General features: G+C 41.9%; 1 protein-coding gene across 5 annotated transcripts; it reads left to right on the top strand.

The window, feature by feature from the left end:
* The first annotated feature begins 117865 nt into the window (after nt 1-117865).
* On the top strand, nt 117866-252606 carry LOC140211727 (E3 ubiquitin-protein ligase RNF38). Of its 5 annotated transcripts, XM_072281829.1 has the most exons (12): nt 117866-119286; nt 145917-145987; nt 188038-188231; nt 190884-191097; nt 205915-206079; nt 210671-210841; nt 226960-227121; nt 231511-231614; nt 243954-244038; nt 246879-247000; nt 247704-247803; nt 248413-252606. In XM_072281829.1, exons 1-12 carry the CDS (start codon nt 118857-118859, stop codon nt 248473-248475), a joined length of 1881 nt encoding a protein of 626 aa, XP_072137930.1. In that variant the 5' UTR covers nt 117866-118856; the 3' UTR covers nt 248476-252606. The 5 variants fall into 5 exon arrangements, 4 of the variants coding, with proteins under 4 accessions (XP_072137930.1, XP_072137932.1, XP_072137931.1 ...); XM_072281830.1 differs by lacking the exon at nt 226960-227121 and having other exon boundaries at nt 117874-119286; XM_072281832.1 differs by lacking the exons at nt 117866-119286; nt 145917-145987 and adding an exon at nt 154679-154786.
* Nucleotides 252607-288358: the final 35752 nt, after the last annotated feature.

Below are 288358 nucleotides of genomic sequence, written 5' to 3'. Positions count from 1 at the left end.
CCTTTGTTCCTCAGTGTTGGTGCTATCAACGCAAAGGCCACAAGAAGTTAGGTCAGAATGAGAGTGGGATGGGGAGCTATTTGTTTTTAAAGCTATCTAATCAAAAGATTTTTGCCACAGTTTTACCATGTGGGATGACTTTTTTTATTTTTTGACCTCTGTCCCACTTTATTTACAATAGCATATCTGCCACTCATGTGTCCAATTGGGTTTCCTCCAGGTGCTCTGCTTTCCTCCTACAGTCTGAAGGTGTACTGTTTGGTAAGTTTGGTCATTGTAAGTTGTCCCGTGATTAGGTCAGGATTAGATGGGGGCGGTGGGTGTTGCTGGGCAGCAGGGCTCAAAGGGCTGTAAGGGCCTATTCTGCACTGCATCTCTGTAAAATAAAATAAAATTAAAATTTCCTTTCTAGCCTATGCTTTACTGTAATTTCCAGCAATATTCCATAACTTTCTGCGGGCAGAGCTCAGTGATGGCATCTCGTCACCATTCATTTACAAGTCATTAATGGAAATGAGGAAGAGCTGCGAGTCCAAGGCTGGATTTTAGACCCTAACTCCCACCTACACCTCAGCTCATGCAACCGCAACTTTAAGACTATGTGCTGTGACCCTCACATCAAATTTAACAAATTTACCTTTGTTTTTTCCATTTCCACTGTATAAAAATTATAAACTGTTTTAAACAAGTTATAAAAGGCAGGCGATAACTTCACTGACTGTCACCTTCCATTATCATTAAGCATGATAAAGATTTGCACATAAGCACATTATGTAAATCATAGATCTTCTTAAAAGCAATTTAATTTGCATTCCTGTGCCATTAAGGAGCAGGAATAGACTGAGTACATCAGCACCAGTTTTCTGCACTCACTCTATAGTATGTCTTGACTCCTGCAGTATCCAAAAGTCTATTATACTCCGTCTTGAACATACGTGGTGACTGTCTGAAATCAACCCTTATTGGTAGGGATTTTCAATGAGTCACCATCCTGCAGGTGGAAATTCCTTTTCATCTCATTATTGGGTGGCTGATGTCTTTATTTTAGAACTAAGACTGTTGATTCTAGTCATCCCTTCACCTGTCCCATGAAGCCTTTTAAGAATTTGAGATGTTTCTAAAAGGTCAGCTCACTTTCTTCAAAATTCAATAGTGCATAGGCCCAGTCTATTTAAACCCCTCTCAAACAAAAAACAACCATCCCAGAATCAATCTGGAGAAATATATCAATAAACCCAAGAGGTTTTACAGATGCTGGAAATTTTGCGCAACACACACAATGTGCTGGAGGATTTTAGCATCTATGGACCTTTGGGGCAAGCCCCCTGGTCAGGACTGGACAGGAAGGGGAAGTGAGAATAGGAAGACGGGGAGGCGAGGAGCACAAACTGGCAGGTGATAGGTGAAACTACGTAAGGGGGAAGATGGGGGAATGGGGGAGAGGTTTGAAGTAAGAAGCTGGGAGGTGAAAGGTGGAAGGGGTAAAGGGCCAAAGAAGAAGGAATCTGATAGGAGAGGGCTGTAGACCATGGAAGAAAAGAAAGGAGAAGGGGGAACCAGAGGGAGGTAATGGACAGGTGAAGAGAAGAGGGGTGAGAGAGGAACCAGGATGGGAGAAGGAAAAAGAGCAGTGGGAGTGGGGGAAGAAATCACCTGAAGTTAAAGAAATTGATATTCATGTCACCAGGTTGAAAGCTACCGAGATGGAATATGAGGTGTCGCTCCTCCAACCTGAGTGTGGCCTGACTGGGGCAATAGAGGAGACCATGGCCTGACGTGTTGGAGAACAGGAAGCTGAATTCAAATGGGTAGCCAATAGGAAATCCTGACTTTTGTGGCAAGTGGAGAAAAGGTGTTCAACGAAGCAGTCCCTCAGTCTACGATCTATGTAACATAATAAAATATCCCAATAGAGGCTTTCGCTGTCTCTCTTTTCTTTGTCTTTTGTCTTTTTGTCTTCTATTTTCCCTTATTAATTTCTTGATCTTGCTTTGCTGAAAACTTAGAATTTTCCCTGTTCACATGCTCATTGCCCTATTCAGTAATATTACTCTTCGATCTACTATTAACTTTAACCTCAGTAACTATGACTGAACCACTGTTCATATCATCTTTTTGTGTACTTTAAGTAGATATGCAGTATATTTATTGTAAATTATGTGTTAAATATTTAAATATTACCCATTCTTTGTTACTGTCATGCTTTTCAATGTAATTTTCTGTTCTATCATAGCCAACCTACATGTAGTTTCTCTAGTTTAGATTTAAGAGTTCGGTTGCAGACTTAATCATACTTCCCTAAAGGTACCTTAGCTATGAGGTTTAAACCTTTTCTCATCTCAAAGCACTAGAAATTATATATCCCTTTCCCAGCATGCCCTTCCACCTCTTTATATTGGCTGTCCTCCCCCTACACTCTCAGTCCTGATGCAGGGTCACAGGCTGTACCTGTTAAATCAGGTGCAAGGATTGAGGGCCCTCCAAGCTTCTTTCTGAATCCCCATATCTGTCTAACATATAACGTGCACCCAACTGGCCAGTCCTGCATTACTTAAGGATTGTGGCTGCTCATGGGTGCAAAGCATCCCAGGAGTTTATCCTTCCTTGATGCATTGCAATGTCTAAATCACAGGCTACAGCCATTGAATTCTGAGCCAAGTTTTCTCACGCAACATACACTCACCTCAAATGTGGCAGCCATAGATCATAGTGATTTCCAGCAGCTGTAACATACTGCAGCTGAAAATGTCAGATGCTCTGCTCTGCCTGTTTTAGTTCAATTGTGTAAGCCTTGAATTTAGTTTTCTTTGAATATAAAATAATAACAAATAGATATCCTGTGTTGATTATGTTAAATATTGTATAAATACAGAAAAAACATTAAAACTCAATGTATAATATATGAGTCAGTTTTAATAGAGTGGAGAAGATTAAGAGTTGACCTTCAAAGAAGGAGTGTTTAGCACTTGGAAGGGATCAGGAGAAGCTTTATTCATGCTTCTCCTGATGTTGTGAATTGTACAGTAAGATTTAAAGGTTGAAGCAGAGCCTGGAAACACATCAAGAAAAGGCTGATGAGAAGTAGGATACAAACATTTAAAAAACACATTGTATAGATGGGATAAAGACTACATTTTGGCTGAAGGATAACAACTGACACAGAGCAGTAGGGCTGAATATTCCATATCTATTTTATAATAATATAAACATATGATTAAATAATAGATTTTTACATCTTTATTTCATTCCAATCTTATCATTTGCTTCCTGTCACATTTGCTTCTTTAAAAGTTTTCACATCATAGTTTGTTGGCCTCCTCTAATAGATATAAAGTAATATGTCAAGCAACACTAGGGACATCTGCTAGTGTTGTTTTAGTCAATCAGGGAAGATGAAACAGAGCCACCTTTGAAGGTGCACTGATAGTTCACGCGAGCAAGATTTAAACAGTCAGGCTTAGTATTGTTCATTCATCCCATAACCTGATGAGAACAGGAGACAAAACCCCTTCAATTCACCTGCTTTGCATCAAAACTAAATTCTAACTGTGATCAATAGCAAAAAAAAGACCCTGGCAAACATGAGAATCAGCTGATTGAAACCAGTCTGATATGAGGGAAATATATTACCTAGTTATTATTTCAAATTCCATTTTTTTATTCCTCTGTCTCTTGTATGTTCTCAAATCTCCATTTTAGCATAATCCAAGGAAAACCATGGTTCCAACTGTATGACTTCAAAGAACCCTGTCAGACTGTACATCCAAGACACAATGAACCTCACTAACATTTCACACTCTTTTTCATGCTTGAGAATGATGAAACATTGTTAAGTGTGAGATGGGAGAGGAGGAGAAACTGGCTATTGAACTGATTATTGATAATGGCGTTGGGATCAATGCTCTTGTTCGTCCTGATACAGTATGGTGATGGACTCTGTAAAAACGACTTCAGAATCTATTCAGAAAAGAACCGAGTGTCAGAGGTAGAGTTAGTACATCTGTCCATCTGAGCAGGCAGTGATCCTAGTCTGGAGAACCCACTCATCCAGGTGGGTTCTTATTGTAACCATCATTTATGTATTGAGATACAGCATGGAATAGACCCCTCTGGCCCTGCATTCCCCCGATTTAATCCTAACCTAATCACAGGACAATCTACATTGACTAATTAACCTACCAACTGGTACATCTTTGAACTGTGGGAGGAAACCACGAGGTCATGTGGAGAACTTATAAACTCCTGACCGGCAGCAGCGGGAAGTGCACCCATGGCTGACAAGGGAAATTAGGGATGGTATCAATTCCAAAGAAGAAACATACAAATTAGCCAGAAAAAGCAGTTCACCTGAGGACTGGGAGAAATTCAGAGTTCAGCAGAGGAGGACAAAGGGCTTAATTAGGAAAGGGAAAAAAGATTATGAGAGAAAGCTGGCAGGGAACATAAAACCTGACTGTAAAAGCTTTTACAGATATGTGAAAAGAAAAAGATTGGTTAAGACAAATGTAGGTCCCTTACAGTCAGAAACAGGTGAATCGATCATGGGAAACAAGGACATGGCAGACCAATTGAATAACTGCTTTGGTTCTGTCGTCATCAAGAAGGACATAAATAACATTCCAGAAATAGTAGGGGACCGAGGGTCTAGTGAGATGGAGGAACTGAGGGAAATAAATGTTAGTAGGGAAGTGGTGTTAGGTAAATTGAAGGGATTAAATCAGATAAGTCCCCAGGGCCAGATGGTCTGCATCCCAGAGTGTTTAAGGAAGTAGCCCAAGAAATAGTGGATGCATTAGTGATAATTTTTCAAAACTCGTTAGATTCTGGATTAGTTCCTGAGGATTGGAGGGTGGCTAATGTAACCCCGCTTTTTAAAAAAGGAGGAAGAGAGAAACCGGGGAATTATAGACCAGTAAGCCTGACATCGGTGGTGGGGAAACTGCTGGAGTCAGTTATCAAAGATGTGATAACAGCACATTTGGAAAGCGGTGAAATGATCGGACAAAGTCAGCATGGATTTGTGGAAGGAAAATCATGTCTGACGAATCTCATAGAGTTTTTTGAGGATGTAACTAGTAGAGTGGATAGGGGAGAACCAGTGGATATGGTATATTTGGATTTTCAAAAGGCTTTTGACAAGGTCCCACACAGGAGATTAGTGTGCAAACTTAAAGCACACGGTATTGCGGGTAAGGTATTGATGTGGATGGAGAATTGGTTAGCAGACAGGAAGCAAAGAGTGGGAATAAACGGGACCTTTTCAGAATGGCAGGCAGTGACTAGTGGGGTACCGCAAGGCTCAGTGCTGGGACCCCAGTTGTTTACAATATATATTAATGACTTAGACGAGGGAATTAAATGCAGCATCTCCAAGTTTGCGGATGACACGAAGCTGGGCGGCTGTGTTAGCTGTGAGGAGGATGCTAAGAGGATGCAGGGTGACTTGGATAGGTTAGGTGAGTGGGCAAATTCATGGCAGATGCAATTCAATGCGGATAAATGTGAGGTTATCCACTTTGGTGGCAAGAACAGGAAAACAGATTATTATCTGAATGGTGGCCGATTAGGAAAAGGGGAGGTGCAACGAGACCTGGGTGTCATTGTACACCAGTCATTGAAAGCGGGCATGCAGGTACAGCAGGCGGTGAAAAAGGTGAATGGTATGCTGGCATTCATAGCAAGGGGATTCGAGTACAGGAGCAGGGAGGTACTACTGCAGTTGTACAAGGCCTTGGTGAGACCACACCTGGAGTATTGTGTGCAGTTTTGGTCCCCTAATCTGAGGAAAGACATTCTTGCCATGGAGGGAGTACAAAGAAGGTTCACCAGATTGATTCCTGGGATGGCAGGACTTTCATATGATGAAAGTCTGGATCGGCTAGGCTTATACTCTCTGGAATTTAGAAGATTGAAGGGGGGATCTTATTGAAACGTATAAAATTCTAAAGGGATTGGACAGGCTAGATGCAGGAAGATTGTTCCCGATGTTGGGGAAGTCCAGAACGAGGGGTCACAGTTTGAGGATAAAGGGGAAGCCTTTTAGGACCAAGATGAGGAAAAACTTCTTCACACAGAGAGTGGTGAATCTGTGGAATTCTCTGCCACAGGAAACAATTGAGGCCAGTTCATTGGCTATATTTAAGAGGGAGTTAGATTTGGCCCTTGTGGCTAATGGGATCAGGGGGTATGGAGAGAAGGCAGGTACAGGGTTCTGAGTTGGATGATCAGCCATGATCGTACTGAATGGCGGTGTAGGCTCGAAGGGCCAAATGGCCTACGCCTGCACCTATTTTCTATGTTTCTATGAACCTAGGTCACCTGCACTGTAAAGTGTTGTGCTAACCACTACAGTGCTGTGTCACCCAAACTACTGAGTCCAAATGATTTAAGCTATTAAGAGAGGTAAGATCAGAATTTACTATTACTGGCTGTACAAGTCAACATAGACAGCATTACTGTAAAAAGCCTCAGGGGTTTTAGGATTAAGAATATCCTGCATCTGTCCTGTGTCAAGTTTATCTTTGAAGATTTTTTTACCACAATGATTCCAGTACAGAATAAATGGCAAGGTAGGCATTCCTTGAATTAGAAAGAAGATAAAATGGTATGTGGGGTAAAGCAAAAGCCAAATAAAGGAGAGATAAATATTCAGTTATTTAACATACAGAATGGCTCTGCAAACCATATAAAAAGTGTCCTTGTATGAATCAAAATAGTGACTGAGAACTCTAGTAGTCTGAGTCAATGTGGCATCTCGTCTGGTTTGGGTAATGATAGTTCCAAGGTTAAAAACTGACAATGCTGGGAACTTACAGCAGGTTTGACAGAAACTGTGGAAAGAGAAAAAGAATTGACATTTTAGGTCAGAAAAGCTGTGTCAGAATTGGGAAAGGGAGATCAAAGGTTTTAAAGAGAGGGTAGGGAAAGGATGAATAGTCATAGTCATAGTCATACTTTATTGATCCCAGGAGAAATTGGTTTTCGTTACAGTTGCCCATAAATAATAAATAGTAATAGAACCATTACTTAAATAGTTAAATAGTAATATGTAAATTATGCCAGTAAATTATGAAATAAATCCAGGACCAGCCTATTGGCTCAGGGTGCCTGACCCTCCAAGGGAGGAGTTGTAAAGTTTGATGGCCACAGGCAGGAATGACTTCCTATGACACTCTGTGTTGCATCTTGGTGGAATGAGTCTCTGGCTGAATGTACTCCTGTGTCCACCCAGTACATTATATAGTGGATGGGAGACATTGACCAAGATGGCATGCAACTTAGACAGCATCCTCTTTTCAGACACCACCGTCAGAGAGTCCAGTTCCATCCCCACAACATCACTGGCCTTACAAATGAGTTTGTTGATTCTGTTGGTGTCTGCCACCCTCAGCCTGCTGCCCCAGCACACAACAGCAAACATGATAGCACTGGCCACCTCAGACTTGTAGAACCTCCTCAGCATCGTCCGGCAGATGTTAAAGGACCTCAGTCTCCTCAGGAAATAGAGACGGCTCTGACCCTTCTTGTAGACAGCCTCAGTGTTCTTTGACCAGTCTAGTTTATTGTCGATTCGGATCCCCAGGTATTTGTAATCCTCCACCATGTCCACACTGACCCCCTGGATGGAAACAGGGGTCACCGGTACCTTAGCTCTCCTCAGGTCTACCACCAGCTCCTTAGTCTTTTTCACATTAAGCTGCAGATAATTCTGCTCACACCATGTAACAAAGTTTCCTACCGTAGCTCTTTACTCAGCCTCATCTCCCTTGCTGTAGCCGTAGAGATAAGGTAAACTACTCTGACAGGGAATAATGTGATAGGTGACAATTCTAAGAGGGAATATATATGATAGAGGACAACTCTGATAAGGATATTGTAGAATCTTTCAGGTAGTTAATGTGTTAGTGTGGGAAGTTAAAGAGAACATGAACATAGGACCATACGTTAGAAGTCTGAAATGAGGGCATTTAGGGAGAAGATAAAGAATGGTATGGATAAATTGGGAAATGCAATGCTGTGGCACGTGCCCAGCAGTTCAGATTGCACCAATGGAGAGAGAAAAACTGAGCCAATATCACAGATGGATGATCTATAGCTGAATTTGCCAGTTTTGAAGCAAATGCTTTTCCTCAAGTTCATTTTGGGCATTAATGTAACAGTAAATGAGGACACAGACAGATATGTCAGAGTTGAAATAGGGTGGAGAATTAAAGTGACAAGCAACCGAAAGCTTTGAGCCATCCCTGCAGACTGAAAACAGGTCTGCAAAGTGTTTTATCAGTTTAAGAGGTGACTGCGTTGTGCGCTGCAAATGCAGTACATTAGGTTGGAAGAGGTTCAAGTGAATGTCTGCATCACCTGAAAGAACTGTTTAGGTCTCTGGGAAGAGGTTAAGGTCCAGGGTTTGCTTCTCCTGTAACTGCACTGGAAAATTCTGTGAGAAGAGTGGTTATCAGAGACAGAAGTGGATCCCAGAAAAAAATCCCTTTAAAAAGAGGAGGATAGGGATTGATACATATCTAGTGCTAGAATCTCCTTTAAGGTGGCTCCCTACAAAAAGGATAATCCATGGATTTGTGCTTTTTGTTACCAAGCACCTGGTTGTTTTAGCTGGGGGTGGTAATGGAGGACAACCTCCCACCACCTATTAAATGTTCCCGATGCTGTGCACCCCAAATAGGCCCTGACCACCAAGTCCAGCTCCTGGTCTTCATGTGTGGCTTCACTACTGACCGTTTCTACTGTCAGGAGAAGGGGGCAAGGGCAGGTTACTGCTGCCTTAAAACCAGTGGCTTCGGGCAAATGGGGATAGTCAGCCATGATTGGCAGCTCATTCACTGCCGCTGCTACTGTGTGATCCAGAATCTCCGGAAGGGAAGGCCCTGAGTCCTCGGCTTTGCCTGTTGCTTGGCGGCCAGGGCAGGGTTGAAACGCTCGGCAGAGGATGGTGCTCGGTGCTCGGTGTCGGATGGCTAGTTGGAGGCTCGAAGTTTTCGGACGGACTCAGAATCGGCTGCTGTCAGGTGCTTCAAATGGTGCTGCATCGGCAAGTTTGTGGCACTTGGAGGTTCATGGCAGGGAGAGTTTCTCCCTTCTACCATCTGCGTGAGATGATGGGGCTATCAGGACTTGAGACTTTTTTTTACCGTGCCCATGTTCTGCTCTTTATCAAATTACGGTATTGCTTTGCACTGTTGTAACTATATGTTATAATTATGTAGTTTTGTCAGTTTTAGTCTTGGTTTGTCCTGTGTTTCTGTGATATCATACTGGAGGAACATTGTATCATTTATTAATGCATGCATTTCTAAATGACAATAAATGAGGACTGAGTGTCCTCAGCATCTAATCTAATCAAGGAGAAGGAAAACGCTGATCTCAAACGTCTGCTGCCATGCAGCTAAACCCACTCATGGGGAAGGCTTCAGTAATAAGCCCTGAGGGAAAATTTTGGAGCTGGACTCCCTGAGGCATCCCTACATTAAGTTCAACGCTGACTGGGAACTCCTGCAACACCGTTGGTACCAAGTTGTATTGGTCTATGCCTTTCCTTTGGGTTCATCAGATGCATGGAGAGGGGGGGGCTTGCTACACGGACAACAGCTTGTCCTCCATAGTGTACTGCCCAGGCTTGTGTATCTAGACAGCTAGGACACAACATCCGTGGTTGACTCTGACCGACGGAGGCCTCACCTCACCTGGAGACCCATCCATGGAACAGATGAAATGGCTATTAATGTGCATGTTGCATATGTGGATTCATCTTTGAATCTGGAAGAGTTTGCTGCAGTTGTTACCAACTTCATTAAAACCTGTGTGGATGAGTGTTTGTCTGCAAAGACTTACTGTATATTCCCAAGCAAAAGCCATCGATGAACCAGGAGGTATGTCGTCTGCTGAAGGCTAGGTCTGCGGCATTCAAGCCTGGCAACCCAGGCCTGTATCAGGAAACCAGGCATGATTTGCGAGCACTATTTCAAGGGCTGAGAGACAATTTCTAACGAGGTTGGAGACATCATTGGATGCACTGCAACTCTGGCAGGGTCTGCAAGACACTACTTCCTACAAAGTGAAACCCAATAGCATGAATGGCAGCGATGCTTCACTACCAGATGAACTCAACACCTTCTATGCATGCTTTGAAAGGGAGAACACAACTACAGCTGTGAAGATCCCTGCTGCTGTGATCTCTGTCTCAGAGGCCGATGTTAGACTGTCTTTAAAGAGAGTGAACCCTCGCAAGGCGGAAGGTCTAGATGGAGTACCTGGTAAGGCTCTGAAAACCTGTGCCAACCAACTAGAGGAAGTATTCAAGGACATTTCCAACCTCCCACTGCTACGGGCGGAAGTTCCCACTTGCTTCAAAAAGGCAACAATTATACCAGTGCCTAAGAAGAATAATGTGGGCTGCCTTAATGACTATCGCCCGGTAGCACTCACATTGACAGTGATGAAATGCTTTGAGAGATTGGTCATGACCAGACTGAACTCCTGCCTCAGCAAGGACTTGGACCCATTGCAATTTGCTTATCGCCAGAAGAGGTCAATAGCAGATACAATCTCAATGGCTCTCCACATGGCTTTAGACTACGTGGACAACACAAACACCTACATCAGGATGGTGTTCATCGACTATAGCTCAGCATTTAATACCAACATTCCTACAATCCTGATTGAGAAGTTGCAGAACCTGGGCCTCTGTACCTCCCTCTGCAATTGGATCTTTAACTTCCTAACTGGAAGACCACAATCTGTGAGGATTGGTGATAAAATATCCTCCTCGCTGACAATCAACACTGATGCACCTCAGGGCTGTGTGCTTAGCCCACTGCTCTACTCTCTCTATACATATGACTGTGTGGCTAGGCATAGATCAAATACTATCTATAAATTTGTTGATGATACAACCATTGGTAGAATCTCAGGTGGTGATGAGAGGGATTACAAAAGTGAGATATGCCAACTAGTGGAATGGTGCCTCAGCAACAACCTGGCACTCAAAGTCAGTAAGATGAAAGAGCTGATTGTGGACTTCAGGTAGGGTAAGATGAAGGAGCACATACCAATCCTCATAGAGGGATCAGAAGTGGGGAGAGAGAGAGAGAGAGAGAGAGCTTCAAGTTCCTGGGTGTCAAGTTCTCTGAGGATCTAACCTGGTCCCAACATATCAATACAGTTATAAAGAAGGCAAGACAGTGGCTATACCTTATTAGGAGTTTGAAGTGATTTGGCATGTCAACAAATACACTCAAAAACTTCTATAGTTGTATCATGGAGAGCATTCTGATAGGCTGCATCACTGTCTGGTATGGAGGGGCTACTGAACAGGACCAAAAGAAGCTGCAGAAGGTTGTAAATCTAGTCAGCTCCATTTTGGGCACTAGCCTACAAAGTACCCAGGACATCTTTAGGGAGTGGTGTCTCAGAAAGGCAGTGTCCATTATTAAGGACCTTCAGCACCCAGAGCATGCCCTTTTCTCACTGTTACCATCAGGTAGGAGATACAGAAGCCTGAAGACACACACTCAGCGATTCAGGAACAGCTTCTTCCCCTCTGCCATCCGATTCCTGAATGGACTTTGAAGCTTTGGACACTACCTCACTTTTTTAATATACAGTATTTCTGTTCTTGCACATCTTTAAATAATCTATTCAATATACGCATTTGATTTACTGTTTATTTATTATTATGTTTTATTTTATTTATTATTATTTTTTCTCTGTCTGCTAGATTATGTATTGCATTGAACGGCTACTGCTAAGTTAACAAATTTCAGGTCACATGCTGGTGATAATAAACCTGCTTTTGATTCTGAAATATGTTTAAAAAATGTTGTTGCTGTTTTATGCAAATATTCGAACAAGCTTGTAAGATTTTTTCTGCAGGACAAAAATAAATCATTCCTGTGGAAGACATCAGTACTCAATTAACCAAAGATAAAGTACTGTAGTTGCTGCATATCAGAAATAAAATGAATAATGCTGGAAACGCTCAATATGTCAGGCAGCATCAGCAAAAAGAGAGTCATAATCAGGTGGAATGGCAGCAACGTATGCCTTTCTTGGGAACTTGGCCACAATGGATGCTTTCAAGACTGTTAAGATTCATTTAGGGCAGACAATATTTCAATATATTCATTCACCAGTCTTTTGAAATGATATAGAGCCATAATCTGAAAGCATTTAATATATTGTATGATTGTTGGAAGAAGATTTAGTAGTTTCTTACAAAGTAGTTGTCTGTCCATTTTCAGTCATCTACTTGCTTGAAAAGATAAGGAATAAATTGGTGGTGCTTTGATAGGTCCCTGTGGTTTTTAGGTAGTTTGGAAGCAAAGGTCCTCCTGCTAATTTCTGTTTGATAAGAAAGTAGAATATCCTGTCCACAATCTCAATAACTGTGAGTAAATATTGTAGGGGCTTCTTCCTCATATTTCATTGAGTGCAAACTGATCTCTGCCCACAACCTTTAGTCCAAAGTCAATGTTTCTCAAATATTTTCTGTAGATATAACCTTCAATGTAATAAAAGACCCCTCTCCTGTGATATTGCACTAGTATAGGTCAATGCTGCTTCTCTGTGAGATCACAAACAGTGAGAAGAACTCTTCCGAGTCCTGCAGCACCAAATCATTCCTTGTTGTGATGCATGCAACCATATTAGTCCTTGTGTGAAATACACAATGCATTGTGATGGATGGCTTTATACTGAGCTAACATCATCTTGAAGTCTCTCAGAGCTACATCAAATTCAAGCATTATAATTCAAGGAGCTTTATCATTCGCGCACGGGCAACTGGAATATTGTTCTTCAGCTACAGTGTCTGCTCACCTTTCACCACTTCATCACACCCTCCTTCCCCAGATTCCTTACAACCCTGGGCAATGTAGGCAATGGCAGTGGACCCTAGGGACCAGGCATCATTAGAAACAGCCTGGTGCTTCAGAATTTGATGTCTGGGGGGTGTATATGGGATGCTGTGGGATGCAGACTGTTTTAAAGGCAGAAAGTGCTTTCAATAAAAATATTTCTCAACATCCTTTAATTGCCAAGTAAGAACAAGTCAGCGCACTGGGCATTTCCATGTAGCCCTGCAGGAATTGCAGCAGACAATCAGAAAAGGAGAGTTGCATTGCTTCACGTTCTGGGCAAAATTCCTGTAGGATATCACCAGGGATATTTGGGATGAGATTCTGTTTCAGCAGTCCGTCTACCAGGCAGGCTGTTTCCAAGTACACAAAACATTTGCTAACATGTAGATGGGTTAAACTTAAAGCTGACTACTGAAAAAAGAATTATTCATTGCTGAAGCATATTTCATTGCCTCAGTGTTTCCCAAAGTTGGTACAGTAACTGAATGGACAATGTACACAGACAGGGTGCCTATTGTAACAGCAGTGTTTGTGCATTTTGAAGCTGGATGAAATACAACATAAGCCCTTGAGTTTACGGTGTGCAGTAGGCACCTACCACCCTTCGAGCTGCAACGTCCCAGCAACCCCCAACGACCCTGATTTAACCCTAACTTAATCACGGGACAATTTACAAGAATTTTCAGGAGTACTTGTAACCAGGCAAATTAACCTGCCTGGTACACCTTTGGACTGTAGGAGGAAACCAGAGCACATAGAGAAAATCCATACGTTCCACAGGGAGAGAGTTCAGAGACTCCTTACAGACAACGCTGGAAATGAACTCTGAACTCTGGTGCCCTGAGCTGTAATAGCATCACACTAACCACTACGTGGAGACCTTTTGCCGCACTGGTGGCACGTAACACAAGGAAACAGTGTTGGTGGCTGAACCTTGAAGTCTTCCACGCAAAACAGACATCTAGAAGCAGCTGTGGACCTTCAGGAATTTCAGGCCTGCTCTTCCATCCAATACAATATCTTCCTGAATAACACATTCCCCCTCTTTCCCCTTTCTCCCTAATGTTATTTTTGTTGAGAAACCTATCTATCTTCTTAAACATATTCAGTGACTTAGCTTCACAACTTTCCAGAGACTTGTGGACTTGTGGAATAACACTGGCCACCAATAACTCTGAACAACAAAGTTTTTACTTCCTGAGTACTTTTGGGTGTATCTTATGGACTTCAGGCTGCTGATCGTCAATATCACCATGAAATTTCCCTATCACACACCATTTTTTGGAATCACCTTTATATGTTGTTTCAATTCATAATTCAAGTCAATTAAAATGTTGCCCACAATGTAAGCCGAAAAGTTTTCTATCTTGTCCAGGCCCGCCTGGGCATGCTTAGGCAGGGCGGATGCTGCATGGCAGAACAGGTTTTAGAAAGGCTGTAAAAGCATCTCGCACACACACACCGTTCTGTGCATTGTGTTTACAAGTATATCGGTTTGCAGTCACATTGATGCACATGTTCTACACACATAGCATATTGTGTGTACTCATTATAATAAAGTAATTGTATTTTCAGGAGTATTTCTGATGCCAATATTGCAACGGCCACGATACTTTCTATTATATTTGTGGCGAGTGTACACCTAAATCTCAAGGACGTAGTATGACGCACCTTATTAAGAAAGCCTATGAGCTCCATTTTGGGTGGAAATTTGGCGACAAAGACAAAGCCTGGGCTCTTCACATTTGTTGCGCAACATGCACTGTCGATCTTAGAGCTTGGCTCAGAGGTACTTGGAAGTCAATGCCGTTCGCTGTCCTGATGATATGACAAGAGCAGAAAGATCATGGACAGACTGCTACTTCTGTCTGACCAGTGTATATTTTTTCCCTGCTAAAAACAAGAAATCCATTAAATACCCCAATCCCCCTTCAGCCATGAGACTGGTTCTGCATGACGATAGTCTTCCAGTACTGAACTCACCAGAGACATGGAGTCTAGAGGAGGCAGGCAAAGATGCCATGATGCAGGAGTCATGAATGAAAACCAACACCAATACTGATACAGATTTTGAACCCATTATGTTGACTGAGCCGCATCCAATAACTGAATTTGAGCTAAGTGACCTGGTCTTAGAAACATAGAAACATCGAAACAAAGAAAACCTACAGCACAATACAGGCTCTTCGGCCCACAAAATTGTGCTGAACATGTCCCTACTTGAGAAATTACTAGGGTGACCCATAGCCCTCTATTTTTCTAAGCTCCATGTACCTATCCAAAAGTCTCTTAAAAGAACCTATTGTATCCGCCTCCACCATCGTTGCTGGCAGCCCATTCCATGCACTCACCACTCTCTGCATAAAAAACTTACCCCTGACATCTCCTCTGTACTTACTCCCCAGCACCTTAAACCTGTGTCCTCTTGTGGCAACCATTTCAGCCCTGGGAAAAAGCCTCTGACTGTCCACACGATCAATGCCTCCCATCATCTTATACACCTCTATCAGGTCACCTGTCATCCTCCGTCGCTCCAAGGAGAAAAGGCCAAGTTCTTCATAGGGCATGCTCCCCAATCCAGGCAACATCCTTGTAAATCTTCTCTGCACCCTTTCTATGGTTTCCAATTCCTTCCTGTAGTGAGGCGACCAGAACTGAGCACAGTACTCCAAGTGGGGTCTGACCAGGGTCCTATATAGCTGCAACATTACCTCTCAGCTCTTAAATTCAATTCCACGATTGATGAAGGCCAATACACCGTATGCCTTCTTAACCATAGAGTCAACCTGTGCAGCTGCTTTGAGCGTCCTATGGACTCGGAACCCAAGATCCCTCTGATCCTCCACACTGCCAAGAGTCTTACCATTAATACTATATTCTGCCATCATATTTGACCTACCACAATGAACTACTTCACACTTATCTGGGTTGAACTCCATCCGCCACTTCTCAGCTCAGTTTTGCATCCTATCAATGTCCCGCTGTAACCTCTGACAGTCCTCCACACTGTCCACAACACCCCCAACCTTTGTGTCATCAGAAAACTTACTAACCCATCCCTCCACTTCCTCATCCAGGTCATTTATAAAAATCACGAAGAGTAAGTGTCCCAGAACAGATCCCTGAGATACTCCACTGATGACCGACCTCCATGCAAAATATGACCAGTCTACAACCACTCTTTGCCTTCTGTGGGCAAGCCAGTTCTGGATCCACAAAGCAATGTCCCCTTGGATCCCAAGCCTCCTTACTTTCTCAATAAGCCTGGCATGGGGTACCTTATCGAATGCCTTGCTGAAATCTATATACATTACATCTACTGCTCTTCCTTCATCAATGTGTTTAGTCACATCCTCAAAAAATTCAATCAGGCTCGTAAGGCACGACCTGCCCTTGACAAAGCCATGCTGACTATTCCTAATCATATTATACCTCTCCAAGTGTTCATAAATATTCATAAATCCTGCCTCTCAGGATCTTCTCCATCAATTTACCAACCACTGAAGTAAGACTCACTGGTCTATAATTGTGCTATCTCTACTCCCTTTCTTGAATAAGGGAACAACATCTGCAACCCTCCAATCCTCCAGAACCTCTCCTGTCCCCATTGGTGATGCAAAGATCATTGCCAGAGGCTCAGCAATCTCCTCCTTCACTTCACACAGTAGCCTGGGGTACATCTCCTCTGGTCCCTGCAACTTGATGTTTTCCAAAAGCTCCAACACATCCTCTTCCTTAATATCTACATGCTGAAGCTTTTTGGTCTACTGCAAGTCATCACTAAAATCACCAAGATCCTTTTCCACAGCGAATACCGAAGTAAAGTATTCATTATGTACCTTTGCTATTTCCTCCGGTTCCTAACACACTTTTCCACTGTCACACTTGATAGGTCATGTTCTTTCAGGTCTTATCCTCTTGCTCTTCACATGCTTGTAGAATGCTTTGGGGTTTTCCTTAATCCTGCCCACCATGGCCTTCTCATGGCCCCTTCTGGCTCTCCTAATTTCCTTCTTAAGCTCCTTCCTGTTAGCCTTATAATCTTCTAGATCTCTAACATTACCTAGCTCTCTGAACCTTTTGTAAGTTTTTCTGTTCTTCTTGACCAGATTTACTACAGCCTTTGTACACCACGGCTCTTGTACCCTACCATAACTTCCCTGTTTCATTAGATCGTACCTATGCAGAACTCCACACAAATACCCCCTGAACATTTGCCACATTTCTTCCATACCTTTCCCTGTGAACATCTGTTCCCAATTTAAGCTTCCAAATTCCTGTCTGGTAGCCTCATAATTCCCCATACTCCAATTAAACACTTTTCTAAGTTGTCTGTTTCTATCTCTCTCCAATGCTATTGTAAAGGAGATAGAATTATGTTCACTATCTCCAAAATGCTCTCCCACTGAGAGGTCTGACACCTGACCAGGTTAATTTCCCAATACCAGATCAAGTACAGTCTCACCTCTTGTAGGCTTATCTACAATTTGTGTCAAGAAACCTTCCTGAATACACTTAACAAAATCCACCCCATGTAAACCCCTTGCTTTAGGGAGATGCCAATCGATATTTGGGAAATTAAAATCTCCCATCATGACAACTCTGTTATTATTACACCTTTCCAGAATCTGTTTCCCTATCTGCTCCTCGTTAACCCTTTTACTATTGGGCGGCCTATAAAAAACACCCAGTAGAGTTATTGACCCCTTCCTATTCCTAATCTCCACCCACAGAGACTCCGTAGACAATCTCTCCATGATGTCCACCCTTTCTGCAGCCGTGACACTATCTCTGATTAACAGTGCCACGCCCCCACCTCTTTTGCCCCCCTCCCTGTCCTTTCTGAAACATCTAAAACCTGGCACTTGAAGTAACCATTCCTGTCCCTGAGCCATCCAAGTCTCTGTAATGGCCACCACATCATAGCTCCAAGTACTGATCCACGCTCTAAGCTCATTCTCTTTGTTCACAATACTCCTTGCGTTAAAATAGACACATCTCAAAGCATTGGTCTGAGCACGTCCCTTCTCTATCACCTGCCTATCCTCCCTCACACACTGTCTCCAAGCTTTCTCTATTTGTGAACCAACAGCCTCTGCTCCAGTCTCTTCAGTTTGGTTCCCACCCCCAACAATTCTAGTTTAAACTCTCCCCAGTAGCCTCAGCAAACCTCCCTGCCAGGATATTGGTCCCCCGGGATTCAAGTGCAACCCATCCTTTTTGTACAGGTCACACCTGCCCCAAAAGAGGTCCCAATGATCCAGAAATCTGAATCCCTGCCCCCTGCTCCAATCCCTCAGCCACACATTTATCCTCCACCTCATTCTATTTCTATACTCACTGTCGCGTGGCACAGGCAGTAATCCCAAGATTACTACCTTTGCAGTCCTGCTTCTCAACCTCCTTGGGTTTGTCAAAGTCAAAAGCAGAATTACTGGGTTCAAGACTGAAAGGATGGAATCTGCTGTCACCAGGCACAGCAATTTCCATGAAGGATTTTGATATTTGAGACAACTGTTTCCCAGAATAACTGATGCCATGATTAAGGAAGGCAATTTTGTTGGTCCACAAGTCAAACAGGTCATCAACAACAGGCAATTTTAAGAACTTCCAGTGGTACAGGAGAAAAATCACATGGAAGGCATTCAGGGATATTGTTGAAATTCTTTCATGGCAACTCCATAGCATCAAACTACTTGCAGCTGGTTGACAACATGCTTCAAGCACACAAAACCATGAAGTGCAACGTGTCTCAAAGATTCATTTTCTGCATTCCCATTTGGATTTCTTCCCTGTAAATCCTAACATTGTCAGTGACGAGCGTGATGAAATCTTGACTCTGTCAGTGACATTGCAATCATGGAGAAACAGTATCAGGGCAACTAGAATCCATCAATGCTGGCTGATTATTGTTGGACACATAAGCGAGAAACTTCAGTGAGTACAAACCAAACAAAACACTTTAAGCTTAGCATCAGCACCATTATGCAATTAAATATATTATATTCAATAAAAGTTAATTTCTTGTTTCTCCAAATTCCTATGGAATACAAATAATCTGAAATTATATTTGTGTTCAGCTTCAAGGGGTCTATCATAACCACAAAAAAATTCTGAAGAAGCAACACTTCCGAAAAAAATTGCTGTCAATTGTAATTTACTCACAGTGTTTTCCCAGCCTGTCAACTAGTTTTCAAACCATGCCAGTGTATTAATGCAATCAAGATCAAGTAACTTAGACAGAGACTCATATTGAAACTGGGACCTCTTGTTTGTATGGCTGAACAAGTTTAAGCAGTATGTAACTAATCTGTTAGCAGCTGATCTTAGAGTTATTTTTAACCTTCCTTCAGGGAGGTTAATTCAGTCCACGTACTTCATTTAGTACGTCATCAGTGTATTGCGACCAATTGAATCACAGTTCTGGTTTATTTCACTAGTGAGTTGAATTCTGATCAAAATTTTGAGACTAGGAAGTTAATAAATGAAAAATAACAAAGAAAGAAAATTAAAGAATAGTTAAATTTCTCGAAGCAGATCTGAATTCATTGAATAACAGGGCTAATGTGGCAAGTATTCATGTGAGACCAAGTGATAGGGGCAGAAGCTCATAGTGAAAATATTATTCATCTATGGGAAATGGGCATTGCAGACAAGCTTAACATTCATTGCCGGGCCCAAAGAGGTGAGGTCTTCTAAACGACGCCACTTTACATGCTGCAGCTGCTCCCATGCTGTTGTTCAGAGAGGAGATCCAGTGTACTGATTTGGAATTAATTAATAGACAGGGGAAGTTTTCCATGTCAGCATGGTATGACAACTGGAAACTTGCAGAAGATGGCAATCCTATACATCTGCTTCTTTTTCATTCCAGGCAGCAGAGATCACATGTTTGGGAGATGCTATTAAAGAAAGCTTGGTGTGTTGATGCAATGCATCTTGCTGTTGGTACACATTATAGTCATGACACAGAGTACTGAAAGGAATGAAAGCTGGCTGCTCTGTCCTCAGCAGTAACAAGCTTACCGAGGTTCACTTATCCAGGAAAATGGAGAATTTTCATCATTTTCCCGATTTCTACCATATCCATGGAAGACAAGGCTCTGGAAAATTAAGGAGTGAGAGATTCACTGAAGACTGTCTATCCCTTGGACCAACTGGTCCAAATTTGTTTTTGGTCCAAAGCAACTCTCAGGATTTGATAGTGAGATTTTAAAATTTCTATTATCAGGATGCAGGTCTTATGGGCAAGTTTGGCATTAATGTTTGACAAGGGGAACCTTTATTTTCAGTTGCTGCTGTTCTTCTGTTGAAAGTACATAAAAGTTATTAGTTATTACCTAATAACTCCTTATTAGGTAAGGAGTTCCAAGACTTAGACCCAAAAATAATGGAAGAACAACACTGTATTTCTAAGTTAGAATGGAACACGTACTGGAGGAGAGCGTACAGGAGGTGGTGGTTCCATGCACCTTCTGCCTCGGGTGTGAAAGTTATGGAATGGAAAGGCATTGACAGAATCACTTAGATGGGTGACTGCACAAAGACGAGAAAATCTACAGGCGGCATCTATGGAAAAAGAGTAAACAGTCAACATTTTGGGCTAAGACCTTTCATCAGGACTGGAAAAAAAAAGATGAGAAGTTAGATCAAGAAGGCAGGAGGAGGGACGGAAGAAGTACAAGGTGTTAGGTGAAACTGGGAGGTGGGGAGAGGTGAAGTAAACAGCTAGGAAGCTGATGGGTGAAAGAAATTAAGTGCTGGAGAAGGAATTCTGGTAGGAGACGGTAGAAAGGGAGAAGGGAGGAGCATTAGAGTGAGGCGATGACAGAGTGGCACTGACAAGCTCCTGCAGCCCGGAACTGGAACACCTGTCAGTGAAGTGTCGTCCCTACTATCTGCCACGGGAATTCACCTCGGTCATACTGACAGCGGTCTACATTCCCCCCCCCCCCCCCCCCCGGCGGATGAGAAGTGTGCTCTGAACATACTGTATGCCAACATCAGTGAACTTGAGACCAGGTATCCGGAGGCTTTGCTCATTACAGCCGGGGACTTTAACCAGGCCAACCTCAGAAAGGCGCTGCCAAAGTTATACCAACATGTCTTTTGCCCCACTAGAGGCTCGAATATACTTGACCACTGCTACACAGCAGTCAAGGATGCCTACCGTTCCATCCCATGGCCTCACTTCTGAAAATCAGACCATCAGGCCATACTCTTCCTCCCAGCTTACAAACAGAAACTGAAGCGGGAGGTCACGGTGTCAAAAGTAGTGTCGCGTTGGTTGGAGGAAACGGCTGAGGTCCTCCGTGACTGCTTTGAATCGGTGGACTGGTTAGTATTCAAGAACTCGGCAGCTAACCTCGACGAGTATGCCTCAGCTGTCACGGACTTTATTTGGAAATGCATGGAGGACTGTGTGTCTCGCAAGACGATCCGCGTATTCCCTAACCAGAAACCTTGGATGAATTATGAGGTCAAGTCCCTTTTAAAGGCTAGAGCTGCGGCTTTTAGGTCCGGGGATACTAGTCGCTACATGGAATCCAGGCGTGAACTCCGGAAAGCATTAAGGGCACCAAGAGGCAATGTCAAGCCTAGTTGGAAGCCCAGGCTAACCAGAGGGATGCCAATAGACTATGGCAGGGTCTAAATGAGATCACTGGGTGCAAAGAAAAGTCTGGGAATATCAATAACTGTGGCGCTTCTCTTCCTGACGAACTTAACGTATTCCACGCAAGATTCGAACAGAAGGGGAGCCTCCCACTGCCTCCGGATGAACCGGACCTGGTGGCATCGAGATTCATCGTCACCGAGGAGGACGTTAGAAGGGCCTTCCTGAAGATAAATCCAAGGAAGGCGACGGGCCCAGATGACATCCCAGGACGGGTTCTCCGGCCTGTGCAAGCAAGCTAGCTGGAGTGTTTGCTGATATCTTCAACTGCTCCTTGCTTCAGTCTAAGATCCCCTCGTGTTTTAAGAAGGCAACGATAATCCCAGTGCCGAAGAAGAGCAAGGTGGCATTCCTGAATGACTATCGACCTGTGGCTCTGACATCAATCGCCATGAAGTGCTTCAAGAGATTGGCACACATCAATCACAGCCTACCGGTCAACATCGACGCTTTGCAATTCGCCTACCGGAGCAACAGGTCAACGGCAGATGCCATCTCTCTGGCCCTGCATTCCTCCTTAGAACACCTGGAGAATAAAGACGCATACGTAAGGCTCCTTTTCATTGACTACAACTCTGCCTTTAATACCATCATTCCAAATAAACTGATTCCTAAGCTCCGGAACCTGGGCCTTAGCACTCAGATCTGCAGCTGGATCTTCAACTTCCTCACAGACAGGACCCAGGCTGTAAAAATAGGGGACAAGCTCTCCTCTACAATCACTCTGAGCACCAGTGCCCCACAAGGCTGTGTACTCAGCCCACTGCTGTACTCACTGTACACCCATGATTGTGTAGCCAAGTTTCCATCAAACTCAATATATAAGTTTGCTGATGACACAACAATTGTAGGCCGTATCTTGGGTAATGATGAGTTTGAGTACAGAGAGGAAATTCAGAACCTGGTGGCATGGTGCGAAGACAATAACCTATCCCTCAACGTCAGCAAGACGAAAAATTGGTTGTTGACTTCAGAAGGAGTTGCGGACTGCACGATCCAATTTACATCGATAGTGCGCAAGTGGAACAGGTCAAAAGCTTTAAGTTCCTTGGGGTCAATATCACAAATGACCTGACTTGGTCCAACCAAGCAGAGTCCACTGCCAAGAAGGCCCCAGCGCCTTTACTTCCTGAGAAAACTAAAGAAATTTGGCCTGTCCCCTAAAACCCTCACTAATTTTTATAGATGCACCGTAGAAAGCATTCTTCTAGGGTGCATCACAACCTGGCATGGAAGTTGTCCTGTCCAAGACCGGAAGAAGCTGCAGAAGATCGTGAACACAGTGTAGCACATCACACAAACCAATCTTCCGTCCTTGTACTCACTTTACACAGCACGCTGTCAGAGCAGTGCTGCCAGGATAATCAAGGACACCACCCACACAGCCAACACACTTCTCGTCCCTCTTCCTTCTTCCCTCCGGAAGAAGGCTCAGGAGCTTGAAGACTTGTATGGCCAGATTTAGGAACAGCTTCTTTCCAACTGTGATAAGACTGCTGAACGGATCCTGACCCGGATCTGGGCCGTACCCTCCAAATATCCGGACCTGCCTCTCGGTTTTTTCACACTACCTTACTTTCCATTTTTCTATTTTCTATTTATGATTTATAATTTAATTTTTTATATTTACTATTTTTAATATTTTTAATATTTAATATTTGTAATCCAGGGAGTGTGAAGCACAGAATCAAATATCGCTGTGATGATTGTACGTTCTAGTATTAATTGTTTGGCGACAATAAAGTATAAAGTGTAAAGTTTAAGGTAAGGAAATAAGGTGAGAGGGGAAACAAGAATGGGAATGATAGTGGGGGAGCAATTACTGTAAATTCAACAAATCAATGTTCATGCCATCAGGTTGGACACTACCCAAAGAGATTATAGGGTGTTGCTCCTTCAACCTGAGGGTGGCCTCATTGTGGCAGTCGAGGAGGCCATGGATTGACATATCGGAATGGGAATGGGAAGTGATTGTAGTTGAAGAGAAGGTGCTTGGGAAGCTGAAAGGTCTGAAGGTAAATAAGTCCAGAAGGGCCAGATGGACTACACCCCAGGGTTCTCAAAGAGTAGCTGAAGAGATTGTGGAGGCACTAGTAAAGATCTTTAAAGAATCACTTGATTCTGGAATGGCTCCAGAGGACTGGAAAAATGCAAATGTCACCTAATTTTTTAAGAGGGAGGGAGGGAGGCAAAAGATAGGAAATTATAGGCCAATTAGCCTGACTTCAGTGGGTGGCACTATGTTAGAGCCATTATTAAAGATGAGGTTTTGAGATACTTGGAGGCAGATGATAAAATAATGTGAAGTCAGCATGGGTTTCTTAAGGGAAAATCTTGTCTTTTGTTTAGTAAAAATGTGTGATTGTAAAAGGGCCGAAGGAACAGTGATATCGGAGGGTATAAAAATATAGAAGTAGAAACATAAGTGAAGCAGTCAGCCCTGGTGCTTTCTTCATCATTTAGTTGTTGTTGGTCTATTATCTTTTGTGCACCAACCCTACATCCCTTGATTCCTATATTATGCAAGCTTCCAGTTACCTCTCTCTTGAGTGCACTCCGTGAGGGACCCTCCACAGCACAGCAGGGTGCTGAATTCCAAAGGTTTACTAGACATAGTCACAAACAAGAGAAAATTTGCAGATGCTGGAAAGCCAAGCACCACAGACAAAATGCTGAAGAAACTCAGCAGGCCAGGCAGCATCTACGGAGAAGAGTACAGTCGACCCCTGAAGGGTCTCGGCCCAAAATGTCGACATAACACAGTCGTCTTACTTTTGTTTCATTGGATCATATGCCCAACCTAGGAATAGTCGTTTTTGCAAACCCACCTGACAAGTACATACAACCTTCACAATGTACCAGTACACAACATTTACCGTGCGGTCATATATAATTTCAGTAAGATTCTTAAGTTCATTCTTATACAACATTTCATATAAAAGTCAACAGTACCACTTGCTCACTGGACTTGCATGATAACTTTAAGTGGTTCATGTACAAGGACACCTAAAACCCTTTGAACACCAGCATTTTCATGCAGTTAAAGAATACTATGCACTTGTATTTTTTCACCCAATAGAGGACTCTACATTTTTCTACTTCATATTTCCTCTCATAAGCTCGCCTAATTATTTAGTGTATCTGAGTCTTTCCACCCCCTGCCACCAAACTTATATTGCTACTTATCTTTGAGTTATTGTGTGCATTAATTGCTGAAAGTATTTTAAGCAGATTGTGAAAGTATTTAAAAAAAGAGTTCTGGATCCTGGGCTACATAAATAAAAGCATTGAATATAGGTGTAAAGCTGTCATGAGGAACCTTTAAAAACCCTGGTTTGGAACATTGCGTTCAGTTCATGGAAAGATGTGAGGGCCTGTGAAGAGTCCAGAAGAGATTTACTGTGATGACTCCGTGGATCCATGATTCCTGTTATTGGAGAAGTTCATTTCATTCTCCTTGAAAAGAGAAGTTTGAGAGATACAATATCAGTATTTAAGATCATGACGAGTCTGTATTATTGGCTGAACAAGGTCATGACAGGCCAAGTGAGACTCTAAAGGTGCAGGAAGCATTTGTTGGGAAGGTCTCTTCACACTGTCATCCACGTGATGGTTGGTGCTTGCAGCTGAGCTCTGCGATGAAGCATTCTGCCAAGTGACGTTGTTCACCTGCTTGGGAAACCATTCCATAGGGTTCATGGTATCCTTCTCCTATGCGGCCTCCAGAACCTTCCATGCTGATAAACTTATGGTCAAAAGAGGTTTTCTGCAGAAGGGTTTTAATGAGGGATGGACAGTGTGGCAAGGTCGGATCGAATGGAACGTTGCATGGAACTAAGGCAACGTCCTTCGTTCGCAACATCAGGGACAGGTAGAAGCTCGGCATCCGGTGAGTGTGTGCTTGATATTTACACGCAGCTTGACGCAGCTGCTTACAAAGGTGGCCATTAGGGCAAGGGAAATGTTGGGTACACGCTTTCCTCGCTTCTCCGGAGACTTGTACTATGCGACTCGTCGGACGTGCTCCACTTTCGATGTCCAGATGAGAGTGGAGGTTGTTTGGGGGTGGGGTATGGGCCACACTTGTACCAAGTACAGCAAGAGCAAGAGCAATTGACATCCGATAGCTGTGTTCTTCCCCACCATCTCCACTGTCCCAGCTTTTGCTGGAGCTTGCCTTCAGCCAGTTCTTGCTACACGCCCTGACTTCTCTGAACTAGATCCCCGGCATATGCAGTTAATCATAATTTAAAGTGAGGGAAGCAGTGGATAGGGTGGGCCAGTCACCAAAGAACATAGATGCACTCTTCCTGCTCCTGGCTCTGGTCCTCATGCTATCTTGTTGATGGCCTTCTCCTGCTCCAAGCTGACCAAGCAAGGGTGTACCTACCATCCCACGTATAGGAGATGGTATCCCTGAGCAGTGCGAGGCTTTCAGAGGTTTTTCTGCTGGATACATCACAGGGTTGGTTTGAGGGAATCACCTGTGCTGAAACAGAGCTGATATGGCCAGAGATTACCTTCAGTGAGATGGCTTGCCAATTCCCTCTCTCTACTTCTGTCAACAAGGGTGATGACTTCCTTCTTTGGGGATTCTGACATGCTGCCAGCTAGAAGCATAGCACAGGTCCCACAGAGCTAATTCTTCCCTGAGTTTTATTGATCCCAAAGGAATGAATGGAGCCTATCAGTTTCTCCAGGATCGGTGGCTGGACCAACTCTCCTGCTGAGCACTCCATGACTGGAAGTTCCAGCTGATTCAATGAGTCCATTAGTGAAAATGCCTTCTCGTCTTTAAGGCTATGGATCACAGATCTCTCCCGTTAAAACACTCGGACAAAGCAGGAGCACATCTCATTCTATTCCATGGAGTGGATTCATATTCAGAAGATAGTCTTAGAGAATTCCAAGGCAAAGGGTGATGCTTGCCATCTCTTAAATTCTAAGAGTTCCTTTCTCGATGCCATAGCCCCTTAAAATCAGAAGGAGAAGATTCTGTGTTCGAATTATCAAAATTTCTGTTCCACACACAAAAGTCTGGAGGAACTCAGGTCAGGCAGCATCTATGGAGAAAGATAAATAGTCAATATTTCAAAGTGAGACACTTTATCAGAACTGGAAAGGAAGTTGGAAGAAGCCAGAATAAAAAGGTAGGAGAAAGGAGGGAGGACAAACTGGCAAATGTAGGTGAAACCAAGTGAGGCGGAAGGGTGATGGGTGGGGGAGGGGGATGAAGTAAGAAGCTGGAAGGTGATAGGTGGAAGAGGTTAAGGGCTGAAGAAGAAGGAGTCTGATAGGAGAGGAAAGTGGACGATGGGAGAAAGGGAAGGAGGAGGGAGATGAGCAGTGAGAAGAGAAGGGGTATGATGGGAATAAGAATGGTGAATGGAAAAAGAGAGAAGGAGGAGTTGGAGAAATTACCAGCAGTTAGAGAAAACAATGTTCATGCTGTCAGGTTAGAGAGAATCCAGACACCTTCTGAACACCTTTGAGGATGATGAACCTCTTGATGTTCTCTTTAATCGCTTCTCACTGGAGAGTCAAAGATGGGTTTCACAGTTCTCCAACCTGTGCGATCCCTCTTTACTTAATTAAAGTTCTCTGCAGACAGCAGCTTGACCCTCACAAGCTCTCCCACATCCCCTGTCCTGAGCACAGATTGCCCCATTTAGTCCCTAATAGAATCTGTTCTGTCCCCGGTCACTCCCTTCCCCTTACTATATTTATAAAATATTCCGGCATTTTCCTTGATGTTGTCTTGCTTTGTTTTTAGTACTCTAAGCTTACCATATGTTTCCTTTCTTTGCTTTACTCAACCTTTGACATCTTTGGTTCTTTGGACTTACTCTTCTTAATTTTACACTTACAAAAACATAATTTCACTTTTAAATGACTCCCACAGGGTGGTGGAGTGGGATCGACTGAATTGATCTCACATAATACTGCAGTGGACTTGATGGGGTGAATGACTCCTTTCGAGCTATAACCTTTCTCGGGGCCTCTGTAGGAGTTGTCTAGTAAACACCCACACCCACACACCCACACCCACCCACACACACACACACACACACACACACACATATACACAGTCTGCAAACTGCTGCTTTAGTGTCTGAATGAAACTCCAAAGGAAGAAAGTACCCTTTTTAACTAACATTTGAGAATAAGCAAAAGGAAAAGCTATGGGAGTGACTTGAAAACTCAGAACTAAATAAATATTTCTCAACTTAAGGGAGTCATGAGGTCTTGAACAACAGAGAAGGAAACAGCAGTTGAAAAATATGCGACTAGTGAGCACAGAGCTCTGTACTGGAGACACAGCTCACTGTGTGTTCCAGTTCAGTCCTCCAAGGGTCACTGATTGAAAGCTGAGCCAGAAGATTATTATCGCTCGACGCACATTGCTATGTCAATTGGCACAGGAACAGGGAGAGAGCGTAGAGCTTGAAAAGGGGGGCTGACTTTCCGTAGGCTGACGTTATTTCCAGTCCAAACAGAAAAAAGCCATGTGTTATAACTGTTGAATGTTTTTCAAAAATTGCCATTGTTAATGGTTTCAACATAATCTCTATTTGTAGGATCATAAAACCATGCAATAGAGAAAAAAGGTATTCAATACTGAGCCTGTGAAAGAATATTGCAATGCATCACTCTTACAACCCTTCCCTTAAAACTTGGATGTATTCCTCGAGCTTACCAATCATGCACTAGTGGAAACAATTTCTCTGTATTGAAGTCATATTCCAGGAAAGGAGCCTAACTTCACTAATATTCATGAGGCTGTATGGCTGGACACTAGAGACAGTTTGTAACCCAAAATCCTGAAATTGACCAAAGGTTTAATATTCCCGCATGCTAGGAGGGAATCAAGGGTCCTGTAAACGTAAGAGGGAAAGAAGGAGAATGTCATAGAGTCATACACTCGGGAAGAAGGCCCTTTGGCCCAACTTACTCATGCTGAAAAAGAAACCTATCCAAGCTCATCCCACTTGCCTGTGATTGGCCATTTTCTGTCCATGTGTCTGAACAACTGGCTTTTAAATATTATAATATACCTGCTTCTACAGCTTTCTTTGGCAGCTCATTCCATAAATCCACCACATCCTGTGTGAAAAGGTTGCCCAAAAGAAAGAGAGATATGTATTTAATATAAATTTTCTGACCCCTTTGATCCAGAAGTTCATAATATTCACGAACAATCATGATTAAGGGCCTCATAAGATTCAAAGCCTTTGGAAAGATTAATTGTCAGAAGAGGGTGAGTTTAAAAATGGTTACAAGAGTACTTCAGCTCAACAAACAAAGAGGCAACAGTATACAGTTAATCTGTTTCAGCAAAAAAAAGATGTAATTGGATAAATTTTGAAGTCTGCAATTTCCCACTTAAAATGTGATGCCTGTTGTGATTATGTAATTCTAAATGAAACACTGTTAAAGTGAAACCCCATTTTAAGTGTAACCTAAATATTGTGTTTGTTCATTTAATATGTAATTCAAAGTTTTGAATTTGTAACAACAAAATTGTACCAGGCAGCTGTCATAGATACCAGACAGGAGCAGGGGAAAGAACTGATCCTGTTTACTCAGCTAGGAGGTAGGAGATAGTGGAAAGATTTAGTGTTAGATCAAAGAAGAAGCTGCAATTTCAACTGTTAATGGCTATCAGAGTATTACCTTTAAATTAAGTCCATTCAGCCACATGAGTAGCGTAGTCGGAATCAGATTAGTCTAGTTAGTCTAGTTTGTCACCAGAAAGTGCCAGCAGGTGGATCATTAAGGCAGACACAGCATTTGAAGGAGGATGATTGAGCAGCTACTAGATGCTCGGAGGATCTTCAGCTTACTGAGCTCCTCTCAGTCGTTGTATCTGCAGTCTTTTGTGTTTCCTTTACTTACCTTCCTCCTACTCAATGTAACTGTATGAAATAGTGTAATACACAACACATTAACCATATATTCAGGTAGAAGTACTTTTACTGATCACTTAAAGGCGATATGATGATAATGTGGCGTGAGAATAATTGGCTCATTCCAATGTCAATCAGGTCTGGAGACTGCACTGCTAAAAATGACCAGGACTGACTAGAACAACAAAATTAACTCATCACCATCTTCCACCACTTCCATATTTTGTTAAAAGTGCCAACTTAGTTTTGGAGCAATTGCTGTAATTTCTTTTATTCTAAGTTTCCTCTACTCTTTAAATAGACTATTTTCTATGAACATGTCGACAGTGTGCAATGAGCACAGAGCCATAACCAGTACTGTCCACAACCAATTCATTTGCTGAACAGAGATTCAGTTTTCACAGAGTCATAGAATGGAAACAGGCTATTGGGCCAACAGCTACACTGACCAGTAGGTGCCTGTACTGTGGGGGACGTGCCTTATTCTGATTGGTGAAAGTTGCTTCCGTTGTGATTAGTTAGTTCAGAAACTGCAGCTGCTTTTCCCCATTGGTTAGCTGCCTGGTATCCAGTTTCAAATATCCTGGGTATATCTAGAACATGTGTGGGAGGTTCTTTTTCTCTTCCTTTGTTTAAGGCAAGTGGTGCACATGACATTGGGAAGGTATGCTCTGTGCACACTTTTAACTAAGTATGTCTGTTGAATATTCAGTTTTGTAGTTCATGTGACTTGGGGAACATGAACGTTTGGTCGAATTTTTACTGTTTGTGAAAAAATGATTAATATACTTATTTATGGTCAGTGTTTTCTGTCTCACTTGCCAGACCCATGAACCTGTTTCAATGTTACAGCCATCATCATCATCAGGTGCCATGCCTAGTTTGAGCCTTGTCTGCCATGGCCAACACACCCCTGTTTCGGGTCAAGTGGATCAATTCATTGGTATTCATTTCCAGTTCTCTGGCTGCTGTCTCCATCATCATTTGTCTTTGTCTTCCTCTTGCTTTCTTCCTTTCAATCTTTCCCATAATTACCGTGCATTCTAACTCCTCTTTCCTAATTGCATGTCCAATGAAGTTATGTTGCCTTTTCATCTCATCCATTATTTCTCTTTTTGTGTTTGCTCTGTTCATGCCATCCTCGTTAGATATTCGTTTCGTCCATGATATTCTTTGCATCTTCCTCTTACCCTCACGTACCCTTACGTATTAATCCTATTGCCCCTCACTTAGTCCATTACTCTGCCTGCCTAAGTGATTCAAGCGCTCATTGTAGATATTGCTTAAACCCTGTCAGTGACCCAGCTTCAACCATACTCTCAGGCAGTGCGTTCTGGGTACTCATCTCTCTATAGAGATAAACATCTCCATCCTAACTCCTCTAAGTATCTTTCTCCCCCCACCCTTGCCCTAAATCTATGCTTTATCTACCTCTGATATAAGGAAATGTATCCTGCAGTCTTTGCTCCTCATAATTTTATGTATCTCAGTCATGTCTCCCTTTAACTTCCTCCACTCTGCCCTGGGTAAACGGACAAGCTTCCTTCCTCAAAACAAAGTGTCCTGCTGAAAAACAAACTGATGGAGGAACCCAGCAAGTCGGACAGCATCTGTGAAAGGATAAACACAAGAGATTCTGCAGATGCTGGAAATCCAGAGTAACACACAAAATGCTTTATGTATGGAGATCTCGGGCACAGGCTCTCAGGTCAAAACATTAGCTATCCATTCCTCTCCATAAATGCTGCCTGACCTGCTGAGATCCTAAAGCACTTTATCTGTGTAGGGAAAGGGAATGCTTTCTTCCTAGTTGATGTTTTTATTCTTGTTTCATGGTGGGAAGCTGGAGTCAATGATGTTTAAAGGAAGAGGTCCAGAAACAAACAGAATACATGTTTGTACGGTTTATACCCACCAACGTGCCTTACCTGAGCTACATGACATTTAATAACTTTTTTTTTGTTCACTGGCTTTAGCAGGTAAAAGCCATGGCAACAGAGATATGGCCTAGATCCTGCAGGTTAAAATTTTCACTTAAAGTTCACAGCAGGTGATGACCCTGCAAATGTAAGTTATTTTAATATTCTGCACTACACTTCCACTCTTTGAGATTGTCACCTAGTTACATTGCCACGCTGTCCTCCACTGCCTGAAACTAAAATCTTTGAGCATTACAGAGAGAGAAGACTTTAGCGCTAGCAGTTCCCGGGGACGGTTGTGTAACTCAGTAAAACACAATGGCCACAGATTGGAAGATGCATGCTAAGCTATTGATTTGTTTAGGTTAATGAATATTTTATTCAAGAATTCAATAACAAACAAGATGCAAGTATATAGAAATTCATATTTAGTTCTAAACATGTTTTTTTAAAAACTTCTTTCCACTGACCTAAAAAGAACTGAGATTTGGAGGTGGGGTAAGACATTGTACACCATATTGAAAGCTACTGACTGGGTATGATTTTCTGAGCAAAGGCGTGCTACTGAACAGGTTTGCACAAGCAAAAAGTCATACTCCACATGTGTCATGGTATCAGGAAGAGAGCTGGGTAGGTACTAAAATGGGAATAACCCAAGCTGGCTGTCCAGGACCAAACTCCATAATTTAGTTCCTGCTCAGGAAACCATTCAAGCCGTTGATAATTAGAGGAAAATCCTGGACGTGGCATCTAGGTTTGTGTAATACTCTACTGGAATCCATTGCTTTGTAGATTAACACATCGGGTGTACTGAAGCAAAACAAAACCCACATTATACTGAATAAATTCAATGGGTTGACTAATATCTGTAGGGGAGAGGAATTGTCGATGCTTCACATTGAGACCTTACATCAGGACTGAGCTTGGAGAGGGAAGATAGCTAGTACAAAGAGGCGGAAGGGTGAGACAGGGACCACTGGGTGATATGGACCAAGGAAGTGTGAATAATGATGGACAAAATGAGGTGGTGGGAGCGGCAATGGGTGGGGTGGAGCTAGGAGACAGAGGGAGGTGGACGATGGGTGGAAGCAGACAAGGAAAGAATAAACGTGATTTCCCAAACAAGAGCAAATCTGCAGATGCTGGAAATCCGAGTAACACACACAAAATGCTGGAGGAACTCAGCAGGCCAGGCAGCATCTATGGAAAAAAGTACAGTTGATGTTTCGGGCCGAAACCCTTCAGCAGGACTGGAGATAAAAAGCTGAGGTGTAGATTTAAAAAGGGGGGGGGAGGGAAGAGAGAAACACCAGGCAATAAGTGAAACTTGGAGGAGGAGGGATGAAGCCAAGAGCTAGGAAGTTGATCGGTGAAAGAGACAGAAGGCCATGGATGAATGAAAAAGAGGAGGGGTGAGGGGCACCAGAGGGAGGCGATGGGCGGACAAGGAGGTAACATGAGAGAGGGAAAAGGGAATGGGAAATGGTGAAGGGGGGACGGCATTACTGGAAGTTAGAGAAATAGATGTTCATTCCATCAAGTTGGAGGCTACCCAAATGGAACACAAGGTGTTGTTCCTCCAACCTAAGTGTGGCCTTATCCCAAAAGTGGAGGAGGCCATGGATGGACATATCGGAATGGGAATGGGAAGTGGAATTAAAATGGGTGGCTACCGGGAGAACCGCTTGTTCTGGAGGACGGAGCATAGAGGCTCAGCGAAGCGAAATCCCAATCTATGTCGGGTCTCACTAATATACGGGAGGTCACATGGTTTCCCTTCTACTATGGATGATTAAAGCTTCTTTCACTTTTCCTTGATTTCACGGATTTCTGTTCTAATCCCCTCTCCGCCCAGTAGAACAAAGATGGATCCTCACCTTCACTCTACTAGCTGCTGAGTTCCTCCAGCTTTTTGTTTATTGCACCACATTCCAGCACCTGCAGCCTCCTGTGTCTCCAGATGCACTGAAGATCTGAAAATAAAATCCCAAGCTCTGCAAGTTTCAGCTTCTTCACTTTGTTTTACTTTTCCATTGTGGTTTAATTGTGAAGTGTACACAAATGGCTCCATGCGATCCAGTTTCCAGGCACAAGCTCCCGCTGTTTGCTGAGGTACCGGTTCCAGGATGTAAACCGATGAGTAAACTGTGTGTCTTTGTTTATGAATGTTAATGATTCAGTCCATGTAAAAAGATTGCAAAACACGCTGTCAATTACTCTGTCAGCAAGAAACAATCCTCTGATAAATAACCCTGTTGACAATGTCATTTCATTTTTCTCAGCTGCACCTTCCTTCACTCCGAGATGTCCTTGCCTTTATTTCACCACTTTGATCGATGGTCAGGTCATTCTTGATCATCCCTCCTAAGCACACCATTCTATTCTGTATTGAAAAAGAACTCCTGAGCCATACATTCAAAGCTGGGAAATCCAGAAGAGGATTATCCATGCACTTTGCAGGTTTTAACGGCTGGTTTGCTGCTGGGCAGAAAAGCTTACAGCGAAATGATACACAAAAGAGGCAGGTAGGGAGAGGCTGGTGCGGGAGTGTTTGAATGGAGCAGAATAAGTCGGCTAGGCTTTGAGGGGAAGCTGTTTTGTTGGTGGATCACAATAGGATGGAGGTAGTGGAAGAGGGTGGGTAGGGAGAACTGTGAGTGAAGTTGAGCTGGGGCAAAATTCTGGGGAAACGGCAGGTGTTTTGGGGAGTAAGAATGCAGTAGATCATCTGTCAGAGGTGCCACACGAGTCCAGAAGAGTCCTTACATTCCATGTTACCGGTTTTAGGTTGTATTGTTTCTTATTTCGAACACAGCAGTGGAATAACCTAATAGGCGCGGTAACCTATCCAGGTGAGTGATTGAATGGGCAATTTTTGGGCCACCTTTTCTAAGCCCTTCCCCAATTGGGGTGAGCAGTGCAGTCACACAGGGGTCTGCCAAAAACAGCTGCCACTCAGTCCCAGCTGCTATTGACCAAGTACCCTGTGCCGCTGCCATGCAGGGTTCTGACTAGGAGCTCCCAGTCCATTCATACCTGCTCCCGTTGCCAAACGCCCCATCGCCATCAGACTTCAACCATATGTAAGGTCCAGGTATTGTTCACCGTGGTCAGAGGTGGAAACCTGCACAAGGAAGATTTTATAGTGCCACAGGGAGTGCGCCATCCCCAGTAGCACTGTGTTCACCATAATGAAGTAAATACCAGTGGCAAGGGTGATCCCAGGGCAACCGGTCCCACGTCTTGGTTGCAGGAGGCTGCCGGGTCCTTTGCCTGTTAAGGCCCCACCTATTGCACTCCACCAGTGCATTGCTTTTCTGTCATGTGTGCTCCCTTAGCCTTGTCTCAACAGACTTACCACAAGGCAGTGGGGCTATCTGCCCATAGCTGGGACAGTGGTTGACGGGCGCCAGGGCGTGTCCACACAGTCTCTGGGGCCCACTGCTGCTCCGAGATCCCTGTAGTTTAGCCTGGGACCGTTAGATACCCAGTTTCCGTGTGTGGACCCGAGGAGGCACTGCAGGAGTCTTGGCAGTGGAGAGGCTCTGTACTGGCAGGAGGAGGCTTACACACTCGGCTCCCTTTTTCACCCTCTGTTAAGAAGGCTAACCAGTGGCAATAGCTGTAAGCAGAGAGTAGCATACAGCATGTAGCATGCACTCACTACAAGCACCACTACACTACTGCACTAGACGCTTCACACACACCCTGTGAGCAAATACTCCCACCCACACACACACAGATATACACACAAATTACACACGTACACAAAGTACACATACACACACCTACACACGTACACACTTATGTACAAATACATACACATACGCAAGACACTAAATTGAGTGAAAAAGCAAATTGTGCAGAAGATATGGAGAGCCTGCAGAGAGATATAGATAGGTTACATGCGTGGGCAAGGGTCTGGCAGATGGAGTACAATGTTGGTAAATGCGAGGTCATCCACTTTAGAAGGAAAAGTGGAAGATCAGATTATTATTTAAATGGTAAAAGATTGCAACATGCTGCTGTGCAGAGGGACTTGGGAGTGCTTGTGCATGAATCACAAAAGGTTGGTTTGCAGGTGCAACAGGTTATTAAGAAAGCAAATGGAATGTTGGCCTTCATTGCTAGAGGGATTGAATTTAAGAGCAGGGAGGTTATGCTGCAACTGTACAGGGTACTGGTGAGGCTGCACCTGGAGAACTGTGTGCTGTTCTGGTCTCCTTATTTGAGGAAGGATATATTGGCAGAGGAGGCAGAGGAGGTTCACCAAGTTGATTCCAGAGATGAGTGGGTTATTCAATGAGGAGAGATTGAGTTGCCTGGGACTGTACTCGCTGGAATTCAGAAGAATGAGAAGAGATCTTATAGAAACATAAAATTATGAAAGGGATAGATAAGATAAAGGCAGGAAAGTTGTTTCCATTGGTTGGTGAGATTAGAACTAGAGAACATAGTCTCAAGATTCAGGGGAGTAGATTTAGGACGGAGATGAGGAGGAACTGCTTTTCCCAGAGGGTGGTGAATCTGTGGAATTCTCTGCCCAATGAAGCAGTGGAGGCTACCTCAATAAATATACTTAAGAGAAGATTGGATAGGTTTTTGCATAGTAGAAGAATTAAGGGTTATGGGGAAAAGGCAGATAGGTGGAGATGAGTCCATGGTCAGATCAGCCATGATCTTATTAAATGGTGAAGCAAGCTTGATAGGCCAGATGGACTACTCCTGCTCCTAGTTCTTTGTTCTCATGTACGTACACACTCACACGTACAAACACACACACACACACACATTCACACACATCTGCATTTGATTGATAGGTGGCAGACTTTCTCAATAGTTCTCCCATTCTCAATTTCTGTAAACAACAAAAAGCAGTTTGTAAATATGAAGGAAGGAATAATGTAATCTTTTGCTTTATATTTTAGTGAGGTTTGTGGTTCCTCTTCTTTTACTTTTTGAGTGAAACAAAATGAAATATTGGTGACAGCAATAAAGATTTCACATCAATGCCCCCAGTGCACTCGAACGGCACTCTTGAATAAAACTACAAAAGCAAGAGAGGAAGACTTCCAAAATGGGGAATATGTAAGAGTTCATCAAGAATGCAAACTTCAGTTTCAACTCAGGAATTACAAGACTAAAGCTTCCAGTGCTATTGATAAAGACAGTTTAAAATTAATGATCAGATTGATTTTAATGCTTTCAATCACAATATTTAATGATTGTGGTCTCTCAGAATGAAATAAATCTTGCCAGAGTAATCAGTTGGCACTGAGCAGCTGCCGGCACCTACAAATATATCTGCTAAATGCAGAGGCTGAGACATGTCTAGCTGACAATGTCCGGGCAACATTCTCTTAAACAACTCTTCTGAATGCACGTCTTATCAGACAATTTCCGCTGATGTGAAGACACATCTAGGTTTATCAAGGACAGCATTCCCTCAACTGTCCATGTCCTCATCAGTATCCTTCACTGCATTTATCAGCGTTCAGATGGTTCCTTGAAGACAGCCTTGTGTATATTTGGAGTATAATTTACTCCTCCTGAAATGCTCGTCTGAAAGTGAGGCCCTAGTATTTTTTAAAAATTCTCTTGCCAATATTATCCCACTTATTTTCAGGCAATGCGTGACCAGAAACTCTAAATATGTATCTATGTAAAATATATCTTAGATATCTTTCAAGTTTGATCATTATTCAACAAATGCATAATTAAAAAGAGGGGGGCAGAGAGTCCACTCAAATTAAATATTGTGGAGGCTTGGAATGAATAGTGTGAGCAAAAGATTGTGGAAACTCAGATGGAGACATATACCCCAGTTCTCCGTTGTTTTACATATTAATTTATTTTCATCATTTAAAAATAATTATCTCTTTTAAATTTTGCTGCAACTTCTTCCTCATTTGCCCCTGGATGTAAAGCATTCTTTGACCTAACAATTATCTGTGTGAAAATGAATCTTCTAGTTGTGTTTTTATTTCTTGTAATGATAATCCTTTGCTGTCATTTCACCAAAATGTCAGGCAGTAGAAATAACCTTTTAATATTTAACCTCTCAAACCTTCTGGAATTTTGAAATCCTGTGTTAATCCCTTTTTATACACACTGTTCCCTTGACAAATAGTGCTTTTAACATACAATTCATCCCAAGGTGCCTTAGAGGAGCATTATCAAACAAAATTTGATTTCCAGTTACTTCAGGAAATATCAGTGTGAGTCATTAATACTCTGTATATCAATTAACATATTAAAGGAAGCAGAGGAGTTTAGGGAGGAAATTCTGTGGCTAAGGCAGCTAAATATCAGTAAGGATAGCTGCTGAACATTTCAATTTTCATAAATAGTCTTGTGTGATATCTTATGAAATGCCCTTTGAAAAACCTACATGCAAGATCAAAGCAAACTAAAATATTCAATATTTGAAACGATCTATGAAACACGAAAACTATGAGTCAAAAAGGGGGTGACATTTAAAATAAACTTCACATGCAGCTGAATTCTGGCTTAAATAGCAAACTTGTACAGAACAATGTCCAAAAGCCAGTTTCTGCCTTTGGCGTAATCTGATTTTTAAAAATAAATTAGTCTGTTTAGTTATATGTTTTTAATTATATCTTCATAACATTTGACCACAGAAATACCAAAAGAATAGTTAACCAAGCTCCTAACACAGTCATAGGGTTCTATAGCTTTAGTGATCTTATGATGTATTTCTGGATGATGTCATTGTTGTAGACCAAGGAAGCATGGAAATTAGACCACATGCAGCAAACTCCTGCTGCCATTGCTAAAATAAATAACCCAATAACACTTCCTTTAGTTTTGCTGGTTGAGTGATTACTTTTTAACTCAAGAGATTCCACAGATGCTAGAAATTCAGAGTAACATATACAAAATGCTGGAGGAGCTCAGCCTGGCCTGATGAAGCCTAACTTCCAGGTCAACTTTCTCTTGTACCTTATCACATTTTTCAGCCTGAAATGTTATTGTTTACTCCTTTCTATCAACACTGCCTGACCTACTGAGGCATATGTTACTCTGTATATCTCTACCAGGGGCCAATATAAGCAGGATAACTCTCTGCTCTTTAATATTGCCTATTGGTCCAAGTATCATTTCAGCACACTTTAACTTCTAGTTGGACTTTCCCTTGTATCTTATCACATTTTTCTACCTAGACGTTGCCACACAGACCATTGAACTAAGTGCATATTTTATTAACATTGGGGAGATTTAATACCAGTGCTACTACACAAGGTGGTTTAGTAACCCTGACAATAATTAAACCATGTACCAACTGGTCTTACTAATGCTGAATTCATATAAAAGTGTTATTATATATTGAGCAGCTGTTGCTAGGGAAAAAAGGAAGAGAAGGTCATATCCTTTGCTGCTTGTTTGTTGGACCTGCTTCCTGGCTCTTAATGAAAGATAAGTCAGACAAAGGTTTAGGCTGATGGAACAAAGTAACCGCAAAGCTTTGCCTGCAGAGTGAAGCTGACAGCTGCCCTAAACCTTCGTGAGACTGGCTCCTTTCCATCTCTAGTCAGAGATTCAACTGGTATCACCCTATTAGTTACATATTGGTGTATCCTTTTCACCTTGCTGGCTTGATAACTTGCTACTCTGACTGTAAGGGCCAGTGCAACAGTACGTTTGCCTTTAATTTTTTCTCCTGAGATAACGTTCCATCGTTTGGTAACTTACAACATTACAGGCTTCGTTTCACAGGGAATGAGAGCACTGCAGAGAAAGTGTGTCAATGCAGCTAGTGCACATGTGTGATAGTGCAAACATTGGCAGATCTCTCTTGGCTCTCCGTGTCTCAAAGGGAAATAAACTTGCTTCAGTCTGCCCTGAAGACTACTTTTTGAAGAAGGACGTACCCTGCAATAGATTCAGAAACTGGCTTTGGGAATGCCTGACAGAATGTTTTGTGATGAAGTTCCCTGCATGAGCCTGCGTATGTAAGGACTGGGCCTCTAACCCGCGGTATCGCCTAGTGGGCGTTGGGCATCAGGGCCAGAGAGATGATATCGGTAGGCTGGGAGGCCTGGACGATATAATGCATATTTTGCGTCATTGTGTTTTCACTAATAATCTATATGTGCTTGTATATGCGAGGACTGGGCCTCAGGGCCATGCTGTCATCTAGAGGGCATCGGGGCGGATGAACAGATGATATCGGTGGGCTGGTGGCTCTGGACTATATAATGCGTATCCTGTATCACTGTATTTCACTGATATTTTCTATGGGCTTGTTGATGCATGTGCGAAGACAGGGCATCAAACCATGGTGTTGTGGACAGGAGGTGGGGGGCAGTACATCAAGACTCTAATTCCATGAATGAGTTCCTGTGTGTGACCGTGGTAACGTGTTTTAGCATCTTGAGACCCTGTGATAACGCTTCCTCATTTGGCTACGTTCCTGAGTATTCATGCATGGTGGCACGACAATTAAACTTGATTTGAGCTACAGCATGGAGTAGGCCCTTCTGGGCCCTCAAGCCAAGAAGCCCAGCAACCTCCAATTTAACACTAGCCTAATCACAGGACAATTTACAATGACCAGTTCGCCTACCAACTGGTACCCCTTTGGAGGGAGGAAACCAGAGCACTCAGGCACCTCCACATGGTCACGGGGAGATTGTACAAACTCCTTACAGGTAGTGGCAGGAATTGAACCTGGATCGCTGGCACTGTAAAATCACCACACTACCATGCCACCCTTCCCTTTGTAGGATTTCTGAGGCCCTAACACAAGCCTAAGGAGTGTCGATAATGTTTGTTCATGATTGTTACCAACACATCACAGGACGAAGTATGAATTAGGCTGTTAAGGAGAGAGATTTACATCATTCATAAACTGCAGTGACCAACAAAACTTTCCCTTTAAGTAAAGGAAAGAAGATGACAGAACTCTACCTTTGTAACCAGATTCAGGATCAGAAACATATTTATTATCACTGTCTTAAAAGACTTGCAATTTGTTGTTCATTACACTGCAAAGACCTAAAATTACTACGCTACTAAATAAATAATTTTTGCAAAACTGAAGGCATAATGAAGCTGTGTTCATGAACTGTTCAGAAATCTGATGAAGAAGCCATCCTTGAATCGTTGAGTGTGAGCAGAACTTTGTAAGTCATCAGTGGCGTTGGTGAACAGGAGGCATTAAGGTTCATTCATGGATAGAGTGGTGAGTGAGGTGGAGAGGGGAGTCTCCATTCAAGAATGGAAGAAGCAAACATAATACAACATCAGCTTTCGGCTGTACAAGCCCTCGTCGCTGGAATTTTCCTTTCCAAAGCTCTTTGCCTGTCCTTTTCTCTCCCATTTTCTTTAATCAATCTCTCGTAACTCACAACTGTGAAGTCTATGGGTTTCTTTGTGCTGCTACGAGCATGGGCACTGAGATTGAGGTAGAGCAATAAAGAGCTCTTATTGAAGCCAGTAATTCTCAACTTAACAGCACTGTCCGGATACAACAATTCCCGCTGCTATTAAAGACACTGCTTCTCCTTAAAAGAACTTTATCATCAATTGCACTATTTAAACAATGGAAATACACGATCGTAAATTTGACTGATAATGGATTTACTTATTCTCTTCCTCTCTAAAGTATCCACTCCAAACACAAGTAATCCCAATAGATCATTTCTTCATATAAGCAATAGGTACTCATCTTTACATCCTGCTATACAATTATTGCCTCAACACTGTTGTCTTCGTAACATTAGATGCATAGTTTTCTGCGTCCTGGATCACCACCTTCTTGCACTCCCCTGTATGTGCTAAAATGCTCATATAAATAATAACACAAGCCTGCTTCCCCCCTTTTGTACCACTTGTATATGGAATTATCTGTCCAAATGGCATACAAAGATTTTTCACTATATCTTGATAATTTGTGACAACAATACACAAATTACCAATCATCTCCTATCAGTAACAACAGCGACAATTGTAGCAATTTCTATATTAGTTGCTTCTTAAAGCTCTCCACCTTTCTGCTTGTTTTACTTTGGCCCCTTGACTTTCAAGATTCAAGTACATTATCAAAAAATGTAAAAAGTTTGTATATACAGGTGTCCCCTGCTTTTCGAACATTCGCTTTACGAAACCTCACTGTTACGAAAGACCTACATTAGTACCCTGTTTTCGCTAACAGAAGGTGTTTTCACTGTTACGAAGAAAGGCAGAGCACGATAAAAGGCAGCGTGAGCCCTGAGCAGCCGCTCTCCCCCGGATTTGGAATGGCATTCTTGCCGGCGTTGCTTAAACACGTGCCTGTGAGCATCCGTTAGCAAGATGCGTTCTATGGTATCGGAAAAGCCTGAAAGAGCTCGTAAGGGTGTTACACTTAGCGTAAAACTAGACATAATTAAGCATTTTGATCGTGGTGAACGAAGTAAGGACTAAGTAGTTTGGCTTGTGGAAGCTGACGAAGATGATGTTGAAGAGGTTTTGGCATCTCATGACCAAAAACTGATAGATGAAGAGCTGATGCAATTGGAAGAGGAAAGGATAACAATCGAAACTGAATGAGTAATGATAAAGTACAACTTTAATTTTGAAAGGGTACGTAGGTTTAGGGGATATTTGCAGGATGGTTTGAGTGCTTACAAAGAACTGTATCATAGAAAAATGCACGAGGCTCAGGAGTCAAGCAAGCCTTCCACATCAGCCACAGCAGACGACAAACCTCAACCTTCGACATCGAGGCAGGCAGCCATAGGAGAAGATGAGCTGCCTGCTCTAATGGAAACAGATGACGAGATGACACCCCAGTGTCCCACCACCCCAACACGAGGGCCGCGGGCAGATACCGATTCGCAAAGAATGCAGCGGTAGCTGGGAGACACACAGCACATTTTTAAGAAAAAAGCAGAAATAAACATCCTAATTTATTAAGTGCCGTGGACGCGTAATTGTCGGCCCAGATCAGAGGCGATGCAACCGGCAATTGGCACTAATCTGGGCCGACAATTACGTGCCGGGCGGCACCTAATTAATTAGCATGATTATTTTGGCTTTTTTCTTAAAGATGTGCTGTGTGCCTCCCAGCTACCGCTGCATTCTTTGCGAATCGGTATCGGGTCGCTGCCCAGAGGGTGGGGGCCACTGCACCACCCCAACCTGCGACGACTCAGTCTAACACACCATCATCACTGTGCTCACTGTCTTCCCGATTCATGTAAGTGATACTACACTGCACATACATTAATTCTACTTTATATAGGCTGTGTATTTTTACATGTTATTTGGTATGATTTGGCAGCTTCATAGCTTAAAGGTTACTGGAGAGAGTGTTCTTGCCAACAGCGCTTGTGTGAGATTTTCTGCCGACGGCGCTTGCGTGAGATTTTCACTACGGAGATCTGGGCAGGCAATTGTTGTAGAGAAGTATATAGACTGTGTATTTATTATATCATTCCTGCTTTTACTATATGTTACTGTTATTTTATGTTTTATGTGTTATTTGGCATGATTTGGTAGGTTATTTTTGGGTCTGCGAACGCTTACAAAATTTTCCCATATAAATAAATGGTAAATGCTTCTTCGCTTTACGACATTCCGGCTTACGAACTGTTTCATAGGAACGTTCTACCTTCGGATGGCGGGGGAAATCTGTATTATACAACTTTGAAATCGGCTCTCATAGTCCTGCTGAAGGGTCTCAACCAGTAAAATCAATTATACTTTTTTCCATAGATGCTGCCTGACCTGCTGAGTTCCTCCAGCATTTTGTATGTGTTACCCTGGCTTTTCGGTCTATCTGGGCCAACATTTAAATTCAGCAAACCAGTGAAAGGCTCCGGCGTTTTGGAGAGAGCAGTGAACATCGTGGAGAGTGAGTGAAATTGGCTGTCGCCTCCGATCCGGTCCGGTGTTTCAATTGTCCGAACAGCGAATCATACCTCACACTAGGATCCAGGCACCACTGCAGCGAAAGGCTCCAGGCCTGGACCATGCCGCCCGCTGACTCACTCTGGGCCCAGATTTCCCCGCCCAGCCCAAAGACACCCTCAATCTCTTCAAGCTGGCTTGGTGCCCAGAGCCATCTAGCCTCACACCTGGATCAATTGAACATGTATCAAATCTCCTCTGTCTATGCCCCGACTTCTCCCCTCATCACCCAGAGTAATTCAACTCGCATCCAGGCTAGCTGTATGAGCATTGGAACTCCATCTGCAACATGCCATCTTGGCTCATCGCTCGACCCTTCACTGTTTTGATGATAATATAATACAACTTACCTCAGGAAAGGTATTTTTATTGGTGTTTTTAGTCAGAATTCTTAACTTTTTATCCACTTTGGTAGGAAGAACAGGAAGGCAGATTACTTTCTGAATGGTGTCAAGTTAGGAAAAGGGGAAGTACAACGAGATCTAGGTGTCCTTGTTCATCAGTCACTGAAAGTAAGCATGCAGGTACAGCAGACAGTGAAGAAAACTAATGGCATGCTGGCCTTCATAACAAGGGGAATTGAGTATAAGAGCAAAGAGGTCCTTCTGCAGTTGTACAGGGCCCTGGTGAGACCACACCTGGAATATTGTGTACAGTTTTGGTCTCCAAATTTGAGGAAGGACATTCTAGCTGTTGAGGGAGTGCAGCGTAGGTTCACGAGGTTAATTCCCAGGATGGAGGGACTGTCATATGTTGAAAGATTGGAGCGACTGGAATTTAGAAGGGTGAGAGGGGATCTGATTGAAACATATAAGATAATTAAGGGATTGGACACGCTAAAAGGAAAGACGTTCCCGATGTTGGGGGAGTCCAGAACCAGAGGCCACAGTTTAAGAATAAGGGGTAAACAATTTAGAACGGAGTTGAGGAAAAACTTTTTCACATGGAGGGTTGTGGATCTGTGGAATGCTCTGCCTCAGAAGGCGGTGGAGGCCAATTCTCTGGATTCTTTCAAAAAAGAGTTAGATAGAACTCTTAATGATAGTGGAGTCGAGGGATATGGGGAGAAGGTAGGAAAAAGGTACTGATTGTGGATGATCAGCCATGATCACAGTGAATGGTGGTGCTGGCTCGAAGGGCTGAATGGCCTACTCCTGCACCTATTGTCTATTGTCATCAGAGAACTGTTGCATGCGTTCAGTAGCACCATCTTAACCAGAAAGTATCTTATTCTTGGAAAGATAAGCATCTTATTCTAGATGTTAGATCTCTTCTGTTTCCTGCTCTTATCTTTGAAGTGGCAAAGTTATCTCCTCTAATCTGATTGTGCTCAAACTGTCTTGTCGCTCCCTGGCAATGCCACACAGAGGGCTGATATTAATAAGCTTAAGCCTGCTGTGACAGGCTTTGGAAGATATGTTTGTTCGTTATGTTGCCATGTTGTATGACCTAACCAATCATAAATTCTTTCTGTGACATCATTGCTCTTAACAATTGTTTTCTACAAAAGTGGTTTACCATTGCCTTCTTCTAGACATTGTCTTTATGAGATGGATGGCCCCAGCCGTTATCAGTATTCTTCAGAGACTGTCTGCCTGGCATCAGTGGTCACATAACCAGCATCTGTGATCTGCACCGGCTGCTCATATGACCATCCACCACCTGCTCCCATGGCTTGACGTGACCCTGATCAAGGGACTGAGCAGATGCTACACCTTGCCCAAGGGTGACCTGGAAGCTAACGGAGGGAAGGAGCACCTTACACCTCCTTTGGTAGGCAGAGGTGTGTCTCCAGCCTGCCACCCTGGAGGATGCAGTACGTATGGCTGTGGAATTACCTCCACTTGCACTGCAGTTTTCTTTCAAGTATCTAACTCACCTTGCATCGATATGAAATGTCGGTCAGGCTGCACGTGCGTGCAGTTCTATTTGGCTCATTACATGAAAGATGTGGAAGCTTTGGAAAGGGTGCAAAAGAAATTTGCCAGAATGCTGCCTGGATTAGAAGGCATGAGTTAGAAGAAGAGGTTGAATATATTTGGGTTGTTTACTCTAATGAATCGGAGGCCAAAGAGAGACTTGATAGAAGTTTACAAAGTTATGAGAGGCATAGACAGAGTAGTCAGTCGGAATATTTCTCCCAGGGTAGAAAATTCAAATACTGGAATACATGCACTGAATGTGAGAGAAGGAAAGTTTAAAGGGCAAATTCATTACACAGAGAGCGGTAGGTGCATGGAACAGGGTAGTGATGAAAACAGATACGAAATTGGTTTTTATATGGCCTGTTAGATCGACATATGAATAAGCAAGAAATGGAGGGATGTGGATCAGGTAGAGGTAGATTAATTCAGCATTGCGTTCAGCCAAAGAGCCTGTTGCTGTGCTGTATGTTCTATGCAGTCTGTTCTCGATTCAATCCATTCGGCAAATCCATGGATAGCAAGAAGTCTTGTAGACTCTGAGCCATTCCTCAGAATTCCCAAAGCCTCATATTCCCGATATGTGTTGTCTTTACCATGTTCGATTGATAGAACCTGGCTGCAGAACTTTGTGCCAAGTTTGTAACTTCTTGCCTTGTTTCTGCCACTGGTAGTAATGCAGTGTTTTCCTAAAGCTTCTGTGAACTGCTTCTCTCATTCTGTTCAAATGGATTATGAACACTTTCTGTCTGCCTTTGAGTTTTTTGAACAGTTGCGTTATTGTGAAGTACTAACCCACCGTTGAAGTGATGTCCTTGACTGGGATTGCTGGTAATAAGCTATGTTTCACAGAGGCACTGAATTCAGAGCATCTTTTTCCCAGAAAAAACATGCCCTGGTATAATTTTCTGACCAACTGGTTCTTGTTTCTCAACTTTCAGGCGTTGTTTCTTTCCATAGAAGCTGTACGTCAATGTTTTCAGCGCTTCGTTAATAATTCAAATTTTCAGAATCTTGAGTAATTTGTTAAATTATAAATCATTTTTACTGTTGTAAATGTAAAACTTAGTCTCCAGTTTGCACTTGAGCGGATCATTAGGAGCAATTAGTTTTATTTTTACCTCCAGTGTTATTAGTTACTCTGGATCTATTAGTGAGTTAATTCTTTTGGCAGTTGTCAGACTTTCACCTTGTTTAGCTTCACAGCTTAGGGATAGAATTTCGTTCACACAACTCCAGAAAACAGTGCCGAGCTATTGAAAATGAGATTAACCTGGAGAAGAGCTATTTTTGTGCACGTTTTAGGTACCTTGGTGCCTGTTGAAAAATCAGTCTCTTCATTTCTCTGCAGGACATTTGCTCTTCCAGGGATTCATTTTCCAGTGTAAAAGGATGTCAATAATGGTCCAATATGTAAAATCCATCTTCAGTCAGATTTTAACCTCACTGATCTAAAATCCAGCTGTTCTTATTTTCTTCCAGCACAGTCACAGTTTTACTACCCTTGCTTCCCCTGATTAAAGGGAAGTATTGAAACTATGCTGTCATCACTGACTACAACAGCAAATACAGCCTCATACGTTCGCCTAGCCTGCACTTGCTCGTGGGCAGCAAAGTCACAGTCACTCACGACTTGCCAGCATCACGGCAAGCTGCAGCTGCCACAGTTTTCCGTTTAATGCTGCATCAGGGAGGTCACTCAGAGTCTACACTCAAGGTAAGGAACCTTGTTCCTCCTAAGTGCAGGCAGAGCTGGCATAGGCAATTATCAAAATTACAAGCATCCCTAAACTACAAGGATTCATAGATTTCATTCATCCTTACAGAAACCTCCCCTGACAAACTGCTGCCAAAAAAAACCTGGCAGTAGTCCAGAAGAGTTTTTATTGCCCTTGTGGGCAATGCTCTTCACAAGCTTCTTACCCCACGCTCCTCCCGTCTTTGCACGACCCATTCATTGAGTAGGAACACTCCTGAGTAACTGGAAGAATGCTATTTATATCGAGGTATGTGCTTCAAAGAGCCTACTGCATAAGTTGTAGCAGGTCTGTCTTATGATGTGAACAGCAAGAAATTGCAGCCCAGCAATAAGAAATGTCACAATGTCAGCTTCAGTGTGGCATTCACACACAAATCCAACAGCACTGTTCTCTGTCGATGTAGAAGGGGAGGCAGTCAGTACATGTCAGCCCCTGTGGTCCCATTATTCCTTTCATTTCCAGGGTGCCACGGTAGTGTCGTGGTTAGTGTGACACTATTACAGCTCAGACCCTTGGAGTTCAGAGTTCTATTCCAATGTCCTCTGTAAGGAAGTTTGTACGTTCTTCCGGTGAGCACATGGGTTTCCTCTGGGTGCTCCAGTTTCCTTCCACAGTCCAAAGACATACCAGCAAGTAGGTTTATTGGTCATTGTACAAAAGTCCAGGTACAACCTATGGAATGTTTTCTTAAGTTAGAGATGGAATCGGATGTACGTCAGCTCTAGTAGGGTTTGCTGGCCATCATTTTTGACAAGGTGAAACCTAACATCATGAATGGCTGTAATGATTCACCCTGAGATGAGCTCAACACCTTTAGTGCACGCTTTGGAAGGGAGAATAAAACTACACCTGTGCGAATCCCTGCAGCATCTGGTGACCCTGTGACCTCTCTCTCGGAGGCTGACGTCAGCACATCGTTTAAGAGGGAGAACACTCGCGAGGCATCAGACCCTGATGGTGTACCTGGTTGGGCATTGAAAACCTGTGCCAACCAACTGGCGGGTGTGTTCATGGATACCTTCAAATCTCTCAGTGTTGCTGTTGGTGGTTTCCACCTGCTTCAGAAGGGCAACAGACATACCAGTGCCCAAGAAGAGCAGGGTGATCTGCCTCAATGACTATCACCCAGTTGTGATGAAGTGCTTTGAGAGGTTGGTCATGGCTAGAATCAACTCGGGCATAAGCAAGAACCTGGACCTGCTGCAATGTACCTGTCAGCACAATAGGTATACAGTGGATGCAATCTCACTGTCTCTCCACACGGCCTTGGATCACCTGGACATTGGCAAGACCTGTGTTGACCTGCTGCTTATTGACTACAGCTCAGCACTGAACACAATCGTACCCCCTGTTCTAATCAACAAGATCCAAATCCTGGCCCTCCGTACCCTCCTCTGCAACTGGTTCCTTGACTTCCTCACCGGGTAACCACAGTCTGTGCAGATCAGAAATAACATCTTCTACTCACTGACAATAAACACTAGCTCACCTCAAGGATCGTGCTTAGCCCAGTGCTCTACCCTCTCTTACACCGATGACTGTGAGGCTAAGCACAGCACAAACACCATATATAAATTTGCTATTGTTAGCAGATTAGTGATGAGGAGGCACACAGTAGTGAGACAGATCAGCTGGTTGAGTGGTGTCACAACAACAATCTTGGATTCAATGTCAGTAAAACCAAGCAATTGATGGTGGACTTCAGGAAGGGGAAGTCGAGGGAACATGCACCAGTTCTCGTTGAGAGATCAGAAGTGGAAAGGGTGAGCAGTTTCAAGTTCCTGGATGTCAACATCTCTGAGGATCTATCCTGGGGCCAACACGTTGATGCATTTACAAAGAAATCACGGCAGTGGCTATATTTCATTAGGAGATTTGGTATGTCGCTAAAGACTCTAACAAGTTTCTACAGATGTACCGTGGAGAGCATTCTAACTGGTTGCATCACTGTCTGGTGTGGAGAAGCCAATGCACAGGATTGGAAAATGCTGCAGAAAGTTGTAAACTCAGCCAGTTCCATCATGGGCACCAGCCTCCCCAGCAGTGAGGACATCTTCAAAATGTGATGTCTCAAAAAGGCAGCATCCATCATAAAGGACCCCTATCACCATATAATACCCTTCTCTCATTGCTACCATCTTTAAGGAGGTACAGGATCCCGAAGACACACACTCAATGTTTCAGGAACAGCTTCTTCCCCTCTGCCGTCAGATTTCTGAATGGACAATGAACCCATAAACACTACCTCAGTATTTTTTGTTCATTTTTGCGCTACTTACTTGATTTAATTTAATATATATTTCTTACTGTAATTTATAGTTTTTATTATAATGTATTGCTGTGACAAAACAACAGATTTCATGACATGTGCCGGTGATAGTAAACCTGATTCCAATTCAGGATCTAATTCTGATTCATTAGAATTTGTCCTGTGATTATGCGAGGGTTAAAAAGTCTAATTTAGGATCTAATTCCAATTCATTACAATTTGTCCTGTGATTATGCGAGGGTTAAAAAGTCTAATTCAGGATCTAATTCCGATTCATTACAATTTGTCCTGTGATTAGGCAAGGGTTAAAAAGTCTAATTCAGGATCTAATGCCAATTCATTACAATTTGTCCTGTGATTAGGCAAGGGTTAAAAAGTCTAATTCAGGATCTAATTCCGATTCATTACAATTTGTCCTGTGATTAGCCGAGGGTTAAAAAGTCTAATTCAGGATCTAATTCCAATTCATTACAATTTGTCCTGTGATTAGGCGAGGGTTAAAAAGGTGGGTTGCTGGTTGTGCGGCTTGTGGAGCCGGGAGGACCTGTTCTGTGCTGTTTCTATATATAAAAAAAATACAATTTCGCTGAAAATGTTCTCTTTTATAGGCCCAGCAACATCACCTTGATTCTTTGTCACTTAGCTACATTTGGAGTAATTTACTTAGCTTTCTGGCGTTCTTACTATCTCCTGGGCAATTCAGTGAGGTTGAGTGGCGTGCAGCCATTGTTTTCTAACGGCAGAGCGTGAACCCACAGTCAGCCCCATTACTCCTCACCGAGTAAAACAGCGAGCGACATTGAAATCGACAAGGACGAGAGCGGAAGGCAAACAAGTGTTCAGCACCGTCTGTCTCTGTTTGTCCGGTCACCCTGTCGCTGCTACCAGAGGAAATGCAAGAGCCTTGGGTTCATTCCCCTTGGCAGCACGGCTCAGGGGGCTCTTTTTCAGAGGAATATACAGTTTGATGCCCCGTGGATTCCCTTTTGGGGGACACTTTGGTTCATGTTCCACCTGTTTCTGGTTATTTTTCTCGTGATTCAATCTAGGCGCTTCAGCGCAAAACTGGTTCTGCAGCTGAGGCCTGCAGTCATCGACACAGCGCTAAGCCGAACTGACTCAGTGGCTGTCACTCCTGGATCATTTTCGAGGTCTCTGCGGTTTGACGTTTAATACTCTGTGTGTTATTTGCTCGCTTCTTGCTGTTTGCACGATTTGTTTTTTTTTTTTAGCATGTTTTGTCTTTAGTGTTTTAGTGGGTCCCATGGTGTTTGCTTATTTTGTGGCTGCCTGCAGAAAGACACTAGCCGTGAGTGTCAGGGAGCAGGAATGAGTACCATTGCTATCACAAAGTAAAAAGTGCGAGACAAACTGAAAAGTCTTAAGGTGAATAAATCACCAGATGGACTACATCCCAGAGTCCTGAGAGAGATTGCTGAAGAGATAACGCATGCTTTGGTCATGATCTTTCAAGAATCACTTGATTCTGGCATGGTCCCAGAGGACTGGAAAATTGCAAATGTCACTCCACTCTTTAAGAAGGGAGGAAGACAAAGAGGAGGAAATTATGGGCCAGATAGCCTTACCTTGGTGGCTGGGAAAGTGTTGGAGCCCATTATCAAGAACAAACGAGAAAATCTGCAGATGCTGGAAATCCGAGCAACACACACAAAATACTGGAGGAACTCAGCAGGTCAGGCAGCATCTAGGGAAGGAGTACAGTTGACGTTTCTGTCCGAAACCCTTCGACAGGGCTGGAGAAAAAAGGGTGAGGAGTAGATTTAAAAGGTGGGGAGAGGGGAGAAAGGTGATGGGTGAAACCTGGAGGGGGAGGGATGAAGTAAAGAGCTGGGAAGTAAACTGGTAAAAGAGACAGAAGGCCATGGAAGAAAGAAAAAGGGGAGGAGCACCAGAGAGAGGCGATGGGCAGGCAAGGAGATAAGGTGAGAGAAGGAGAGGAGAGGTGGGGTGGGGCATTACTAGAAGTTTGAGAAATCGATGTTCTTGCCATCAGGTTGGAGACTACTTGGACTATTCCTCTTCCCACCAACCTACTTGTAAAAACGCCATCACCTTCTCTCAATTCCTCTGCCTCAACCGTGTTATATTGTGGATGAAATCACCGGAGAGACGGAGTCACTGGTAGACACAAAGCAGCTTCTTTATTTCACACAACAAGGTACAGCAGGCATCTTACGGATTGAGACGCTGTCCGCAGAAAGGTCTGCTAGCTAAAATGTGGGCTCGATATTTATATGCTAAACACAAAGGCAATCGCTACTTAAAAAGTTACAGACAATGCTTCCTTTTGAAGTTACATACAAACATCACACCTTCAGATTTCATCCTTTCCTTCTGACGCCAACATGTCTGTGTTGGTATCCACAGCCTTAGTTCAATCCACAATACATTTATTTGGCATTTTACGTGCTAACATAGAAGACAATTAATATTTATGATGTATAGATAAGACTGTCTTTGAAACTACAGCATCAGGCACCAGAAGCATCTGGTATTTACACCTTTTAGGAAGCCCATTGTGGTGGACTCAATCCACAGTCCTTTGTCAAACAGTTAAAATAGAAGTCTGGTGGCCAAAGTCATTTAAGTGTTAACAAATCATCTACCCAAAAAGAAATCCACTCTAACAAACCACATCTGCTCTCAGGATGAGGCTTTTCATTCTAGAATGAAGAAGATATCCTCCTTTTTCAAAGAAAGGGGCTCTCCTTCTTCCACCATCAATGCTGCCCTCTTCCATTTCATGCGCATCTGCTCTTACCCTGTTCTTACCCCATACCAGGGATAGTGTTGCTCTTATCCTGACATTCCATCCCACCAGCCTTCGTGTCCAGCACATAATTCTCCGCAACTTCCGCCATCTCAAGTGGGATCCCACCACCAAGCACATCTTTCCTTCTCCCCCACTTTCTGCTTTCTGCAGGGACCATGTCTCCCTTGTCCATTCGTCCCTCCCCACTGTTCTCCATTCTGGCACTTACTCTTGCAAATGGAACAAGTGCTACATCTGCACCTACACCTCCTCCCTCACTACCATTCAAGGCCCCAAACAGCCCTTCCAGGTGAGGCAACACTTCACCTCTGAGTCTGTTGGCAAAAAAGTGGCAGATGGAATAGAGTGCAGGGAAATGTATGAAAATGCATTTTGGTAAAAGGAACAGTAGTGCGGACTATTATCTAAATGAGGAGAAAATTCAAACATCAGAGGTGCAAAGGGACTTAGGAGTCATCATGCAAAACTCCCAGAAAGTTAATTCACAGGAGTCTGTTGTACAGAAGGCAAATGCGATGTTGGCATTTATTTCAAGGGGAATAGAATATAAAAGCAAGGAGATAATGCTGAAGCTTTATAAGACACTAGTCGGGCCACACTTGGAGTATTGAATGCAGTTTTGGGCCCCTTATCTCAAAAAGGATTTATTGTCATTGGAAAGAATCCAGAGGAGGTTCATGAGGATTATTCCGGGAATGAAGGGGTTAACATGCGAGGAACATTTGGCAGCTTTGGGCCTGTACTCACTGGAGTTTAGAAGATTCTGTGGGGATCTCATTGAAACCTACCAAGTGTTGAAAGGACTAGAAAAGTAAATGTGAAGAGGATGTTCCCTCTGGTGGGGGTATCCAGAACTAGAGGGAACAACCTCAAAATAGAGGGGCGACCTTTTAGAACAAAAATAAGGAGGAATTTTTCTAGCCAAAGAGTGGTGAATACGTGGACTGCTCTGCCACAGACTGCAGCGGAGTCTCTGAAACCCAGAAGTGTTCTCTGACCTCCAGGCCACTTCTTCTGAGCCCATCAAACTTGGGGCTTATTGAGTGGATATCTCCTTCCCATTCCAGGGATCCCAGCGCTCCTTCTCATCGACTTTATTAATAATAGATAGGACCGTGTCCCAGACCTCTGTGAGAGAGTCCTGAAGCACAGAGAGTTTTCCAGGGATCATGCTGGGGCTCAGGGAGGATATTTTGGAGCTCAGATGTAGCATATCAGGGAAAGGGGAAGTATTGTGGAACTTGGAATGAATATTCTGAAGTTCAGAGGTAGCATGCTGGGACACTTCAGAAAGATGAATCAGAAAGCAGACTAATAACTAAATGGAGAAGACTGCAAATGAGTGGACTGTAGAGATATCTGGGTGTTCTTGTGTATCGTACATGATGCAGCAGGCAAAAGAAGACAAATGGCTTACAGGCCTTTATTGCTGGAAGTCTGGAGTTAAAAATAGAAAATATTTTATTTATTGTACAGCCCACGGATAACATGCAAGGTTCCTGTTCTCTGCCTTGATTTTGAACTGGTTAATTTTCAGAATTGGAATCACAAAAAGGTTTAAAATCATCAGCATATGTCGTGAAATTTGTTGTTTTGTGGCAGCAATACATTGCAATGCATAATAATAAAAGCTATAAATTACAATAAGAACTTGTTTAGATGTTTTAATATATGTAGTCAAAAAAGAGGGAGAAACAAATACTGAGTTAGCGTTCATGGGTTCATTGTTCAATCAGAAATCTGATGGCGAGGGGAAGAAGCAATTTCTGAGAAGTTGAGTGTGTGCCTTTAGGCTCCTGTACCTCTTCCTTGATGGTAGCAATGGGAAGAAGACATGTCCTGGGTGACTGGGGAGTTTTATGATGGATGCCGCCTTTTTGAGGCATCGCGTTTTGAAGGTGTCCTGGATGCTGGGGAGGCTGGTGCCCATGATGGAGCTGGTACATAAATTCTCCTGAAATACAGCCGCTGTTGTGCTTCCTTTGTAATTGCATCAATATGTTGGGCCCAGGGGACATCCTCAGAAATGTTGACACTTAGGAACTTAAAGCTGCTCATCCTTTCCGTTTGATCCCTCGATGAGAAGTGGTGTGTGATGCCTTGACTTATCATTCCCGGAGATCACAATCAATTCCTTGGTCTTATTGGCATTGAGTGCAAGGTTGTTGCTGCGAGAGCACTCAACCAGCTGATCTACTTCACCGCTCTACACCGCCTCATCACCATCTGACTTTCCGCCAATAATAGTTGTCGGCAAATTTACAGGTGACGTTGGAGTTGTGCCTAGCCACACAGCTGTAGGTGTGGGGAGCATAGAGCAGTGGGCTAAGCCCACATCCTTGAGGTGAGGGAGTATTGATTGTCAGCAAGGAGACAATGTTATTTCTGATCCACACAGACTGCGGTCTCCTGATGAGAAAGTCAAGGATCCAGTTGCAGAGAGAGATACAGAAGCCCAGGTTTTGGAACTTGTTGATTAGAACTGGGGATATGATTATGTTCAATGCAGAACTGTAATCAATAAACAGCAGCCTGACATAAATATTACTATTGCCAGGTGAACCAAGGCTGAGTGGAGGGCCAGTGAGATTGCATCTGCTGTAGATCTATTGTGGCGATGGGCAAATTGCAGAAGTTGATTCTAGCCACGGTCAACCTCTCAAAGCACTTCATCACAGTAGATGTTAGTGCCACTGGGCGATAGTTGCTAGGGCAGCTCACTCAGATCTTCTTGGGCACCGGTATGATTTTTACCCTTTTGAAGCAGGTGGGAACCTGTAACCACGACAGTGAGAGATTGAGGATGTCCTTGAACACTCCTGCCCATTGGTTGGCTCAGGTTTTCAAAGCCCTACCAGTTGCACCATTAGGTCCAGACACCTTGTTAGGGTTCGCTTCCTGACGTCAGCCTCTGAGACAGAGGTCACAGGATCACTGGATGCTGCAGGGATTCACACAGGTGTAGTTTTATTCTCCCTTTCAGTGCGTGCATAAATGTCATTGAGCTCATCACCCCCATTCATGGTATTACGAGGGGTGATTGATAAGTTCGTGGCCTAGGGTAGAAAGAGTCAATTTTAGAAAACCCAGCACATTTATTTTTTCCTACATTTACACACTTAGTCCAGTGGTCGTGGAGCATACGGATCCCGTCTTTGTAGAAGTCAGCGTCTTTGACCTCCAGAAGTGGTCCACAGCAAGGGGTGATTGATAAGTTCATGGCCTAAGGTAGAAAAAGATGAGTTATTAACTTCAAACTTTCTACATTTTCACTCAAAGGGTTGAACTGCATGTGCGTATAATGAGAGCTGTATAACTCAACTCCTTCTACCTTAGGCCACAAACTTATCAATCACCCCTGCTGTGGACCACCTGGAGGTCCAAGACACTCTCGTTACATGCACGTGCAGTTCAACTCTTTGAGTGATAATGCAGAAAGTTTGAAGTAAATAACTCACCTCCTTCTGCCTTAGGCCACAAACTTATTAATCACCCCTGCTGTGGACCACTTCTACAAAGAAGGGATCCGTATGCGCCACGACCGCTGGACTAAGTGTGTACATGTAGGAGGGGACTATGTTGAAATATAAATGTGTTAGGTTTTCTAAGATTGACTCCTTCTACCTTAGGCCACAAACTTATAAATCACCCCTCGTAGGTTTTGTTTTGTAGGAAGTAACCACCTGCAAACCCTGCCAAGGTTGTTGTGCATGACCATACACTTCCCAGCAAAGAAATGGCAGATGGAATACAGTGCCAGGGGTACGGTCATGCACTTTACTAGAAGAAATTACAGTGTTAACTATTTTCTAAATGGAGAGAAAATACAAAAGCTGACGTGCAAAGGGACTTGGGAGTTTTCCTGCAGGATTCCCTAAAGGTTAATTTGCAGGTTGTGTCAGTGATGAGGAAGCCAAATGTTAGCATTCATTTCAAGAGGACTAGAGTATAAAAGCAAGGATGTAATGATGAAACTTTGTAAAGCACTGGTAAGGCCTCAGTTTTGGGCCCCTTATCTTAGAAAGGATGTGCTGAAACTGGAGAGGGATCAAAGGAGGTTCACAAAAATGATTCCAGGATTGAATGAACACACATCAAAGTTGCTGGTGAACGCAGCAGGCCAGGCAGCATCTGTAGGAAGAGGTGCAGTCGACGTTTCAGGTTTCAGGCCGAGACCCTTCTTCAGGACTAACTCGGCCTGAAACGTCGACTGCACCTCTTCCTACAGATGCTGCCTGGCCTGCTGGGTTCACCAGCAACTTTGATGTGTGTTGCTTGAATTTCCAGCATCTGCAGGATTCCTGTTGTTTCCAGGATTGAATGGCTTGTCATATGAAGAGCATTTGATGTCTCTGGGCCTGTATTCATTAGAATTCAGTAGAATGAGGGGTGACTTCATTGAAACTTATCGAATGATGAAAGGATTTGATAGAGTGGATGTGGTAAGGATGTTTCCCATGGTGGGAGAGTCTAAGACCAGAGGTCACAGCCTCAGAATAGAGGGGCATCCTTTTAGAATGGAGATGAGGAGGAATTTCTTTATCCAGAGAGTGGTGAATCTGTGGAATTCTTCGCAACAGGCAGCTATGGAGGCCAAGACTTTATCTATATTTAAGGCAGAGGTTGATAAATTTTTGATTGGTCAGGGCATGAAGGGATACAGGGAGAAGGCAGGAGATTGGGGCTGAAAGGAAAATTCTGCTCCTCTATCTTATGATCTTATCCAATTCTTTGCAAATTGCAATAATGTAATTTCTGCAGGGACTGAAATGACTCCTGTAAATTCAACCAAAAATTATCAGAAAGACCACAATCTTGAGTTCACACATCAAAGTTACTGGTGAACGCAGCAGGCCAGGCAGCATCTCTAGGAAGAGGTACGGATAGGTAGCCTCCCTACGGTCGTCTGGGTAGCCTCCAACCTGATGGCATGAACATTGACTTCTCAAACTTCTGCTAATGCCCCACCTCCCCCTCGTACCCCATCCGTTATTTATTTATATACACACATTCTTTTTCTCTCTCTCCTTTTTCTCCCTCTGTCCCTCTCACTATACCCCTTGCCCATCCTCTGGGCTTCCCCCCTCCCCCTTTCTTTCTCCCTAGGCCTCCTGTCCCATGATCCTCTCATATCCCTTTTGCCAATCACCTGTCCTTGGCTCCATCCCTCCCCCTCCTGTCTTCTCCTATCATTTTGGCTCTCCCCCTCCCCCTCCCACTTTCAAATCTCTTACTAGCTCTTCTTTCAGTTGGTCCTGACGAAGGGTCTCGGCCCAGAACGTTGACTGTACCTCTTCCTACAGATGCTGCCTGGCCTGCTGCGTTCACCAGCAACGTTGACGTGTGTGGCTTGAATTTCCAGCATCTGCAGATTTCTTCGTGTTTACAATCTTGAGTTCCATTGCTTTCTCAGTTGTGCAGAGAATATTTAATGGCTGGATCCTTAAGCACTGGAATTCTCTTCATAAATTGCTCACACTAATCTTTCTTTCTTGTTGTTTAAGATGATTTTTAAATGCTTCCTTTATGACACTCACCTGTACTAATATCTGGCAAAAATTCAAATGTCAGATGATTAAACTGTTTTGAAGTGTATTGGCATAATTTACTTTTATGTAGTAGACAATATACAGTTTTTGTACATTTAAGGTAGCCACAGAGATGAATATTATAGTACATTATAGAAAGTAAATGCTTTGTGCTTCTTCTCGGCTACTGTGGGGTCCCACAAGGACTGAGCCTAAACCTCACTTAGCTCCCCAACGTGCCATTTATTTTCAATCTAAAGAACACCAATTGCTCCAAAATTACTGCCCTTTAAAGACTCCAGTGGGAGACCTGAGAGATCATTTGAGAAAAGGGAAAGTGACCTGACATAAGGTTAGCAGGAAAACAAATGAGACATTTCTTCAAAGTACGCATGGAAACAGTTTAACTCATCTCTCTGTGGAACCTGCTTACCCACCCAAAATGTTCATTCTATCGAGACACTTGCCTATTTTTAAACAGACAGGCTGTTTCTATTGTGTCATGTCTGTATATGAAATCATTAGTTTGAAACAAAGCCAAGATTCCACTCCTAACTCTCTGACTAACTAAGAGTTCACAGCACTATGGAATGTTGCCTGGACTGAGGAGGGGGAGGGGGAGGTAACTAGTGGTCTATAAATTGGGTTAATTGGTCCCCTTTGTTTTTATCTCGACGGATTGTACATAAACCAATTTAAAGCAGATTAAATCATGCAAGCATTCATTTCACAGCCCCTCCTTGCACATTCAGATCAGAATGTCTAACCATCTAATGACATCACCAGCCATGCACTATACAGATGCAAAAAGAAGCTTGCGAGCTCTTTGCAGTTACCTGATTTTCTGCATTAATTACTCATAAAATGTGGTCTGATCTTCACCTAAGGCACAGTAATAGACAAACACAATCTGCCTGAACTAACAACACACAAACAATTGTATTTCTCATCAATACTGAGTACAGTCTAGGTTCTAGGTTCAAAAAAGTATGTGAACCTCTGGGGTAATGCCTTCTACAAAAGCTATTTGAAGTCAGGTATTCCAATCAACGAGTGCTGAAGGAGGTGAAAAAGGACCCAAGGGTAACAGCAAAAGACCTGCTGAAATCTCTAGAGCTTGCTAAAGTCTCTGTTCATGTGTCCACTATAAGAAAAACACTGAACAAGAATGGTGTTCATGGAAGGACACCACAGAGGAAACTATTTTGCACTCCTGTAAGGGTGTTTCATCTTTTATGTTACTGCATAGGCTAATTAAAATGGCTTCTTTGTTATGTTATACTTGGGAATGCTTCTTTGTTATGTTATACTTGGGAATGCTCCTTTGTTATGTTAAACGCTGAGAAAGTTCTTGTTTTGGGTTAGAGTGTGATAAGAATATGTTACGAACCAATTGGGATAGTTGTTATGTTTTTGGTGTATTTGAAGATATTGTATGGGCGGGGTTTTGGGGGAGAAGACAGGAGAGAGAGACAGAGGATGGACCAGGTGCTGTGATGTCCGCTAACAGGGTCGGACCCCGAGCAGGGCATTCGGCAAGGCGAGGAGAGGAGATGGAGACAGACTCATGTGGAGCATCTGGTCGACCACCGTTGTTGGTCCCAGGCAGCCGGTCGAGATGGTCCGAGGGGTTGCAGGGTGAATAAGAAGGGTCTTGAGCTCCAACTATTTGTGCACGAAGAGATTGAACTTTGATAAGTGTGGCGCCTTTTATTTTCCTTTTATATTTTATTCTCTATTAATTATATAGTTCCAGTGATATCTATAAGCTGTAAATCATTTAATCGTATCTGGTGTATTGTCTGTTATTTGGGCGGGGTGGGGTATATCACACAGCATCCACACAAACTAATTACCCAGTTTGGCAGGGTCGAGGGCTGTTTCCCTAGACGACAGCGAGCTGAGCGACCCTGAGGCTGGCCAGGGGGCTACATTGTGTGGGCTTTTGTCTGTGATTGGATCTACTGGTATGCTGTGTGTGTGCCCTGTTTAAATGTGTGTCTCTGTGGGTTATTTGCTGGCTATTGCTGCATGCGTGGTGGGTGAGGTCTTTGTTCGAATTCAGGCTGGCATTGACGAGTTGGAGGTGGCACTCGGGGCTGTCCATGTGGTTGGGAGAGAGAGGAAAGAGTGGTCTGATTTGGAGGTAGAGTCTGCGAATAAATGTTCTAGCTCTGGCAGGCTCCGCCTGGTGTTTGGGATAGTGTCCACCCCAAGAGGGGCGGAGGCATGCGAGACGCGGGCGGAGCGGATCTCTCAGTTGTTAGATGAGTGGCAGTGCTTGGTTGAGGGAGAGTGACAGGGATTGGTTGAAAGTTTAAGTAGGTGGGCTGGTGATGGTGTTAGAGCTGTCAGGTTCACTTACACCGTAGTGACAGCTGTAAGTTATTTGAAAGAGGGGGGAAAATTTTCAGTGTGTCTTCTCTGGCTAGGAGGGCAGCTAAATTGCTTGCAGTGCCAGGGGGATCATTTCAGGGGATCAGCCCCTCCTTCAGTTGTTCAGCTGATCAGAGAGGTGTCGGGAAACTTAGTGGAGGCCCAGAGGGGGAACAGCTTGGGGTCTCTGGGGAAGCATATTCCCGGCAATGTACCAATGAACTTCCAAAAGGAAAAGACCCTATTCCTGAAGGCTTAGACGGGCCATACCCCAGGGTGTCGTTATGGATAGAGGGAAGCGATGTTAAAGCCATCCTCGACCCCGGAGCGCAGGTCAAGTTGTTGTACAGTTCGTTTTACAACCAGTGTCTGAAGCAGTTACCCTTGACAACTACAAGGGCACCAGAGATTTTGGGTACCAGTGCAAGTAATTATCCAGAAGACGATGATTGGTTAATGACCCTGGAGTTCATGGGGGCATTGTCTGGGCACCCAGCGTGTCGAGTTGCTTCTGAGGACGTGTGTAGCAGTCTTGAGCCGGTACCGAATTTAAGCGAGACCCAGCGGTGGTACGGCTTGGGGAAAGTAGCTGAGGGTGAGACCCTCTTAGTAGATGCTCCGAACTACCACGAGGGAGGAGAGTTGACCGCTGAAGACACCTCAGTGAGAGAGAGGTGGCAGCAACTGGACCCTGGCTGCATGGAAGATGAAGGCAGCGTGTGTGTGGATTATGCGACGGGGTTTAATGTGCTGGATCTGAGGAGTGGATGTTGCCAGATCCTGAGGAGTGCAGCTGTTGAGCCGAAGACAGCCGTTATTAGTTCCCTAGGATTCTTCTGATCCGAAAAGATGCCCAAGGGCATATCCGGAGCCCCTGCATCTTTCCCGTGGGGCATGAGGAAGACCATGGGGGAAGTGAAGGTGTGTGGAGTTTTGGCATATGTGGATGACTGCCTAGAGCTTGGATTCGCCTGGGGGGACTATGAAGTGAGGCGAGTGGCTGAGCCCGGGCGACAGAAGCAAAGTGTCACATTTGGAGGAGTTTTAGGCCAGAGGAGTTTGGTGCAATGTGAGAAAAATGACCCGACATACCAGTTGAACTTCCTGGTGTTGGAACAGATGGTGGTGGACCTGGGGATGGAAACCCAGGTCGTCAATCTGAATGAGACACAGGGGGGAGAGGGGATTTGCACCGCTGAACTGAGTGCTCAGAAATGCCGGCCAGAGACCGAGTGCCGCACTTGTGGGACGACCATTGCAGACTTGGAATTCACGCTCGTCAACGTGGAGAAGGAGTAACGGAATTCCGAGCTGACACTGCGGTCATGCACTGATGAATTAATCCAGCGAGAAGAAACAATGACCCACTTTCGAAGGGATCAGCAGAAACTCAAGACATCGATCCAGAAAAGATTGGAAGACTTATAAGTTGGGGAAGATCAAGGAAGTGTCCTGACTAAGGCCAACAGAAAACCAAGAGGCCAGGGAGGGGAGTTTGACTATACTTCCGAGGAGGTGAAGAAATAGAGGGCAAATCTTGGAAAAGGGAGGCGGACGCTTGAAAGGAACCTGAAGGTGACTATCGACAGTTTAAATGAAGTGGAAGACGTCATCAGGAAGAAAAAACTGGAGGCTGAACATCCTTTAACTGCTGCTTTTCAGGTCAGAGTGGAAGAAGCTGGTGGGGTAACTGCGTCCCAGATTGAGATGGCCAAGAACCATGAGTCAGAACTGCTAAGACTGTGGCGAGAGTTGAAGGAGTCCCCGAAGAAACTGACATCTCGACTGCAGGAGGCTGAAGGGGTAGCCCCGGCTAAATGTTTCAGTTTGGAGAAACTCAAACAGCAGCTACCGATCGAGGGAATGAGGAAGGATACGGATTCGAAGGATGATGTGCTGGACATGTGGTACCTGCTGCTTTTCGCTAACTTCCCCGTGATTGAGGAAGAGACCTTTGGCCCTTCTCTCACTGAGTCAGGTGTAGTGGGGAGGGCTAGCTGTGGGCAGTCTGAGTTACGGCAGGATCAGGAAGGAAAAGAAGTGGGGCCCCGGACATGGGACAGGGGGCTCCGAGTTGTAATCATGGCCTGAGTGAGAGAGGAGTTGGCAGGCAGGCCCGAGGTATCCCTAGTAGTGTCTGAGCCTTTAGGGTTTAAGTGAGGCAGGGTAAGGAGGTCTCGGAGGATCAGGAAGCTCCCAGATAGGTTGGCCTATGTAGCGCCCGTGGGACAGGCGTAACGTCCACTGTTTGGGGAACACTGTCACTGTGTGTATCTGTGTATGTGTGTGTTGTGTGTCTGCAGGACTGGTTGGCGAGTTATTTAGAAGTCATAAGGACATGTCTTTGTTTGGCGGGGGGAGAGTGTAAGGGGGTTTCGTCTTTTACGTTACTGCGTAGGGTAGGCTCATTAAAATGGCTTCTTTGTTATGTTATACTTGGGAATGCTTCTTTGTTATGTTAAATGCTGAGAAAGTTCTTGTGCTAGCAGCTTGTTTTGGTTTAGAGTGTGATAAGAATATGTTGCGAACCAATTGGGATAGTTGTTATGTTTTTGGTGTATTTGAAGATATTGTATGCACAGGGTTTTGGGGGAGAAGGTGGGAGAGAGAGACAGAGGATAGACCAGGTGCTGTGATGTCCGCTAACCGGGTCGGACCCTGAGCAGGATGTTTGGCGAGGAGAAGAGACAGAGACGGACTCGTATGAGCGTCTGGTCAACCACTGTGGCCAGTCGAGGTGGTTCAAGGGGTCGCAGGGTGAAGAAGAAGGTTTTTGAGCTCCAACTGTGCACGAAGAGATTGAACTTTGATAAGTGTGGCGCTTTTTATTTTCCTTTTATATTTTATTCTCTATTAATTGTATAGTTCCAGTAATATCTATAAACTGTAAATCATTTAATCGTATCTGGTGTATTGTCTGTTATTTGGCCGGGGTGGGGTACATCACACAGCATCCACACAAACTGATTACCCAGTTTGGTGGGGCCGAGGCTGTTTCCCTAGACGACAGCCAGCCGAGCGACCCTGAGGGTGGCCAGGGGGGCTACACTCCAAAAAAAAAATTACTGCATGTCTCAAGTTTTCAAAAGACCACCTAGAGGTTCCACAACACACCTGGAACAATGTTCTGTGGACAGATGAGACAGAAATTAAGCTTTTTGGCAGAAATGTACACCACTATGCTTAGAGGAGAAAGGGCACTGTACACCAAGGCCAAAACCTCATCCCAACTGTGAAGCATGGTGAAGGAGCATCATGGTTGGGGCTGCTTTGCTGCCTCAGGGCCTGGACAGCTTGCAATTATTGAGGGAACAATGAATTCAAAATTTTATCACAACATTTTACAGGAGAATTTCAGGATAACAGTCCATCACCTGATGCTTAATTAAAGTTGGATGATGCAATAAGGCAATGATCCAAAATACAAGTGTAAATCAACAACAGAATGGTTTCAAAAGAAGAAAATCTGTGTTTTGGAATGGCCAAGTCGGAGTCTGGACCTTAACCCAATTGAGATGCTGTGGCGTGACCTGAAGAGGGCTGTTCATGTAAGGCATCCCAGAAATATTGATGAACTGAAACAGTTTTGTATGGAGGAATGATCTAAAATTCCTCCTTGCTGTTGTGCAAGTCTGAGCTGCAGCTAGAGGAAACGTCTGGTGGAGGTTATTGCTGATAAAGGAGGTTCTACCAGTTATTAAATACAAGGGTTCACATACTTTTTCCAGTGTGGACTGTGAATGATTAACAATGTGTTCAATAAAGACATGAAAAGTACAATTGTTTGTGTGCTACTAGTTTATGCAGATTGTGTTTGTCTATTAATTGTGACTTAGATGAAGATCAGACCACATTTTATGAGTAATTAACGCAGAAAACCAGGTAATCATAAAGGGTTCATAAGCTCTTTCTTGCAACTGTATTTCCTCTCCTACGAACTTAAACTAAAGCTTTATAGTACAACCAATGACCACTGTTCACCATCCACAATACAGCTGGCAGTACATGCTGCTCCCTTTTTGATTTTTGCCTAAATGAATGGGATGCCCAGATGACACTGGAAAGCATGACCAGGCAGCTTCAGACCTCACTACAGGTTGCATCGAGTGATTGCCCAATTGTGTTTAAACTAACAGGGAGTGCCTTTTTTTCAAGCTGCTGAGATACTCATTGTACAACGACATTGCCAGCAGCAATCCATTTCTGGAGACATTGGTGAGGCAGTAGCTGGCAATGCAGAGAGGTTTGCAGAGTGATCTCACCACTGGAGCTGGAGTCATGCTCCCACAGAGCTTTCACGGAGCTATCTGGACCTCACTGATAAAAAAAGAATGAATGCTGGGGAACGTGTGAAATTCTGTGGGCAACCTTAAATGGTTCTCTCATGGACTGTTCTCTTATGCTGAGTGTTAAGGGATTGCCACATGATCTTTAATTGGCTGCTGGAGATTTCCCCTTGGTTTCACAATTTACTGCAGCATCAGAGAGTCACCTAGACACAGTATTCCCACAAGACTAAGTTCACCCACTTTGATTTTAATGACAACCAGGTGGCCTCTTCATCATTGCTGACGTTCTCTCAATGTCGGTAGCCGTTGGCTATACTCACAAGGGTCCGTTGGCTATACTCACAAGGATCCGTTGGCTATACTCACAAGGGTCCATTGGCTATACTCACAAGGGTCCGTTGGCTATACTCACAAGGGTCCGTTGGCTATACTCTCAAGGGTCCGTTGGCTATACTCTCAAGGGTCCGTTGGATATACTCACAAGGGTCCGTTGCCTATACTCCATTCAAATCCATCTAAGACTTTCCAGGCGGTTGTCGTCCATCAGAGGGTTGTCCTGGTGGTGAGTTTCTGAGAAGTACACAGAGTGACAGAGTCCAGCAGCACAGAAACAGGCTCTTCAGCTGAGCTCATCCATGCTGACCAACCAGTGCTAGCTGAGCTCGTCCCACTTCCTTGCATTTTGCCCTAATCCCTCTAAATCTTTTCTATCCATGAACTTGCCTTTTAAATGTTGTAATTATACTTCTGTCTACCATCTCCTGGGCACCTCGTTCCACACACCCCCTGTGTAAAAAAAAAAGTTGCCCCCAGATTCTCTTTAAATTTTTCCCCTGTCACCTTAGAACTATGCCTTCTAGTTCCACACTCAGCTGACAAGACTGTGACCAATATCCTTCCTGATTTTATATAGCATCCCTCAGCCTCCCATTCTCTGTGGAAAAGGCCTCAATCTATCTTGTCTCTCCTTATAAGTCAATCCTGATACATTTTTTGCACCCTTTTCTTCTCAATGGCATCTGTCCAGTGACCAGAGCAATGCACAATACTCCAACTATGTATGTCTATAAAGGATATGTTCAGCCTAAAGCAGATCAAACTGCCTAGAGAATTTGATCTAAGGAATAAGAGCTACCCTTTACCTCCCTGGCACCTAAAACACCTCAGCGTCCTATTGCAGCTCAGGGCGCCACTGCTGTAAGTACAGTATCTGAATCATAAGGAAAACTGTATTAAGCTTTGGAAAATGAGATCCCAGTGCTTGCTTCAGTCTATGGGTGCCCTGTAGTGTCCTCCCAGCAAGTGAAGGGGCTTCATCATTGTATCATTTCTTAATGCATGCATGCATTTCTAAATGACAATAAAGGAAGACTGTGTGTCCTCATAATCTAATTGTGTGTTGCACAGAGTAACAGTCCAACACCAGCAGCTAACGCCAGAGGAAAGCAGCAACACCAGCAGCCAGTGCCAGAGGAAAGCAGGAACACCAGCAGCTAGTGCCAGAGGAAAGCAGGAACACCAGCAGCCAGTGCCAGAGGAAAGCAGGCAGACCTGAAAGCCAGGGACACTGGACACTGGCTGAAGAACTACAAGAGTGAAAGGGTGCAAGAGCAAGGAGAGCTTTCGAGAGTGTTGTCCCAGCTGCGCATTGGCAGCGTCATCTCCCAGCAAAGTGAAGGCAGGAGGCATTTGTTGCACAGCCAGATGGACGTCTGTCATAATGAACTTTCTAAATCACAATCTGCGTTGCACACTGAGTGACCCCTCCACAGGCTCTAATCCTTAAGGAATCAGTCAAAAGAGCCCGGATGACATGTAATAATCTGCTCATCCTCTTTTACAGGACCATCTGTACTAATTACATGAATGAATGAAATCCGATCTATTTTCTGAAATGATATAATCTTTTTCAGTGGTGTGAAAGTACCATGCGAAGACATGAATATTGCTCCAATGGGTGGGGATTTCCAGTGCTGGAGGAAGCAGCTGAAGCTATGAGCTGCCAGCCTCTTCCTGTGGTGGCTCTGACCCCCTAGCACACAGGACCTCTCTTCCATCATTTCTCTCACTAATGAGAATACCATTGCTCTTTCAGTAAGTCTCGGGACTCTCGCTCTGCTGCGGCCTCTCTCTCCTTTGCAGTCTTAATGTGCACTGGTGAAGTTTAGCCATCATGGGGATTCACTTTAAAGGGCTGACATCTTCTCAGACATACACGCAGCAAATTGTGGGAAGCTGTGTTGAACTGGGCTCTGTCCTGCCCGAAACCGCGTGGTTTACACGCCATGCTGTGTAAATCACCATGATGTTGTTCCTGGTGTGCTTATAGCAAATTTCTCAATTCTATATTGAGGACTAGATTGGGTTTTGTACTGTAGGCGCACACCATGTAGCTAAGGTGTTAAGGACTGATTGTGAATTGGAAAACAAAATACTAAAACATGTATCAACACAATTCACAAGGCAGCTTTGAACTTCTGCTCAAACGAACAAGGCCAGAATGTTTACATGGTGAAATCACTGAACTTGGCCTATTTTAACACTTGTCAGGGGTAGGCAAGCACTCTCGACTGCTTGAAGATCATCAGGTTTTAAGTCCAGAACAGGTTGAGGCAAATACGCCTTGAATTCTGATGCCTATGCCTGAAACTTTATAAGAATTGCAATGTAACAGAAAAACAAGTGAGCAAAAACAGACAAGTACTTTCAGAACTGGATCTTCTTTATCCAACTTCACAAAAAGAAGAATCCCAGGCAACCCGAGATAAATATGAACCGCCCATTCCAAAATTGTTGAAAAATGCTTACAGTACGGGTTCAAGTGCTTTCCATCCTCCATCAACAGCCAAGTCTCTGACCAGCTGCTATGGAAAGTTTCCCCTGCTAAGCTTACACCACTAATACTTTCTCTGTGCTGAGGTAACAAACAAATGTTTCTTAATGAGGCTTTATGTCAGGGAAATTCCACAATCATGATGTTTTTTCTCTCTCCCTGCCTTCCTTCCTTATCTCCCCCTCCCCCCCTCTCTCCCCCTCCTTCTCCCTCTCCCTCTCTCTCTCTTGCTCTCTCCTCCCTCTCTCTCTCTCTCCATCTCTGTCTCCCCGTCACTCTTGCTCTCTCCCCCTCACTCTCTCTCTCCCCTCTCTCTCTCTACTACTCTCTCTCCACTCTCTTTCTTTCTCCCTCCCTTTCTCTCTCCCCTCACTCTCTGGCTCTTGCTCTCTCTTTCTCTCTCTCTCTCTCTCTCTCTCTTCTCACTCAATCAATCATCTTTCTCTTTCCTGCATGTGTATGTGACTATGTGGATTTTCTTTGCTGTTGTAATTACGCATTTTTCCTTTGAGTAAGGGGAAAGTTACCATTTCTGATTTTATGTTCCATTTTGGTCAGGGAAAACCATAGCACTCTGTCTTAGGGAAGATCCTTGTTTTCGTATCAAGTAGCTGCCAACTGACTAAATGCTGCCAACTGACAAATTAATAGTAATTTGGGTTGAATTGTTCTCCGATCTTGGCAATCCATTTGCAAACATTTCATCACCTTACGCGGAGACATTGTCAGTGCACTGTTCATTTCTGGTGTGTCCAAAGGATCTTGGCCTTTATATATTTATCAATCAGCTGACTGGTCGTCACTATCAAAACCCTATTGTGATGTAGGGAAGGAGGTCTCACTGCTGATTGGTTGTGTGGTGAACTCTGTGCGTTGTGATCTGGAATTTTGCCTGCATTGGCTTATCAATAGGATCGAGGTCTACATGTCTGCTTATAGAATGATTTGTGGAAACGTTTGCAAATGGATTGCCAAGATCGCAGAGCAACTGAACCCAACAATCAACCACCCAAGCCACACATTTTCCGAGTGATTTCTAATAGTAATTTCTTCCCGTTATCCTTCATTTAACACCATCTATCCCTGCTGTTGCAGTACAGTGCAGTTAACTGACTGTGGACAAGCTTACCCAGTGAATCTCTGAGGGATTGGCTGGGACTTAGAAGTTGTGGATGCCCTGGTGCAGCCGAAGGCAAATGATGGTAAACAGAATGAAATCACTGGGTGAGAGGACAGGGACTGAATAGTGTGGGTGGGAGGCTGTAGATGGTCAAAGACAACTGCTTTTCTCTTCCTATTGCTTAAATGAAGGAAGATTTACTTTCTCCAATGCATTACACTAGGTAACACTACTCAACCAAAGACCAAAATGATAGACAGCTATCTTTAGAATACAAAGTTTAAGTGCAAAGAGTTTGACCCTGAGTTTCATTTTCCTGCGGGCAAACTCAGCAAATCTATAGACTAGTAATTATAACAGGATCAATGAAAAATCGACCAGAGTGCAGGAGACAACAAACTGCGCAAGTGCAAATATAAATACAGTGAACAGCAATAAATAATGAGAACATGAGATAAAGAGTCCTTAAATTGGTTGTGGGGACATCTCAATGGATTGGTAAGTGAATGTAGTTGTTCCCCTTTGTTCAAGAGCCTGATGGTTGAGGGGTAGAAACTGTTCTTGAATACTGGTGGTGCCAGTACTGTGGCTCTTGTACCATTTACCTGATGGCAGCAGTGAGAAAAGAGCATGGCCTGGGTGGTGGGGATCTCTGATGATGGATGTTGCTTTCCTACGGCAGAGTTTCATGTAGATGTGCTCAATGGCAGGGAGGGCTTTACTCGTGATGTACAGTGCTGAATCCAACACACTCAACAAAAGTTGGGACAGAGGCATGTTTACCATTCTGTTACATCACCTTTCCTTTTAATAACACTTTTTAATCGTTTTGGAACTGAGGATACTAATTGTAGTAGATTTGCAATTGGAAATTTTGTCCATTCTTGCTTGATATAAGACTTCAGCTGCTCAACAGTCCGTGGTCTCCGTTGTCTGATTCCCCTCTTCATGATGTGCCATACATTTTCAATAGGAGATAGATCTGGACTGGCAGCAGGCCAGTCAAGCACACACACTGTGTCTACAAAGCCACGTTGTTGTAGCCCATGCAGAATGTGGTCTGGCATTGTCCTGCCGAAATAAGCATGGACGTCCTGGGAAGAGATGTCGCCTTGATGGCAACATATGTCTCTCTAAAATCCTAATATATGCCTCAGAGTCAATGGTACCTTCACATACATGCAACTCACCCAAGCCGTGGGCACTGATGCACCCCCATACCATCACAGATGCTGGCTTTTGCACCTTTCGCTGATAACAATCTGGATGGTCGTTTTCATCTTTGGCATGGAGGACTCGACGCCCGTTTTTTCTGAAAAATAGCTGAAATGTGGACTCATCTGACCACTGTACATGGTTCCACAGTCTTTCGGTCCATCTGAGATGAGCTCGGGCCCAGGGAACTCGCCGGCGTTTCTGCATAGAGTTGATGTATGGCTTCCTCCTTGCGTAATACAGTTTCAAGTTGCATTTCTGGATGCAGCGACGTACTGTGTTGAGTGACAATGGTTTTCCGAAGTACTCCCGAGCCCAGGTGGCTATAATTGTCACAGTAGCATGACGGCTTCTTAGGCAGTGCCGCCTGAGGGCTCGAAGATCACGCGCATTCAACAGTGGTTTCCGACCTTGCCCTTTACGCACTGAGATGCCTCTGAATTCTCTGAATCTTTTCACAATATTATGTACTGTAGATGTTGAAAGATCTAAATTCTCTGCAATCTTGCATTGAGAAATGTTCCTTTTGAACTGACTAACAATTCTCTCACTAATTTTGGCACAAAGGGGTGAGCCACGACCCATCCTTGCTTGCAAAGACTGAGCCTTTGATGGACGCTACTTTTATACCCAGTTATGATACCTCACCTGCTACCAATTAGCCTGCTTAATGTGGAGTCTTCCAAACCGGTGTTACTTGAATATTCTGTGCACTTTTCAATCTTATTTTAACTCTATCCCAACTTTTGTTGAGTGTGTTGCAGCCATCAGATTCTAAGTTTGTGTAAGTTGGTCAGTAAAACGATTGAAAATTTTTTCTTTTCTTTGTACTTTCTTTGTTAAATAAAGCTTCACGTGAATTAACATATCACAGATTTTTGTTTTTATTGCATTTTGGAAAATATCCCAACTTTTCTGGAAATGGGGTTTGTATATCACTGTTGGACTGCATCTGTCTACAGAGCACACCCAATATCACACAAGTGAAACTAATCTTTTAAGGTTTAATGGGATTAGTTGTTAGAAAACAGGAATTGATAGCATACGGAAGTTGTCAACAATTTTTTTAAATGAACAATGCATGTTTATTACCATAAATAAGTGATGCATCCTCAGTAATATATAGCCCCAGGAATTTATAACGCCCAGTTGATGGAGCTTGGGTTAATATCTCCTACGAAATAGGTGGCATCTCTAACAGTGTAGCACACTTGCAGTAATGTACTGGGATGTCAGCTTCAGTCATAAATTCAAGTATGTATTGCGGCTTAAACCCAAAACTTAAAAAGACGAACAACAAACTGACATTTCGGGATCGACTTTGATTTGTTTGTCAAGCCAGAGTATCATCAAGCAGGTCTTTGATGCAGAAGCAGGGATTCCAATGTGAATTCAGTTATTGTAAGGACCAATATTTGCTGAAGGACGCAAGCTACAGATAAAGGGTGAGGAGACAATAATCCCTGTGATGTGACGTCTCAAATCTCAAATGATCCAGATGCAGCAGGCACTTATCTGGTGACGCTCCCACAATTTTCAGAGAGGGGTAAGTGGAATTCAGGATGTTTGAAATCTTTTTAAGTCAGAGTTGCCAGGATTTTCTCTATCATGCTTTATGATCAAAAGGCATTATTGTTTTCTCGTGTTGTTGTGTTTCATTATGCTTTGACAGTTCTAATGTTGGATGTTTGTGTATGGTATTTTACACAGCCTGTTTCTGTTCTGTATTTCAGCCTGGTCTTGCTCGACACTAGTCGCTCCTATTGTAGATCTTTTGGCTGGTATCATGACAAGAAGCAAACACAAAATAGGAGTGATTTTCAATAGGCACTGGAATTGGAGAAGTGTGCTTCACAGTATGCTGCAGAATAGCAGGAGACTTCGCGCGTACTTTAACAGGCCAAAATAAAGGTGACCAAAACACAATAAAAACAGAAAAAGCTGGAAAGACTTGTCAGGTCAGGGAGCAGCTGCAGAAGAAAAATAGACAGAATGTTTCAGATTAAACACCCTTCAGAAGATAAAAGGCCTTTGACCCAAAATGTTATCTTTGTACAAAACGTTTTATCTTTGTTCTTCTTCCTACAGAGGCTGCTGGACCTGATGACTCATTCCAGCATTTTACATTTTTATTTCCAATTTCCACTGCCAGATTATTGATTGTTTTCATTGAAAATTAAATTAGCTCAGCAGTCTGGCAATTGTTTGTTAAAGATCCATATAAAGCTTTGCACTGGGGTTAGTCCGTGCAACTCTTTCACTCTGCCACTGTTTACAAACTGACTGGTTGCATTGTGGCCTGGTATAAGATGTACAGGAACACAAGGGGATACAGTGACTGCTGGACTTAGCCAGCTCCATCACAGACACAGCTGCTCCCACTGTCAAGAACATCTACACAAGGTGATATCTCAGTTCAACATTCAAAGTAAGTACATTATCACTGCACGTGCATATCACTGCATACAACCCAGAGATTCTTTTTCCTGCAGGCATATAAAAGCAAGAATTTCAGGGTTGTATTTGGTGATAGGAAGGTGACCCCCATCACCTCTTCTCCTTGCTGACATCACACAGGGGGTACAGGAGCCTGGAGATCAACACCTTAAGTTTCAACAACAGCTTCTTCCCGACTGCCATCAAGTTCTTGAACTGACCTGAAAACGCCGAATTCTGCCTTGTGCAATCCCTCCTTTAACTTGCACTAATGTTATTGTGTTTGCTTCGTTGTGTGACTTGGGTATTATTTCTGTTCATTTAAGTTTATGTATTTATCTTAGTCAGTTTTGTACTGTGCTGCTACAGCAAAAAAAATTAATTTTCATAGCATTTATACCCTGAAGATGTATACCTATGACAATACATTTGAATGTGAACTTTAACTGATCTTTCTAAGGCTCCCCCCAGCTGCTAGCAGTTATTGGATAAATTAGTCCCACACCTCTGATAATGCAGAGATCTGAAATGCAGTTACTGAGAGTGCGGTAGAAGTAACTCAACAATAACTTTGAAAAAGGAATTGAAAGTTGAATGTATGAATCAAAGTAGTAACAATTACAAAGCAGGAAGGTAAGGAGCATTGGTTTTATCAGGGAGTCAGCAAAGTGCAATGGAATACATTTCCTCTTCTCCTTCATGATTGTAGTATAACAGATATAAATATTGGTTTATGTACATATCTTCCCTCTCAAAGTCCAACCGTACATCACCGTTGTGGGAGGTGAAAGTGGGTAAGACCGGTTAACAAGGATCTGGTGAAGCTGTATAAGCCAATCTCCTGCACAGTGGATACAATGGATTGCAGAAGCATTGACCAACTCCAACTGCACTATCGACTTCAGAGCACGACGGAGGCGGGAGGTCATCAATGATCCATGCTGCACTGGCAGCTAAGGGCCTTAGTAAGTCACAATGCATCCCCGAATACTCATTTTCAAGATTTACTCAATCTGTAATGCAATGTGGGGTGGCACGGTAGAATAACGCTTAAAGTGACGCTATTGCGGTGCCACAGACCCACGTTCAACCTCATTGCTGTCTGTAAGAGTCTGGACATTCTCCCTGTGACTGCTTAGGGTTCCTCCAGGTGCTCTGCTTTTCTCCTGCAGTGCAAAGACCTACCGGTTAGTGGGTTAATTGGTCACATGGGCTTAATTGGGAAGTGGTGAATCAATAAATAAACAAACAAATACAAATAGATTTTAAATGGGTCACGGAGCAATCAAAATCATTTGTATTTACAAAGATGTTAGTTACTTAAACTTTCAGATGCCACGTCACTTACAAGGTGTCACAGCTTGTGTGAATATAGAGACTGATGTATTCAATTTCTTGGGTAAGGTGACATTTTACAAAATCTGGTGGTCTCTTGGCAACTCTCCAAAATCTCAACTGATCATATAATCTAATTTCAACTTGTTTTCCATTGTATCATTTCAGAGAATGGAGCATAGCAGCTGCTAAAATGACTTCTCCCAGTTTGTATTACAATTTGTTTAGCCAACAGAATCACTTGGAACAGTCATTCAGTCCTCTTATATAAATTTGCTTCCTCTGATGGAATATATCTATTATCAAGCATCCATTGTCAATGCCACAATTTTTCTCAGCACCTATATGTGCCAAAGGCAGCATACACTTAACTCAAAATAAAAAGAAGAAAGCATGAACGCAAAAGGTTCCTATACAACACACACAAAATGCTGGAGGAACTCAGCAGGGAGTGAATAAACCTCGATGTTTCGGGCCGAGAACCTTCATGAAGGGTCTCAGCCTGAAATGTTGACTGTCTATTCACTTCCGCAGATGCTGCCTGATCTGCTGAGTTCTTCCAGCGTTTTGTGTGTGTTGCCTTGGATTTCCAGCATCTGCAGATTTTCTCATGTTTGTAAGAATCCCATGGTGCCTGGAAAAGCACAATAAAGTAGAGCTGCACAGTAGACTTAGGCCCGCAATATTGTGCTGAACCAGCTAAGAAGCAAATCGAAAACACAAACACTAATCCCTGCTTCCTACACCACGTCCATGTCCCTCCATCTTCCTTGCATTCATGCACCAATCCAAACATCTCTAAAAAGCCTTTAATGTATTTACCTCTACCATCACACCAGGCAGCACATTCCAGGCATCCACCACTCCCCGAGTAAAAAAAACTTACCCCTCACGATCCCTTTGAACCTACCCCCTCTTATCTTCAATACATCTACACTTTCATCCTGGTCATTTATAGACATCGCAAACAGCAGAGGTCCCAGCACAGATCCCTCTGGAACTCCACTAATGACAGACCACCAGCTCGAATAAGTCCTTTCAACAACTACCCTCTGCCTTCCATGTGCAAGCCAGTTCTGAATCCTACTTGTGCAGGTATTATGCCTGGACCCCATCGTGATACTCTGTTGTGCTCAAATTCCAGGGCTATGCTTGTGAAAATGGCTTATTCCCCCTCTTGTTCCACTGTTGACAAGGTAACCAAATATCATGGATCTCAATAGAATGATAAATAGAAGAAGGTGTAGATCGTTTAGCCCTTCTCAGCTACTCATCATGAGGTGAGAGTGTAGCTAATCTGATCGGGTCAGTTCCCCATAATCCTTGACTATTTGTTATTGGCCTCCCCAGATTAGAAAATTACAGATTTCTGAGGAGTCTCCATGAGAAGAAAATCCTCCCTCCTTTCTGCCTCAAATGAGAAGCTATTATTGTTATACAACATAAAAACGTATTGTTATGAAGCAAAAAAGGAACATAGCTTCCATCATTCAGAAAGCTAAAAAGAATTTAAAGTAATAACCATTGGTGCGTGGTGGGGATAAGCCTCATTATTCTGAGTGCCAGAATAGGCAAAAATGAGGATGCACCAATAAACTAAACTGGTAGCTGATGTTAGAGAAACTAGCATTGACCGCTTTGAACAAAATGATTAAAGGTTTTACTGTGACAACTAAAATGAGAATGTCAAAAGTGAGTGGGGTCAGTCAGGACATTGTACACAGATTACAGAGTAATTGGACACTTGACAAGGATCAATAAAAAGAAGTTAGGTTTAAGTGGAGAGGCCATTGTTGCAGTGGGACAGTGTTTGACAATGTTAGAATACGAGTTTGGCACTTTGGCTCATAGAGGTTTCGGCGAGGAGAGATGGATACAGTAGGTAGATTTTAGGTAACTTTCTTTCTTTCTTATTGCACAGTTAGAGCAGTGGGAATACCTGGTGGGATAGTGGAATGTTCCGCTAGTGGGACTAGAGTGGGCAGGAGACCTCCAGTGTCTTACACCTGCAAAACGTGCATCCAGCTGCAGCTTCTTACAAACAGTGTTAGGGTACTGGAGATGGAGCTGGATGAAACTAAATAACTTTGGTGAGAGGGGAGAGGGGTTTAATGATCTAGCAGAGGAAAGACAGATCTCTGACACTGAGTCTGGCTTTCTGGCTCAGAAGGGAAGGGGGAGGAGGTGAGCTGTACTGATAGGGGATTCAATTATTGTGGGAACAAACAGGAAGTTCTGTGGATGAGAACAAGGTTCCCAGATGGTACATCACCAGAGTCAGGGACATCTTGGATCGAGTTCATAGCATTCTTAATTGGAGAGTGAGTGAGTGAGAGGTTGTGCTGGTACAAATGAAACAAGTAGGAAGGCTGAGGAGGTTCTGCAAAGTGAGTTCTGGAAGTTAGTCGCAAAGTGAAAGGACAGGACCTCCAGTCTTGTGATCTCAGGATCATACTACCTGCTAGAGAGGCCAGAAATAGGAGGATAGACAGTGACTGTTGTCTACATGGACTTTAGCAAGGCTTTTGACAAGGTCCCACATGGGAGGTGGGTTAAGAAAGACCAATCAGTTGCCATTCAGGATGAGGTAGTAAATTGGGTTAGACATTGGCTTCACTGGGGAAGCCAGAGAGGGTTAGTAGATGATTGCCTCTGTGACTGGAGGCCTGTGACTAGTGGGGTGCCGCAGGGATCAGTGCTGGGTGAGTTGTTGTTTGTCATCTATATCAGCAATCTGGATGATAATATGCTGAACTGGATCAGCAAATTTGCAGATGACACCAAAACTGGGGACAAAGTGAACAGTGAGAAGGCATGGTTCATGACCATGGCCAGAAGCAAGGCAGGGTGAGGGGGGGGGGGGTGGAATTCCAAGCCAGTCTGAACAGTCTGAAATGCAAAGGAATGAGGATCCTTCTACCCAGCATCTTGTTAGCAAATGCGCAATCACTGGAGAACAAAACTCAAAACCTGAGGGCAAGATTTCTATGTCGGAGGGAAATAAGTGATTGTTGTGTTCTATGTCTGAGCAAGACGCGGCTTCTCCCAACACACTAGATACAGTGGTTGGACGCAAAGGCTTCTCGCTCTACAGGATGGACCAAACTGCTGATACGGAAAAGACAAAAGCTGGAGGTATGTGTTTCATGATAAACTCTCAGTGGTGCTCCAATGTGGCCGTTTATCAAACTTGTGTTACCCTGACCTTGAACACCGAACGGTCAAATGCCGTCCGTTCTATTTACCAAGGGATTTCTCCTCTGTAATCCTGACTGCAGTTTACATACCACCAGCAACCGATTATAATCAAGAGCTTGAGATAATGCATGATGAAGTCTCTAAACAAGAAACAGTCCATCCCAACGCATTTCAGATCATAGCTGGGGACCTCAGCTAGGCTTGCTCGAAAAGGAACCCTACCTAATTACCATCAGCATATAACCTGTAGCAGTGCAATGGCTTTTGCACTTGTAAAAACTCCCCTGAACAGGTTACCTGTCATTGTCAGATACGATGAACAACCACAACCATAATCTGTAGCACCAGAGGTCCCAGCACACTAGACCACTGTTATACTAAGATAAGGAACGCCTAGTGTTGCATGCATAGACTGCATTTCAGTAAATCTAATCACCTGGCTGTACTTCTCCTATATCCACACAGGCAGAGAATAAAGAGCTAAACTCCAGTGATTAGGACAACAAAGAGGAGTGGCTGCAGGATTGCTTCAAGTTGGTGGACCGAGCTGTGTTCGACTCATCTATGGATCTGAATGAATACACCATGATTGTATACAGTTCCATAATTCATTTAAAGTTGTGTCACAGGTAGATAGGATAGATTTTGGCACATTGGCCTTCATAAATCAAAGTACTGAGTACAGGAGTTGGGATGTTATTTTGAAGTTGTGTTGGTGAGGCCTAATTTAAAGTTCCGGTCATCTACCTACAGGAAAGATATCAATAAGATTGAAAGATTGCAGCGAAAATTTATAAGGATGTTGTCGGAATTTGAGGACTTGAGTTAAAGGGAAAGGTTGAACTGGTTAGGAGTTTATTTGCTGCAGCGTTGGAGAATGAGGGGTGACTTGACAGAGGTATACAAAATCTTGAGGAGTATAGGTAGGGTAAATGCAAACCTCTGAGTTTGGATGAGACTGGAACTAAAGGTCATGAGTTAAGGGTGATAGGTGAAATGTTTAAGGGAACATGAGGGTGAATTTCTTCACTCAGAGGGTGGTGAGAGTGTAGAACTAGATGCCAGTAGAAAAGGACTAGATGTGCTAAAGGGTTCGTGCTGTAGTGTTCTAAGACTCTATAACAATTTGCACATTATTTGTTCAGTAGTGTAAGAAGGGAAAGTGGCAAGAGGAAAAGGACTGATTTATTTGAAATATGAAAATAGGGAAAACATTCAGCATTCCACGGAAAGAAAGAAGAAACAGTTGTTCAGACTTGGTCAAGCAAAAATACTTACTCCCCTGAGACAGTGATGCTCAAGGGGAAACTGGACATATGAATTTCTTGGACATGTGATGTGGACAAACAGAGGAATAAAGAAGTTGATTATGTAGAAGGAAATTATCTTGTTTGTGGGTTTCTTTAATGATGCTGCTTGACCTGTCACTTAGACTAAGACAGAGCTGCCAGTCATTTATTTTGGATAGTCATTCGGAGGATGACCAGCAATATCCAATACAACAACGTACACATAACATACCACGTAGCATACTATGTATGTAGCACAGTCATTTCTTAAGAGTAAACACACCTACTGGTTAATGCTTCCACTTTGTAAAGGAAATAACACTCATACCACCACATAACTATTTATACATCTGATTTTAAACAATAGCAAATTATTTAGTGGTATTTATAGATATAAATTTGATCAATTGTAAAGTTACCTGGTTTCCTAGACTTCTCATTTACCAAGCTGTCTCTCCACATCTCCACTTTAGGCATTAGCGATTCCAATAAATCTCTTTACGTTGGTCCCAGATAGATTTGATTTGACAACCTGTTCTATATTCCATGCATTAAAATGATCTTAATGAGTTGCTCTAGATTATTTCCTTCCTAATGTCATTTGTGTGTGGAGTGCATAATATATTAAACCTTAACAACAATGTCTAGAAACTCTAATTAATAATGACAACAGATACAATGATACAAGGTATTTGTCACACTGCTAAGTATCATCAATAATAACAGTCTCTACTTTGGCTGCTCTTTAGCAATGCCACCTGTTTGCTTCTGTTCTGACATTACTGGATTGGGTGTTGTACAATGAACTGGAGTTGATTAGCGAGCTTAAGGTAAAGGAACCCTTGGGGTAAGTGATCATAATATGATAGAATTCACCCTGAAATTTGAGGAAGAGAAGCTCAAGTTAAATGTATCAGTATTACAGTGGATTAAAGGGAATTACAGAGGCATGAGAGAGGAACTAGCCAAAATTGATTGGAAAAGAACACTGGCAGGGATGATGGCAGAGCAGCAATGGCTGGAATTTCTGGAAACAGCTTGGAAGGCACAGGATATATATTGTACATCCCAAAGATGAAGAAGTATTCTAAAGGCAAGATGACACAATCATGGCTAACAAGAGAAATCAAAGCCAACATTAAAGCCAAAGAGAAAGTGTATAATCGAGCAAAAATTAACGGGAAGTTATAGGATTGGGAAGCTTTTAAAGAACAACAGAAGGCAACTAAGAAGTCATTAAGAAGGAAAAGATGGAATACAAAGGTAAGCTGGCCAATAATATTAAAGAGGATACCAAAAGTTTCTTCAGATACATAAATTGTAAAAGAGGTGAGAATGGATATTGGACTGCTGGAAAATGATACTGAAGAAGTAGTAATGGCAGACGAGGAAATAATGGGCAAACCAAATTAATATTTTGCATCAGTCTTCACTGTGGAAGACACTATCAGTATGCTGGAAGATCAAGACTGTCAGGGGGCAGAAGTGTGTGAAGTTGCCATTACTAGGGAGAAGGTTCTTGGGAAACTGAAACTGAAAGGTAGGTAAGTCACCTGGAGCAGATGTTGTATACCCCAGTGTTCTGAAAGGGGTGGCTGAAGAGATTGTGGAGGCATTAACAATGATCTTTCAAGAATCAATTGATTCTGGCATGGCTCCAGAGGAAGAGAAAATTGCAAATGTCACTCAAGAAGGGAAAGAGGCAGAAAAAGGAAATTATAGGCCAGTTAGTCTGACTGGGAAGATATTCGAGTCAATTGTTAAGGATGTGATTTTGAGGTACTTGGAGGGGATGGAACGTCAACTCAGACCATGAGAGGCCTGTGTCAGGCACTTTCATGCCTTACAAGGTGCAGACTGGAAGTCTGTGTGGGGCGCCGCTCCTTGCACAGATATCAGAGCAATGTGTGATTAAGTGCCTTGCTCAAGGACACAAACATGCTGCCACAGCTGAGGCTCAAAGTAGTGACCTTCAAATCACTAGATGAACGCCTTAACCACTTGGCCACGTGCCCAACACAAGGAGGCACATGACAAAATAGGCTGTAGTCATCATGGTTTTCTCAAGAGCTGATAAATCTGTTGGGATTCTTTGAAGAAATAGCAAACAGGATAGACAAAGGAGAATTGGTGTACTTGGATTTGCAGAAGGCCTTTGACAAGGTGCCACACATGAGCCTGCTTAACAAGTTAGGAGCCCATGGTATATACAGAGAAGATACTAGCTGTGGCTGATTGGCAGGAGGCAACTTCTGGTTGACTGCTGGTGACTAGTGGTGTTCCACAAGAGTCTGTGTTGAGACCACGTTATATGTCAATGATTTGGAAGATGTAATTGATAGCTTTGTGGCCAGGTTTGTGGACGATATTAAGATAGTTGGAGGGGCAGGTAGTTTTGATAAAGTAGAAGGACTTAGACAGATTAGGAGAATGAGCAAAGAAGTGGCAGATGGAATATAGTTTCTGAAAGTGTATGCTCATGCACTTTGGTAGAAGAAATAAAAGGGTAGTCTATTTTCTAAGTGGGAGAAAATTCAAAAATCTGAGGTGCAAAGGGACTTGGAAGTTCTTGTGCAGGATTCCCTAGAGGGTAATTTGCAGGTTGAGTTGGTGGTGAGGAAGGTAAATGTGATGTTAGCATTCATTTCAAGAGGGCTACAATATAAAAGCAAAGATGTAATGTTGAAGCTTTATAAAGCACTGGTGAGGCCTCACTTGGAGTACTGTGAGCAGTCCTTGGCCCCTTATCTAAGAAAGGATATGTTGATATTGGAGAGGGTTCAAAGGAAGTTCACAAAAGTGATTCTAGTACTGAAAAACTTGTCATATGAAGAGCATTTGATGGCTCTGGCCCTGTACTCACAGGTATTCAGAAGAATGAGGGGTGACCTCATTGAAACCTGCTGAATGTTGAAAGGTCTTGATAGAGTGGATGTGGAGAGGATGTTTCCTATGGTGTGGAAGTTTAGGACCAGTTGACACAACCTCAGAATAGAGGGGTGTCCTTTTAAAATGGAGATGAGGAGGAATTTCTTTAGCCAGAGAGTAGTGAATCTGTGGGATTCGTTGCCGCAGGTGGCTGTGGAGGCCAGGTCAGTGGGTATATTTAAGACAGAACTTGATAGATTCTTGATTAGTCAAGGCATGAAGAGATATGGGAAGAAGACAGGAGATTGGAGCTGAGAGGAAAAATGGATCAGCCATAATGAAATGGCGAAGTAGATTTGATGAGCCAAATGGCCTAATTCTGCTCCTATATATCATTGTCTTAATATCTTGCATCCTGGCTTCCATTCTACTTTGATAATTCCTTCACCACGCTCCTCTATTTTACCCTTTGCAGTCTTTGCTGTGGATCCACTCACCCCTTTCCCCTTTGTACCTTGTGTTCATCTTCCACAATAACAGAAAATTCTGTAAGCGCTTAGCAGGTCAGGCAGCATCTGTGGAAAGAGAAGCAGAGTTATTGTTTCAGGTTGAACCTGAACCCTGCTGAATGTCTCCCGTATTTTCTGATTTGTTCTGGGTTTCCTGAATCTGCTTTCACTGTACTTGCAGTGTTAACCAAAGAGTCTGAGGCACAATGTATATTTTCAAAATTCATTCATCTCTTTATTTACAAATATTCTCACTAATAACTTACAAAAGTACTAAAACAGTTATTAAACCAAGGACATTACCCATACAATGTGGCTGTCTCGATACATGACGTTGAACTATTCTGGTCTGACCTCCTCATCCCAGACACAGGGCCTCCTCTTAACTATTGACAGTCGGTCTCTCTCATGCCCTAGACACAGACTGCGAACTCTTTAATGACACGTTGGTCTTCCTGCAGCTTATGTGCAAGGGTGAATTTTTCATCCCTCTTTGTGTTCTCCAAGTTGCTTCTTCACTTGATGAGCTTCACCTTTGCTTGATCAGCTTCAGACTGGATATCATTGATCAGTTCAGTTTCAGTACTGGCTTGTTTGTAACATATCAGCACCAGATCTCTTCATCTGTCTCTCTTCTGATTTGATAAACTGTTTTCTCGATTGTTTTATCTGTCAGCTAACTTAATCATGTACTGCTTTTTAACTTTGTGGGTTTTTTTCACATATGTCCAGACTGGGACGCCACCCCTCAATTTGTAAATCAATGCTCTGGAAACCCTGGTTACAGTAGTCCTGTTGTGCTAGGACTCTACCACAGCAATACTGGTTGTTTCAGGCTTAATCTTTGACCTAAATTGTGAATGAACTTGCTGTGCCTTCATTTTGTTTGTTGCTTCTTTTGTGAATTATGTGTTGTTAATCCAAATTTATCTGAGCAACACTGATTAGTTGTGTGCGGTAGGCAACTGGAATGACGGCAGTCACAGTTCAGGTTCTCAACAGTCATCTGTTGTTAGCAGCAGCCTTTATGAGCAACCTCTTTTGCATTTGGCTTCTTTCTGATCTCATGTCCACTGTACTGCATCCATTCCAGATGTTCTGTTGGCCTTGCCTACAACTTGCATGTCTTCAGCTTGAGTCCTTCATTTCTACATTGTGCCGTGCATGTTAAAGTTCATCCATATAACCATATAACAATTACAGCACGGAAACAGGCCATCTTGGCCCTTCTAGTCCGGGCCAAACTCTTACTCTCACCTAGTCCCACCAACCTGCACTCAGCCCAAAACCCCCTATTCCTTTCCTGTCCATAAACCTATCCAATTTAACTTTAAATGACAACATCGAACCTGTCTCAACCACTTCTGCTGGAAGTCTCAATGTCCTTTCTCAATGTCAGAACTTGCCACCTTAAATGACTAGGGACTTTTAGATCATGCTCTGTTTTTGAGCTGTTCAGCTTGAATATACCAAATCACTATAAAGATAACCAAAGATTACTTTCAATTCTAACCCTTTATTCCAGTGCTCTGGTCTCTCTCTACATCTGCTCCTTGACCTGTTTCATATCTCCAATATTCTGATTTGTTTCAGTTTTCCAGCAACAGCTGTATTCTACCTCACATTGTTCCAGCACTTTTTCACAATTGTTTATTCTCTTTTCAGTTGTCTTTATTCATCCATTCACGAGGCTGCTCTGTAGGGATTGTATAATCCAGACAAATTTGTTCCATTATATCACAGATATTTCCTTTGAACTCTCCACTGTCCCTCCTCTGCAGCTTAAAACTTGTCCAACTCTGATGGAAGTGGTTCATTAACTCCCTCTTCTCTCCACACAATGCTGCCTGGCCATGGCATGTTTCTGGCACTTACTGTTTTTTTTTTCAGATTTACAACAGCAGATTTTGATTTTTCAAGGCCTTTCCCCCCACGTGATGTATGCACATTAGACATGGGAGCAGAATTAGGCCATTCAGCCCATCAAATCTGCTCCACCATTCCATCATAGCTGATGTATTGTCCCTCTCAACCCCATTCTCCCGCCTTTTCCTATAACCTTTGTTGTCATTACAAATCAAGAACTGATCAACATCTGTTGTAATTATATCCAATGACTTGGATTCCACAGCCAACTGTAGCAATGAATTCCACAGATTCACCACCCTCTGGCTAAATAAATTCCTCCTCATCTCTATTCTAAAGGGATATCCTTCTATTCTGAGGCTGTGTCCTCTGGTCTCAGGCTCCCCAACTATAGGAATCATCCAATCTATCAAGGATTTTCTGTATTTGATAGGTTTCAAAAAGCTCCCCCCACCACCAAGCTTCTTATCTCCAATGAGTACAGGCCCAGAGCCATCAAACGCTCCTCGTACATAACTCATTCATTCATGTGATCATTCCTGTGAACCTCCTCTGCATCCTCTCCAATGCCACCACATCCTTTCTTAGATAAGGGACTCAAATTTGCTCACAATACTACAAGTATGGTCTAACTAATGCTGATACAGCCTTAGCATTACATCCTTGCTTTGATAACCTGTTTAAATTAATGCTAACATTGCATTTGTTTTGCTTGTCATCAACTCAACCCACAAGTTAACCTTTAAGAGATCCTACACGAGAACTCCAAACTCTCTTTGCACTTCTGATATCTGAATTTTTACTCCATTTAGAAGATAGTCTATGCTTTTATTCCTGCTACCAAAGCGCATGACCATCCATTTCCCTACATTGTATTCCATCAGTCACTTCTTTGCCAATTCTCCCAATCTATCCAAGTCCTTCCGGACTCACTGCTTCCTCAACACTTCCTGTCCCTCCACCTATCTTTACACCATGCTAACTTGGCCACAAAGCCAACTCCATCATCCAGATCACTGATATATAATATGGAAAGAATCAGTCCCAAAACCAACCTCTGCAGAACATCTCTAGTCACCAGCAGCCAACCAGAAAAGGCCCCTTTTATTCCCACTCTTTGCATCCAGCCAATATACTGTCCATGCTAGTATCTTTGCTGTAATAACATGAGCTCTTATCTTGTTTAGCAGCTTCATGTGCGGCACCTTGTCGAAGGCCTTCTGAAAATATAAATAAAACACATCCACTGACTTGCCTTTGTCTAACCTGCCTGTTACTTCCTCAAGGAATTTCAACAGATTTGTCAGGCAAGATTTCTCCTTAAGAAAACTATGGTGACTTTGGCCTATTTTATTTTGTGCCTCCAAGTACCCTGAAACCTTATCCTTTATAATGGACTCATATCTTCCCAACCATTGAAGTCAGGCTAATTGGCCTATAATTTCCTGTCATTTGCCTCCCTCTTTTCTTAAATAGTGGAGTGACATTTGCAATTTTCCAGTCTGCTAGAACCATTCCAGAATCTAGTGATTCTTGAAAGATCATTACTAATGCTTCCACAATCTCTTCAGCTACCTTTTTCAGAACCCTGAAGTGTAGTCTATCTAGACCAGATGACATATCTGCCTCAGACCTTTTAACTTCCTGAGCACCTTGTCCTTAGTAATAATGACTACACTCATATCTGATCTCTAACAATCTCAACTTTCTGGCACACTCTTGATGTCTTCTACAGTGAAGTCAGATGCAAAGTACTTATTGAGTTTGTCCATTTCTTTGTTGCCCATTACTACCTCTCCAATGTCATTTTCCAGCAGTCTGATATCCACTCTTTGTCATAAATGTGGAGCATGGGTGGACCCAAATGCAAGACACAGATGCTGGAATACTAGGAACTGGACTATGTTTATTAAGAATGCTGGGGAAGCCAGGAAGCGAGGACAAAGTGATAACATGAAGGTAGATGAAGAGTGACAAACTGGAAAACCTGGACTTGGACTTGGGACTTGAACTAGACAGGGAAATCAGGTCATGATTCAGGACTTGTGTCTTGGCTGGGACTTGACCCGGACTTGGCTTGGACTAGACTCGAACCTGGCTTGGACTTGACTCAGACTTTACTCTCGACTTGGACTTGGAACTTGGCTCTCGACTTAGACTTGGATCTTGACTCTTGGCTTGGACTTGGAGCTTGACTCTTGGCTTGGACTTGGAGCTTGACTCTTCACTTGGACTAGGGTCAGACTTGACTTAGACACAGGACACAGAACGCTGAGCCAGGGCTCCTCCTTGGACACAGGGCATAGAACCGGGACTCTTCTTAGACACAGGGCACAAAAACACTGAGTCGGGGCTCCTCCTTGGACACAGGACATGAAGAGACAGTTCCCAACTCAGAGTAGTGGACCTACTCAGCGGAGACGAGAACACGAAGAGACAATCCCCACCCCGGGTAGTGGCAAAATGGCTGGACCTACCCAGTGGAGACGAGGTTACTGACGAGGATGGTCTAGCAAGAAATCACTGGACTCCAGAGCTACTTATGTTGCCAGCCCAAAACGAGAATCAGGCGCCTCAATTAAGGCGCCCAACGGAACAAGGGAAAAACGGAATAACCGGAGTATGGAATCTGCGGACCGGACCGTGAACCGGAATGTGGACTTCACGGACCAGAACCGTGACAATCTTGTGATATACTGCGTCCGGTGCTCCTGGTGTGGCCTTTTATATATTGGCGAGACCCGACGCAGACGGGAGACCGCTTTGCTGAACATCTACGCTCTGTCCGCCAGGAAAAGCAAGATCTCCCAGTGGCCACACATTTTAATTCCGCATCCCATTCCCATTCTGACATGTCTATTCAAGGCCTCCTCTACTGTAAAGATGAAGCCACACTCAGGTTGGAGGAACAGCACCTTATATTCCGTCTGGGTAGCCTCCAACCTGATGGCATGAACATCGACTTCTCTAACTTCCGCTAGGCCCCATCTCCCCCTCGTACCCCATCTGTTACTTATTTTTATGCACACATTCTTTCTCTCACTCTCCTTTTTCTCCCTCTGTCCCTCTGAATATACCTCTTGCCCATCCTCTGGATCCCCCCCCCCATCTTTCTTCCCGGACCTCCTGTCCCATGATCCTCTCATATTCCCTTTTGCCTATCACCTGTCCAGCTCTTGGCTCTATCCCTCCCCCTCCTGTCTTCTCCTATCATTTTGGATCTCCCCCTCCCCCTCCAACTTTCAAATCCCTTACTCACTCTTCCTTCAGTGAGTCCTGACGAAGGGTCTCGGCCTGAAACGTCGACTGCACCTCTTCCTACAGATGCTGCCTTACCTGCTGCGTTCACCAGCAACTTTGATGTATGTTGCTTGAATTTCCAGCATCTGCAGAATTCCTGTTGTTTGCTTCTCTTTTACTTTTTATATATTTGAAAAAAAATTATAGCTATCTTTGTTTATATTATTGGCTAGCTTACCTTTATTTTTATCTTTGCTCTCCTTAAGGCTTTTTAGTTGTCTTCTGTTGGTTTTTAAAAGCTTCTGAATACTCTAACTTCCCACCAATTTTTGCTATATTACATGCACTCTCTTTTGCGTTAATGGTGACTTTGACTTCTGCTGTCAGCCATGGTTGCCTCGTCCTCTCTTTATGATGCTTATTCTGCACTTTACGAATTTCTTCCTGAAACTCCAGTCATTGCTCCTCCCTGCTAGTTCCCCTTCCAATCTGCTTTGGACAGATCCTCTCTCATGCCTCTATAATTCCCTTTACACCACTGTAATGCCAATACATCTGAACTTAGCTTCTCCCTCTCAAGCTGCAGGGTGAAGTATATCGTATAAGGATTATTCTCTCTCCTAAGGGTTCCTTTACCTTAAGCTCCCTAATCAAATCTTGTTTAATACACAACTTCCACTCCAGAATTGCCTTTTCCCTCATGGGCTCAACCACTAGCTGCTCTAAAAAGCCATCTTGCAGGCATTCTACAAATTCTCTCTCCTGGAATCCAACATGAAACTGACTTTCCTTATCTACAGCATATAGAAATCCCCCATCATCATTATACAGTAACATTGCCATTTTTACATGGCAATGCTAAAACTATCTCCTATTATAATTTGTGCCCATATCCTGGCTACTATGTAACTCCCATCAGGGCTTTTTACTTTTGCAATTTCTTCACTCTACCCACAAGGATTCTACATCTTCCGATTCTATGCAACTTCTTGCTAAGCATTTGATTTCATTTTTTTACCAAGAACCACCCCACCCCCTCTGGCATCTGTCCGTCCTTTTGATACAATATGTATCCTTGGATGTTAAGTTCCCAGCTGTGATCTTCTTTCAGCTATACTCAGTGATGGCCTTAACATCGTACCGGACAACATACACAGAATGTTGGAGGAACTCAGCAGTACAGTCAGCATCTAAGAAAATGTGTAAACAGTCTATACTTCGGGCTGAGACTGGCAAAGGGATGCCTGGAAAGTGAAAGATCTTCAAAGTGAGATATTTCTGTTAGAATAAAAGGATTTGGGGAACCTTGGTTTTCAAGGGGTATTGAGACCCTGGTTAAGAGGAAGAAGCAGTGATTAGAAGGTATAGCAGCAAGGAACAGATGAGATTCCTGGGGAGTGTAAGAAATTTAAGAGAACCACTTAAGAGGGAAATCAGGAGAGCTAAAGGAAGGCATGAGGCTGCTCAGGCAGACAAGGTGAAGGAGAATCCCAAAGGCTGTTTATTAAGAGTAAAAGGATAGCAAGGTACAAAGCTGAACCACTTGAAGATCAACATGGTCATCTATGTACAGACTCGGAAAAAAAATGGGGGATAAAGTATCTGCAACATACCATATGGTACACATTCTTGTTCAAGGGTGTACTTAAAAGTACAAACATAATAGAAAAGGAGAAGATAGTGTAAAGCTAGTTGGATAGGATCAAAGTCATCACAAGTATTTTAGGAATATCAGTTTGGAAGTACTAATCTCTCAGGTCATCAGGAGTTGACACCATCCAGTGTCTGACAGAATGACCCCACTAATTCAAAGGCAAGGATTTGATTAATATTTATTATATTACATTTCAAGTTCAGGTTCATTGTCATCTGACTGTACATGTGTTCAACCAAATGAAACGACATTCCTCCAGACCATGGTGCACCCACAAAAAATATATCGCACACAGCACATTAAAAACAAACACTTACCACAAATAGTTATGAAAATGTAATTCAAAGTGCATGTAGTGCACAGCACGGGCAAACAGTAAACAGAAAACAGCTCACTGCCCTAGTGTCGAGACCTCGATGGTGGCAGGGTATTCATTAGTCTCACAGCTTGAGGGAAGAAACTGTGAGGGGGATTTGGGGGTGGATGATCGTGTTGCTGTTCTTTCCTTGGCTTTGTGGCTATCTGGAGAAGAAGAATCTCAGAGTTGCATACTTTGGTAATAAATGAATCTTTAAATCCTTTGAATCTTATTGAGTGGTAGACTGGGCTCAGAGAAATGAGTGACCTACATCTGCTCTTAAGTTATGTGTCCATAAAATCATGTACATTTTATTTTATGCATTACAGCACAAAACATTACCTGCCTGTCGATAAAGAACAAAACTTACATAATACATTTCATAATCTCAGGATGTCTCAAAGTACTTAAAGCCAAGGTGCACCTCTGTTTTAAGTATATTCTTTGTCAATAAGCCAAATTCTACATTTCTAAAGCATTGAAAACATCAGAAACCAATCAAGTAGCTCAAGCTATTTCTTAAACATGAACAATGATCTTCATATCTGTCAAGAATCATTAACTGCAATGTGTTTTGACCTGAACAAGGGCCCTAGATTTAACTCAACTTTGAGTTAGGTTGTGGGTTTAACTTTCAGTGTCTGGAAATCCGGATGGGGTTATTTGCTTCCATTTCACACCACTGTCAAATGCCCTCATACTGAGTTTCTTACTGATAAATGCACCCCGTGCCCACTTTATTAGGTGCATCTGTTAATCTGCTTATTAATGCAAATATCTAATCAGCCAATCATGTGGCAAAAATTCAATGTATAAAAGCATGCAGACCTGGTCAAGAGGTTCAATTGTTATTAAGACCAAACATCAGAATGGGGAAGAAATGTGATCTAAGTGATTTTGACCAAGGAATTTGACCATTAATTGCTGGTGCCAGACAGGATGATTTGAGTGTCTCGGAAACTGCTGATCTCCTGGGATTTTCATGCACAATAGTCTCCAGAGTTTGCAGAGAATGGTGCAAAAGGAAACATCCAGTGAGCGGCAGTTCTGTGGGTGAAAACACCTTGTTAATGAGAGAGGTCAGAGGAGAATGGCCAGACTAGTTCAAGCTGACAAGATGGAAACAGTAGCCATGTGTTACAACAGTGGTGTGCAGAAGCGTATCTCTGATTATACAACTCGTCAAGGCTTGGAGTGGATGGGCTCCAGCAGCGGGAGACCATGAACATACACTCAGTAGCCACTTTATTATGTAATGGAGGTACTAATAAAGTGGCCACTGTGTGTAAATGGTATTAAAAAATGTGACGAAAGCCCTAGAGTGCAGCTGAAAGTACAGGAATGAGAAATCATTTTGTTGGAGGCAGTTAAGAGGATGTGATGCAATGATGTGAAATCATGGTGGAGGGGTGTCAGAGAGATAGCCTGTGATGGAAAACTACAATGGGAAGAAGTGGCTGGGAGGACCATTGCCAATCATCTCAGCTGCACAGATTCTTGTTAGTGACTGGCTAATATTGCTTTGGTGCTGTGGGTGTGATGGAAATTCTGGGCACATGGTGACCATCAAAGGAAATTAACTGAGGCTGGAAAATGCATGGTGTTGTATCTGCTATTTATTTTAGCTATCTAATAAATCAGATTGTAGTATGTTATTGTCCTGAGATTCTTGCAGCATGAAATGAGACCATAAAACCATAAGGTATAGGAGCAGAATTAGGCTATTTGGCCCATCGAGTCTACTCCATCATTTCATTATGGCTGATCCATTTTCCCTCTCATCCCCAGTCTTCTGCCTTCTCCTTGTATCTCTTCATGCCCGGACTAATCAAAAATCTATCAATCTCGGCCTTAAATATACTCACTGACTTGGCCTCCACTAGCCACCTGTGATAATAAATTTCACAGATTCATCACCCTCCGGCTAAAGAAATTCCTATCATATTCATGCGAGGACGTCCCTCAATTTTGAGGCTGTGTCCGCTGGTCTTAGACTCCCTCACCATGGGAAACATCCACTCCATATCCACCTCTATTGAGGCCTTTCAATATTGAATAGGTTTCAGTGAGGTCATCCCTCATTCTTCCGAATTTCAGTGAGTACAGACCCAGAGCCATCAAATGCTTCTCATATGATAAGCTTTGCAATCCGGGAATCATTTTTGTGAACCTCCTTTGAACGGTCTTCAATGTCAGCACATCCCTTCTTAGATAAGGGGCCCAAAACTGCTCACAATACTCCAGGTGAGGCTTCACCAGTGCTTTATAAATCCTCACTATTACATCCTTGCTTTTATATTCTAGTCCTCTTGAAATGAATATTAACATTACATTTGCTTTCCTCACCACCAACTCAACCTACAAATTAACCTTTAGGAAATCCTATACAAGGACTCCCAAGTCCCTTTGCACCTCAGATTTTTGAATTTCCTCTCCATTTAGAAAATAGACTACCCTTTAATTTCATCACCATCAGGCTCACTGGACCCTCTGCTAATAATTAAACTACACCATCTCCTCCTGGCCCATTTCCAAGAACACTAAGGCAGACACCCTGTCGTGATTGATCAACCGAGCAGAAACAGATTGGCCTCTGTGCATCATTCCATCCTCTGATTCTCACTCCGATTGTCTGGGACTTTGAGAACCAGATTCCCAGGCCCTACAGCATGAGCCTGCTTTGGCCGACACACCTGACAACCGCATGTGTGCAGTGGCAGCTGAGTACACTGAGGCCTACAGTGGGCCTACTCCTCACCCCTCTCCAGCTATCCAACCGCATGGCGGATTCTGGACTTCCTGTGCGACCGGTTCTGGTGGCCCACCATGATCACAGATGTATTTCAGTTCATCCCTGTCTGCCCTCAATGTGTCCAGTCCAATTCTTCCAATCAGCTGCCCCCTTCTGGTCCCTCAATGCCCATGATCTCAGATTGCCATGGTTTTGCCACATTCCAATGGGGCCATGGTGATTATGACAGTGGTGGACTGGTTCTCCAAAGGGGACCACTTCATCACTATCCCCGGGCTGGACTCCCATCAGCTGGTGAGATGGTGCACCTGGTTCTCAAACATGATGTTTGCCTCCACAGCTTCCCTCAGGCCATTGTGTCAGGCTGAGGCCCACACTTTGTCCCCCACTTCTGGCAAGCATTCTGCTCCCTTCACCGCACCTGTGAGTTTGTCCTCTGGCTATTATCCACAGACGGCGGTGAGTCAGAAAGAGCCAAACAGCAAGAGGGCAAGTTTCTGCCATGCTTCACCCCCTCTGAATGGAAGAAGTATCTCCTGTGGGTTGGACAGTCCGACAATGTCACCCTTTGAAGTGCTCATGGCTACCAACCTCCATTATTCCCCGCGGAGGAGCCAATGGTGGAGGTCTCGACTTGGTTCACCACCGCTGGCATGCTTAGAAAAGGGCTCGGATGATCATCCTAGCTGCCACTGCCAACCATGTCTACTGCTGTCAGGCCACCTGCCAGTGATGCCCAGCCAGACTACTATGGGCAGGGGGTGTCCACGCGAGAACTGCCCCCGTACAAGTTCCACAAGCTCTCGTCCCAGTTCATAGGTGCCTTCAAAATTACCTATCGTATCGATTCAGTCACTTACCATCTCCAGCTGCTTCCGTCCCTCAGGGTCCCATTGTCCATGGACCATTCAACCCAGCAGAGCCTGCGACTCTGGAACCTGGGATGGTGGAAGCTGTTCCAGCGAACACGGTACACCGGATGATGGATTCACGTCGCTGTGGACGGGGTGTGCAGTGCCTGGCCGACGGGGACAAGTCCAGCCCAGAGGAGAGGTCTTGGATGCTGTCCAGTTTCATCTTAGATCCATCGTTCATCGAGAGATTCAACCGGACTCATCCAGATCATGAGGCCCCATGTGCCACTTAGGCACTAAAGGTTCAGATGACAACGCATCCAGATCATCCTGGGCTGTCAGGGGCCAGGGTGGCGGGAGGGGCGGGGTAGTTCCTGTCAGGGGCCAGGGTGGCGGGAGGGAGTGGGTTCCTGTTAGGGGCCAGGGTGGCAGGAGGGGTGGGTGGGTTCCTGTCAGGGGCCAGGGTAGCAGGAGGGGTGGGTGGGTTCCTGTCAGGGACCAGAGTGGCAGGACGGGGGATGATTCCTGTCAGGGGCCAGGGTAGCGGGAGGCGGGGTGGTTCCTTTCAGGGGCCAGGGTGGTGGGAGGGTTGGATGGGCTCCTGTCAGGACCCAGGGTGGCAGAAGGGGGGGGGAATGATTCCTGTCAGGGGCCAGGGTGGCGGGAGGCGGGGTGGTTCCTGTCAGGGACCAGGGTGGCGGGAGGGGGGGGGTGTGGTTCCTGTCAGGGGTCAGGGTGGTGGGAGGGGTGCGTGGGCTCCTGTCAGGGGCCAGGGTGGCGGGAGGGGGTGGGTTCCTGTTAGGGGCCAGGGTGGCAGGAGGGGTGGGTGGGTTCCTGTCAGGGACCAGGGTGGCAGGTCGGGGGATGATTCCTGTCAGGGGCCAGGGTGGCGGGAAGGGGGATAGTTCCTGTCAGGGACCAGGGTGGTGGGGGGGGGGTGGGTTCCTGTCAGGGACTAGGGTGGAGGGGTGGGGGGGGTGTTAGGCCGACACAAGCATGCACCTCTCAGTCTCCACCCAGCTATTATAAGTCGCCTGCCACGTGTTTCTAACTCAGCATCTGCAGCTTATTTAAACCCAGCTCTCACCCGCAGTCCCTCTTCACTCATTGAACCAGCTGGACTCCACCAGTTGCTCCTGGTCTTCCATTACCTTTTTGCCTGGTGTGTTTAGTGTCTGTTCTCGCTTGTTCTGTGGCCCCTTGTGGCTTGTTATTTTGCAGCCTATTACTAAAGTTATCACTCACTGCTGAATCGTCTCCTCTGCGTGGTTAGTGAACCGAGAATGGGTCCAGATTTATTGAGATGTTCCTTGTGTGAGATGTGGGAACTTTGGGAGATCTCCAGTCCCCCTAATAACTATACCTGCAGAAAGCGCACCGAGCTGCAGCTCCTTGGAGACCATGTTGAGGAACTGGAGCTGCAGCTCGATGACCTTCGGCTCATATGAGAGAACGAGGAGGTGATAGATAGGAGCTACAGGGAAGTAGTCACCTCTAAGTTGCAGGAGGTAGGTGACTGTCAGGAGAGGGAAAAGGAATAGGCAGCCAGTGCAAGAGTACCCTTGTGGCCATTCCCTTCAATAATAAGTCTACTACTTTGGATATCATTGTGGGTGCAGGGGTGGGGGGGAGCCCTACCAGGGAGAAGCTATAGTGAGCAGGTTCCTGGCACTGACTCTGGTTCTATGGCTCAGAAAGGAAGTGCAGTAGTGATAGGGGAATCCATGGGGTAGCAGACAGGAGATTCTGTGGACGTGGAAAAGACCCGTGGATGGTGTTTTGTTTCTCAGGTGCCAGGGTCAGGGATGTCTCAGATCAGGTCCTTGGCATTCTGAAGGGGAAGGGTGAGCAAGCAGAAATCATGGTATATATTGGTGGGTAGTGGGTAGTGGCTCCATATGTCACTACTACAAGGTGTGACGACCCTGCCTTACACGAGTCCCGGGCTCAGCTGACTCCGGCTGACAGTACCCAGTATGGGGCTCTATCCATGGTTACGGATCCCACTGCCTTGTGGGTATCTTCGGGAGAAGAGAAGGCTAAGGAGTAAACCCTACACAAATCCAGAGTGGAGCCCCTAAGGCGGTTGGATGATGTATCACGTCACCTCCCGGCAGCTCCTCCAGCCAAGCTGGTGCCAAATATATTGCTTCACATTCCTTTGGACCACATCCACAAGGCCGAGAGGGGGATCTTGATGTCTGGGCAGCCCAAGATCTCCATATTTATCGCCCAGGTCTGCGCCCCGGAACGGGTGCATCCATTGTCTACTTAGACAGACGGAGCCATGATGATTGGTACCAACAACATAGGTAGGAATAGGGAGGAGATCCTTATCAGAGAATATAGGGATTTAGGTAAGAAGCTGAAGAGTAGGACCTCCAGGGTAGTAATCTCTGGATTGCTGCCTGTGCCACGTGCCAGTGAGAGTAAGAATAGGAAGATTTGGCAGATGAATGCATGGCTAAGGAATTGATGTGGGGGCAGGGTTTCATAGTTCTGGATCATTGGGATCTCTTCTGGGTAAGATATGACCTGTACAAAAAGGATAGTTTATATTTGAACCGAAGGGGGACCAACATTCTTGCAGTTAGGTTTGTTTAAGTTGTTGGGGGAGGGATGGTTTAAATTAAGTTGGCAGGGGGATGGAAACCAGAATGATAAGGCTGAGGATGGGGCATTCGGTACGCAAGTAGATGCAGTGTGTAGTGAGACTGGGAGGAAGGACAGGCAGATGATGGGGCAAAATTGCGGTCAGTGGGACAAGTTGAAGCGTAATATGGGAGAAATATCTAAAAGGGTCAATACAGGAGTGATATTGTTATATTTGAATGCATGCAGTATATGGAATAAGTTAGATGATGTTGTAGTCCAATAGAGATTGGCAGGTACAACGTTGTGGGCATCACTGAGACTGAAAGAGGATCATAACTGAGAGCTTAACATCCAAGGATACGCACTGTATCGAAAAGACAGGCAGGTAAGCAAAGAGGGTGGGGTGGCTCTGTTGGTAAAAAAAAAATGAAATCAAATCCTTGGGAAGAGATGACATAGGATTGAAAGAAGTAAAATCCTTGTGAGTAGAGTTAAGAAACTGCAAGGGTAAAAAGACCCTGGTGGGAGTTACATACAGGCCTCCAAACAGTAGCCAAGATGTAGGCTGCAATTTACAATGGGAGATAGAAAAGGTATGTAAATAAGACAGCCCAAGATTCTGAAAGTGGTAACTGAAGAGATTGATCTAGTTTCAAGAACCACTACAAAGGGTTCCGGCCCAAAACGTCGGCTCACCGTTTCCACCGCTGCTGCTCGACCTGCTGAGTTCCTCCAGCATGTTGTGTGTTGCTTTGATCCCAGCATCTGCAGATTATTTTGTGTTCAAGAATCACTGTTTTCTAGAATGATTCCAGAGTACTGGAAAATTGAATATGTCACTCCACTCTTTAAAAATGTGGGAGGGAGGCAGAAGAAAGAAATTTATTGGCCTGTTAGCCTGACTTCAGTGTTTGGGAAGATGTTAAGGATGAGGTTTCGAGCTACATGGAGGCACATAATAAAACAGGCCAAAGTCAACATGTTTTTCTTAAGGAGAAATCATGCCTGACAAACCTGCTGGAATTCTTTGAGGAAATAACAGGCAGGATAGATAGGGCGAGTCAGTGGATGTTGTTTACCTGGATTTTGAGAAGGCCTTTGACAAGGCACTGCACCTAAGGCTGCTTACAAGATAAGGGCCCATGGTGTTACAGAAAAGATACTAGCATGGACAGAGATTGGATGATTGGTACGAGGCTAAGAGTTAAAACAAGGCTGCCAGTGACAAGTCATGCTCCGCAGGGGTCAGAGTTGGGACCACTTCTTTTCGCATTACATGGGAATGATTGGATGACGGAACTGATGGCTGTGTGGCCAAGTTTAAGGACAATATGAAGATAGGTGGAGGGACAAGTAGTGTTGAGGAAACAGGGAGTCTTCAGAATGGGCAAAAAAGTGGCAGATGGAATATAGTGTAGGGTGGTGTATGGTCATGCACGTTGGTAGGAGAAAAAAAGGCATGGACTATCTTCTAAACGAGGAGAAATTTCAAAACTCAGAGCTGCAAAGGGCTTGGGGATCCTTGTGTAGGATTCCCTAAATGCTAACTTGCAGGTGAGTTGATGGTAAGGAAGCCAAATGCAAAGTTGGCATTAATTTCGAGAGGACTAGAATTGGTCAGATGGTACTTGAAGTATCGTGAGCAGTTTTGGGCCCCTTATCTAAGAAAAGATGAGCTAACATTGGGGAGGATCCAAAGGAGGATCACGAGAATATTTCTGGGTATAAAAGAGTGAATGTATGAGGAGCATTTGATGGCTTTGGGCCTGTACTCATGGAGCTCAGAAAAATTAAGGGGGAAGTTATGGAATATTGAAAGGCGTAAACAGGGGGGTAGTGGATAGTATGTTTCCTATAGTGGGTGAGTCTAGGACCAGAGGGCACAGACTCAGGTGTCCATTTAGAACAGAGGTGAGGAGGAGTTTCTTTTCCATAGGGTATTGAATCTATGGAATACATTGCCATGGGTGGCATTGGAGGCCAAGTCATTGAGTATATTTAAAGCAGAGGTTGTTAGGTTCTTGATTAGTCAAGGTTTATGGGGAGAAGGCAGGAGAATGGGGTTGAGAATAGAATGGTAGAGATGACCCAATGGGTCGAATGGCCTAATTCTGCTCCTAGGTCTTATGGTCTTATATATGAGTGCACGGTAATGTAGCAGTTAGGATGACAGATCAGAGCATAGGAGTTCAAAGTTCAACTCCAGTGTCCTCAATAAAAAGGTTGTATGTGTATGCATAGGTTTCCTCTGGGTGCTCCAGTTTCCTCCCACAGTCCAAAAAACTACTGGCTAGTAGGTTAATTGGTCATTATAAATTGTCCTGTGTTTCAATGGAAGAGATGTTGTTGCCAATCTGAACTGACTGGGGTCTGCAAGTGAAGAAATCGAAGATCCAGTTACACAAAGAGATATTAAGGTCTGGGACTTGAAGCTTAATGATTGGTTTTGTGGGGATGGTAGTATTGAATGCCTAGCTGCAATCAATAAAGAGCATCCTGATGTATGCATCTTTGCTGTCCAGCTGTTCCAGATTGAGTGAAGAGCCAATGACGTGGCATCTCCCGTGGATTTGTTGGGCTCTTAGGCAAATTGGAGTGGATCTGAGTTGCTTCCCAGACAGGAGTTGATATGTTTCAAAACCAACCTCTCAAATTACTTCATCACAGTGGATGTAAGAAGTGCTATTGGCCAGTAGTCATTAAGCAGATTACCACATTCTTCTCAGGCACTGGTATAATTGAGGCCTGCTTGAAGCAGGTGGGTATCTCAGACTGCCAAAGTGAGAGGTTAAAGATGTTGGTGAACACTCCAGCCAGTTGATCAGCACAGGTCGTTAGTACTCAACCAGGTACCCCATGTGGGCCGGATGCTTTCTGTGCATTCACCCTACTGAAGGATGCTTTCATGTCAGCCTCAGAGACTGAAATCATAGGATCATCAGAGGCTGTGGGAGTTCGTGAAGGTTCCCCCCCTATTTTGACAGTCAAAGCAAGCATAGAAGGCATTAAGCTCATCTGGAAGCAAAGCCTTGTTGTCACCTATGTGCCTGATTTCACTTTGTAAGAGGTAATAGCATTCAAGCTCTGCCACACTTATCACTGATTCAAGTTTAGTTTGGAATTGTCACTTTGCCTGTGAGGTGGCTTTCCTGAGATCATACCTCGACTTCTTGTACCTTACGCGTATCCCAGTCCTCAATACCTCTAACCTGGCCCTCAGCAGATTGTGGATATCTTGGTTCATCCAGAACTTCTGGTTGGGAAGTCTTTGAATGATTTTGTGGGGACACACTCATCTACGACTATGTTATAAAGTCAGTGACAACAACGTTGTATTCATTCAGATCCACCATTGAGTCCTTGAACACAGCCCAGTCCACTGACTCGAAACAATTCCATAGCTGCTCCTCTCCCTCCCACGATCTCCCCTTTGTTGTCCCTATCTCTGGAGCCTTGCTCTTTAGCCTCTGCTTTTACTTAGGTAGGACAGGGGCAGCCAGGTGATCAGATTTCCCGAAATGTGGTCTAGGCATAGATCAGTAGGCATTCTTTATCGAAGTATAGCAGTGGTATATTGCTGTGGGGCCTCTGGTGCTACAGTTTATATGCTGATGGTAATTGGGTAGAGATTTCTTCAAGCAAGCTTCACTGAAGTCCCCGACTATGATTTGAAACACTTCGAGGTGGACTGTTTCTTGTTTGCTGATGGCAGCATGCAGTGTCACAAGTGCCTGATTACAGTTGTCCAATGGTGGTATGTGAACCGTGATCAGGATCATGGAGGAGAACACTTATAGTAAATAGAATGGTCGGCACTTGATTGTTAGATGTTCCAGGTCAGGGGAACATGAGTACAACATAACCGCCACATCGGAGCACCACCTAGAGTTTACCATGAAACACACATCCTGTCCTTTTGACTTTTCTGAATCAGCAGTTCACTCCGTTCTGTGTATCAAGAAGCCTTCGGGTCTGATCGCCGAATCTGGCATTTTTGGAATAAGCCATGTCTCAGTAAAACACAGAATGCAGCAATTCTTCATTTCCCTCCGATACAGCAATCTTGCCCTGGGGTCCTCAATCTTGCTCTCCAAATCTTGCTAAAATAAATACTGACCGGCAATACAGGTATAACCTGGACTGAATGAGTTGCTCTGGGGACACATGCAACCTGGAGGAAATGAATGAAGTTAAATATGGCACTGGCAGTGAATGGCTTGCTGGGTTACTGAAGGAAACATTCAAATATGGATGTTAGCACATAATGGAATGAGGCATTTAGGGCAAGGAAATTGGAATCAATCAACGTATCTGAGAAGCAATGTTTCATCTGTGAGAAGAGGCCAATAGGCTAAGTTTGTTTTCTTTGGAGCAGAGGAGGCTGTCAGGAAACCTGACATAACTATATAACATTATGAGAACCAGATAGGTGGATAGTAAAACAACTTTCTCCATGGCAGGAGGGTCCTATTAATGGATGATACAGATTTAAGATGAAAATTGGGGAGCTGGGAGTGGGGGGTGTTAGCATTTAGAGTGGGTCTGAGGAAGAATTTTTCCACCTAGAGGGTGGCTGCCAACTGGGATGCACTGCCTGAGATGGTGATGGTGGCAGAAGGTGATAGTAGCATGGCAGCGTAATGCTGTTACAGCCCCAGTAAACACTGATTGGCGTTCGATTTCCACTGCTATCTGTAAGGAGTTGGTGGGCTTCCTCCAGGTGCTCTGGTTTCCTCCGGATTCCAAAAACAGGGTACCCATTGTGTACCCATCCATACTGATACAACAGGGAGTAGGCCCTCCAGCGCCACTCCACCAACCCCTGACAACTCCAATTCAACGCTAACCTAACCACAGAACAATTTACAGCAACCAACTCAATTTACAGTGAGTTATGGGTATGCTACGTTGGTCCTGGAGGTGTGGCAACATTTGCCCAGCACAATCCTTGCTGATTTGATTTGACGCAAACGAAGCATTTCACAGGACGTTTTGATGTTTCAAAGCATATGTGACACATAAAGCTAATATTTCAATCTTTCTCTCATCTTTATTCTTACAATAACTAAGAAATATTTGGATCAAGCACTTTAATCACTAAGGCAGTGTAGGCTATAGACCAAGTACTGATAAATGGAATTAATAATAAAATAGAATTAATATTATTAATAGAATTAATTCTATTTTAATAGAACTAGTAAATGGCTCAGCTTGAGGCATTGGACCCTCCCCATGGAATATGTGGGCTTTCCCCGAGTGCCCCAGTGTCCTTCCACAGTCCAACGGTGTACTGGGGAGGTTCACGGAAAGTGAGAGTGTGGTGTGGGTGAGGGCAAAATTAAGAAGAAATTGTTTGTGGGACAAAAAGCAGACTGAAAAAAAAGCTTTTAAAAATGGAAGCATGAACTGATAAGGGAGAATGTTGAAAACCCTCGAAGGCCTGGTAACATCTGAGAACAGAGAAACAAGGTTTAATGTTTTCAGTTAAAGATCTTTTATTAGAATTGGGCAAGAAGCTTGAAAACTTGACAGTATTAAGTTGCAGAAGAGGTGATAAGAGGAATGGATGGCTCAAGGAGTATATCTGTGATACAATGAGGCTGGGGTTGGCCAAAGTTGCTATGGAGATAAGTTGTGGCTGATGGCTTCATGGTGGCACTTACTGAGTGATATTACAGACAAAAAGAGTGCAAACTGCAGGGCTAGAGAATATACTTGGCAGATCAGGCAACGCTTGGGAGACAAAAAAACTGAGCCAATACTACAGATGAGTTACAGTGGATGTGGCCATTTTTGATCAGACAAAGAAGGTTTCAAAAACAGAGAACAGGGTCCAAAAGGTTGCAACATGCCTAGATGGAGTTGTTACTCAAACTTAAACTGAGCCTCACTGTAACAATGTAAGAGACCACAGTCAGAAGGCCAGAGTGGGGCAGTGAATTAAAGTGCCAGGCACTAGGATGCTCAGGGTTACTCCAGCAGACCGAACACAGGTGCTTCACGAAGTAGCCAGCCAATTCACATTTGGTTTCTGCAAAGTAGAGGAGACTACATTGTGAACAGTGAATGCAGAATCATAGACTAGAAGAGGTACGAGTGAAATGCTGCTTCACTTAGAAAGACGAATTGGATACCCGAATGATGGGAAGGGAACAGTTATAAGAATGTGTATCGCATCTCCTGTCGATGCAGAAAGCAGGGGAGTGGTTTGTAAGGACAGAAGAGCAGACGGGGGAGTTAACAAAGGATGGGTTCCTATGAATTGCTGAAAAGGGAGGGAAAGATGAGTCTGTTTATGGAATTTTATCGAAGCTGGTGGAAATTGTGACGGATGATCCAGTAAATGTGGAAGGTGAGGATCAAGGCTATTACCGCTCAAGGCATTCTGAAGCACCCCTCCAATGCCCATATTCAAGTTTGCTGTCATCACCACTGTCGTAGGCCAAATCAAATGTGATGACGATTTAGCATAAAAGGAAGCAGATTGAAATCCTGGCTGAATGATGCTACTACAAACTTTCATTCAGTGTCAGCATGACCAAGGATTTGATTATTTACTTCTTGAGGAGGAAACCAGATGTCCAAGAGCCAATCCCCTTCAGAGGATCAGAGATGGAGAGTGTCAGCAAATTTAAATTCCTTGGTGTTAACATTTCAGAGGATCTGTCCTGGGCCTAGTATGTAAGTGCGATTACAAGAAAACACAGCAGCACCTTTACTTCCTTAGAAGTTTGCAAAGATTTAGCATGACATCTAAAACTTTGACAAACTGTGTGCTTGAAAGTATACTGACTGGCTGCATGATGGCCTGGTATGGAAACACCAGTGACCTTGAATGGAAACTCCTACAGAATTTAGTGGACATGGCCCAGTCCATTGCAGGTAAAGCCCTCCCCACCATTGACCACAAATACACAGAAAGCTGTTGTAGGAAAGCAGGGATCCCCACCATCCTTTTCGCTGGTGCCATCTGGAGGAAGGTATAGGAGCCTCAAGATATGGGAAAATCTTTTCCCAAATCTTGGCAGCCTTCTTTCTTCAAGAGCCAACATTGACCTTGAAATAAATCGCAGAGTAGGAACTTTTGCCAGGATGAGAAAGAGGGTTTTTGAAGATCAGGATACCAAGACCAACACTAAGCTTCTAGTCCTCCCCTCCTTGCTATATGGAGCAGAGTCATGGACAACATACAGCAGGCACATAAACTTACTAGAAACTTACCATCAAGGAAAGATTCTGAGAGTTGGTGGAAGAACAGGCTTACTAATTCCAGCATCCTGGAGGAAGCTAACATTAACTCCATAGCCACAACCGTGACTCAACACCAATCGCGATGGGTTGGCTACATCATCTGTATGCCTGACTCCTGTCTCCTAAACAACTCCTGTTCGGCCAACACAAGGATGTAAAGCGCACTCCTGGAGGGCAGAAAAAGCGGATCAAAGACAATATCAAGACCCACCTGAGGAAGTGCCACATCAACCTGAATGGATGGGAGAAATTAGCACAGGGTAGGAAAAGCTGGAGAAGTACTGCCTTTGAGGGGACTGCACGGCTCAAAGTTCCTCACCTTGCCACTGAGACTAAGTGGCTTCAATGTAAAGAGAGATTGGAAATCAGCTACATCCACCACCACTTCAATTACCTACGCCTGCCAACACCACAATAGAACTTGTGGGTCACGGATCGGCCTCTTCGGTCATCTCAAGACCCACAAGTGACCAGATCAACCACCAGGAGAAGAATCATACTCGACTACGAGTGATCGCTGATGATGATGACAGAAGCCTCAGGACTCACACCACCAGATTTAGGAACAGATTATTACCCCTCAACCATCAGTCTCTTGAACCAGTGGAGATAACTTCGCTCAATTTCCCTTGCCTCATCACTGAAATGTTTCCACAAACTATGGACTCACTTTCAATGACTCTTTATCTCATTTTCTCCATATTTGTTGCTTATTTATTAATTATTATTTCTGTTATTATTTTGTATTCACAAAGTTTGTTGTCTCTTGCTGTTCATGCAGTCTTTCATTAAGTCTTTTATGGTTCTTCGATTTACTGAGTATGCCACAAGAAATCAAATGTCATGGTTGCATATGTGACATATATGTACTCAGATAATAAATTAACTTTGAACTTTGTTCTTTGTTCTTCCTCTTGTTCACTTCCTTACCTTCTTACATTATTTTGTAATGTAAATCCTTCATAGAGTCATAGAAAAGTACAGTGCAACTAGTCCATGCAAAAACCATTTAAACTGCCTACTCCCATCAACCTGCACTGGGACCATAGCCCTTCATACTCCAGCATCTCTGTACTTCACTTAAACATTGAAATTGAGCTCCCGTGCACCACCTGTGCCAGCAGCTCATTCCACACTCTTACAACCCTTTGAGTGAAGAAGTTTCCCCTCATGTCCCCCTTAAACATTTCACCTTTGACCTTTAACCCATGACCTCTGGTTATAGTCTCACCCAACCTCAGTGGGAAAAAACCTTTTAAAAACGTAAACATGAGAAAGCAGGATCTCCCAGTGGCCACACATTTTAATTCCATGTCCCATTCCCGTTCTGATATGTCTAACCATGGCCTCCTCTACTGTCAAGATGAAGCCACACTCAGGTTGGAGGAACAACACCTTATATTCCATCTGGGTAGCCTCCAACCTGACACCTCAAACTTCCGCTAATGCCCCACCTCCCCCTCGTACCCCATCCGTTATTTATTTATTTATATTCACACATTCTGTTTCTCTCTCTCCTTTTTCTCCCTCTGTCCCTCTCACTATACCCCTTGCCCTTCCTCTGGGCTTTCTCTCCCTCCCCCTTTTCTTTCTCCCAAGGCCTCCTGTCCCATGATCCTTTCATATCCCTTTTGCCAATCAACTGTCCAGCTCTTGGCTCCATCCCTGCCCCTCCTGTCTTCTCCTATCATTTCAGATCTTCCCCTCCCCCTCCCACTTTCAAATCTCTTACTAGCTCTTCTTTCAGTTAGTCCTGACGAAGGGTCTCGGCCCGAAACGTCAACTATACCTCTTCCTACAGATGCTGCCTGGCCTGCTGCGTTCACTAGCAACTTCTATGTGCGTTGCTGGAAAAAACCTTCTTGCATTTACGCTATCTGCTCTCAATCTCCTACCTTATAAGGAATAAAGTCCAAACCTATTCAATCCTTCTTTATAACTCATGTCCTCCGGACCTGGTAACATCTTTGTAGACTTTCTCTGTACTCTTTCAACCTTATCTACATCATTCCTGTAGGTAGGTGACCAAAACTGCACACAATACTGCAAATTAGGCCTCACCAATGTCTTACACAACTTTAACATAACATCCCATCTCCTGTACGCAATAATACCATAAGACCATAAGATAAAGAAACAGAATTAGGCCATTTGGCCCATCGAGTCAACTCCACCATTTCATCACAGCTGATCCAATTTTCCTCTCAGCCCCAATCTCCTGCCTGCTCCCCATATCCCTTCATGCCATGACCAATCGAGAATCTATTAAACTCTATCTTAAACATACATAAAGACTTGAACCCCACAGCTGGCAACAAATTTCACAGATTCACCACTCTCTGGCTAAAGGAATTCCTCCTCATTTCCATTCTAAAAGGACCCTTCTATTCTGAGGCTGTGTCCTCTGGTCCTAGACCCTCCCACCATAGGAAACATCCTCTCCACATCCACTCTATCAAGCTATTCACCATTCAATAGGTTTCAATAAGGTCACCCCTCATTTTTCTTTATTCTAGTGAATACAGGCCCAGAGCCATCACACATTCTTCATATTTCTAGCCATTCAGTCCTGGAACCATTTTCATGAATCTCCTTTGAGCCCTATTCAGTTCCAGCACATCCCTTCTAAGATAAGGGGCACAAACCTGCTCAAAATACTCCAAGTGAGGCCTCACCAGTGCGTTATAAAGTTTCAACATTACATCCTTGCTTTTACGTTCTAATCCTCTTAAAATAAATGCTAACATCACTTTTGCCTTCCTCACCGCAGACTCAACCTGCAAATTAACCTTTAGGGAATCCTGCACAAAGACTCCCAAACACGAGGAAATCTGCAGATGCTGGAAATTCAAGCAATACACACAAAAAATGCTGGTGAACGCAGCAGTCCAGGCAGCATCTATAGGTACCTCTTCCTATAGATGCTGCCTGGCCTGCTGCGTTCACCAGCATTTTTTGTGTGTGTTGCTCAAAGACTCCCAAGTCTCTTTGCACCTCAGGTTTTTGTATTTTCTCTGCATTTAATTTTCCAGTCTTCCAGAACCATTCAAGAATCTAGTGATTCTTGAAAGATCATTACTAATGCCTCCACGATCTCTTCAGCCACCTCTTTCGGAACTCTGGGGTGTATACCATCTGGTCCAGGTGATTTATCTACCTTCAGATCTCTCTGTTTCCCAAGAATCTTCTCTCTCGTTATGGTAGCTTCACACTTCATGCCCCCTGACAACTGAAACTTCTACCATACTGCTAGTGTCTGCACAGTAAGGACTGATGCAAAATACTTACTCAATTTGTCCATCATTTCATTGTCCCTCATTACCACCTATCCACTCACCTCCCTTTTACACCTAGATTTATGAAGGCCAATGTGCCAAAAGCTTTCTTTATGACCCTATCTACCTGTGATGCCACTTTCAATGAATTATGGACCTGTATTCCCAGATCGCTTTGTTCTACCACACTCCTCAGTGCCCTGCTGTTCATTGTGTTAGACCTACCCTGGTTGGTTCTATCAAAGTGCAACACCTTGTGCTTGTCTGCTTTAAATTCCATCTGCCATTTTTAGCCCATTTTTCCAGCTGATCCAGATCACTGTGCAAGCCGTGATATGATAGTCTTCCTTGCTGTCCACTACACTCCCAGTCTTGGTGTTATCCGCAAATTTGCTGATCCAGTTAACCACATTATCATCCAGATTGTTTGGTACAGATAATAAACAATAATGGACCCAGCTCCGATCTCTGTGGCACTCCACTAGTCACAGGCCTCCAGTCAGAGAGGTAACCATCTACTACCACTCTGTTGCTTCTTCCACAAAGCCAATGTCTAATCCAATTTAAAACCTCATCTTGAATGCCGAGTTACTGAACCTTCTTGACAAACCTCCCATGCGGGACCTTGTTAAATTCTTTGCTGAAGTCCATGTAGACACCATCCACTGCCTTGACTTCATTCACTTTTCTGGCAACTTCCTCGTAAAACACTGTAAGATTGGTTAGACATGACTTACCGCACACAAAGGCATGCTATCTATCCCTAATCAGTCCATGATTATCCAAATATTTATATATCCGGTCCCTTACAATACCTTCTAATAACTTTCCCACAACTGATGTCAAACTCACCAGCCTATAATTTCCTGGTTTATGTTTACAGCCTTTCTTAATCTGCATAACAAATACTGTGGTACCTCTCCTGTCACTAAGGATGATTTAAATTTCTCTGCTAGGATGCTAGCACTTGCTTCCCATAGAATCTGAGAGAACACTGATTGTCCACCCTGATTTGCCTAAGGACAGCAAACACCTCCTCCTTTATAATTTGTATAGGGTCCATGAGATTGATGCCACTTTGCCTCACTTCTATGGACGGTATCCGTCCCCTGAGTACACACAGGTGCAAAAAATTTATTCAAGATCTCCCCCATCACTTTTTGCTCCACACACCAGGATTCTCCTTCTCATCAACAAAACCTCCTTTCCGTTCCCCTAACTAATGAATCCCGCATCATCACAGCTTGCCCCTTCTCCCAATCTTCCTACCATACGATGTCATCTGTGACACTTCAGTCATTTGTCCTGTCTTTAGCGGCTGAAATTTATTTCAAACACATCAACTTCCATTACTAACTGGATTGATTATATTCTCACATTGCTTGGTGTAAGAGCTCTATTTCCTTTGCAAGTAATTTTACTCACCTTTATGCGAGTATGTGTTCATACTCTCCTGCCCTTTTGTTCTGTTGCATTAAATTGTACTTGATTTGTAATAGCATTTTGTTCTGCTGGAGGGTCTAAAAACTTTAATTTATTTATCTCTGCAGATGCCATGAAGCCATGTTTCCAATTCTCTGCGTTTCAAATTTCTGCGGCTCAGTATTTCGTGTTTTATTAACATATTTTTTCCTCTTTCAATAAAATTGTGGTGATCACCAAGTCCTACACTCAGCTGCATACCTCTGCCTATTGCTCCCTCTACAACCACTTCTCCCTGCCCTTATTGATTCAAGAATTGAATCTCAACCATTTCATCCTCACCAAGTCTTTCTTAAACTTTTCGTTCTCTTTTCAGTCAGGACTCCATTTTATCCATAGTTTTAAAGGGCTTCTTATCAAAATCACAAATTATATCCTCTGTGGCTGTGACCATGATGCTCTTTTCAAGGAGTATTTCACAGAATTAATAATGCCACCAAGTTTCATGGCCTCCTTCATCAACGAGTTCCTTGTTTGCCATTCCTTCAAGTCCAGGGTCAAGTATATAAAGGATAGCCATTAAGTTACTAATAACCAGATTTGCCTAGACAACATAAAATAACATACAATCCTGCACAATCGTTCCGAAGCTCTGCGGCAAGAAGGAGAATGAGAGGTGACTTGACAGGGTTCAGTAAGAGGCACAGCCAGAGATCTTTTGCCAGGCTAGTACCAGGGGTCATAACCTTATGGTGATTGGTGGACAGTATAGGGAGGGTGTCAGAGGTGTTTTTTTTAACACAGAGTGGTGGGCGCCAGGGGTAGTGGTAGAGGCAGATACATTAGGGGCATATAAGAAATTCTTAGATGAGCACATAGGTGATGAAAAAGAAAGGGTATATGGGAGGCAAGGGTGAGTTTGATCATAGCTTATGTTAAAATGTTGGCACATCATCATTGGCCTAAGGGATGTACTGTGCTGTAATTTTCTATGTTCTAATTGCCCACTGGGGTAGAATCACTGCTGAAAATATTAGTAAATTCCTCCTCTGTTCACCATTACAAATTGCCTTCTCAAGCTCCTCTCCTCCTTCCACTTCATGCTCAGTTTCATCAACAAGTGCAAAGGATTCATGAACCTTTCCCTGTTCTTCTACCCACCAAGCCAAACCTTGGCTAACGATTACATCTTTATCTGTGGTCTCTCTCCAACTTCACCTCTTTAACTCCCTGATTTCCTCTTGTGCATGACACCCACCTACTAATTTTTTAACCAAGCCCCATGTTAGCAGAAATTATTAATGATTTTCTCTACTTTTGTCCTTCACCCATTTAAATCTGTTATCACTTTCACCTTAAAAATGGATTATCAATACTTGTTCTTGCAAACTACTATCCTATTTCCAAACTTTCAGTCCTCTCCAATATCCTTGTATAGTCATCTCAAAATGAATCCCCATCTCCTTGGAAATTCTGTCTTAGAATCCTTCTGATCAAGTTTTAAGTTAATGGAAATATACAGCATGGAAACATGCCCTTTGGACCAGATGGTTAAAAATTAAATAATTTTTATCAAAATGCATCCATTTTATAATGTTGTGACCAGAACTGCATACAATACTCAAAAAGATTCGAAAGGTTCAAAGGCTCAAAAGTGCAGCCTAACCAACAATTTATATGCTATTCCAACTCTTATATGCAATGCCTTGGCCAACGAAGGCAAACATACCATACACCTCCTTCACCATCCTGTCTACTTGTGTTGCCACGTTCAGGGAAATATGTACTTGTACCCCTAGATGTCTCCATTCTACAAAACTCCCCATGGCCCAACTATTTCCTGTGTGTGTCCTGGCCTGGTTTAACTCCCTAAAATGCATCACTTTGCATTAGTCTGAGTTAAGTTCCATTAGCCATTCTCTTGCCCATTTTGCATAGAAATGAAATGATCTTTACCATGAAAGATATTCCATATGACCGTCTCTGCAGTAGACAATTCCTTTCCATCAATCTCTTGGCACGGTTCACCACACCAATATTCTCCTCCGTCATCCAGGTTGTTATGACTTTCTTCACCTGGCTTTGATCATACTTATTCAGTCATGGCCTCAGAAAACCACCTGCACTGGCTTTTTTTTCCACTCTGCCTTTGTTATGAATGGAATACCCTCAGTATCTATACATTGGCCTACCAACTTATCATCAACCTATTGGTGACATCGTAAAACAATAAATTAGACTCCACATGAAGATCATAACTTCCACCTATATCTCACTAGTGGAGAAGCAATCCACTGCCTATTTCTCATTAACTGGAATTCCTGCCTTTTAATCTCTCCACACTTTCATTCCCTTTTCTTTCTTTAAAAGCATTCTGAAACTGTATCCCTTAAACCAAAGCTTCACATCTACTGAACTGGGGTCCACTCACACAATTCAGATTCAGATTTATTTATCCCATGTACATTAAAGTATAGAGAGAAAGTGTGTTGTTTGCATTAACACCCAAAGATGTCCTGAATAAAATATTGTCCAATGGAACTGTTAACTCTGTCATAGAAACATAGAAAAGCTACAGCACAATACAGGCCCACAAAGCTGTGCTGAACATGTCCTTACCTGAGAAATTACCTAGGCTTTCCCATAGTCCTCTATGTATCTGAGCTCCATGTACCTGTACATGAGTCTCTTAAAAGACCCTATCAAATCCACCTCCACCACTGTCGCTGGCAGTCCATTCCATACACTCACCACTCTCTGCGTATAAAACTTACCCCTGGCATCTCCGCTGTACCTACTTCCAAGCACCCTAAAACTGTGCCCTCTCGTGCTAGCCATTTCAGGCCAAGGAAAAAGCCTCTGACTATCCACACGATCAATACCTCTCATCTTATACACCTTTATCAGGTCACCTCTCATCCTCCGTCGCTCTAAGGAAAAAAGGCCGAGTTCACTCAACCTATTCTCATAAGGCATGCTCCCCAATTCAGGCAACATCCTTGTAAATCTCCTCTGCATGCTTTCTATGGTTTACACATCCTTCCTGTGGTGAGGCAACCAGAACTGAGCATAGTACTACAAGTGGAGTCTGACCAGGGTCCTATATATCTGCAACATTACCTCTTGGCTCCTAAACTCAATCCCATGATTGATGAAGGCCACAGAGTCAACCTGCACAGCTGCTTTGAGTGTCCTATGGACTCAAACCCCAAGATCCCTCTGATCCTCCACACTGCCAAGAGTCTTACCATTAATGCTATATTCTGCTATCATATTTGACCAACCAAAATGAACCACCCCACACTTATCTAGGGTTGAACTCCATCTGCCACTTCTCAGCCCATTTTTGCATCCTATCAATGTCCCACTGTAACCTCTGACAGCCCTCCACGCTATCCACAACACCTCCAACCTTTGTGTTGTCAGTAAATTTACTAACCCATCCCCCCATTTCTTCATCCAGGTCATTTATAAAAATCAGGAAGAGTAGGGGACCCTGAGGCACACTACTGATGATTGACCTCCATGCAGAATATGACCCGTCTACAACCACACTTTGCCTTCTGTGGGCAAGCCAGTTCTGGATCCACAAAGCAATTTCCCCTTGGATCCCATGCCTCCTTACTTTCTCAATAAGCCTTGCATGGGCATCTTGTCAAATGCCTTGCTAAAATCCATATACACTACATCTACTGCTCTACCACCATCATTGTATTTAGTCACATTCTCAAAAAATTCAGTCAGGCTCATAAGGCACGACCGGCCTTTGACAAAGCTATGCTGACTATTCTTAATCATATTATGCCTCTCCAAATGTTCATAAATCCTGCCTCCCAGGATCTTCTCCATCAACTTACCAACCACTGAAGTAAGACTCACAGGTCTATAATTTCCTGGGCAATCTCTACTCCCTTTCTTGAATAAGGGAACAACATCTGCAACCCTCCAATCCTCCAGAACCTGTCCTGTCCCATTGATGATGCAAAGATCATTGCCAGAGCCTCAGCAATCTCCTCCCTCACCTCCCACAGTAGCCTGGGGTACATCTCATCCAGTCCCAGTGACTTATCCAATTTGATGCTTTCCAAAAGCTCCAGCACATCCTCTTTCTTAATAACTACATGCTCCAGTTTTTCAGTCCACTGCAAGTAAACCCTACAATTGGAAAGATCTTTTTCCGTGGTGAATACTGAAGCAAAGTATTCATTAAGTACCTCTGCTATCTCCTTTGGTTCCATTCATACTTTTCCACTGTCACACTTGATTGGTCCTATTCTCTCACTTCTTATCCTCTTGCTCTTAACATACTTGTACAATGCCTTGGGGTTTTCCTTAATCCTGTCCGCCAAGGCCTTCTCGCAGCCCCTTCTGGCTCTCCTAATTTCTTTCTTGAGCTCCTTCCTGCTAGTCTTATAATCTTCTAGCTCTCTATCATTACCTAGCTTTTTGAACCTTTCGTAAGCTCTTCTTTTCTTCTTGACTAGATTTATAACAGCCTTTGTACACCACAGTTCCTGTACCCTACTATTCTTTCCCTGTCTCATTGGAACATACCTATGCAGAACTCCACACAAACATCCCCTAAACATTTGCCACATTTCTTCCATACATTTCCCTGAGAACATCGTTTCCAATTTACGCTTCCAAGTTCCTGCCTGATAGCCTCATATTTCCCCTTACTCCAATTAAATGCTTTCCTAACTTGTTTGTTTCTATCCCTCTCCAATGCTGTGGTAAAGGAGACAGAGTTGTGATTACTATCTCCAAAATACTCCCCCACTGAAAGATCTGACACCTGACCAGGTTCATTTTCCAATACCAGATCAAGTACAGCCTCTCTTCTTGTAGGCTTATCTACATATTGTGTCAAGAAACCTTCTTGAGCACAACTAACGAACTCCACCCCATCTAAACACCTCGCTCTAGGGACATGCCAATCGATATTTGGGAAATTAAAAACTCCCATCACGACAACCCTGTTATTATTACACCTTTCCAGAATCTGTCTCCCTATCTGCTCCTCGATGACCCTGTTATTATTGGGTGGTCTATAAAAAACACCCAGTAGAGTTATTGACCCCTTCCTGTTTCTAACTTGCACCCACAGAGACTCCCTCCATGTCTTCCTGCTTTTCTACGGCCCTGACCCTTTCTCTGATCAACAGTGCCACCTCTTTTGCCTCTCTCCCTGTCCATTCTGAAATATCTAAAGCCTGGAACTCAAAGTAACCATTCCTGCCTTCTCTCTTCACAACAGCTACCTCACAAGCATTCAGCTTTATTTTATATATTAGCGTCTGCGTGAAGTGCATTTGTATTTTTGGAATGGTGCATATTTCCATAAACACCTTGTTCAAATATTTGATTCACAGTTTAGCTAGATATCTCAGTACATTCGTGTCAGAGTGGTACCCCTGAAATGAAATGTTAACTAGATGACATTCAGAGAACATGATGGTGGAAAGGTATAATGTAATAAAGGGCACCAAAAGAGTCTCAGGATATCCTTCACAAGCTCCCACATGTTGCAAACCTGATTGATGCGATTTACAATCATATAGCCAATCCCGATTTAAAAGCTGCAGAACTCTCAACTTTCTTACATCTATTCTGTGGGTGCATCAATTGACATTTTATGGACACTTCAACTGAATTGATTGTTTTAGTGTAAAGTAATATCTATTTCCATCAACTAATATGCTTTTATATTAGTTACCCACAGGACCAAACAAAAAATTTGATACCTTGTAACTCTTGACAGCTTGGAGTTGATAAGCTGTCTCTGAGACACTGTCCGAGAAAAGCTACCTTCAAGAAATTGCAGCATAAATTTACAAAGACACAGATTAACACAAGAAAACAAACTTCCCTTCCACTGCCAAACAATACCTCAGCTGGAATAGTGTTCAGTTCTGACCATCATTGACCATGGCCTTCTTTGTTTGTTCCTTAAGTGCTATGCCATTTGAAGTACACAATCAAGGTCTTTTCATGACAATCAACAAGAGAGAATCTGCAGATGCTGGAAATGCAAGCAACGCACACAAAACGCTGGAGGAAAAAAGTATGGTCGATGTTTTTTTCCATGGACGTTGCCTGGCCTGCTGAGTTCCTCCAGCATTTTGTGTGTGTTGCTTTCCATGTCCATGACTATTCTTGGCAATTTTTTGTACAGAAGTGGTTTGCCATTGCTACCTTCTGGGCAGTGTCTTTACAAGACAGGTGACCCCAGCCATTATCAATCCTTGGAGGTTGTGGGCCTGGTGTCAGTGGTTACATAACCAGGACTTGTGGCATACACCAGCTGCTCATATGACCATCCACCCATGGCTTCACATGACCCTGATCGGGGTGGGGGGGGGGCGCTAAGCAGGTGAGACACCTTGCCCAAGGGTGACCTGCGGGCTGGCAGAGGGAAGGAACACCTTACACCTTCTTTGGTAGAGACACATCTCCACCCTGCCACCTGGAACATAGTTTATGCTTGTCAAAAAGGCAATGACTCCTAGGGCTAAATTGCAAGCACAGATTACAAAAAAAATGGTGCTGTACTCACTGCAGTTCAGAAGGTTAAGGGTGATGGACTAAGGTTTCAAATATGTTAAGAATTAGGTTAGATGCAGAGAAGCTACATAACCAATACCATTGGTTATGGTATTAATAATTATGCTCCAGAGCCTAAATCTGAAACTAGGTCTTCCAAGAAACATTTATACACCTAAGAGTTGTTATCAGTTTGGAATTCTTCTATTTATGAAGTTTAACTTTAGAAGATGATATAGATTTGTTTAAATTGGTAAAGTGTTTTGTTATTGTCATATCTACCGAGGTACAGCGGACAACTTTGTTTTGCATGTCATTTATACAGAGCAATTTATTACAACAGTGCATTGAGTTAGTACAAGGGAAAATAATAACAGGACTGAGCATAAAGTGTTACAGTTACAGAGGAAGTGCAATGGAAGCAGACAGTAAGGTATAGGTCATGAACCAGTAGACTGTGAGAACAAGAGTTCACCTTATGTACCAGGGGACCACCATTATAACAGTGGGATAGAAGCTATCCTTAAACCTGATAGTCCTTCCAGGTAAGGCGACACTTCACCTGTGAGTCTGTTGAGGTCACATACTATGTTCGGTGCTCCTGATGTGACCTCTTGATTATCAGTGAGACCCAATGTAGATTGGGAGACCGCTTCACTGAGCTTCTACGCTCCATCCGCCAGAACAAGCGGGATCTCCCAGTGGCCACCCATTTTAATTCCACTTCCCATTCCCATTCCGACATATCCATCCATGGCCTCCTCCGCTGGCGGGATAAGGCCACACTTAGGTTGGAGGAACAAGACCTCATATTCTGTTTGGGTAGCCTCCAACCTGATGGTATGAACTTCAATTGCTCAAACTTCCAGTAATACCTCCACCCCACTCCCCTTCACCATTTCCCATCCCTTTGTCCCTCTCTCATGTTATCTCCTTGCCCGCACATTGCTTCCCTCTAGTGATCCTCCCCACTCCCTTTCTTCTTTCTTCCACGGCCTCCTTTCTCTTTCACCAATCAACTTCCTAGCTCTTTGTTTCATCCCTCCCCCTCCAAGTTTCACTTACAGCCTGGCATTTCTCTCTCCCCTCCCCCCACCTTTCAAGTCTACTCCTCAGCTTTTTTCTCCAGTCCTGCCAAAGGGCTTCAGCCCGAAACGTTGACTGCAGTTTTTTACTGCCTGGCCTGCCGAGTTCCTCCAGCATTTTGCGTGTCTTGCTTAAATCTGGTAGTATGTGCTTTCAAGCTTATGTAACTTCTGCCTGATTGGAGAGGTGGAAGAAGGAATGTTTGGTGTGGGTGGGGTCTTTGATTATGTTGACTACTTTACTGAGGCAGCGAAAAGTGCAGACAAAATTCATAGAGGGGAGATTGCTTTCTGCAATGTGTTGAGCTGTGTCCACAACATTCTGCAGTTTCTTGCAGTCGAAGGCAGAGCAGATGCCACACCAATCTGTGATGCATGCAGATAGATTGCTTTCCACAGTGCAGCTATGAAAAATTGTGAAGGTCAAAGTGGACATGCCAAATGTCTTTATCCTTCTGAAGAAGTAAAGGCAGTAGTGCACTTTCCTAGCCATTGCATTTTCATGATTGGTCCAGGGCAGGCTAGTAGTAAGGGTCATTCATAAAAATGTGACGCTCTCATCCCTTTTGACCTCAGCATCATTGATGTAAACAGGAACGCGTAGTCAATAGCTAGCTCTTTTGCGTTGCTGACATTGAAGGAATGTGGGATACGAGGCAAAGGAGTACATATGATCCACCACCCAAGATCCACCTGCAATGCAGAATGGACTTCAGAGGTTAAATAGCCCACTCCAGTTTCTATGTCCTCAAATAAAGGTCCATCTTCCTTCTCTCATAGTCAAGAGTTGAACTGATGAACCGAAACAAAAAAAAGTCTCTAATTTAGGGATTTATTCAATTTAAACCACATTGGTGCCTAATCCAATTAGGATTGAATTAGCAGCTTTTACTCTAAGTATAAATACGTATATGTGAAAAAACCCGATTGTGTTCATAGACCGCATTTACATGCCATGTTGGCTAGAAGAGTATTCTCTCAATAAAATGTATGATCTCATAAAATATAAATAGAAATGTACCTGAAATCTACAACGGGCTCATAAAATGGATATATATGAATAGACACCTACATGGAGAATAACTTTATAAAATGTGTTCATACTTTCCTGACCGTTGAATTAAAGAAAAGCAGAACAAGAAGTTTTGTTACAATCAGAACTTGATTTATTATCACTGACATGTGTTGTGAAATTTGTTTACAAGCTACTCTTCTCATTGTTTTTGCCTTACCACAGAAATTATAATATTAACAATATACATCCCAAATCTCGACCCCACTCCATGTAAAGTATAATCAATATAGAATCTTTTAAATTCAAATTCAGGGACTGAGATTTCCTAACTATTGAAATTTGTTCAAATGTAGTTAAATTCAAAATTATTGAAATGCAGCTTCTTAAAAATGTGTAATTCTTTTTAGTGTAACAATAGTCTGCAGATGACTGTAATTATAATTTGGGGAAATATTTTATATTCTTAGGTATTTTCCCTTTAAAATGAGAAACATATGAAGGCCACATGATTCATCCCACCTATCAGGTCCATGTCATGTTTTCTTCACAGTTGTAATAACCTGCCCTTATGAAATATAATGCATAGCAATGACACTTACCAGGTGTTTAATAAACACAACCAAATAATTGCTGACCTATGCTATTTATTAAATAAAGAGAAGTTTACAGATGTACAGTACTGTACAAAAGTCTTTGGCACCCTAGATTTTTATATGGCTTCAGATGGTATGTGTAGTAACTTCTACTTTGAAAAAGGCACACTGGACAACTTCATGCCCAAGAAACAACTTTACCTCGAACTTCAAAACTGTTATGTATATACAGAGGCTTTTTACAACCCGTATAGCATGGCAGGGACACTATATACAAAGCCCACTGGAAGTAAAAGAGAATGGAAGTAGAACCCCCCATTATCCTAATTCGTATTAACTTCCTTTTGATAATGCTCACATTACAACAGTATGGCCTCCACAGAGCCCTGATCTCAACACCACTGTCTGGGATTACCTGGAGAGAGAGAAACAAGCAAGAGAGACAGCCAAAGTCTGCAGAAGAACTGTGGCAAGTTCTCCAAGATGCTTGGAACAACCTACCAGCTGATATGCTTATAAAACTGCATGACAGTGTACCTAAGAGAACTTATGCTGTTTCAAAAGCAAAGGGTGGTCACACCAAATTTGATTTGATTTAGATCTGTTACTGTCTACTGCTCTTTATAGTAGTTTTTGATATTTAGAAAATTCTGATTTCATTATTTTTGAAAGCATTTTTACAGATTTTTTTTACATATACTTGACTTTTGCACAGTACTGCACTTACTATATAAACTGAAGTACTACTGTTAAATTTTTTCACAAACAACTTGCTAAACACTTACTTAAAATGTCAATGCAAACCTAAAAAGACCGAAAGGCTGTTGATGACAAACAAAATGTGAAAATCAGCACAATTGAATTATGCATTTCGTTGGTTTCTTTCCTTTTCAAAATGGTTCAAAGTTCTTTTAAGGTTCGGATTATGTACTCTGGAGAGAGGACTGTACAGAGAATAAAGGCTATGCTAAACAAGAATCGGTTACTTTTATTGGCGCTATTATAAGCGATGATGGTGAAGATTATTGTTTATCTGATGTATTTTTGAAATATGCCTGAGCATATTTCCTTGTGAAAAATGAACAAGCAGATCTCATCCTTATGATCCAAAGACAATGCAGCACCCCTCGACGGTGCAGTGATTTGCCACCCTACATTATATGCTCCACCCCGAACCTGAAAGGAGCGCACTGTAATCCTTCTATTTCGGCCCAGAATGAAACAGTAATATTCATATATTCAAAAGCAGTGATTTCCATACACCCAATGTGCTGATTACATGTAGCCAGAAACCCATATCCGCCCCTTTCCGTGCTTATTTTTGAAAATGGAGTTTATTAAAAATTGGAAAAGGTTATGGAAGTTATAAACACAGGGAAAAATTGGAAAGCAATTCGTGTATGAAATCTAGCACTATTATAATTTACAGTATAGAGCGGGGAAATGAATCAGCCATTTCTGGGCGGTCTCGAAATAATAGTATGCGCAATCAGTTCCAAGTCAGATTAATATTATTTCTTAGTGCATCGATTTTCTAGTTAAAATGTTGTATATTCCCCAGAAATCTGAAACACCGATTACATAAAACTGGATTTAATCCCTCTTTGATCTAACCAGAAGAGTTATCTGTTAATATGTTACGGCGGCCTCTTCTCTTTGGTACTGCTAAACAAAGGGCTTCAAACATTAGATAAAAAACCAGCACACGGGTCATCTGTTCTGGACGAACACAACCCCCTGCTTTTGCCAATGTTGGTAAATACCGGGCAGCGCCTTGTTCACTCCTCCTCCTTCAGTGGATCCAAGTCCAGCACAATCGACAGCAAATAGTCGATCGTGCTCTTTCGACAGTGACAAAAAAAACAGCAAAGAGAATTACACATGATTACAATTCTTGTAAGGACGAACAATAAGATTATCTGGAAAAGCAACTCAGCCGCAAATAATGTGGTTCTGAAGCCAGAACTGACGATGCCTCATTTCCTGCAGCTGGTCAAGTCCTAGTGATTTAGTCTGTAGCTGAAATCCTTTTGATCTTGCATTTATTCCGAGAATTGCATCTGTTCTGCGGGAGCTGCAGCAAGGTTCGAGCAGGTTGATAGGCGCTAAACTGGTTTGCTGCACGCACATATGAACCTGCTTACCTTCATTCCAACTGAGCCACCGCACTAAAAAAAACCATAAATGAAGACTTTTGTTAGAGTCGAATTGTAATTAGGATAACATTTAATTTCTAACCGAGCTTTGGACGGGTTAAACTCTGGATGGAAAGGATCCAGGAATTGGATTGGATTGGGGTTAGGGAAGTAGTCGAGTCAGGATATAGTTTGGGTTTGCCGGAATGTAATTTGGACTAGGGTCAGGGGTTGACGTGGACTGTATTGAAGTGGAGTCGGGACTGTTTGGACTTGAAATAGTTTCAGGCGTGAATTTGAGGTGGAAATGTAATTTAAATGAGGCGAAGGGTTGACTTGTGCTTGGAGTGGATTTGATCCTGATTCGGGGTGGCATGCAGTGGGGAGCTTGCTGTGTTGCTGGCGGAGAGCTGACTGCTGAAAGTCGGTGACTCGCAATCATTAATTCATTCCTCTCCTCCCTTTCCTCTGGCGAGGAACGCAACCCATGAGAGCGGGTTGAGTCAGCAGCACATGAGGCCGCTGTAAATAACCCGGCCCCCGGCACAAGGCACACAGACTGGGAGAGAAGTCCGGGGGCCACGGAAGGGAAGGAGGAGAAGACGCGGAAAAAAAAACACCCAACACCCTCCAGAATCAAAAATTAACTAACAGGAAGGGGAAAAATATCAGATTAGAGAAACTTGCGGCGTCTGGTTGCAGCCGCCGAGCCGACTGAAAGCGGAAAACGAAGTCAAACGACGGAGCAAAGCGGATGGTAACAGACTGGACCGTGGCCAAGCCCAAGCCTGAAGCCGGAGCCGGTCCAGGGCCGAACGCAAATCCGAGCCAAGCCCAAATCGAACTGGGGATCTGCTGCGGAAGTGCAGAACCGGCAGCGGGGCCTCGCTCGGCGCAGTGAGAGGGAGGGAGCGGGCTCTCGGCCTCCCTCCGGTTATTGTTCCCGTCGCCGCCGCCGCCGATTGACACAAAGTCCCACAAGTTTGGCAGCAGCGTTCCCACCGACCCCGAGCTGCCCGTCGTCCGCGGCCTTTCCCCGCCTCCTGGTTCCCCTCCCGGCCGTCGCTTCGCCGCCCCTCCTCCTCACCCCGGTCCGCTCCACCCCCCCCCCCCCGCACTTCGGTCCTTTCTCGGCTCCCTCTCCCCTCGGCCCTGCGCCTCCTCCCTCCGCTTTCCCCGAGGGCACCAGATGCCGATCGCCTCGCCTTCTCACTCGGCTCAGGAGCCCTGTCTCTACCCCCGACTCCGGGCCGGGCCGTCACCGCCCAAAGACAGCGGTGATCGCGGCCACGACCAAGGGGCATCGGTCGAGCAACCGCGGCCCCCGAGTAATCCAGCACCGAGCGGGGGCCCGGCATCCGAGGTGTTGGCGCGGCAAGAGCCGTGGGACCGGGGCACGGGCAGGTTCTCCACCACCGCCCCGCACCATTTGCTGGAAGCTCCTCGGACGCGGTCCAGATCCAGGTCGGGACTCGGTGGCAGCAGCACAAATCCGCCTTACTGCAGCCAGCCGAGGGCAGGCGGCCTCCAGCCGCAGGCTGGCTGCCAGAGCCACGGTGACAACCCAGCCATGGGGCATGGAGCCACGGGCATGGCGGCAGGAGCGACTAGACCGGCAGGTAAAGGACAAGGGGATCGGGCGGGGTGGTGGTAACTTTGTGGGAATATACTGCTCCAGTTTATATAAGGCAACAACTAGAAGTAGGACGTCTGCGAGTGGTAATGCTATCAGCTTGTGTGCCACTTTTTTGTACATGGCCCAGTATTAAAAATGGTACTGTCAAGAGCCAGTTGCTCCTTGGAGTCGTTCCTCTCGCAGAATTTGCTGCACCCTTGATTGCGACCCTTGAGGTAATGAGTGCAAGATTAAAAGTCACTGAGTCCTCCCCCCACCCTATTTTGGTTGGGCGGGGGAATGAGCTCAGTTCCCTTTCGAAGGACTGCATCAGTATTGGGTGACTTTCTGAAGGCTGAACTGGTGCATCCTCAGACGTGTGGTAGGATTGGTAAGAAGGAACTGTACAGTTTAAAAAAAACAAGCCGACCTTTTCGTTTAATCATTCGGTACGCAGCTGGAAATTCTAGAAAAGTGTCAGCGAGGATGATGTCGCACAACTGTGTAGTTTGAAAAGCTGTGGTTAAAGCGTTTGGCTTCCACCTACCTCTGGGTTTTGCATTTGAACTAAGTAAACTTGTGACGTTTTCTTTGCGCTTTGGGTGGGCTGCTGGGTGGAATTGCACACATGGTGGGTGCATCGTGTTACTTCTCCAAAAGCCATTTAAGCAGCCTGTGTCGCCCTTATGTCCTGTGCTGATACTGAACAGTGGCAGTGGAATCTCAGCCTCTTAGGAAGATTGAACCAGATGATCGATGGCTGCTTCTTGTCATGAAAAGAATGACCTGAAAACCTTTCTCCGTAAATCATTGCATCATTGAAAGCAATTCATTTTTTATTTAAATTTAAAATACTTATAAATTTATGACAAGAGAAACTAGGGAATTAGTTGACTGCATAAAATGAAAAATGCTTGGAATTTTCACTCGAGTGTTTTTAAAAAGTGAACAAGCTTTACATTTAATTCTGCAATATTTGTATTACCAGGCAAGGTTCATCACTTTTTATTTTTAAATATGTTTACTTGTTGCAAATATTTACAAGTGACAGTTTAATTTCCTTGTGGAGCTGTTTCTTTTGTGCTCTGTTACATTTCTGACTGAACAGGAACAGCTCTAAATTGAAATGCTGGGTTATTTACTCTTGAGACTCCAAACTGAAACGTCTTTACTTCAGCTCAAAGGCAACAAATTGCAGATCTATACTGTAGTACTTTTGGTGCCATTAAAGTGACTGTTTTGCTTATGTTGTCCATATGAAAATTGAATGTGGGTTGTTGCCTTCCTTATTTGAAGCAGGATTAGTTTAACTTGCACTGATGTGGCCCAGTGATGGCACATAGGTAATTCGATGTCAGATACAGAATATAGAAATAATTGCTTCAATGTGTAAAAAGGTTGGGATTGCTTTTCTCAAGATGAACAGATAAAAATGAAAACTGAGCTGTGCAGACTAGATTGGTCTTTGGTTTGAACTCCACATATCCCATGTTAGATGTCTTCAACCAATATTACAATTGACTTCATGACTTCTGGATTAAGAGTAGCTATAGTTTTGAGTCTTGGAATACCATCCAGCAAGAAGGAAAGGCATGTATAAATGCACTTTTAAAGTTAGGTCTGACGGTGAGCAAATGAGTCTTCTGCTGGAGTCAATGCACTGGATGTGGCGGGCACTTACAGACTATTATTTTTGTTAGTTCAGAATTCTCTCCTCATTCAATTTATATTTTAAATTCACAGTTTAATATATTACTAATTTTTAGATAAGAGCACAATTTATTAGCATATTAAGAATTCGTTTAAATTTTGTTTGTCATTTGGTGTTCGCTTGCTGTCTTGAAAGTGACATCTTTTGGATCTTGGTTTTGAGTTTTGGTAATGTTTACCAGAAATAGTTTCTTTTTGAAAAGAACAACATGAATTATTCATATTTCATTTGCATACCATATTCAACACAGAAGGAGGCCCTCTCCCCACATATTTCCATTTTCAGGGAGCTATGTACTTGTACAATGGGTCTCTGCTCTACATTGCTCTTCAGGGCCCTGCCATTTACTGTGCAAGTCCTGTCTTGGTGTTACTTGCCCAAATCCATTATTTCACACTTGTTCAATTTAAATTCCATCTGCCATTCCTTTGTTTGCATTCTCAGTTGATTTTGATCATGTGGTAATCTTTACTGTCCACTCCACCGCTAATATTGGTCTCACCTGCAAACTTACTAAAATTTTCATCTGATTGTTTATATCACAACAGTGAACTCTGCACAGATTCTTGTGTTGCACCGCTAGTCGCAGGCTTCCAATTTGTGGGGGGGAAATACTGCTATCACTCTTGAACTCCTACTACCAAGCCAATTTTGTATCCATTTGGATAGATCACTTTGTATTTGAACCTTTCTGACCAGCCTACCAAGCAGGACCTTGTCAAAAGCCTTGATGAAGTCCATACAGATGTTATCTACCACCCTGTCCTCTTCAGTTCTCTTGGTCATGTCTTCAAACAAAAAAACTCAAAAGGAAATTTGCGATATGATTTACCAAACACTAAGCCTACTGACTATCCCTAATCGATGGTTTGCATTTCCAAATGCAAACTGGTTCCATTTCTCAGAATCCTCTCTAGTAACTTATGGTAATTAGTTTACTATTCAAAATTCCAAGTAAATTTTATTATCGAAGTACATATATCACCATATATAACCCTGAGATTCATTTTCCTGCAGGCATAATTCAGCAAATCCATAGAATAGTAACTATAACAGAATTATGAAAGATCAACCAGAGTGCAGAAGACAACAAACTGCAAATTCTACTATAAATAACGAGAACATGAGATAGTCCTTGAAGTGAGATCATTGGTTGTGGGAACATTTCAATGATGTGGCGTGAGTATGTTCAAGAGCCTGATGATGGTTGAGGGGTAGTAACTGTTTTTGAACCTGGTGGTGTGAGTCCTAAGGCTCTTATACCTTTTACCTGATGGCAGCAGTGAGAAGAGAGCATGGCCAGGGTGGTGAGGATCTCTGATAGATGCTGCTTTCCTATGACAGTGCTTCATGTAGGTGTGCTCAATGGTTGTAAGGGCTTTACCCATGATGTACTGCGTCAAATCCACAACCTTTTGTAGGATTTTCTGTTCAAATGCATTGGTGTTTCCATGCCTGACTGTGATGCAGCCAGTCAATGTACCCTCCACCACACATCTATAGAAGTTGTCTAAGTGTTTGATGTCATGCTGAATCTCAACAGACTCCTAAAGAAGGAGAGGTGCTGCTGTGCTTTCTTTGCAATTGCACTTGCATGCTCGGATGTCACATTATTATTGTCACACGTACATTGAAAAATTAATTTATTATTGTCACACGTACAATGAAAAATTAATTTATTATTGTCACACATGATGAAAATCTTGGTTTTGTGTGCTATTCAAACAGCATATCAGTACACTGAGGCAGAACGAAGGAAAAAACAATAATTGAGTGCAGAACATGGTGTTATGGAGCGTGCAGTACAGGTAGACAATAAGGTGCAAAGCTATGACAAGGTACATTAAGGTCAAGGATCCATCTTGCATGAGAGGTTTGTTCAATACTCTTGTACAAGTAGGATAGAAGCTGACTTTGAGCCTGGTGGTACTTGCTTTCAGGTTTTTATCTTCTGCCTGATGGGAGAAGAGAGAGTGGGGTGGGAGAGGTCTTTGATTATGGTGGCTGCTTTTCAAAGGCAGTAAGAAATGCAGAAAGAGTTCACAGAAGGGAGTCTGGTTTTTGTGATGCGTGGAGCCATGTGCACAGCTCTCTGCAGTTCCTTGCTGTCTTGGGCAGAGTTGTCATATCAAGCTGTGATGTATCTGAGTAGGATGGTTTCTATGGTACATCAGTGTCTTTATAAGGTGTTGGTCAATGGGGGACTGCCCAATTTCCACCACTGATGTTAGGCTCATTGGCCTGTAGTTCCCCAGCTTGGTCTTGTTTTCCTCCTTAAATAAAAAACAGAATATTGGTCAGCTTCCTGTCTTCCGCTCCCTAACCCATTTCTACTGATGACGTAAGTATCTTTGCAAGGGCCCCAACAAGTTTTTCCCTGGCTTCCCACAATGAGCGAGGACACACTTGGTGAAGCTAGTTATTTATCCACCTTCATGTACTTTAAGACCATTAGCACCTCTTCCTCAGTATCCTAACATCATTATAATCTTCCCTGAATTCCCCAGCTTCCACAACCTTCTCTGCAAAAATACAGATGAGAAATATTCCTATGAGACCTTGCCATTGTGTGCTTCCACGCACTGATCCTTAGTGGCCCTATTCTGTCCTTTATTCTCTTAATATACTGTAGAATATCCTAAACTACTTATACCTTGTCTTCCAAAGCTACCTCATGTCTTTATTTTCCCTGCCCCGCCCAAATTTCTATCTTAAATGTAGCTGCTCGGGAGATTTGCTTGTTCTCAGTTGTCTGTACCTGTCCTTAACTTGGAAAATCATGCTGATGTTAGCTTGAAATGGATATCAGGAGGGGTGAAACCAACTTGATCAGAGGAAAATTAAGGAGATTTATACAGAATTGAAGACATTTGAAGAGAAACAGATCATGGGGGATTGCACTTGAGAGAAGACTGGTGGGAAATCTATACATGGGTCAGTGAAAAATGATAGGAGAATGCGAATGATGTGGTTGTGGTGCGAACATTCATGCTGTGCCATGAAGGCACTTGAATGTAAGGACAGAAATTTTTAAAGTGGAACCCAGAACAACATAGTTAATGAGGGTACAGGTTTCCCCCGCCATCCGAAGGTAGAGCGTTCCTATGAAACGGTTTGTAATTGGAAATGTCGTAAAGCAAAGAGGCAATTACCATTTATTTATATGGGAAAATTTTGTGAGCGTTTGCAGACCCAAAAATAACCTACCAAATCATGCCAAATAACACATAAAACCTAAAATAACAGTAACGTATAGTAAAAGCAGGAATGATATGATAAATACACAGCCTATGTAAAGTAGAAATACTTTTTCACAATCATTACTGAACTGTTCTCCGTAGCGAAAATCTCACGCAAGCGCCGTCGGCAGAAAATCTCACGCAAGCGCTGTTGGCAAGAACACTCTCTCCAGTAACCTTTAAGCTATGAAGCTGCCAAATCATACCAAATAACACGTAAAAATACACAGCCTATATAAAGTAGAAATAATGTATGTACTGTGTAGTATCACGGGAATCGGGAAGACAGCGCAGAGCACACTGATGATGGTGTGTTAGACTGAGTCGTCGCAGGTTGGGATGGTGCAGTGGCCCCCATCCTCGAGGCTGCCGAGGGATACATTGCCACGAAGCACGCGGGGGTCCAACGGTAGCCGGGAGGTACACAGCACATCTTTAAGAAAAAAACTGAAATAAACAAGCTAATTAATTATGTGTCGGCGGCACCTAATTAATTAGCATGTTTATTTCTGCTTTTTTCTTAAAGATGTGCTGTGTGCGTCCCGGCTACCGTTGCATTTTCCGCGAATTGGTGTCTGTCCTTGGCCGGGGGTTGGGGTGGTGGGACACTGGGGTGTCATCTGGTCGTCTGTTTCCATTAGAGCAGGCAGCTCATCTTCTCCTATGACTGCCCACCTCGATGTCGAAGGTTGAGGTTCATCATCTGCTGTGGCTTGCTTGACTGCTGAGCCTCGTGCATTTTTCTGTGATACAGTTCTTTGTAAGCACTCAAACCATCCTGCAAATATCCCCTAAACCTACGTACCCTTTCAAAATTAAAGTTGTACTTTATCATTACTCATTCGGTTTTGATTGTTATCTGTTTTTCTTCCAATTGCATCAGCTCTTCATCTGTCAGTTCTTGGTGATGGGATGCCAAAACCTCTTCAGCATCATGTTTGTCAGCTTTCACAAGCCAAGCTCACGTTGTCCTTGCTTCGTTCACCACGATCAAAACGCTTAATTATGTCTAATTTTACCGTAAGTGTAACACCCTTATGAGGTCTTTCAGGCTTTTCGGATACCATAGAACTCATCTTGCAAACGGCTGCTCACAGGCACGTGTTGAAGCAAAGCAGTTCCCAATCCGGGAGAGAGCGGCTGCCGCTGTATTTTTTTTCGTAACAGTGAAAACACCTTCTGAAAGCGAAAACAGGGTACTAATGTAGGTCTTTTGTAACGGTGAGGTTTTATGAAGCGAACGTTCGAAAAGCGGGGGGCACCTGTATTGGGTGAGTGGAATCTGATACAGGTTTAACAGCTTATTTCAGGATAAGCTACAGAGCTCACCAGCCAAGAGAGCCTTGGAATAGTGAAGCCTGGGTTTTTGACAAAGATGCAAGCGAAGATTTTGGTAGTAGAGGAGTGGCAATGAACAATGTTATAAAGTGTAAATTGATAGTCTTAGGATGAGAATTGAATTCTCGGTTAGGCAGGACATAGAGGTTATGAACAACATGAGTTCTGATTAGCACGAAGAGGTAGGGTATGCAATTTATGTCAAAACTACCACGTTTGTGCAGATATAGAGGTGCACGGTGGGGCAAAGGTGAGCCCTCCCATCTTCCCAATAGCCAACAGAGGTTTGCAGCACACTTAGCACTTTGTGGTCGAGCAATCCATTTGCCTGGATGTGCAGGGTCTGTGACTGATATCAGTGTTTGCATTTGCACTGACAACATAATTGCCAATGATCCTGCAGGATCTGCTGGTCCAGAAGTTTCACTTACAAGATGTGTTGGCAAATTGGATATAAAATTGTCTGGTGATGAGAGGCAGATGGTAGTGGTGGGGAGGTGCATTTGCTGACTGGAAGTCTAAAACAAATGGGTACTGCAGAGATGGGTGTGGGATGTTTGTTGTTTGTCATTTACATAAGCAATGTGGATGAGAATGTCGGTGGTCTGATTAGTAAAGCTTGCAGACAACACAACCATTGGAGTTGAATGTAGCAAATTAAAGGTTTTGAAGATACATTGGGACTAATGAACTGTCAAGTGTACTGGAGCAATGGCAGATGGAGTGTTGAATTCAACTGCAAGTAATCCACTTCAGGGAGTTAGATTCTTGAAGGACATAGAGAGTAAATAGCAGGGAGCTTGAGGGCATTGATGTACAGAGGGACTTTGGGGTGCAGGTTTGTAACTCGCTATGGACAAGGTGGATTGAAAGGGCCTGTTTCTGTGATGTGCAAGTGGCAATATGCAGATGATTAATATGGTGGTCAAGGCCTTCTGAGGCAAGTCCTTGCCAGAAGAGTTCTGCCTGAGATGAGGGGGAGAACACGATTAGGTGAGGTGGACAAAGGAAAGGTGTCATCGTGCATCATTTGCCACAATGGCCATGAAGGAAAGGGAGGAAATTCCCTCTGGTCAAAATGCTGAGACACAATGTGAAACTGGGCCGTTTCAGTGTTATCAGGGAAAGTAGGTTGGAAATAATCACACGTCATTAAAGAATTGATGCGAGAGTATTCCACTCTGAACCACGCTTCTGTCCAACCTGCTTGATATAATTTTTAGTGGAGCAAACAATTTATTTTTACTTGTCGGGGGAGGGGAGAATAGGTCCGATTGAGACTTCTGTAACTTATATCCTTCTCTGGATATATTTTAAGACCGTTTATAAGTTACTGGTTGCAGTGCATACAATGTGGCACATTGTAGGCAGAATTATAATGTACCTTCTCTGCCACTGTCAGGTCCTGCAGTGTTCCAAATTAAACAAAAAGCTGTGAAATTCAGTATCTAATATTGTCTCCTTGAGCCACTATCACATTTCTACTGTTACTGATGTGAACAGTCAAGAAGTTGATAAGGGACACAAAGACTGTGTGAAGAACCTGACACTATACCTAATCCTGAGATGTTTGGTGAAAGGAACATCAGATTTGGCCAGTTGAAATAAACCACACAGAAAAATTTATCGAAGTTTTTGCCTTGGGGCATTAAATAATCAGCAATTCAACAAGATGCTGCCTTAGCGATGTGACTTCAACAGTGTATAATTTCTTTTAGCTTTACTTTCAAGATACAAAAAAAATGTGAAACATTTTCAGTTACCTGTGTGCAGTACTTCAAGTTACCATCTAATTTGTAATGTTACAGGTCCTCCTGCTCATCCACTGTTGTTTTATCTTGGTTCCTTTAAGTTCACTGGTAGACATAGATTTAAACAAGTTGATTTTTGCCCTTGGATAAATGCATATCCAATCAGGCAAGGAATTAAAATAAGTCAGACTGCTGCCAAACACCAATCACGTGTCGATCCTAGCCAGAATGCAAGAGCACTTCACTGTAGACCCAGAGTAGCAAGTGATTTTTGTGCTGGGTTCTTTGGTCCTTGGAATCAATGGTAAGGAAAGCTGAACTGGAAATGGGAGATCTAGATTTGGTTGAAGGGAGTACTTGGGAAGGAAAAGGGAAAAAGTGCAGCGTAAAGGCTGTGGTGGCAATAACCAGACTTTTGGGAAGGTGCCGAGCAGAAAGTCGTAAGAGCACACTAGCAGATAGTGAGGAAATTTGATAAAGTTATAGATTCTTTATCTGAAAGTACAAAACATTAATACCAAGGTAGATGGGTTAATGACATAATCAGTGATTGATAGGGGGCCAAGTCTGGGGATGGAATATTTGATATTCTGGAAAATTAGTCAGGAAGGAAAATGAGGTGGCCAGGTGTTTTAATAAAAGTTGATGTAATTGCAGTGGTGAAAAATGATATCAGCTCAATATCTCAAGATGTGAATTGTTTTGGGTGGAGATAACAATTAGTAGGGTTTAAACAGTTATTGGTAGACTCCTGGTACGGACCTGGTGGATCAAAGGCCTATTTTGCTTTTGCATGTCCCTGCAGCTTTAACCATAACTACAACATACAACAGAGTATAAAAAATAATGGCAGAATGGTAGTGTAAAAATCATGAGCAATTTAAGTTCTGTTACGGATTGAAAAAGTTAAATTGCAAGTGTTACCCCTGATAACAGCCATAGAATGTAGTTGGGATGGTTTATTGAAACAGTATGTGAAGAAACCCAATCAGGGAGCAGTCGGTTTTACACCTGGTACTTTGTGATGAGACAGGATTAATTGAAGTAACAGATCCCCTCGGAAAGTGTGATCATGATGTGGCAGAATTTCAATTTTGGTTTGAGGATGAGAAACCTGGATCTGAAAATAATGTTCTAAATTTTGAAACAAAAGAAAGCTATGTGTACTTCAGCTGAATTTGCTGCTTGTACATAAATAGGTTTAGCAGGTTGAGATCATAGAGCCTGTAACGTGATTAGAGATGGCTTTAATAAATGGGCAAAAGAGTTATATAATGTGGGAAAATGTGAGGTTATCTACTTTAGAAGGAAGAATGAAAAAGAAAATTACTATCTGGAAAATAATGAGTCTACAAAATGTTGTGGTACAAAGGGATATGGGGATTACGAGACGTTAGTATGTAGGTACAACAAGTAATTAGGAAGATGAAAGAAATCATGTCCTTTGTTGCAAACTGGCATGGAGTGTAAAAGTGCTGCAAATTTCAGTTAACTTTACAAGAACTTGGTATGAACACATCCATCATACAATTTTATTCTTCATATTTAAGGAAAATATACTTGCATTTGAAACAATACAGTGAAAATTTATGAAGTTGATTACTGGGAGGAGGGGTTTGATGTAGAAAGAATGGTTGAGTTGGACTATGAAAGAATAAAAGATGGTCTTATTGAAATGTGTGAAATTCTAAAGGTGGGGTATGATGGTAAGAGCATGTTTCCACGAGGGTTCACTAGAACTGGGGATTATATTTTCAGAGGAAAGGATTGCCTTTTCAGATGAGAGGAGCAGTGTCTTATGAGGATCATGAATCTTTGGAATTCTGTCCGCCACACAGTTGGAAAGGCAGTCTAAGGTGGTGATTGATGGGGAATTTGAAGAGAATGGATTGTGAGAGAAAAAGGTTGAATCAGTAATGGTAGTGCACGTTAGAGGGGCTGACTATTCTTGTTTGTGTGTCAGACTGAACGTAGTGACACGTCTTTGCAGCCGTAAAGCAATTTGGCTTGTGCTTTTGATTGGCATGTTTTATTTCTCCGCATTTCTCCTTTCAACAATGCTATCAAAGTAGTATTGGCCAAACTGCGGAAAGGGTTGCTGCAAGAGAATGGAGAAGTAGTTGCTTTGAAGGCTGTAGGAGTGCTGGGTTCTATAACACACTAGTTTTTTTTCATTGTCTGATTTCACCTAGTTGACTGTCCTGGTTTCTGATTGAGTGGATTGTCTGAATATTATATATTTTCTTTAAGACAGAATAAGACCAATTGGCCCAATAATTCCATGCTGGTGTTCAGAAATGCCCATCAGTAACATTTTTCCCATTTATTTCCCTAATAACTTGTGCCTGTATTCTCATCAACTCCCTTGGTTCTCTTGCAACCCACCCACAGTAAGGGGCAACTTACAATTACCTACCAGTATGACTTAGGAATGTGGTAAGTAACTGGAGTACCCCTAAAGAAACCAAAGTTATCATAGGGAAAATATGAAGATTCTACATAGTTGTACTCAAGATCCAGATCAAAACTTTACTAGCAAAGGCACTGTGCTGCCTATGAATTTTAAAAACTACATGGAAAATGATTTTGAAAATAGCCACAATTATGTGCAGTTGATATAATTTCTATCCATTGAAATTAAAATGAATTGTACTTGTCTAATATGGTATTAGGAATATTCTATTTTATTTTTGATTAGAATGGGAAATATTTTGCAATTTGAGGTAGATGACTTGTTACGTGGGAGAACTGATCTTCAGTGCCTTAAAGTATCTGGAATTGCAGATGGCCCCTTTTTCTGTATTGCAATAGTTTAGATTATGAGGACACACAGTGCTCTTTTATTGTCATTTAGTAATACATGCATTAAGAAATTATACAATTATTAACTTATTCAATAGTAACATTCAAATGTAATTCATAAACTGTAATGCCTCATAAGACATTTTATATTGTAAATAGTGTTATGTAAAATCAAGTTATTTTTCGTCCAGTTCTTTGGGCATTCAATATGCAGTGTTCTGTCAAACCAGCTTTGTGCATTTACTACTTGACTTCTGAAACCTGGAGCATATCCAACAAAAATTCAGAGACCATGAAACCCCCCATGAAGACCAGCGTGATTTTATTTAACAAAGTCATATGCCTTCCAAAAATAAATATAATTTGGTGATACAGAATTTTAATTTTGTTTAGCACAATGCAGTATATCTCAAATAAAATGAGCTGTAGTATGTTCATTGTAGCATGAAGCTAGATTATGTCATACTCTGTACCAAGAATGTTTCTTGTCTAGATGATTTCAGTCCATGTTGCGGTAAGTATGCTACCTTTATCTTTGCTCCTGGGTGACGAACCAGTTGACTCGTGTCCAATAACCGCACCTTTTGTTGTATAAACTATTTTGGAAATATAATGGGAATAAAAATATGGTAGAAATGGTGACTAAAATCTTGATCAGTGAATTAGGCTTTCAGGATCACAATGAAAGTGAAGAAGTGAAGTGATGAGAAGATTGGGATGGAATTCCAGAGCCTAAGGCAGAATTATTTACTCACTTGGGCCCTTGGCTCCCAGTGGAGCATAGACCATCAACGACCTGTCTTTATCGTGCTCGGAAGTCGATAGTATGATTGGAGTTCACATCAATGCTTCTGCAAGCCATTGCATCTACTGTACCAGGGATTCACCAGTACAGCTTCACCAGGACCCCACTGGCCGGACTTACCTGTTTCCACCTCTCTCGGCAGGGGACATAGAGTTGGGCTTTGAGAGTCCAAGGCAGAATTGGTTAACAGCTAAATGTAAGGTGAAGGAAGAAGAGAATGTGTGTGGCTGGTTCAGACTGCAAGATCAAGTTGTTCACTGTAGGTTTGAAGTCGCAAAGGGATTTCAGTGTGCAAACAGGAATTGTAAAAGTGGAAGAACTGGTGCACTGCAAGCTAATGGAAACTCTCAAAGTGCATGTGCATGAACATGTGAGGAATGGATGTATCTTAAAATATACCTACAAAGCCTTTTCAATGTGACCTTACAACATTCACCACCAAGAGATGCATGGATATATACATGGGAGATGCTGCAGGTGATGATGAGACTTGCAGTACTTTTAAAACTGTGTATTAGTTCCTTATAGTTATTGATGGAGGAATTCATCCAGAGTGTTCAGTGAGAAAAATCAGCCCAGCCACCTAGTGCAGATAGTGGACAACCTTCATACACTGCTATCGAAGATTGCATCCTCCAAATCTTCAGTTTCATTATAACATCAGGATGGTTGTTGATACCTTCAAATTCTTTGTAGTCCCTAACTTGTTGAAGTAGTGGAATCGTTTCATTTTCACCTCTGGCCATTTTTGGCATCTCCGAGCCTGACACTGCAGTGAGCAAAGCAGTTCAGAATTGTTTTACTGCTTGTTTATCACCAATTATCGGTGCCAGAAATCACTGCTTTTTGAACACAAACACACACAACTGACGAATATATCCTTATTGGATATATCCGTATCCAATAAGGGTTGATGCTGGAACCTTGACTGTGTGTTATACACATTAACAATTTGGATGTGAATACAGAAGGTATTATCACTGAAGTCCAGCAAATTGATAAATTTTGTGCTATAGTACAGATGAGTTGGTAAAATGGGTAGAACATTGGCAGATGGTGTTTAATCTTGATGAGAAGCATTTTGGCAGAGCTGAAGGCTGCAGTGTACACAATGAGTGGGAATGTTAAGAAATAGTTGAACCTTGGTATACAGGTCCAGTTACCCATGAAGGTGACAGCCCAGGTAAATAACTTAAGAAAGTATGCAGGATACTTGCCAACATGAGCTGGCTAAGGTTTTTAGGTACATCATTATAAAACATTAGTTAGACTATACAGTTGTCATTAGTACATAAACATGTAAGGATCTGAACCATTGGAAAGGGTGCAGAGGGTATTCATCAGGGTGTTGTCTAGGATACAGCATTTCAGTTACGAGGGTAGACTGGTTTTCCTTGAGGTGAAGGAAGTGGGAGGGGGGTATCCAATTGAGTATAAAATTAAAAGGATGTTGCTTTTTAACCTGGAGAGTGGTTGGCATCCGGGACTCGTTGTTTGCAGGGTTGGTAGCAGAAGAGATTCTCAATATTTAAACACACAAAATGCTGGAGGAACTCAGCAGGTCAGGCAGCACCTACGGAAAGGAATAAACAGTTGAGGTTTTGGGCTGAGACCCTTCCTTAGGGCTGGAAAATAAGGGAGAAGAAACCAGGAAGAGAAGGTGGGGAGGGGTGGTGATGAGAAACTGTGAGGTGATAGGGTGAAGAAGAAGCTGATAGGAGAGGAGAGTGGACCATGGGAGAAGGGGGAGGAGGAGGCAGGGCATCAGAGGGAGGTGATAGGCAGGCGCGAAGAAAAGGGGTAAGAGGGAAGCCAGTATAAGGAATGCAAAAGAAGAAAAGTCAGAGAGGAGGAGAAATTACCAGAAGTTGGAGAAATTGATGTTCATACGGTAAGGTTGGAGGTTACCAAAATGGAATATGAACCCCTCCAACCTGAGATTGGTCTCATTATGGCAGTAAAGGAGGCACGAACAGTATCTCAATACTTAAATATATAGATGAAATAACTATAGCTTGGGTACAGAACTGTATAGGGCAAGTGTTGAAAAATTTGATTACAAGCAACCTCCAAATTAATGGCATTCGAGTACTGGAAAGTTGCCTTTGCAAGATTCACATCACTCAAAAATTTGAAATGGGAAATAAAATCTGCTCTTTACAAAATTGTGTGGTTGAGGGGTGAATTAAAATTACTTTGAGCACAATACACAGTTGCACGGAAAAGTTTGTAAATGGCTAACACAAGGGGGCATAGTTTTAAGGTGCTTGGAAGTAGATATGGGGTGGGGAGGGGTGTCAGAGGTAACTTTTTCACACAGAGTGGTGGGTGCATGGAATGTACTGCCAGCGGAGGTAGTAGAGTCGGATACAATAGGGTCTTTTAAGAGACTTTTACATAGAGCTTAGAGAATTAGAGGGGCTATGTGGTAGGGAAATTCTAGGCAGTTTCTAGAGTAGGTTACATGGTTGGCACAACATTGTGGGCCGAAGGGCCTTTAACATGCTGTAGATTTCTATGTGCTATCCCTTTGCAATTACCTGTTTTCTTTTGCATTAACTACTCATAAAATGTAGTCTGATCTTCATCTAAGTCAATAATAGACAAACACAATCTGCTTAAGCTAATAACACAAATAATTGTACTTTTCATGTCTTTATTGAACACATTGTTTAATCATTCACAGTCCAGGCTGGAAAAAAGTATGTGAACGACATATTCAAGGAACATGTGGATTCTGTGACCAGCTACATAGACAAGTGTACTGAGGATGTTACCATCATGAAACACATCCAGCTGAGGGCAAATCAGAAGCCATGACTCACTGCAGAGGTCTTTGCCAGGCTGAGAGTATCGTGATGCTGCTTTTAGATTGGGAGACGCGACAGCTCTCGGAAGCAAGATCTGCGCTTTCCTGGTCCATCAGGAAGACGAAATGGAAGCATTCTCAGAGAATTTACAGTCGCTTCTGTGATACCAGAGACATGAGGTGCTTGTGACCGGGAATTCAGGGGATTACAGACTACAAATCTACCTTGTGTGTTCACTCCCTGAGAGGCTGAATATCTTCTACACTCTTCGATGTGCAAAACAAGGTGCTGGCAAGGAAGGCATCACCCCCCCCCCCCCCCCCCCAGGGGAGCAGGAGCAGACACTCTGTCTGGCTGAAGCTGAGATGAAAACGACCCTGACCAGAGTCAACCCACGCACAGCTGCGGGGCCCGATAATACACCAGGTCGAGCTCTAAAAGATTGCGCAGCTCTGCTGATGGAGGTGTTGATGGATATATTCAACGTCTCTCTGGAACAATCAGTTGTCGCCTCGGTTTTCAAGGAGGCAATATCATTTCAGTGCCAAAGGCGGCGAGAGTAACCTGCCTAAATGACTATTGTCCGGTGGCATTAACATCAACCATATGAAATGTTTGAGCACATGGAGCACATTAAAGTCTTTCTCCCAGCATTGGACCCTTTCCAGCTGATCCATGATGCTGCAATAGCCTCTGCCCTCCACTCTGTCCTGTCCCACCAAGAAAATGGGGTCTCATATGCCAGACTGCTGTTCATAGACTTTTGTTTGGCATTCAACACCATCATACCCCAGAAACTGGTGGGGAAACTGTCCTCACTGGTCTCAACACCTCCCTCTGCAGTCAGCTCCCCAAGGCTGTGTGCTCAGCCCGCTGCTGTTCACACTGCTGACGCATGACTGTGTCGCAGGATCCAACTCAAACCTTGTCATCGAGTTTGCAGATGACACAACAGTGGTTGGCCTTATCAAGAACGATGACGAGATGGAGTATAGAGAGGAAGTGGAGCCGCTGGTGGATTGGTGTGAGAAGAACAACCTAAGCCTGAATGTGGAGAAGGCAAAGGAAATTACTCTGGACTTTGGGAGGTGCAGACAGACCATATCCCTCTGCAAATACATCTCTTCTTCATAGAAAGAGTTAAGTGCGCCGATTTACTGGGAGTTCACTTCACAGATGACCTCACCTGATCCTTCAGTGTCAGCTCCCTGAACAAGAAGACACATCAGCGCCTCCACTTCCTAAGAAGGTTGAGGCAAGCAAGGCTCTCACCCCTCATAACTGCGTTTTATAGGAGCACCATTGAGAGCATCCTGACAAGTTGCATCTCCATCTAGTCAAGGATCGGACCAGAAGTGCATACAAACGACTATGAGAACAGCTGAGAGGATCATAGGGGTTTCCCTAACATCCATCAGGGACATTTATCAGGAGTGCTGCATATGCAGGGCCCTTAGTATTATTAAGGATCCCACCCATTTGTCCAGCATCCTTGTTGGCTCTCCGCCATCAGGTAGGAAACTACGATACATAAAAACAGGAATGGTCAGGATGGGAAACACTTTCTTCCCCCAGGCCATTAGGCTTCTGAACTCTCGGTGGCATCTTATTCAAAGTGTCACTGGTTAATCTGTTCCGGACCTTACAATAATTAATACTAATGCATTTTAGTTGGTTTTATCAAGTCAAGTGAAATTTGATTTTATATATATTTACCATGTTTCACAGTTAGGATGAGGTCTTGTTGGTGTGCAGTGCCCTTTTTCATCTGAACATAATGGTGTGCATTTCTGCCAAAAAGTTCAACTTTTGTCTTATCTGTCCACAGAACATTGCCCCAGAAGCATTGTGGAACATCCAGGTGGTCTTTTGCAAACTTGAGATGTGCACAAATGTTTTTATTTTCGGAGAGCAGTGGTTTCCTCTGTGGTGTCCTTCCATGAACACCGTTCTTGTTTAATGTTTTCTTATAGGGTACACATGAACAGAGACTTTAGCAAGTTCTAGAGGTTTCTGCAGGTCCTTTGCTGTTACCCTTGGGTTCTTTATCACCGCCTTCAGCATTGCACATTGTACTGCTGGTGTGATCTTTGCAGGACGCCCACCCCTAGTGAGAGAAGCAATGGTACTGAATTTCTTCCATTTGTAGACAATTTCTCTTACCATAGACTGCTGAACGCAGGTTTTTAGAAATGCTTTTGAAGCCTTTTCTAGCTGCATGCATCTTTACAATTCTTTCAAGATCCTCTGAAAGTTGTTTTGATCGTGACATGGTATACATAAACAGATCTTTCTTGAGAAGAGCATGCTCTGTCAGTAACCTGACTTCCTGTCTTTTTTATAGAGCAGGGCACCTGTGCAATTCACACCTCCAATCTCATCTTATTGATTGGACTCCAAATAGCTTTTGTAGAAGGCATTACCCCAGAGGTTCACATACTTTTTTGAACCCAGACTTTGATTGCTTAAATGGTGTACTCAGTATAGACAAGATGAAGTACAATTATAAGATATAGGAGCAGAAGTAGGCCATTCAGCCCATCAAGTCTGCTCTGCCATTCAATCATGGGCTGATCCAATTCTTCCAGTCATCCCCACTCCTGCTTTCACTCTATACCCTTTGATGCCCTGGCTAATGAAGAACCTATCTATCTCTACCTTAAATACACCCAATAACTTGGCCTCCACAGCCACTCGTGGCAACAAATTCCACAGATTTACCACCCTCTGACTAAAGTAATTTTTCTGCATCTCGGTTCTAAAAGGACGTCCTTCAATCCTGAAGTCATGCTCTCTTGTCCTAGAATCCCCTACCATGGGAAATAACTTTGCCATATCAAATCTGTTCAGGCCTCTCAACATTCAGAATGTTTCTATGAGATCCCCCCCTCATTCTTCTGAACTCCAGTGAATACAGTCCAAGAGCTGCCAGACGTTCCTCATACAGTATTCCTTTCATTCCTGGAATCATTCTTGTGAATCTTCTCTGAACCCTCTACAGTGTCAGTATATCCTTTCTAAAATAAGAAGCCTAAAACTGCACTCAGTACTCCAACTGTGGTTTCAGGAGTGCCTTATAGAGCCTCAACATCACATCCCAGCTCTTCTGTTCTATACCTCTGGAAATGAATGCCAGCATTGCATTCACCTTCTTCACACCAACTGAACCTGGAGGTTAACCTTTAGGGTATCTTGCACAAGGATTCCCAATTCCCTTTGCATCTCTACATTTTGAATTTTCTCCCCATCTAAATAATAGTCTGCCTGTTTATTTCTTCCACCAAAGTGCATGACTATACACTTTCCCACATTGTATTTCATTTGCCACTTCTTTGCCCATTCCCCTAAACTACCTAAGTCTCTTTGCAGGCTCTCTGTTTCCTCAACACTACCCACTCCTCCACCTATCTTTGTATCATCGGCAAATTTAGCTACAAATCCATTAATACCGTAATCCAAATCATTGACATACATCGTAAAAAGCAGTGGTTCCAACACTGACCTCTGTGGAACTCCACTGGTAACCGGCAGCCAACCAGAAAAGAATCCCTTTTATTCCCACTCTGTTTTCTGCCGACCACCCAGTGCTCCACCCACGCTAGAAACTTCCCTGTAATTCCACGGGCTCTTGCAAGACAGCCTCATGTGCTGCACCCTGTCAAAGGCCTTCTGAAAATCCAAATATACCACGTCTACTGCATCTCCCTTGTCCACCCAGCTTCTAATTTAGATTATGAGAACACTCAGTCCTCTTTTGTTGTCATTTAGAAATGCATACATGCATTAAGAAATGATACAATGTTTCTCCGGAGTGATATCACAGAAAACAGGACAAACCAAAGACTAACACTGACAGAACCACATAATTATAACATATAGTTACAGCAGTGCAAAACAATACCATAATTTGATGAAGAACAAACCATGGGCACAGTAAAAATAGTCTCAAAGTTCCGGAGTCAATTGACTCCTGAGTCCCCGATAGCAGGCGGCAAAAGGGAGAAACTCCCTGCCATAAACCTCCAGGCACCGTCAACTTGCCGATGCCTTGGAAGCAGCCAACCACAGCCGACACTGAGTCAGTCCATCTGAAAACTTCGAGCCTCCGACCAGTCGCTCCGATACAACCTCCCGAGCGCCATCCTCTGCTGAGTGCCTTTGACCTAGCCCCGGCCGCCGAAACAAGCAAAGCCGAGGATTTGGGGCCTTCTGCTCTGGAGATTCCGGTTGCCACACAGTAGCAGCGGTAGTGAAACGGGCATTTCAGAAGCTTTCCAGATGTTCCTCCGTACTCTCACGTCTGTCTCCACCAAATCAGAATTGTGCACGGTCCCCTACTTGACAGATTACAGATATCATTCTTTCACCGGAGGGGCCGCGCACACTGCCGTCGCACTGCCATCTTCTCCTCCTTTCCTCAAAGAATTGCAGTAGGTTTGTCAGGCAGGATTTTCCTTTCAGGAAACCATGCTGGCTTTGGCCTATCTTGTCATGTGCCTCCAGGTGCTCCATAATCTTATCCTTAACAATCAATTCCATAATTGTTATTAGCTTAGGCAGATTGTGTTTGTCTACTGTTGTGACTTAGATAAATACCAGACCACATTTTGAGTAATTAATGCAGAAAACCAGGTAACTGCAAAGGGTTCACAAGCTTTTTTTGCGACTGTAGCTTTGCAATTTAGAAAATCACAATACAGATTATTTTCTAGGATGCAACTCCCCACTTCACCCCCATCTTATAATGTGGAAGTGGCTTGAGAGTAATAGGGTACTCTGGCCAGTATGTACATGGTGGGCCAAAATGGTCTGTTTCTTGCTCTATGACTCTGAGGTGAAATATGCATTGGGGTTTTTGACCTGCAGTTGATGTTTGTCTATTTATGTGGATAGAACATCTTTGTACTATCCTGTACAGCAATTAACCACAACTCAGTGGGTCAGGCATCTTCTGTGGAGAGACAGAAATGGTCAACGTTTGGTTTGATGCCTCTTCCTTTCCTTGCATGGGTGCTGCCTGACCGCTGAGATCCTCTAGCAGTTTGATTTTGCTCCAGGCTGCAGCATCTCCACTCTCTTGTCTCCATATCTCTGTAACCTGAAAGCTCAAGATTTATTGTAAAATCAAACAATAGTGGAAATAGAAAATAAAAATGATAAACTGCGAATTTAAGATTCCTTAAAAAGGTATGGCAAAAATACTCAAGCCAGATGGAATCTGAATTTGCATTATTATGGTGTAGACTTTCAGGCAAACCTAAAGGAAATGTACCAATGATTGGAAGTAATTTGATCATTAGAGAGACAAAGTTAGTGGGTTGATTGTCCAAAATCAGTTTATTTTCATTGTATTATGACTTAATTGAGTAGTGAAAAAGCACAATAACAAAATGCCAAACATAATTAGTCTACTGTGAATGGAACAGAAATGGCAGGCCTTTAATCGGTCCTAAGGCTTATTTTGTTTTTGGTATTTTTATTCCTGCACCATTTGTGATGTGGCCTTGATGGAATGGTCTTTTTCAGATTCTGGAATGCCTTCATTCCAGTAACCCCTGAACAATTTAATTTTTACTAGCAAACCATTCATTATTGTTTGAAACCCGAGTGATTCTCTGGGCATTACTTGCATATATGTGTGTGAGCTTTCAATTTGCCATACAATTTCTTAATGTCCATGTAAATTAAAATTAGAATTTCAATTTGTGTTGTCTATAATATCAATTTTCATGTGCTGACAAATCCAGCATTCTTGATGTGAGGCATTATAATGGTTAAATGTTGTTTCTCCCCTTTGGTTGAACAAAAGAAAGAATTTACTACAGGCAATTCCCTTGTTTCAGCTGTTCGCGTAATGGAAGTTTGCCCTTAGACAATTCACAAATCACTACCCAGAAATCTGAGACACAGAATGAAGCTTGCTGTTAAAGAATTTACATGAAACAAAATAAATAAACACAATCTTTTCAGTCTAGCATTTCTTAACAGGCAAGCAGATGATATGCCTTTGCTAATGAAAAATAGTGATACAAACTTTTCTCGGGATGCAACTTTCCCTCCCCGCTGTAATATGGATCTCCTGGAATCTTGCTTCAAGGTTGCCACAGTGGTCTTGTTCTAGATAACTGACCTCTGATCTTGAAAGCGTGAAATAAATAGACATGAATTTAAGAATAAATGGTAGAATGAGATCTGAATTCATGACAGTGGATTTTTTTTCCCTGTTCTTATCTTCAAAATTGCAGTGTATGCTTCCAACTGAGAATAAGGATACATACAACTTTTGTGTGCTTTACATAAATTAAATGAGACATTCAGATGCGCAAGGATGTTTTACAAGTAGGGCACTAATTATTGGAAATGCGTAATTGGGAAAGATTCCTGAAGCAAAGTGCTTTAATCACGGTAACAGGTTAGCAAGGTTCAAATAAGTTTGTTTGATCTTTTGTAAAGCAATTATATGGTGGTCTTGTTTTTGTTTACCAAAAAGTAGAGGGATTTTTAAACTTTTAAGTACTATCCTTGAAGGCAATTTTGTGCCTGTGTATCATTCAAATAAGATTTTTCTTGAACATTGAATGGGACAGATTTCAGGTGCAATATAAGAATTCCAGTATTTAAACTCTGAGTTCCTTAAGGTTGTTATTGCCAGGGGTGGCGGTGAGGATAGGCTCACACTACCTATTAAATGCTCTCAATGACGTGCCTCTAAAATAGCCTCTGAGAACCAAATTCAGCTCCTGGCCTTCCATGTGGTTTAGCTACTAAGCTTAGTGGAACCATTTCTACTGGCAGGAGAATGGGTAAAGGTGGTTTACTGGCACTTTAAAGCCATTCGCTTCGGGCACATGGGGCTCGTCAGCTGTGGTTGGCTGGTCATGTAGAAGGAAGACTCTGATCTCAAACCTCTGCTGCCTTCCAGATATACCCACTCATGGGGAAAGCTTTGGGAGTAAATGCAGAGGAAAAATCTGGAGCTGGGGTCTCTGACTGGCAACTCCTGCGACGCTGCTGGTGCCAAACTGTACCGGTCTCTGTCGTTCCTTTGGATTCATCAGCTGTGTGGAGAGGGTGAGCCCGCCACATGGGCAGTGGCTTGCCCTCCATATCGTACTGTCCTGGCTTGCACACTGGCTTGTGTATCATGCTGGACACAACATCCCTGACCAACAGAGGGACCTCAAAACTCTGTTGCAAACTATTGCCTTCCAACATAAGAATGGGACTGCTGAATATGATGCTTGTATTGCAAGACAAGTTCACAATTACCATCTCAAATTTGCTCTACATGTGTTTGTCATTTGGTCTGTGTAAATTGACCTCTGTAGGGGCATTTGGCTTTAAATAGCTGGTTCTCCTTGACACAAAATTTGGGAGGAGATTTGGCAGATGTGTACTGAATGGTAACTATTATACAGAGCGAAGTTCCCATTAGTGGATAGTTTGAAGGATCACAGGGGACAGATTTAGACTTTAGGCAGAAGATGCAAGGCAGATACGAGGAGCATTTCTTTTCCAGTAGGAATAGTTTCTAATATGGAATTCACTGTTTATAAGGGTGATGGAAAGTGGAATTGAATAGGAATTACAGAATTTGCAAGTTCTGTGGGGAAAAGTGCGTTTGGGAGTAGGCCTGATGGTATTGCTCCAGCAGGATGGACGTGTGCCCATCAGTGGGGTCTCAAGGTGTGAAAATAATGCATCTATCTTGTTCATTCAATTTCATTTGTAAACTGAATCTTGGTATTTATATTATGTTTAAGTTTTTGATACCAGTTCTGATGAGCAATGGTTTAAAGCCTTGTGCTGAGTTCAAACAGAATAGTAAGCACAATATGGGCCATTCGGTAGTGTTGTGCTGACCCATACAAACTTATTCCAATATCAATCTAGCCCTTCCATCCTATGTAGCACATAACTCTGCATTTTCTTATATCCTTGTGCCTATCTAAGTCTTTTAAATGTCCCTATTGTAACAGCCTCTGCCACCATCCTAACAGTACAATCTAGGCACCCAACTGTGTCTGTATGTGAGAGGGCAACCTATCTCTAACTTGTTCCCAAGATGTCCTCCATTCCCCTTACATGAATGTCCTCTGGTATTGGCCATAGACACCCTAAGGGAAAGGTACTGGCTGTCTATTTGATCTATGCCTCGTATCATCTTGTTACATCTTATTTCCTCCACTCCAAAGAAAAATGCTCTGCTTTGGCTCCTTCAGCTTGTCCTCACAAGACACATTGTCCAGTCCACGCAGCATCCTGGTAAATCTCTGCACCCTCTTTAAAGCTTGCAGATCTAATGATTCGAACAGAACTGAACCCAATACTCATTGTGGTCTAACCAGAGTTTTATAAAGCTGCAGCATTGCCACACGGCTCAGTTGCAGAATATTCTGTTGAACTACTGCTAAGTTCTATTTCTGCAGAAACTTAGTCAATTATAAGCTTGTGGATGCAACTGATGGTGTCCTGTTTGTGTTTAAGTGATTTGTATTTAAGTAATACTTTAATGTAAATATAAAATATTTATTCCTGGACCTTATGTTAGCTATGACAAGGATTCTTTAGGAACAGCTAAGGAATCTGAAATTCACAGCAGAAGTGGAGCCAATGTAGCTCTCGTGCTTTGGGAAAATCCTTAACTTATCCTGTCGATGTGCTGTATTTTCATAAACCGGTGTGTTTCACTGCATCTAATATTTGGCCAGTTTTCCTGTTAATAAACTTCAATGCAGAAATTGGCCTTTTGTCCAAGATGTCCGTGGAGACTATACTGCACACAAGCTACCTTGCACATTTCATTTGCCCACCACCCTCATTAATATATCATTTTCAATTTTTCACTCTCGCTTCTTCTGTGTTACCTCAAGTGTGATGTGTTGCCCAAATTTTAACTAATCTATGTTAAAGATGTTTCTTCTAAATCCCCATTTAACCTTGTGCCCCACAGTTCTGTTCTTTCCATCAGTGTTTCAACTATTTGTCAAAGGCATTCAAAGTATTTCAGATCGATTAAGAGGGCTTGACTCTGTTTTCTCTTTACCAGAAGAAAATAAACATCTTATTCAGCATTTTGGTAATAATATACCTTTAATGGGTTTTGCAACGCCACTAGTATCTGTTAAAATATCAACACCAGGACTGTTTGCAGCTTTCCAGATGAAATCTAATGATACAATTCTAAAGTTGCTGCTTTTCAGTTCCTTGCTGAAGAATATTACTCCTGTTCTTCTACCACCCACTAATGGCAATTATAGGTTGTTCCTTTGCTAATCTCTGAATCAAGAACAGATAGTTGCCTCCATCCACAATTTGAAAAACCTTCTCTGCCTTCTCTTCTGCTCTGTTAGTAGTCCCAGTATCTGGACAGGAATCTGTCCTCCTAATTGTATCTCTTGATGATTCTGTGAGGTACTGTCTGATGTTGTAGCCCATTCAGTAACCTTGCTTGGAGCTAAACTGGGCAAATGCATTTTACAGCTCTGTTTATAAAACTCAAAGTACTGCTGTTCTTCAGTAGAATTATTCACTTGCACTTTAAGATAATTATTTATTTAAGCTTTAGTTTATATGCACATTTCACTGTTTCAATTGAGTATATCCTTGCATTCTAACATGCAATATAATACACTATTTACATTTTCCATCTTTAGTGTCAGAAACAAATTTTAAAGATTTCCTTTGTACAGCAGCCAGATATCTATTTTCAATAACTTCCTGGTCACTCTCTCCAATCTCAGTCCGAGACTTTACTATCACAGATCTACATGCCCTCTCTCTGCAAGGAAATTTGGTGCAGTATAGAATTCGCCTCAATGTAGCTTCTCCTTCAGATATTTTTTTTTTAATCACCCCAAAAAAAACCAAATCTTTTCCTTCTATATAACTGCAGCAATAGTTGCTTTCCTTTAAGCTGGAGAGACACCCGTAAATATTTCCCTCTTGATATTATTCACTTTGCCAATCAAGGAATTTTCCTGTCCCCTGTTCGAATAGACACCAGGCCTTAACTACAAAATGTTGACTAGCATCGTTGGTTGTGTTTGTTTATCTTCTTTCCATCTGACTTGAATTAATGAGCAACACACATCATAGTTGCTGGTGAACGCAGCAGGCCAGACAGCATCTCTAGGAAGAGGTACAGTCGACGTTTCAGGCTGAGACCCTTCGTCAGGTACAGTCGACGTTTCTTGAATTCGTGTTTCGTGTGTTGCTTGAATTTCCACCTCTTCCTAGAGATGCTGCCTGGCCTGCTGCATTCACCAGCAACTTTGATGTGTGTTGCTTGAATTTCCAGCATCTGCAGAATTCCTGTTGTTTGAATTAATGAGCTCTGGCTCTCTGGCAGTGTCCCCTCTAAGGTGTGTGTGTGTGTGCGTGTGTGCATGCATCTTTATGTACTGGCGCACAAAGGAATTAAACTGCGCGCAAAAGGTTGTCACCCTCTACCTTGTTGGCATGCTAAGAATATTTCACGATCGTACACAATCACATTTCCTTTTCCAGTTTCTGATGACAACGTAGAGTTTGTGATTTATCTGCAGATCTTAGAACTGGCTTATTATCTATAGTGATTTTGTTGAAGAAATTATTGATTCACTATGTCAAATTCTAAAGAAGCAAAAGGCATGAAGCACAAAAGAACTGCTAGTTCATTTAAAGTGGAATGGCTTAATGAAACAGTAGAAACTGCTACACCAAAAGCCCATGAGGACAGGAACGTGCAGCTATGTGAAATATTTATTACAATACAGAAACTGGTGTTACCTGTGTGTATTGTCACGATGCAAAAGTTGCTGGGGAATTTGCAAGTGGGAAGAAGTGGAGTGATATTTGGAAACTTGATTTTTTAAAAGAGTAATTTAGCAAGTAAATCACATATGGATGGTGTGCAAAAGCTGCTGCGAGAAAATCCTTCATAACCCACTACAGGCCTGCTCTGTATGTTTTGTGAGAGTGCAGATGGTCGAGAGTGAAAATGATCATACCCAGAGGAAATCAAATTTCTTATTGACAGTTATTTTATTTTTTTTAAACAATGAACAACAAACTGAACTTGGTAGTTTATTATCCTTAGAATAGCTTCAGGTTTGTTTCCACTTAAAAATTCAGTTGCACATGTTGTAACTGGGTTAAAATATTGCGCAGCACATGAGTTTTGCACATCCTGGTCATTACAAGTTGGAGGGAACGTTGCTCTGTGGTACAGTATCATTGTTGGTGACCCTACTTAGTTACTGGAATAGAATGTTCAGCCTCTTGTCTGCCTGTCGTTCAGTAAGATCATGGTTCAGCTGTAACCTCAGTGCTACTTTCCTGCACTAACCTTGTATATCCCTTGATTCCTTTAATATATAAAACACTAAAGGGGGATGTAATGCTGGTGCTAAAATGCAAGCATTTTCCCTCCTAAAATCTGAGCAGTGATGTTTTTCTCTGTACTGGTCTGTCATGATTGGCCTAACCCTGTTTCTGATCACATTCTGTAGAACCAGATCATCTTATCAAACTACAAAACTTTTACCTGATTGAAGCATAAAACACAGAGGGCACATTCTAAAAAGAACATGGTTACATGTTATAAGAACATAGAATGCACAGGGAAAAAAAAACACATCAGAACCAGTCCTGACTGTGTGGGTTCAAACCAAATATCCTGTCGTTAAAGAAATTAATTCTGTCCAGTTTAGAAATTATTAATTTAGATCTGTTTTTACAAAAAATAAAACACTTTAGACTTCAGAGATGAGCAGCTCGGAAACAGGCACCTTAACCCACCACGTCCGTGCTGATACTTTTAGTTTCTCTGCACATGCACAGAACTTTATTCTTCTCTTGCCTATTTAAATACCTGTGTAATTGTATCTTAAGTCTCGTAATCCACCACCTCTTCTAACAGTGCATTCCAGATATCACATAGATCCTCTTCAAAGCTCCTTTCCCTCTCTTCAACCTGTCCTCCATAAGCCTGATTCTGTTGTTATTTTGTATATTTTTGGCTTTTGATCACCATTTGATATGGAAATACATGGAAGGTTCAAATTAAGTTTAAATATTTTAATATTTCAGATTTTTCTTTAATATAAAACAGGGTTTGAGTTCTTGTGAGAAATTAGAATGAACAAGTTTACGTTTGACAATAATTTTACTCAATTATGACTTTTATTTTAAATAGGTGGCATGGATCCTTCCTTTCAGTATCACCCGAGTCCTCATGACCTACCTTTCATTGAAGATAGTGATAAGGTGAGATGTACTTAATTTTGTACCTTCTTGAAAAAATGGAACAAAATTGATTTGTAATGCATCCTGTTGATTACATGTTTATATATAATAAATATATGTATATAATTTTTTTGTGGCTCCATTCCCATAAACATTCAGATTTAAGTTGTTGGTCTAGTGTTTGCTGCCCGTCTCCCCATGCCGGTAAGCATGATGTTATCAGAACATGGAACAAAACAGCACAGAAACAGGGCCTTCAGCTCATAATGTTCCAGCCATTTAAACCCTGAACTGATCATCCCTTCTGCCCACAAATAGTCCATATCCTTCCATTTCCTACACATTTATGTGCCTATTTAGGAGCTTCTAAAATGTCTTTCACATCTGCCTCTACCACCACCCCTGGCAGCCACTGTGCCTTCTATTATCATTATTTTTTTTTTTTTTTTTACAGCTGCCTGGACCAATCATTGCTCTGAGCAGGAAATTTTTACAAGGCCTAAAAACTGCATGGCACTTTAAATGTTTTTTTTCTCTAATATTCACTCTATGGATATTTAGAACAAAAACTGAAAAATCACATACTTTTACATTAATTGAAGGGTATAATGAAATACAGTACAACAAAGAAAATCTTCTACGTTTCGTAAACTTTCATAGCTGGGTCCAGTCCCAGCTGTGTGGCAACAAAGGCTATATGCACAGGAGCATTTCAGTTACTGCGTGGCTGCATATCTGCACAGCTTAGAGGGAACAGTGCCGGTGCACGTTGCAGGCACCGACCACCTTCTCTATTTTAAAAAAAACTTGCCCTGCACATCTCCTTTTGCCCTCTTACCTTAAATGCATGCCCTCTGGTATTAGACATTTCGACCCTGGGAAAAGGACCCTGGCTGTCCAGATTCTGCCTACCCTAGGCTTTATAATTTCCCTACTCTTGATCTCAGTGCCTTGACTAATAAAGTCAAACAGGCTACAAGCCCCCTTTAACACCCTATCAACCTGCACAGTCACTTTCAGGGAGCTATGGACTTGAACCCCAAGATTCCTCTGTACATTACAACTGTTAATGGGCCTTGCCATTAATGTTATACTATCCCTTTACATTTGACCCTGCAATGGACCCTACAGTAATAAACTGCTGTCTCTTAAACTATTGTATGTACACTTGTGAACTGGCTCAAAATACAGGAGGACACTTGTTAAATGAGATTGATGGGGAAAAATTAAATTAATTACACCAAGATGAAAACTAAGGGGAATGCACAGTACAGCTGGGTCTGAAGTAACTTTCAGAAAAGACCATCAGCTTTTCATATTCATTTCTGGGGAAAGTGGAACATTGATATTGAATAGGTTATTAATATGTAATTTCTGAATTACCATCTACTTTACCATTTTAGCTTAAGTGGTTCAATCAAAACATTATTCCTTTTTAATATTAATATACAATACTGTGCACATACTTGATTAGCATTTTACAATTGCATTAAAAATTTCAAAACCAGAGTGCAAAACTAGGAAAAATCATGTTTCCACAGTTCTTGTTTTTAGTTTTAATTACCTTGATTTGAAGAACTTTTTTCAGGATATTATTAATTTTCAAAATTCTGACGTTTTTTAAATATGAAGGTCATTCACAGGTAATGTGCAATGTTGTTTAGGTCTCATTTACCACGTGTGATAAATGTGACTGATATTGCTCTGTGACCTCGAGTTCAGTTTTCTTTCATCTACCTGCTGCCTCTGTGCCTCTGGGAGATGGAGGTACCAGTTTTGGGGCACTGGCTAAGAAGCCTTGTTGAGTTGTGCCAGTGCACAAGGCCACATTCCATCACATCCTGATTACAGACATCCCACCCTGCAAAAACTCATTTCAGGGAGGTAGCACCATCAATCTGCGGGAGACTTCCGGGAGAGGTGGCAATAGGGTAGCTTCTTAGCAGCTGGCCGTTAGCTATGCTAATGAACGAATGACACCTGTTAAACTCAACTCAACGTGTCTTTTACAGTCTTAACCCACCATGGGCAATAGAAAGGTCACTGTTGCAAACAGTGCAGTGGGCAACACTGTCATTATTTTTGACCCCTATTAGGCAGAGGTACACTTTAGTGTAGTCTGGGGTGACGTACGTTTCATATTTTCTTTTTTTTGGAACACTCTCACTCTTGCTCTCTCGCTCGTGCTCGCTCTCTCGCGCTTGCTTTCTTGCTCGCTCTCGTGCTCTCTCTCGTGGTTGCTGTCACTCGCGCTTGCATTCTTGCTCTTGCTCGCTCTCGTGCTCTCTCTCGTGGTTGCTGTCACTCGTGCTTGCTTTCTTGCTCTTGCTGTCACTCTCGTGCTCTCTCACTCTCTCACTCGCGCTGGCTGTCTCGCTTGCTTTCTTGCTCTTGCGCTCGCTCTCTCACTCTTTCTTGCGCGTTCTCTCACGCTCACTCTCAAAAAAATCAATTTCCGGGACATTGTATATAATTTGCGGGCATCAGGGAGCCACTATTAATATGCAGGAGACTCCCAGAACTTCTGGGAGAGGTGGGATGTCTGTGATTATGTTGGGGTGAAAAGCTTTAAGGAGACTTGAGAAAGATCATGAATGATTTTTTATCTCAGTATCACCTTCCTGAACAAATCCTATATCTCTTGGTTGCTTAATAGTCTATCTGTCTGTCAATCTCTGTCTAGAGTGCAGGCCTGGATACCTTAACTACTTCTTGTATGACGAATCTACTGTCCCAGAAATCAAATAAGTGAATTCATCAGGAATGAGGATACCAATAGGGGGAAAAAGCTCAAAGGTTCATTTATTATCAAAGTATACAACTCTAAAATGCTTCATGTTCAGATAGCCACAATCCATGAAAGAAAAGAACAGCAGTGCGATCATCAACCTCCCCAAATCATTCCTCCCTGCACAAAAACAAAAAAAAAATCGGGACAGGCACATTGACCCCCAAATCCCCTCCCCTGCACACAAAAAACAAGAAAGATCGGGTGAAAAACACAATATTTAAAAAAAACCCATAAAACTGAAAAAGTCTATAGTCCAAGTCCATATCCAAAATGCAGAAAACCCTGGGTAACCTTCTCCAGGGGCACTGGTAGCCTTTCCCCTCACTGATGGCAGAGCAATCCCCCAGCAATCACAAGATAGTCTCTCCTCCCCAATAGCAGAGCGATTTATTTATTTTTCTCCCCTGCCCCAGCTATCAAAAGGCAGGTAAGCCCACATTCACCTCAATGTTTCAATCTCCCTTGTTGCTTTAATCATCAAACAATGGAAACTTTAATCGGTGAAATAGTCAGCCTTTGACATACCCTGGTGTTTCAGTAGCTGGACCAGTTAAGTTTCTGATCAATTGTCATCTACAAGTCGATGATGTTGGATGATTTGACAATAGTACTGCCATTGAATATTGATGGAAGGTGATTCAACCCTTTCTGGAGATAGTCATGCAATGGCACCATGATTATCACTGATCTTGCTAATCCTGATATATGCAACTAACTTCTGCTTCATTATCCAAGATGTTGCAAATAAAGTTAAACATCTTAGAACCATCAGTAAATATTCTATCAATTCTTACCTTGTATAGGAAAGATTACTAATAGAAGAGCAGTTGATATTTGGGCTAAGAATAGAGCCCTAGGGCAAGACTGGCCTGTCACAGTTACAACCTTGCTTTGTGCTAGGATTGTCTCCAATCAGGTGATTTTCCTTGAATTTGAGTTTTACTCAAATCACATTTCTTCAGATAACAGCATTCATTCTTCTCTTGCTTCTGGTATTTGGCTTTTATTTCTGCTTACACAAAGCTGCAATTAAATCTAGTGTGGAGTGCTCCCAACAGAACTCCAAGCATTACTGAGCAACGTGCCAGTGCTGCACCATTCCTCACCTTTGATAATAGTGCTTCATGCTGTGACACTGGGAAAATATAGCCTACTTCATCTCTTGGCATATCAGCTCCATCGCCAGCACAGCCTTTGTTTGATTGAGGAAAATGATTTCTGAGGATAAAGACATCAGACTGGGTCCAAAATTCATTGTTTACCGGGTAGCAGTAACCCCTACCCTCCACCGTGCTTCTGAGACCTTAAGTACCTACAGCACGCGTCTCGAAGCACTGAAAAAAATACAGCCAATGCTCTCATTGCAACTTCATTGGAAGGAAAAGGGAACCAGTGTTAGAAAGTTGTAACACAATCGAGGAAACCAAAATAGTTTCAGAAAGTAAAAATGATGATTTACAAATTTGCTTGTGTTTTATTAAGGATGGAATCAACAGGGTGAATATAGTGTATCTGGATTTTCAGCATCTGGTAGCAGTACATTGCAATACAAAATAAAAAAAACTAAATTACATTAAGAATTATATATAAAAATTAAATAACTAGTGCCAAAAGAGGGAGAATAGTGAGATAGTGTTCATGAATTCATTGTGCATTCAGAAATCTGATGGCAGAAGGGAAGAAACTGTTCCTGAAATGTTGAGTGTGCGTCTTCAGACTTGTGTACCACCTCCTCAATGGTGAAATGAGAAGAGGGCACGTCCCGGGTTATGGGGGCCCTTGATGATGGATATAGCCTTTTGAGGCATCACATTTTGAAGGTGTGCTCTTCGCTGGAGAGACTAGCAACCATGATGGAGCTAGCTGACTTTACAGCTTTTAACAATCCTGTGCACTAGGGCGGATTCGTAGGTTAGCTGTGTTCTGCAAATGATCACTAATGCAGGTAATTGGAAGAATCTGGAGGAAGTTGAAATGAATGCTGGGAGAATCAAAAGAAATGGGAAAATTATAGAATTAGGTCATATAGAGAGACAGCTTCTCTATCTCACTGAAGAATATGATTCTGATTAACATTATGGATGCCAAGAGGATAATTTCCCTTGACGTGTTACCTAGTACAGTGGGGCGGGGGGAGGTGTGTGTAGTCGCAGTTTCTGATGTGGAATCTTTGTATATATTCAAACAGTTAATAGCCACTAGAACTGCAAAGGAGTCGAGTATGGAAAAGAGTTGGAGGTGCTATTAAGGTCAAGAATGGATCAGCCATGATCTATTTTAATGTCAGAGCATGTTCAAGGGATTGATCTTCTTCCTGTTTCTTTGAATATGTTCTTGTATATTACTATATTTCATGAAAAGTGAATCTTTGTTTTTTTTAATGTTAATCCTGACTTGCCAGAGGACCAAATAGACAAGAAAAAGCATAATAAAATCTCTGCTCTCGGTGCAGACAAGAGGTCGATTTTGATCTCTTAAGTCATGCAATTATCATTTACTGAGAATTAAGTGGTTTTTCAGATTGTAAAATTTAAAGGTTTACTTTCACCATCCCACAGAGATTGTCTGACTACTTTGGCAAAGGTCACAGTTCATATTAAATTTCATGATTTGAATACCTTCACAATACGTTGATGAATGTGTTATGCTGCTAGGGAACTCTGCAGTTCTGTATTCTTAAAATAGAAATTCTCATGATCCCAGAGCTTGTCTGAGTATTTCTGGGTCTTCTCACAGTGCTCTTAAACTCTGTGTCTTTATTTAAAAACCGAAATGAACACTTTATCCCAGTGTCATTCTGCTCTGAGGTTCTTCAGCGCATTCCCAGATCCCCAGATAGTTCAATTATTAATGTTTCTAGAAATGATAAGTAATATAAAACAAATCTTTTTATATAAAATTGAACTGAGTCTGCACCAAAAAATGGTTACTCAAAATCTATATCCTGCTGAATACATTGCATTATCTGCAAACATACCTTTTTTAAAAAAAACACTATAGCAGCTCATGCTAAGGAATTGGGAGATGGGTGGGGGTAGAAGATATTTTTCTTGTGCAATTTTACAACGGTCTCTAAGACGAAAAAAGGTAAAATAAAGATCTGATCCAATAGGTTGGTGTTCAGCATATCCAACAGAATACCTGTATGGGTATATTTAAGTAGTGAACAAATGGTTGATAAAGTTGGTGGTGGTCTCTGCATAAATCTTATGGCTGCTTTATAAGGAGTTAAGAGGTGACATTTCCAGTTTGTCTCTTGCCTTGTTAGCTCACTCTATCACAAGTAAATGTGGATTGTGTGTTTGACAAGAGTTTTTTGTTTAAAAGTTCTTTCTCTGTAGCTGCATAATGTTACAGGATGTGCAAAGACCGTGGTGAAGAGCTGCAGTCTAGAGTACTGCTGTTACTGGACACAGAGGCTGATCCCCCTGGAACAGCCTCAAATCCTTCCTGGGTGTATTGTTTAAGGAGGAAACGTTAGTGGTCTTCACATATTGTAATGGAATGGAGCAACAAACAAAATGAATAGTGAACATTTTGGGTTGCAACCCATCATCTGTACAGCAATTTAATGCGTTGCTTGGTATGGTGAGTGTGAATAATGACTTGTATTTACTTGATATTATGGGTCACTCTTTATTTCCTGTGTCCTCTGTAAGCAAACTTGTATATTCCTTCCTCTGGGTGCTCCAAATTCCTCGCACAGTACAAAGACGTACTGGTTAGAAGGTTAATTGGTCATTGTAAATTGCCTGTGGTTTGGCTCGGTTCCCAACCTGGGTCCACAGATCCCTCAGTTAATGGTAGGGGTCTGGTCTGTGGCATAAATAAGGTTGGGAACCCCTGGGCTAGGGTTAGGTCAGTGTGTTGCTGGGTGGCGTGGCTCGTTGGGCTTGAATGGCCTTTTCCACACCATGTTTCTAAATAAAATAAGTAAAACTAAAATACTTCTGAGGAATAAAAAAGTGTAGATGAGAGATGCCATCTGCCTGTGCACATACTTGAATGATGTAGTTGAGGGCTTGATTAGTGGTTGGCAAACATCTGTCTCAGAGGACAATTTGGGGGGGGGGGGTGATGATCATCACAAGCCTCGGTGGAAGGAATGGAGATCCTGAGATGCCCGGTCGTCAAGATCCCCCTCTCGGCCTCACCAGTGTAGTCCAAAGGAAAACTTAAGAAGCAATACTCTTGGTACCGGCTTGGCTGCAGGAGCTGCCGGAAGGATGTTCAATGACGTCCAGCCACCTTAGGGGCTGCACTCCAGAATTAGTCTGGGTTTATTCCTGTAGCCTTTGTCTCTCCTGAGGCTGCCCACAAGACAGTAGGGCTATTTCCCCATGGGTGTGCCCATCCTGTAGTTCAGCCCGAGTCTGAAAGGAGTTCACTTTCTGTGTGTCGCCAGCAAGGAGGCACTACGTGGGGCTTGCCATTGGAGAGGCTATGTACTGGCTGGGAGAGGCTTACACATTCAGCTCTCCTTTTCGCAAGACTGCTAGCCAGTGGTGAAAGCTGACAGTGAGAGCGACAAGCACTACCCACTGCACTACCACACTAGACGCATCACAATGACCATTATGACACCGGGCTTTGTAAGTTTAAAAGGGAGAAAGTAACAAAAAGATAGGCTAGTAAGGTTTGAAAGGTATCGTGCCTTCACCAGCTAACATCACCGTCGTTTGTGTCATTATCTAACATTCCTGTGGTTTCTTGGTATTTTTGATTTCTAACTTTGCCTAGTTATGATGAAATATCAGCCTGATGTTGTTGCCTGGTTGCTGTTTGACTTGTGCAGTATTTCTACCTTCTTCCCTTTTTATTTCAGGTTTCCAGCATCTACAGAATTTTTGTTAGCTTTACCTGGAATTCCAAACTAAATTGTGGCTGTGCAAATATCGCTGCTATTTGTCTTAAACTTGAAAGCCATGGTTATTCTCGCCAGACATCCTTGCTAACCGTTTCTCCTTTTTTTTTAAAAAAAAGAATTGGGCGTAAAAATCTGTGTGATAGGAAATAGATGGTGCCATTGAACTATGTGACCAATTGCGATATCTTTCAGACAGTTCATGAATCTACTTCTACTTTCAAATATGATTCTACCACACTGTTGGAACCTGTGATTCACATTTTGCTGTGTTTTCGGGCCGATTGAGAGATCTGTCTCCGAGGAAGTTTGGTGAGGTTTTGAGCGGAGGGTGCGGCCTAGAGACTAGTGCAAGCGAGCCCGTGATCAACTCCATTTCTCTCCGGTTAAAGCATGGAACACGATTGAAATCATCGAGGACAAGAGCAGAAGGCGAGTGGGTGTTGAGTGCCACCTACCTGCATTTGATTGGTTTCCCTCTCCCTCTGACTCATTGCTGCTGGAGTCAGGTGCCTGTGTTTGACCAGTTCTCTCTTCTCCCCCCCCCCCCCCGCTCGATTCTGCCAGAGTCTTGTTAATTGGGCATGATTTAAACAACAGGGTTTGTGGATTGGACTCCGTAGCTCATGTTATGTATTTTCTGGTTATTCCTTTCTCAGATTGTTATTTTGTGAGATTTTGATCGGAGTGGACTGGCTGTGCGGCATGCAGTCAATGAAGGACACAACACTAAATTGAACTGAACATTCCTAAACTGTTTCAATGACTCTGTGATGTTTTATGTTCTGTGTTTTTTGCCTTTTGCTCGATTTGTTCTTTTTTTGTGTGTGTTGAGTGTTTGATGTTTTCTTTGAACAAGTTCCATAATGTTTCTTAGCTGTCTGTGGGGAGGACGAATCTCAGGGCTGTCTATTGCATACATACAGTATTCTGATAGTAAATGAACTCCGAGTCTTCGACCTGCTGAGGCAGGGGGCAGGATCGTATTCGCGTGACGTCACCCAGAATGGGCCCGCCCCCGGGCCAGCCCATTGTCCCTTGGTGTGTAGGGGGAGGCGGTGGCGGCGGGGAGAGCGGAGCGGATCGCGTCGGGTCGGGTCGGCCGGGCTCGAGCACGATGCGGGACCAGGCGAGGAGACGGGCGCCAGTAACTTGTCCACAATAGGTACGGATAACCGTGACAGAATGGACAAATGTAACCAACTTCACGCATTTGACCTATCTCCTCGCTTCATTCGGTGCTAAAGGACTTGCATGATTCTGCCAAGCTGTTTCATGAATAATAATAATAATAAAACTAGTTTACTCTGAAGCAGGCCCGGGCCTGTGCTAAAGTACCTCCTCCTTCACACTATGGCCATACGCAGGGGTGCCGACGGCCCCTTCTTGTGTTGGAATTATACGCGGCGGCGGTGGCCCACCGGTCCTTTTGTTTGCGAGCTTTCTGATTTGAAAAAGTTACTAAGGGCTCCGGTTCCCGGTCAGTGGGGCTGGGGTGAGAGCTCCGCGCCGACCCCCCAAAGCCGACACTATGGAGGCGCAGACAAAAGAATCCGCAGCGGCTCCCGGTGGATGTGTGGGGCAACGGGGAGGGAGGAACCGGGACCAGTCCCTAGGTCTGCCTACTGTACACCGAGAGCTGTCCCGGATGAGTCAACGGGGAGTGACTACCTTTGCGTCCCATCCATTCTGTTTCTTTATTTTTTATAATGCGAACTGAAACGACGATGGAATCCCTGCAATCGGCAGTTGCGAGGTTCCCATTTACTGTACTTGTGTCTGCGGTGTATTGTATCAGTTGCACACCCACCATATCCCGATGGAAACATTGAATTCAGATCATTTTCTGCTTGGATGCATAATTTCACGCAATCTGCCTATTTGCTCTGCCGCTGCTTTTGACAATGTTTTGTAGGTGTTATTAGGGTGAGTGTTTAAAAAAAAATAGAGGGGGGAAATAATTATTTTCTGTTCTTCATATTTTAGTTTTATTTTTCGTAAAAGATGCCACTTACACGTTAATCTTGATTGCAAATATTCAGCGTTGTAGTGATGTAAACCTAAATGGTATCGAATAAAGTATTCTACAAGCAACAAACAATTTGCTGAAGGAACTTAGCGGGTCTAGCAGTAATAGTGGGAGGTAAAACTGTCGATGTTTTGGGTTGAAACCCTAAATCAGGACTACAACTTTATTCAGTGCCGGCTTTAAAGTAAGCTGCATTTTGAAGAAGCACGACTGAGGTTTCATGTGTGAAAGTATTTATCTCTGATTAACGTTTATGAACTACTTCCTTCCACCCAAAATTTGTCAGCCTAGTACTTGACACTGAATGCCAATGATAAACGGGGTTCTGCAGATTCTGGAATTCTTGAGCAAGAGACAAAATACTGGAGGAACCCAGCAAGTTAGGCAGGATCTATCAGGGAGAATGAACAGTTGACATTTTGGCCAGACTAGAAAGGAAGGGAGTGGAAGCCAGAATAAGGAGATAGAAGATGATAAGTGAAACCAGATAAGGGGCAATGGCTGTTTGGTGGAGGGCAATGATGCGTGAAGCTGGGAGAGGATAGATGCAAGGGCTGAAGAAGGAGGAATCTAATAGGAGAGGACAGTGGACCATGCAAAAAAAAAAGGAGGGGAGCCAGAATGGGGAATGGAAAAAGATAGGAGAAGGAGGGTGGTGTAAAAATTAGCGGAAGTTAGGAGAAATCAATGATGCCATGAGGTTGAAAGTACCCAGATAGAATATGAGGTGTTGCTCTTCCAACCTGAGTTTAGCCTCATCATACTTTTGCATAATAACGTGGTTATTGGAGCAGCAGTGCCCTCTGAAAAAAGGATTTCTGCTTTATAGGAACAGGTTAATCAAAATACTGCCTCTTTAGTTAAATGGATTGAAGAATCCTTGCACAAGTGCGTAGTGTGTAACATCAGCTGTTTATGCTAATGTAGATGTTAGACTAAATATGAAAATGCAGGAAAATGTTGGGTGATCTGAGACGGGGAAAACAAACGGGCGATTTTAATTATTATGAACGAATTTTCAGAGCTAGAGATCTGGTTGGGTATTCATAAATCATGTACTTGTAAAGCTTATTATAGTTTATCCTATATTGTGGCTAAAAATTTGAAGTACCTACTCTTTGAATGCTAAATTTCTTGAAGATATACCTGTGGTATTGACGAGGAACAGGAAAAGTAGATGACTTCATCGCTGCTGAGGAAAATAGTTCCATTCAAGCATATTCTCAGCCTGTTTTTTTTGTCAATCACATGCTCTAAGAGCCTTGGGACATTTTACCAAGGTGAGCAGTGGGAAACAGATAAGGTATGTTGATATCAAATATGAACCATCTTGCTCAGCCTCAAAATATTGTCAGGGAGAGGGCATAAAATCACTGATTGGGTTTGGTTCCGTGGAGGACTGAAGTTTTACTTATAAAATACTGGTCCTGAATTAGTTGTCTGTAGTGAGCCATCTGTAAATACTGCATATTTGTATGATAAGATTGCACCTGTCTTTTATTTATTTCTTTTAGCCAACCTATTGGAAAATGCTAACTTTGGTTGCTATTGATTGGAAGTTTTAAGAGGAAATAAACTCTGAAATGGACTTGAATCTTTTAAAGTGGGAATATGTTAATATCAGTTCCTCGTGTTTGATCTGGAAAAGAGCATCTCTCAGGTCCAAGTAGCTATGTGTAGTGTGAAACCAATGATAAAGCATTGCCAGTGCATGAACGTCCATATTTGTATGTGACTTTCTTAATGTGCTGTCCATTATGCTAGGAAATACTAAGGAGGAACTGCTGACAGTTCATTATAGTATCTAGTCTGTAGGTTTGATTAAATTGGAGAAAAATTCAAATTCTGTTTTAGAATACAGAGTTTATGTGCTGTTTTCTTAATATCCTGATTTGGAGCCTTTTTACATTTGTTTGACACCTAATGACCAAGAAAAATGTAAATTTCTTTTGAGTTGTGAAGGCAAAGGAACAATTCATAGGGAGTACTTTCATATTAAAGGCTCTTCCATGCATCTCAATAAGTAATCAATTCACCATGTATCTACATATGGACTTGTAAAATATTTTTGGCCCTATCGGTATCTGGAATTTGAAATTTTTCAAACAGCTGAGTTTGGTATTTTAGTTTGGGGATGCCATAGTTGCAATATTGTTTCCTAAAATGGATTACTGATGGGTTGAGTTTTGTGTAAATGTAATGCTGATTGTATGTACAGTGCCTTGGAAAAAGTATTCAGCCCCCAACCCCTTGTACACATAAATCAGTATTACAACCAGAGATTTTGATCAAGGTAACTGAGATTTTTATTTCTGAATCACATACTCCTTTTCTCCCCCAAAATAGGGAAAATTGTAAAGCATGAAAAACTAAGGATTCACAAACTGAAATGTTAAAAGTTCAAAAGTATTCATTCGCCTTTGCTCAGTACTTAGTTGAACCACCTGTAGCAGCTATTACAGCTAGTTTTGTTGGATAAGTCTATATTATCTTTGCACAACATGATGGAGCAAGGTTTTCACACTCCTTTCAAGTTACTGAAGCTGTGCCCGGTTAGTTTGGGAGTGGTGTTGGACAGCAATCTTGAGGTCTTGTCGGAGTTGTTCAATTGGGTTAAGGTCAGGAGTCTTGACCGGGCCACTCGAAGACATCAGTTTTCTTAATTTGAAGCCATAGTTGCTCTGGCAGTTTGCTTTGAGTTGTTGTTCTGCTGAAAGACTAACCTCCTGGCTAAAGCTGTCTTGCAGAGGTAGCAGGTTTTTAATCTAGGATCTCTCTGTATAAGCAGCATTCATCTTCCCATCAATCCTGACCAGGTTTCCAGTCCTTACTGCTGAAAAGCATACTCATAGCTTGCTGCTACCTCCATCATACTTTATAGTAGGGATGGTTATCAGGCTGATGCACAGAATTGGACTTATACCACATGTACTGCTTAGTGTTGAGGCCGAAAGTTCCAGTTTAGTCTCATCTAACCACAAGACCTTCCACATGTTTACGGTATCTTCTAAATTACACTTTGCAAAGTTTTTACAAGCAAACATGCTTTTTCTTTTGGCCAGGGCTTCTTCCTTGCCACTTTTCCATAAATACCCCTTTTGCGCAAGGCCTTGGAGATTGTGGAGCTATGAATGTTATCTCCAGTTGCAGCCAGTGACTTCTGCAACTCGCTCAGAGTGACTGTTGGTGCCACAGTAACCTCTTCTACAAGTGCCTTTCTTTTCCGGTGACTAAGTTTGGAGGGGCAGCCTGACCTAGGCAGTGTGACTGTGATTTCATATTTTTTCTGCTTTTTCCACAGTGGACTGCACTGAGCTCCAAGTTATGTTCAGTGCCTTTGAGATGCTCTTGTACCCTTTCCCAAATTTGGGCTTCTCTGTAATCATTTTCCTGATTTGTCTTGAATACTCTTTTGCCCTCATTTTGGTTTGGTCTGTTGAAAGCCTACCATACATTACAGAAAGAGGGAGCATTTATTCTTATGTTTTCATTGAAAACAGGTGATCCTCCATTTTCTACATCAACAAATTGGGTGAGTTGGTAAGGTAATATACAATATATTGCACCTGAGGAAAGTTAACATAGTAATTACAAAGGGCATGAATGCTTTTTGTGCCTAAATTTTAGTTTTTAATTTTTAGAAAATTGTAGACAGGTTTTGGAATTTTTCTTTTTGATTTCACATGATGCACAATGTTTTAAGAATTGGTTCAAAAAATCCTTCAATATATTTTAAATTTAGAAAATGAGACAGAAAATGTGAAAATAGTTCTGGGATGAATACTTTTTCAAGGCATTGCCTTTACATGATTTATCAAAGGTAGTTCTGGAGCATAAACTAATAACATATTCAGGATATTCCCTTATATTAAAAGGAGACATTATATATTAGAAACGAAGAGTAGGCCACGTTACCCCTTTGTCCTTTTGTTTAATATGATCATGCCCGATTTAATTGCAAATTCTATTTTATATTCCTCTGGTAACTTGTCATCCACTTGTTCATCAAGAATGAACTCTGCTTTAACCTATTCAAATATTCTGTTTCTACCACTTTTTTGAGGGAGAATTCCAAAGAGTCATGACCCTTGAGAAAAAATCTCACTTTGTCTGTCTAAAATAGGTTAGACCTTATTAGGAACCTCCAGTCTGTATTCTCTTAAAAAGAAATATCCAGTTTGTATCTTCTCTTTCAACTCCTGTCAAGTAGTTTCATGCCTACATATAAAATTAAGCAATGTCATACTTCATTTAAAAGAAAATGAGAGAAGGTTTCGGCAATATCCCCTATTTATGATTTTGTCCAAGTTAACTAAAAATCTGCAAAATTACGGTGTTCTGGAGTAAGTCTATTGATCTTAGTCTGTAGATATTTGAAGTTTTAATATCCAGTCCAAACATCTTTTCAGTGAAGTGATTCATATGGTTTTACAATATATGTTTAGTCAGCAATGTTAAATATTTTTTAACCTTGAGTTGAGAGCGCAAACAAATATTTTCATGATTGTTTCAAATATCGTTTTTCAATTTGAAAGTAGTGATGGTGTCTGTAGTAAAATCAGTATTAGTGCAAGGCAAACTTCTAAGGAGTTAGATTTTGCTCTTTCAGTTTCTACAGTTATTAGTTGCCCGTTGGTTATTCATTGGCATATGTAAAAATTGCAAACTATAAACAAAACTGTATTGATATGTGGTATGACTTCATATAAATGATTTTGTCCTGGAATATTTAACTATCATAACCATTGTTTCCAGTTTAAAATGCTTGGAGAAATGGTAATGAAACAATCTTAATTTAATTACTATAAATATTACAACTTCCTTTTGAGTAACCATGGTTACTTTTATCATTTTTTTTGCCTGGACTGCAATTAATGTTTCATGATAGTTTCATTTGTAGCCAAACAAATTGGATAAGCATTTAAAGTATGTTCTGGCTTAAATTAATTGTTCTGCTCATGTTGTTCTACATACTTGGAAAAGTGTAAACTATAAATAACTAGATCAGAAGGTGGTTAAATGTGAGCAAGCAAAGTGTAGTTCTTGGAGGTGGATACCACTGCCCCTTCGTGGCTTCATTAATTTAGATCTAGTCTTGGTAGTATGAATTTGCCAAAAATATAGTTTGCACATCTATGGAATATATGATATAAGAGATGGTTAGTAAGATGATAAGCCAAGAAAGTGTTCAGTATTGTAAGTTGGTATTTATTGTTTTAAAAAAATGTAAATTATGTGTGCTGGTAATATAGAATGGATGACTTGCAGGTTTTCCAGCATAAATGCACTTCAAACAAGCCCTTTAACTCAAAAGTCTACACTGCCATCAGTTTGTCATCTGTGCTGATCCTATTTATCAGCATGTAATCCATGGCACTTCAAGGGCTTGTCTTCAAATTTTAACAGAGCATTTAGGGTAGAATACTTGAGATTTGCTTTCTGATTTATGGATAAGTTCAAGGCTGCAGTGGATTTCCTGACTATCGGGAAATGGATTGTTATGAGAATTGTGTAGGTAAGCTGACAGAGGCAAAGCTCAGATTGACCCTGATCTTATTAAATAGTAGACATTTTGTGTAGAACTTAAAAAACCAGTGTGGCAGTAGTCTATATAAATTTTTCATAATTTCTAATGTACCCAAAAATTATGAAAAACATATGTTTGCCATCCAGACAGATCATTCCATACATAAGTACACTGAAGTTGTGGAAAAGCGGGGGAAAAGACAATACAGGTATAGTGTTATAGTTATAGAGAAAGTTAATGTTAATGGCTCTGTCTGTCTAAGTAGACAATGGATGCGCCTGGTTTAGGACTCGGTTGGGTGTGGAACAGCGTCGCCTGCGGCTGAATAAGCCGATTCCTGAGTGGCAGTCTTTGGCACAGCTGCTGCACACGAAGGCTGATGGCTGCGGCTGGGTAGTCACTGCCGCAGCTTTCCTTCTCTCTCTTCTGTCCAACCACAGTCGAGTTTGTTTTTGCTCTGCATTGGTGATGCCTGTACGTCCAGCCTGTCGCCAGGTGCAGCGATTTGCAGCCGTCTCTTCCCGAGTGTCCACCCTGGTATCAGCAGACTTCAGGTCACGTTTACAAACGTCCCCGTAACGCGGCAGTGGGCGCCCTATGGGCCGGGATCCTGCGGCGAGTTCTCTGTATAGGATATCCTTGAGGATGCGGTCATCCTGCATGTGGCGGACGTGGCCAAGCCAGCGCAGTGGTTGCTGTGTGAGAAGGCCATACATGCTTGGCATGCTGGCCTGGTCCAGGACGTCCTTGTTTGGCACACGGTCTTTCCAAGAAGTGCCCAGAATCCAACACAAGCACCGTAGGTGGAAGCTCTTGGTGCGCGTAGGTTGTCTAACTTTTGCTGCTGTAGAGAAGAGTACTCAGTACGCAGGCTCTGTACACTGCATTCACTGCAATCTTGGTGGCTGTGGTGAGCTTGTTGTTTTTCCACACTGTCTTTGACAGCTTGGCCATAGCAGCGGTGGCTTTCCCTATACGCCTGTTGAACTCCGGATCGAGGGACAGATGGCTGGAGACTGTCGATCCTAGGTAGGTGAATTGATCTACCGCTTGCAGGGTGTCAACGCTGATGCTGGGGGCTTCGCTGACGTCCTGGCCCATGATTTCTGTCATCTTCAGACTGATGGTGAGGCCAAACTCTTGGCAAGCATGTGCCAGGGAACTGACTAGCTTCTGGAGACCAGACTGTGTGTGTGACATCAGGGCAGCATCATCAGCGAAGAGTATCTCCCAGATCAGGACCTGACACACTTTGGTCTTTGCTGTGAGGCGTGCAAGGTTGAAGAGCTTGCTGTCAGACCTAGTGTGTAGGTACACTCCATCATCAGATGTCCTGAAAGCATACAACAGTACGAGGGAGAAGAAGATCCTGAAGAGCGTCGGGACAAGGACGCAACCCTGCTTCACTCCGCTTTGGATGGGGAAGGGCTCTGAGGATGATCCATCGAATTGTACTGTCCCCTGCATGCAGTCATGGAAAGAGGCGATGAGTTTCAGCAGCTTTGAAGGGCATCCGATCTTCTTCAGGAGTGCGAAGAGGCCCCTTCTGCTAACCAGGTGGAAAGCCTTGGTCAGATCAATAAAGGCAACGTACAAAAGCTGTCTCTGTTCCCGGCTCTTCTCCTGTACCTGACTGAGTGAGAAGATCATGTCGATGGTGGATTTCTCTGCACTGAAGCCACACTGGGACTCAGGGTAAACGCATTCTGCCAGTGTCTGCAGTCGCTTCAGAACCACTCGGGCAAATGCCTTGCCAATGGTGTTGAGCAAGAATATGCCTCTGTATTTGTTACAGTCATTGTGGTCTCCCTTATTCTTGAACAACGTGATGATGTTTGCATCTCGCATGTCTTGGAGAACTGATTGAGAAAGTGCAGATAGACAAATTGCAAGGCCTATGATGAGTTTTAGTTGAGAGACTATAATTCAAGTGTCTCATCACATCAGGATAAAAGATATCCTGGTGGTACATGTTTTCAAGCTTCTGTATCTTTGGAAGAGAGATCACTGATTATGTAAAGTGCTTCCCTGAGGCACTAGGATTTGTAGATAAAGTCAGTAGCGAGCAGGCTGGTCTTCACGATAAACTAGGTTATGTTTACAACACACTGCAATTTCTTGCAATTTTGAACAGTTGTCATACCAAGCTGTGAAAAGCTAGAATGCTTTCTGTGGTGCCTCTCTAAAAGTTAGTGGAAGTCATAAAGGGGCATACCAAATTTCCTTAGCCCTCTGAGGAGCAAGAAACACTGGTGTGCTTTCTTGACCATAGTATTTTCATGGCTGGAACAGAAGAAATTGTTGGTGATATTTACACCCAGTAATTTGATCCTCTCAACTATTTCCACTTCAGCACCATTGTTACAGATAATAGTGTGTACTCTACTCTCTTCCTGAAATCAATGGCAAGCTCTTTTGATTTCCTAACATGAAGGGAAAGGTTGTTGTTTTGATGCCATGTTTAGGTTCAGTCTTTTCAGTACTCTGTTCCATTGTTGTTTGAGATCTGGCCCATTATAATGATGTCATCTATAAACTTGTATATAGAGTTAGAGCAGAATCTGGCTTTGAAGTTGTGGGTGTATATTGAGTAAAGTGATGTGGACACGTCCTTGCAGGGCGCCAGTGTTGAGGATAATCGTGGCAGAAGTGGTGCTGTCCAACAGTACTGATTGTGGTCAGTTGGTCAGGAAGTCAAAGATCCAATTGCAAAAGGGGGTGTGCTGAGTTTTGGGTCTAGGAGATGAGTTTGTTTGAAATTATGGTATTGAAGATGGAGCTATAGTCAATAACTAGGCATCTGATGTAAATGCCTTTGTTATCCAGATGTTCCAGAGATGAGGGTCGGGCCAGGGAAATGGCATCTGCCATGGACCTGTTTCAGCAGTGGGCGATTGCAAGATCAAGGTTGGCTAGGATGCTGGAGGTTGTTGGCTAGGCAATTGGCGTAGGGAAAAGTTAAAGATGTCTGTGAATGCACCCAGGATCTGTGGATATGGCTGAGGACTTTGTCCAGGCCAATTGCTTTCTACAGGTTCACCCTCAAGAAGGCAGATCTGATGTTGGCAGCAATACCCGTGGATCCTGATACATTAAAGGCTGTAAGGCAGATGGTGTCATTTTATTGAGCTTCTGTTCAAAGTGTACATAGAATACATTGAGCTCTTTGGAGAGTGATGTGCTGTTGCAAGATATACTGCCTTACTTTATTTTGTAGCCTGTTATAGTATGCAAAACTTGTTGCAACTGATGGCTGGTCTAGACTCTAAGAAACGATTGAAGAGCCATCTGCATTTTATTTGCCAAACTAAATTGAGAGAGTGCAGATTCTGCATAGTATAAAGAAATACAAATGTAGGAAAAGTAACAAAAAGTTGAATTTAATTTCACTGGGTCAGAGAAGATCCTTTGAAAGTGGTATTCCACATTTTAAGGAGGTGGTTAACTTGGGTATCCATAACTCGAGACACACTGACATGAATAAATACAAGAAAATTAGAGGAGATGGGAATCAAAATTTTCTCAGTTAATGTAGTTAACATGTTTGATCAATACAGATGCAAATGAATATGATATTAAGTATCTGTTGCCTGGATTTTCTGGGTGGCCGTGTGCCATTTATACTTTCTGCTGACCTACCCGTTATTTGTACTTGAATGGATCCTCCAGCAATAATACTGTTAGAAGTTACTGCTGTCATATCTTGAGGGTGGGGTTTGTGAAAACAGGTTAAGGCCTGCTCTAAAAACTTACCATGCTGGCTCCCGAGCTTAGTTATCAATAAAACCTGTTGAAAATATTAAAGAAAGAACTAATGTGTTTCTGAAATATACAATGTCTAAAATAGCTAGACATCTAACATTAGTAATTCGGAATCCTTAAATTATTGGTATTTCAAAAGTATAATCATCATTTTGAAGTTGCACTTGACAGCCCTTTGTAGCTTGCATTGCATTTTTTGTTTGAACCACATCAGCATTTAAGAACTGTTTTGTTATATATACACACACACACACACACACACACACACACATCCGTAAGTCTCGTGAGACCATGGATTTGTGCCTTGGAAGGTTTCCAGGGCGCAGGCCTGGGCAAGGTTGTATGGAAAATCGGCAGTTGCCCATGATGCAAGTCTCCCCTCTCCACACCACCGATGTTGTTCAAGGGAAGGGCACTAGGGCCGATACAGCTTGGCACCGGTGTCGTCGCAGAGCAATGTGTGGTTGAGTGCCTTGCTCAAGGACACAACACGCTGCCTCAGCTGAGGCTCGAGCTAGCGACCTTCAGATCGCTAGACTGACGCCTTAACCACTTGGCCATACACCAACACTAACCTGTTTGATTAAAGATAAAAAGCATAAAACTACATGGAAACAAGGTGGAATGTGATAAATAAGCCTTGCAGACATAATATTTATGCTTTATTTTTGTAATTTATGGAAGTTAATACCCATGCCTCAGCATATCTCTGAAGCATGCATGTGCAGACCAAGTATTTCGTGACTCCTTTTCGGTGATAAACTATTACAATTTTATGAAAGAAATGGTTTTAAAAGATTTACTTTATTAATCTCTTAGAAATGAAAGGGCTCTTATAAAACTGATAAATTAGATGGGCATAACATTATGTAAAATTATGTTCTGTCATGTTAACCTACAAATACTGTAATATATTTACTCACATCACTGTCATCTACACAGATGCAAATGTTCAAAAAGAGATAGTCAGGTAAATTATTACTTTCTTGAGATGTAAAGCTAAGGCGTCTTTTAAGTTGGAGACAGGCAATACTTCATGTTTGATTGAACATGCTGCACTGCCTATTATGCTGGGGCGTACAAGTTTAGATTGAGCAACTTTTGATTTTTTTTTCCTGAATATTGTCTTTTACCTCTGGTTGACAAATAGGTGCAAAATGACAAATTATTTTAGATTTTTAATTGTATATTTCTGTCATACATCTGTGCATTGTAGGTATTTAAAATCAAATGGGCAATTTCCAAGAAATTTCAGTTCATGTACAGTGCAGTTCAGGCCTTACCCCATGATGTTGTGCTGACCTTTTAACCTACCCCAATATCAATCTAACCCTTCCCTTTCACATTTGTGTTGTTCCTTTTCATACCTTGTGGCACATGGGTGGCAGTTTTGGCTGTTTCCTTAGCATTTGTCTGTTTTTTTTATGAGGTAGAGTTGTTAGCTTGATGCTCAACCCAGCGCAGATGGAAACCGTGCAAGGAGCAGGCTGGATTTGAAGCCAGGGACCATCCGCTTCGAAGTCCGGTGGTGTACTGGTATCAGCGTCAGCCGGCTGACTTCCCTCCCACATGGCCATCCATTTTTCTTCCATTTATGTGCCTGTCTGAAAGTCTCTGAAATATATTGGCCTCTATCAACACCCTTGACATTCTTCTCTCCCAGCATCTTGTAGTTATGCCCCTTTGTGCTAGTCATTTCCGCCTTGGGAAAAAGGTCTCTGGCTGTCTACTTGATCTATGCTTATCATCATTTGGTTACATCTCTATCGGGTCACCTCTCATCCTTCTGTTCAAAGAGGTAAAGTCCTTGCTTGCTCGACCTCCTTATAAGATATGCTATCTATTCCAGGCATCATCCTGTAAATTTCCTTTGCATCTTCTCTAAAGCTTCCACATGCTTTCTGTAGTGAGGTGACCAGAATTGAACATAATACTCCAAGTGTGGCCTAACCAGAGTTTTAGAGAGTTGCAGTGTTACCTCGTGGCTCTTGAACTCAGATGCCTGACTGATGAAGGCTAACACATCACATATTGTCCTAACCACCCTATCAGTATGCTCTGAAACTTAGAAGGATGTATAAGAGTGCAGTCCAAGATCCATTTTCATCCAGACTGCTGAGGATCATTCCATTAATCCTGTATTATCCTTACAGCTTGACCTTCCAAGGTGAATCACTTCTCACTTTTCCAAAGTTAACTCCATCTGCACTTCCCAGCCTACCTTGTATCATGTCCAAATCCTATTGTATTCTACAGCAACCTTCTACACTATTCACAACTCCACCAACCTTTGTGTCATCTGCAAATTTAATAACCACCCCAGAGCAGGAGACTGAGAACAGATCCCTATTGAACACCACTGACCTCCAAGCTGATTGTGCTCCATCTACTACCACCTGAGGGCAAGTCACTTCTGAATCCACGCAGTCAAGTTTTCCTGGATCCTATGCCTCCTGACTTCCTGAATGAGCCTACCTTTGGCAATCTTGTCAAATGCCTTAATAAAATGCATCAATCTTAGATTATGTGTGTCAGTTTTCCAAACATGAAGAGAACAACTTTTATTCTGCTTTAGCGTGGCTTAACGTGTTATCTGGACGAACTATAGTATTTATCATTTCATAATTTTCCTCCTCTACAGATTAATTTTCAGCTATGTCTGTGTCTGCTGAGGTCTCTGAATTTCCTTTTTAATTCATTATTCTGTATGTTGTATTTGGGGTCAAAAATAGTGGAATTTGAAGTACACTTTTAAATTTCATTGTCATGTTTCATGATCTGACAGTCACTGACTGGCAAGGTTAACCTTTATTGCCCAACTTAAACACACTTTATAATGTGGGGGTGAACTACCTCCTTAAATTGCTGCAGTGCTTTTGGTGATGGTGCTCCCACCAGTCATAATTTTTGAATTTAAAATTTATGTGCTATTTGGAGGGAAGCCTGCAGTTGGTAGCATGCAAACTCTTGACTGAGTTTGGATAGGCTATCCTTGTTAGCTCTGTGATGTTGGTGGATCATACGGCAAAGTCATGTAACTAGAGCTTGCTGATGACTTCACTTAGTTACACAATGTACATGAAATTCTTGGTGGCTTCATAACCCAACCCTTCGCACCCAAAAAAGAATGAAGCTGATATGTCATCAGTAGTCGTCAAGGGAAAAGTGAGATTTCATAAAGCTATTTAAAAGATTGAAGTAAAATGTTATCTGTAATTAATTACTTGCCCAAAATATCTCCACCATAGTGGATGTTATTTCATACAAATAATTATGCAAGTATAGCAATTCATAACATTAACTCACCATACTGTCCCACACCATCCCTCTGTCCTAGAATGAGACAGGGAGAAAAAAAACTGGTAATGGCAGGGGTTTCATACAGCTGAAGGCCTCGCCACTTAGCAGTCCAGCTAGAACATTAGCAAAGTTGGTTTGCGGAATCACCATTGTAAAGGCTGAGATATTTCTAGCTTTTAGTGGTGCAACAATGAACTCCAGCACTGCTAGTTGTTCTGTCTGAATTCCTGACCCCTTGGCTTTGTTTAATTTATGATTTCTCATTGTTAGGTAATCTATTTAGATATTCTGCTTGAACTGATTTGTATTTTTAACGGAAATAGTGGCAAGTTCTAATTTAGACAAAACAGTTAAGATGTAACGCTACTTTTTTATTGTTTCACATTGGCATTGTAAGGCTATAAAATAACTTCAGTGGATTAGCTTTCTCCTGTTCAGTTAATATTCATTATCAGAAATAGATAATAGTATTTCTGGCTTCATCTGAGAATGTGTCTGTAGTAGTTTGTTTTTCTTGTTTACAAGCTATTTAGCATTGAAATTTTTTTGAAATACTATTTTATAGTTAATTTATTATGCTGTAGCTATGCTTTTTAGATACACATTGAGGAAAATATTAATGTGCAGATATATTCAATTTGAAATAATGTTCTTATTTACTGGTTGTAGCTCGTCTCTGGGATATCAGTCAAAATCATAACCAAATAATTAATGACAAAAAATTAAAATGAAATAGTGTTTGTGAGATCAGCAGGATGAATGGAGACGTATTTGCCAGCTGCAGACATCATTTGCTTAGTGGAAGCAGGAGTCCATCCCACATATGTCTCACACCCTCTCGCGTGCCCCCTCCCACCCTCTTCGTAACTGTGAAATGTCAGTCACAATCCAGTAGACTTCTACTGCCAGCTACCTTGCTTTCTGACATGCCATTTCCCAGTTTTTCTGTCTCCATTGTATTTGTACAGCGATGAAGAATCTTCGTTCAACTAAGGCTTCCCTCGTATCCTGGTTGACAGAACCCTTAAAGCACATCTCATTTCCTGCACCTCTGCTGTTATCATCTCTCTACGAAAGAGTTCTCCTGACCTTTACCTTCTGCCTCACAATCCTCTGCATCTGATGGTTCATTCTCCTCAGTTTCCAGTAGCTTTGGTAAGATTCCTGAAACAGCTTTCCCTCTCCTTTCAGCACTAAGACCTTACAGTTCACTTTTCTGTCCCCACCAGCTGCACCCCTGATGGTACTCTTCCATTACAACTTCTGGAGGTGTCCTTTTCCCTCTTCCTTTCTTATCATGTATGGGCTCAAAGAATTTCTTCAAAGTGAGCAAGAATTCACATTGACTTCAAATCGGGTGCTCGAGATATGCCATTCACAATGTGGTGTATTCTGTGTTGATGAAACATTACAGATTGGGTGATAGCTTTGTGAAGCAACTTTATTCATTATGTACAGATGACTCAGAGCATCCTGCTGCTTGCCTTTGAATTTTTCATCCTTCTACACTGACCTGTCTTTCAGTAGTTTTCTGCACTGTTGTTGAGTGCCGTTGAGTCGTCACTCTGTTGTGTGTTTCCCAAAATAAGTTTGAGAGGCAGTACCTGATCTTCTACCTGGCCAAATTGTAGCCTTCCAGATGGTGTTGAATATAGAGAAGATGCTTGAAGCTATTTTAAAGATGTCATAACAAGGTAATTGGAAAAATTAAAATTTGCAAAGTCAACATGGTTTTGTGAAAAGAAAATCATGTTTGAGCAATATATTACAATTCTTTGAAGAAATGACATACTGTGTGCAAAGGCAATCAGTGGATATTGCATACTTGTTCCAGAAGGCATTTGATCAAGTACTATATTAGTTATTGTAGAAAATAAATATTCATGGTGTTGGAGGTCTTGGATGGATTGTTCACTAGCTAACAGGAAACAAAGTGTGTTTAAGCACATTTTTTACTGGTTGCCCAATAATAGGTACTGCAGTGCCAGCTTTTACAATTTTTATAAGTAACTTGGATAAGTGTGTACTTAATAAATATATTGATGACAATAATAGACAAGCAAGATGTAAAAATGGGGCTGAAAGCAGACATAGATCAGTTAGCTAATAGGAAATGGAATATGTAATTGAATATGTTTATCAGTAATATAATTACAAGGTACTGTCAATGTAAATGATGTAAAATTTGGCCTGGGAGAGGGAATAGAAAGTATGAAACATTCAACTAGTATGCTGTAACTCTGGGTCACGTGAAGTATTTATATTTGGACAAGCCATTTGAATGTGTATTTGGTATTTGAAATTGTGCTGAAATTTCTTCGTTATTGATATTTTTTTTCCCTTTCAGTTTGAATTGATTCTTGAATGATGTAATCAAAGTATAATGAATTGGGTCAGTTTTGATGTGGAGGATAGATTCTAAAAACAGAACTATTTAATTTTAGATATTTGATGAAATCTGTAAGTGTGTTACGGAGATTTATTTTGACTTGCAAGATGGAAAGGCTGTGCTATTTGTAGTTGTGTTTGTTTTAAGTGTCAAATGGAAAAGCTATCTTACAGATGTGTGACATTTAAACCAATTCTGTACTCATTAGTTTAAATATAAAACTAAAAGGAACAATAATTACATAAATTTAAAGAAAACAGGCAAATACATTTTGTAATTGTTGTAAAAAGCAATCTCAAATTTGGTGTATTATTTTATGAATAGGTATTACTTCGCAGTTGATATTATTTTATCAATTTTTATGCTATTGCATAGTTCTTTAACTTGTCAGATAAATGCAGAGTAATTTTCCTTGGCCAAATATAAATTGTTTTGATGGAATTATTACAATATGTAATCAGAATTAAGATGTGTTTCGTCTTATGAGCTTCTGAAGGAGAAGAAAAATATTGTGCTGCGTGTACAAAATGGGTGTCCATTAGCTTGCATTGAGTGTTGTATCTAATGCGAATTTATAGCAAATCAAAAATTGTCATTACATCCACATTTAGTTTTTTAAATGTATCTACTTTTAAACAATTCCTTTTGAGATGTAATTTACTATGTTTTCATGTTTTGATTTCATATTTTAATATTACAAGAGCATGCAGTTTTCAAAATATCAAATTCATCCAGGTCTAAAGGCTTTTATCACATGCAAATACAGATGATATTTCTATTTTACTTGTTTCCCATTCTCCATTACTTCTGACAGATATTTCTTGGCTTCCTTTTCCCTCCTTGATCATGTCCGTAGATCGATGCTGTTGTCCTTTCTCTTTGCTATGAAGTTTAGGATAACTACCTATTTACTAGATGTATTTTCTCATATGGGTTCCTCTTTAGGGGGTTGGTTTATTTGCTTTTGCAGAATACCATTCAATCAGTCATCATTTTGACCACAAACTTGATTGCTCATTTTTAGTTCTTTGCACCACTCATATCTCGTCTGTTGTCCACCCCTTTCCATATGGCATTTTGATTTGATGCAGTTTTTATTTTCAGCTGAAGTGTTCCGAGTTGTGATGAAAGGACCTAAAACATAATCTTCTCTTTGAGACTGCTCCTTTTGGGCATATATTGTTTTCCAGAGTAAAGTTGTACAAATTTTGACTTTGTATGCATATGCTATCTTCTCAGTGTAGTGATCTATTGATTATTCTATTTATTGAATAAATAGGTTTAAAGTAAGGTGCTTATTACAGTAAGTTTGTATGTGCTTTTAGAAAAGGATTAACGTTGAAGAATTATTCACCATATTGCAAGAATCCTTGAACTAGCTTGTGCGGTGGGTGGTGGGGATGGAAAGAAAATCTATATATTAGTGATGATTAAGAGCTGGATTTGGGTTGTACTTTAACAAGTCTGAATTGTTATGGAATACAAGTCATAATGAACAAGTACTATGTAGTTTTTTAAATAAGACAACTACTGATGGTCTAGATATGGGTGAGACTATCAAAGTAATGAAGAAAAATCAATGAATGAGTAAAACAACACTTGGTAGCTGTGGAAAAGATTTAATGTAACTTGGTCTAAATTATAAGAGGCAAGACCCTAACTTTCAGAAGGGGAAAGCTTGGCAGGGAAAGCTGAAGGGGAAAGTGGTAAGGATCAACTTAGAACTTACCTTAAATAAACACAGAAGGGGGAATTGAAAATAATATAATGTGCTAAAAAAGAAACTATAATGCTTTACATAGAACATTTTGACAGTTCTTGGCACCAGTGTGTGATTGTTTTCATTTTATTTAGGCAAAACACTGAGCCAAAAGTGATTTGGGTATTTTAGAAGAATAGTGCTGAAGTAATAAATAAAAATTAGGTCAACTGTGGCAGTTGTGCTTAGTTGTGTATATATACTTGCCTTCTGGCTTTTTCCAAGTGGATAAAACAATTCATCTTTGCATCTGTGCATCTACAATGGTAATTTCATTCACTTTTTTGCGTCCATTTATTCAAATTTAAATTGTACCAGAAAAGAAAGACTGCCACTTACTGTTTTTAAGAAGGAACATGACTTTGAATAATGTTTAATAGTGACAGATTATTTAAGAATGATAACTTGGTATTGCATGTACTTATTTTAATGTATATCTTGTACTGTGGCACCTTTGAAGTAAGTGTTTAAGGAGTAAATTCATTGCAAAAGTTGCAATTTAATGGAGCATTTGTAGAAAATAGAAAACCTGCAAAATGTTCTGTATGCTGACAAAACATGTTTAAAAAAAAAATGAGTGACAAAGGCAGGTTCCTGACCAAAGAAAAAGGACAGTTATTGAGAAGTTCAACAGATTTGCGTGATGAAATATACAAGACAATTTGAAATTACAGGTTTCCCCCGCCATCTGAAGGTAGAGCGTTCCTATGTAACGTTTGTAAGCCGAAATGTCGTAAAGCGAAGAAGGAATTACCATTTATTTATATGGGAAAATCTTGTAAGTGTTCACAGACCCAAAAATAACCTACCAAGTCATGCCAAATAACACATAAAACCTAAAATAACAGTAACATATAGTAAAAGCAGGAAAGATATGATAAATACACAGCCTATATAAAGTAGAAATACTTTTCCACAATCGTTACTGAACTGTTCTCCGTAGCGAAAATCTCATGCAAGCGCCGTCGGCAGAAAATCTCACTCAAGCGCTGTTGGCAAGAACACTCTCTCCAGTAACCTTTAAGCTATGAAGCTGCCAAATCATACCAAATAACACGTAAAAATACACTGCCTATATAAAGTAGAAATAATGTATGTACTGTGTAGTATCACTTACGGGAATCGGGAAGACAGCGCAGAGCACACTGATGATGGTGTGCTAGGCTGAGTCGTCGCAGGTTGGGTGGTGCAGTGGCCCCCACCCTCCGGGCCACCTACCAATACATTGCCGCGAAGCACGCAGGGGTGCAGCGGTAGCCGGGAGGCACACAGCACATCTTTAAGAAAAAAGCCAAAATGAAAATGCTACTTAATTAGGTGCCGCCCGACATGTAATTGTCAGCCCAGATCAGTGCCGATTTCCGACTGCGTCGTCTCTGATCTGCGCTGACATTTACGTGCCGGCGGCACCTAATTAATTAGCATGTTTATTTATTTCGGCTTTTTTCTTAAAGATGTGCTTTGTGCCTCCCGGCTACTGCTGCATTCTCCGCGAATTGGTACAGTATCTCTCTGCGGCCTGGGGGTTGGGGTGGTGGGACACTGGGGTGTCATCTCGTTGTCTGTTTCCATTAGAGCAAGCAGCTCATCTATGACTGCCTGCCTCGATGTCGAAGGTCGAGGTTCGTTGTCTGCTGTGGCTGATGTGGAAGGCTTGCTTGACTGCTGAGCCTCGCGCATTTTTCTATCATACAGTTCTTTGTAAAGGCTCAAACCATCTTGCAAATATCCCCCAAACCTACGTACCCTTTCAAAATTAAAGTCGTACTTTATCATTACTCATTCGGTTTCGATTGTTATCCTTTCCTCTTCCAATTGCATCAGCTCTTCATCTATCAGCTCTTGGCGATGGGATGCCAAAACCTCTTCAACATCATCTTCGTCAACTTCCATAAGCCAAACTCACTTTGTCCTTTCTTCGTTCACCACGATCGAAACGCTTAATTATGTCTAGTTTTACGCTAAGTGTAATATCCTTACGAGCTCTTCCAGGCTTTTCCAACACCATAGAACTCATCTTGCAAACGACTGCTCACAGGCATGTGTTTAAGCAATGCCAGCGAGAATGCAGTTCTGAATCCGAGGGAGAGCGGCTGCTCGGGGTGCACGCTGCCTTTTATCGCACACTGAATTTTTTTCGTAACAGTGAAAACACCTTCTGAAAGCGAAAACAGGGTACTAATGTAGGTCTTTCGTAACAGTGAGGTTTCATAAAGCGAACATTTGAAAAGCAGGGGACACCTGTATGTATATCTGTAAAATATAAAAATTGGATGACTCTTGGATGAGTCTATTGCAGAACTTGTGCAGAAATCGTTAATGTTTTCCTTGCAACTTTCTTTCTATACCTGGGTTCTCATGGGGTTAGTGAATGCCTCTGATGAGAAGCAATGTGAAAGGAGAGGCTTTTGTGAATCGAGGTTGCTTGGTGTCAGATCCGGAAACTGATGTTTGCATGACTATAACCAACAGAGAGCAGTAATGTTTGCTGGATAAGAACTTATGAATGTATTTTTATTATATACAATTATCATTGTATTTATGAGGTCACTGGCAGGAAAAATATAGATGATAACCGTCTCAGACATATGTAGTTTCATTTCTTTTATTTTCTGTGTATTCATCCCTGGAATTCTTGACTGGAAATGTGTTTAGTCAGTTAAAATTGTAAAAGATACTGTAAGAATTTAAACTGCATCAGTCTTCTGCTACATTATGGCTATAAGTGCTATCTATGCCAGCAGATTCAGATTGGTGAGATGAACACCAGGGTACAATGAAATTCCTTGCTCATGTGAAATTTACAGAATAATCAGTATATTTGATAATAAATACAATGATAAATGTAGCTAATGCAAGACAATGGATTGGTGCAAAGTTTAGGGAGCAAACTGAAAAAAAGTTGCTAAAATGACAATGAGAAGAAATAGAATTAAGGGTTTGAAAACATGGCTGCACCACTGAGAAGGGTATGCGCAAAAGGTGATTGTTTTGTAAGTCTGATAGCAGTTGACTGTACTTGAATCTGGTTGTCTGGACTTTCAAACTCCTGCATCTTCTACTCAAAGGTAGAAGAGAGAAAGTGGAATGGGGTGGGGGGGGGGGAATGCCAGACATCTTTGTTGATATTATTAGCCTTCCTGACAAAATGCAGTATGAAGGTGGACTAGATGGAAGGAAGGGATGAACCTGTGATGTACTGGGCAGTGTTTAGCACTTTACAAGTTTTGTCTGTCCTGGACAGAGAAAAGCAGAGCAGTTGCCATACCAGGCTGAGATGCAGCTCATTTAGTTAATTTAAATGAAGAATCCTAGAAGTTTGAGAAAATTGTCATCACTTTTTTCTCTTACCCCTGCTGCTATGTTTCCTCAGACTGTCAATCAGCTTCAAAGTTAATTTATTATCAAGATTCATGTGTCTCAACCCTGAGATTCATTTCCATGTGGGCATACTCAATAAATCCACAGAATAATAACCATAACTGAATCAGTGAAAAACTGCAACAACTTGGGCGTTCAACCGGTGCAAAGACAACAAACTGCAAATACAGACAGAAACCATAATAATACATAAGCAATAAATATCAAGAACATGAGATGAGCCCTTGAAAGTGAGTCTATAGGTTGTGGGAACATTTCAATGATGGGAGGTGAAGTTATCCCCTTTGGTTCAAGAGCCTGATGGCTGACGTATAATAACTGTTCCTGAGCCTGATGGTGCAAGTCCTGAGGCTCCTGCACGACCTTCCTGATGGCAGCAGCAAGAGGAGAGCTGGGTGGTGAGGGGCCTGAAGATGGATGCTGCTTTCCTGCGACAGTGTTTCCTGTAGATGAGCTCAATGGTGTGGACGACTGGGCTGTATCCACTACTTTTTGTAGGATTTTCCATTCAAGGGCATTGGTGTTTCCATACCAGGCTGTGACGTAGCCAGTCAGTATACTCTCCACTTCTCATCTATAGAAGTTTGCCAAAGTTTTAAATGTTATGCTGTATCTTTGCAAACTCCTAAGGAAGTAGGAGTTGAATGTATTGCTGATATTATAGTCATAGAGCACTACAGAACAGATACAGTGTCTTTAGCCCATCTAGTCTGTGCTGAACTACGTATTCTGCTTAGTTCCATCGACCTGCACCTGAATGATAGCTCTCCATACTCTTCCCATCCATGTACTTATCCAAATTTCGCTTAAATGCTGAAATCAAACCCACATCACTATTTCTGCTGGCAACTTCTTCTACAGTCACCACCCTCTGAATGAAAGAGTTCTCCCTCGCATTCCAGTTTAATATTTCATCTTTCACTCTTAAACTAGACCTCAAGTTTGAGCCTTTCAATGGAAAAAGCCTTTACCTTATCTATATCCCTCATAATTTTGTATATATTATCTCCTCTCATTTTCCTATGCTCCAGGGAATAACTCCTAACCTATTCAACCTTTCCCTATACAGTACTGTGCAGAAGTCTTAGGCGCGTGTAAAAAAAAAAGAATTCTGTAAAGCAAAATACTTACAAAAATAATAAAAATGAAAAGTTTCTAAATACCAACAAGATTACTATAAAGAGCAGTAAACAGTTTAAAAAAAAAACCCTAAAACAAATCAATATTTGGTGTGACCACCCTTTGCCTTTAAAACTGCACCAATTCTCTTACACTGTCGTGCAGTTAAGAAAATTGGTTGGTAGTTTGTTCCAAGCACCGTGGAGAACTTGCTACAGTTCTTCTGCAGACTTTGGCTGTCTCACTTGCTTCTGCCTCTCCAAGTAATCCCAGACAGCCTCAATGACGTTGAGATCAGGGCTCTGTGGAGGCCCTACTATATGTTGCAGAATTCCTTGTTCTTTATGACCTTGGCCATGAGTTTGGAGTCATTTGTCTTGCTGCACGATGAAGTTAGGGCAAGTCAAACTCCTCCCTGATGGTACTGCGTGATAGATGAGAATCTGTTTGTACTTAGCACTGAGGATTCCATTAATTCTAACCAAATGACCAACTCCATTTGTAGAAATGCAGCCCCAAACCTGCAGGGCCCTACTGTTATATGCAAACACTCACCTATGTAGCACTCTTCAAAATGGCCTCATGTTTAAGCTAAAAAAGCCAGATGTTGACTCGTTAGTCCAGAGCACTTCCTGCCATTGTTCAGTACCCCAGTCAGTGTGCTTTTGTGCATAGGTGAGTTTCTTGGTTTTGTTTCCACTTTGGAGGAATGGTCTTTTGGCAGCAACTCTTCTACAAACGCCACTTCCAACAAGATTTCTCCAGATTGTAGAAGGGTGTTCTTGGGTTCCAGTGGTTTCTGTGAGTTCAGAGCTGATAGCAGTGCTGAACATCTTCTGATTTAGAAGGGATGTTAGTTTAACGCATCTCTTGTCTACTACACTCAGCTTCCATAGCTGAATACTGCTTTTCTGGTCTTCACCCTTGCCTGTTTCTTTCTGCTTCTTCAGAAGACCTTGGACAGCACATCTTTAAACTCCTGTCCACTGTGAAATTTCTGCTTGGGGGAGACCTTGCTGATGCAGGATGACTACTTGTGTCCTGTTGCTATGCTCACTCTTGCCATGGTGTAAGAATTGAGGATTTGAAGGTTAAATGGATGCATCTGCCACACTCACCTTTTAACTTTGTTGCTCTTAGCCCAGTTTGTTTCCTTCTACACCCATTTCTGTTTCAGTTAATCAGTTTAGTTCATTCAACTCATTATGCAATTGATTATTAGCACCAGTTTGTTATCTTTGTTTAATCATGCACTGGGCTATGTACCTACAAAGTATTTGTTTTTAGTTGAAAAGTGCTTAATGTTACTTTCTTCTCTAACATTTAATTTTTTGGAAGATGGATGTTTGGAAAACTAAATTTTGCACTTTTCTACTGACACTTTTGCAGAAGGCAAAAAAATTGAAAACAAAATTTATATAAAAATTCTAGGGTGCCTAGGACTTTTGCACAGTATTGTAACTGCTCAATTTCTGGCAACATACTTGTAAATTTTCTCTGTACTCTTTTCAATCTTATTGATATATTTCCTGGAGTTAGGTGACCAGAACTACATACAATACTCCTAATTGGGCTTAACCAATATCTTCTAACATAGCATTGAGTACAGCAGTTGGATGTTCTGAAGGTTGATGTGCCAAAAACTGGACCTTATTTGCCTGTGAAGCCACTTTCAAGGAATTGTTGATCTGTATTCCCAGATCCCTCTGTTTTACAATACTCCTTAATGCCCTGTGCAAATTCACTGTGCAAATCCTACCATGGTTTGTCCTCCTGAAGTACAACACCTCGCATTTGTCTGCATTAAATTCCATCTGCCATTTTACAGTCCATTTTTCCAGCTGGTCCAGATCTTACTGCGTTTTGATTATCCTCCTCACTCCCAACTACACCTCCAATCTTGACATCATCTGCAGATTTGCTGATTGAGTTTGCCACACTACTATCCAAATCATTGATGTAGATGACATATAACAACAGACCCAGCACTGATCCCTGTGGTGCGGCATGTCAGTAGTCGCAGGCCTCCAGTTAGAGAGGCAATCATCTACCACTCTCTCATTAAGCCAATGTCAAATCCAATTTGCCTCATCCTTGAATACCAAGCAGGCTTGACCAACTTCTCATGCAGGAATTTGACAAAGGCCTTCCTAAAGTCCATGACACAAGGTTCACAATTTCTTTCCTGCACTCTTGTCATGGTTGTTGATCTGGCCTCTTACAGTGATGTTATGAGTACACTTGAAAATCAATCTGCACTGAAGTTTTAGGTATGGAGAGGAGCACACTGAGCATCCAACCCATGTACTGTAAAATAATCTTTTACACAGGAGATCTATGGTTTTATATTGATCAGTATTGCAGAGTAGTAGCTGAAATTTGCTTGTTACTCCTTGTGTGCCAAGTTTATTGATGTTAATATAGACTCTGTTACAATATTTAGTCACCCCCCCCACCCCCACCATGCTATGGGAGTGAAAACAAATCATCACATTTGCCACAACAGAAAATTTGCTGGATATCCCTTGTATAGTTATTAATGTTCAGGCACGTGGGGCTTGTCAGCTATGAACAGCAGTCCGCCTAGGAGAAGGAAAACTCTGATTTTAAACCTCCACTGCCTTGCGGCCATATCCATCCATCGGGAGTAAACCATGAGGGAAAAAGTCCGGAGCCAGGGCCCCTAAGGCAGTTTGATGTTGTTTACAACTTCACGCTAGCAATCTCTACAATGACACTGGTGCCAAGCTGTATCGGCGCTTGCCCTTCCCTTGAACTACATCAGTGACGTGGAGAGGGGGAATCTGCTGCATGGGCAACAGCCGGTTCTTCAAATTTTCCCACCCAGGCTTGCATTCTGGAGAGGACAAAGTCCACTAAGGGCACAAACCCATGATCCCCTGGGATCGATGGCTGCCTACTAGTTATTAATATCGGCTGAGGAAAATCCTCATTTTTGTGGTGTTTCGTGGTTAAATACTCCACTGTTGCAAGCTGTTCATATTTCTGACATACCTCATTACCACCTTGTGTGTTGGTAAGGCTAATTTCATAAGCATTTCAGTTGGCAGAATAGATTTCAAGATGGGTGCAAAGAAGTATAGAAATAACAAATGAAGGCTGTGTAGATAGAGGATTGCAAACCCTGTAACTTTGATCATTCAGTGGATCATGACAATTAGCTGTAAACCAAAATGTACCAGTATTTAACTGTCCAGAAAGCATATAATCAAATTGAAATTTAAAAAGCTGAGTAACAACATTTATAAAGAGCTCACTACTGTATTTGAAAACTAATTTTAACATCCTGAGTAATTTATATGCTAAGTTCTTCAGTTACAAATTTTCAGTTGAAATTATACCTACATTTTCTTTTGACAAAGAGCTTCCATTATTTGTGGCTCAATTATGTTGCAAAACTGAATTAAAACATTCCTAGTAGTTATCAGCATTTCAGATTTTACCTTTATCAATAAGAATTCACTCAGTAATTTGATTTTTGTCAGAGTGCTGAGGGAGTAGCAGTTTCTCATCTTTTCTCTGAATTGTTGTAAGTTTGTTCTCAATGCAATGATCATCTATTACAATTCCTAGTCATCAGAATACTATGAAATCTTGGTCAAAGATCTGTGTGCAGTAGCAGATTCATTTGTGGAAACTGGTTCCACATCATTGGCATTGTTGTCATCTTTAAAGTTAATAGTAAGTACCAAATTATAGAAGATTCTGATAACTTCATATTTGATCTCAACCCTTACTGTTTAAAAATATAGTTGATTTTTTTGCCCATGCTCTTTTCAGGACCCTTTTCCATGTCGTGATTACTGTATTGAGACAAAACAGTAATGCTAAGTGTTCCTTTTGGTTCAACTGTCATCGTTCATCAATTATTTGTGGTATATTTTATGTATTGCACTAGACTGCTGCTCCAAAACAACAAATTTCATGCCATATGTCAGTGTTAATATTCTGATTCTAATTAGTTTATTTTTGTTCCTCAGTGGTGGTGTGAAATTTTGATATCAGAAGTTTTGCATAGAACTTTTAATATAGGAAAATATTTCAAGGTGTGTACATGAAGAAGTGACATAGTATTTGTGGAGATGGGACTGTGGCTTGATGTAGAACTAGGTGGCAGTATGAGTTGTGAGCAGAATGCAGAGATTTCAGGAGAACATAGGGTAACTGGTCAGAGTCATGGCAGGTAGATTACAATGGCTGTTTATCTGCTTCGATAGAAAATAGGGTTGGAGAGTATTTTTAAATAGAGATTGAAAAGTCAGGCAGTCCTTCAGTACATGAAAGTGCACGAAATAGGATTGTTCATCAGGGAGTGGAGAAGGCTAGCAAAATGATTTTAAATGTGTCAACTTGGTCGAATTGTGTTGATCCCTGATAAGGCAAGCTATTTGGATGTGAATGTAGCAGGTGCACTTAGTAAGTTCACACAAGTTGCTGCTGTTGACAGCGATTGGGTAGTTTCAGGCTAAAGGATATTGATCATTTGGTAGGTGGGTAAGGACTAATTCATAGTCATACTTTATTGATCCCGGGGGAAATTGGTTTTCGTTACAGTTGCACCATAATAATAAATAGTAATAAAACCATAAATAGTTAAATAGTATGTAAATTATGCCAGTAAATTATGAAATAAGTCCAAGACCAGCCTATTGGCTCAGGGAGTCTGACCCTCCAAGGGAGGAGTTGTAAAGTTTGATGGCCACTGGCAGGAAATGACTTCCTATGATGCTCTGTGCTGCATCTCGGTGGAATGAGTCTCTGGCTGAATGTACTCCTGTGCCCACCCAGTACATTATGTAGAGGATGGGAAACATTGACCAAGATGGCATGCAACTTAGACAGCATCCTCTTTTCAGACACCACAGTGAGAGAGTCCAGTTCCATCCCCACAACATCACTGGCCTTACGGATGAGTTTGTTGATTCTGTTGGTGTCTGCTACCCTCAGCCTGCTGCAGCACACAATAGCAAACATGATAGCACTGGCCACCACAGACTCGTAAAACATCCTCAGTATCGTCCAACAGGTGTTAAAGGACCTCAGTCTCCTCAGGAAATTGAGGTAGGACATCGACAATGAAAAGTAGGACCTTAGTCTGTCTTGGTGTAAGAGTCCAAATTTTCTTGAAGGTGGCAACGCAGATTGATAATGGGTGAAGAAGGCATGGAGGCTTCACTAGCTGGTTTGTAAGACTGGGCAGGTTGTGGCATGACTTGCACTGGAGGCAGTGCCAAGGAGATCAACATATTGCAGCCTGAGATGAAGCATTTCGTCAGTGAGGAGAGATTGGTAAGGCTGGGACTGTTTTCTTTGGAGTGGATGTGGCTGAGCAGGGCCCAACTGATGGGCACAGATAGATTAGATAGTTAGAAGTTTTTCCTTGTGGCACTGAGGTGTCTAAAACTAGAGGGTATAGGTTTAAGAAAGAGAGGAATAGAGGAAGATTTTTTTTTACCTGGAAGGCACTGCTAGAGTGGGTGGTCAAGGCAGGCTCTCACAGTATGTCATAGTGGTACAGCTGGTTCAGCTACAGATTCACAGCGCCAGAGGCCCACTCAGGTTCTATCCTGACCTTGGGTGTTGTATATGTAGAGTTTGCACATTTTCTGTGTGACTACATGGGTTTCCTTTGGGTGCTTTGGTTTCTTCCCATGTTCCAAAGATGTGAGGATTGGTGGTTAGTTAGCAACTAAAAATTCGTCTGTTGTGTCGGAGAGTGGTGAAATCTGAGGGAATCTCTGAGAATGAGGAGAATTGTAGAAAAATAGGATTATTGTAGGATTCGTGTATGTAGTTGGTTGACAAGTCAGGGTGCGGCCTGAGACCAGTTGAGACCTGCCTCTATCGTCCAGTAGCTCAGGCATCTAATGTGATGAAGTGTTTTTAAGAAGTTAATGATGAAACATCAACTCCTGTCTGAGAAGTTCTACTCAGTGCCTACTTTCTCGCAAGTTTGTAAAGATTTGGCATGTCATCTAAAACTTTGACAAAATTCTATGGAATACCAATGCCCTTGAATGGAAAAACCTACGAAAAGTAATGGATACAGCCCAGTTCATCATGGGCAAAACCTTTCCCACAATTGTGTGCATTTACACACAGTGCTGTCACAGGAAAGCAGCATCACCAACAACCACCGCAATCCAGGTAATGCACCTTATTTCACTGCTGCTATCAGGAAGAAGGTACAGGAGTGCTAGGACCCACACCACCAGGTTCAGGAATAGTTATTACCACTTAAGCATCAGGCTCTTGAAGTAGAGAAGATAACTTCACTTGCACCCCCCCCCCCCCCAAACCTCCATCACTTATCTATTTCTACGGGGTCATTTTCAGGTACTTGCAGCTCATTTTCTTATTTGTTATTATTAATTTGGTTTTCTCATTTCACGTTTGCACAGTTTGTCCTTTGCATATTGATTGTTGTCGGTCCTATTGGGGGAGGTCTTTCATTGATTTTTTTTTAATATATAGTATTACTAGTGTTTACTGTGAATGCCTGCAAGAAAATGAATATCAGGTTGTATATAGTGACACTTATGTACTTTGATAATAAATTTACTTAGAACTTTTGAACTTTGAATTCAGTAGATCAGAGAGTCTGTTTTTCTGTGTATTTTCCTAGAATTCTATAAAAGCAATGAAGTAACACCTAGAAGACCCCTTGAATAACAAGATTACAAACAAAATTCTGGAAATTGATATTAGTGTAGATAGGAACTTGTTGGTTGGCTGAGAAATGGTGAGGGGAAGGACCTGTTTCAGTGGTCTGTGACTCCATGACTATATCTGGAATATTGAATAGGGGTGTGGCTTCCCTACTCAGCAGTGGTAATGAGAGGATAGAATGAAGAGAAAGCAGGTTGATTGCTGGGCTGGCAGGTTGTAATATAAAGTGAAGTGATGCAATCAACACCACTATTCTTGAGTTTGGAAGAATGAGAGTTGATCTTTTAATTACAAAATTCATAAGGGGTTGGCAATTAGATGTGGCACTAACATTGCCTATGACTAAGAAGTCTGGATCCAGGGGTCATGTTCAAAATAATGGATTGGTGATTCAGGACACCAATGAAAAGGAATGTTTTCGACAAGTCTTGAATCTTCGGAATTCACTTCTCAAGAAGACATTGAAGGCTCAATTGCTGCGTATGTTTACAATATACTTAAGTAGTAGTTCTGTATTGGTTTAGATATAATTAGATGCTCGTTTGATTTACAGTTCATCTAGCCAATCTCCAAGCTAGATGTGGTTTTGGTGAGAGGCACAGCGTCTGGCCTAAACAGTTTTAACAGCTTGGTTAAGCAAGACTGAGAACTATCACAAGGGTATTGATGGTAAGAACTTAAACATTGTTGGGCAATTTCAGGTAATTTTGGCTTTTGCCAATAATGAAGTGCTGTCTATATTATATGACAAAATCCGTATAACAACAAAATTTCAACATATGCCAGTGATATTACAACTGATTCTGATTCATTGTGCATATGGTTTGTGAACAAAAAGATGTGCCTATTATTTTATAACTCACTTCTTTGGAAATGTTCATTGATCCACCGATAGTATACAGTACTAGGAGTAATGTGTGAGGTTACATCATTTCTTTGAACTCTAGCTAGGTGAATTGGAATTGATTTACTATTGTCATGTGTACCAAAGTACACTGAAAAGCTCATCTTGCATATGAACAGTTTCTGCTTCAGTGCACTGTGCAATGATTGGATCTGTATGAACAGTATGCAAGACGAGCTTTCCATTGCATCTCTTTACATGTGACAATAATAAACCAATACCAATATCTTCTGCCAGATGGGAGAGGAGGAAAAAGAGAATGCAAGGGTCTTTGATTATTTTGGCTGCTTTACTGAGATAGTGAAAAGTATGGACAGTCCAAGGAGAGGAGACTAGTTTCTATGACATGCTGGGCTGAGGTCATAACTTCTGCAGTCTTTTTGTGTGGTCATGAGCTGTTTCCATACCAAGCCATGATGCATCCCGATAGAACCCTTTCTATAGTACATCGATAAAAATTGGTAAGGGTTGACGGGGATATGCCAAACTTCCTTGGCCTCCTGAGAAAATAAAGGCATTAGTAAGTTTTTTTTGGCAGTGGCACCTATGTGGTTGGACTAGGAAAGGGTGTTGTTAATCTTTACTCCAAGGAACATGATGCTCTCAGCCCTCTTGTTCTCAGTGCCATTGATGTAGAAGTAGTATGTGCATCACCCCATTCCACCCCTTTGCATGAAGTCAATAGCCAGCTCTTCTGTTCTGTGACGTTGAGGGAAAGGTTGTTGCATCACACCATGTTGCTAAGCTCGCACCTTCCTGTACCTGTACTCTTGATATCTTTGTGCCTGTACTTATATTGGTCAAAATTAAATGTATTACAATACTATATGCTACAATGAAGTGCTACCGTATAGTATTGGTACAGTGGCATGCAAAAGTTTGGGCACTCCTGGTCAAAATTTCTGTTACTGTGAATAGCTAAGCAAGTAAAAGAACTGATTTCCAAAAGGCGCAAAGTTAAAGATGACACATTTCTTTAATATTTTAAGCAAGAAAACTTTTATTTCCATCTTTTACAGTTTCAAAATAACAAAAAAGGGAAAGGGCCTGAAGCAAAAGTTTGGGCACCCTGCAAGGCAGTACTTAGGTGATACCCCCTTTGGCAAGTATCACAGCTTGTAAACGCTTTTTGTAGCCAGCTAAGAGTCTTTCAATTCTTGTTTGGGGGATTTTCGCCCATTCTTCCTTGCAAAAGGCGTCTAGTTCTGTGAGATTCTTGGGCCGTCCTGCATGCACTGTTCTTTTGAGGTCTAGCCACAGATTTTCGATGATGTTTAGGTCAGGGGATCGTGAGGGCCATGGCAAAACCGTCAGCTTGCGCCTCTTGAGGTAGTCAGTTGTGCATTATCCTGTTGTAGAAGCCATCCTCTTTTCATCTTCAGCTTTTTTACAGACCATGTGATGTTTTCTTCCAGAATTTGCTGGTATTTATTGAAATGTTCCCCGTGCCACTGGCTGCAACACAAGCCCAAAGCATGATCGATCCACCCCCATGTTCTATTTTAACTTCATCAGTCCACAGGACTTGTTTCCAAAATGCATCAGTCTTGTTTAGATGTTCCTTTGAACCTTTTGAATAGAACTTTTTGACCGCAATGAGCAAAGGTATGTTTGGAGGAAAAAAAGGTGCAGAATTTCATGGAAAAAAAACCCTCTCCAACTGTTAAGCTTGGGGTTGGGGGTGGATTGAGCTTGTGTTGCAGTCAGTGGCTCAGGGAACATTTACTGGTAGAGGGAAGAATGAATTCAATCAAATACCTGCAAATTCTGGAAGCAAAGATCACACCGTCTGTAAAAAAAAAAGCCGAAGATGAAAAGAGGATGGCTTCTACAACAGGATAATGGTCCTAAACACACCTCAAAATCCACAATGGACTACCTCAAGAGGCGCAAGCTGAAGGTTTTGCCATGGCCCTTACAGTCCCCCGACCTAAACATCATCGAAAATCTGTGGATAGACCTCAAAAGAGCAGTGCGTGCAAGACGGCCCAAGAATCTCACAGAACTAGATGCCTTTTGCAAGGGAGAATGTGCGAAAATCCCCCAAACAAGAATTGAAGGACTCTTAGCTGCCTACAAAAAGCATTTACAAGCTGTGATACTTGCCAAAGAGGGTGTTACTAAGTACTGCCATGCCAAGTGCCCAAACTATTGCTTCGTGCCCTTTTCCTTTTTTGTTATTTTGAAACTGTAAAAGATGGAAATAAAGAAGTTTTCTTGCTTAAAATATTAAAGGAATGTGTCATCTTCAACTTTATGCCTTTCGGAAATCAGTTTATCTTTTACTCGCTTAGCTATTCACAGTAACAAAAATTTTGACCGGGGGTGCCCAAACTTTTGCATGCCACTGTATGTGCTGCGAGGCTTCATGTGCCACCTAGGCACTAAGGGTTCAGACGTATGTGCTGCATTGTGCATTCATTAGTCCCACTGCCAAGAACAAATTAGCTTTATTGCATTCTTGATTAGCTGAAGATCATCATGCAATTTGAAGAGCCTCCTGATTAGCTAGTAGATATTTTTAACGTGTGTAATTGAATGTGTTGTAGTTTATTTTTTGGTATTTGTACTTGTAGCCTGTTTACGTACAACTAGCCAAATTTCAGGAATACGAATAGCTCACAGAAAAAATGTGGATACCAGGAATCTGAAAGAAAGTAGACAATGCTTGAATACTGAATGTGCGGCAGCAGTGTCAAGGAGGATGCAAACCCAGAATTTCAAGTGTTATATGTGTTATGAATGCCAGTGCAATTGTCAAGTGTGAATGCCTTTTGCACCTTGCTTATATACTTTGTAAAGAAAAATTGGCTATGCACAGAAACTACTGGATGTTGATCAATGACATCAGGCAGCATGCAGCACACAAAGACTGACATCTCTAAAACGTCACTCAGATAGCAATCTTGATGAAAGGCTGCTGCATTAAAGGGACCACATGCGTAGGCCACTTCTGGTGGGGGAGTGGGCATGCCATCAATCAATCAGATTTCCGTTGAAAGCAGCTATTGGGGAAAATGCTGCCATTTAAAACTGCAGAACCTTAAATAGGCATCAAGGAGAAAACGCTTCAAAAGGGAAATGACAAAAATGGTACCTTGTTTGATACCAAGTTAGGAGAAAAAATGCTTGAGGACAGGTAGCAGTCACTTGGCAGTTGACTTCCTTCAGACCAGTGCAGTACATGGGGATCACACTGGCAATGTTTGTGGTAAATCAGACTGATAGTTAATTTTGTTAACTGAAGCATTCTACTGCTGAAAGGGTGCATTCAGTACACCATAACAGGAATGCTGAGCCATCTTTTAGTGTAGTATTTTCATGAATCACTGACATTCCTTCATAAGAATTTATAACCTTGTATCATCTTAATTCAACTCTGGTTTTGAGCAGGACCCTAGTGTCAGTTTCTTATCTATAAGCTATCCTGCTTCTTCCTGTTTCTTAAATATTGCCAACATTTTTAAAAATATATACTTTACTACTGTATTTGAATGTTACATTGCATTTCTAATGAATAAAAAATAATTGTTCTTTTTTCCCTTGTGGATGATAGAGTGAAGAAAGCCCAAGTCCCAAACGTCAGCGCCTCTCTCATTCGTTCTTTGAATACGCGCCAGTATCTCCTGCCCCATCGCCACCAATGCGACCATGGGAGATGACTTCAAATAGGCGACCTCCCTCAGCTCGACCAAATCAACATCACTTCTCAGGGGAAAGATGCAATACACCTTCACGTAGTAGGAGGAGGTAAATTGCTGCAATTCATATAGTTATGGTGGTATCTGCATTTTCAATATTTTGATCGATTTTGTTTAAATCTTACTGTCTCAAATAAAAAGTGTCACGGTACACTCTTAATAATGGACTTATTTTCATTTTCATGTAATCCATCACCCAGCTCTTTTGCCATATCCCCATTGCGACCCATCATCTAGCCTTGCAAACACAGAACCCCTTTATGTTCCCAGGTTTTGTCCCCACTGAGGACCTTTACAAGTTTGTGCTGTTATTGGATTAGTGGACAGATTGAAAAGCAGAATATGTTTATTTAAATATGACAAGAAGCTTCATAAATTAATTTATAAAGGCTAGCCCACAAAAGTGAAAAACCTAATATGTAGGGAAACAGGAAGTAGAAGTACTTGGGTAAACAAATTCACATCAGTGAATATGGGACCTAGTTAGACATAGCAGCTACGACTGGCATGAAGCTGAACAGCTAGATATGAATTCTTCCTGGCCCCTCAGTTCTGTCAGCTGCAGAATGCTCCAGGTCTTAGTAGTAAGTCCATGTGTGGAGTGAGAGCACTGGCATGTCTGAATCTGATCTCCCGTGCCATCTGTACTTCTGTTCAGTTCTGAGCACACTGTGAGTGACAAATGGGTGGTCCATGCCAGCTGTCCATGTAAATCAGCCATCACCAGTGAAAAATTATGCTCCCCTACATTCAGTAGTTGTGCTTGTTTTTGTTTTCAACTTCAAGCAGGATGCCAGTTTTAGACACTGAAAGAAATTTACTTAACAGGGTTTTAATGTAATGGTTCCAAGCAACCAACAGTGGAATATAACTATATTTGGTGTGCACTGCCAATTAAATCTTTAAATCCTGTTTTTACTTGTCTGTCATTTAACAATGCAACTACGTACATAGACCTCCATTTCTCATGCTGGCAAGTACATGAATGGAAGCAAAAAGAAAATATGACTGCTGTATGTTTTAGTCATGGCAAAGAAGCATACAGTGGCATGCAAAAGTTTGGGCACCCCAGTCAAAATTTCTGTTACTGTGAATAGCTAAGCAAGTAAAAGATGAACTGATTTCCAAAAGGCATTTTAACTTCATCAGTCCACAGGACTTATTTCCAAAATGTATCAGGCTTTTTTAGATGTTCCTTTGAACCTTTTGAATAGAACTTTTTGGCCACAATGAGCAAAGGTATGTTTGGAGAAAAAAGGGTGCAGAATTTCATGAAAAGAACCCCTCTCCAACTGTTAAGCACGGGGGTGGACCGATCATGCTTTGGGCTTATGTTGTAGCCAGTGGCACGGGGAACATTTATTGATAGAGGGAAGAATGAATTCAATTAAATACCAGCAGATTCTGGAAGCAATCATCACACCGTTTGTAAAAAAAAAAGCCAAGATGAAAAGAGGATGACTTCTATAGCAGGATAATGATCCTAAACACACCTCACAATCTACAATGGACTACCTCAAGAGGCACAAGCTGAAGGTTTTGCCATGGCCCTTACAGTCCCCGACCTAAACATCATCAAGAGTCTGTGGATAGACCTCAAGAGCAATACATGCAAGACGGCCCAAGAATCTCACAGAACTGAAGCCTTTTGCAAGGAAGAATGGGCGAAAATCCCCCAAACAAGAATTGAAAGACTCTTAGCTGGCTACAAAAAGCATTTACAAGCTGTGATACTGCCAAAGGGGGTACTGCAATGCAGGGTGCCCAAACTTTTGCTTTGGGCCCTTTTCCTTTTTTGTTATTTTGAAACTGTAAAAGATGGAAATAAAAAAGTTTTCTTGCTTAAAATATTAAAGAAATGATTTATCTTTAACTTTATGCCTTTTGGAAATCAATTCATCTTTTACTCGCTTAGCTATTCACAGTAACAGAAATTTTGACCAGGGGTGCCCAAACTTTTGTATGCCATTGTATATCCTGGTTAATATGGTATTGAATGGCAGGATAGAAGGACAGATTCTGGATTCTGTTAACAGTGGTTATTGTATTTTTGGTATCATAAAGCTGAGAGCTTCATTGTTGTTTCAATTTCTATGAAAATATTAAGCAGGGGTATTCAACACTTTTTGCTCTGTTTTAGTATTGGCGCAGATAAAGTCTTCCGGAAGTGCTGCAAAAAATGAATATTTTAAATATTTTAGGTGACGTGAGTTACATTGTGGTTTTCAATCAATATTAGAAGTGTTGCATTGGTTAAAAATAGATACAGTACCCTGATTTAGAGAAACAAAAATAACATCTTCAAGTAAACGGGGTATAAAAATTGTGATTTTTGTTCACCATAGCTGAGAAAAGTTGTTTCTTTATATAAAAAGGTGAACACTTTCTTTCGTCATATCAAAATTTCTAAAATTAGGCAAAACTAGTATCAACCACATGTATGTATTTACTGATTTGTTTCAAAACTTTTTATTCTGACAAATCTTGAGAGCAATATACAAATATGCTGTGTAAGAGTCTTGTCATTTTGGTTTGTAAAATATCCATTAAATTACATTATTAACCTGTAACAAATTTCAGATAATGGAACATATGAAATCTGTGATTTTTAAATTGGGCCAAGAAATGAAGCTGATACGCAAAGATAAATATTAATCAATCTCACTACACTGTAATTTTTTTTGATTTTTGCCTTGCATAGTCCTCCAGTTAGACGCCAACGAGGGAGACGAGAAAGACTAACTAGAAATAGTTCTCTGAGCCAAGATGAAAACTACCACCATCATCCTTATGGACAACAGCCAACTGTGGAGGAACCCAGGGCATTTCATCCTCCAAACGTATCTCCACGCATGCTTCACCCTGCCGCACACCCTCCACAGCAGAATGCTGTGGTAGTTGATATCCACGAGCAGGTAATTGAATAGGTTTGGATGCACCAATTGCCGGTATTATTTTGTGGTTATGGATGATAAGATCTAAAAACCTAGTGAATTAGCTGTGCTTTGTCTTAATTTTTCTAAAGTAGTCATGTAAAATGTAGCTAGAATTTGTATTTTTTACAAAAATGCTTGTTCCTATTCAAAATTCAAGTGCGTAGACTGGAAATCATAAATTGGTCCTCAACTTTAAAATATCAAAACTACCTGGTCACTTTTCCAGTAGTTTCCTTGCATTCAAACTCTCAAGACATTTTTATTTTGCCAGCACTTCATTCCTCCTCTTCCTCAAAACCACATGTATTTGTTAAGTTACAAGTATACCTGGACATTATTTGCTATAATCCTGCAGTGATTTTTATTCATATGGAGCCAAAGACAGGTCAACATTTTAATTAAAAGTTCATAGCTGAACTTAATCCTGTTCCTTTATACTGTTACGTACCCCGTAACTGGGTTACCAAACCAGCAGAAATGGATCACTCAGTTGGAGTCTGGATTACTAGAACTAAGAAAGTTTTATTAAAGAAACAAGCAACACAGTACTCTAATCAAAAGGATAATGAATGCAACAGTTCAACAATGATAAACATACATGTACACAGAATTAAGATAACAGGATCAATCAAGCTCTATCGTCGTCTAGGGGTAAATGACCAGTTTCAAAGTGACGCAAAGTTCAGTTCAATTTAGTTCAGTTCAGTTTGCAGTAATTGCTGCCGTGGCGATGGACAGTGGGGGGAAGGAGAGAGAGAGCAAAACGAATGAATATTCAAAACGGCTTCCACACAGACCTTCGCAGTCAGCTTTCGGGCGAGCCCTTTGTGATGTCATTTGAGGTCACCGACCGTGACCCCTCCGTTTCCAGATACGATTGTTTCCCTGCGGTGAACCTAGCACCCAGGCAAGGGTGGACACATACCAGGTTCCCGCCGATCGTGCCTTCCCACCCTGAGCATCTATGGCTTGATCCCGCGACCAGCCGTCCAAAAACTTCCCACCGACTTGTGAGAGACGCACCGCTTCCAGGGTCTCGTTACTTCGGGGTGTCGTGTGTGTGTTGCCTTAGCGAACCTGTCCCTTTTTATCCCCCTGCTGGGGTATCGCCTTGTCCATCACTTCAAACAGTTCAGGGCTCAAAGGGTGAGCCGATCTTGACAGCTCTCCTTCCGTTACTCTCTCCCGTCCCTTCATTAACATCTCCAAATGCTGCTCCATTGTTTTCCTTATCTCTCTCTCTCTCTCTTGAAGACAGGTGGCAGACCAACTGGTGCCAGTACAGGACAGCTACATCTTAATCTATGTGTATTCTCATCACAATAAACTCAAGAAGTAATTGCTGTATAGTATCAACCAAGATTCACCAAGCCAGTACTTTTCCTTTGTGAGCCACATACTGTGAAGACATTTGTGTAGTTTGTGTCTGCTTTGACAAAGTGTAGCTGACACACACACTTGGGGTGTGCAGTGCTTTTTGGCATGCTGTCTTTCAGATATGGCATATAGTATTGACCTTGTTGCTGTCTGTGGTGATTTAAAGGACCAAGTGGCAGAATTTCATAGAAGGAAACTTCTCCCCCGTCTCCTGGCTAGTATTTCTCAATCAAAATCAGAGAATATAAATAATCATTAAACTCAGGTGGAGTAGATATAATCATTACTCAATTATTATTTGTAGGTGTTTGTTGCCCCCAAATCTATTAAAGGACCAAGTACATAGTTACGCAGTTTTTGACAGCATAAAGAAGTGGATAACAAGTGGGAAGGAAATGGTCTGCAAAAAATTTGATGAATGACATTGCATGGGGAAATGATGGGGCTATCCACATTGTTTAGGAGAATAGAAAAGCCAAATGTTGTTAAGTGGGGAGAAACTACAGAACACCGCTGTTCAGATTAATCTGGTACAGTAGTGATACTGTGGCTATGTTATAAGATTAATAAATTTGCTAGTAATGTCTAAAAAATAAGTAATTCTTGGTGACCTTGTGCACGGAGCACAGAATTAGCATGCAGGCATAGTGCATAATTAGGGAGGTGAAATATTAGCCTAGCTACAACTGTACTGGGCATTGTTGAAACCACACCTGGAATATGCTGTATGATTTCTTCTTTTTTGGGGTAGGAACATATCTGCACTGAAAAAGGTTCAGTAAGATCTCTAAAGTGAAAGAGTTGTGTTATGATACATGGTTGGATTGGCTGGGACTGTATTCATTGAAGCCTCGACTAATGTATGCTGTTTTAATTTAAGGAGTTGCCCTTTAATGAGGTTAATGAGGCAAAATTTCAAAGGTTTCAAAAGATACATTTCTCTGACATTAAATGTACACAATATACATCCTGAAATGCTTTTTCTTTGCAACCATCCATGAAAACAGAGGAGTGCCCCAAAGAATGAATGACAGTTAGAACCCCAAAGTTCCCTCCTCCTCCACTCCAGTTTTTTTGTTTTATTTTCCCTCCTCCTCTCCTCCCCGCCACCGGCAAAAAAAGCATCGGCACCTGCCACTGAGCACTCAAGCATGCAGCAAAAGCAACAGCAAAGACACAAACTTTAGTATTCCAAAGACTACGTGTTCACCAGGTATTCAACTACCACAGGTGTTCATTCGTTTTCCCCCTCTCCCCCCTCTCCCCCCTCTCCCCCCTCTCCCCCCTCTCCCCTCTCTCTCCCCCCTCTCCCCTCTCTCTCCCCTCTCTCTCCCCTCTCTCTCCCCTCTCTCTCCCCTCTCTCTCCCCTCTCTCCCCCCTCTCTCCCCCCTCTCTCCCCCCTCTCTCCCCCCTCTCTCCCCCCTCTCTCCCCCCTCTCTCCCCCCTCTCTCCCCCCTCTCTCCCCCCTCTCTCCCCCCTCTCTCCCCCCTCTCTCCCCCCTCTCTCCCCCCTCTCTCCCCCCTCTCTCCCCCCTCTCTCCCCCCTCTCTCCCCCTCTCTCCCCCTCTCTCCCCCCTCTCTCCCCCCTCTCTCCCCCCTCTCTCCCCCCTCTCTCCCCCCTCTCTCCCCCCTCTCTCCCCCCTCTCTCCCCCCCTCTCTCCCCCCCTCTCTCCCCCCCTCTCTCCCCCCCTCTCTCCCCCCCTCTCTCCCCCCCTCTCTCCCCCCCTCTCTCCCCCCCTCTCCCCCCCCCTCTCCCCCCCTCTCTCCCCCCCTCTCTCCCCCTCCCTCCCCCTTCTCCCCTTCTCCCCTTCTCCCCTTCTCCCCTTCTCCCCCCTCTTCCCCCCCCCCCCGGAGAAAGATGTTTCCGTTTTCACAGCGAGAGGGGAGACAATAAACTGGTTTATGATGTTAAAAGTCCGTCGTTTTTTCTGAGCTCTATGCTCAAAGATCTCCGGTCTCCAGGCACACAGCCGAAGATCTTCCTGCTCCCACGATGCACCGATCTGTCGGGACACTGATTGTTGATCTGCCCATCTCCAGGGCCCCCGAGATCCTAGGCGTCCAAAAGCGAGCCGAAATCTTAGGCTGCACCCTTGGCATGTTGGATAATGGCCAGTCATGACACCCCGAGAGCGGGTCCCATTCCCGCAAAGAACTGAAGTCAGCGTGTAACTCCAGGTCAGGGTCTTCAAAAGAACCCTGAAAGGGAAAAATAGAGATATTAAAGATGGAAATAGCTGCTTCCAAAGATGCAAGCAAAGGAGTCGCCGTTTAGCGCCATCATGATTAAGCTCCGCCTTCTCCACTCATTTTTTTTAAAATTCTCTACCTCAGAGTTATGAAGGCTGGAATAGTTTTGGATTAACTGAGTGAGGATAATTAAGGTGGAACGTGCAGCTGAAGCAAAGTTTAGGTCTGCTTTGTCCGTCAGATGGTGGAACAGGCCTACTCCTCTACCTCGTGTATTCTGAGGTAACCAGAGAGCATAAATTTTACAAAAAAAATCAGAGGAAGTGGCTGGAAGAGCTTTTATGGAGCAGCTTCGTAGGATGGTCAGAAACAATTTTGAAAACTAATTCTATAATCTTTAATTATTTAAATGAATGAGAAATTTATGGAAGGAACTTGGTTCCTAAGATCCTTTTGTTTATCAATACTGTTAAGGATATTGTCCTTAACAGCATACTTTTTCATTGTTTATCAATACTGTTAAGGATATTGTCCTTAACAGCATACTTTTTCTGCAGCACCTCACACTTGGCTGGGTTAAATTCTATATGCCATTTCTCCACCAATATCTGCAACTGATCTATATACTGCTGTATTCTTTGCCAGATTCTTTTGAAAAAGCTTTCATTTAATACATCTTAAATTCATGAAGTTATGGAACCTCGTATAATAATAATAAATACTTTATTCATCCCAAGTGGGACATTATTTCGTTGCAGTAGCAACATTTAAAAACACAATAATAATAAAGTGCAGATTAATAATATACACAATAATTTAGCAATGTACAATAATTACGAAATGATAAAACGGAGCATATTGTACTATGATGTGTGTTCTCCTGTTGCAGAGATGAACTGTTGTATCTGCTTATTGCATTTAGTAGGAAGGCTCTTCTGTAATGGTCTTGTGACAGTGGAGCTGAATGAGTCTATTCGAAAGTCTATTCGCTGCTTATTCAGTAGGTCACGGAGAGCATATGCCTGATTGTCCATAATGGATAACAGTTTGTTTTGTGACCTCCTCTTCACCACAAACTCAAAGGAGTCCGACTGTAGCCAAGGACAGATATAGCCTTTTTGATGAGTTTATTAAGTCTTATTGCATCACCAGCACCGATGCTACTCCCCTAACATACAGCCGCAAAGAAGACTGCATTCGCTATGACAGGCTGATAAAAGATCTCCAACATTCTGCTGCACACATTGAAGGATCTCAGCTTCCTTAGAAAATAAAGAAAATATATAGCAGAATAAGAATTTTAATTCATATTTACTCCAAATATTCTCATATACTTAAAGCATGTTTGCACTGATTTTTTTTTATTGAAACATGGTGCTCAAATAATATGCCTAACTATGATCAACCTAATCAATTTCTGGTAAGTTGTGAAAATGACAGAAGTTCTTTACCGCTCTTAGTGCCCGCTGGGTCCTACACTACCCTCGACTCCCAACCTTCCCCCTACCCCTCATCGCCCCCATTCCTCTGATCCCTCATCCTCCCCTAGCCCCGCTCTCCCTGAATATCCCAACCCCCCTCTCCCTCCTGAGACCTCCCATTCTTCACCCTCCTCTGACCCCAGCCCCAACCCTTGCCGTGTCTTCGCCATCCCCTCTGACCTTGCCCCCTCTGAGGCAGAATGTTCTGTACTTAGCAAGGGCCTCACTTTTGTCCCCCTCCGTCCACACCTCAGTGAGTTCCGTGCCCGCCATGACGCTGAACTCTTCTGTTTCCGAGCCTACTTCTTTGGCAAGGATTCCCCTCCCCCCACTGATGACCCCTTCTCCCATCTTCAACCCTCCTCTTCCTCCTGGACATGCAGCCCGGGCCTTCTACCTGCACTCGATCTTTTCATCTCCAACTATCGCCAAGACATCAACCGTCTCAACTTCACCACTCCTCTCTCCTGTTCCAACCTCACTCCCTCTGAATGCACTGCCCTCCACTTTCTCCACACTAATCCCAACCTCCCCATCAAACCCGCAGACAGAGGTGGTGCCGTAGTAGTCTGGCGGACAGACCTCTACCTCACTGAGGCCAAACGGCAGCTCTCTGACACCTCCTCTTACTTACCCCTGGAACAGGACCCCACCAAAAAACATCAAATCATTGTCTCCTGTACTATCACTGCCCTTATCAACTCCGGAGACCTTCCATCCTCAGCCACTAAACTCATAATTCCTACAACCCATACTGCTCGGTTTTACCTCCTCCCCAAAATCCACAAACCTGACTGTCCCGGTAGACCCATAGTTTCTGCCTGCTCCTGCCCCACCGAACTTGTATCTGCCTACCTGGACTCTATTTTGTCACCCATAGTTCAGTCCCTTCCCATCTATATCAGGGATACACCCCATGCCCTCCACCTCTTCAATAACTTCCAGCTCCCCGGTCCCGACTGCTTCATTTTCACTATGGATGTCTAATCCTTATACACCTCCATTCCCCATCAAAAAGGCCTCAAAGCCCTCCACTACTTTCTGGACAATAGACCTCACCAGTTCCCACCACCACTACCCTCCTTTGGTTGGCAGAACTGGGACTTACACTTAATAACTTCTCTTTTGGCTCTTCCCACTTTCTTCAGACCAAGGGTGTAGCTATGGGCACTCGCATGGGGTCCAGCTATGCCTGCCTCTTCGTTGGTTAAGTGGAACAGTCTGTGCTCCAAACCTATTCTGGTACTGCTCCCCAACTTTTCCTTTGCTACAATGCCGACTACATTGGTGCTGCTTCCTGCACCTATGCTGAGCTCGTCAATTTCATCGACTTTACTTCAAACTTCTACCAGGCCCTCAAATTCACTTGGTCTGTCTCGGACACTTCTCTCCCCTTTCTCAATCCCTCAGTCTCCATTTCTGGAGGCAGACTGTCCACTGACATCTTCTACAAGCCCACTGACTCTCATAACTACCTCGACTATACCTCTTCCCACCCCGCCACATGCAAAAATGCCATTCCCTATTCCCAGTTCTTCCATCTCTGCCGCATCTGCTCCCAGGATGAGGCTTTCCGTTCCAGGACATCTCAAATGTCCCCTTTCTTTAAGGATCGTAGTTTCCTTTCTGCCATCATCAATAATGCCCTCACCCGCATCTCCTCCATTTCTCGCACTTCGGCCCTCACCCCATTCTCCCGCCACCACAACAGGGACAGAGTTCCTCTTGTCCTCATCTACCACCCCACCAGCCTCCGGATCCAGCACATTATCCTCCGCAACTTCTGCCACCTTCAACAGGATCCCATCACTGAGCACATCTTTCCCTCTCCACCCCTCTCTGCTTTCTGCAGGGATCGTTCCCTCCACGACTCCCTGGTCTACACGTCCCTCCCCCCAGATCTCCCACCCGGAACTTATCCCTGTAAGTGTAAGTGCTACACCTGTCCCTACACTTCCTCTCTTGCCACCATTCAGGGCCCCAAACAGTCCTTCCAGGTGAGGCAACACTTCAGTTGTGAGTCTGTTGGGGTCATCTATTGCATCCGGTGCTGCTGGTGCGGCCTCCTCTACATCGGTGAAACCCGATGCAGATTGGGGGACTGCTTCGTCGAGCACCTCTGCTACATCCGCCACAGCAGACAGGATCTTCCGGTTGCCACCCACTTCAACTCTGCTTCACATTCCCATTTGGATATGTCCATACATGGCCTCCTCTATTGCCATGATGAAGCTAAACTCAGGTTGGAGGAGCAACACCTCATATACCGTCTAGGTAGTCTCCAGCCCCTTGGTATGAACATAGAATTCTCCAACTTCTGATAATTCCTTCCCCCTCCCTTTCTCTATCCCTATTTCACTCTGCCCCCTCCCCCAGCTGCCTATCACCTCCCTCATGGTTCCGCCTCCTTCTACTATCCATTGTGCTTTCCCCTCTTCACCTTTCTTGCATATCCTCTCCCTGCTTCCCCTCCCCCACCCCTTTATCTTTCCCCTTACTGTTTTTTTTTCACCTGGAACCTACTAGCCTTCTTCCCATCCTCCCCCCACCTTCTTTATAGCGCCTCTGCCCCTTCCCTCTACAGTCCTGACGAAGGGTTCTGGCCCGAAACATCTACTCATTGTTTCCACGGATACTGCCCAACCTGCTGAGTTCCTCCAACGTGTTGAGTGTTGCTTTGACCCCAGCATCTGCAGAGTATTTTGTGTTTTCTTTAGTCACTATGTTTTTTCAATAGAGAGAATTCCAGATTTATTTATGAAAACACTTTGTAGAAAATAGCCACTTTATTTTTTGAAAGAACTGCTTCAAAAATGGCCAACAGAATGGAAACTTTTGCCTTTATTTCAGCATTAATAGGTTCACTCAACTAATATTTGAATAAGCCTTCTAACAAAATGACTAGAAGTTTCTTTTTGGCCTACTTGGTGCAATGCATAGATATTCCTTCATTTCTCTTCTCAATAGGTAATTTTTTTTTTAAATTCTCTGCCTCCAAGGATTGTGGTTGTCACATTATTAGATATATTTAAAGTTGTGATAGATAAATGTTTGAAACATCAAAGAATTGAAGATTATTGGGAGCAGGTACGAAAGAGGAGTTGAGGCCAGCATTGATCTTGCGTTGCACCGTTATAAAACTGGTTATACTGCATCTGGAGTATGGTTATGTTGTGTTCACAGGGTTGTGTTGTTTAGAGCAGCGGAGGCTGAGGGGAAATTTGATACAGGTTTATAAGACTGAGAGATGTAGATAGACAACTAGCATCTTTTTCCTAGGGTTAAAATGTCTGAATACCAGAAGACATGCGTTAAAGGTAAGAGAGTGCAAGTTCAAAAGAGATGTGCTGGGCAAGTTTATTTTTACAGAGTGGTAGGTGTCTGAAATGTGCTGTGCAGGGGATAAACCCAAATACAAAAGAGGTATTCAAGAGGCTCTTAAATAGGCACATAAATGTGCAGGAAATGGAAGAATATGGATGTTGTCTTAGAAAAAGGGATTAGTTTAGTTGAGCATTTGATTTCTAATGTAATTAGTTTGACACAACATTGTGAGCCAAGGCCCTCTTATACCGTACTGTTCTGTGTAGATCATCCATGATCATATTGCATAGCAGGGCAGGATTGAGGGACATGGTGGCTTTTGTGTTGTTAGACAGCCTTAATCCTGTCTTGGACTACATTTCTGAATCTTGCATTCAAGAACTGAAAATTAACAGTTCAAAATAAATTAATTTTAGAAAATAAAATTAAAGCACTTGCATACTTAAATACTTTTAAACAATTAGAAATATTATGGCAAAAATAATTGCAAGAAATGTAAATACTATTTGCCTTTCTTCCTCCCAGGAGCTTTTCACTGCAATTAATTAACTGAACCTGACACAGTTTCATTAAATTTCCCCATCATAACTTCTGGGAAATTGGCTCAAGTCACATTCCATTGCTGGATTTCATGAGAAATCCAAATTTTGAATGTAGTTGGTGAGTTGCCACTGGAGTTCAATTCATCTAGTAATGTAGGTAGTTTTGCACTTGTTAATGTTTGCTGGTAAATTCTTGCTGATTAAATTGAATGCATGAAGTAGGTTTTTGGTTCATGATTTGCTCCTGCACTTGAAAGAAACCTGTGAGGTTTTCAAGCTAAATGTTGCGTGTATTGCAGAGTGGAGTTGTTACTGAATTGAATTGTTTGTTATTACAGAAAGTAACAGCACATTGAGGACCAATCTTATAAGCTTGAATTTCCACTAGAGTTTTTAAAATTGACCATGTATACTGTAAAAGCTCTCTTTAATAAAAAAAAATCAAAGCAGTGTTATAGGAAACAGTTGTTTATATCATCTGTAGGATCTGGACAAAAAAAAGGCATTTGATTTGAGCTTGGGAATGACAGTATCTTTCAAAACTGACAGTGAACTGTGGGAAGTGTAATCTGTTGATGCTTTCTTGGAAATGTATATATATTTTTCTAAATGTGATAGCTTTACTGATCTAAAATTGGATGCATTTGTTCTGAAAGTTTTGAAATCCAAGATCGTTGGAAATTAGAAGAGCTGAGCAAATGAGATTTGTCTGTGGAAATAGTTATTCAATAGATTGTGTAGAATAGATTCCAGGTGTTTGTAAGTGATATTTTGCAGAAATGCTGTGCACATGATGCTACATATATCATTATGGAACAAATTCGGTACCAAGTACACTGAGTAACATATGGGCAGGGAAAGACTGATTCACTTCTGAAGGCTGGTCATGCAACTCCCTTGTATAAAACTTGATGTTCTTCCTACTATTTTGCCAAATGCTTTGATGGGCTCTTTGTAGAGTCCATTGATGTAATACCAACTTAATGTGCTTCCTCAGCAATTATACCAAGGCTAATCTAGTTTAAGGGAAATTTCACATTTATATTGAAATGAATGGAATTTTTATCTGAAGACAAGTTTCAGTTAATATATATTTTTAATTAATTAAATAGATTTAAATTGTATCAGTGATTTTTAACTATATTCTCATTTAACAAGTTTGTTTAATTCAAAAAAATATTTTTCTGATCTAACATTTTAATATCTTTTAGTATTGAATGATTTTAATGAGCAAAATTGGTACGGACTTTCAAAATGGAAGTTGTGCTAACTGATAAATCTGGGATCTTGATACAACAGACTGACAAAACATTCATTTAATGCTGGCATATTGAACAAGAGAAGATTTTGGAGATTAAGTTGTCCCTTTAAGTAAATGGAGGTAGGGAAGAGGAGTATGCAGATCCCACATGACTCCCACAAGCTGGTAGAAATCTTCAGCCACAGATGCATTACTAATGTGTGCCTATGAAGGTACTTACTGGATATTTCAGTCATTTATAGTCAATGAAATGATGTAAGATACATTTGGTGCATAGCAAATTTCCATTACCAACAATGTAATACTGATCAATTATTTGGCTTTTGTAATCTGGATTTGTGGGGGATTGGACTTAAATTTTGAGAAGGAAGTGATAATTTCCATGCTGCTCTTCACAGTTACCTTATTACACCTATTATGTTCATCAGAGGGGGTCTAGTCTTAAAATTTAATTTGAAGGTTACTGTGGACTTTGTGTGTGTGTATATAGTGTGTACACACACACACACACACACACACACACACACACACACACTCTGAGAGAGTACTGTGCACATGTAAAAAAAATTCTGCAAAGTGAAGATGTTTTATTCCAAGCATCTTGGAGAATTAGCCACAGTTCTGCAGACTTTGGCTGTCTCTCTTGCTTCTGTTTCTCTAGGTAATCCCAAACAGCCTCGATGAAGTTGAGATCAGGGCTCTGTGGAGGCCATACCATCTGTTGTAGAACTCCTTGTTCTTTTCACTGATTATAGTTCTTCACGACTTTGGCCATGTGTTTGGGGTCTTTGTCCTGCTGCTGAGTGAAATTGAGACCAATCAGACCAGATACCTTCCTCATGTTACTGCATGATGGATGAGAATCTGCTTGTACTACATAGAATTGAGGATTCCAACTCCATTTGTAGAAATACAGCCCCAAACCTGCGAGGGACCTCCACTGTCCTTCACTGTTGGTTGCAGACACTCATTCATGTAGCGCTCTCCAGCACTTCTATGGACAAACTGCCTCCTGTTTGAGCCAAAAATGTCAAATTTTGACGTGTTAGTCCAAAGCACTTGCTACCATTGTTCAGCACCCCAGTAGTTGTGTTTTTGTGTATAGACGAGTCTCTTGGCTTTGTTTCCACTTTGGAGGGGGTGTGTGCATCAGGGGGTCTTTTCCATAAAGACCAATTCTGACAAGACTTCTCTGGACTTTAGTGGGGTATACTTGGGTTCTAGTGGTTTCTGTCAGTTCAGAGCTGATAGCAATGCTGGACTTCTTCAGATTTAGAAGGGACATCAGTTTGATGTCTCTCTCATCTGCTGCACTCATTTCTGTGGTTGACCACTGCGTTTCTGACCCTCAACCTTGCCCATTTCTTAGTGCTCCTTCAGAAGAGTTTGGACAGCTCACATTGAAACTCATGTCTGCCCTGAAATCTCTGCTTGGGAGAGACCTTGCTGATGTAAGATGAGCACCTTGTTGCTACCATCTGCCCACACTCTACCCCCTCCCCATGCACGCACCTCCTCTCACACACACGTCGACTTTACTCTTTTCCTAGATGCTCACTGGCCTGCTGAGTTCCTCCAGCTTCTTGTGTGTGTTTTTGAGGTGGAGGAATAGGCCACTTTGCAAGTGCGGCTGCTCCATTATTTAATAAAATAGTGACTATCTGATTGTAACCTCAAATCTAGATTCTCCTCCAACTGGCAGAAACCTTTCACCCTCTTGCTTATCAAGAATTTATTGACATCTGCCTTAAAATTCTCTTTTTCATAAAGAATTCCAAGACTCTGCCCTCTAGGATTTGCCCCAAATGGATCTTCCATTCTTTTTGGAGACCTGTAGTTCTAGATATCCATGAGAATATAGAATACTGAAGAATGCCGCACAGGAACAGGCCCATTAGTCCTCAATATTGAGCTGAACTAATTAAATTGCAAGAAGGCAAGATAGTGGCTGTATTTCATTAGGAGTTTGAAGAGATTTGTGTTTTTTTAAACTAAAACAGTCAAACTTCTATAGATGCACTGTGGAGAGCATTCTGACAGACTGCATCACTGTCTGACATGGGGGTTGAGGGGATGGCTACTGCACAGGATCGAAACAAGCTACAGAAAGTTGTAAAATTAGCCAGCTCCATCTTGGGTATTAGCGTCCATAGTACCCAAGACATCTTCAAGGAATGGTGCCTCAGAAATGTGACATCCATTATTAAGGACCCCCATCATAGAAACTACAGCACAGAAACAGGCCTTTTGGCCCTTCTTGGCTGTGCCGAACCATTTTCTGCCTAGTCCCACTGACCTGCACACGGACCATATCCCTCCATACACCTCCCATCCATGTATCTGTCCAATTTATTCTTAAATGTTAAAAAAGAACCCGCATTTACCACCTCATCTGGCAGCTCATTCCACACTCCCACCACTCTCTGTGTGAAGAAGCCCCCCCAATGTTCCCTTTAAACTTTTCCCCCCTCACCCTTAACCCATGTCCTCTGGTTTTTTTTCTCCCCTTGCCTCAGTGGAAAAAGCCTGCTTGCATTCACCCTATCTATACCCATCATAATTTTATATACCTTTAATTTTATATAATTTTACATTATTTTATATATCACCCAGGGCATGTCTTCTTCTCACTGTTACCATCAGGAAGGAGGTACTGAAGCCTGAAGGCACACACTCAGCAATACAGGAACAGCTTCTCCCTCTCTGCCATATGATTCCTGAATGGCCATTGAACCCATGAACACTACCTCACCTTTTTTAAAAAATATATATTACTTCTGTTTTTGCTCTTATTTTTAATCTTTTCAATATGCATATACTTATTTTTCTTTCTATGTTACCATGTATCGCATTGTACTGCTGCTGCTTAGTTAACAAATTTCCTGACACATGCTGGTGATAATAAATCTGATTCTGAAATACCCAGCTAAAATAATCCTCTCTGCTTGCATGATGTCCCTATCCCTCTATCCTTTGCAAATTCATGTGCCTATCTAAGAGCCCCTTGTATGCCTCTATTGTATTTGCCTCCACTACAACCGCTTACAATGCATTCCAGGCGTCTACTACTCTCAAACCCTCATCTCCTTTGAACTTATCCGCAACACTTTTAAATGTGTGCCCTCTAGTATTAGACATTTTGACCTTGGGGATAAGGTCCTGCTTTCTATCTATGCCCTTTATAATAGGTCTCCCCTTAGTCTCTGCCACTACAGAGAAAAGAACCCAAGTTTGTCCAACCTCTCCACATACCACATGCCCTCTAATCCAGGGAGCATCCTGGTAAACCTCTTCTACACATTCTCCAAAGCCTCCACATTCCTTACAATGAAGTCACCAAAATTAAAGCAATACTCCAGATGCAGCCTAATAGTATATAAATAAATATATGGGAGTTTTGCATGTGTGGATATGGAGAAAATCTGTTTTTCTATGCTCCACAGGGATTGGTGCTTCTGATAACTATATAAATGAGTTAAATCATCAAACAGTGGATATAGGTCAGCTGCAGATATATACGTGGAGAAAAAGCAGATGGAGTTTAATCAGGCTAAATGTGAACTGTTGCACTTTAGGAGATCAAATGTAAAGGGACAGGACAGTTAATGGCAAGACCTTTAACAGTGCTGATGTCCAGCGGGATCCTGAGGTCTAAATCCATAGTTCCCTGAAAGTGATTGCAAAAGTTGATAGGGCAGAAAGAAGGGTACGGCACACTTGTGTTTGTCAAGGTATTGAGTTCTAGAATCAAGAAGTTACGTTTCGGCTTTATAAATATTTATTTATTCTGAATCCGGGGGAGAGCAGCTGCTCGGGGCGCGAGCTGATTTTTTTGTAATAGTGAAAACAGGTAACTAATGTAGGTCTTTTATAACTGAGATTTCATAAATCGAACGTTTGAAAAGCGGGGGACACCTGTATTTTACTATATGAGCAATTAAATAGTGAAATTAATGAAAACAAATGTGGAATTGAACTTTCTAAGATGAATACAACTTAGTGTAAAAATGGATAATGAGCTAACTGTGGTGGTCAGGAAAACATGATCACTTCAGTGTCCTGTTTTCACTTATTGAGTGCAGAACAATGATTACTTCTGAATAACAGGAAAACTTGAATGCTTTGGGAAAATTCTACCCTAATAGGAGTGATTCTATGGAACAAATTGGCTCAATGTCCATTACTATTTGGTGTAAGGTAGACTTTAAAATCAACCAACTCTGTGCTGGGTAGATCATATGCTTACTTTATTATCAACTTCAGCTGTGGACCTGATAAAGGTATGAGTATCATCAGTTTAATCAAAGCCATGTATATTTGTTTCATTGGATCAATAGAATGTAATGCAAGACCTTAGTAGACCTTGTTATCATGTCTGCACCAATTGATTTCACTTAAATGCAATCATTGCAAAGTAATATAAATCAAGAGTATACAGAGCCTACACAGGTGCAAATTATATTAATGTATATTACAGCGATCCATACCACAATGCCAATATCCAAGTAACAGAGCACATCGAAAATGATTTTCAAGTTTAAGTCAAGTTTAAATCATGAGGAATGATTTTTCCAACCTTTGATTATTAACAGTTTCTGTATTGTATTTTTTTTATTGTGCAGATTCATCAAGGCACTGTTCCTGTCTCGTATACTGTCACTACTGTAGCACCACATGGTATTCCACTTTGCACAGGACAGCACATCCCAGCATGTAACACACAAGTTCCGGGGTGTTCAGTTGTATTTAGTGGACAACATTATCCTGTGTGCAGTGTACCTCCGCCGGTTAGTATTCATGTTATCATTCTGATCTTTTAAAAAAAAAAGAAATTAGAGCAAGATGAGAAGAATGTGTGGATTTTCATGGAAACATTTATTTTAAAATATTTGTTTTATGAATCAGTAACAAATTCAATACATTCTGCCTACAAAATATTCTGGTAATCTGGTGAGTGTTGTATAGTAATTTACTTAGTAGGCAAAATCTACTCTAGTCTAGAATTAAGGTGTTTTAAGTTGCGAAGTTTTTGGGCCAAAATTCTCACCCTACAGGTAATTTATTTCTAGCAGCAATGGAGTAGTTGGGGTGACAGATGATTTGGGACATCATTCTAGTAGTTGGCTGTTGTCTCCTGCCACTTAAAGATCCTTACAGTAGAAATTGTGACAAATGTTGACTAAGTTGCCCATCTTTTGGCAGGCTCAAAAACATCATGTTAGTGCTGAACATACCAGTAGAGAGGTCTTAATTTAAACTGGCATGGAAAGGGGCAGTGGATGACATGAGGATTCTAAAATCTTGGGAAAGGTTACTTATCTGTTCGGCATCTCTTCATTGTTGTGCCTGCGGTCATCTCTGCTTGCTCCCTATCCTTGAGGCACAGCAACAATATAGATGGACCTGGGCACCCACTACCACATGCTAGTGAGCCTAATTCCAAGAAAATTGGCTGGAGACAGCATTTATTACAACAACTGCACACAGCTGTCTTTGTATATTTTGAAAGTAACATTAAGAAATTCAGAAACTTGTATTGGTATCTTACTTATCATAACATCATTTTTAAAACACGTCGAAACCAGAAAACATCGTTGTAATTTTAGTGAGGCTTAGGTCTTGGGTTCCTGCACTGTTCAAAACAGGCTCCTACTTCCGGTGGCTCTCCAAGGGGCTGCTGTGCTAAGACACATTAATGTCAGTAGTAGGCAGCCTTAAAGGGTTTTTTTAATATACTTCTAGCATCTCCTTATTCCATGCTGTGATTCTTTCGTGCTCCATTGTTGTCTTTTTCTTATCTTGTCCCAGCTTTTACTGAGAAGAGGTGAATCGTGAAATGGTTGAGCAAAATGAGAAAGTTGTGATTGATGGTAGGAACATTATTAGGTAAATTAGTTTAGCTAAATGTAGTGTCATGGTCTTATGATCTGTATGATTAGAATGTGAAGGAGAAATAGTGTCAGAATTGTACTTGGATGTTAAAAGTCACTATATGTTAAATAATTGTTTTGAAAAATGAGACATAGTCAAAGCAATTGCAGGCCAGTTGAGCGAACGATCTATAGTAGGAAAAATGGTGGTCTAATTAAAGATACAGCTGCTACTTTTTTAAATAAGGAGAAAGCTTTTTTTCATAGAACATGGCTTGCAAGAATAGCAAATGATGATAAGTCTTGTATGCAAAACCACATAACTTCATTTCCTAGTTTAGTGGTGGAAGCAGAAATTTGACATTAGGTTGGGTACATGAGTGATGATGAAGGCAGTAAAGGTTATGAGAGTAGAAACAGTATGAATGATAAGAGTCCGTTGCTTGGGCAGAAACAAGAGAATGACTAAAGTGAGGTAGGACCAATTAGGGATAAAGGAGGAAACTTGCCTGGAGTGGGAGAGGTTCTTAGTGAATACTTTGCTTCAGTATTAACCAATGAGAAGGGTGCAACATATCAGCATTAAAAGAGAGGTTGTGCTGTTAGAGATTGCTGCACCTTTGGCGATTATCTTTGCATTCTCACTGGTCACAGGAACAGTACCAGAAGATTAGAGGGTGACAAATGTTATTCCTTTGTTCAGGAAAGGTAATAGAAATAATCCTGGGAACTATAGACCAATGAGTCTTATTTCACTGGTGGCAAGCTATAGGAGAAGATTCTTAGAGACAGAATTTACGAGCATTTGGGGAAGCATAGTCTGAATAGGGATAGTCAATGTGGCTTTGTGAAGGACAGGTTATGCCTTATGAGCCTGATTGAATTCTTTGCGATAATTACAAAACAAATTGAAGGTAGAGCAGTGGATATGGTGTACGGTTCCCCCGGTAGGCTTATTCAGAAAGTTAGGAGGCATGGAATCCAGGAAAATCTGGCTGTGTGGATTCAGAATTGGCTTGCCCATAGAAGGCAGAGGGTGGTAGTAGATGAAGCATATTCTGCCTGGAGGTTGGTGTTCATGGTGTTTTGCAGGGGTCTCTTCTGGGACCCCTGCTGTTTGTGACTTGATAAATGATTTAGATGAGGAAGTGGAAGGGTGTATTAATAAGTTTGCATATGACACAAAGGTTGGTCGTGTTGTGGATAGTGTAGAAGATTGTTGTCATAGACATTGATAGGATGCAGAGCTGAGCTGAAGAGTCGTAGATAGAGTTCAATCCAGAAAAATGTGAAGTATTACACTTTGGAAGGTTGAACTTGAAGGCAGAGTGCAGAGTTAATGGCAGGATTCATTTTAGTGTGGAGGAACAGAAGGATCTTGTGGTCCACATGCATAAATCCCACGCATTTCCTGTGCAAGATGATGTTGGGGGGGGAGGAGAAGAAAATATATGGTGTATTGACCTGCAGTAGTCAGGAAATTGAGTTCAAAAAGGCTGCATCCATCAGTAAAGACCTCCACACCCAGTTGATGCCCTCTTCTCGTTACTACATTCAGGAGCCTGAAGAGAGACACTCAACTTTTTAGGAGCAGCTTCTTCCCCTCCACAATCAGATTTCTGAATGGTCCATGAACACTACCTCACTATTTTTGCTCACCAACAACCTTTGTTGTCATCTACAAACTTTCTAATGCACCCTTCCACTTCCTCATCCAAATCATTTGTAAAGTCACAAAGAGCAGGGGTCCCAAAACAGACCCTTGCAGAACACCACCGAACACCAACCTCTAGACAGTATATGCTTCATTTACTACCACCCTCTGCCTCCTTTTAATATGTATTTCTTATTATAATTTACAGTTTTTATGTATTGCCCTGTGGGTCTGTGAAATGAGCTACCAGGGAGAGGCAGATGCATTAGGGATATTTCAGAGACTCTTAGATAGGCGCATGGATGAAAGAAAATGGAGGCTATGTAAGATAGAAGGATTAGATTGATCTTAGAGTAGGATAAAAGGTTGCCACAACATTGTGGGCTGCACTGTGCTGGACTGTTCTGTAAATACGCCAACAAAGTCTGATTGATTATAATTTTACATTGTATACCATTTGAAATTGAACAGCGTCTTGGCAAGCAATTGAAAAATATACAATTATGAGTAATGTTATTAAATGACTGTCTCCAAGTAAATAAGCCCTTATTCTTCTTCCCTCTGGCTGATTTAGGGCAGGAAATTGGAGTGATAGTTTTCTTGTTCCATAAGTTTCTGGCTCAGCTATTTAAAGAAGTGGGGACTGCCTCCTGCAGCATAGTTATATTCAAGAAAACCAGCCTGGTTGAGTTATTGGTTGAAAGTCCATTTTTATATTGAACTTGGACAAAATGCCTCTTGCCTTTTCCAATAAGGACATGTGACTAGACATTTTTTTCACCCTCTCTGCAATACTGAGACCCAGGTCATCTTTGACCCATATAAGTTGTCATGAGCTTCCTTATGGGTTTGTGGATGCTGAAGAATCCTGAACCCAGAAGAAATAACGGATTAATACCCTCTACAAAGCTCAAATCACAGCTTGTGCGGGTCAAAGATGACCTGGGACTCTGGACAGCTGGCACTTAATGTGGAACCCACATCAAGGAGCATAGGGGGTGTATCCGTTTGGCTTACCCGGAGAAATCGGGGGTAGCAGAACATTGCATTTGCAATAGCCATAGGATTGACTTCAACGGCGCAAAACCACTGTGCCATGGAAAAAGAATTTTTAACAAAGACAAAGGTCTCACTCTCTAAATACAAACTGGAATTTGATTGTAAACAAGGTGGAACTTAATTGTCATCAAACTGATTGGATGAAGACTAACCAATCAGGATGGACAGCTGTCAGGACAGGACATTACATATAACAGCAGACTAGACGTGCCTAAGCATCATCCCTGATGAAGGTGGCAGAGTTTGTCATCGAAATGTCAGTTAAAATGGATATCCGTACCCTGTTGGAAGCCTGAGAAGAATATATTTGTCATATACACTGGGAAAGTACTGGAGTATTTCAGTTATGAAGGACTGGAGAGATTGGATCAGTTTTTCCGGGAACAAAGGATACTGAGGCAATATGATTGAGGTTTATAAAATTGTGAGCGATGCTGATAAAGGTAGACAGAAGCAAACCTTTTCCTTATTAGAGGTACATAAATCTAGAGGATGTAGATTGAGGGTAAGGGGTTAGTGATATAGACGGAATCTGTGGGGTACTTCCTCCTGGAGAGTAGTAAGTACGTGAAATACACTGCCTGAAAGACTGATGGAAGCAGAGTTATTGACTGCATTGAGTGTCTAGACAAGCATTTGAGTAGCCTTGGCATAGAAAGTGATAAGATTACTGCAGATGGATGCCCACTTGTTGGCATTGATATGGTGGGCCAAGTTGTCTATTCCAAGGCTGTATGTCTCTATAACCAAAACAATAATGATTTGAAATTGTACATTTTTCTTTTTTCCCTTCAGATGCTTCAAGCATGTTCTGTACAACATCTGCCAGTTTCGTATGCTGCATTTCCTCCTCTTATCTCAAGTGATCCCTTCATATTGCACCCTCCACATCTGTCACCTCACCATCACCCTCATGTACCACCTCCAGGGCAGTTTGTTCCTTTTCAAGCACAACAATCACGGTCGGTAAGTAAAACTTCAGCATTTGATGACTTTAACCTGATTGTGAGAAAAATGTTAGTAATGAATAAAACCAACTGAAAATGGTTTGTCCAAACTGAGAATTTTCATTAACACTTCTGATAATGCATGAAGTGATTTAAAGCGTTTCTGTATTTTGTGTGTGTATATACATGGTACTCCACCATCTATCCATTTAATTATGATGAAACAATGTACAGGGAGGAGGTCAAACACCTAGAGAGCTGATGCAGGGATAACAACTTGATGCTTAATGTCACCAAAACCAAGGAGATGATCGTTGATTTTAGACGGTCTCAGCCTGAGCACACACCCCTCAGCATCAGCGGCTCCACAGTGGACAGAGTGGAAAACATCAAGTTCCTTGGGGTGCAGATCTCGGACAATCTCACCTGGTCCAGGAACACCACTGGGATTGTGAAACGGGCCCAGCAGAGATTGCACTTTCTGAGGAAGCTTAAACAAGCATCACTCCCCACTAACATCTTAACTACATTCTACAGAGGCGTGGTTGAGAGTGTGCTGACCTTTTGCATCACAACCTGGTACTCCAGCTGCAGTGCTGTCGACAAAAAAGCCTTGCAGAGGGTGGTTACGGGAGCAGAGAAGGTTATTGGGGTCTCCCTACCTTCTGTCCAAGACCTCTTTCAGAGTCAATGCCTCCAGAAGACACGGTACATCATTAAAGACCCCTCACACCCTCTCCATGAACTGTTTGTTCTTCTGCCATCAGGCAAACGTTGCAGGAGCATCAAAACTGAAACCACAAGGCTACTAAACAGCTTCCTCCCACAGGCGGTCAGACTGCTAAATAGCTGCTCCACCTGACTCTGCTTTGGACACTTTTAACTGCACTGGACACTTAACTGACATGTGGCTGTTGTGTTTTACTATTTATTGTTATGTTTATTATTTAGTGTTGCATCTGTTATGATTGCACTGCTCCTGGGAAACGCTGTCTCATTCTGCCTTGCAGAGCTGATGTACGGTTAGAATGACAATAGAGTTTTTTGAATCTTTTGCAGTGCAATGCTGCAAAGAGATTCCATAACTTACTAAATTTTCTCTGCTACTCCTTTAATGAGGTGCAGTCCTACATGTACCAGTAACCTTGTGGTTGATAAGTAAAATGTATCTCAAAGCCAGGCCTACGCTGCAATTAAAGTAAAGATGATGCACAGTTTATACAGCAGATGTCATATGACAATAATCACTGATTGAGAAGGAATCTGATTGGCCTTGATTTTTGTTTTCCCTCTTCATACTAAAAGTGGTGATGCCAACTGCAGTACCTCCAAGCTAAACTAAATACTAAACCAATACTAAACCTTGTGGGTAAAGGACCAACCTATTCACTGAACTGGTAAAGGAAACTGTCATTGTAGTTTTAATAATTATTTATCAATTAAGGTTATTCCAATTGTCAGAATTATTAGATACAGTTTCCTTTTTTTTGGACTTTGTCATATTCCGTTGAAGTCTTCTGTTTCCTAAATCCTTATCTATGTTCCTAAGCCTTTTCATTACTTCTGCATAATTTTCTCAAGATTAATGTTATCACTTGTTGGGTATGATTACCAATATTACATATGTACTTGTTCACTAGCAGCCTTGTCTCTTGATTTATATTCAGTATTGATATTAACGTTATCAAGCAATTTTGGGTCATCAAAGTATCCTTTTTTTCATGACGTGTAATCACTTATTAAAGATTGAAATCAGAATGATATATCCCCTGAATTTAGTGGCTCACTCTAGGTTTTCAAGAGATGATATTTTTGATATTTCAAAGTTTACTGCATGTTAGAATGGTCCCTAAAGAAGATTGCCAAACTTAATAATGGAAGAAAAGAGAAAATATTACTATTGACAAGTTAACCTGACAGAAAAAAGAAGTTAAAGTCAGCAGTTATGCAAACTTTGACAGATCTGAGGTTTGAAATACGGTAAGTAAAAGATAGGTATTTTATAGATCCCAAAGGAAATTAGTGTCACAATAGCATTACAAGTGCGCAGGTATAAATATTAGCAGAGAGGTAAAAGAATTAAATAAGTTATCACAAACAATCTTAACAGGAGAGTGTCACTACTTCACCGTCTATAGGTTGACAAATTATAGAGCCTAATGGCCGAGTGTAAAAATAACCTCAATATAGCACTGTTTGGAGCAGCACCGCTGTCTTAGTCTATTACTAAAAGTGCTCCTCTGTTCAGCCAAGGTGGCATGCAGAGGGTGACTAACATTGTCCAGAATTGTCAGGACTTTTCACTAGGGTCCTTTGTTTTACCACAGCCTCCAGTGTGTCCAGTTTAACTCCTATAACAGTCAACCTTTCTAATCAGTTTATTGAGCCTGTTGGCATCACCCGTGTTGATACCATTGCTCTAGCATGCCACCACATAGAAAATTGTACTAGTGACAATAGACTGGTAGAACATGTGAAGGAGAGGCCTGCTTACTCCAAAGGACCTCAGTCTCCTCAGCAAGTGGAGACAACTCTAGCCCTTCTTGTACACAGCTTCTGTGTTGGTGCACCACTCAAGTCTGTCATCCAGGTGCACCCCCAGGTACTTGTATATCTTCACCATCAATAGTAACAGGGAGCAATGCATACTTAGTCTTCCTAAGATCCATCACCATCTCCTCGTCTTGCTGATGTTGAGCTGCAGATGATTCAGCTTGCACCACTTTGCAAAGTCCTCTACTAGGACCCTGCATTCATCCTCCCGTACTCCCTTTATGCACCCAACTATTGCTGAGTCATCAGAGAATTTCTGCAGAAAATGTGACAGTGTTGTATCTCAAGTCCGAAGTATACAAGGTAAACAGGAAGGGAGCCAATACAGTTCCCTGTGGGGCCCCAGTGCTGCTTATAGCCTATGTCTGATACAGCTCTGAAGCCATACACACCGTGGTCTGCCAGTCAGATTGTATCCTGGATAATACACTATTTAAGTGCCTACCTGCATTGAACAGTTTTCTTCCCAGCAATGAGGCTGTATGGTACTGATGGCACTTGAGAAATCAAAAAACATGATCCTCATGGTGCTGCCCTGCTTATCCAAAGGAGCGGATAAGGAAAGCTAGTTGATATGGTGTCAATTTTCAGAGCAACCTCAGTGTTTTTGTACACCAGAAAATTAGGAAGGCAAGAACTATGTTAGACTTATTTACAAAGGAGTATGAGTTGAAAGAAAGGTCTTGCCACAACTTGTGCCTGATAATTTGTCCTAAGTGCATAAGATTTTTTAAATTTTTGAAGCTCAGGTATGACAAAGATCTGAGAATTTGGGAGAAAATCGGACAAGTTGGGAGGTGGGTGCGTAGTAGTGGCCCAGGATTGATGGGCCTTGTGATCTTGCTCTAATTCCCCCCATTCAAGCTTCCCTATTTCAAGTTCTTGTGGTTTCTTTCATATTTACCACTTGGAACAGATGAGGCTAGAAGATTACTTGATAGAAATTAAAACCTGGAATGTTGCATATATTCTACAAGACAGGAGATTTGATGTTTGAGTAGAAAGAGTCAGAGTGAAACTCTATCCGACAGCAGAGAGTGAATCTTACATCAGTGGTAGGAAATTTATTGGAGAAGATTTTTAGGGACAGGATTTACTCGCATTTGGAGAAGCATGAACTTGTTGAGGAATGTCAATATGGCTTTGTACAGAGGAGGATTGCATCACAATTTTATTTTTTTTTGGTGTGGAAATGATAACGGTGATTGGTAAATGTAGGGCAGTAAATGGCATCTTACAGGCTTCCATAAAAATCACATTGGATTCATGTTGAGTTGGCAAGTTGGATACAAAATTAGCTTATCGTAGAAGACATGGGGTAGTTAGATGGAGGGGTGTTTCTATAACCATTGGTATTCTGCAGTGATCACTGTTGGGATCTTTGTAGTTGAATGGTCTGTTGAAAATGAAGGTGGTCTGATTAGTAGGTTTGCAGATAAACATTTGTATGAACATTGGTAGTTTTGAACTGTGAGGAAGGTTGTCAAAGGATACAGCAGGATACAAATCATTTGAAAATTTGGGCATAGAAATGGCAAATGGAGTTTAATTTGGGCTAAATTTTACAGTTGGGGAAGCCAAATTCCAAAATAAAATACAGTAAATGGCAGAACTCTTAGGAGCATTGATGTACTGAAGCATCTTGGAGTACAAGTCCATAGCTCCCTGAATGTGGCAACACAGGTGGATGGGGTGGTAAAGGTATATGGCTTGTTTGCCTTCATTTGTTGGTATATTGAGCAGCTGTATAAAACTTTGGTTAGACTTCACGAAGTATTTTGTGCAGTTTTAGTTGTTGCTCTACAAGATATATGAAGGCCTTTGAGAAAATGCAGATGATGTTCACCAGGATTTTCCCTAGATTAGAGAATATTAACTACGAGAAGTTGGGCAAACTTAGATTATTTTCATTGGACTTTCAGTGTCTGAGGGATGAAATAATAAAAGTAATAAAATTAATGAGAGGTATAGATAGGATAGATTGTCTTTTTCCTAAGGTGGAAATGTCAAATACCAGAAGGAATGGGTTTTGGGTGAGGGGGTGGTTTTAGTGGAGGTTTTGGGGCCTGCTGTTCTACAACGTGCTGCTATTGGAGGTAGTAGAAGCAGATAGGATAGGATAACATTCAGGAGGCATTTTGACAGGCACATGAACAGACAGGGAATAGAGGGATGCAGATACATTTAGGCAGATGGGATATGTTAGATTAGCATCTTGGTTGGCATAGCCAAGATGGTCTGAAGGCTTGTTCCTGCTGGACTATTATTTGATTTTTGTTTAAGGCAGTTTGTTGAACTTATTGAATTCTCTGAAAGAGCTGTGCAGACTTGATAAGTTAAATGGCCCCCAGCTGTTCTATTTTATTCTAAGGCAGCCATTTTTCCTATCATGCTTGTGACAGCTCCTCAGTAGAGCTATACACTTATTTGAACTCTGCTAAGTATACAAAATCTTTGTTTTTTATTCTTTTAAGTATTATTCAGTTTTCTTTTAAAACTTGCTGTTAGATCAGCTGTAAGTACCCTTTTGAGGCATAGGAATGATCCAAAAAATGGCATTGTTTAAAACAAATAAATGTGTTTTCTGAGTAGGGCACAATGATGGTGTGGAGTAGTAGACATAAAGGATACATGGGAACGGAGCATGGATCAATATGTGGAATTATTATGTGGGACAGGAATGGCTGCTGAGTGTGCCGGATTTTAGGTGTTTCAAAAAGTACAGGGAGGGAGGCAAAAGAGGTGGGGAAGTGGCATTGCTAATCAGGGATAGTATCACGGCTGCAGAAAAGGAGGAAGTCATGGAGGGATTGTCTACTGATTCATTGTGGGTGGAAGCCAGAAATGAGAGGGGGGCAATAAATCTACTGGGTGTTTTTTTATGGACCCCCCCCAATAGTAACAGACATCGAGGAGCAATATGTAGATAAGCCAACTAGAGGAGAGCCTATACATGATCTGGTATTGGGAAAATCTGGTCAGGTGTCAGATCTCTCAGTGGGAGAGCATTTTGGAGGTTGTGATCACAACTTATCTCCTTTACCATAGCGCTAGAGAGGGATAGAAGCAGACAATTTTGAAAAATGTTTAATTGGGGTAGGGGGAAATATGATGCTATTAGGCAGGAACTTGGAAACATAAATCAGGAGCAGATGTTCTCAGGGAAACACACGGTAGAAATGTAGCAAGTGTTCAGGGAACATTTGCTTGCCGTTCTGCAAAGGTGTGTTCCATTGAGGCAGGGAAAGGATGGTAGGGTAAAGGAACAATGGTGTATAAAGGATGTAGAAAATCTTGCAAAAGGTTCAAGAAACTAGGTACTGTTAGAGCTCTAGAAAATTACAAGAGTCCCAACAAGGAGCTCGAATGAAATTATGACCGCTAGAAGGGGCCATGAGAAGGCCTTGGATTAAGGAAATCCCCAAGGCATTCTACAGGTATGTGACGAGCAAGAGAATGAGTCATGTGAGAATAGGACCAGTCAGGAGTGAGAGTGGAAACACGTGCATGGAGCTGGAGGAGGTAGCGGAGGGACTTAATACTTTGCTTCAGTATTCACCAGTAAGAAGGACCTTGGCAATTGTGGGGATGACTTACAGCGGATTGAAACGTTTGAGTGTATAGACATTAAGAAAGAGGATGTGCTGGAGCTTTTGAAAGCTATTAAGTTAGATAAATTGCTGGGACTGGATGGGATGTACCCCAGGCTACTGTGGGAAGCGAGGAAGGAGATTGCTGAGCCTCTGGCAATGATCTTTTCATCATCAATAGGGACGGGAGAAGTACCAGAGGATTGGAAGGCTGCAAACATTGTTCCCTTGTTGAAGAAAGAGAGTAGAGATAACCCAGGAAATTATAGACCAGTGAGTCTTACTTCAGTGGTAGGCAAGTTGTTGGAGAAGATCCAGAGAGGCAGGATTTATGAGTAATTGGAGAGGCGGAGAGACCTAATCTGATTAGCGATAGTCAGCATGGTTATGCCTTACAAACCTGATTGAATTCTTTGGGGATGTAACAAAGCATATTGATGATGGTAGAGCAGTGGATGTAGCATATATGGATTTCAGTAAGGCATTTTATAAGGTTCCCCATGCAAGGCTCATTCAGAAAGTAATGAGGCATGGGATCCAAGGAGACCTTGCTTTCTGGATTCAGCATTGGCTAGACCGACCGCAGAAGGCAAAGGGTGATTGTGGATGGTTTGTATTCTGCATGGACAGTGACCAGTGGTGTTCTGCAGGAATCTGTTCTGGGACCCCTCCTCTTTGTGATTTTTATAAATGGCTAGGATGAGGAAGTAGAAGGGTGGGTTAGTAGATTTGCTGATGACACAAAAGTTGGGGGTGTTGTAGACAGTCTGGAAGGTTGTAGAGATTACAGCATGAAGTCGATAGGATGCAGAACTGGGCTGAGAAGTAGCAGATGGAATTCAACCCAGATAAGTGTGAAGTGGTTCATTTCAGTAGGTCAAATTTGAAGACAGAATATAATATTAATGGTAAAACTCCTGGTAGTGTGGAGGATCAGTGAGATCTTGGTGTCCTTGTCCATAGGACACTCAAAGCTGCTGTGCAGATTGACAGTTGTCAGCATGTGGTGTGTTGGCCTTTACCCGTGGGACTGAGTTCAAGAGCTGTGAGGTAATGTTAGTTAGACCCCACTTGGAGTACTGTGTTCAGTTCTGATCACCTCATTACAGGAAGGATGTGGATACTATAGAGAAAGTGCAGAGGAGATTTACAAGAATGTTGCCTGGATTGGAGAGTGTGCCTCATGAGAATAGGTTGAGTGACCTTGGCCTTTTCTCCTTGGAGCAATGGAAGATGAGAGGTGATCTGATAGAGGTGTATAAGATGATAAGGGGCATTGATCGTGTGGGTAGCCAAAGGATTTTTCCCAGGGCTGAAATGGCTAACACAAGGGGCGTAGTTTTAGGATGCTTGGAAGTAGGTACAAGGGGGATGTCACACAGAGTGGTGGGTATGTGGAATGCACTGCCAGCAAAGGTGGTAAAGGCAGATACAATAGGGTCTTTTAAGAGACTCTTAAATGGGTACATGGAGCTTAGAAAAAGAGGGCTATACGGTAGGAAAATTCTGGGCATTTTCTAGAGTAGGTTGCATGATTGGCACAACATTGTGGGCTGAAGGGCTTGTAATGTGCTGTAGAATTCTGTTTCTGTGTGTTAGAAATAGACCAAGTGAATTTCAAAGTTCAGTAAATCTTATTATCAAAGTACATGTATGCCACCATTTACAGCCCTGAGATTCATTTAACTGTGGGCATTTTGAGCAAATCTATAAAATAGTAACAATAACAGGATCAATGAAAGATCAACCAGGGCGCAGAAAACAACAAACTCTGCATGTACAAATATAAATAAATAACAATCAATAATGAGAATATGAGATAATGAGATTGAGTCCTTAAAGTGAGATCAGTGGTTGTTCGATGATGAGCAACTAAATATAATTTTCTGCTTTTATTCAAGAGCATGGTGATTGAGGTTAGTAACTATTCTTGAACCTAGTGGAGCGAGTCCTGATGTTCTTGTACATTCTACCTGATGACAGCCGTGAAAAAGGAGCATGACGTGGGTGGTGGGCATCGGTGATGGTGGCTGCTTGTTTTCCTACGACAGCATTTCATGTACACGTGCTCACTGCTTGGGAGGGCAGAGTGAAAGGTGGAGGCAAAGTTGAAGTATTCGAGGCTCAGCATGGGTGCTGAAAGCAGCACCATTGCAGTCATCAGTGTGGCGCAGAAAGAGCTGGGACATGTTACCAGTGGAGGCTTGGAACATGGATTGTTCCACATAGCCATAGCTATGAAAAGGTAGGCATAGCTGGGAGCCATGCAGGTACCATGGCTGTACCTCTGGTTTGGAGAAAGTGGAAGGAGCCAAAAGGAAACCAGCACCATCCTCCATCTGGCAGAACTGGTCTTTAAACTTGCTGAAGCTGGGATGAGATACTTATTAGTTTTAACAGCACCAATAAGAGTGATAAAGATGATGCATTTAAGATCACCACATTAATTAAGGAAGCAATTGTACATGTGTGTGTGTAGATCCATTTTGTGATGGGATAGTATATGTACGGGAAGATTTTCACTGCTTAATGCTGAAGCAGACCAAAATGGTATTGGACAATTATTCAGAGGGAGCATCTGAATCATAAATGAGGTGAGTTGCTGGGTATCTGGCAAGTTGCTTCAAACAGCCTTACCTTGTTATGGTGTATATGCGTACTGGCAAATGTGGGAGAAGATGAGATTAAGCCTCTTGGACTGAAGACTGTTTGCGAAAGGAAGGAGAACCAAAAGCCAATCATACTTGGCGCATTGAGCCAGCATAAACAGACTGTTAGTCTGGGCAGCACCAAGTAATCTCCAGCTACTGCGGGGAATACTGCAGCAACACAAATGAGCTAGTTATAGAAACCAGTGAACTGATGGTTCCAGTGCAATATACAAGGGCAGCATAAAGGTGAAGAGCCATATTTTAGAACAAAGTGTTCTCAGAGGTTAAGGGAGTTGTTGGAATTAGAAATGCCATTTGAAACTCTAGGAAAACCCAACAAAGAATAAAAATGGATGCCTCGAAAGCAAGCTGGGCCAGCTGAATTGTCATTTTTCATTTCCGGTGGTGGTGCTACCACAAGTTAGTTAAGCCAAAAGGTTAAAAGATTGATACTTTGCAGAGCATAATTTTGGTGAGTGAAAAGTGTTTTAGGAATTATGGGAAATATGACAAATGATGTAGTGTTACTAGAAGAAACACTTCCACTCTGCAACAATTTAAGGAAAGCAATTCTTTGCGGTGAAAATAAATAATGGAGCAGATTGCAGCAGATGGAAAGGCAACAAAGGAGATTCAGACTGTAATATTAAATAGAGGGGAATTTATGACACGTGTAACAGAGACCGCACCAGAGAATAGTTGCAAAATGTTGTTTGCAAGTGTTGCTTGTCAATAATTTTCCATGCAAAATATGTGTGTTAACCTCAAAGAATGCTGTAACCATTACAATTCTGGGCTCTCAAATTGGCTTAAGATTCTAGGTGTGGCATGTATTGAATTTGCCTGCAGAATTAGATTCAGAATGAAACAAGATTTTGAAGTTGAAAGTCAATTCTTGTTGCGGATAGTATATGCAAAATGAAGACTACAGTGTTTGTATATACTTATTACATATGAGCTGTTAAGTTTTGACTGAATGGAGAATGTATATGAACATGCAAGCATCAGTTGGGAGAAGAAGCTGAGAAGGTGAAGGGTGAGAGTGGTCTAAAACCTATCAAGACTTCATGATAGAACAATATGCTAGAAATAGAAAGGTATAAATTCTAAAACCTTTGTGCTAAAGAGACAAATAATGGACTGATGGGAACAAAGGTATGTGACGAGAAACAAAAATTTTAGAGAGTATATGCACTTCGTCTTTGATTCAGGTTAGCAATCGCATACTGTATGTCAGTGTACTTGGGGTATTTAAATTAGAGAGCACTTAAGTCCATAAAGAAAGTTACAAGCAAAATTATGTCTCATTCATAAACTGGAAGATCAAAACTCAGATAACCCGTAGGTTACGTGTTCAGTTATACAGCCCTAGCGCAACAAAAATGTGGGTGGAGTATTTTGATTGAGGTATGTGCCAAGAAATATCTCAGAAGGAATTGTTGAGATTCGACAGGGAAAACAAAAAAAAAATCACAATTTAGGAACAGGAATAAGGAGAAGAAAGTGAGAACGTAAGACAGTATAAACTTTGAAGCATGTCCATGGAGAATTGTAGAAACAAATTAAAGACTGTTGCTGTTGATTTCATCATGGCCATCAATGTATGGTATAATTGCTTCTGTTGTAGTTATTGTCATTACTTTTGTATTACAGTTTGAATATACTGATACATTCCAGTAATGTCAAGGTGGTGGTGATCCAGATCACATTATAATATATGACAAGTTATGAAGATAATATAATGATTACAATGAAAATGTCAGACCAAAAGTGCACTTGATATACAGTACATGAATATTCACTAGAATCACTCATATAATAAGCAAGTATCTAAAAGATGTTAGAGCAAACTTGTAAGAGAAGGAGTTTGTGAAGAGTGTGTGAATTCATAATGGTTGAATTTCTCATAGTACCTAATGGCAATGGTTACCCACCTGTTTAATTTAAATGTCTATATTTAATTGAAGAATCAATGTAGGGTTTATGTATGTAAATCAGAAAAACTGCAGATGTTAGAAATCTTAACAAAAATGAAAATTATGAAAAAAATTAGTTTTTTTGGGTTAGTTATCTGTGATTTGTATTAATTTGTGGGAAAAACATTGTGGTCACTCACACAACCTTTATTTCAGGTCAGATATTTAATGGCAACTTGTACGCAATCCTGTATTAACAAAAGTCACAAAAAGAGAACCATCCAAAATAAAGAAAAAAACAATTTCACCCATTGCTATCCAGCCAGAAATCTTATACAGTGATATTAATTCTGTTAGATTTGTCATAGTTATAGAAAAAGACAATGATTAAAAAGTAAGGGTATAAATTAAGGAAAGACCAATTGTATTGGTCCAAGAAGTGATTTAGCAAAGATGGGTAGGAACTGGTTACTGGAAGGTACTGGTCATCTCCAGGTAATAAATGATTATGTTTTTACAGGTTTTCTTAAGTTAATTTTGTACACAAGTCAGAAAATACACAAAAATCATTCAATATCATTACTGTACCTCCATATTACTGGTATCAGAAACACAATGCTTATAAGAATGAACAATTACTTAAAATGGGGAGAGAAAGAGAAGAAAGGTAAACAAGTTTTGCCATCTATAAGAATGAATACATGCACATATCTTGGACTTTTGAATTAATAGTACTATGAGAGTTCCTTCATATGTATGGATGTCCGTAAGTTGAGTGTTCATAACAAGAGGACCGCCTAGAGCAAAAGGAGAGATAAGAGTTTTAAGGCATGAGAATTGCACACTATAAAAGGATTGCACTTCCATATCTGGAGCCTCTGTATGACTAGGATGATAAAGGATATGATGAGAAGGAAAGAAAATAAACTTGTGTCAGACACTAAAAGCTAAAGATGACAAAACATTGAGATGGTCAGAAATATAAAATTAAAAAGGAAACTAGAAAACCCAAAGACATGGGACAAAAACTGATAGGTAAAAACAAAGATGTTTCAAAGGCAGCTAAGAAAATGAGTTAGAACAAAGAGTTATTGTCTTTGTATGAGGGCAGAGGATGTGAGCGTAGCTAATAAATTCTTGGCAGCTGTCCTCACAAAGGTTGTGGCGATGCTATTTTTGTACTTACGGAGGCTGGGTACGATATATTCCATCAGGTAAATGTAGTTGGAGAGGAAGTATCTAGACTTTTATTATCTGTGAAAATGGATACATCACCAGCCATAAATCAGATATATTCTAGGGAGAAAATTATGGAGGCTGTGACTTCCATTTTGTAATTCTACCTGTTTACAGGAGCAGTGGTAGGATTTGCCTTGCTTATTTAACAAAATCTCTTTAGAGCAGTTAATTTATAATTGGTTTTGTACAAATTCTGAGGACAGTTTAAATCTTTAGGAAGGTGCAGAGAAATCAATGACAAGTCACTTATGGATTTAAGGGAATCTTAAGAGGCTACAGATGCTGGAATAGGGAGCAAGAAACACTCTGCTAGAGGAACTCAGCAGTCAAGCAATTATGCTGTCCTCCGATAGACTTGTTGCTTAGTCGTAATAACTTGATTGGATCTTTTGAATGGGACAAAGGAGGGTTCCTGAGAACTCTGCAGATTATGCAATTTACGAGAATCATAGCAGGAACTTTTAAAAGCTGGTCAAAAAAGTAAAATGCCACAGGTTCCAAGGGAGAGGGGCAAAATAGATATAAAATGGACTTGAGCTGGAAATGATTGGCTTTTTTTTTGTGACTGGGGGGTTTATTAGAAATAATTGCTTGTTCCCGTTTTGTAGTATCATTGAGCACATATGACCATGCAGGATCAAGTAGAGGGTAAAAATTAGCCAGAGAAAGTGGATCACCTGAGGACTGGGAGAAATTCAGAGTTCAGCAGAGGAGGACAAAGGGCTTAATTAGGAAGGGGAAAAAAGATTATGACAGAAAACTGGCAGGAAACATAAAAACGGACTGTAAAAGCTTTTATAGATATGTGAAAAGGAAAAGACTGGTAAAGACAAATGTAGGTCCCCTGCAGACAGAAACAGGTGAATTGATTATGGGGAGCAAGGACATGGCAGACCAATTGAATAATTACTTTGGTTCTGTCTTCACTAAGGAGGACATAAATAATCTTCCAGAAATAGTAGGGGACAGAGGGTCCAGTGAGATGGAGGAACTGAGCGAAATACATGTTAGTAGGGAAGTGGTGTTAGGTAAATTGAAGGGATTGAAGGCAGATAAATCCCCAGGGCCAGATGGTCTGCATCCCAGGGTGCTTAAGGAAGTAGCCCAAGAAATAGTAGATGCATTAGTGATAATTTTTCAAAACTCGTTAGATTCTGGACCAGTTCCTGAGGATTGGAGGGTGGCTAATGTAACTCCACTTTTTAAAAAAGGAGGGAGAGAGAAACCGGGGAATTATAGACCGGTTAGCCTAACGTCGGTGGTGGGGAAACTGCTAGAGTCAATTATCAAGGATGTGATAACAGCACATTTGGAAAGCGGTGAAATGATCGGACAAAGTCAGCATGGATTTGTGAAAGGAAAATCATGTCTGACGAATCTCATAGAATTTTTTGAGGATGTCACTAGTAGAGTGGATAGGGGAGAACCAGTGGATGTGGTATATTTGGATTTTCAGAAGGCTTTTGACAAGGTCCCACACAGGAGATTAGTGTGCAAACTTAAAGCACACGGTATTGCGGGTAAGGTATTGGTGTGGGTGGAGAGTTGGTTAGCAGACAGGAAGCAAAGAGTGGGAATAAACGGGACCTTTTCAGAATGGCAGGCGGTGACTAGTGGGGTACCGCAAGGCTCAGTGCTGGGACCTCAGTTGTTTACAATATATATTAATGACTTGGATGAGGGAATTAAATGCAGCATCTCCAAGTTTGCGGATGACACGAAGCTGGGTGGCAGTGTTAGCTGTGAGGAGGATGCTAAGAGGATGCAGGGTGACTTGGATAGGTTGGGTGAGTGGGCAAATTCATGGCAGATGCAATTTAATGTGGATAAATGTGAAGTTATCCACTTTGGTGGCAAAAATAGGAAAACAGATTATTATCTGAATGGTGGCCGATTAGGAAAAGGGGAGGTGCAACGAGACCTGGGTGTCATTATACACCAGTCATTGAAAGTGGGCATGCAGGTACAGCAGGCGGTGAAAAAGGCGAATGGTATGCTGGCATTTATAGCGAGAGGATTCGAGTACAGGAGCAGGGAGGTACTACTGCAGTTGTACAAGGCCTTGGTGAGACCACACCTGGAGTATTGTGTGCAGTTTTGGTCCCCTAATCTGAGGAAAGACATCCTTGCCATAGAGGGAGTACAAAGAAGGTTCACCAGATTGATTCCTGGGATGGCAGGACTTTCATATGAAGAAAGACTGGATGAACTGGGCTTGTACTCGTTGGAATTTAGAAGATTGAGGGGGGATCTGATTGAAACGTATAAGATCCTAAAGGGATTGGACAGGCTAGATGCAGGAAGATTGTTCCCGATGTTGGGGAAGTCCAGAACGAGGGGCCACAGTTTGAGGATAAAGGGGAAGCCTTTTAGGACCGAGATTAGGAAAAACTTCTTCACACAGAGAGTGGTGAATCTGTGGAATTCTCTGCCACAGGAAACAGTTGAGGCCAGTTCATTGGCTATATTTAAGAGGGAGTTAGATATGGCCCTTGTGGCTACGGGGGTCAGGGGGTATGAAGGGAAGGCTGGGGCGGGGTTCTGAGTTGGATTATCAGCCATGATCATAATAAATGGCGGTGCAGGCTCGAAGGGCCGAATGGCCTACTCCACCTATTTTCTATGTATGTTTCTATGAATATAATTTCTTAAAATGCCAAACAAGTTGCAAATATTGTTTGTTAAAAATGTGAAAACTTCAATACAGGTGCACATTCTTTTATCCGAAATTCTGAAATCCAAAAAGCTCCGAAAACCGAAGTTTTTCTCACCAACAGCTGACGTCACTCAGGTGTGACGTGGCTTCACTAGCAGAGGCCGCTAGGCATCAGTTGTGGCTCAGGGCTCATACTGGTTATACGTGCATTTGCTGTTCGCTGATATTTTGTGTTCACTGTTGACTTTGTGTTTAATTTCACTGTGAAAATGTCAAAAAGAGCTGCAGATAGCCCTATGGGTAACAATGAGAAAAAGAGAAGGACCTTCTCTATCAATAACGCAGAAAGTGGAGTTCTTGCAGAAGCTTGATCGTGGTGTGTTTGTGCAGCGTCTTACTGAAGAAAATAGTGTGGGAACTATCACTGTATATGATTTAAATAAACAGAAAGACAAGTTACTGAAGTTTTATAGTGACAGTGACGTTCTACATTTATTCCAATAAGTCATTTACCATGTGTTTGATTCGGTTCGTTTGAAGCTGTATATTTTTGTTTTATTGAATGTTTTTGTTGGAAATAAAATTTCTTGTCATTATTCCCTAAACAATACAGTATAATAGTTATTTACATAGCATTTATATTGTATTAGGTATCATAAGTAATCTAGAGATGATTTAAAGTATATGGGAGGATGTGCATAGGTTTGGTGTGCCGCTGGGTCCTAAAGTGCACCGCACTGAGACGGGTTAAATAAGGGATGAGCATACGTGTTTTTTGGTACCCGGGGGTTGGGGGGGGGCGGGGTGTCTGAAATCCAAAAAATTCTGAATTCTGAAATGCGACTGTCCCCAAGGATTTCAGATAAGAGATTGTGGACCTGTACTAAATTTGTACATATGAATAAGCATATGCTGGATTTTCACCAAATTGTGAAACTCTGTTATCTTTTTAAATTGACTAAATAGTCTTAAATACATTTAATTCCTTTAATTCTTTGAATTCCTTGAAGCATTGAGTTTGTAAAATGACCTTGCATAAAATGAATCTTCATGTTTTAATTGGTCAACATCATTTAATCTCTGACTGATATTCATATGACTGAACTTGATAATGTGGTTTGAAGATTCTATTCCGTAAATTGGACCAGATGAAGTCCATTTTACCCTGTTCAATGTGTCAAAGTCTATCTGACTTGTATTGATGTACTACTTGATGCCCTTAATTTGTTCCAAAATTGCCATTTTCTGGTTAAATATTGCTACCACAAAATCTTTTCCTAAAGAAAGTGGTGATAATTTACATGTCACTAGGTATATCAGTATACAAGCAGAAAATAAGTATAATTGGAAATAAATTGCAAATAATGTGAAGACTTCAATACTAAATTCGTACTTGGAAATGAACAAATTGTCAAAGCCTGAATTTTTTTAAGTAAGTTATATCTGAAAACTACAAAATGGACAAGGCATCATACTGATACATCGTAGTCCTAGAAAGCTATGGCTAATAGCTTTTACCTATCTCTTGCTAGCCTTTGCAAAGGATAGAGAATGAAGTGGAATTACTGGGTGAACATCTTCCTGTTAGTGGTTTCACTTACCCTCCATCACCACACCCACCTACCTTGCCTCCATCTGCACCGCTCCAGTTCCTGCCACACGATCCACTTCACCAAGAGCTGCCCTTTGGAGTTGTGAGTACTGATGGTTTCTTTGCTTCATCTACCACTGCATAATAAGAGTGTTACTGCAGGGTGCAGTGTGATTGCCCAAAACAGAAAAGATTAAAAACATTGTAACGTGCGCTAAGATCTTCCTTATTTCAATGCCTTTACAAGTACCAGATTATATTTAATTATGGGCCTTAGTTTATTTCCTGCAGAATCATTCACAAGAATTGGCTATGAATCTTTTTTCATGGTAAGTTTTGCTTTCAGCTTGCAGCCAAAGATCTTAAGAGCAGATTCATTTTGGCAGTGTAAATATATTTTAAGGGTATTGAATAGTGTACAAAATGCTTTTTAATTATCATATGGCTTTACTGCTTGACATTTATTTTTGTTTAGAAACAATTCTACCCAAATTAGTTAGGCTTGTTATGTAAATTTTACCAGACATGGGTCCAATGCAGAGTCTGAAATGCTTCTATTTTATTAAAAAAGCTAATAAATTTCAAGCTACATATAGTATCCTAAAATATGAAATGCCAAAATTGCTAGAAGTATTGATTTTCAAAGAATGGTCATTGACGTGAAACTCTATACCTACTGTCTCTCCTAATTCTAGGTGACTTAGGAGTCAAAGACATTTGGCATGCAAACAGGTCCCTTAGTCTGTGTTGACAATCAAGCACCCATTTTACACAAATTCAACATTAATCTAACTGTATTCTTGTATTCCATCAACTCCCAAATTCTACTGCTCGTTGATACACTTGGGGCAGTTAACAGTTTACATTGGCCAGTTAACCTACGTATCAGCATATTTTCTGGGATTGAGGGGAAATTTGGGCACCTGGAGGAATCCTGTGTGATCACAAGGGAAGTGTGCAAACTTCACACAGTGATACAGGTCAGCTTGCAGTACTATCATTGGAGCTGTGAGGTAGTAGCTCTATTGGCCATGCCACTGCAAAGTGTTCCCTAGAACTTAATACTTTTTATAGTAGAGGCCATTCCCTTGATACAAAAGTGTTCCATCTTTATGGATGTCATAAGTTAGTATTGTCCATATTGTGGAAAACAAACAAAATCACTTAATACAGCATCCATACCTCCTCATTATTGTAATGAATAATGTTGCTGAGGGCCACTTAACATGAAAATTTAGTGTCTTCCGCTGCCTAATTACAATGGTACAGAATCAGCTTGTCCCACACTTAATACTTGGCTTAAATGGACTTGGAATATCAGTAGCTTGTAGCATTACTTAATAGCAAATGGTTGCATGATAGTCTACCATTAGAGTCATTGCTTGTCATCTCCTAAAGCAATTCTGTTAAATTCCCTTCTGTGGTGAAGTGGGCAGCTTGTGTTCTTAATGTTAATAATATCTGATTACAGCAGGGTGGTTACATTGAATTGTTTTTATTTAATGACTGCTTTTCATTTGAATTTAAAATTATGGGAGGTTGCTGGAGTGTAGGGATGCTCACAAGTCAGAAATTTGTGACACGGGGAGGGCCTGTATTCCATTCATTGTGGTCTTACTATAAGTTATGCACAGGACAAACAATCTTAAAACATCACTCATCCTACATAGATTCAGTAAGAAATTATCTGTCATTTTTATCCATGGCATAATAGTGAAACTTGTTGTGGATGTTAAATGTTTGCTAGATATGGAGATGTTTTATATTATGTGCAAACCTAGAAATTGAGATCACTTTCTTAAAAGAAAGGGTTATCCATTTACAACAAAGAAGAGGCAAAAATTTTTTCCTGGGGGCCATGAGTCTTTGGAATTATGCAAGAAGTGACAGCAAATTATTTGATTATTTTTACGGTGGGGTAGATAGATATGGATAGGTGAGACTGGAATAGAGAGTTCAGGTTACTGTTAGATCAGCCATAATCTTAGTAAATAACGAGTAGGACTGGGGGACTAAGTGCCCTGTACCTGCTGATTCTTCAAATAATGTTCTTTTGTCCCATTCGTTTTGTCTCTAAAAGGCGCTTTCTTTATATTATGTGGAATGAATCAAATTGGCTGAATCATTTTCTGTTCTGGTGATGAGGCGGGAAGTAGCTGAGGTTGGTCATCCACTTGGTATTTTGCATTGTGGAATGTTGCAAATGACTCGGGCTGTTTTTTTTTAACACTCACAGTAGAAAACCAGGTCTGTTTCTGATTTGTCAGAATCTCTAAAGGAGGAAAAGCACAGTCCTTGGATTTCACTTTCTTCGTAGTTTTGTGTACCAAAATGATTCTATGCAACGCAGGGTATTTTAGGGCAATGACTTGTATTAAGTTACCATTAAGCTACTGATTCTACTGTGGAATTAGAGAAAGAGGAGAGCACATTATACTTATTGGAATTAAAATAATTTAAAAAAATTATTTCAGCTTTAGTCCTGTAGAAAATTTCATTTAGAATTTTGAAATATGACATAAATCAGCCAAGCTGGGCTACAGTGGCATGCAAAAGTTTGGGCACCCCTGGTCAAAATTTCTGTTACTGTGAACAGTTAAGTGAGTAGAAGATGAACTGATCTCCAAAAGTCATAAAGTTAAAGATGAAACATCTTTTCAACATTTTAAGCAAGATTAGTATATTATTTTTGTTTTGTACAATTTTAGAGTGGGGGGGGAGGGAAGGAACACCATGCAAAAGTTTGGGCACCCCAAGAGATCTGAGCTCTCAGATAAAGAGGTCCCAGACCTTAATTAGCTTGTTAGGGCTATGGCTTGTTCACAGTCATCGTTAGGAAAGGTCAGGTGATGCAAATTTCAAAGCTTTATAAATACCCTGACACCTCAAACCTTGTCCCAACAATCAGAGCCATTGTCTCCTCTAAGCAGCTGCCTAGCACTCCAAAAATTAAAATATTTGATGCCCACAAAGCAGGAGAAGGCTATAAGAAGATAGCAAAGCGTTTTCAGGTAGCCATTTCCTCAGTTCGTAATGTAATTAAGAAATGGCAGTTAACAGGAACGGTTGAGGTCTGGAAGACCAAGAAAACTTTCCGAGAGATCTGCTTGTAGGGTTGCTAGAAAGGCAGATCCAAACCCCGTTTGACTGCAAAAGACCTTCAGGAAGATTTAGCAGACTCTGGAGTGGTGGTGCACTGTTCTACTGTGCAGTGACACCTGCACAAATATGACCTTTATGGAAGAGTCATCAGAAGAAAACCTTTCCTGCTTCCTTGCCACAAAATTCAGCGTCAGAAGTTTGCGAAGGAACATCTAAACAAGCCTGATGCATTTTGGAAACAAGTCCTGTGGACTGATGAAGTTAAAATAGAACTTCTTGGCCGCAATAGGCAAAGGTATGTTTGGAGAACAAAGGGTGCAGAATTTCATGAGAAGAACACCTTTCCAACTGTTAAGCATGGGGGTGGATCGATCATGCTTTTGGCTTGTGTTGCAGCCAGGGGCACGGGGAACATTTGACTGGTAGAGGGAAGAACGAATTCAATAAAATACCAGCAAATTCTGGAAGCAAACATCACGCTGTCTGTAAGAAAGCCAAAGATGAAAAGAGGATGTCTTCTACAACAGGATAATGAACCTAAACACACCTCAAAATCCACAATGGGCTCGACCTCAAGAGGCGCAAGCTGAAGGTTTTGCCATGGCCCTCACAGTCCTCCAACCTAAACATCATCGAGAATCTGTGGATAGACCTCAAAAGAGCAGTGCATGCAAGACGACCAAAGAATCTCACAGAGCTAGAAGCCTTTTGCAAGGAAGAATGAGGGAAAATCCCCCAAACAAGAATTGAAAGACTCTTAGCTGGCTACAAAAAGCGTTTACAAGCTTTGATACTTGCCAAAGGGGTGTTACTAAGTACTGAGCATGCAGGGTGCCCAAACTTTTGCATGCCACTGTATTTAAATTTGTCCTGTAAGAGTTGTATCAAATAAATTCCCATTGGAATTCTTACATTAATTTATTATAATTGTGTTTAGCAACTACTGTTGAATTTACTGTACTACGGCAAATTTCTCGAGCGATTTTTTTTTACCATAGTTATATAGTGGTATCAGTTATTTTGAGAGCAGTTTATAAATTTCAGTGATGGTGTCTACAAGCAATAGGTAATGATTATAAAGCAGAGAATAAGCAAATAATGAAAGATAAATACCATCTCATCAAGTGGACTTGTACTGACATTTTACTTCATAAGCAAATTGTATCTACAGGGACAATTTCTTTCAACGTGATCAGAAGTGGCCTGAGGCCCTGCAGAAGGGCCTTATAAATCTAGCTATTTTGAAAACTTGATCTAGTAAATGGCTTTAATTGATGATACATAACTATTGAGTTATTTTCTTCATTAAGAAGTTGAGCAATTTCTGGATAATATTGAGAGTATTTTGACTCCAATTTATTTATTGTTGTCTGTTATTGCTCCCAAACAGCCGTATCCTCATTTCATGCCTCGAAGACTGCCAGGACGCAGATATCGCTCACAGCAACCCTTACCACCTCCACCTTATCATCCCAGCTTCTTGCCATATTTCCTGTACGTGAGTTTAGCAACCTTTAACTATCACAATACAGTTGAGTATTTATTTCCTGTGAGATGTTTGGGAAGCTCTGCACTCTAGTCATTCATTGGTTCAGTCAAATAACTCAATGAAACCAAGTGAAGGACATAGTGTTATTCAAAACAAAATCACAATGCTAAACAGGATTTCAATCAATTGTGATGAAAGCTGTAGTACCTGGTTTATTAGTTTCTAATATTACGATTGATTTCTTGTATTTATTTGTATCTTGTACACACTGACTAGCCATGAGAGTAGAAAATCAAAATGAATTTTATTTCTGCCAGCAATTGTAATTTTGCAAAATTCTGCTCAGTGCCAGCACTGATCAGATCGCTTCTGTGAAGATGTTTGAGGTCAAATATATGATTGACTTGAATATCTGCAAAAACAAAAGCTTACATTGGGTCCTGTTTTACGAACTGAGCTCAGACCATGCAGCTAACTGCCTGAGTGAATTCAAATATTGGAAAATTCTGATGCATTCATTCAATTTGCAAAGTAGGCTCTCCCCATTACTGCATGAGTTTCCTTTGGGTGTTCCAGATTCCTCCCACAGTTCAAGGACATACTACTTGGTAGGTTATTTGGTCATTGCAAATTGTGCCATGATTAGGCTAGGGTTAAATCAGGCATCGCTAGATGGAGCGGCTTGAAGGGCCTATTCTACACTGTATCTCAACAAGTAAATAAGTATATAAATGCAATGTCAGCTTTCCATTCAAAAGGACTAGAATATAAAAACAAGGATGTGATGGTCAGATAAATGTATATGCAGGTGTGTGTGTATGTATGTATATACATATGTAGGTATACTTCCTGTTTCTTTACTCCACACTCCAACTCAGTAGGTGGCAGTAAAGTGCCTGATGTTGACTTGCCAACCATCATTAAATGTTACAAGAAGAAAAAAAAATATCTGTAGTATTGTGAGCAGTTTTAGGCCTCTTTTCTAATAAAGGGTTGGAGAGAGTCCATAGGAGATTTATGAGAATGATCTCAGGAATGAAAGGGTTAACATATGAGGAGCATTTCATGGCACTGTGCCTGTATTTCCTGACAGTTCAGAAGAATTGGGGAGGGGGAATCTCATTGAAAGTCCGAGACAGAGTGTACAAGGAAATGATGTTCCCATTAGTAGGAGTGTCTAGGACCCGAGGGCACAACCTCAAAATAGGATGCCCCTTTAGAATAGTGATAAGGAGGAATTTCTTTAGCCAGAGATTAATCTGTGGAATTCATTGCCACAGACAGTGAGTCCAGTTTGACCAATGCCTTATAAAGCTACAGCGTCATTTCCTTGCACTTACGTTTTAATTCTCTTGAAATGAACAGTAACATTGCATTTCCTTTCCTTACCACTCACTCAACCTGCAAGTTCAACCTTTAGAAAATCCTGCACAAGTACACCCAAGTCCCTTTGCACCTCCGATATCTGTATTTTCTCCCTATTTAGAAAAAAGTATACGCCTTTGATTCCTTCTATCAACTTGCATGGCCATACACTTACCTATACTATATTCCATTTGCCCATTCTCTCAAAGAATTTCAGGATGAACGTTGTATACATTTCTCTGACTTTAAATGTACCTTTTGAAACCAATCTGTCCAAGTCCTTCTGCAAACTCCCTGCTTCCTCAACACTACCTGCCACTCCACCCATCTTTGTATTGTATGCAAACCTGGCCACAAAGCCATCAATTCCATCATCCAAGTCATTGACCACGAAAAGAAGCAGTCCCAGTACCATCCCCTGCAGAAACTCTTGTCACTGGCAGCCAACCAGAAAAGTCCCCCTTTATTCCTACACTTTGCCTCCAGCCAGTCAACATATCTTCTACTCATGCTGGTAACTTTCTTTTAAAACTATGGGCTCTTGTTAAGCAACCTCATGTGCGGCTCCTTGACAAACACCTTTTGGAAATCCAAGTAAACAACATCCACCGACTCTCCTTTGTCTATACTGCCTGTTAATTCCTCAAAGACTTCCAACAGATTTTGTCAAGGAAGATTTCCCCTTAAGGCTTGCTTTGGCCTGCTTTATCGTGCGCCTCCAAGTATCTCAAACCCTTGTCCTTAATAATGGTCTCCAACGTCTTTCCAACCACTGAAGTCAACCTTACGGGTCTATGGTTTCCTTTCTTGGAGTGACATTTGTAATTTTCCAGTCCACCAGAACCATTCCAGAATCTCGTAATTCTTGAAAGATCATTGTGAATGTATCCGTAATCTCTTCAGCTATCTCTTTCAGGGCCCTGGGATGTAGTCCATTTGGTCCAGGTGATTTATCTACCTTAGGACCTTCCCAAGCATCTTCATCTTAGTAATAGCAACTACACTCACTTCTGCCTCCTGACACACTCAAATTTCTGGCATACTGCTAATCTATTCCATAGTGAAGACTAATGCAAAATCAGTTTGTCCGCCATTTCCTCGTCCCCCATTGCAAACTCTCCAGCATCACTTTCCAGCTGTCCAATATCCACTGTTGCCTCTCTTTTATTCTTTATATATCTGTAAAAGCTTTTGATATTATTGGCTAGCTTCCTTTCATATTTCATCTTTTCTGTCCTTGTGTTTTTTTTTTAGTTGCCTTCTGTTGATTTTTAAAAACTTCCTAATCCTCTATCTTCCCACTAATTTTTGCTGTATTATATGCCCTCTCTTTTGCTTTTATGCTGTTTTTTTTTTTTAACTTCCCTTGTCAGCCACAGTTGCATTATCCTTCCTTTAGAATACTTTATCTTTGGGATATCTATACTGCACCTTTCAAATTGCCTCCAGAAACTCCAGGTTTTGCTGTTACGCCATCATCCCTGCTAGTGTTCTCTTCCAATAAACTTTAGCCAGCTCCTCTCTCATGCCTCTGTAATCCTTTTATTCCACTGTAATACTGATAATCTGAATTTATCTTCTCCTTCTCAAACTGCAGAATGAGTTCTATTATACTATGATCACTGCCTCCCAAGGATTTCTTTACCCTTAAGCTCCCTAATCAAATCTAGTTTGTTACACAACATCCAGTCCAGAATTGCCTTTCCCCTAGTGAGCTCAACCACAATTTTCTTGAAAAAGCCATCTCGTAGGCATTCTACAAGTTCCCTGTCTTGGGATCCAGCACCATTAAGTAGATTTTCCCAATCTACATGCCTATTGAAATCCCCCTTGACTATTGTAACATTCCCCATATTACATGCCTTTTCTATCTCCCAATGTTATTTGTAGCCTACATCCTAGCTATTGTTTGCAGCTCCAGCGTGTTGTGAGTATTGTTTGGGGTCTTGTATATAACCCCCATCCGGGTCTTTTAACCCTTGCAGTTTTTTCAAGTATACACACAAGGATTCTACGTCATCTAATCCTATGTCACATCTTTCTAAGGATTTATTATTTTTTTTTAGCAACGAAGCTATCCCATCCCTTCTGCCTACTTGCCTGTCCTTTCCATACCCCTCCAATCCATGTAGAGTTCGAAGAAAAAATTTGAGAACCCTTTGTGATTACCTGGTTTTCTGCATTAATTACTCATACAGTGTGGTCTGATCTTCATTTAAGTCACAATAATAAACACAATCTCCCTGAACTAATAACACACAAACAATTGTACTTCTCGTCAATACTAAGTACACCATTTAAACAATCACAGTCTAGGTTCAAAAAAGTATGAGAGCCTCTGGGGTAGTGCCTTCTACAAAAGCTAGTTGGAGTCAGGTGTAATGAAATGAGATTGGAGGTGTGATTTGTAGAGGTGCCCTGCCCTATTTTAAAAAGAAAAGGCACACAGTCAGGTTACTGACGGAGCCTGCTCTTCTCAAGAAAGATTTGTTTACGTGCACCATGCCTTGATCAAAAGAGCTTCCAGAGGACCTTAGAAGAAGAATTGTAGAGATGCCTGAAGCTGGAAAAGGCTACAAAAGCATTTCTAAAGACCTGAGTGTTCGTTGGTCCACAATAAGAGAAATTGTCTACAAATGGAGGAAATTTAGTACTGTTGCTATGCTCTCTTGAAGTGGGCATCCTGTAAAGATCACAAGAGCATAATGTACAATGTTGGAGGTGATGGAAAATGAGCTTAATGCTACATGAAGGGTCTCAGCCCGAAACGTCGACCGTACCTCTTCCTAGAGATGCTGCCTGGCCTGCTGCGTTCACCAGCAACTTTGACAATATTCTTCCAGTGTGATATCACAGAAACACAGGACAGACGAAGACTGAAAAACTAACAAAAACCACATAATTATAACATATAGTTACAACACTGCAACAATACCATAACTTGATGTAGAACAGGCCATGGGCACAGTAAAAAAAAAAGTTCAAAGTCTCTCAAAAGTCCCACATCTCACGCAGACAGGAGAAGGAAGAAAATTCTCCCTGCCATGCCCGACCACAGTCCGACTCTTGAGTCGTCCGAAAACTTCGAGCTCCGATCAGCCCTCCAACACCGAGTACTGAGCACCATCTCTGCCGAATGCTTCGACCCCAGCCTCGGTCACCAGCAGCAGGCAAAGCTGGGGATTTTGGGGCCTACCCTCCGGAGATTCTCAATCGCACAGTAGCAGCGGCAGCGAACTGGGCATTTCAGAAATTTCTCCAGATGTTCCTCTGTGCTTCTCACGTCTGTCTCCATCAAATCAGAATTGTGCACGGCGTCCTACTTACAAATACGATATTATTTTCACCGGAGAGCTGCGCGCGCTGCATCGCGCCGCCATCTTCTCCTCCTGCCACTGAAAAACACTGAACAAGAATGGTGTTCATAGAAGGACACCACAGAAGAAACCACTGTTTTCCAAAGAAATAAAACACTGTTGCATATCTCAAGTTTGCAAGAGAACAACTGGATGTTGCACAACACTTCTGGGACAATGTTTCCTGGACAGATGAGACAAGAGTTGAGCTTGGTAGAAATGCCCATTGCTGTGTTTGGAGGAAAAAGGGCACTGTGAAGCATGGTGGAATGAGCATCTTGGTTTGAGGCTGCTTTTTGCCTCAGAACCTGGACAGCTTGCAGTCCTTGAAGGAACAATAAATACAAAATTGTGTCAAAACATCTTACAAGAGAATGTCAGAGTAGTGGTCTGTCACCTGAAGCTTAATAGAAGTTGGATGATGCAACAAGACAATGATCCAAAACACAGGAGTAAATCCATTTCAGAATGTTTTAAAAGGAAGAAAATTAATGTTTTGGAATGGTCAAGTCAGAGTCCAGACCTTTAAACCAATTGAGATGCTGTGGCGTGACCTGAAAAGGGCTGTTCATGCAAAGTATCCCAGAAGTATTGATGAACTGGAAGGGCTTTTTTTTTTTTTGGAGGAATTATCTAAAATTGCTCTTTGTTGTGCAAGTCTGATCAGCTGCTACAGGAAATGTTTGGTGGAGGTTATTGGCTGCTAAAGGTATAGCAGTTCTTAATGCAAGGGTTCACATACTTCTTCCAGCCTGGACTGTGAGTGATCAAACAGTGTTTTCAATAAAGACATGAGAAGTACAATTGTTTGTGTGTTATTAGTTTAGGCAGATTGTGTTTGTTTATTATTGTGACTTGGATGAAGATCGGAACACATTTTATGAGTAATTAATGCAGAAAATCAGATAACTGCAAAGTGTTCACAAACTTTTTCTTGTAACTGTACCTAGCCAAATTTCACCATATCAGTGATGCCCACAATGCTATACCTGCCAATCTCTAACTGCGTTAAAAGATAATCTACCTAATCTGTATACTGTGTGCATTCATATATACCACCTTCTGTCCTGTATTCATCACCTTATCATTTTTGTCCCAAACTTACACTTCATCTCATCCCCTTGACTGCAACTTTGCCCTATCATCTGCCTGGACATACTCACTACATACTGCATTGATTTGTATACCATCTGCCCCGCTTCATCCTTCTCATTCTGTTCTCCAGTCCCCTGTCAATTAGTTTAAACCTCCCCAACAGCTCTAGCAAACCTGCCTGCGAGGATATTAGTCCCCCTCCTGTTCAAGCATACGCAGTCCAGCTCATACCTTCCCCAGAAAATAACGTAATGATCCAGAAATCTGAAGCCCTGCTCCCTGCACCACTTCCTCAGCCTCTTATTCATCTATGCCATCATCCTATTCTTGCCCTAACTAGCACATAGCAGTGAGAGTAATCCAGAGCATAGATAATAACAGAAAACTTCAGGAAGACAGAAACAAGCTGCTAACAGGTTCAGTTGCAACATTTAAGAGAAATTTGGATAGGTACATGAATAGTGGAGTATGGAGAGCCATGGTCCAGTGCAACTTGATAGAACTAAGAATAATAATACAGCACAGACGAGATGGACCAAAGGGCCTGTTTCTGTGCCATAGTACTCTATTATCAGGACAGATGAAATGGGCATGGCTGTTGGCATTCAACATCAAGAAATACATTTTGTATCAAAAAATGTAAACTGGTTCATGTGTAGCTATGTTAAATCGATAAAAGTTTCTTGGGTTTATAGAGGGATGAAGTAGAAATGCACCAAGTTATATTAAATCTTTTAGGAAAATCACTAAGCTACCATTTAAGACTCCTTTTTGTGTTTTTTTTTCTTGTCATCCACAGCTGCAGATAGGTCCAAATGGAGAGACAGAAAATTGCCAGGAAAGTAAAGACATTGGAAGCAGATTAGAATTCAGCACAGGAGGGTAAAAAGATTGATAAAGAAGAGAGATTATGAGGATAAACTTGCAGGGAACATAAGGTCTGACTGGAAAGCTTCAACAAAAATTGAATAAAGGGTTAGTGAACCCTAATACAGGCAGTCAGAAATGGGAAGTATTAATTGGGATCAAAAAATGGAAGAACAATTGAACACAGGTTCTGTCTTCACAAGAGGATAATAACCTTGGAGATTTGTTGGAGAACTAAGGATCTAGAGAAAGAGAGGAAATGCAGGAAAGAAATAGTAAAGAATAATGTTATAATTATACTGAAGTGATAAGGTCTTACAGTAGCTATGTACACTTAGTGGCCACTTTATTAGGTGCCTCCTATGCCTAATAAAGTGGTCATAGAGTACATGTTCATGGTCATCTGCTATAGCCCGTCCACTTCAAGGTTTGACATGTGTTCAGAGATGCTCCTCTGCACACCACTGTTGTAACACATGGTTATTTGAGTTGAAGGTGTTTTGTGGGGTTTTTTTTGCGCCATCCTCTGTAAACTCTAGAGTCTGCTGTGCATGAAAATCCCAGGTAATCAGTTTCTGAGATACTCAAACCACACAGATGGGCACCAACAATCAATCCATGGTCAAAGTCATTTATGTCACAGAAAGCAGTGGGATGCCAAATCATTTAGTGTACTCAACAAGGAGGTATCAATCAGCTGGAATCTAGAAGACATTGCTGGCAGATTCCTACCTAGCCACCTAAAGCAAGTTAGATAAGTAATGCTGAGGAGTAATTTGCAAGTCTGTGGAGAAGAGGCTGCTGGTGCACCATGTGAGTTGCTACTGACACAACCATGACGGGTTGAACGGCTGCTGCCTGTGCTATAACTATTCCATCTGCCTAGGAATAGGAATTACAGGATATGAGGTGAAAGCTGGAACAGAGATTGAAGTGGATGATGGTCAGCCATGGTCATATTGGACGATGGAGTGGTCCCAAAGGGCTGAATGCTCTGCTCCTGCTCTTTTCTGTGTACTTCACACTAATTTGGTATGTAATTTCAAGATTTTGGATCCAGCAACAATGAAGTATCTGCAGCAGTTCTCCAAGTACAGTTAGTAAATTTTAGAACTTGTTTTTTCCTGGTCCTAAGAGTCCCATAACCATCTGTTATTGAAGTGATTAAGCTCATGGGTTTGGGAGGTGCTGTGGGGAAAAAAAATTGGCAACACTTGTAAGACTGCATCTCGAAGTCATACACAACTGTAGTCACAATATGGAAAGAGTTAAGGGAGTAAATAATTTAATATGTTGCACGGGGTGCTTTTTAAATAGCCCTCAAGTGTCTGTGCTTTTATATTGGGGTGACATCCATTCAGACAAATGGAGTATTCCCCTCACTCCTGAAGTACCTTATAAAAGTTGAAAACCTCCGGGAAACCAGGAGCTGCACTATCCGCTGGGGGGTGGGTAACCCAGTCTGAGACCTGTTCTGTAACCATTGCATTTATGTAGCTGCTTCAGTTGAGTTTACATTGATTGTGGAATTGCTAGTTCTCTCTATAACATGCTACTTTTTTTAGGGAGCATTTTAGTCCATGTTGTCAGCGGATTTTTAGCTCCCATGAAACCCAGATTAGTTTCTTTGCTTGATGTTGGTAGAATGAGGAATATACTGATCCATGAAGTTAAAGGTTATGGTGGAATTAAATTCTGTTGCCCCTCTGGGCCCAAAGTGTCTCAGAGGTGCCCTGTTTTGAGTTAGCAGATTGGTTCTGAATGTATCCTATTAACATGTTCATTCTGCACAGATGTGAATATGGTACTTGGTTTTCACGTGATTGTACTGCTGTAACTCCACCCTGTACTGATGTGGTAGAATCATCTGTGAAAGGTAGATTGGTGAGGAAGAGGTCATGCAGATTTTACTCTCATGTTAATTCTCATCTTCTGCCACTGCCTTTACCTACAACCAATTTGTACTTCATCCTGAGCAATAAAGGTCAGATTTCCATTTGCCTTCCTTTTGTTTGCTGCACAAACATACTTGTGTTGTGGTTTATGCAATTTTTCTTCATTTAGACAATATTCTTTTTCCTACCAAAGTGAAATACCTCGCATTCCCCACTCACTTCGGGGACACTTTGCATTTTTCCAACTGTCATCAAGACACATAGCACCAATGGCCTGGTTTCAATCCTGATGTGCGCTATCTGTGTAGAGTTTAAGTTCCCAAGTCCCAAAGGTATTTTCATGAATAATTTAGTTAATATAAATTGCCACAAATGTAGTTAATGAGTAGAATTGGAGAGGGTTGTGGAGTTGAAGAGAATATGGAATTGAGGGGAATGTGGGATAAATAGTTGCTGGGAGGTAGGTGTCAATTGAACTGAGTGATGATACAGACTCAAATCAGGCAATGGTCACTTCTGTAGTTTTAAGGATGTATCATTAATTAGCAAATTTGGTTAGAAATACATTTCACCACATAATCTGTCATATAGATTATAACATTGAGACCCCAATGGCACCCCATCAGGTACAGTTTGCTAACCAGTAAATGAACTCTCCTTCCTGTTTGCCAGTACTCTTCACGTAATATATTGGCCTCAGTGCACACTCTGACAATGATCTTCTGGAAATGAGAGTAAAATTACATCTACTTGTTCCCCTTTTATTCATCCATGTTAATCACAAGGAAGTCTTGTTGCAGGTAGTCATAAAACCATGTTGACTTTGCTTGATTGCAGTATTACTTTCTCCATGTCCTACTGTTGCCTTAAATACTGAATGCTAGTATTTTCCATATGTTAAGCTAATACCTTCCTCCTTCCTACCTCCCTTCTTGATTAAGGGAATTATGCTGGAACCATTCCAGAATTAAGTAATTTTTGGAACGTAACGACTGATGCAGCAATTACATGACCCTTTGCAGACCATCATTTCCAGAGATCGTTTTAGCCTTTAGTCCCTTTATTGTATTTACCTTTTAGCCGTAGTATTTGTTTAGGGTTCTATATCTCACTTTTGCATGTGAACTGTTCCCTATTACTGAGTTGCTTTTATTGTGTTCCTTGAAATGTTTGTTCAGTGTCTGAAGGACTGATGTTTAACCATCTACTATCTAATACACTTATAGAAGCTTTCACTGTCTGTTTTAACATTTCTTCCCAGCTTATTATGGTAGTCTATTTCATGAGTCAACCTTTTGTTATATTTTAAATATCTTCCTAATCTATTTTCAACATTTTCCTTTTTCAATTTAATGCCGCTCTTATTTACTTAGCTGCATTCTTCTGTCTTGCTTATTGGTGAACTAGATGGAATTTTATGACATTCTGGTTATTTCACATTTGCCAATACTGATGTTAGTTTTTCATTCTGTTTTGAATATCCTGTCTGCTTCAGTAAGATTTGAACATGTTTACTTAGGAATAATAAACCATTAGGAGATAAGAACATTATATGAAGCTATTTCTGTTTTTCATTCCTGACAGTAGAATAAAATATTTGTAACTAGTAGAGGTTCAGTGCAATCATATGGACCAGCTTAATTTCAATGAATCTTAAATGCAATCCAAATATCAATAATGATAGAAAACCAAATCCATGGGCAAAAGAAAAGAAGAACCTTGAAACAATATCTATTCCTAGAGGAAAAAGCAGCAAGCAATCTAATGGAACTGAAGACTAGCTAGTCCCCTGGAAATAATGTCCTGCTTCATGGGGTGTTGAAAGACATTAAAAGGTCTTAATAAATTGTCTTCCAATTTTTTTTCTACAATTCTGCTATGAAAGGATAGAATTTCTTCTTGATTTTTAAATATAGAAGTTGAGATCTGACAATTGAATAAATTAATTTACTCCAGATAATTAACCTGGTGGTTTGGGCTGATTACCAAATGGTAATCATGTCTTGATTTTTATGCATGTAGCCAATATGAAGAAATTTCTCACCTCTTTGAAGTAGGGTCGTGGAATTGGTACCTGATGGGATCTGTGGCTTAATTTATAATTTCATTTGATGAAGATAGCACTCTGACATATCACTCTACATATCATGTTCAGATTTCTGGATTGCGACTTGATCAGAATCTCTGTTTTGGACAAAAAGTGGTAACACCAAGCTTGTTCATAATTGTTGTACAAAGTTGTTACCATGCTATACAAATTGCACAATGTTGTTCAAGGGCACAAAAGCTACAATGAACAAACATCGTAATTATAGTCTGTGCTCCAATATCAATTTTTTTCAAATTTCTGAGAAAGTAATTGATTTTGAAGCTATGCAGTTCAGTTTTTCTAATTATATACAATATCTTTTATTTCTCTAAATATTTACTTAATTTACTTCCTTTCTCGCTGCAATTGACTGGCTTTTGTAGGAATATAGTGTTAAAACACAGCACTCTGTACATAATTTTTATACAAACCTTCCCTTTTTCCATTGATCAGTTAATCTTTTTACTTAGTAAAATGTTAGGAACAAGTTGACAGAAGAATGAAATATTCCTAGCCTAATGTTATTTTGGTCAATATTTTAGGCAATTCTGTTTGGAAGCTCCTGTTGATCAGGACTGGGAATCCTAATCGATTTCTCCTCCCCCTTCCCTTGTATTCCTTGGTCTGTGCATGCCTTAATCCTGGGCCCGTAAACTATTTGTCAGTTTGAGACATCTTCATGTAATCATTCTCTCACATCTGAATATTGCAGAAGATCAAGCTGTTATATTCTCTGAAGAATGCTGATGGCTTAGTGTTCAAATTCCATCATGGCAGATGCACATTTTAAATTTGATTAATTAAACCTTGATTCTTTCTTTTATAAATATTAATCTGAGTAATAGTGATGGTATTGTTACTGGAAACCCATCTAGTTCACTAATATTTATCAAAGGAGGAAACCCGTCATCCTTACTGCTCTGGCTTATTGTAACTGCAAATCCACAGGAACGTGGTTGTTTCCCAGCAAGCCAATCTGCTCAGAGGCAATTAGAATTAGACAGTAGATAATTTCAGAAAAAGTACATGAAAATCTAATACTACTAATAAAATAACATTCACGGGGAATCCATCTAATCCCCATTCACCCATCTTCAATAGAATGAAATAAATCGTCATATCATTTAATAATTGATGTGATCTCAATAGTTCACTGGCCCATAAAGGATGCATATCATTTGCAAATTATGCACTAGCCAGCAGTGCTTTCTAAAGGCACACCACTCTCCAAGAAATAAAGAGCTGCATAATGTCCACTTAGTTCCCACTTTAATAGGTGAAATTCATGTCCCCTAGATCTCCCTGTTTTATCAGATTGTAATAATGTAAAGATCTAAAATGCTGATATCTAGGCTTTTGGTCCATTAGCCTTACCAAAGTGACCTTATCCTAATGATTTAAGGCTAGATTGAAACCTGATAAACTTAAAAATCATCTGAGTGGGAAATATTTTTGATATCCATGTATGTGAAGATTTATGTGCATGAATTGAGCCATTGTTCTTTTTGATGGAAAATGTACTTCAGTAGGCTTTTCTTGGTTCCCATAATTAATATTGAATATTATTGATGTACTTAAATGAAACCCACAATATATGTCTCATTTTTATAAATCCTGTTACATATAGAAAGTGGTACTTTCATCTTTCAAACTCAAGACATTAATTGTTCTTTGCAGGTCAATGCTTCCAGTGCCACCTACGGTGGGACCAGCTTTTAGTTTGGAATTGGATGTGGAGGATGGTGAGGTGGAAAATTATGAGGTTGGTATAATGTGCATTTGCAGAAACCAAGGAAGTTGTGGGGAATTATTATGATTTAAAGGATTAGTGAAGAAAATGTCTTGTCTTTAAGATCAAATTAGGATGGGATATGGTAGCAAACAGGATTAGGATTGGAACAGGGGAGATCTACGTTTACACTGGATCTGAAATGGCATCAATTTTTGGCAATGTGAACATTTGAATATGGGGAAATTTCAAAATATTTTTAATGTACCAGTGTAAAATCTGGCTAGAAATTAAATGGTGAATCATAGACTACTACCGCACTGAAACAGACCCTTTGGCTTGTCTAGTCCATCCCGACATGAAATCAGCTTAGTTCCATCTACCTGCAGCTGAACTATATCCCTCCACACCCTCCCATCCATGTACTTATCCAAACTTCCCCCAATGTTACGACAGAACCCACATCTACCACTTCCACTGGCAGCTTATTCCACATCCGCACCACCCTCTGAGTGAAGAAGTTTCCCCATAATTAGTTCACCTTTCACCCTAAACCTATGACCTCTAATTCTAGCCTCACCTAATCTAAAGGGAAAGGACCCTGCATGCATTCACTATCTGTACCCCTCATAATTTTGTATATCTCTACAAGATCTCCCTTCATTACTGTACTCCAGGGGATAAAGTCCTAACCTCCAGTTTTCCTGAGAAATTTAGGAAAGTTTTAGAAATGTAGATGGTTTTGTGAAAATAATTAGAACATTAACAGAAAGAAAAATTGAAATAGAGGCTTTAAATTGTTAAAGAAAAGAAGTACAAAGCATGTAACATGGGGAAAAAAGAAACATGAATGGGTCAAGTGTTCCATAAACAACAGGTCATGATGAAGTAGTGAACACGTAACTGAAAAGTAGTCAACACAAAATTGTGGCGGGAGGAGCATTGATGTGCAGGAGTATGGTGCACTCTAAGTTCTGAAAGGCAGACATCCCACCCTGCAAAAACTCATTTCAGGGAGGTAGCACCATCAATTTGCAGGGGACTCCTGGAACTCCCGGGAGAGGTGGGATGTCTGCAATAGAGGAGCTCCTTAGCAGCTAGCCAGCTAGTTTAAATAACGTTAGCTATACTAATGAACGAATGACATCTGTTAAACTCACCTCAACATGTCTTTTACAGACTTAACCCACCACGGGCAATAGAAAAGTCACTGTTGCAAACAGTGCAGCGAGCAACACTGTCATTATTTTTGACCCCTATTAGGCAGGGGTACACTTTAGTGTAGTCTGGAGTGACATACGTTTTATATTTTCTTTTTTTGGAACACTCTGCCATGGCGCGCGCGCTCTCTCGTTCTCTCGCTCTCAAAAATCAAAATCCGGAATTTTGTATGTAACTTGTGGGTATCAGGGAGCCACTATCAATATGCGGGAGACTCCTGGAACTTCTGGGAGAGGTGGGATGTCTGGAAGGGATAGTATTTCCAACAGAAATATGAAGTGGTAAAATGCTGCTAGGCAGAAGTTTTGGTGAAAGATTTTATGATGTGGGTGTAAGGGTTACATTTCACCTATCCTTACAGGTGGTGCTTAAAGAGGAATTGGAATGATACAGTTCTTTGCATATATTGCAGTCTATCAAACAATAGGGATGGGAGGATGGATCTTCAGCACGTTTAGAGATAAAATCTGTAACAGCAACTTGAGTACTAAAGTAGGATGATTTTAATTATCCCATTTGTACTGGGATAAAGGTAAAGAATGTAGAAGTTATTTTTTAAATCCTCAACCATTGTTTCCTATATTCCTAATAGTCCAGAAAAGTGGAATACATTGCTTAGGTTTAATTATGAAAAATAGAGCAAAATGACATACAGGAGCAGAGAACATCTGTGAGGAATAATGGTTTTAATCGTAGTTTAGGTTTGTTTTTAAAAGTGAAATGTTGGACATTGAACTAAATAGAGAAGGTCAGCAAGATGCTAGAGTATGTTTTAAAGTAACTATGCATAGGAACAAAAAAAAATCTCCAGAGAATTATGATGTGGATATAAAAACAAAGTGTATTACTTTCTTTAAAATAAAAGGAAACCAAAAAGCAGAGATGTGGTGTTAAATTAAACAAGTTAAAACTTAAGTGGAAGAAATGTAATAAAATTTAGACTAACATTACCAAATAAACCACTGAATAATTTTAAAAATGTTCCAAGGAATTAAAAAAGATGAGGTGAAAATACCTAGAAAAGTTTTCTGGCCTTTCAAAATAATATTTTGAAACAAAATCAAAATCTGTTTTCAACAGTGTGTGCGTATTTCCTATCAGGTTATCTTTTCAATGCAGCCTGGTTGTTCCAGATTAGTGAAGTTAGCATGCAAAGCAATGCATGATGTTAATAGGTTTCTCCACAATTAAAAGAAATGGTTAAAAACAATATCTAATAGGTTCCAAGAAAAGTATAATCACTTCAGTGTTCTTGAGGATCCATCCTTACAGATGGCTGGTAAAATAACTGGCGTGTGCACATTTTCTTATATCACCTGCTTGTATCGTTGACATACTTGTGAAGCTGTTAGGGAAGTGTTTTGCCTTTAAGGATGTGGGATAATTGCTGCATTTTTACAATTGTTTTTAGGGCTAAGCAACCTCTAATCTAAATAAATATTTGGCAAGTTATAAAACAGAAAATGATAAACATGATTGAAATTTCACTTTAAATGTAAGAAAATATCTTAAGTGCATTACAGCTACAAATGTTTTCATAGTTGCATAACAACAAATTCTTAAGAATTAGGCATGCATAATATTGGTTAAGAGCTAAAAGTTAGCATTTAGTTCCAGGTAGTGAATAATCGAACTTGTTTGTTTCAATAAAGGCACTCCTTAACCTGGCAGAAAGACTGGGAGAAGCCAAACCACGAGGACTTTCAAAAGCAGACATTGAACAACTTCCATCATATAGATTTAATCCTAACAACCACCAGTCAGAGCAAACATTGTAAGTATATATGATATAACTCACTGTGAGACGGGGCAACTAATCATATTGTTCTTAACTCTTCAACTAAGAACTAATAAAAATTTGGAAAGTCCTGAGGGAATTGGTTTCATTTTCTCAATTCAGTATCATGATTAATGCAAAATTTCTAAATAGCAGAAATCTCTTTGAATAATAAAAAGAGTTTTTTTTTCTTCTTGGAAATGTGGGTTAAAATATGACCTTGATACTTAAGTGAAGAGTCTAAAGGCATCTATAAGGAACTGGAGAATGCATCAAAACTGAGAACATAGAGATGGGAATGAATTTAGTGACAGGACTTCATATTATTTCCCCCTATTTTCCTCTTATACAATTGATAGTTGTCAAATAGGGGAAGCAAGAGCTGGAAACTTCAGGAATCAGATGGAATGGGTGGAGTTATGTCCGAGACTTGTTGGGAAAGTGAACTAACAGATGGGGAAATGCCAGAGTTGCAGGCCTAATGACAGACGAGAGGTGGGGGGAGAACACAACCTTCAAAGAAGGTGAGGGTAAATTAAGGCCAGAATTTTGTATGACAGGTGACATCAGAAATTAGAAGGTTCCTCATGTCTCCTTTTTAAAGCAAGTAAATGCAGTTCCCAAGGTTGAAACTTCCGTCACTTAATTTGTTGGTGCATACTGAACCTGCAATAACTTTTTTCCTCATTCTTTTACACAGATGTGTTGTGTGCATGTGTGATTTTGAGTCAAGGCAACTACTTAGAGTCTTACCCTGCAACCATGAGTTTCATGCCAAGTGTGTCGACAAATGGTTGAAGGTAAACTGACTTTGTAATCATGGGTTTGGACTTGTTGTCTCACTCTCTAAATTGTTTTCATAATTTGCAATTATGATTTTATAGTGCAAGGTGGTAAAATAATGTGACATAATGTGGATTATTTATAATAGTTTTTGCTACCTATACTCTCTAAATACCTTTATTTTTAACACTACATTTAGCAAAGTCTGTAATAATTTATTTTAAGGTATATCTTTATATTCTTTGTAACTACCATGAGCATTTGACAGAAGAATATTATACGAACTTAAAGTTATCAAACGAACCAAATTGATTTAATGCTTCATAATTTCTTCCAGACTATTTAAAGTAAGAATAAACAGACATGATTACATTAACATACCAGTGAAGTATGTAATATAAATCTTCTATAAGAATATTACAAAATTGAGCTTTTGATGTATTTATGAGGGGAAAATCTAAGCCTGCTTCATATTCATGATTTGTATTAACTCATTTTGTATGGAAGTGCAGGTATTTGGGACCAGCATTCACAGAATCTGATTAGTGACATTCTTTATATATCATACATTGCTTTCTCAAATGTACTTCTGATTTATAAGTCATGATTTTTTTCCTCATCAACAGGCAAATCGTACATGTCCAATTTGTCGAGCTGATGCATCAGAAGTTCACCGTGATTCGGAATGAGACCAGCTTAGTAGCACAAATTTGGGTTTTCCCTCTTGCATATGAATGAACTATCCATTGAACATGCCTATTGTGGCTTCCAGCCTTCCCTTTACATTAAGGGTCATGATGTGATGCAGTTATTTGACCTCCCTTTGCACTGTGTGATTTAATGATTTATAAAGCTTATATAGTCTTCACATTGAACAATTATGGGATTGTTATACTAACAGTGTGATTGGAACTCCAAAGAATTTTTTTCAGCTTAATTTGTGTGTGCACTAACATTCCCTGTTTTTTTTTTGTGTGATCATTCCGGGTATTGCTGCAGGATTACAGTGGATGTGATCTTTTAGCATGTGTGCTTTTATATATTTATACACACACATGTATATGTGTGTGTATTATATATATTATATATATAAAAATATATATAAAGGTAGTTCAACAATTTTAGCAGTCTACCTTATAGAGCCTTCAGGTACTGTGAGTGAGAGTGATTGTAGGTGTGCAAGTATTCTAGCCACATGTACTTTGTCAAGATGAACTTAAGTACTGGCATGATGTGAGTTGTATGTGTGTAGTCTTAATTATGCTGAAATATATAGTTGTTATTTATACAGTACTAGTACTGTACACTGGTTTGTTTCTTTCTGTTTGCAGTTGCACACTGTAAGTTAAGGGTGCAGCAATTATGAAAATTTTATCAGCCAGTTGCCCCTCAGTATTGCATAATGGCATATTAGAAGAGCATATGATAAAACACCCACACCTAAAGGAATAGCAAAGAAAGATGTTGATCTGTCATATGGTATATTGTAACCCAGACTACCAAAGTAGTAGATGAGTGAAATACTTTGCTGTCCTGTGATGTACAGTACAATGAATGTAAATCGTGTAAGCAGAACGACGGGTGTGAAAGTTGGGTGTTGTACAGTATAATATATGTTTCTGAAATTATTGGCCAGTCTAATAATATGGGCCATGCATTGTGCAAAATACTCCTATAAAGCACCTTAAGACCTAACCTAGTTTTTTCCAGTTATTTTGCTACCTTAAATAAAAAGAAAATAAATTTCTCAACTTTCTGATGGTAATGAATATTTCCATGTTGCAACCTGCTGTCTTTAGCTCCACCTTTCCATGGTAATATTATTCATCAGATAAGATGTTCTCCATCTGAAGTATTTCAGTTATTTCTTGTCACTCCTCTAAAATAATCTTCTGTCAGGTTAAGCAGTTACTTTCCCATATCTACAAATTAACCAGTAAAGTTATTTACATCTAAGAGCCCAAGTCACAGAGCTTGGGATTTTCATTTAAAATTAGTAGGAAAGAGCTGAGCAGGTGTTAGGTCTATATGGTAACAAATATAATCAACAGTTGAAGTATTCAAATCAATTTTTAGCAAATTTTTTAAAACAATATTGCAGAATTACTATTTTTATAGTATTAAATAGCTGCTGAATAATAACGTTTGGAGAAATACTAAAGCAGACTTGGGTTGAAGAAATTTTATTTTTCTTTGATCCTTCAATATTGTAATGGACTGAGTCATTTAAATCTTTATTGACTATTCTTGTAGATTTTTAACATTTTTGCTAATAAAAATTGACTTAATATTTGATTGAAACAAAGATTGTAATCAGTTGCTTTGGAAACTTTCATTATAGGATGCAACTTGTGATTTATTGTAATTATTTAATGGTCAAATGTACACCAGACAATTTATGTTTTAGATGAATTGTTGGGATGAGTTGAGAGTCTGGTGTTGCCACAGACCAGACCTGGCCTATAAATGTTTGTTACTTATAATGGGCACAGAATAGGAGCACATTTTCATTTCCTACCTGTTTTTTTTTCCCTGGTCTTAAAAAAAACAAACCAATATTTATTTCTGGATGTTGACATTAGTTGTAGTTTTAACTAAATGCAGATTTATGGATCTAGTGCAAGTACCTGAGTACTTTTCTCTAAGCCTTTATGGTGGAGTATTAGTATAAGATATACAAACAAAATATAATCAACTTACAAATGCATACCAGATCCTAGCCACTGTTATTACTTTTTCACAGATTTGTTAATGATCGTGATTTGAAGGTTGTTTCCTAAAGTTTATCCAGTACTTCTAAAAGGCCTAGACATGGAAGCTTACAGATACTATCATTATTACTATTCAGTTACATGTATACAACAAATACTTTTTTCATCATGACTTCCTCATCGTGCCAAATGCAATGTGTAATTCTTCAGTGGAAACAAGATGAGAAAAAGCATAGCCAAAGATTGTAAATATTGCATGAAGAATTTGTTAACTATAACCAAGGTGACTTAAATTTCTGAATATTCAAAGTGTCCTGGACAAGTTTTTCTTCTTTAAGTTATTTAAGGAGTCATGGAAGAGAAATTGTGGATATGGGCCTTTTAGGAATACTGGATTTAATATTATTCAGCCTACAAGGTGTTTTGTGTAGTGATATTAACATTAACATGCACAATTTTAAAGCCGTAGGATTTAGATTGGAAACGTTTAAAACTTCATGGCATAAATTGTTTTCATTAGAAGAATTAAAGAACAGAATAACTTCTGTTCTTTCAAAATGTAACTTCTGCATTTCGCATTTCTGATTGGAAGATCTTGAATAGACCTTTAAAACAAAATTGAAGTTTAGTTGAGATTTTATAGTTAGTGATGATGTACATTCATTACAGTAGTACCAAATGTTCCATGGCACTATACTAAAGGGCATTTCTAGTGCCGTGCACCAGAATGTACACAAACACTATGTGACACTTTTTCCTTAGTAAGATTACTAGTTCCTAAAATTATTTGTACCAGCTTCAAATCAGTTTTAGTGCATATAATGAGCAGTAACTATAATGCTGAAACAGTTGCAGATGCTGAACACAGCATTATTTGAATGACAATATTTAGGGTAATTTATTCTCAAAGATTAATTACTGATGTGCCATCATAATTAATTAAAACAATCATATGTCAGAGTTAATAAGATAGGATCAGAATGCTTTTATTTGGAGGGAATAGCTTTCATTTAATTTGCATATGGAAATTGGAGTTGGAAAGGAAGCAAAGTAACAGTTAGGTCTGGTTATTGGCAAAGTTAATTGTTGCACTCTTAATACTTAACCACTTTTTAAATGTTTCTTATGTTTGCATGGAGACTGTAGGGCAGATGTGTGCAGACTTTGCTTTCTGTGGTCAGTGTGTTTAAGTACATGTGCATGTGATTCAAACAAACTCATACTGGCCGTAGCTACTTCTGCCCAGCTGGGGTTGGTTTGGGTGGGAATGGGGATTCATGCTGAGCTATTACTGCCATGAACCGTAATGCGCATTTATGTATTCAATGCCACAGTCTGTATGATGTAAGAGAAGCAACAACTTGCAGTAGGATTTGTTGTGTTGGTTAACCCCACAAGTATTTAGTTTATCAATGTGTCCAGCTCATCATTTTATGTTTTGCATGAGTTTTTGGTGAACAGTTTAAAACATAAGTTAATTGTAAACAAATATCCCAAAGACCTAGTGATATCCCAGGTTTTGGTCATTATATCAAAAAACCAACAGTGTAAAACTAGACTGTTAAAATTCAGAAGGTTTGCCATACTGATCCTTTTTTAAACAAGATATATTCTAAATTCAGCAATATTCAGTGCAATGTCTTAATGTGTCATGTTGGAATTGGGGTTTCAACAGCAGCCTGAATTTCAAGGGGAAGCAAAACCTGAAGCACACACAATCTGGGTCATCCTTAGGTCTGAATAGACATTTTCTGAGTGGGATCTTTCTTTGGTACATATACAGTTACCTCATTTGCCACTATATATTTAAAAATTGCTGATGAATCAGTAAAAAAAGCAACTTAATTTTGTTGGAAACATTTGAGCATTTCATTAAATAATTCATATATTCTATCATTTAACATGACAAGTAGTTTTCAGCGTTGTATTATAAATCTATCTGTAACCAAATCATTTGAAAGCTTGATAAATTTTTAACAAAATTTGTACATTTTTTATGGAAGTTACTAGTAATGCTTTACTAAGTAGTGCAATGAATTTTTATTTTTAATCCCTGTGCCCAATTTTGAAGTTGAGAGGGTTGTTGATTTAATAAATGTATGATGTATACTTGCTCTGTTGCTTTGTAGTCTTAACTTTGTTCCATGTGTTAATTTTATCATTCTCCCAAGATTTTCTATTATTTATTTCTTCACATACACATCTACAGATTTTGATTTGAATTTCTGTTTTTAGTTGAAATAGAAACCTTAAACTGCTGAGGTCCAAAAGGTAACCAAGCAGTCAATTTGGTATATTTGCAGAGAGAAATCTAATTACAGTGCAACCTCAATATGACCTCCAGTGTCCCCGATGACTACAAATGCGAGAAGTGCATCCTGCTGCAGCTTCTAACAATCCACATTAAGGAGTTGGAGCTAGAACTGAATGAGCTCCAGATCATTCGGGAGACTAAGGGGTGATGGGACATACAGGGAGGTAGTTACACCCAAAGTGCAGGACACAGGAAAGTGGGTGATAGTCATGAAGGAGAAAGGGATTAAGGAGCCAATGCAGAGTACCCCTGTGGCTATCCCCCTCAAAAACAGGTATATCACTTTGGATACTTTTTGGGGGGGGGGGTTGGGAATGACCTAAGAGGACCATCAGTAGTCGGGTCTCTGGCACAGAGTCTGCCTCTGTGGCTCAAGGAAAAGAGGGAGATGAGGCATGCTGTGGTGATAGGGGATTCATTAGTTAGGAGACAAGCAGGAGGTTCTGTGGATGAAAATGAGATTCCCAGATGATACGTTGCCTTCTGGGTGTCAGGGTCTGGGATATCTTGGATCGAGTCCTGAGCATTCTTGAGTGGGAGGGTAAACAGCCAGAGGTTGTCCATCAATGACATTGGTAGGATGAGTGACGGGTTTTGCTGAGAGAGTTTGGGGATTTGAGTGCTAAGTTAAAGGGCAGGACATCCAGGGTTGTGATCTCAGGATTGCTACCCATGTCACGTGCTAGTGAGAGCAGATATAGGGTTTAATAAGTGGCTAAGGACTTGGTGTAGGAAGGAGGGTGTAAGATTTTAGGATCATTGGTCTGTCTTCCAGGGAAGGTGGGACCTGTACAGAATTGGTGGGGGACTAATATCCTAATGGGAAGATTTGTTAATGCTGCATGGTGGGATTTAAACGAGTTGCAGGGAGATGGGAATGAGAGTGCCAGAACAGCTAGTGGAGAGGTTGTGGAGGCAAATGTTGGTAAGACTTCAGACAAAGGTAGGAATCAAAAGGTTGAGTGTGGTGCAACTCATGTCTTGAGCTGCATATATTTCAGTGCAATAAGTATTGTAGGAAAAGCGGATGACGGTGCTGTAGATGAGGTGGCTGGTTTACAAAGAGAGGCAATGTGTAGTGAAGAGAGGCTGTTGATAGGGCAAAATTGCAGTCAACAGGATGATTTGCAATGTGAAAGGCGGACAAAATCGAAAAAGGTGAAACTAGGACTGAAGGTGTATTATTTGAATGCGCATGGTATACGGAATAAGCTGGATGAACTTGTAGCACAGTCGCAGTTTGGCGGGTATGGTGGTGTAGGCATCACTGAATTATAGCTGGGAGCTTAATGTCCAAGATTGCACATTGCATCAAAAGAACAGGCAGGATGGCAGAGGGGGCAGTGTTGCTCTGTTGGTAAAATATGAAATCAAATCATTGGAAAGAGGTGACATAGGGTCAGAAGGCGTTGAGTCTATGTGGATGGAGCTAAGGAACTGCAAGAGTAAGAAGATCCTGATGGGAGTTGTAGACAGACCTCCAAACTGTCAGAAGGATATGGTCTACAAATTACAACAGGAGATAGAAAATGCCAAATGGGTAATATCACATTTGCCATGGGGGAATTTCAATATGCAGTTAGATTAGGAAAATGAAGCTGATGCTGGATTACTGGAGGGGGAATTTCTAGATTACCTACAAGATGGCTTTTTAGAGCAGCTTGTGGTTGAGCCCACTAGGGGATCAGCTATCCTGGATTGGATGTTGAGCAATGAACCAGAATTGATTAGACACCTTTAGGTAAAAGAACCCTTAGTGGCAAGTGATCATAATATGATCAAATTAACCCTGAAATCTGAGGAGAAGCTAAAGTCAGATGTATCAGTATCATAGAGGAGTAAAGGGAATTACAGAATTATGAGAGAGGAGTTGGCTGAACTGATTGGAAAAGGACACTAGCAGGGATGACAGTAGAGCAGCAATAGCTGGAATTTCTGGAAGCAATGCAGAAGGCAAAGGGTATAAACATCCCACAGAGGAAGAAGTATTCTAAAGGAAAGATGTCACAACTGTGGCTAACAAGTAAAGTCAAAGCCAGAGAGGGTGTATAATACAGCAAAAATTAGTGGGAGGTTAGGGAGGATTGGGAAGCTTTTAAAAGCCAACAGAAGGTAACTTAAGAAAGTCATTAAGGTAAAGATGGAATACAAAACTAAGCTAGCCAATAATATTAAAGAGGATACTAGAAGTTTCTTCAAATACATGAAGTGTAAAAGAAAGGTGAGAGTGGATATCGGACTGCTGGAAAACTATGCTAGAGAGATAGTAATGAGGGACAAGGAAATGGCAAGCAAGCTGAGTATGCATCTTGCATCAATCTTCACTGCGGAAGACGCTAGCAGTATGGTGGAAGTTCCAGGTGTCAGGGGTTATGAAGTGTGTGAAGTTGTTACTAGTCATTACTAGTGAGAAGGTTCTTGGGAAACTGAAAGGTTTGGGGGTAGATAAGTCACCTGGACCAGATGGTGTACACCTCAGGGTTCTGAAAGAGGAGGCTAAAGAGATTGTGGAAGCATTAGTAATGATCATTCAGGAATCACTAGAATATAAAAGCAAGGATGTAATGTTGATACTTTATAAAGCACTGCTGAGGCCTCACTTGGAGCATTGTGAGTAGTTATGGGGCCCCTTGTTTTAGAAAGGATGTGCTGAAACTGGAGAGGGTTCAAAGGAGTTTCACAAAAATGATTCCAAGATTGAATGGCTTGTCAAATGAAAAGCATTTGATGGCTCTGGGCCTGTATTGAGTGGAATTCAGAAGAATGAGGGGTGATCTCAGTGTGTGGAATGGGCTGCTGGTGGCGGTGTGGAGGTGGAAATGATAGGGTCTTTTAAGAGACTCTGGATGGCTACATGAAGCTTAGAACAACAGAGGGCTATGGGTAAAGCCTGGGTAGTTCTAAGGTAGGGACATGTTCGGCACAGCTTTGTGGGCCGAAGAGCCTGCATTGTGCTGTATGTTTTCTATGTTTCTAAATCTATTGAATGGTGACTGATAGAGTGGATGTGGAGAGGATGTTTCTTAACGTGGAAAAGTCTAAGAACAGAGGACACAGCCTCAGAATAGAGAGCTATCCTTTTAGAACAGATGAGGAATTTCTTTAGCCAGATAGTGATGAATCTGGAATTCTTTACCACAGGCAGCTTTGGAGGCCAAGCTTTTATCTAGATTTAAGGCAGAGGTTAATAGATTCTTGATTGATCTTGGGCATGTGGGGATACGGGGAACAGGCGGGAAACTGGGGCTGAGAGGAAAATTGGATCAGCCATGAATCAGAATCAGGTTTATTATCACTGGCATGTGACGTGAAATTTGTCAACTTAGCAGTAACAGTTCAATGCAATACATAATCTAGCAGAGACAGAAAAAATAGTAATAATAAATAAAATAAAACAATAAATAAGTAAATTACACATATTGAATAGATTATTTAAAAATGTGCAAAAACAGAAATACTGTATATTAAAAAAGTGAGGTAGTGTCTAAAGCTTCAAAGTCCTTTTAGGAATAGGATGGCAGAGGGGAAGAAGCTGTTCCTGAATCGCTGAGTGTGTGTCTTCAGGCTTCTGTACCTCCTACCTGATGGTAACAGTGAGAAAAGGGCATGCCCTGGGTGCTGGAGGTCCTTAAAATGGATGCTACCTTTCCGAAACACCGCCCCCTAAAGGTGTCCTGGGTACTTTGTAGGCTAGTGCCCAAAATGGAGCTGACTAGGTTTACAACCTTCTTTCGGTCCTGTGCAGTAGCCCCTCCATACCAGACAGTGATGCAGCCTGTCAGAATGCTCTCCATGGTACAACTATAGAAGTTTTTGAGTGTTTTTGTTGACATGCCAAAGCACTTCAAACTCCAAATAAAGTAAGCTGCTCTCTTGCCGCCTTCATGACTACATCAATGTGTTGGGACCAGGTTAGATCCTCAGAGATCTTGACACCCAGGAACTTGAAACTGCTCACTCTCTTCACTTCTGATCCCTCTATGAGGATTGGTGTGTGTTCCTTCATCTTACCCTTCCTGAAGTCCACAATCAGCTCTTTGGTCTTACTGACGTTGAGTGCCAGGTTGTTGCTGCGGCACCATTCCACTAGTTGGCATATCTCACTCCTGTATGCCCTCTCGTCACCACCTGAGATTCTACCAACAATGGTTGTATCATCAGCAAATTTATAGATGGTATTTGAGCTACGCCTAGCCACACAGTCATGTGTTTACAGAGAGTAGAACAGTGGGCTAAACACACACCCCTGAGGTGCGCCAGTGTTAATCGTTAGCAAAGAGTATATGTTATCACCAATCTGCACAGACAGGTCTTCCGGTTGGGAAGTTGAGGATCCAATTACAGAGGGAGGTACAGAGACCCAGGTTCTGCAACTTCGCAATCAGGATGGTGGGAATGATGGTACTAAATGCTGAGCTATAGTCGATGAACAGCATCCTGACATAGGTATTTGTATTGGTGAGATGGTCTAAGGCCATGCGAAGAGCCACTAACATTGCATCTGCTGATGACCTACTGTGATGATAGGCAAATTGCAGTGGGTCCAAGTCCTTGCTGAGGCAGGAGTTTAATCTAGTCATAACCAACCTCTTAAAGCATTTCATCACTGTCAATGTGAGTGCCACTGGGCGATAGTCATTAAGGCAGCCCACATTATTCTTCTTTGGCACTGGTATAATTGTTCCCTTTTTGAAGCAAGTGGGAACTTCTTACCGTAGCAGTGAGAGGTTGAAAATGTCCTTGAGTACTCCCACTAGTTGGTTGGCACAGGTTTTCAGAGCGTTACCATCGGGACCTTCTGCCTTGCAAGGGTGCACTCTCTTTAAAGACAGTCTAACATCGGCCTCTGAGACAGAGATCACAGGGTCATCAGGTGCAGCAGGAAATGGTAAAGCAGACTCGGTGGCCAAATGGCATAATTCTGCTCCTATATCTGAAGGTCTTATGGACATATTTTGAGGACATCTTTAATACCTACATTGTAACTGAAACAAACTAATGCAATTTTAAACCCTCTTTGAAGATCTGCACTTCAGTTCTCATCCCTTCATGTGCCTTGATATTCTGATACTGTGACCCAATGGGAAACGGCCTCACCAATGCTCAAATATTTATGTGCACATCATTTGAGCAGGTTTCTGCAATGTCAATCCACATTCTCTCCACACAATTTCCATTCCACACACCCTAGCTGTATAGTTTTCAGAATAATTTTTCCCTCATCACTATTCTAGTTTCCAGGTGGACTTTGACAATCCAAAGTTTGTTGCATCTTGTTAAACACAGATTGAGAACAGTGGAGCAATAAAATCCCATATAGCTATACATAGCAGGGGAAAGATGCATCCTCTGATGGCAGTAACACACACTGACTACTCTGAGGATACAGTTCTACATAATAACTCACTGAGTGCAGGCCTACTGACCTTAGCTTACTGGAGTATGGGTCCAACAGACACCAATTATCATAACTCTGTACTGGTATTTACTACAAAACTACCCAGTCATTTAATTCAATATTTTTTCTTCATAACTCTTAGATAGAAAACCCAACAACAGAATATACCCTGGTGTAGAGGACTGAACATTATGCCCTCTATATTGCAATGAAATATACGTTTTCTTTCACAATTTTTCCCTGATATATCTGAGCCTGAAATAACAAGGTGCATTATATAGAGGTTGTGCTGTACGTAATGAAATTGTTCATAAGTGTACGACACAGAGTGCTAGAAATACTCAGCAAATTGAGCAGCAACTTAAGGGGTGAAAACCATTCACCTGAAACATTAACTGTTTTATTTTCTCTGTAGTTCAGAGAATCTACAAAGGTTGGGAAAGTTCTTTTTCCAACTTCAGCAAGTTGCTTCTTCATTATCAAAACTGTATATTCAATTCACAAGGTTTGCAATTATTTACTGTTTGTGATTCAAGGTTTTTCTCTTGTTGCACTCTAACTGGTTAACTTACTGCTGTACTCATCTCCTCTAATCGTATTGTCTGGGGACTCACTGAAGGCAAGCTTTTAAGCTAGGAAGGCTGGGAATCTTAAGCAAGCAGCTGACACCTTTGAAGCATTGCATATTGTAAGCGAGTCAATGAACTTCTGGTTAATAGAGTCCACTTTAAATCCCTACATTTACCAAACCTTTGTTATTAATATAATTTGTACCTTGATTTGGGGAAGACTGACTACCTGTAATACATTGGATACATCTTACAATGAGAGCCTGTTAAATATTCAGGTAGTGAATATCCCCCTAAATTTGTAACCTTTTATAAAACTGCATAACAATCAAAAGTCATGTGTTGGAAATCATAAACACAAAGATCATGCAGATGCTGGAAATGCAGTCACGTGCTGGAAAGTTGACTTGTAATTGTGACTTGTTCATCTGACTTTTCAGAGCCGTTCAGTGCCATAGCTCGAACTGTTGCTTTACTGGAACATTGCATTTCCAGGGGGACATTTATGAGGAAATGGCTGTTCATCCTCTATGTTGATTGAAGAGAGGCTGACTGACATTTGAAATTGTCTGTAAACTGATGGGATGGGTGATAGAGATCCTCAATAATGCTTTGGGCACTTTATTTGCAATGCTTTCAGTGAATGTCACAAATAGGGGACGGGAGGTCCCGATGGTCATCTCAGCTGGTTTTACTGTCTGTTGTAGGGTCTTATGCAGCCAGAAAGGACACTCAGTGGTGCTCCTGTAGAAAGTTGCATACCTTAGTCTCCTCAGAAGGGTGACATTTGAAATACTGTGGAATATTGGTTTACACTTGGATGTTTGGTTGATGACAGAACTTGGCAAAATGCTTGCAGATGTTTTGGCTCCAATCAAGAACCCATCATCAATGTGCAGTTAAAGGTGTTTCCTCCTCAGAATGCCGGCTTAGATACTCCATCGACGTACTCATCTGACTGGCTGGTTCAAAACACTAAACAGCTTAGCAGTAGTGGATTCTGATTGGCTAGTTTTGAGGAAGGTCTGTTGGAAGTATTTCCCTCTCTATCCGGATCCCGAGATCACTGGCGACCCGTTGATTGTTGACATCGTTCTCTTCTCCAGAAGGGTTCTTATACCAGATCTATGTCGTTGTGTTTGTTGGTGGATCCTTCTGTAGAGAAAACCAAGCTTCAAGAAATTCTTGTTTTTGTTCTTGCTTGAGTTAAGACTCTCGCTGTCGTTCAGTTGAAATGGCGTCCTTCAAAATTTGAAAAGGAAGCATTTTTCAAACGGCGGAAAATATGGTTATTTTACCAACTGACAGAGGAGAAGGCCGACTACAGCAACAAAGCTCAGCAACCACTGAACCACACAACGACCTGTTGCCGCCCAGACTGATCCAACAATGAAACTGACGAAACGCATAAATACAACTTTGACAAAATTGCAAGACCTACAACGTCACGAAAGAAGAACGATGGAGAATGAAAGCAGATGAATCGGACACTACTCCATTCCACAGACTACCAAAAATACACAAAGAGGGCTTGCCACTGCGACCAGTTATGTCACTCCCCGGCACGCCTACGTACAACTTGGCAAGGGAGTTGTGGAGACGGCTGAAACATTTGACCGCTGGATCCCAATACCCAATCAACAACACGCAATAATTCCTGGCGAAACTCAAGAATATACACATGGAGGATGACGAGATGATGGTTTCTTTTGATGTCACGTCACTGTATACATCCGTCAATTTGATATTTGCACAAGAAGCAGCTGCAGAACTTTTGAATGGAGAACAAATCAATAAGCAGGACACTCCGGAAAGAAGGCATATATGAACTTCTCTAGCTCTGCTTATCAGCCTGCTTCAAGCTTGATGGAGAAATTTATGAACAGATGAAAGGTGCACCAACGGGATCCCCTCTCCCTGGCCTACTTGCGGAAGTCATAATGCAGAAATTAAAAAATACAATTGTACCAGAAATCAAACCCAAACTGGGTGCTCTATGTTGGCACGTTTGTGATAATCAAGATCAGTGATGTTCAAAGAACACATCAACTGCTAAATAATGTCTCTAATGACATCAAGTTCACAATGGAAATTGGAAAGAAAAGCCAGCTTGCATTTTTGGATGTTTTTATCAAGAGAACTACCGCTGGTCAATTACAGACACTAGTCTACAGGAAAACAACACACGCCAATCAAATTCTGAACTTCAATAGCCATCAACCAAAGTGTCACAAACAAAGCTGCGTGAAGACCTGATTCAAGAGGATTGAGCTGCACTGCAACACCACAGACACAAAACTGGAAGAAGAAAAGTGCCTCTTGAAGACCTTTCAACAGAATGGATAGCCAAGAAGCTTCATTTGAAGGTGCCTCGGGGTCAGAGATACAAAATACACGAACGACGAATAGAAATGACGGCAAGACTGCTTCAGCAACACAACATCACAGTTACCCACAAACCAACTGCAACTTTGAGGAGGAACCTATCAAAGCTCAAAGCGCAACAAAACGTGACTGATAAAATATATGTAATCTACAAAACCCAGTGTAGTGACTGCAACAAGTACTACGTTGGTCAAACAGGAAGAAAGCTATCAACCAGGCGACACAATCATCAGCTAGCGAGCAGGAGGCACGACCCACTCTCGCTAGTGTCAGCTCATGAAGACGAAGGATACCATTTCAACTGGTTAACAGCCAGAGTCTTGACCCAGGTAAGAACAAGAAAAGAACGAGAATTTCCTGAAGCGTGGTTCTCTACAGAAGGATCCATCAACAAACACATCGACATAGATCCGGTATATGAACCCTTAAGGAGAAAAGACAAACAATGACGTTCAATAATCAATGAATTGCCAGTAATCTCGGGATCTGGACAGCGAAATGAACACTTCCAACTGACCTCTCCGGAAGCTCCCCAATCAGAATCTTAGAAACCTAGAAAACTTACAGCGCAATACAGGCCCTTTGGCCCACAAAGCCATGCCAAACATCTCCTTCTTACCTTAGAAATTACCTCGGGTTATCCATAGCCCCCTATTTTTCTAAGCTCCATGTACCTATCCAGGAGTCTCTTAAAAGACCCTATCGTATCCGCTAAAAGATCATATCCTATCTTCTTCTGCTAAACTGTTCAGTGATTTGAACCAGCCAATCAGATCACGATGTCTAATCAATATATCCACTCGGACCCCGGAGGAGTATATAAGCAGGAATTCTGAGGAGATCACACCTTCAACTACGCACTGATGGTGGTTTCTCAATTGGAGCCAATACGGCTGCAAACATTTTGCCAGGCTCCGTGATCAACCAAACTTTCAAGTGTAGATGCTGCTATGCTTTCTTAACTAGTGAGAAGGTGTTGTGAGTCAAGGTTAGATCATCCGTTATCTGCCTACCAAGGAACTTGGTGCTCTTCACTCTCCACTGCAGAGCAATGGAGAGTGGTCAACCTGTGCTTTCCTGAAATCCACGGTCATCTCTTTTGTCTCGTCCACGTTGAGACTCCGGTTGTTGTTCTTGCACCATTTGACAGCCTGTCTACCTCCTCGCAGTGCTGACTCACCATCATTGCCGATGAAGCCAACCACTGTGGTACTTACATCACCACTTCTTATGGAGGCCCATTTTACACTCTCACCACCCTTATGGAAAAAATCCCCCTCACGTTCCCCTTAAACATTTCAGCTTTCACCTTTAACCCAAGTCTAGTTCTAGACTTGCCTAACATCAGTGGAAACAACCTGCTTGCATTAACCCTGTCCACACTCCTCATAATTCTGTATACCTCTATCAAATCTCCCCTCATTTTCCTACTCTGCAGGGACTAAAGTCCTAATCGATTCAGCCTTTTCCTATAACTCAGGTTCTCAGTCCTGGCATATCTTTGTATTTTTTCTGTACTCTTTCTGTAGGCAGGTGATCAGAATGTCACACAATACTCCAGATCTGATCTCACCAATCTCTTACACAACATCAACATATCACCCAAACTACTGTACTCAGTGCTCTGATTTATGAAGCCAAAAGAAACAAAAGCTCACATTATGACCCTCTCTGCCTATGACACCTTGGGGTTCTGTACGTCCATGTCACTCTGTTCTACTGCACTCCTCTGTGCCCCACCATTCACTATGTAAGTCCTCTCCTAGTCTGTTCTCCCAAAGTGGAACACTGCACACTTAACTGCATTAAGCTGCATCAGTCATTTTCAGCCGATTTTTCATGCTGGCCCAGATCACGCTGCAAGCTTTGCTAGCCTTCTTTGCTGTCTGCTACATCCCCAGTCTTGATGTATCCTCAAATTTGCTGATCCAGTCTATCACATTGTCATCTAGATCATTGCGATGGATGACAAACTCCGATCCCAGCAACACACTGCTAGTCAAAAGCCTCCAGGGAGGCAGTCATCGACTACCGCTCTCCAGCTCTCCTGCAAAGCCAATATCGAATCCAGTTTACTACCTCATCCTGAATGCCAAGTGACCAGTCCACCATGAGGGACTTTGTCAAGGCCCTTGCTAAATCCATGTAGACAACATCCACTGCCTTTCGTTCATCAACTTTCCTGGTAACTCCCTCGAAAAACTCCGTAAGATTAGTTAGACATGACCTATCACACACAAAGCCATGTTGACAATCCCTAATCAGTCCCTGTCTATCCAAATACTTATGTATCTGGCCTCTTAGAATTTACCCACTGCTGACATCAGACTTACTGGCCTATAATTTCCCGGTTTAATCTTAGAGCCTTCCTTGAACAACGGAACAACATTAACTATTCTCCAGTCGTTCACTTCATTGTGGCCAAGGACATTTCAAATAACTCTGCCAGGGTCCCTGAAATTTCTCATCATTCATACTTCAATATCTTTGAAAACCAAGGTTTCCTAAGACTTGCCTTTTATTCCAGCAAAAACATGCAAACTCTGTACTCTCAAAATTTCACTTTTGAAGGCCTTTTACCAAGCATCCCTTTTGCCAGAAAACAGCCTATCCACCTCCCAGATTCTTTCTGATGCCATGAAAACTGGCCCTTCTTCAATTTAGAATCTTAGCTCAAGGATCAGTCCTATCCTTCTCCCTGGGATAGTGAAATGCAGTTTAAATTGGCATCGTGTTTGGCGCAGACATCATAGCCCCAGTAGCCTATGGTGAACTGTCTTTTGTGTCCATATAAAGGGAAAGTCCGTGGGTTACAATTCCATTCTATTAAATCTATTTTCTCATACAATTGCCAAAGAATGAATTTACATTATTTAGAGCCCCAGCAAGTCCCAAAATGCCATGTGATAAGAAAACATGATGGCCAATTAGCACACACTAAAATCTTATGTAAGGGGTTTCTTCTTTTTTGTTACTGCTAAGGCTAATAAAATGGCTTCTTTGTTATGTTATGATAGAAATGGCTTGTCTGTAATAATAACTGTGATGTGAGGAGTTCTCTCTCTCTGCTTGTTTGGGTTATATTATTGATAAGAAAGAAAATGAGCCAATGAGTGTCCATGTTATTCTTTTTGTGGGTGATATTCTGTCTCGTATGGCTGGGAACCGTGTGGTTTGGCGGGCTTTTCGGGAGGAGAACCAAAGAGGAAGGACGCGCTGGACGTGCTCTGGTCAACCACTGTGGTTGGTCCCGAGCGGCGAGTCGAGGGGGTCGGAGGAGATCGCATGGTAGAAAGAAGACCCTGTTAGTTGAGCTCCAACGGTTGTGCATGAAGTGGTTGAACTCTGATAAGTTTGGCACCTTTTACTTTCCCTTTTATATTGTATCTCTATTAATTACATAGCTCCAGTAAGATTTATAAAGTGTAATCTGTAAATTGTACATTGTGTGCTGTCTGATATTTGATGTGTGAGTTTGTACCAGGTGGCAGTACACAGTAACGACGCAACCACGAGACACGGTTTGGTGGGCAGATGGGGTTTCCCCTGGATAAACACGCGCCGATAGGCCTGAGCATTACAATTGTGGGGGCCATCGTCTGGGGTTGAATTCTGTGTAAGCTGTATAAATCGCCACGTTAAGTAGCGTGGAGATGGACCGGGATAAGATTGTAAGCTGGTGTGAGCTCGAGGACGTGCCGGTGAATCATGCTTGTGTGTTAAGTGGGGTGGATTTCCGCACTTCGGAAGAAAGAATTTGCGAGGGAACAAGTTCTCAGGGTAATGAGGGAAGAGGAGCAAGAGGGGTCAGAGTGGGAAGGATTGGTCAGACCCCGTCCCCCAGCTAGGGGTAAGACTTCCAAGTTAGCAGTCGCCATTACCTCCCTGGTGAGGAGGGTTGAGGGGCCCCGCCCGAAGCTGAGAATTTTCTCAAAAGCCAAGCCCACCCCGGAAGGGGAGGACAATTATGAGACATGGATCGAAAACATGTCCCAGTTGTTAGGGGAGTGGCCAGGCTCAGATGAGGAAAAGAGACAGCGATTGGTGGAAAGTTTGCGGGGAGTGGCGGCTGGTGTCGTCCGGGGCCTGAAAGCTGAACAGCCCTTGGCTTCCCTGGCAGAGTATCTGGAAGATTTGGAGAGTGCGATTGGATTGATGGAGGCTCCTGGATCTTTTAGCGGAGTTTCAAAACATACGGCAGGGAAGAGGGGAAAAGCTCTCAGAATACATTTTTCGGCTGGAGATAATATTTAATGGGTTGTTGCGCCGAGGGGTAGTGAAGGTGGATGAGGTGGCGAAGTTGAGGATGAATCAGATATCTAAGGGTTCCCTGGGGGAGAACAAGATGGCTTGGAGCTTCTGGCTGTCCTATAAAAGGAGCCCCCCCTCCATCGTTGGGTCAGCTGATTAGAGAGGTGCGGGAGGATGAGAGCACATTGGGTCGGAAAAGGGGCTCGGGCCACCAGGGACGGTCCTCAGCGGTTCAGGAGGTGGTGGCAGGGTTGACAGCCGAGCGACCCAAGGGGTCCCAGGTGGGTAGGGACCCCTCGCATGAGTTGATTAACAGGGAGAGCACCCCCTTCAGGAGGTGGGCTGCACAGTGGGCTGGGAGTGGCGGGCGTCCCGGGAGGAGAGGGGCGGCAGGTAGCGTGTGCTATAACTGTGGGAAAGAGGGGTATTTTCAGCGGGAATGTGAGCGGCAGGAGGTGTGCTACAGCTGTGGGGAAGAGGGACACTTCCGGAGGGATTGTGAGAGACAAGATGCCCAGCGGAGGGCAAGCCCCCGGGCGACTAAGAAGGGAGAGGTATTGGGAAACTTAGAAGAGACTCAGTGAGGGAACGGACTGGAGTCTCTGGAAGAACATGTTCCCCAAAATCTGCCATGGAACCCCTGCAAGCCCAAGCCCTTATTCCGGATGGACTGGTGGGACCCCGCTCCAGTGTGTCCCTACAAATAGAGGGAATCTTTGCAAGGGCCATCATTGACACTGGGCCGCAGGTCACCTTATTGTACCGGTTGTTCTACAACTAATATCTAAAGCATTTGCCAGTAACCCCCTTTAATGCCCTGGAGAATTGGGGTATGAGTGATGGTGACTACCCGTACGATAGGTACCTGTCAGTGAGATTGGAATTCTCGAAGGGGGAAGTGGGAGTGTCGGAAGCCCTTGAGACATTGGTGTTGGTCTGTACGGACTCGGTGGAAACCGGTGGCACTGCCCTTCTGGTGGGAAATAACTCCCCTCTTGTGCAACGGCTCCTGGGAACCTGTAAGGAGAAGGCGGGGGAGAACTTTCTGGAGACCCTCTCAGTACACTCCGTATTTCGAGCGGCGTTCGAAGGAGTGGGTGACCCCCAGGGGCTGGATCCTGAGTGCAAACGAGGGACGGTGTGGTGTACTCAGGCGAGGCCTAAAGTGATACGGCCAGGGGAGGCGGCATTAGTGATGGGGACCCCCAGGTTCCCCGGAGTACCGGCGGGAGAGGCCCTGTTAGTAGACACCCCAGAAGACCTTGAAGGGGAGTCCCGGTTCCCGGCTGGGGTGCTGGTGAGACCTGAATTGCAGAGGCCCTCAGCTGTACAGGCACGGCGGATGGAGGTGATTGTAAGGAGCACAACAGAGAGGGAGATCACCTTTAAGTGCGGGTTGCCTCTCGTGCACTTGTTCTCGGTGACGGTGATGTCTAGCGCCCCCGTGAGGCCCACTGGAGGAAAACTATTGGGAAACGGGAGGCGGCTGACTGAGGAGGCCTTTAATTTTGAAGAATCCTCTATACCGCCGGCGTATAAGAGCAGGCTGGTGGAGAAGATGTTGGAGTTAGGGGATGTCTTTTCTCAGGGCGAGTTTGATGTAGGATGTTCCAAGAGCACTCGACACACTATCTGGGTGACAAATGAGACCCCGTTTAGAGAGAGGTCGCGGCGGTTGGTCCCAGCTGACGTGGAGGATGTACGGCAGCACTTGCTGCAGTTGAAAGATGCGGGGATTATCGCGGAGTCCCAGAGCCCCTATGCATCCCCCTTAATAGTGGCTAGGAAGAAACATGGGAAGGTACGCATGTGTGTGGACTACAGGACCCTGAGCCGACGCACTGTTCCCAACCAATATACGGTCCTGAGGATTGAAGATGCCTTGGCCTGTCTGAGTGGTGCCCAGTGGTTCAGTGTATTGGATTTGCGGAGTGGGTATTACCAGATTCCGATGAGTGGGTCTGATAAAGAGAAGATGGCCTTCATCTGCCCCCTGGGATTTTTCCAGTTCGAACGAATGCCCCAAGGCATATCGGGGGCCCCAGCCACCTTCCAGAGGGTCATGGAGAGGACAGTGGGGGATATGAACCTGCTGGAGGTATTGGTGTACCTGGACAACCTGATAGTGTTTGGATCTACGTTGGAGGAACATGAGGAGCGGCTGCTGAAGGTGCTGAGTCAGCTGAAGGAGGAAGCGTTGAAACTTTCCCTGGACAAATGCCAGTTCTGCAAGACGTCTGTCAGCTATGTCGGACACATAATCTTGCGAAATGGAGTGGCTACTGATCCGGCTATGATAGACACAGTGACCACCTGGCCGAGACCCCAGACTGAGCGCCCTGCGCTCGTTTTTGGGGTTCTGTGTGTATTACAGGTTTTCCCTGCCATTCGAAGGTAGAGCGTACCTATGAAATGGTTCATAAGCCGGAATGTTGTAAAGCAAAGAAGCAATTATCATTTATTTACATGGGAAAAATTTGTGAGTGTTAGCAGACCCAAAAAATACCCTACCAAATCATGTCAAATAACACATAAAACCTAAAATAACAGTAACATATAGTAAAAGCAGGAATGATATGATAAATACACAGCCTATATAAGGTAGAAATAATGTATGTACAGTGTAGTATCTCTTACGGGAATTGGGAAGACAGCTCCGAGCACACTGATGATAGTGTTTTAGGCTGAGTCGTCGGAGGTTGGGGTGGTGCAGTGGTCCCCAACCTCCAGGCTGCCGACCGATGCCGATCCACGAAGTATGCAGCGGGGCAGCGGTAGCCGGGACGCACCCAGCACATCTTTAAGAAAAAAGCCGAAATAAACAACCTAATTAATTAGGTGCCGCCCGGCTCGTAAATGTCGGCCCAGATCAGAGGCGACGCAATTGACAATCGCCTCTCAGAGGCATGTGTTTAAGCAATGCTGGCTAGAATGCCGTTCCGAATCTGGAGGAGGAGTCGCTGCTCGGGGCTCATGCTGCCTTTTTCCGTAACAGTGAAAACACCTTCTGTTAGAGAAAACAGGTAACTAATGTAGGTCTTTCGTAACAGCGAGGTTTCGTAAAGTGAACGTTCGAAAAGCAGGGGACACCTGTGTCGGCGATTCGTGAAAGGATACGCAAAAATTAGTCACCCATTGAACCAGCTTTTGTGTGGCTATCCCCCCCGTGGGGAAGAAAAGGAAGGGAGACTGAGGGCAGGCGGCAGGAGGATATCTGAACCCGTCAGAGCCCTTTGGATCGAGGTGGATGCTCAATGTGAGGAAGTGTTCCAATCTCTAAAACGGGCGCTGACACAGGCCCCGGTGTTGGCTTTTGCTGACCCCCGGAAGCAGTTTGTGCCCCACACTGATGCCAGCCAAGAGGGGCTGGGGGCTGTTCTGTACCAGGAGCAGGGCAACGGATTGAGGCCGGTGGCGTTTGTCAGCCGAAGTTTGTTGCCTTCTGAGAGAAACTATCCCACTCACAAGTTGGGGTTTCTGGTGCTGAAATGGGCGGTGGTGGACAAGTTGAGCGACTATCTATACGGGGCCAAGTTTGAGGTGAGGACGGACAACAATCCTCTCACTTATGTTCTGACCTCAGCAAAGCTGGACGCCACTGGGCATTGGTGGTTAGCGGCCTTGTCCGTCTATGAGTTCAGCCTGAAGTACGGGCCGGGGAGTCGGAACATCGATGCAGATGCTCTATCTCGTCGGGCGCATGACGAGTCGGGCACGGCTGAGGAGTGGGAGAGTGTCCCTGCCCCGGGAGTGAATGCCATGTGTCAAGTTGGGAGCGATGTGGAAGCAGGAGGCCCGATGGGGCCGGATCGGGTAGTGGATCAACTGGGGGCTGATGATGGCGCGCTACCCACTGTTTACTGTAACCTGACTGCTCTGAGGAACAGGCAGCTGCCAGAGTTGAGCCTCCAGGAAGTGGGGGCGGCTCAGCGAGATGACCTGGGCATTGGCACTATCTGGTACGCAGCTAAAAAAGGGGATATGGCTCAGGCGGAGAAGGCGAAACACGCCTCCCGGCGTTGCTAGCTGGTCATGCCTGAGAAGTATCGGAAGACTGTGCTCAAGTCGCTACGTGATGATTCCGGGCATTTGGGGGTGGAAAAGACCTACGGATTAGTCAAGGACCGGTTTTACTGGCCCCGGATGAGGGGGGAGGTGGAAGAATACTGTAAGACCTGTAGCCGTTGCGTCAGGAGGAAGACCTTGCCTGCGCAGGCGGCTCCGTTATCCCACTTGCAGAGTGCGGGACCCATGGACCTGGTGTGTATGGATTTCCTGTCTATTGAGCCGGACACCAGCAATACCGCGAATGTCTTAGTTATCACGGATCACTACACTAGGTATGAGCAGGCGTTTCCCACTAAGGACCAGAAAGCGACTACAGTGGAAAAGGTGTTATGGGAGAGGTATTTTGTTCATTATGGCCTCCCCAAACGGATACATAGTGATCAGGGATGGGACTTCGAGAGCAGGCTTATCCATGAATTACTGGATATGCTTGGGGTCGAGAAATACAAGACCACACCCTACCACCCGCAGGGTGATCATCAGCCCGAGACGTTTAACCGGACCCTGTTGGACCTGCTCGGCACTTTGGAGATCAGACAGAAGAGTAAGTGGAGTCAGCACATCGCCCATTTGGTTCACTGTTACAATTTTACCCGCAATGACGCTACGGGGTACTCGTCTTATTATCAGATGTTCGGGCGGGAAGCGAGGTTGCCCATTGACCTGTGTTTTGGGACTGAAGCGGGTGAAATACCTTTGAAGCCATATCTGAAGTATGTGTCCGACATGAGGAGAGAGTTGAAAAGGGCGTACGAGTTGGCTGAGGCGGCGGCCACCAAGCAGAACCAGCAGAATAAGAGGAGGTATGATCAGAAAGTGAAGTTCACCCAACTATTGCTGGGAGACTGAGTCCTTATCCGGAATTTAGGACTACAGGGTAAGCACAAGTTGGCGGATCGCTGGGCAGCCACCCCCTATGTGGTGGAGAGTCAGATGCCGAATCTCCCGGTTTACCGGGTGAGACCTGAGGGCGGGCAGGGGCCTGTCAAGGTACTCCATCGGAACTACCTGTTGCCTCTGGGTCGAGAGGTGCAGGTAGACCAAGAGCCCGAATGGGAGTTTACGCCTAGTATGAGGACTCTGCGAGGGCGCGGGGCGAGGGAAGAGCCCACCGCGAAAGAGACGGGACTGGTCCCCACCCAGGAAAGGGATACTGATTTGGAAGACGATGATTCGGATGTGTGGTACCTACTTTCTTTCGTTAATTCCCCGGTACTGGAAGAAAAGGCTCCTGACCCTTCCCCCACTGAGTTAGTTGAGAGGAGGGAGGGTGTTGGGGGGCAGCCTGGGATACAGCCGGCCTTGGAGGGAGAGAGAGTGGAACCAGAACCTAAGACAGAGGGCACCAAGTTGACAAGGGGTCCCAGTGAGGGAGAGGGCGAGGGTCCGACAGGTCGACCCGGGGTGTCTCCCATGGTGTCTGAGCTGGAAGGGTCACCAGAGGAGGTACGGAGGTCTCAGAGAAGTAGGAATCCCCCGGAGAGGTTGACCTATGTAGCACTGGGAGAACAGGGTGTGATCTCTACCGCTCTGGGAAGTTATGTCACTGCTTTATGCAGCTGCGTTGGGTTTTGTGTTTTGCAAGGAGGATTGGTGAGCTCATTAATGTCATGAGGACATGACCCTATTTGGTGGGGGGGAGAGTGTAAGGGGTTTCTTCTTTTATGTTACTGCAAAGGCTAACAAAATGGCTTCTTTGTTATGTTATAGTAAAAATGGCTTTTCTGTAATAATAACTGTGATGTAAGGAGTTCTCTCTCCCTGCTTGTTTGGGATATATTATTGATAAGAGAGAGAACAAACCAATGAGTGTCCATGTTATTCTTTTTGTGGGTGATATTCTGTCTCGTATGGCTGGGAACCGTGTGGTTTGATGGGTTTTTCTGGAGGAGAACCAAAGAGGAAGGATGTGCTGGACGTGCTCTGGTCGACCACCGTGGTTGGTCCCGAGCGTCGAGTCGAGGGGGTTGGAGGGGATGGCATGGTGGAAAGAGGACCCCTTAATTGAGCTCCAATGGTTGTGCACGAAGTGGTTGAACTCTGATAAGTTTGGCGCCTTTTACTTTCCCTTTTATATTGTATCTCTATTAATTACATAGTTCCAGTAAGATTTATAAAGTGTAATCTGTAAATCGTACATTGTGTGCTGTCTGATATTTGATGTGCGAGTTTGTACCAGGTGGCAGTACACAGTAACGACGCAACCACGAGACATGGTTTGGTGGGCGGACGGGGTTTCCCCTAGATAAACACAAGCTGATAGCCCTGAGCATTACATTTACAAACTGTTTGATAATAAACAAATAATCTATTGCACTGATGTTGGTTGAGGATTAAGTATTAGCCAGGAATTCTCCTGCTTTTCAAATAGTACTGTGGAAAATATAGGCTTAGCTGAGGAGGCACTTGGAGTCTCTGTCTAACCCCCTGTCATAAACTGGAGTCACAAGTGTGGATACTGGAACCTAAAGCAACAAGCTATCTGCTGGAAGAATTCGGCAGCTAGAGTTGCATCTGTGTGGGCTGGGGCTGGGGAGGAGAAGTTGTCATCATTTTGGGTCAAAACCCTTCAGGACTGAGAGTGGGGGAGATCACTTGAGTAAAGAGGGGAAGGCAAGTGGTGAGATAGAAGGTGTAGGGCAGGAGCAGGCTGTGCCTGGGAGGGTAGGGGAGGGGAGGGGAGGGGAGGAGAGGGGTGTGGGAAGGCAGTGACTGGTAAATAATGGATGGGAGCAAACAGGAAAATGAGAGGCAGATGGAGCAAGGTGAAGGATGGGCTGTGAATTTTAAAGTTTGATGAGCAAGAACGCAAAGGGCAACCAGTGCAAAGGGCAACCAGTGCTGTCTGATGCTGGTTAATCTAACAGTTTGTATTCAGACGTCCAGTACTTATCAGATTTTAGCACTTTATATTCCTGCTTATCACCCACCGGTTTCCAAAAGCAACTATCCTCAACCTTCACCGTCTCCTCTCCCCACCTGCCACTCATTCCCCCTCTTTCTCTGTCTCTATCTATCATTCACTTGTCACCATCTCCCAAATCCACCACTCCCTCCCCTACGTAATACAAGCAGTCTGTCACCTTTCACCCCTCCTTTCCTCTCCTCCCCTCACCTCACCTCAGAACCTGTCTCACTGTTTCCCTTCTCTGTTTATACTGGTTAACTCCTGATCCAGGGTCACAACCCAAAAACATTTCCTTATCTCCACACAGATGCAGCTTGGCCTGCTGAGTTCCTGCAGCAGGTTGTTACTCTATTGCAAATCATTGCACTATAGTTTGATGGTGTTATCATCAATTACTATTGCACGTGTGTATCAGTAGGGCACCTTCACCACTCAGACTGCAACAGGCCAAAAAGGCCATCCCCATCTTCAAAAGATAACTTTGAGTGACGTATTCTGGACTCAATACCAGTAACCACATTCGCAGAAAAAATAAAAATGGTTCCTGGTAGAATGTTTCAGTGGCATCATTTTGATCTGGCTATCCCACACAAACTTGCATTTTCATTATCTGCTTTCAGGTATGGAGAACTACAATTTTGTAGTGAAACTCCTTGAGAATGGCAGCTAGGATCACCTGTTAGCCCATCCATTCCTCCTCCTCCAACTTTATTTCATTTATTAGATTTAACTCAACCAAATCCACTGCTTTATTGGAAATTTGGATACCTGCTCAATGTAAGGTTTTGTGTATTTTTCTTTTGCATGAAAGAACAAACACTTTTATGTAGCTCTTTACAGAGTTGCGCTCTGATTTTACCAATTTCTCTTCACAATCAGCCCTTTAACTCTTTACAGAGTTGTGCTCTGATTTTACCAATTTCTCTTTACAATCAGCCCTTTAACTCCTTACAGAGTTGTGCTCTGATTTTACCAGCTTCTCTACAATCAGCCCTTTAACTCTTTACAGAGTTGTGCTCTGATTTTACCAGCTTCTCTACAATCAGCCCTTTAACTCTTTACAGAGTTGTGCTCTGATTTTACCAGCTCTCTACAATCAGCCCTTTAACTCTTTACAGAGTTGTGCTCTGATTTTACCAGCTTCTCTTTACAATCAGCCCTTTAACTCTTTACGAAGTTGTGCTCTGATTTTACCAGCTTCTCTTTACAATCAGCCCTTTAACTCTTTACAGAGCTGTGCTCTGATTTTACCAATTTCTCTTTACAATCAGCCTTTAAGTTTACAGCTTCCCCACATGCACCCTCAATGCCCCCCCCCCCCACCCCCAGATCAGGCAACTAGGAACCAATTTGGGTCCAGGAAATTGACCTCATTGTGAAAGTGTAACTAGCCCTGCATAACTATGTATTAATGGTTGATAACAAATTGTTTATGAACTTAACCAAGACTGACTGGCTAATTCCTGGTTAATAATATAAACTTCAGTGTGAGACTGGTATAGTTCATAATTTTCATCTGTAAATATCCGCATCAGAATCAGCATTAAGCAATATGCATCCTTACATCCATTTCTCCTTTCAGTAACAACTTGCATTTAGGTAGCCATTTCTACTTAAATATTTTGCAAGTCACTTCACAGGAATATAATCTGCCGTAGTTAAGAGCAGCTGTTGAAGAGGAAGAGCTAGCTGGAAATGCTCAATAAGAAAATTCCATCTATAAATATTGTTGGTGTGATCAAGGAAGAGAATGAAGTAATTAGTACATGTGGCCAGAAATGGAAGAATGTAGAATTGTTTGACAGCTAAAATGCTGGAGAGGGTCAGAAATAATGAGGACCAAAACTATGGGAAGTTTAGAAATGAGAATAAGAATGTTAAAGTTTGGTGAACCAGGAGCTTCTGATGGTCAGGAGAAGGGATGAAGGAAATAGTGCAAACTAGCCTCATACTTGCAACGTTTGTGATGAATTCAAATTAATAGAGGGTGGGAAGCCAGCGAGAAGTACAATGGAATAATTGAAGTGATGAGTTTTAGCCACACCACATATACTGTAACTCTGGAGAACGTCAGCAGCAAACGATTACACTGAGAATTCCCTTAATTTCTGTCCTGCTCCAGCATCTGAACTTTACAGAAGATCAGAATTGCATTTCCTATGTAAAAGCTAAGAAAGAAAGAAAGAAAGAAGGAAAGAAAGTCTTTCATTCAAGTCTTACACACTCTTCATTTTAGTTCAACGTATAATTTAACATTAACATAATATAACATATAATTCAACATTATAATTTTGTATATTTCTTAACTTTTTTTTCCAGTTTATTTAGTGGTCTGATTAGGATTCAAATAACTCGAGCTGAAAGTGTATAGCTATATCTTTATATTTAAACAGCATAATGTAAAAAACAGATATCCATTATTGCTATCTAAACGTGCATTCTGTTTTTGGTGAACAAAACCTGTTGTTTATGTACAGTACTTTTTTCAGCATCATCAGAACAAAATGACCAATAAGACCAAAGAACTGATTGTGTATTTCAGAGAGGGTAAGAGGAGGGAACACACACCAGTCCTCATTGAGGGATCAGAAGTGGAAAGGGTGGGAAAGTTCTCGTTCTCTGAGGATCTATTCTGGACCCAACATATCGAAGTAGCAACAAAGAAGGCACAACAGCAGCTACATTTCATTAGGAGATTGAGGAGCTTTGGTATGTCACCAAAGACACTCGAGAAACGTCTACAGATGTACCATGAGGAACATTCAAACTGGCTACATCACCATCTGGTATGGGGGTGGGGAGGGGGAGGGGGGCACCACAGCACGATCAAACTAAGCTGCAGGAAGTTGTAAACACAGTCAGCTCTATCATGGTTTCTAGCCTCCATAGTATCCAGGACATCTTCAAGGAGCGATGCCTCAGAAAGGTGACAACCATCATTAAGGACATCCCCACCCAGCCCGTGCCTTGGTCTCATTGCTACCATCAGGAAGGAGGTACAGAAACCGGAAAGCACACACTCAATGATTCAGGAAGAGCTTCTTCTCCTCCGCCATTCGATTTCTGAAATGGATATTGAGCCTGTGAACATTACCTCAGAACTTTTCTACTTTTATTTTTGTTCTATTTATTTAATTTAACTTTTTATATATATATATATAAAATACACACATACATGCATCCTGTAATTTACATTTTTCCCTATTATCATGTATTGCATACACTGCTGCTGCAAAGACAACAAATTTCACAACATGTGCCGGTGATATTAAACCCAATTCGGACACTACTATTAGTTAAAGTAGCTGCTTCAGATGCAAGTTAGGCAATGTCTGCAGTAGGTACTGTGTGATTCAACTTTCTTCCAGATCCATCTGTAATTGTGGAGTTTGCAATGAAATGGAATAGGGGAGAATATTATCCAAGCAGCGGTTTAGTGACCAGGAGTTTGTCCCTAGATAAATGATGTGAGCACCAGGCTGCTGGGACAGGCTGAAGAGTGGGAAAGATGGCGGGGACACAGGAACCAATAAAGAAGGTGCCCAACCCGGAAGCATGCCGATGCTTCATATTTCCCGACAGGAGCTCAGCCGTTAACTAATAACAATCCAAGGCCCTTGTTAAAATCTGTGTTGTTTGCAGGCTTGGTACAGCATGTGTGGTAATATTTGAACAATATGTCAAATAAGCATTGTCAGCAAGGAGATATCAACACCAACACACCTCAACAATGCATGCTTAAGGCTGCTTTATACCTGTGAGTCAAATATACGCCATAGGTACAGCGTAGCGGCGTACCCTACGCTGTAGCCTAACGCACACCCGTCCCAAAATGTAACTATGGTTGTAGCGTCGCAGACCGCAACAACTGCGATTGGTCCGCTTGGTAGCACCGCATTTTCTCCTACGCTGCAATAGCTTCCCATCGGGCGACTGAAGGGCAGGGAAGGAACTCTGGCTGCAATGCTTTCCATAAAGCTTTACAGACCTCTGAAATTATGGAGGACCCGCTGCTTGATGCCAGTTTGTAGCTAGCTGCTACAGCCTGTTAACTTCCATCTGAAGCTAAAACTCGAATGGTGATCACCAGTCTCTGAGTATACTGTACGTACACTGATGCGAAATAAATGGTTGGAGACGATGAACCAAATCTTCAAATCTACCTGCCGACATCCGAAAATATTTGAAATGCATTTCCTCGTCCATGTCTCTCAGTGGCCGGCCAAACACAGAAAATTCACCCTCCTTCAGTTTCAGTCGCCATTGTTTGAAGTTTGAGTTTCTTCGTGTTGAGTTTCAAAGCTCAACACAGTGGCATAGAAACCCCACTGCCAACTAGCGTTTTGGTGGTGAATTGCAGAGTGACGCAGACACACCAACACACAAGTATGAACGCTCACAACGGCGTAGCCCACTTTCGTAGGCTGTGGCATAAGCTAGTACACACAAGTATAAATCAGCCTTTAGCCCACTGCTCTACTCTCTCTATACTCAGAACCTCGAAGATGCATGCTTAGCCTCCTGCTCTACTCTCTATATACTCACAGCTGTGGTTAAACACAGCTCAAATGCCATCTATAAATTTGCTAATGACTTCACTGTTGCTGGTAGAATTTCAGGTGGTGATGTGGAGGCTGACAGGAGTGAAATAGATCATCTGGTTGAGTGGAGTTGCAACAGGACTAAGGAATCAATTGAGGACTTCAGGAAAGGGAATCAAGTGAATATACACTGCTACTGAGGAGTTAACAGTGGAAAACATTCTAGTTCCTGGACATTAAAATCTGGAAAATCTATCCTGGGTCCATTTTGTAATTTATAGTAATTTTATATCTTTGCATTGTACAAATTTCACAACATTTAAGTCAGTGATAATGAATCTGATTCTGATGGAATTTGATGTCACTGTGTGCCTGCCAATCTCTTGTCATATGTGTTTCAGGTGTGCAGAAGTGTTTGCAGTAATAGTAAGCCTTCATTCGAATCACTGACCCGAAGTGCCCCCCGCCAGCCCAAATATTTTGAACACCTCCGCACTGAATAATTAATGCAGACATCCCACCTCTCCTGGAAGTTCCGGAAGCCTCCCTCATATTGATAAAGGCTTCCTGACACCCGGAAATTATATACAATATCCCGGAAATCGATTTTTTTTGAGAGGGAGAGGGAGAGCAAGAGCGAGCATCCTGATTGGTCTCTCTTCATGCTAAATAGACCTATCAGTTTTCTGTGGGTGGGCTTTACAGTCGACCTCAAAAATAATGACAGTGTTGCTCGCTGCACTGTTTGCAACAGTGACTTTTCTATTGCCCATGGTGGGTTAAAATGTAAAAGACATGTTCAGTTGAGCTTAACGGGTGTCATTTGTTCATTAGCATACGACCCTTGTGGCTATGGGGATCAGGGAGTATGGAGGGAAGGCTGGGGCGGGGTTCTGGGTTGGATGATCAGCCATGATCGTAATAGATAGCGGTGCAGGCTCGAAGGGCCGAAGGGCCTACTCCTGCACCTATTTTCTATGTTTCTATGTTTCTATTGATGTCCTACATGATGAGGCCAAACTTCCTGTAGACTTGCTTAAAGTTGTAATAGAATAAGCATGATAATATAATATAATATAAGCACATATTTTAATGTCACATTTTATGCATATACCCAACTTGGTTTATAGATTAGACAAAATCACTAAACAAAGTATTACATACACCCTTGGAGGTCAACAGGGGAGGGGGGAGGAATATGGGGTTGTGGGGGGGTGGGGGTACTACCTCCCTGAAATGAGTTTTTGCAGGGTGGGATATCTGTTAATGGAACTTTTGCTTTGGAGAAATTAATTCTGGAGACTGTTTCCAAAACTTTCCCTTACACCTGTTGGTTCATTGTTAAAGTTTAAAGTAAATTTATTATCAAAGGACATATATATCACCTGAGATTCATTTTATTGTGGGCATACTCAATAAATCCATAGAATAATAATCATAATGGAATCAATGAAAGACCGCACCAACTTGGGTGTTCAGCCAGCGTTCAAATGATAACAAACTGTGCAAATACAAAAAGAAAGAAATAATAATAATAAATAAATAAGCAATAAATATCAAGAACATGAGATGAAGAGTCCTTGAAAGTGAGTCTGTTGGGGTTCCGGTGATGTCATCATCCAGAATGGCAGCTTAAATCAATAGCTCCTCCGGAAAAATGTATATATTGCCCTGTTAATCCATCAAATATAAGATCTTTCGAAAATATCTGAATTGATAAGGGGGGCAAGAATGGGGAGAAAGAATGGAGATAAAAAAGCATCACTGCGGAGCCTATGGAAGAGAGAGGTGCAATGAATGACTCTCCTACACGAACGTGTGCTAGCGAGGCTGACGCTGGGCCTCGTTCAGGCGAAGCGGCAAATATGATAAAAATTCTGGAAGAGATAAGGGGATTCCAAAAAGATATAAAACAGCAACTCATTGATATCAAGTCAGATCTCGCCAACGTCAATCCAAAAATAACGAAGGCAGAGACTCGAATTGAGAAGGTGAAGACCGCGTGCAAAACGTGGAACGGGTACTAAGTAAGATGATAAAAATATTAAATCAACAAGAAAGTAAACTGCTTGACCAGGAGCGAAGATCACGATGGAAAACTATCAGGATTTATAATGTTCCCGAAGGAGTGGAGGGTTTGACTATGATGGAGTTTGTGGGAAAGTTGCTGTGGGACGCGCTAGAGATTCCCTCCACTATGGAGCTTGGAATTGAGAGGGCGCATCGTGCGCTTGTCCCGAGGCCTACTGGAGACAGAGAAGATAAGCCACGCTCAATAGTAATTAGATTCCTTCGATACAATACCAAGGCGGAGATTCTACAAAGGGCCTGGGGTAAGAAGAGGGTGTTTTCGGATGGGAAATTAATATATTTCGACCAATATTACCCCCCGGCGGTCCTGCAGAAACATAAAGAATACTCTGCAGTAAAGCTAATATTAAAGCAAGGAAAGATTAGATTCCAAACTCCGTACCCTGCTAAACTGTGGGTGTTTTATGAAGATGGTATGCAACTGTATGAGACAGTGGAAGAGGCGACTACAGACATGAGGAACAGAGGGCTGCCCGTCAGCGTGATCAAGCCAAGGGAAGGCCTGGCTGAGCAGTTATCCCGATCTGCTTGGGAAATAGTAAGAGAACTGAGAAAGCAGGGGATGGGAGGAGGGCGAGCGAATATCAGGACGAGACTGTGAGTTTTCCAAAGACAGCCCTCACCCCCTCCAGAAGAGCCATAAGGTTTGGCTAACTTTAAAAGTGTTGATAAGATAAACGGAAGCAAAAATAGACAGTCCTATACCTATTTCAAGAAATACTTATTATAATGTGGATTTTATATTACCCAATTTTTTTATTCATTCATTCACTCCCTTTTCCCCACCTAAATGAGAATATATATATATAGGAGGAATACACAGGGAAATCATTTCTGTGTAATGGACATAGTCTTGTTCACTTACTTTTATGGGTACTGTAATGGGGGCCCCTGACTCACAGGGAGGAGGGGCTATCCCCCACAGCTAGATGCTTCCTCTAGCTCAACCCAGGGTCAGCTACTAGAGACCTCAGCCTTGGAATCAGAGCTTCCTTGCCTTTTTTTCTATTATTCGCATTTCTTGGTTCTTATTTGTTCAGGGAGTAGATTGATTAAGTTTTATTCTGCTAATTTCAATGATATACTGACAGATAAATACACATGGCTAAGGACAAAGTAAAATTCATTTCTTTTAATGTCAATGGGCTGTTAAATCCAGTCAAGTACAGTAAAATTCTATCCAAAATGAAAAAAAGAACAAGCCCTTGTAGTTTATTTACAAGAAACTCACTTAAGTGATAATGAGCATGGAAAATTAAAGAGAATGCGCTTCATTAATTTGTTTTTCTCCTCAAATAAATCAGGACATAGAAGAGGATTTGCTATTCTCATCTCAAGCAAGCTAAATTTTGAAAAGTATTCAAAATGGGGGGTAAGGAGGGCAGATATATTCTGGTAAAGGGGAATATAGATGGAAATCCAGTTACTCTATTGAATATATACGCACCCCTATGAAATGATATTAGTTTATTTCAGAAAATTACTAATACAGTATTATGGTAACGGAAACAGAAGGTCTCCTGATATGTGGGGAGACTTAAATTTACAATTCCAACCAAAGTTAGACTCTTCCAATAGAAAAACCTATGAAACAAAATCCTTACATAAGAGAGTTAATACACTTTTTGAGGATGTTGGTTTAATTGATATACGGAGGGACCTTTTCCCCGACAGAACGACAGAAGGGATTACACTCATTATTCTGCCCCCCATTCTGTATATACAAGAATAGACTATTTCATAACATTTGGAAAAGACAAAGACAAAATAAACACCTGTGGAATTGGGTCAATAGATGTAAGTGACCATGCACCTATCTATTTATCTGTTGATTTTGACCTACAACCAGAGAACATTATTTGGAAGCTAAATTCAAGTCTACTCAATGATCCCTACTTTAAAGAACAAATTAAAAAAGAAATTGGTCTTTACTTAGAATTCAATGATAATGGAGAGGTTTCACCTCCCATTCTATGGGATACTCTGAAGGTTGTCTTAAGAGGGAAAATTATAGTGATATCTTCATATACGAAAAAAAATAAGGAATAAAACATTAGGGGAATTGCAAAATAGGCTGAAGGAACTAGAAAAAAAACACAAATTGAATTTGGCACAGGATACTTTGGAGGAAATTAAAAAAATTAGGAATGAAATTAATAGTTTAGCTACACAAGAAATCAGGAAAAATTTAATGTTTCTGATACAGAGACATAATGAAAGCGGATCTAAATCTATTGAAATATCTGGCGTGGAAACAGAAGAAAAAGATAGCAAAAAATACAATTCATAGACTTAGGGATCCAAGAACAAAAATGATAAAAAAAAATAAGCTAAGTGAAATTCAAGAAGCTTTTGAAGTGTTTTACAAAACTCTATATTCCAAAGTTCCAGGGGGAAGCATAACCCAAATTGACACCTTCCTGAATTCTCTAGAGTTACCCACTTTAAGCAAAGAGCGAAATAGAACAATGACTGCTGACATAACTGAAGCTGAACTAAAAACTGCAGCTAGTAGGCTTAAATTAAGCAAGTCACCAGGTTCAGAAGGGTATATGGCAAAGTGGTACAAAGAATTTAAAAATGAGTTAATTCCTCTCTTACTCCCCACACTGAACTGGGCTCTAAAAAAGGCACAAATGCCACCCAGCTGGAAGGAAGCGATAATCTCAGCTATACCGAAAGAAGGCAAGGATAAAACCAATATCTGTTCTTAATGTGGATTATAGATTATTTACCTCCATCATGGCCAAACGATTAGAAGAGTTTCTACCCATACTGATACATAATGATCAGACAGGTTTCATACAACGCCAAACACAAGACAATATACGAAGGACACTTCACATTATGGATCATATACAAAAAAATGAAATTGAAACAATAGTGATCAGCGTGGATGCTGAAAAGGCATTTGATTCAGTTAATTGGAATTTTCTTTACAGAGTTTTACATAGATTTGGTCTACATGACACAATTATTAAAACTGTACAGGCATTATATGACAACCCTACTGATAGGATTAAAATCAATGGATATTTATCTAATAGTTTTACCCTAGAACGGGGCACGAGACAGGGTATTGCATGTTCACCGCTACTCTTCGCATTACATCTGGAACCATTAGCTCAATACATCAGACAAAATGAAGATATCAGGGGAATTACTATTAAAGGGACAGAGCATAAATTGGCCTGTTATGCGGATGACATTTTGATCTATCTAGAGCAACCAACATACTCTTTACTTAAATTGATGCAATCCTTTGAACAATATGGTCAATTATCAGGATACAAGATCAACAAAGGTAAAACCCAATTACTTTCATAGAACTATAGCCCACCAAGAGAAATTGAAAGTAGATATCCTTGGGCATGGCAAACAGAGTCTGTCAAATATTTGGGCATCATTATGCCAACAGATTTGTCAAAATTATCAGAATGCAATTATCAGCCTATATATAAAAAAATTAAGGAAGATATAACAAGATGGAACCTAATTCCTTTTTTTAATCTCAGTTCAAGGATTGAATCTATTAAAATGAATATATTGCCCAGACTATTATATCTCTTTCGGACCCACCAATAGGGATTAATCAAAATCAATTCAATGAATGGAACAAAATGTTATCAAGATATATATGGCAAGGTAAACGGCCTAGAGTTCATCTCAAAACTTTGCAATTAGCCAAGGAAAAGGGGGGATGAGGCCTACCTTCTCTTAGAGATTATTATTTTGCAGCACAGTTGAGAGCTGTGATATGTTGGTGCAACCCATCATATGACGCTCAATGGAAAAACATTGAGGAGAGGATACTTCCCATCCCCATACAGGCAATTTTGACTGATAACAACCTACAAAGGTACATAAATACTATTGATAATCCATGGGTGAAATGGACTCTTAAAATATGGAAAACTACTATAAAAGAATATAAACTTGAGGGAGATACAGCATTGCAATTCTTAAATGGTGTGCACATGACTCGGATTTTACGCTGAATAAACTGGATGCTAGATTGGACTGGACAGCTAAAGGAATAACAGTTCTTGCAATATAATGAAAGGAACACTGTTCAGTTTTGAAGTGATTAAAGAGAAACACTTATTAGAAAAACAAGATTTTTATCGGTATCGACAGATGCGACAGTTTGTTACTAGGAGGGTTAAAAATGTAACCAAGGCAAGTACATGTTTGATAGAGCTATTTAGAAAAGCATATAATTCAGATAACAGTAGTAGAATCATTTCAAGCGTGTATAAGGGTTTGTCAAATCTTAAAAAACATTTGACTTCATACATTAAAATAAAATGGGAGAAGGAAGGAGGGATAGTAATAACTGAGGAAGACTGGACAATAATATTGAGGTATCAATGGAAGTGTACCAGTTCACAGAAATGGAGGGAGTTCAGGTGGAAAAACTTGATAAGATATTTTATTACACCCTCTCAGAAATCCCATTATGTTAGTAACCTCCCTGTTTGCTGGAGAACTTTTGGAAATCAAAATGCAAACCATTACCATATTTTCTGGGATTGCCCCGTTAACAAAGACTATTGGAGTGGGATACATAATGCCCTACAAGACATCTTTAAATGTGAAATACCCTTAGAAAGTAAGACCATATATTTTGGGTATATACCTCAGGAGTGGTTGAAAAGAGATAAATATTTATTGAACATACTGCTGGTAGCTGGTAAAAAGACCCTTACCAGGAAATAGTTATCATGGGAGAGCCCAACTTTAAACGCATGGATGGAAATTACAATGGACATTTACAAAATGGAGAAGATAACAGCATCTGTTAATCATAAGTTGGAACAATTTTATTCATACTGGGAAAAATGGTTAAACTACATAACACCTCATAGGCCTGATTTTATTCTCACAAATCAATGAGTATGTTGTAAAAAAGAGATCACGCCCTACATGTACATAGTTTTCTTCTTTCGATTGTTCTTTCTTTCCTCTCTTTTCTATAAGAGTATATACCACAGATAAATACTATGTGATTTATGGCAAATATAATTATATGATATATATGTACAGTATCTGAAATACATCTTAGAAGATGTTTGATGATGAACTTCATTAAAAAATAAATTACAAAAAAAAGAAAGTGAGTCTATTGGTTGTGGGGACATTTCAGTGGTGGAACAAATGAAGTTGGTTCAAAAAGCCTGATGGTTGAGGGATAGTAACTGTTCCTGATTCTAGTGGTGTGAGTCCTGAGGCTCCTGTACCTTATTTCTGATGGCAGGAGTAAGAAGGGAGTACGGCTTGGGTGGTGGGGGTCCCTGACGATGGATGCTGCTTTCCTGCCACAGTTTCATGTCGATGAGCTCAGTGGTGGGGAGAGCTTCACTCAAGATGGACGGGGCCATATCCATTACATTTTGTAGGATTTTTCTTTCAAAGATATTGGTGTTTCCAAACCAGGCTCAGATGCAGCCAGCAAATATACTCTCCACCATATACCTATAGATGATTGTCAAGGTTTTAGATGTCACGCTGAATCTTTGCAAATTCCTAAGGAAGTAGAGGCGCTGCTGTGCTTTCTTCATAGCTGCCCAGGGCAGGTCCTCCGAAATAATAGCACTGAGGAATTTGAAGTTGCTAAGCCTCTCCACCTCTGATCTTCCCATGAGGACTGGCCCATGGGCCTTTGGTTTCCTCCTTCTGAAGTCAATAATCAGCTCTTCATCTTCAAACAAGAGAAAATCTGCAGATGCTGGAAATCTGAGCACCACACACAAAATGCTGGAGGAACTCAGCAGGCCAGGCAGCATCTAGGAAAAGAGTACATCAAAGAGTAATCGAAGTATTGAGTATAAGAACTGGAATGTTATGATGAGGTTGTATAAGGCATTGGTGAGACCGAATCTGGAGTATTGTGTTCAGTTTTGGTCACCAAATTACAGGAAGGATATAAATAAGGTTGAAAGAGTGCAGAGAAGGTTTACAAGGATGTTGCCAGGACTTGAGAAACTCAGTTACAGAGAAAGGTTAGGACTTTATTTCCTGGAGCGTAGAAGAATGAGGGAAGATTTGATAGAGGTATATAAAATTATGATGGGTATAGATAGAGTGAATGCAAGCAGGCTTTTTCCACTGAGGCAAGGGGAGAAAAAAGCCAGAGGACATGGGTTAAGGGTGAGGGGGGAAAAGTTTAAAGGGAACATTAGTGGGGGGGGCTTCTTCACACAGAGAGTGGTGGGAGTATGGAATGAGCTGCCAGACGAGGTGGTAAATGCAGGTTCTTTTTTAACATTTAAGAATAAATTGGACAGATACATGGATGGGAGGTGTACGGAGGGATATGGTCCGTGTGCAGGTCAGTGAGACTAGGCAGAAAATGGTTCGGCACAGCCAAGAAGGGCCAAAAGGCCTGTTTCTGTGCTGTAGTTTCTATGGTTCTATGGTACAGTTGACTTTTCAGGCCGGGACCCTTCAGTAGGACTGGAGAAAATACCTGAGGAGTAGATTTAAAAGATGGGGAGTGGAGAGAGAGAAACCAGGTTTCGATTATCTCCTTGTGTTCCTCTCTTCCCTCCACCCACCTTTTAAATCTACTCCTCAGCTTTTTTCTCCAGTCCTGCTGAAGGGTCTCTGACTGAAACGTCGACTGTACTCTTTCCTAGATGCTGCCTGGCCTGCTGAGTTCCTCCAGCATTTTGTGTGTGTAGCTCCTTCATCTTGCTGACATTGAATAAGAGGAAAAGATCATTTTCTATCCCACCCTTTAGCAAAGCAATCCATTCAGTCCTGTTCCTACTCCGTATTTTCCTGCATCCCTGGAACTCATTTCCTCAAATGCTTTTTAATTTTTTGATTATTTACCTGACTGGCAGCAGGCGGTTAATTTCCCAGCTCACCTTCACAGGAGGAAATCAGAGCACATCGCTGAAATCCATACAGTCACAGACAGTACCTGAGATCAGGATTAAGCACAAGCATTCTGGACCTGGTATCAGACCTCTTACTTCTAAATTAATCACTTGATGCTTAACAGCTCCCATTAGCCACTTTGCATTTTATGACCTGGAATAAATGTTCCTAAACTTCCTTCTTCCAGCTTTACAAAATACTTGCCAAGATTTTTATGTTTTAACCTCTTTACCATTCCTTGCATTGTCCCAATTCTTTCTGCTTATCACCTGTGAAATATAGATTTTTCCATCAATATATTAGCAGATTTACTGAGTTTACAATAAATAACAGATGACAAACATTTTAACTTGCTGCCTTTCCTCCAGTACCTCTCTTATGCACACAGGTCTGTGACTCCTAGTTGACCTTTGGGTGATATGCAGAGTACAGTGGTTCAGCCATGAATACTGCTGTCTCAATCTCTAGTTGTCCTGGCCTTGGCTGCCGTCTGTGAGTATCTGCCTCATACTCTGACTTCGTGTGGTTCATCGCACCACACTACCGTAAAATGCCCCTTCATATACAGTGATGGTAAAAACATATATTAAACACTAGGGGTAGCATGGTAGTGCAGCAGTTAGCATTGCACCTTGCAGTGTCAGCAATGGAAAGATGGGGTCCATGCTGTATGTAAGGAGTATGTATGACCTCCCCATCAGCATGTCCGTTTCCTCCCACATTCTAAAGACGTATGGTCAGGGCTAGTAAATTCTGGGTATGCTATGTAGGTACCGGAAGCATGGCAACACTCGCGAGCTGCCTCCCGCAAATTTTCGAGCTGTTGTGGCCGTTAAAACCAACGATGCATTTCACTTTTCTGTATGCTTTGATGTACGTCACAAATAAAGATAATCTCTATCTAACTTTATCGAGTGGCCATCTGCGAGAAGGACTAAGTTGCACAGGTACAGTGAGATATATATCATCCTCAGATTATAAATGTGAAGTTACCAAAAATCTCGATGGAGTACTCAACAATTTCCAAAAACTAATCTGAGAAATGAAAAATGAGATGGGTGTTTTCCTGACTAGGCTCTGCCTACATTGTTTTCTTCATTTCTACAATGATTCAGCACAGGAGTTTGTTTTATTAGTGTTGACTTCAAAGATCAAGGTAAATGTATTATTAAATTATTATGTACTACCCTGAGATTCATTTTCTTGCAGGCATTCACAGAAAATACATAGAAACACGATAGTCAATGGAAAACTGCACACAAAGACAGACAAATAGCCAATGTGCAAGATGACAACAAATACAAAATATGAAAAAACAAAATAATGAAAAATAATAATAATAAATATTGAGAAACACACACAAGATGCTGGAGGAACTCAGCAGGCCAGGCAGCATCTATGAAAAAGCGTACAGTCGACGTTTTGGGCCAAAACCCTTCTGCAGGACTGGTAAGGAAGGATGGTGATAAGGGGATTAATATAATGAAGGGATGAAGGACAGGGGTCCTGCTGAAGGCTTTCAGCCCGAAAGGTCGAATGTACTCTTTTTCGTATATGCTGCCTTGAGTACAGAGTCTTTGAAAGTGAGTCTATAGACTGAAATCAGTTCAGAGTTGGAATGAGTGAGGTTATCCACTGAAGTTCAGGAGACTGATGGTTGAGGGGTAATAACCAGTTCCTGAACTTGCTGGTGTGTCACCCAGGGCTACTGTACCCCTTCCTGATGGCAGCAGTGCGAAGAAAACATGGCCTGGAAGGTGGAGACCCTTGATGAATGGTGATGCTTTTCTGCAGCAGCCCACCTTGTAGCTGTGCCCAGTAGTGGGGAGGGCTTTACCCGTGATGGACGGGCTGCATCCACTATGTTTTGTAGTGTTTTCCATTCGAGAGCATTGGTGCCTCTGTACCAGGCCGTGATACAACTCGTCAGGATATTCTCCACCGCACGTCTGTAGAAGCTTGTCGAAGTTTTAGATGATGTGCTGAATCTGCATGAACTTCTGAGAATAAAGAGGTGTTTTCTTTGTAATGGCACCTGCATAGTGGACTGACTATAGATCCTCTGCAATGATGACGCCAAGGAGTTTAAAGTTACTTAACCTCCTCCTGTGGTCAGTAATCAGCTCTTCGGTTTTGCTGATCTTGAGTAAGAGGTCGTTGCTGTGGCACCACTCAGCCAGATTTTCAATCTCCCACCTATATACTGATTCATCGCCACCTTCAATTTGGCCAATGACAGTGATGTCATCAGCAAACTTAAACATGGCATTGGAGCTGTGCTTAACTTCACAGTCATAAGTGTAAAGCAGGTGAAACAGGGGTCATGCACCTGTATTGATGGAGATTGTGCAGAAAGTGTTGTTGCCAATCTCAACTGACTGGGGTCTGCAGGTGAGGAAATCGAGGATCCAGTTTCACAAGGAGGTATTGAGGCCTAGGTCTTGGAGCTTA

This window comes from Mobula birostris, chromosome 17 (genome assembly GCF_030028105.1).
Source record: "Mobula birostris isolate sMobBir1 chromosome 17, sMobBir1.hap1, whole genome shotgun sequence".
NCBI lineage: Eukaryota > Metazoa > Chordata > Chondrichthyes > Myliobatiformes > Myliobatidae > Mobula > Mobula birostris.
This window is presented reverse-complemented; position numbering and strand designations above follow the sequence as displayed.

Bases quoted from the DNA above. Each gene is read 5' to 3' on its own strand.
- LOC140211727 (XM_072281829.1), top strand. From the start codon at position 118,857: ATGCCGATCGCCTCGCCTTCTCACTCGGCTCAGGAGCCCTGTCTCTAC. The intron at 191,098-205,914 runs GTAATTGAATAG...TTTATTGTGCAG, and splicing joins TAGTTGATATCCACGAGCAG to ATTCATCAAGGCACTGTTCC. The intron at 210,842-226,959 runs GTAAGTAAAACT...ATCTCTTGCTAG, and splicing joins AAGCACAACAATCACGGTCG to CCTTTGCAAAGGATAGAGAA.